Genomic DNA, 274,688 nt, shown 5'->3' with positions numbered 1-274,688 from the left:
TCAAAACGGTATTCTTCTAGAAATTTTATGTGCAATTCCTTCTAGAATTCATCCACAAATTTCTTCAAATTCCTGCTGATTGTTTCAAATTATCCACTATTTCTTCCTCGATAACTCCTTCAATAAGAATTTTTGGAATGGTTAAAAAAAAAAATCTAAATAATTTCATGACTAATTTTAAAAAGGAGTTCTTGGAGGAATTTTCGAAGTAATTGGTGGATGAATACTTGATTGGGTTATTTTTTATTGAATTCATGAAATACCGATAGAATTATAGTAGGAAATCCCGGCGGCGCGTTCAAATATGTTTTTGTGATTCAACATCTAATTCGCAACTAAAACAAATTTACATTTTTCTCATGTTCTACAAAAAAATACTAATGTAATTTATTTAGCACACGTTTCCCATATTGTTTACCTTTTTCCATAAAACTTCAATTTTACTTAACAATATTGTCATAGACAATAAATGACTGCATAAGCTTGTAATTTGAAAAGTACAGTCATATATTTATGTATGGTCTGCATTTCTGTTCTTTTTCTTTTCCTCTAGTGTTTTTTCATATACTATCCGTTTGACACGCACTTGAGCGAAGTACACGACATAAATTTGAATTGGTCTTTGGAGAATATTATAAAATGAAAAGGGTTATTTTTCGATACAGTTTGAATGAGAAGATACTGAAGTACGGGAGAGTAATTTTTGATTTTCTTGGCAGAAATTTGATTTCTAAGTGTGGCATCAATTTAGAGGCAGATTCTTTCGGGAAGTGTCGCGAAAAGTGAAAGAGTTATTAATGTTTTGTTTAGATGTTGTTTTGCTGAATCAGTGTGAATTCGCATATTTCATCGTTTGAAGAAGTATGATAAACGAAGCAGATCGATAATCAAAAATGTGTTGGTGGTTGGCATATAAGTTTCGAATAATGCCGAAGAGTAATTTCTGATGTGTTTAACAAAATCGTGCTATCGATGTGTGTAAGGCACGTCAATTCGATAAAGAAGATCACGAAGAGCTAAAAAATGATCAGAAATTCTGTAGTCATGTATGTTATCGATTGGCACGGCGATTTAGAAGATTCTCGAAGAGCGAAGAAGTCATATCTGCTTTATTTAGCAGGAATTATTTTGACGCTTACGAGTTTGCGACGTTAGGCATAATTCTGCCATAAGTTGATCTTTGGGCCATTTTATGTCTATCGTCCGTTATGCCTAACGTCGTAATACGTAACGTACATGTGCGTAACAAGGTATACCCGACGCTTGCTACAAAACTGCAAAGCGCATAAGCGTTATTTCTGATGTGCTCACCAGAAACGTGCTATCGCTTAGCACCCCAGTTCAATGAAGAAGATCAGAAAGTGCATAAGAGTGATTTATTCAGTGATTTGTTTAGCAGACAATATGTGCAAGAAAATATGGAAAAAATAAGAAAAGAAAAATGTTTGCCTTTTAGTGTGTTGGAACGTGCAGCGTGAAAATTAGTCTTTCGGAATACATACACTATCGCTTGACCCGTCAACTTGTCTGAGACGTGTTGTCAGCGGCAGCGATGTGGCAGCATGACGGCACCGTTGGAATTCTGGAACTGCAGTGGCACGGTACCGTTAATCGGCGTAAAGTTGGCGTGAGTTATTTTTATTATAATAATGTCTTAATATATTCAATATAATTTTTCTGATCCTTGTTTTTATTTTTGGGTGATTCTACACTATATAATAGGTACCACACGAGCATGAAATTGCATTCTCACCAAGGTGTTTATATAGCGGATAAATTCCTTCTTATGAAGAAAAAAAAACAGAATAATGCACTTAGCGTTGATGGTGCCTCCCTCGCATGTTATTAAAAATAATAAAAAAAAGCCTCAGAAAGGCCAAAATATCACTGTAGAAAGATAGATTCCACTACTTTCATCAATTCACATATATTTGCGTTCGTTTTTATGCATTGCATCAATTTATAAAATTAAAATGATACATTTAGAATTTTTCCCTGACAAAAAAATGGCTTTTGAATATATCCGGGCCTTCTATAAAAATTTTGTTTTTGGAGTGATCATATATCCTTTACGTATACTTGTGCTCTTGAAAACGCATTTAGTTTTGGATTCCTAGAGGATAGTCATTAAACTTAAGTATTTGACGAACGGAAAAATTAGTAGCCTGCAAAGAAAATCACATCGCGATCTACCAAAACACCTCTTATTGTTTACCTTAGGCAACAAAAACATCGAAAATCGTTCTTTAAGCTCGAAAAGGGCTAAATAAACGCTAGGTGAATCAATCTGTTTTTTTTCTACATTACCATGTCATGAGAACCTTACAAAAATTGTTTGGAAGCGTGAAATCTTAGACCTAAACTTCTAAAACAAAATCTGTGAAAACATAATCTTATTCAATTCAAAGTAGCGAGTTTATTAACACAATTACTGTTTTTAACTTTCGTCCCCATGCCTCCCTAAATTTTTCAAACGAATTTCTGGATGTTCGAAGAGAAACAGGGAAAACTGGGGATTGTTCGTAGTTTTTTCTTTCCCTTTCTTGTTAAATTTTTAAACAATCTTTCAAATTCTTCGTCAATCAAACATAGACTATGACTCTGTTATACCATTTTCCATGAGTGATGTTACTCCATGTAAAGAACCATGCCTGTGACGTTCGTCACTTTGATTCATTTCTATTTCAACGATGCTTTTTTCGTTTTTCAATTATAACTTTTTGGAATAAATTCGTGTTTATATGTTTAAAGCCCTTGGAAAAAATCCTTCAAAAAATGTCTGAAATGGCTGCAATGCATCAAAATGAATTCAAATAAATGCGAGACGATGAAAATAATGGAATCTATTTTTCTACAGTCTATTTTGATAGCTCTATGGTGTTCTTTTATTACATTTTATAATGTGCCAGAAAGGGTAGGTAATCTGTTTTTTAATCATTTACGATCAAACTAGGTCCAAAGAATTGTATATCAATAATTGTTTTGGCCGAACCGAAAAAAAAAAACGAATTTCAAAATGAACATAAAAAAATTCTGACAAACTAATTTTCAGAGGATAAGAGAATTTCATAACGTAACGAAACAATTTATAAACACAAGCGGAATATTACTACTTGTATCAAACTCGACTCTCATTTGGGGCTGTTCACACATTACGTGATTCAAAAAAGGCAGTATCCCTCCCTCTCGTATTGTTTTAGGTATGCATAATTTAATTAAACAAACCCTTCTCTTACCCTACAGTAGTACGTGATGATGATAATTTTTGTTTAACGTTTGTAAGAAATATTATTTATTCACTTCTGATTCTTAAAAAAATAACCGGATTAATCCACCTAGCGTTGGTGGTGCCTTTCTCGCATTTAGTTAAGACACCTCCTTATATGGTACTTATATGGTTCGAAGTACCATTTTCTTCATAACTTTTAAACGCAATGACCGATCGTTATCAAATTCAACAGTAATCAACAAGGCTTTGTCCTCTGTCGAATAAAACTTGTTGCGAGAAAATCGGTTAAGGATTGCGAAAAGTTGTTCAATGTTCGTCGAGCTGAGTCGATAGGTATATACCACTATAGGTCTCAGAGGCTTCTATAAAAAGTTCTTTTTCGGAGTGTAATGATAGCCTTTCGGTACAACTTCGTTGTACGGGAAAGGCGAAAAAACGGAGGATATTGTTACAGACAACGAACAATATCGTAATGCCAGTAATCACGATTCGACTCCATTCTCTCGTAACTTGTACATGAATCGACTTACTGGATGTATTTACATATACATATTAAGCTTGTGACGAGCTTCTACTATCATTTGCATCGTGTGAGTGATGAGCTGTTGTTACACCGATTTTGCACACATCTCGCTTTTTAATCAGTGGTGGCTATGCGCACCTCGACACGAAACGAGCAAACCATGCAACAAGTCATACGAAAGAGCTGTCGAAAGGAGATGCGCAATGATGCCCCAGGGTAGCTCACTATCCGAAACGTTTCACACGAATGAGGGTGGAGAGCGCAAAAAGCATAGCTCACCGACATCCTGACTTTTCAGACAAGAGAGACTTCAATTGATAATAGAAACTATTTACACAGTAACCGTGGAAGAGTGCATAGCGTGAGCGCATCATTCTGTCGGTTTTGTCGATGCTCTAGGTTCGAATCCAAGAGGCAGCCATGGGAGGGGGAAGGGGGGTGGGCCATTTTAAGAGACTGTAAAGGTGATCGGCCGTACGGCACACTATTTTTTGTACACACATACACGCTCACATCCACACATATAGCCTAGACAGACAAATATAAATTTTTGGATTTGTGCAAAGCTTCTTAGTTGTCGACCAAGTGTGACTAAGTAGGACGGGAGGGCTGATGCTGACAAAATTAGGAATGACTTCACCAAATCGTTTAATGCACGTTGCATTTAATCAAGAAGTGCAAAGAGAGCTTAATTATAATCGTGATGAATTAAAAGAAACTGTGCGATCGAACATTCCCAAGATGAATCACAACCAGAAAAGTGCGTATGACACCATTATAAAAGCTGTCAACGATGAAAGTGGCGGAATATACTTTTTGGACGCGCCTGGAGGCACTGGAAAAACATTTTTGATTTCGCTGCTATTAGCAACAGTTCGATCGCAAAATAAAATCGCATTGGCGCTTGCATCATCGGGTATTGCTGCCACCTTATTAGATGGTGGCCGAACAGCACACTCAGCACTTAAACTGCCGCTGAACATGCAAATCAACGAAAACCCCACATGCAACATTTCCAAAACATGCCCAATGGCCAAAGTATTGCAGCAGTGTAAAATAATCGTTTGGGACGAATGCACCATGGCTCACAAGAAATCATTGGAAGCGTTGGAACGGACATTACAGGATCTTCGGGACACGCGAATTCTGTTCGGCGGTGTCTTGATACTGTTGGCTGGTGATTTTCGCCAAACTCTACCAGTAATTCCACGATCCACGGCTGCTGATGAGATCAATGCATGTTTGAAATCATCGAATTTATGGCGGCATGTTAAAACGCTAAAATTATCTATAAACATGCGTGTGCAATTGCAAAACGATGGAACTGGCGATGTATTTTCAAAGCAACTGTTAGACATCGGGAATGGCAGACTTCCAGTAGACATTTTGACTAGATTGGTAACCCTGCCCACCGATTTTTGTAATTTGACGCAATCAAAAAATGAACTCATAGAATGCGTATTCCCAAACATTGCTCAACATTATACGAATCACGTTTGGTTGAGTGAGCGTGCAATATTGGCAGCCAAGAACAACGACGTCGACGAACTAAATTTCACAATTCAAAACGCCATACCCGGCGAATTAGTTTCGTATAAATCTGTGGACACTGTTGTGAATCAGGACGATGTAGTTAACTATCCTACAGAATTTTTAAATTCATTAGAATTGCCCGGATTGCCACCACACAATCTTCAGTTGAAAGTCGGATCGGTGATTATTATGCTGAGAAATATCAATCAACCACTTCTTTGCAATGGTACTAGATTAGCTGTAAAGAAGTTAATGAACAACGTCATCGAAGCTACGATTATCAAAGGGAAATACAAAGGTGAAGATGTTTTAATTCCCCGTATTCCGATGGTGCCAAACGATTTGCCATTTGATTTCAAGCGCCTCCAATTTCCTATTCGGCTTGCATTTGCAATGACGATTAACAAAGCGCAAGGTCAGTCATTGGAAATTTGTGGGATTAATTTAGAGTTCCCATGTTTTTCGCATGGACAACTTTATGTTGCGTGTTCAAGAGTTGGTAGACCATCAGCGCTGTTCATATATGCATCGGAAGGCAAGACCAAAAACGTTGTTCATCAAAAAGCATTAAAATAATTGTGTTATTATATTGAAATCTAAATCAGTTATCCTAAAAAAATAAAATAAATAAATTGAATTGTTCCATATTGAATTTTTAGACAAATATTATTTTTATGCAGGACAACGTCTGCCGGGTCAGCTAGTAATAGATAATTAGCAAATAAAATTAGTTTAAAAAAAATGAAGAAATTAAAAAAAAACGTGGTCATTTAATAGCTATCGTCAAAGAAGGTTTTGAACACACCGGACACACACCGGACTTGCTGAATCAGATTTGGGGCAGCACATCATAATGTCTGTCAATAAGTTTCCACAAGATCATCGATCCTCGAGTTATTGAATGGCTGAACAAATATCCAGGAACAAATGCAACTGTAGCTCTCATTACTGTAATGAAAATGACATACGACTCGTATGAGAAGTCTTCTCTTCTTCCGTTGGAGAGAATTGAAAAGATATTGTGTGCTATACCTTTTTCATGCGAGTATGGCATCGTTGGATACAACAAATTGAAGGTTTGAAGCACGATGAGAATTTTATAACGAATAACGTGGAACTTGGTATAGAATTGAACGCACAATCTATGATTAATTATTTTTTGTTCTGCCGCAAAATAAACCGAACGGAAATGCTTCTTTCGACGGTTCGAAATTCGCAGCATAATGAACAATCTTTTGCTAATGCGCCATCGCTGGAATTCATGAACAAAGCTTCACGATTTGAGTATTTAGACGAACTCCGAAGCAAGCTAGACGGAAAAATTGCCTTTGCTAGAGATAGCTTCAAGGCTACTGAATTCGTATCATCAATTTCCAACAAACGATGTCATCAATGAAGCAGTATCTGCTGGTAAATCAATTGCAAAACATTTACTAAATACAGTTGGATTAGAATGGAAGGATTCGGATTTTGAATGCGTTCTAAGTACATCGAATAAGAATCCCATTTTACCTCTAGTTGAAGTAGATATGTTGGACATCGTCGACGAAGGTTTTTTTGTCTTTATTTGAGAAGCTTTCAGCCCTAGGATGACGAACGTGGACGAACCATTGCTAGATGTCACTGGAGCGCAGAGTACTAACGATGACATAGGGGAATTGTTCCATTTTCCATCTCACTGAACATATAACAACGAAACAAAGAAATACGGCACCAATTTCGTCGCTTCTTTTTGCTAACATACGTGCTCACCGATGAAAAAAAATCACAAAAATAATAAACAAACCAAATACCTCGTGCGCTTCTCAGTAGCATTGATGAAGATATTTGCAAGATAATAAAACAAATGGCTCAGTAAATAATCCATTTTAAAATCCATAATTGTTCTAAATCATATCAACATGACTTTTCTTACTGGTTTTAGATGGCAATTGTTTTAGATGGCAAACTAAAAGCTCCAAAGGGATTTTTCAAGATCGTCACTGCAATTGGCCGTAATCTGAACAACGTCATTTTCATTTTGTTTCATTTTCCAAAAATGGTCGGGGTTCAACAAAATCACACCAAGCGCCAATGAAAAATAACCCATTATTCTGCTCAAACTTTCGTTTGGCAGATTTAGTTAGTCGCAAATCGCACCGGATATCCCTCAATCCAATAACTGAGGATATCCTACTGCAAATGTACGTTTAAATTGATGTGGAACTATTTCCATTGTCCTTGTGCGAACAAAATATCACAAGTCAGTCAAAAAGCCGCTTGGTCCGGTTTGGCTGAATCCTGACCAAATAATATCCGTAGAACGTTAGGGGAAGTGGGGGTAGCACGCCCATAGGGGTTAAAACGCGCCACCCCTGAATAAGGTTAAATATCCCCATTTTGATTATTTTCAATAGTCTATACGATAAAGCAATGAAAAATATTGCCATTGGATACATATATTTCATGATTTTTCTCTAGTTATACATGAAAAACTCGAAAAAACGATTTTTGCGTGTTTTGATGCAATTCTAGCTCGGTGGAATTTAGTCTTTCTGTCGCTGTTATACATTGATAAATTAATAATTGAGCCATGAGCCATGCTGCTTACTCGTGTTCTTTATGTTCCACACGAAATCGTCGTCAAAAATGGTTTTAAAACGATTTTATGGGCCTTCAAACTTCTGAGGTCGGTGTATTTCGTATGACCGAAACAGCTGAAACATTCGGTTAATTGCCTTAATGTAGGCAATTAAAATGAAAATCAGTACGATAAGCACATGCGCGTTTTAACCCATCCACTGGCGCATCTCACCCCGCATGGTTTCAAAATCATTTTTTTCGGGTGCTTTTTAAAAATCAAATTTCTGTGCAATAAAATGGACAATTAGATATCTGTTATCGGTAGTCAGTCGCAGATATGCTGTTCTTCAGTATGCGCTGATGAAAACTGGCTGAAATGGTGGTTTTCATTGATAAAAATGGCATTTTCCTTAACGTGGGCGTCCTACCCCCAGTTCCCCTATATCAGTCATGTCGAAAGACCCTCGTTGAGTGATTTCCTACTATCACCTAGTTGTAGGGTAAGGGAGGTATTTTGGACCACCAGTTCGACGGCTCATATTTTTGACCACTGAGTGCAAATTCCTCTTGGTGGTCCAAAATAAGAGCCCCCGTAAGGGTGGTCCAAAATACATCCTTTAACCTATGTCTTCCGTGAAGTTATTATGAAAATAAGAACTCAGATTATTTAATCCACCTAGCGGTGACGATGCCTTTCTCGTTTCAATCGTTTGGTTTCATCATAGTGTGATACACATCATAAATAATTGCCTACATTATGGCTCTCGCAAACGCTGTATAGTGAATCAACCAACCAAGCCTTTATTGTTCAACACACCATTTTCTTCATAGCATTTGAACGATCTTGGTTATATTCAACAGTGATCAACTAGGGTTTGTCCCCGTCGAATGCAACTTGTTGCAAGAAAATCGGTAAAGAATTACTAGGGTAAAATGCCCAATAGTGGACCCCCTAGTAGCGAAATTTTGCCCTTTTGGTCATAAGGAGTAGAAATTTTCAACATATCAATTGTGCTTGACATCTAATACCAAGTTCTGCATCTCCTCTTCACGATACATACATAAAACACTCAAATACACGACGTTATTCGTTGAAATTAACATTTTAAAGTCTGACTAAATTCGCCCTATAGTAGACCCCCTGGGGGTCCATAATAGGAATTTGCTTCTTCTTTCCTTTTATGGACCCCCCAAAATATTCCTATAGTGGACACTCTCATGTTTATTTTTTATAGAATTGTAAAAAATCATTTAATTTTACTTTCCATAGCATTTCCAATGCATGTAATCAAATCATAGGACTGTAAGGTAGGTTCTCACGATGGAATTTCATAGCAAAATGTTTACATTGTGCTGTAATAATGCAAAAATGGCTAGAGGGTCCACTATTGGTTGGGGGTCCACTATAGGACACTTTACCCTATATGGAAAAGTGGCTAATGTTTTTGGGTTTTCGTGTGCACACACACCCATACACACGGACTGACAGACTTTTGTTTAGTTTGACGAGTTGACTCGATTGGTATATAACAGCATGGGTCTACCGAATATTAGTGAAATTCGTTTCACAGTGCAAATCGCGGGGATCGAAGAACAAACAAAGGCGCACGAGTGCTTTAGAAGATCGAATTCAACTGAATGTATTTATTGTTATTAATGTATAGTTCATAATTGTGATGGTGTGTTAGTAATGAATACAATGATATTTTATATAAGTGTTGCCATGTACATAGTTATGATTTCGCTGGGGGTGTGGGTTCAGACCGCTGCATCAAAGGGTACTGATCATCGTTTACGTTCCAACAGTTTATTAAACGATTATTATTGTTCACTTTTGAACTTACTCAACACTTTTTTCTGTCTCAACGGGATCAAAAACTGCACTTTCTTGCAAATCCATCTCAGAATCTAGTGTTTGCTCTAGAAATTCCTCTTCGTATTCACTTGACTGATGTGGTACGCGATGGAAAACCATGTCCTCATTCACCTTGGGATTTATTATGATCCTAATCATCAAAGTCATCATGTTCCGGTCCTGAGCTACGACCGGGATTGAATTTGAAGTATGATGTGATGGAAACGCTTGAAGGCAATTGGGCATGGTTCAAAATATGCTGAGTGAAATTAGAAATGATCCAATACCATGAACCAATCTTGTTGGTGCGGCTGCTTAACGCAATTGATTTCGAGCAGTGCCAGCACTTCACATATGCTCGACGATACCCACTAACATTAACAGCCGAACAAGGGCTTTGGATTTTATTGGTAGTTATCCAACGCTGAATTTTACCTTCTATGATTGTTACGTGAGCTGTGGCTTTTCCCTGTTTGCCAATGGGATTCTCATCTCGAAGGGTACCGAATGTGACCTCGTTATAGTCATTGGTGATTGAAGATGCCTCCGAAGTTTGATTCTGGCGTGAAATGGCCTCGCTGTGCTTTCGATGAATCTGAAAAATCGTCCATGAAGAAAGAAAATTAATGAATTATTATTGAAATTAGTATTTTCAACACAACTCGAAATACAGTCGACTCTCTACATTCTGTATTCGATTGATATTCTGTATCTCGATATCTCTCTCTATGTCGATGGTTTCTTCGGTCCTATGCTGCTAGGTCTGGATGTAGAAGACACCATTTTGATTGTGCTTGTTTACATACGCGCCCGTTAGCTGTTTGATGAAGAAGGAGGTTGAGGCATGGCCTACTGTTGGTTGATCTGATGACCATGAAATCTCGCTTAACTTTTCAAAAGGTCCTAAGTAACATTTTTTCATGAATTAATTTGAATAGCGCAATCAACAGAACAACATGAAAGCTATTGATTGCAGTATTCAAATTAATTCATGAAAAAAATGTTACTTAGGACCTTTTGAAAAGTTAAGCGAGAAATCATTCGTTATTCAGGAGATTATTCAAATAAAAACACACTAATGGTAAACTACTCATTTCGCAAATTATATCTTACCCTCACAGGTCCCTTAAATCTCGATAACCTCTCTATCTCGATGTCATCTGATCATGTTTTGTTCTGGATTCACTCTCCTTATGTCGATATGTTCAAATTTTAGGCCACTAGACCATCTTTGGACAATAACAAACATATCAACATAACCAAATGACTTGTTTTGTTCTCGTTTTTCATAGCAACGAGTTTTTTTTGAACCGAGTACCCATTTTAATTTTCCTTCCATTCGTCGATCTCTCTCTGTCTCGATGCTTCCTTCAATATCGAAATGTGGAGAAACGACTGTGTCAGATTTGTTAAATGAATAGGTAACTCACTTTCTCAAATTGTTTTGGATTGTCAGGCACCAGTTGAAACTTTTCTGGATTGCGTAGGTATAAACAGTTTTTGATTGTATGTTATGTAAATAAACATTGTATGTTTTTTTTCTGGCGATGCGCTTGAGCTCTAGCTGCATTTCCTCCGTGAATAATTTTAGGGAAGGGTTGTTTGGCCGAAACCCATACGGCCGAATGCCACTAGGCCGAAAGTGGTTTTGCCGAACAGACCGTTAGGCCGAAAGTCATTTAGCCGAATGGGTCATTTGGCCGAAAGGGTCGTTTGGCCGGAAGGGTAATTTGGCCGAAAGGGTCGTTTGGCCGATAGGGTCATTCGGCCGAAAGGGTCATTTGACCGAAAGGGTTTTTTGGCCGAAAGGGTTGTTTGCCCGAAAGGGTCATTTGGCCGAATGGGTCGTTTGGCCGAAAGGGTCGGCCAAATGACCTTTGGCCAAAATGACCTTTTCGACCTAATGGCCCTATCGGCCAAATCACCCTTTCGGCCAAATTACCCTTTTGGTCAAATGATCCTTTCGGTCAAATGACCCTTTCGGCCGAATGACACTTTCGGCCAAACGACCCTTTTAGCCAAATGACCCATTCGGCCAAACGATTTTATCGGCCAAACGACCTTTTCGGCCATACGACCCTTTCAGCCAAACGATCCATTCGGTCAAACGACCTTTTCGGCCAAATGACCCTTTCGGCCAAATGACCCTTACGGCCAAATGCAAGATTTTCTCACTGATAGATTCGTCTACAGGGCAGCAGGGACTATGTCCAAGGGCTTGACGATCCCTCCCCAGGCCATCTGCGAGTTGTGGCGCCTGCCTAGGATGTGGTGGGGTTTGACAGTGGGCCCTGTTAAACCTCTATAAAAAGCTGCATGTATCCGCAAGTAGGCTCCGCCAAAGCGACCGTGTGCCGCTCAAAGCGCACAAGCCCAAGTCGTGGTGTTAGGTGGGACGCTAAACAGCCCTGACACGACGGCCCTCCGACGAGACAGGAGGTTTGCGCAGGCCCAATAAGCCGCCTTTAAAAACAACTATTACGAACGACATAGAAGATAATACGACTCGATACAATCGGCAACGACCTAGGCGACGAATAAAGGATCACGATTGGAAGCTTGGAACATGGAACTGCAAGTCGCTAGGCTTCGCAGGTTGCGATAGGATAATCTACGATGAATTACATCCCCGCAACTTCGATGTCGTAGCGCTGCAGGAAATCTGCTGGACAGGACAGAAAGTGTGGAAAAGCGGGCATCGAGCGGCTACCTTCTACCAAAGCTGTGGCTCCACCAACGAGCTGGGAACCGGCTTCATAGTGCTGGGAAAGATGCGCCAACGCGTGATTGAGTGGCAGCCAATCAACGCAAGGATGTGCAAGCTGAGGATAAAAGGCCGTTTCTTCAACTATAGCATCATCAACGTGCACTGCCCACACGAAGGGAGATCCGACGACGAGAAAGAAGCGTTCTATGCGCAGCTGGAGCAGACATACGATGGATGCCCACTGCGGGACGTCAAAATCGTCATCGGTGACATGAACGCTCAGGTAGGAAGGAAGGAAATGTATAGACCGGTCATCTGACCAGATAGTCTGCATACCGTATCGAACGACAACTGCCAACGATGCATAAACGGAATGGTAGTCCGAAGCACTTTCTTCTCCCACAATGGAATTCTCCTAATCAAGTAACGGAAAACCAAATCGACCACGTTCTAATTGACGGCAAATTCTTCTCCGACATCACGAACGTCCGCACTTACCGCAATGCGGATATTGAATCCGACCACTACCTCGTCGCAGTATGTCTGCGCTCAAAACTCTCGACGGTGATCAACACGCGTCGGAGTCGTCCGCCGCGGCTTAACATTGGGCGGCTACAAGACGGTAGACTAGCCCAAGACTACGCGCAGCAGCTGGAAGTGGCACTCCCAACGGAAGAGCAGCTAGGCGCAGCATCTCTTGAAGATGGCTGGAGAGATATTCGATCCGCCATTGGAAGCACCGCAACCGCTGCACTAGGCACGGTGGCTCCGGATCAGAGAAACGACCGGTATGATGGCGAATGTGAGCAGTTAGTTGAGGAGAAGAATGCAGCATGGGCGAGATTGCTGCAACACCGCACGAGGGCGAACGAGGCACGATACAAACGGGCGCGGAACAGACAAAACTCGATTTTCCGGAGGAAAAAGCGCCAGCAGGAAGATCGAGACCGTGAAGAGACGGAGGAACTGTACCGCGCTAATAACGCACGAAAGTTCTATGAGAAGTTGAACCGTTCACGTAAGGGCCACGTGCCACAGCCCGATATGTGTAAGGACATAAACGGGAACCTTCTTACGAACGAGCGTGAGGTGATCCAAAGGTGGCGGCAGCACTACGAAGAGCACCTGAATGGCAGACAACGGTGGCGGTATGGTAATGAACCTAGGAGCACGCGCGCAGGACATGCGACTTCCGGCTCCAAATCTCCAGGAAATCCAGGAGGAGATCGGCCGGCTGAAAAACAACAAAGCCCCTGGAGTTGACCAACTACCAGGAGAGCTGTTTAAACACGGTGGTGAAGCACTGGCTAGAGCGCTGCATTGGGTGATTACCAAGGTTAGGGAGGCTGAGGTTCTGCCGCAGGAGTGGATGGAAGGTGTCGTGTGTCCCATCTACAAAAAGGGCGATAAGCTGGATTGTAGCAACTACCGCGCAATCACATTGCTGAACGCCGCCTACAAGGTACTCTCTCAAATTTTATGCCGTCGACTAACACCAATTGCAAGAGAGTTCGTGGGGCAGTACCAGGCGGGATTTATGGGTGAACGCTCTACCACAGACCAGGTGTTCGCCATACGTCAGGTATTGCAGAAATGCCGCGAATACAACGTGCCCACACATCATCTATTTATCGACTTCAAAGCCGCATATGATACAATCGATCGGGACCAGCTATGGCAGCTAATGCACGAAAACGGATTTCCGGATAAACTGATACGGTTGATCAAGGCGACGATGGATCGGGTGATGTGCGTAGTTCGAGTTTCAGGGGCATTCTCGAGTCCCTTCGAAACCCGTAGAGGGTTACGGCAAGGTGATGGTCTTTCGTGTCTGCTATTCAACATCGCTTTGGAGGGAGTAGTACGAAGGGCAGGGATTGACACGAGTGGTACGATTTTCATGAAGTCCGTCCAGTTATTTGGTTTCGCCGACGACATTGATATCATGGCACGTAACTTTGAGAGGATGGAGGAAGCCTACATCATTATTTATTTATTTGATCTCAATCAACAGGCAAAGGTTGCCCCAATGATTGTTTACCTAATCTAATACAAATAATTCACATTCACTTAGAATAACGAGCATGTAACAATTTAACGATAAAGAACAAATTACAAGAACAGTCAATCAAAACTAACAAAAATATTAAAGCATTCATTTTTTTACGGCTCCCAATAACTAAATTCACGGTTCACAAATTCCCTGAACATTAATCCCGTTGGCCACGTTGATTTTGCTAGCGCCTTTTCCTTGTCTTTCCAGTTTATACCAACTTTGAACGATACATATCGCAGATTCTCCAAATTACTCCAGCGCGGGACTAGCTTCACAACTTCTAGTTGCTCCGTTGATTGCAAAGCATTGGATACCATTTCGCGCATCGTATCGGTTGAAACATGTGTAGCCACTTTGGTAAAGAATATCCAGAACTTACGAATGCCGACGGAGATATTTCCTACATTTGATCCTCTCAACAGCTGACCCGAATCATTTGAATTCGATGACCAGTCTAAGCGATTTGAATTTCTTTGAGGCGTAGAAGTGGACGGTTTTGCTATCCTGCTATGAATCGGTTGACAACCACTGCTCATCGATTGCTGTAGTTCTGCAATACTTTGTTTTAATATTGTCATTTCTGATTGAAGTTCACTAACAATATGCTCGATTTTGCCCTCCTCTTTTTGCTTATCTTGTACTAGCACATTGGGATCATCTTTTGCTGACGGCGAATGGTTCTTGCGGAATGACGATAGACAGTCATCACACAACCAAAGTACGTTTTCAAAATCGACGCATACACGCCACTGATACTGGTTCATATTCATACAGTGTAAATGGTATCTTACACTGCATCCACTACAATCGATACTCTCATCTAGTCCACCGATGGGTAGGGAGCATTTACCGCAACCAAAGCGCATCGTTAAGCGGGATGCTATGTCGTAGACGGTAATGACACTTTGACGGTAGATTCAACTAGCACGATGATGTATTCGATGGCGTTGTCGAGAATTGTTTTCTATTTTATAGCTTTATTAACAGTGCAAAGCGATCGAAAACTATATCACTGGAATCAGCTTCGAATGCACTTTTGATTACACGGATTAAACGAAATTACGAGAATAAAAATGACAAATAATCAAGCCAGAAACGATAGACGGATAAAAGCTTCACGCACGCAGTCCAACGTTACAACACTTGACAACCGTACAACAGTGCAATTTGACAGCCTGTTGATAATGATTGTTATTCTTTTACGTGAGTCGCGTCGCGTCGCATCGCACGTCGCGTTTACTCTGGCTTGCCCCTTATGCTCGCTGTTCAGTAAAGCTTGACTTCCACCACTAGGTTCGCTAGCGTTTCAAAATCATAGAAGAACCACATTCCACGGTAAAGATTCCTATATGGAATGTGTTTCTAGTCTTCTTCTTCATTGGCATTACATCCCCCACTGGGACATTGCCGCCTCTGTTCATTAAGCACTTCCACAGTTATTAACTGCGAGGTTTCTAAGGCAAGGTACCATTTTTGCATTCGTATGTCATGGGGCTAACACGATGATATTTTTAAGCCCAGGGAAGTCGAGACAATTTTTAAACTGAAAATTACCTAGACCTGCACCGGGAATCGTACCCAGCCACCCTCAGCATGGCCTTGCTTCGTAGCCGCGCATCTTACCGCATGGCTAAGGAGGGCCCATGATTCTAGTCTAGTCTTCTTCTCTATAGAGTGCGACCACAAAGTGCGACGCTGCAATCAAACAAACGTCAATCGTTATCGTCAACGATTGCAGAAAACACGAGCGAGATCGGGCAGGTTCGTCTAGTTCAAGGCTCTTAAATCAGGGTTCAAACACTTCGACAGTAGATGGGAGAGACTAGCGTGGGGGTGAAAAAAATAATTTTCAGTACGAAACATAAACAAACTCGGTGGCTGTTCCATATAGTATCCCCCCGCTTATTCGGACCTCGCTAATCCGACGACTGACTCGTTAGTCCGGATCTCGATAGGTCGGAATTTTCCGGATTGAAAAGTATCAACACTCATTTAAACACATTATGCTGTCAGTTTTCAAATGTGTGCTGTGATTTTGTGTTCGTTCATTTGTATGGATTTGACAGTCGGATCAACAAGAGAAATCTCGATAGTCCGGCCATACATTTTTCGGATCAGCGGGGGTATACTGTATAAAAATTCAAGATGGCAGAATCATGAAATTGACATACTAGGGTTGTCCAATGAGCAGCTCAAAGTCACGGGACTGACACTTGTATACCTCCACCACAGTTCATTTCATAGCCAACATAGAAAATTCCGCACTGACAGCCATAAGAAGAATCATGGGAAAGAAAGAGATAGGTGCGTTCCACACTGACAGTTCCATAAACGACAAGCAGAAGAAACGAGACTGCATCTACACTACGAAAACACAACCAAAACATCAGACCCCCGCTCAAAGTAACTTGAAGTTATTCCCGTTTTGCTCGTTCTTTTTTGTCATTAAATGGGCATAAGAGGGATGGGAATTACTTGGAACTACTTCGAGCTACTCATTGGACAGCATTACTGCAACACCTGTTTGTATTAATCTTGGATCAGGATTCTTAAATATGGGTTCACTCACTTCGACAGTAGATGGGAGAGATTCGCGGGGGTGAAAAATTCATTTTCAGTGCAAAACTGCGGCAGTTCAACTGCCCCATACGAAAATCCAAGATGGCTGATTCATGTAAATTGACATACTACAATACCTGTATGTATTCATCTTGGTCTTTTCTACAATAAAAATGGGATGGCGGTCTCTTGGTGCGTTTTTCCTTTCGAGATTACATTTGTCTTTATGTGTCACAATTATCATGCCACAATTTTAGCTAATACATATGTTGTGCAGCTGATCTGGATCCGTTTTGAATTGATTTAAATACTAAACATAGCAAATATCATTATTTCTATGCAATGAGTGGAGTTTTAGAAAAATTTCACTCGTCTTCTCAAAAAAATTGACTACTAAAGCTCCTCTAACTCATTTAACCGTATCGTTGATGTAAATAAATTTAATCATTTGCAGGTACTCTACCTACCATCACCGACCAACGTGCCTCCTATACGGTGGAAGTAAACAGCTACCGAAACCCAGGCTTTCCTCGACCTGTTTCGACCCGGCTATGAGCTACGAACTAATTTGTGAAGCGAACGCAAAATGTAAATGTTAGGATCAGCACCCCAATGAACGTCAGTCAACCAGTCAGTTTGTACCCGCCCGGATCTGCCACGTGCTCCCAGTCCCTTGGTATGCGGAGAAATCTGTTCCAGTGTTACAATGTTGGATTCGCTTCTTGCTGCTCGGGTGGCAAGTTTCTGTTAGGCACCGAAGTGGATTATTTTTTCCTCTTATTTTCTGGAGGCACCGGCAACGTATAATATTACAATTTATATTCACTTTTCAGCATAATAATAATGTAAATGTTACTCAAGCTACGGAGAATAAATATTTCATCTGAAAGGAAAAGTCAATATGACACGGTCGAAATCTTTCTGATCGGACTGTGAGTGGGGTGGTTCATTAAAAATTAAGTGGGGAATCGCACATGGATTGTAAATACCTCACAATCTGTTCAGTTGCCAATGATTAGCAGTCTTTTTACGGTTTCATGTTTATATTTGTTTTCTTTTTTGGTCGGGCAATTTTCTATTAAAGTGAATCTTGAAACTTGTAACTTCAAACTTTTACTAGACTTCCACAGTTCCTAAAGCAAATAACCAGTATATCTCGTTTCTTCACTCTCACTCACTTATTCCAGCCGAGGATGTTTCACATAGTAATTAACTATTTTCAAAATACTTGGCTACAAATATACAAAGTTACCGTTTGAAATAAACAATGTAGAATACGTTAAATAAAGTTTAAAGTGAGAAACGTGTATTATCAGAACCCTTATGAACAGAGTTTGAAAACTTTAAATGTGATTTTCAATGGAAATATCCCCGAATGATCACAGATTATCCTTAACACCCTTGAAAATCGTTGTATGAAGGGTTCCTTATTTACCTATTAGTGGTATTTTGGACTTTTCTCATCCCTTTTCTCAAAAAAAAAAACAAAAATAACAAGCTTTTCTCCATAACCACTAGGTTAATTAATTAGGGTTTATTACTCTCCGTTAATTTGGAATTTTTTTATTTCCAGTTTTTCACTTATCTGTGGTAGTGGTACAATGGTTGAGCTTTCCATGCTCATGGGAAGAAGAATACAAATATCCCAGGCATTTCAAGACCTGAAAGAAACATTTCACAATTCTGTCCACCCTGAGCACCGAGCGCAAAGACAGGCTATTAGCAATTTCCCAACTGTTTGCTCTGGAACAATTTTACGGCTGCTGGCCCTGGTCAAATATTCCTCCCTGAGTTATATGAATTTTACCCCATTTAGCCACTGTTGTACATCCTGACAGTTGTAACGCCAGCAACCGATTATCGTGAGCCTTTCTCATTAGACTCGTTCCAACACGGTGAGAATCCGGCTTTCGTTTTGGGATGAACCTGCTATCGTCGCCCTGGTCGGTACCGTTTGTGTAGCGAATGAAGACTGATGGCACCCCAAGGGATTTGGAATATTGGATCGTCTGGTCTCCGTTTGGTTTTCTTCTCGGTTCGGTTTGTGTCTGCGCGTCTATGTTGGGAGGAGGCGGCTACTGGAAGTCAGGTCAGGTGAGCTGTTCCAGCAGCTCCACGTCTGTTTGGGCAGTGTAAAACAACCGGACCGACACGTCAAAACAAAAGCAAGTTGAGAATTGGATTTCTGTCAGACATTTTTAGAGGCAATAATCAAACAACATCTGTTGAATACGAAAATTGGAAAATCCCAACATGCATCGGTTCATCCGGTGAGTCGCCTTCCTCGCCAACCGCGGAGTGTGGTTGAACATCACCTTTGAGAATAGTTCGTAGATGGGAGTGTTCCCTTTATCTATTGTCTTTTTATTTCGTAGTGAGTAGTGGCTTTATCAGCAATGGCTTTAGCAGGAGAGAAAAGTGGATGAATTCGCACGTTTCTATCCACCATGTGCACATTTATTTATACGTGCTGGAGCTTATTCCTTCGGCGAAAATTTATCGTGACTAGACTCAAAGTCGTTCATTGGCATATTCTATGGATCTTTCTTGCGATTCTGTCGTGCCGTGCCAGAAGTAGTGTGAGCAAAAATGTCATGGAAGAAAGCCATATTAATAAATGAGAGAGCCGTTTTGTGTTTTATATCATGTTAGTCCTGGAAATGCAATAGATGGAAAAGCGAAAAGATAGTTAATTAATGGAAGTCTCTTAGCGTAACATTCGATTATTGGCCATCCTGTATTCAATTTACATACCATTTAGGGTATATGTTCCTATTTCCATCTTAATAAGCGAACAAATATACTATAGACGGCAATAACTAAACATCTATACTGCCCATTATTTCATAGTTGACGTAACAACCATTGCACTTGCGCGTGTATTTCGAATGATTTTAGGACAAACATCTCAAATTTAAAACATTTCAACCCATGAGGACCTAAATGAGGTTTGGTACATGCAACGTATCGATGTTACAGAGGTAGAACTTACCTAGTAAAGACGTAATAAGCTGAATTCGCTGATATTTTGAATGGTTGAAACGTCAACTATGAAATCATGTGCAACATAGATTAAATACCTAAATAATTACTAAAATCGTGCTTGCTCCTGATCGATTATTTTGCTACGTGGAGTTGTTTTCCTTGATAGTTCTCACAAAATTTAAATTTAAAGTCTATGATGTTATTTATACATCTATTATATAGCAAGATATCCACCGATAACAACGGTTAATGTTGAAAAATCTTTTAATAAAACTTGTGAACTTTCCCAGTCGACTGGAAGCAATGGTATTTTAACGAAGGTGCTCAAAAAAGGTAACAGGTCAACGAATTCCAAGAGTCCCTTTATTTGTGTTTTATTAGCTACGAAAAAACTTTGGAGCGTTTTAATCACCGGAATATGTGAGCATCCTAACACGCAATGCGGTTCCTGAGAAAATTATCGGCCTCATTCTCGTGTAGAGTGTTGCATAACGGGGCCTTGTACCATTGCCAAATAATTAACAACAAATATGACTATGATGTGAATATGTACAATATGTGGATGGTTTTGATTTGAAAGTTGTATTGGAAGTAACCAATTTTTTCCGATGAGACTCGAACCCACGACCCTCAGTACGCTAGACTGGTGCTTTTAACCAACTAAGATACGAAGGATCTCCGTCAGCCTTCGCAACTTAGCGGCTACTGAATGAGCCCGAGCCCAAAGTTAATTGCCTATCTATTTCCGGGTATTGGATCACCCGACTTGGACATTTATTATTTTTTGAAAAGTCGAATGTGAATATGTCTAAGGTGGCTCAAAAAACACTATTTCAAATTTTTTGATGGGCCGCCCTCTTATTCGGTTCTATTTGATGCCCTGATGCTCTGGACAAAATTTCAGCCAAATCGGTCAACGTTTGGGCGGTGCTAAACTCGTTGGAAGTTTATATGAAAAAATGTATGCAGAAATATCCAAAAACAGTGATTTGCAGTTGGACGGTACAATTTACGATCAAGAACCATGATACTCATTCAGTTCTTGTAGAATTAAATACACAATGTTATGCTGAAAACCGCGAGAAGATTATAGTTTTTTAGGCAAAGATATTAGCATTTTACTGGAGTGTTGTAGGGGTGAATTTATTTCTTTTCAAAGGTAAAAGAAACGAAATTTGGTCAAACCCCACTTCAGAGAAATGCTAATAACTTAGCCGGGTAAACTCTAATCTTCTCGCGGTTTTCTGCATAGCATTCTGTATTAAATTCTTCAAGATCTGAGTGAGTATCATAGTTCTTCATCGTAAGTTGTGCCGTCCAACTGTAATTCACTGTTTTGGGATGTTTCTGCATACATTTTTGCATATAAACTTCCAACGAGTTTAGCACTGCCCAAACGTTGACCGATTTGGCTGAAATTTTGTCCAGAGCATCAGGGCATCAAATAGAACCGAATAAGAGGGCGGCCCATCAAAAAAATTGAAAAAAGTTTTTCCCATACTAATTTGAGCCACCCTAATATGTACGTTATGTAAGCTTGACGACCGATACTTGACGATACTATACACATGTGGAAGTGTTGGCTTGACAAATGGATTGTGAGTGCTTCGACTATGCGTTCGATTTGGGAATCTCGGGCTCATTCAGTAGCCGCTAGGTTGTGAAGTCCGACGGTGGTCTTTCGTTGCTTAGTGGGTTGAAAGCACCAATCTAGCGTACTGAGAGTCGTGGGTTCGAGTAAAATGGCAATTCGAAAACTTCATCGTAAAGCGGCGGGATTTTCCTAGAATTATTCATTTTCGAACCTTTAGTACTGAAATGATAATTGTTATGTTCCGAATATTTCCAGCACCAAATACTGTTTGTTTGTCACGGCATCAATTCCATGTCAGGGTACGACAAAAAATGGATTTAAGGATTGAACATTTTTACGGATGTTCCGGACCACAGATTATCAATCGATCGAAATTTCTCAATTTTAAGTTTGAAACACTATCTGGTAAAAGGATGCAAGAAGCAAGGACGGAAAGAACAGACTATAGGGCCTGCAAATTGTCGAACAAACTGGATAACAGGGGTTCTGTCCACAATGTGAAGGATGGTCTCATTACCATTACGCAGCTCATATAGGAGCAAAGCGGTATGCAGAAGTTGCTCGATTCTACCACGTATGAGCAACCACTAGTCATAGAGATTGCATTGTCTATGAACGGCCCATCTATCGCGAACAGTGCATCACCGGATGTGCCGCCAATCGTGGTTTCCCATGGAGACTTAATTGCTATTATGACTGAGCGGGAAAAAGCAAATAAAAAACGAGAAATCTTGAACCGCGAAATAAAGATATTAGATGAAAATAAGAATAGATGGAAATAGCTAACGAAGATAAGATGAGCCTAATTGTCAGCACAAAGGACTGGATAACAGATAATTGAAATTAGCGGACTGGTGTACTGCCGTGAATCGCATATTTGTCCCATATGAATATGAAACCCAGCAAAGATGGGACAGATATGCGATTCACGGCAGTGTAGTAGGCGTCAATAAGGGGAGAACTTGATGCAATAAAAGGTCTGAGAGATGAAGAATCTCTTTTCAAGAGGACAGAATTTCTAGGAACCAGCGTACTGTACGCCATCATTTCTATTGCGGCGAATTCCGCGTGCGAACTTTGACGCATTTGTTACGAATTTATCGAACCAAAATCAGGCTATTAGCCTTTATTAAAACACTGGGAGTTGACGACTGAAGTTTTGCTATCAAAATTGATTTTTTTCGGCGATAAGTTGCAAATACTTTGTTGCTCCTTCATCATACATCGAATTCTGTTCATCGATCTGGCGAATTGGGTCAAACATCGTATTCTAATCATCGATCTCGATTGATAGACACCCATATTGCATGGTTTCGTTGTTTAGATCAGCGGTTCTCAACCTTTTTCTAGAGAGGTACCCCATCGTGTTTTTGGATTAATTGAGGTACCCCCTATTTCAATGAGCGTAATTCAGAAGATTATCTTGAAAGAGTGCTTTCGAACCTATTGAGAAGAGACTTTTGAGCATCTTGAAATGCCGTTTCTGAACCTTTTAAAAGTAGGCTTCCAAGCTTCTTGAAAGAAGAATTCCGAGCCATTCGAAAAAAAAAATCCGAGCGTCTTGAAAGTGGGTTTCCGAGACTCTCGCAAGGAGACTTTTAACCCTCTTGAAAAGGGGGCTTCCGAGCCTCCTGAAGCTGAGCTTCCGAGCTCAGTTGGTTGGCTGACAGAATTCTGAGTCCCTCAAACGGAGGTTTTGGAGCCTCTTGAAAGGGGGCTCCCAAGCCTCATGAAAGGGTTTTTTCGAGTCTCCTGAAATGAAGCTTTGAGCATCTTGAAATGACGTTTCTGAGCCTTTTGGAAGTAGGCTTCAAAGTTCCTCGAAGGAAGGATTACGAGCCCCTCCAAAGGAAGTCTCCGAGCCTCTTGAAAGTGAGCTATTGAGCCTCTTGAAAGAGGGTTTCCAACCCTTTTGAAAAGAGGCTTCCGGACCACTTGAAAGGGAGTCGGCTGAAAAAAGAATTCCGGGCCCCTTGAAAGGAGTTTTCTGAGTCGAATGAAAGGGGGCTTTCGAGTCTCTTGAAAGGAGGCTTTGAATATCATAGAATGACGTTGCAGAGCCTTTTGAAAGTAGGCTTCCAAACAGAATAAAGAATTCCGAGCCCCGATAGGGTTTCCGAACCACTTGAAAGTGAGCCTCCGAGCCTCTTGAAAGGGGACTTTCGGGTCTTTTAAAGAGAACTTCCAATCCTCTTGAAAAGGGGGCTTGTGACCCTCTTAAAAACGGGACATCTGACCATCTTGAATAAGAGCTTCCTATCCTATTCCTACATAGATTTATTGAAAGGGGGCTTCAAACCCTCTTGGAAAGAGAGCCTCCAGCTCTTTTGAAAAGAGGCTTCCGAACCACTTCAAAGGGGGCTGGCTGAAATGACGTTTCTGAATCTTTTGAAAGTAGGCTTCAAAGCTTCTCGAAGGAAGAATTCCGACCCCTCGAAAGAAGGTTTCCAAAGGAGGCTCTAAAACTGTTTTGGGGTCATTTGGCCGAATGCCGTTTGGCCGAATAGTTGAAATACGTTTCCTTATTAAGTGCGTGAAGTGAGAAGTGAGTAGTGAGAAGCAAGAAGTGTTTGCAGTAAGAAGTAAGAAGGGAGAAGTGACAAATGAGAAATGAGTAGTGTGAAGTTATTGGTAAGAGGTGAGATGTGATAATAAGAAATGATAAGTGAGATAGCAAGTAGCAAGCAATACGAAGCAAGATCATCTTGGAATGAAGAATAAACAAAAAAAGAAGGAGGACAAATAATGAATCATGAAAGAAGAAGGAAATGGAAGAACAAGGAAAAAGGAAGAAGAAGAAGGAAAAGAAAGAAGAAGGAAGAAGGAAGAAGGAAGAATAAAGAAGGAATAAAGGAGGAATAAGATGAATGATGATGATGCATGAAGATGAAAGAAGAAGGAAGGAAGAAGGAAGAAGGGAGAAAGGATAAGGGAAAAAGGATAAGGGAGAAGGGATAAGGAAGAAGAAAGAAGGGAGAAGGAAGAAGAAAGAAGGGAGAAGGACGAAAGAAGAAAGAAGAAGGAAGAAGGAAGAATAAAAACCCAATTTAATTCACCAAGTAGTGATACTGCCTTTCTCGCATTTAGCCAAGACACCAACCTTATATAGTATCTAGTTCGATATACCATTTTCTTTATAACTTTTAAATGCAACGGTCCATCGTTTAAAAATTCAATAGTGATCAACTAGCCTTTGCCCCCTGTCGAATGCAACTTGTTGCGAGGAAATCGGTTAAGGATTACTATATGAAAAGTTGTCTAATGTTTTTCTTAGCTTTTATGCACACACATACACACACATACACACACATACACACATACATACACACGGACAGACAGACATTTGTTCAGCTCGCCGAGCTGAGTCGAATGGTATATAACACTCTGGATCTCCGAAGCTTCTATAAAAAGTTTGTTTTCGGAGTGAAATGATAGCCTTTCGGTACAACTTTGTTGTACGAGAAAGGCAAAAAGGAATAAAGAAAGAATAAGGAAGAAGGAAGAAGGAAGAAGGAAGAAGGAAGAGGGAAGAGGGAAAAGGGAAGAGGGAAAAAGGAAGAGGGTAGAAGGAAGAAGGAAGACGGATGAAGGAAGATGGAAAATGAAAGTAAGAAGAAGGAAGAAGGAAGAATGAAGATGAAAGAAGAAGGAAGGAAGAAGGCAGAAAGGATAAGGGAGAAGGGATAAGGAAAAAGAAAGAAGGAAGATTGAAGATGGAAGAAGGAAGAAGAAAGAAGGGAGAAGGAAAAAGGAAGAAAGAAGAAGGAAGAATAAAGGAGGAATAAAGAAGCTACTAGCTACCCATTCTCAATGTACACGTTTCGGGAGCTCAAATATCTAAAGTCAATAACGGCGCTGGCCACATCCTTACGGTCATATAGGAAGGGAACGATTGTTAGTCCGACTCTCGTTGCTACTAGAGACCGAGTATACCTCCGCATCTCCACGATTGTCTTGGGATAGGATATCGTTTTAGTTACAAAGGATAATTTATCTGGATTCACTTCGGTGTGGTGAGTGATGGCCATGGTAAGTGATGCGATATATGGGATGAGAAAAAACACTCTCGCTGTCTGAAACTTTCACTTTCTGATTTATTCATTCAACCGCGCAAAGCAGAAAAAAATTGCGACGACCAGCTGATCGTTTTGCCTTCCACACAAAGCAAAACTAAACTTCGACGACCGGCCGATCCGCTTAATGGAGAAACACGAAAAAAGCAGAAGGAAGAATGTAGATGGAGTAAGGAAGAAGTAGTAAGAAAGAAGGACCACTCGTAAATTAAGGTATTTTTTTTAACTATTCGGTTAAACGGCATTCGGTCAAACGACCCGTTCGGCCAAACGGCATTCGGCCAAATGGCGTTCGGCCAAACGGCATTTAGCCAAATGGCCTGACACCAAGGTTTCTGAACCTTCAAATTCAATATTCTTTTTAACTAAAAACTAACTTCTTAACTAAAAGAAGTATATTCTTCACATATTTCATAATTTTGTTTCGATAAAGTAGAGATTTTTTCGATCTTTTGTCCCACATCCCTCCATACACTGTGTTGGCTGTGGTGGAGATTCGATATGTTTTGATTTACTAATTGCTGATTGCCCATTTAATTCCACCACTTAATTGTATATTGACAGATACGTATTTCGACCTCAACAGTAAGGACGTCTTCAGTTTCTCGTACTTGACTCGAGTCAAGTACGAGACACTGAAGACGACCTTACAGTTGAGGTCAAAATACGTATTTGTCAAGGTACAATTAATCTGATCTACAATACTAAATCCGGGGATGGTTCCTTTGACAATGCCGACCGAAATGCCATCCCCGCTGGAGCTTCCGTGTTTGACGAAGAAAGCCGCATATAGGAATTTGAATCCATTCGATCATGATTAAAGTTCTACAATTGGGATGCTGCAGTTGAGGAAGTGTGCTTTTCATTTATTCTCGCCTGGCAATTTTTCGTGCCATGCCAATTATCTGCTAATTGTTAGAAAAAATAAACATTTATTGATCAAATTTGGCCTTATTCCTCATTAATTTAAAAAAAATTCAAAATGCTGGTCCAAATTGGTTAAACTCACAACAGATTAATTTTTATCTTGAATGCGACGCATAGTTAAATTTTACACGAGATTGTAGTTAAAATAATTACATGCATGGTAATTTTGACTGCTGTGTTTTGTTTTGAGGCCATGGTAAAAACATAAGCTCAATAAAGTTGATACAAACGGGGCATGTAGTCTGTAGTAATTTTAACTGTAAAGCTGCTCTCAGTGTAGCTTTCATTAGGGTTAGTTCAAAAATGATGTCACAGGTTTTGGGTAGGAGGGGGTCTCAGATTCTGTGACAGTACATATACTAGGCAATAAGATGCACTTGATAGAGTGACAAATTTGTAACGATTTAGCGTAGAAGAGATCTCTGTCCGTTTTATCCCCACCTTCTCTATGAGATTAGATTAGATTATATGGAAATGCTTATGAAAAAAATTCAGGCAAATAAAAAATCCGAAAATAAATTGTCCTTCGAATTGACAAAAAATTGCTCAGCACTTAAAAGTAAATCAATCAGTGGCCTATTTTGCTCTGTTACAAAAAAACTCTCTTCTCACAGCCGTGGTAAGCAAAAAAAATTTAAGGGTTGGGCTCCTAATTCAATTTACATCCGCAATGGCATTACGTCATCCAACCTTACGTTTGTATTGTCCTTGAAAGGTACGAATATCACATTGAAACAACCACAATATGTTTCGCTTCCAGGGATTGATTTCAAAGAGAAATATGCAAATAATTTAACTTGTGAAACAACAATTTCTCGATATATTAAAAAAATTGTCAAGCTTGTCTTAGCTTGAGTCAAAACTATTTTCTTAAATGAATCGTGATGTACTTATCACATAGAAAGTACTAATTCAACACCCACAGTTAACTATAACCCTACCACACTCCACCTCGAATTAAAAATCGCCTCCGGCTCGAATTATGACTTCCAAATCAGGTGAATCAATCCACCGCAGCTCAATGGACCCATTATTCTAGAGGGGTTGGTCAGTTACCATCATGCGAAGCGAATTAAAAATCGTTTCAAGCCTTCCCTAACCCACTCCTCGTCCAGTGAACTGAATGCACGGAGGAAGCACGGACGAGAGAGCCGCCTGGCGGAACATAAGAGGCTATGAAGTGGTTCAACCGGCTGTTTATGGGGCTCCTCCAAATCAGTGTCAATGTTTTGAACTGCGGAATCGCCTTTGAGCAGAAAAAAAATGTTGCACATCAATTTGCATGGTGATAAACGTGTATGGGCAGTGGTGGCAGTGTATTTAATTTTGGAAAGACCATATGTAAATTTTAATTGAAATAAACATAAGGATATTCATTGGTTTGCACATGAAAATAAAGTTGAAGGCGAAACGAAGACTATCTTTGAGAACCGCTCTGCCCGGATTATTGAAAAATTGTGCACACTTGTTTGGTCAACTAATTCAGTTTATTGAGATTAATGTTCAAAGATCTCATGCTGGCAATTCTTCCATTAAAATATGTCTCATAATGTGAAGTGCCCATATTGAACCACTTCCAGTTGAACATGTTAAGAACTTCCTATTTTTGCATCTTCTGCTAGCGACTATTATTGACTTAATGTAAACGTCTGCACCTGTGTAAATCACAAACTCATAAGCCCATAAGCCACGCCATTCAGAAGTTGGAGGCGCTAGCTCCGCGGTGGCGGCTTAGAACAACAACACAAACCGTTGCTGATTCGCCGCTTCGGTACGTCTGGTTGGGTTTTATCGGGAGGTCTCGCTCGATCTTTTCAAGATCAACAATTATCCAGTGCAGCACTATTCAGCACCGTTGCTCGTAGTTCGTCATTATCATCATTGCTCAATCATTGCGTCTGACCGACCAGTCATCACCGTGGTACACTGTCTGGTTCGCTGCTAGTTTGATACGTAATCGTCATAATGCGATCATTAGGAAGGAAGGAATCTTAGCTTCTTGGCCACGTACGGAACGGATTACCATTAGTTGAAGCTGGTCCTTCGATAGCGGTGGACGCGATTCGGTGATTTTGGAACCATTTTATTATCTAAGAAGAGTTTGGGAGTCGACACGGTCGGTTGGTGGAAAGTGAGAGTGCGCGACATAGCATTGGGCGGGCGCACTGCAAGTTTTCTCCAAATCGTCGGATAGAGCACCCCAAACGTGAATAGTGCCAGACATAGAAAAGGCTTTTTTCGCGCTTCTTTCACGAATTGGTAACAGAAGATCGAACAAGATGAAGCAAATCAAGTTCGCTGCCGTGTTAGTGATTGGTGAGTAGCGTCGCGGAACTTGACGAATGTCTACATCTTTAGTGAAGGGTGGGCGGTCAAACCGTAATGGTATCAGACCAAAAGTGGTTATGTGGGGGCGTACTCGTTGAAAATTTAGATACCTGTGTATTATGTTTTATCATATATGATGCCTGAACCCACAAGAAATTGCAATACTATTATTCGAAATTATTCGAATAATCAATTACAGGATTCAATTTTGTAATTCCTCATTTACTGGAAAGCCTGTTTCCGGTGAAATTTTCTTTTCATGCCAATGTTAAATGTAGAGTGCATTCACCGGCTTTTCGGATCATTATATTGTGCTCTTTTTTTGTTGTTTGATACAACTTATTTATCTTTTTATTTTCTTTCTGTTTTCGGAATACTACGCCTCGATCTTTGCATTGTGGAACCACAATCATGGTGGTGCTTGTTCGGGAAATAATCAGGCACGGGTGCTCTACTACTGTCCACAGTGCTTTAGCAACCCCCAACAGATCGTAGACATCATTATCACTCCTGGCCCTACAAAGTTCTATTGCGGTTTCGTAGTATTGGAATGATACCTCGATGATCCTGTTCTGTTTTCTACCGAAGGGTAGTTTTCTTGTCATGATGATCAACAGTGAAAGACTACAGGACTACAGAACATGACGGCAATTATTGACTACACTCCGTTGTTTTTGAAGGTCTTCCACCAACATTGATTAGTATTACGTCAAGTTAAACTGTAGTCTCCAGCCATTCAGATGTGCCCATTGCTCGCTAAAAGCCTGTTTGATGTCCTGAAAGCATGGTTTGGCTCAAGGCGAAGATCATTGACTTTTGAGCTATAGTTTCACCTGCTTTGGTTGGAATTGGGTTGAGTCAGATCTGTACCAAACTCTTGGGTGGAGACCGCATCAGCACTCTTCGTAGAAGATAACGCACTCAAGATTGCTGGATAAATCTCCGGCAGGATTCCTGGAGAAAAATTTCGCAGGATTAATTGAGAAAGTTTCAGCGGAATTACTGAAGAAAGCTGCATCAGGATTCCTGAAAGAATCTCCCAGCGAGATTCTTGGAAGAATCTCTAGAAAGAATCTCCGGTGAGGTTTCTGGAGAAATCTCCGGCGAGATACCTGAATGAATATCTAACGAGATTCCTGGACGGGATTTATGAAGGAATCTCTGGCAGTATTCATGAATGAATCACCAGCAGGATTCCTGAATAATAAGCAAGATTCTTAGCATAATTCTCTGGCGATATAGCAGGAGGAACATTCGGCACGATGTTTGGAGAAATCTCTGACGAAATTCCTTAAAGAATCTTCAGCAGGATTCCTAACAGAATCTCCAGCAGGATTCTATGGAAATCTTTAGCGGAATTTTCGGAGAAATCTCCGTTGGCACTCCTGGAAAAATCTTAGACGGGGTTCCTAGAAAAATCTCCGGAGGGATTCTTGAAGAAATCTTCAACGAAGATACTGGAAAAAAATTCTGGTGGGATTTCTGGTGACTTAGACCGAAGTAGCACGCGCATTTTGTTTCATTAAAGGCAAGCACAAAAAAGTTTCATGAAGATGTCAAAAATGTTCAAATTGTGATGAATGTTGCATCAGCATTGCAATAATGTCATACATGTTTGACATTCGGAAACAAACAGCCAAAGTGTGCTGCATTGCATGTTGAATATATGGAACAAGAACGTTCAGTTGCAAACTATTTACTACGTAACATCAATGGGTCTTTCAGAATTAAGTTTTTTATATAAGCAGAAGTTAAAGAAAAGTTGGGGAAACATCGCTCAACGTTTTGACAACTAAAAATTCATTCCAGTGATGGTGCAATCAAGTAACAGGAAATTTGAGTACGAAACTTCAGAATTGCATAGTTTTCATAGAGAGCTAACATGCAGTCCCTGCGAAGTAGCTAATTGTGCTGTAGTAGAATCCAGTTTTATATTTTTGTTTTATTTTTTTCCGCTGAAGAATTATAGGGTATAAGGCTCAAACCAGAGGCGCGGTCACGTTCCGAGACGTGGGTAGGACAAAAACTGAATTTCAGGGACTTTCCAGAGTTCCTCTCGGTTTTAAAGATATTTTTTCGGACATACTCGGATAAGTTATAAAACTCGCTATGACTATTAAGATAATCATTAATACAATGATCTATACTTCAGTTGCAGAAGTATTCTCGGTCTCTAGTAGCATAAAAAACTATCCAGCTTTTTACGCAGCTAATGCCATAAATTCTAAATCACCCCCTTTGACGTTTGCGTCGTCTACCATAATTTTCATAATTGGGTCAAAATGTGCTCTGCTATTTTGATAAAAAAAAAAGTTTAAAAAAAAGTTATTCTAAATGAACTTCGGCACCGCTCAAAAGTCTATTTGACTTTATTTGAACTGATTTGAACCTATGCACTGCCCCATAGCTAACATTAATTTATCAACATATTAATCTCTATTCAGATACATTATTACTAATTTCTTATTAATGTCAGTTCTCAATAGAGGTCGACCGGCTATGGCATAGTTAATTCTGCTCGGAGGATCAATTAAATTCTCAGGTGTTTTGATACAAAAAAAATTAACACTGCAGTATATGGAAATCTAATTCGTATGAGAAAGTAGAGGATTTGCAATTCTATGGAAAATTAAATGAAGATGTCCTTTTCATCGATATTTTTCCAGAGCTAGGATTGACCGGATGTCTCGGCCAAATTTCCATCAGATTCCATCAGGTTGTCATTGCTGACGTGTCGTGTTGATAGTGATAAGTGAAAGCATTGTAATAATAAGTAAAGGCTCGAACTATTTTGTTCGATTATTTAAAGTAAGAATGGATTCATGTTCTAAACAAAAAACGATGGTAATTTCGCTTTATTCTAGAACCAGTTCGAGATAATATTTCCAAAATATCAATTTCAAATTATTCAGTTTACTCTACTTTTAAAGAAATAAACATAGTTATGCACATTTTATTCACCATCGCGGAGTGCTTACCCTTCGAACCAAATTTAAAACCTAAGAGGTAAAACATATTGCACATGTTAGTTAATGGATGATCATTTGGTTGAGAAATGTGGGATAAAGCAAAGAGTTATGGAAAATTTTGAAATCACTTTTGAAACCTAGTACAAGTAAACCGCGGTCCATAAGTTTTGATGGCACATTAGAACAATCAGAACAAATAGTTGCAGATAAGTTTAATGAATATTTTGTTAACAGCGTTTTATCAATTAATCAATCAATTGAATTGGTTGATGAACCTGACGAAATAAAACAGCCGATTAATGTTAATTGCTTTTTTGATGGCTTTCGCCCTACAACGTTGGAAGAACTTAGAATTATTTGCTTTTCTATGGGAAAAACGGCTGGCGTAGATAACGTAAATGCAAAAGTGATACAAGATTGCTTCGATGTCATCGGAAACAACCTGCTGGACCTGATTAATGAATCATTGCAAACGGGGCAAGTGCCATGCGTTTGGAAGGAATCATTAGTGATTCCTATTCAAAAAGTTGCCGGGACGATTAAAGCCGAAGAGTTTCGTCCCATCAATATGTTGCACACATTAGAGAAAATTTTAGAACTTGTTGTTAAAGGCCAGCTGATAACTTACTTGAATAATAACAGCTTGCTGATACCAGAACAATCAGGATATCGAGAAGACCATTCTTGTGAAACTGCATTGAATTTGGTATTGGCGAAGTGGAAAGAAAGCATGGAGCGTAAAGATACGATTGTTGCTGTGTTTTTGGATCTGAAACGCGCTTTCGAAACAATTTCTAGGCCCTTGTTGTTGAGAACAATCAAGCGCTTTGGAATCTCGGGTTCTGCATATAAATGGTTTGAAAGCTATTTGTCTGATAGAACTCAAAGGACTGCTTTTAATAATTTTGTGTCGAGCCCCGTGGAGAACACACTCGGAGTTGCACAGGGGAGTGTATTAGGGCCCATTCTGTTTATTATGTACATAAATGATATGCGACGAGTTTAACGATTTTGTGATGTTAACCTTGTTGCTGATGATACCGTAATATTCATTGCAGCTAAGAACCTAGATGAAGCCGTTTCGCGCTTAAATGAAGATTTGCGTTCTTTAAGTAGATGGTTGAAGTACAAACAATTAAAATTGAATATAAGTAAAACTAAATTTATGTTGATTTAGCGAAACCGTATAGATGTAGATGTCTCTGTAAAAATCAATGATGAGACAATTGATCGCGTACGCGAGATTAAATATCTTGGCGTGATTATTGATGACAAGCTCAAATTTGACACACATATTGACAATGTTATCAAGAAAATTGCCAAGAAGTATGGAATTCTCTGCCGATTGAAAAACGACTTAACTATTGCTCGCAAAATACAATTGTATAAATCGATCATCTCTCCTCATTTGGACTTTTGCTCTTCTATCCTGTTCCTAGCTCATGAAACGCAAATATCGAGATTACAGCGTTTATAAAATAAAGTAATGCGTTTGATTTTGAGATGTAATAGATTCACTTCTTCTACTTTTTTATTAAGTGCCCTGCAGTGGCTGTCCGTGAAGCAGAGAATAGTATATTTGACAATGGTGTTCATTTTTAAAGTAGGCTAGGTGTACCAGTTGTGGCTATAGCACCAATTGTCGCACTAGTGCTTTATATGCCAAATGACCAATCAAATCACCGCAAACCAAGTTCATATCGATAATGCATATTCATATGGCACGAATACACCTTTGATTTTCTCCACAACAAGCAAAGCATAATTGTAAAAATTGATTTTGCTTAATTTTTAACGTCCTTTGCACCAGTTGTGGCACTAGTGGTCCCTATTTGGCCAGTCCCATAAGAAAACAATGGGATTTGCCAAATAAGGAACCAAAATTAAGAATAGTGCCACAACTGGTGCATGCGTTCCTATTATGGATTAATCAATTTTGAGGATTATAACATATTTTATTGTGGTTTTCACAGCTGTTCTAAGGAGCAGGAAGTTAAACCTTCCGCTTGATATATAAAGTCCACCCACATGCCATTTACTTATTTTTTTAAAAACAGTTGTTCTTATGTATGGCGACAACTGGTTCACCGACCCTAGTTAACGGTTTGCTGCCTCGATATTTGTGTGATCGAATTGAAAGAGGAAGTGATATTCATAACTATAACACTAGAAACGCGGAAGAATTAAGAACACCCTATTTTTTGAACGGAGCTTCACAAAACTCTTTGTTTTTCAAAGGAATAAATGTTTTCCATTCGATGCCTATACATATAAAACGTGCAACAACACTTACGCAATTTAAGAGACAATGTATTTCACACGTCAAAGCTGCTTTTTGAACAGCTACCTGATCATTTTTTTTTTAGTTTATAGACACGTATATTTTGACGAAGTTTTGACGACGGATGATTTAGTATGACCAAATGTTTATTTTCTATTTTATTGGGGCACATATAAACTATAACTTTCGCCTCGATGATGATGATGGATTTTATTTTTTGACGTAATGTTAGTTTGAACCTTTTTTTTGTGTAGTCTACAAAAGTTTGAGTCTCGCGCGCGGAATACAGGTATAAATGAATTCAAATTTATAATCAATATTGCTTGTTTCGAGCCGATTGAATGATTACTTGGATAAGTAGTAAGCATTCTGGTAGATTGTTTTGTATTCGCGTCTATTGCCGAAACTTCTGATATCGACGGAGCGGTAACACAAGATTTGGCTTCTGTGTTGTCGTACATAAAAATTTAACTCTGAAAGATACTTATGAGTTATTATCTGCGGCTTGTGTTATGACTTTATGAAGCGCGTGTCATGGTGAAACTTTTGAAATCTGTGCGAGAGGTATCACAAGTTTTACATTCTTGTTAAACTGTAAGTATCTCTACTGATGTTTACGAAAATTCGAAGTTGAAATCAACGGCTCATTTTTTCAATTATGTTTTTGCTGTATAGTAATGGGCATTTTTTAGGAATGTATATCTGTAAAATAATCGGATTCTTTTTTTTTGTAAATCTGATTAAATTGATCTTAATTAAATATCTTAACGATAACTCGTCTAGCTCAAACCTTTGTAGGGGAATGTGGCGGGACCATCATCATCATCATCATAAATGCTTGGCATTTGAAGCAATTAAATGTTGGCGGCAACTTCTTTTTGTGGCAAGGGCTGAGAATTTTTTGGCTATGTTTATTACGCTACATAAAACGTTCTGTACTCAATTCCAAATTAATTAACTTCTTGGAAACTAAGGCTAAGTTACTCTTCCTTTCATTCTGAAAATAAATCATACTATAGATGTCTTTTTACATTAAAAACTAAACTAAAATCCTGGAAAACTTGCACTTGTGATTTCAAACCCTTTCCAAGCGAAAAAATATGACAACCAAGTATGTCAATAGACTGTTGATTCATGGCTCCTGAGATAAAATTAAAGTATTCTGTCCACAGCAAGTGTCAAAATCGATTCACCCCTTGCAAATTTACAGCTAGCGTAAAAAGCTGGATACACACTAACATTTCTCTCCTTTCCCAACTGACTGGCACCGTTATTGATCTATAGTTGAGCGTTCAAAAACGGTTATATCCAGATTAGATGGTAAAACCCGTTCTGATAAGTCACGGAGAAGCAACCATTGACAAGTATAGTCAGTCTAAGCTAAGCTAAGCCTCGTTCGGATATTCAACTTTTGTTCAATTCACCTGTCGGTCTTTCAACTATTATAAAATTCAGAAATTCTCTGAGCCTCCCTGAACTAGCAGAAATAATTACGTACTTCAAGAAAATGTTCATTCATGGAAGAGTATTAGACATGGAAGACTATTAGAAACTTCAAGAGTTCTTGGAAAATCTCAACACATAATTGAAACTTTTTTGAATAGAAAGAATTCCTCACAGACTCTGAGGTGCTTTTTAGAATAGAGTTCTCCTTTACAATCCCCGAAACCTCCACGATTGTCAGTTTAACCTCTGATAAACCTTCTGATTAGATATCTGATTAGATTTGAAACGTGTAAATGATACTATTAGATCTTTTAGTTATCCATAATGCTATTTTCTTATCATAGAGCCATAATCATGGGTAGGACAATGCTTTGACTGTCCTACTCAGGTATTTCCATGCGTGGGACATGTCCTACTTGTCCCACCCACTCCCGGCGCCACTAGCTCAAACCTTAGCCTATTATGCTGTGGTTGAGCACATTTATCAATTTAAATATTCATGTATTGAAGATCTTACCGAAATTATGTCACCAAACGGCTTTCTTACTTTTGGTTAATACGCTAAGTATTCAAAAACAACAATAATGGTTCCAAATCTATTATTTAATACATCAAAAGTTTTATGGGAAATGGACTTTAAGTTCGTCCAATTTTCCTAATCTCGGCTCTGGTGTTGGATGCTTTTTCGGCCCATGAAATGTTGGTGCATTATTCACTGTAAATCGTTTGTATAAGCCGTAAGGTAGGCAATTATAATGTGCTGCTTCAAGTGAAAATCGTCAGCCGAATTTTGGCAACGAGTGTTCTAATATTGTTCAAAAAAGTTTTGGTTAATTGTGTCACTATACTAATGAAAATAGTGAATTTAACATGAATGCTAAAATAGTGTGATTGTTATCCGTTCATCTAATGTGCGAAAATAGGTAAGTCCATTCCAAAAACTACTTTATTGGGCAAAAGAAAAATCTCTTGCACTGCCTGCCTACTTAAGTGGTTGCTAACTAACCGAGTCAAAGCAATTTTTCACGCATATGAATTGCGTTTATCGAATGAAGAAGTGCATGAATCTTGCGTATTATAAATAAAGTCGGCTTGATATACTTTTTCAAAAAAGCATTGATAAATATCTCTCTACAAAACGATGTATTATTGCTGAATTATTGATTAATTTGCATGATGAGCAAACGTTGCATCCAGGCCTAACATTACATCCCGTTACCCTACAACATTAGTACAATTTTATTGCAATCGAAAGATGTTTCCGAAGGCTACATCCCTTGTATTTCTGGATAGTTGTAGGACAGTTAAACGTCCAGTATTGTCTATGCGGGTCATCGCTAGAACGTCGCTCAATCAGCGAGCGCTTTCCAGTTTGATGCTGTAGCGACGCATTTAATTTGCCTGCGTCGCTGGAGCACTTACTGGAACGCGACCAGCGACGTTTCAGTCGAGCGACGTAGTTGAGACAAGGTCATACATGTTCTTGATTTTATCTGCATCGACAATAGTGAAACAAGTTGTGCTGCTTTGGGTATGGCTCTGCTGCAAAGATGTCTAGGGAAACCCCTTCGGAGATTCCTCCAGGAGCCTCTTTGGAGGTTTCTGTAAGAACCCCTTCGAAAATTCTTTCAAAAAACGCCTTCGGAGATTGCTCCAAGAAACCCTTTGGAGATTCCTCCAGGAACTCCTTTGGAGATTATTCCAGGAACTCCTTTGCAGATTCCTCCAGGAACTCCTTTGGAGATTCCTCCAGGAACTCCTTTGGAGATTCCTCCAGGAACTCCTTTGGAGATTCCTCCAGGAACTCCTTTGGGGAATCCTCCAGGAACTCCTTTGGAGATTCCTCCAGGAACTCCTTTGGAGATTCCTCCAGGAACTCCTTTGGAGATTCCTCCAGGAACTCCTTCGGAGATTCCTCCAGGAACTCCTTCGGAGATTCCTCCAGGAACTCCTTCGGAGATTCCTCCAGGAACTCCTTTGGAGATTCCTCCAGGAACTCCTTTGGAGATTCCTCCAGGAACTCCTTTGGAGATTCCTCCAGGAACTCCTTTGGAGATTCCTCCAGGAACTACTTTGGAGATTCCTCCAGGAACTCCTTTGGAGATTCCTCCAGGAACTCCTTTGGAGATTCCTCCAGGAACTCCTTTGGAGATTCCTCCAGGAACTCCTTTGGAGATTCCTCCAGGAACTCCTTTGGAGATTCCTCCAGGAACTCCTTTGGAGATTCCTCCAGGAACTCCTTTGGAGATTCCTCCAGGAACTCCTTTGGAGATTCCTCCAGGAACTCCTTTGGAGATTCCTCCAGGAACTCCTTTGGAGATTCCTCCAGGAACTCCTTTGGAGATTGTGTATCTCTGACGGGAATCTCCGAAGAGGTTTCTTGAGGAATCACCGCAACCTAACTAAGCCGATTCGATGCACAGGGAATGTCGAAATTTTGTTTTCTTATCATCTGCATATTCTGTTATCTTGAAGTGCTGTGATATTATCATATTTTCTGCATAAACCTTGTTGCTGTTATTTTGAGCATTTTCATGATGATAGACAGTTTCAACGCTTGGGTCTGCATTTTGATTAAGGGATCTTTTGTTATTCTAATTATTCGCCACTGAACTGCAAACCCTTGAAGCATGTGCAACGTTTTGAGAAAATTATAAAGCTCTAAACAGGTGAAGTGCAACGTATTTCTTTGCATAAGTAAGCTCCAATTTTCAATTCCACGATAATTAAAACGTGAATGTGATTCGAACCGGGCACTGCCTGTTGTTTCTGCAGCCTGCATCTGGTTATCGGTAGAGATGTGGTAATCAATCAATTAAGCATTAACAAATAAGGTGTATTGATCTGTGAAAATGATGATGAGGAAATATGGGTAGATCCGTTGAACGGAGCACCATGAATCAATTATGAATTAATTTGATCAAACAATTTGTTAATTGCTGATGGATGCCATAAACAATATCGTTCTTCGAACGTAGAAAATAATCTGGCTCAACCAGTCAGTGTAACGTGCGCGTATGAATGTTACGGTACAGTGATTTCGTGACCGCCGTAGTTCAATCACGGTGGACGACGATTATGCAGCGGTTTAGTATTGAGTGTTTCCTTAGTCCCAATGCTGCCATATAAAAGTGAACTGCACTAACGGTACGAAGCCGGCTTTATCAATGACGAAACCATAACATTTTTATACCGTCGAGTAATCTCAGCCAGCAGTGGTGAAATAGCAAAATATTTGAAATTATCATAAGGTCAACCGTCATTCAATTTACATCCCTATACGATAAAATACCTAAGCGAGGATCACTTATAGCTTTACAAATGAAACTTTTTTTTTTGTTCGTGATGTGCTGTTAGGGAACGCAGACTTGACTTTTCTCCTTTCACATACAACATATTTGTACCGATGTTCTGTAAGGCTTGCCTTGGATGTGATAGATGCGTGAAGTTGGATTCAATACATCTGCCAACGCAATATTATTCCACTCTACTTTAAACAGACTTGGCACGATGATGGTCCACCGAAGAGACAGGGCACAGCATGACACACTTTATTGCGAACAATGTTGAAAATTAGCTATTTGATTAATTATTTTCTAAACATATAAAATGGGTTTTGATTGAAAAGCTTGTTTGTTTGAAGGCTATTCTGAAAGACTCATTAGCAAAATTATGCATCGTAAAACGATAACAACAAAATGAACAAAAGAAGAGAATAGTTCAATGAAATCGTTCAAAGGTTTTCGATCACCACAAAATATCGTGGCATTGTGACAAATTTAGCACAGCATATAAATGGAAAAACCCACCCCCTACAATCATTGAACAGATAAATCGATGCTGTTACTGTAATAGGGAAAAATACCAATTGTTAGCAACCTAAGCTTTTCGCTCTAAAATATTGACATAGATTAACTGATATACATGTCAATCGACGAAGAGTCGAGTAAAGTACGAGACACTGAATACGACCACACAGTTGTGGTCGAAATACGTATCTGCAAAGATATCGAAAATAATTGGTGGAATTAAATGGGGAGTACTTAACTCGTCTCGACGATGATCATTTTTGTGTTAAATATCTTGACTGCGCATATGCACAGTGCATGTTTCGAAATGGACAAATTGATATGAAATTTGCGAAAAATAATCCACGTGCCTTGGAGGGAGGCCCAATCGGACAAATCAAGCATCCGAAAGATATTCAATTTGCAAAAAAAAGAGCTAACCGTGGTGGAGGTTGGTACTAGGATCCTGATGGCTTTTCCGCAAACGTGACCTTTAAGTGGTCTTGTTTAGTAGGGATTTTCACGCCTATCTAGAAAGTAGGAGGTTGAGGGTTCGAGTCTCTCCATGACATGGGGATTCTTTTTCGCAAATTTCATATCGATTTGCCCATTTCGAAACATGTGCTGTGCATATGTGCAGTCAAGATCTTGAACAAAAAAGGAAAACATGTGTTTGTTCCTTCTTGATGATTGGTGTTCACTGAATATAACAGCTATTACCACAAGCTCAGTAATTTTGATATTCAAATAACACCATAGATATAAGTTGGTAACACCTCCACCTTTCTTTTTTAGCAAAGCCATTTTTGTTATTATCAATTGATTTGTTCCATTTGCCAACCAGGCATGGAAGTATAAAACTGTTAATTTATTGGTGCAAAAATTCTGTTTGTTCATATCTTTCAATAGGCAGAGACGAGCATGAGCAGATGACCGTAAAATTCGTAGTTGCTACTCCGTGATTGACTAAAACTTGACTCGAGCTTGGGATTTAGCTATCTCGCTCGGGTTGGTTTTTTTTTATCTCAGTTAAACTGTCAATCATTTTTTGATTGCAGCACCACATACCGTTTTGACTCGAAGTCCGGACACCTAAGCAAGCTGAATTTTCAGCTCAATATTTCAAACGGAATTAAGTATTTGACACTGACACACTGACATTTGACACACATTCTGTCAAGATTAACTTATCAAATTTTCTGTAGTGTACTGAGAATTACATTTTGTATTCACAAAATAGCTAATATTATCGAAAACATTGAACATCGCTTGCTTCAAAATCCGGACACAGTATGAGTATGTGGTATGAGGGATGCTTCAAATACCGGACAATTTTGCTTCGAATTTCCGGACACTTCGAGTTTGGCCTATATTGATTCTCAAATAGCCAATTTAATCCGTTCAAAGACAACTAGAACATAGCATTCATATTTCTCGATTAATATAAATCCGTTTCCGGTTTCTATACACATTTGTATGGAATCTGGCATCCCCTCGTTGTGTGTACCATCCGCAGTTTCTGCTCCGAGATTGACCAGGACTACCAAAAAACAGTATTTGAAACCAAGCAGGAGCATTTAACTGCAATATACAACATTGTGAATCTAATAATTTCATACAATCTCCCCCTCTCCCCTTTTCAAGGTAGAGCGCTTTTTAGAAATTTGCCGTGTCTGTGGGTAATGCAAATTTTTCTTCAAAACTACCTCTCAAATTCAACGTGGATAAGTTGCAATGGACATGAGAATCATTAGATGACCCAAATTCTATTCGCATCAATAATACCATAAATAAATATGATAGGAGGAATATAAATGAATGAGAAATAAATATGATAGGAGGAAATGTGCCGATCTCCATCTCACTGAATATATATTCATCGCATCGCGAAACAAAGAAATACGGTTCCAAATTCGTCGATTTATTTTATCAACCTGCGTGCTGACTGCGGAAAAAATCACAAAAGAAAGAAATAAATCAAACTTTTTTTTTGTTTTTAATGGGATGAACATCGGAGAATTAAAATTATGCATTATCTTATCATTGTTAAGATATACTTCGAAATATAGACATTAGTGGTATTTATGTGTCTTTTGAAATCCGTTTCAGTTTGCTATTAGAAATCAAGAATTGAAAGGAGCGATTGAAATAATGAATTTACACAGAATAAAAATGTTACAGCATATATGATGTAACAAAAAGGCTCCGTTCAATTCGACTCATTTTTCCATCACTGTTTAAAATGACAGGTCGTCGTTACTATGGAACTTGTATTCAATATTGCGTACAAGTATAAGTTGGATGTAAAATTAGAGGCTATTGAACACAAAAATATGCTTTTGGATTTTTCCATGGCGCGTGATTTTCAGAATTTTTAACTGTGCATGCGGATTGAAAAATCCAGGCTTGTCCGAGAAATGTTGAGTTTTTTTATTTGACGGGTGTCGTTCACAACGTGTCTTTTTGTACAATTCTGTTAAAAAAGCTATTTTTACAAACTTGTTCATTTTTTTTCTACAAAATGTGAATGGCTAAAAAATACTTTTGAAGACAACCTTTCACTAGAAACTGAAGGCAAGTTTTGCTACTTGTGTGCAAGTGATACCATTTACAATATGTGTATGAGTATATATCGATAAGCTGAGAGCAATCAATGTTCCTTTTGGGGTGCAACAACTCAAATCTAACGAGATTGTAACTATGCTTGCTCATTACGAATCATTTGATTTCCTTTAACTTAACTGATAAACAGTTATTTAACATCATTTCAGCATGTCCGGCAATCGAAGCAATTGCAAGAACTTGCCTCGAAGTCCGGACATACAGAAAATGTAATACAAATTACAAATCCATGAATTCCCAAGCAATTTCTCTAATTCATGACAAAGAGTGCTATCATACTATGTTATTAAAATACTAATGATGCAAATGATAGAATACAGAAAATATGAGCTTAGTTTTTCTAATGTTGAGTCTAAAGCTGCATGCTAAGAATAACGAAATTCACCGTTGATTATGACATGCCTTCCTTTTTTACCTCTAATTTTCAAGTTTTTACCACAGATCACGGATTACTTACATTTGTTAAAATGGTTTCAAGTCTAAGAATCGTTCCCTGCATTGATAACCCAAGAAATACTTGTTGAAATGGTAAATAAAGTCAAATAACAATTGTAGTGTCCGGCTTTCCAAGCGTCCGGCAATTCGAAGCAAAACGGTACTAGATCGATTACAGTTCGAGCTTAATGCTTTTTTTCAGAACTCATGGAAAAGTTGCATTTCGACCATTTTCCAACTTTTCCTGTCAACTCTTAACATATATAAACACAAAGAATCCCAAGATGAACCGATCAGTGTCATTCATATTAAAGGATCGTACGCTCGTTTGGATTCACACAGTTTTGGGTCAGTTTTCCAATAATGAAAACTGGCCTAACACAAAACTTAGTTTTGTATCCGTACCATCAACAATCATTCGGCAAATAGGCAAAAATATTTTAACAAATTGCAAAACAAATTTAAAACATGTTTGGCTATAACATTCGATAAAATAAAAAATCAAAGACTATAGGGTGTAACAAATTTTTGGAAATTTTTGAGATGAATGCCAACGCCGAATACCTTAGTTCCTAGATTCGTTAAATCAAATCACAAATAATTTAACTTGGTAAAGTCATTTGGCCGAATAAGTCATTTGGCCGAATGGGTCATTTGGCTGAACAGTTCATTTGAATAGCTCTTTTGGTTGAATAGATCATTTGGTCGAATAGTTCATTTAGCCGAATAGGTCTTTTGGCCGAAAAGGGTATTTTTGCCTAGAAGGGTCATTTGGCCGAATATGTTTTTTAGTCTAATAGATCATTCGGCCGAAAATGTTTTTTGGCCAAATAGGTCATTTGACGTCTCACTTCTCACCTCTCCTTGCAGAAGTATGAAATGAGAAGTAAGAAATGATGAGTGAGAAGAGAGGCAACTCCCCGAGTAACACACTTATCATAGACGAGTTTCTGTGGCTTATGTATGATTAAACCAAGTCATATAGGAGTCACTGCAACCAAATCGGTCGCAATTCTGTTACTAGGGTCCCTTCTTACTTTGCCCATCCCTCTTTTCACAGTGATGAGTGAGAAGTGAGAAATGAGTAGTTAAAAGTGAGACATCTCACTACTCATTTCTATCTTTTCGTTGTGAAAAGTGAGAAGACGTCTTACTTCTCACTTCGGACTACTCACTTTTCACAAAGTAAGAAATGAACAGTGAGAAGTGAGACGTTCCACTTTTCAATTCACACTACTCATTTCTCACTTCACTTGTAGCATGCGTATCAACATGTCATCGACCTAAGTTCAATTCCATCAAATCCCATTCCTTGCGTCATTCCGAATATAATTCTAGACGAATATAATTTTGCTCCTAAGCTACCCGTCGCACGTTAGCGCTGATGGTATGGTTTCTATTTTGCTATCTCTCTCACGATCAGTGCATCGATCACTGATCTGCCGTAATCCGAAAAGGTCACGTATGCGCCATTTTGCAACATACATGTTTTCCAATTTTCTGTTAAAGAGTACGATGAGTACTACTCGTTAACACCATTTTTTGGAAAATGGCATATACGTCACTTTGTCAGATTACGGCAGTGATTGGCTAGTTTATACACAATGACTTCAGGTACCTCCAAATGTGAGCTCAGGTTAAGTTAAGAACTTTTGATTAATACAACATTCGCCTTGACAAAGCCGTGCTGCTGCCGTCTTGCGGAGACGGACGGGTGTAGTAGTAGAGCTTTTGATCAGAAAATGATTGAATGCAGTTTAGGAACTACTGTTCTGTTAGGAAAATTTTAAGTGACGATCTTAATGTAGAGAAGAAAGTTTTGATGTTTATTAAAGAAACCGACCTTATCAAGATGATTTAATACTATGTCAAAAGGCAAATTTGTTAACAACTATATTATTGTAGTTGTCGTAATTTTGAGTAAATATGTCTAAATAAAATGCACTGAAGGGGTCATTCGCCCTTAATATAAAGAATAACACCCAGAACGAAAAACAAAGGGAGCACTTACTGTATTGTACCACAATTAAAGTGTTTGAGTGAACGTACGGCGTCAATATACCCAATAGGGTGGTTCAAAAAATTGATTTTGCTCCACAGCACTCATCTGATTCTTTAGCATGTTCTGAGTGTCCTCTGAAAATTTGAGCTCATTTGGATTAAAACTGATTTGGCACAAGCCATTTCAAGTTTGCATGCAAATTAGTATGGGGAAATTTATTTTTTCATTATACTGTTAATGACGCTTCCCCATCAAGGGCATTTACAAAGAAAACCTACATAGCTAAAAGGAATACTCAACAGCTTTCACTCAGTGAAAACCGCATCTCAATTAATCGTTCCAATAATTAGTAATCGAATTTAATCTATACCGTGGTTTTCTGGAGCTAATTGCATAACTCATCAACAGGCAACATTGCTGCTCGTGGCGCGAAAGATAGCACCCACAAATTCAGGCTACTATGTTGCACTGCACATTTCAGTGATGCCCTCAAAGAAGTTTAACGATCATGACTAAAGATTCGCAACCTGTCTTAAAATCTATTACTAATCATTGGGGAAGATAATCAACATGCGGTTTTCATTGGGTGAAAGCTGTTAAGTATTCCTTTTAGCTATGTAGGTTTTCTTTTAACCTGCGCATAATGCGGAAGCGTCATTAACAGTATAATGAAAAAATAAATTTCCCCATACTAATTTGCATGCAACTTGAAACGGCTTGTGCTAAATCAGTTTTAATCCAAATGAGCTCAAGTTTTCAGAGGACAATCAGAATATGGTGAAGCATCAGATGAGCACTGTGGAGCAGTCTTCAAAGAGCGTCCTCTTTTCAGAATGATTCGCAAAAGCAAGCTTTGAAAAAATGATTTAAATTGGAATAAATTTACATCCTCGCTTTCAATTGCTCCTTTGCACACTTGATTTGAAATATCGCATCATTGATTCAAATCATTTCAGGCGATGACCTACCGAATCGTAAATCGAAGCATCAAATTGCCCTTTGAAAGCATGGAACCTAAAGGTGGCTATGTGGTTATATGGCTAGTGGTGTCATATTCAATTGTGTCAATCTCTTAATTGAAAGTTTGATTCTCCCGTCGAACTTTTTCGTTTTTTATACTTTATTATATGGATATGATTCAAGTGTTAGGACACACGTCGTGGTAATGCTGTGTCGTACTAACTGGTACTAACTGTTTATTTTGACGAAAAAAAAAAACTTCAAACTGACAGCAGCAGCGAAAAATGTAGACAACAACCTTCCGAGCACCGAATCTATAGAGCTCATCGTAATGAAATTTCGATTTCGGCGATTCTATCTGTTGGATGAAACCTAATGCTATTGTCATATAATATAATATGCTAAGAGTCATATAATGTAAACAAGTAGGGTAATTAATTTCTCAACCCAATTCATTGAAGTTTTGGTTCTCGGACCTCTCATTTTGTTTCAAATGTAATTTCCTATTACAGAAGCAAAATATGACAAAATATCCAGTTGCTAACAACAATCGTCTTCGCGACGTAACAACGAAGTGGAAAGCAAACCGGTTACTAATAATACGCACCACGTGTTTGCCTTTGCCTAGAATCCAATGAAAGGATTCAAATCAATGATGCAGTATTTTACAAAATGATGCAAGTGCATCAAAGCAATGATCACTTGACACATAGGGAGCATTCATTCTCCTGCTCCTTGGATTTTGCATCAATGCAACGAATTGCAAAGGAACTTTTGAAGACTGCTGTGGAGCAAAATCGATTTTTTGAACCACCCTAACCCAAACATTCGCGGGCGCAGTCGTATTGGCCAAGTGCCTAAAGCATCTTGAGTCTTTTCACTCGGTAATGCATACTGAGAGTAGATTTTGCCAATTGCCAACAGTGACTTGGACTCGCCCTAGGACTTAAAACGTATGATTTAGCGACTCCGACGCTTTGGGTTCATTTCTTTTTTTTTTAATTCGTTTGATTCAGAAGTTTTGTGGATCAAAATGTGAGATTCTTTGGAACAACATTTCCTTCTCATCCAAACTAGTAGCAGCGTGAAGTTTGGCTTGGGCTTCTGCATCAGGTATGACATCTGTAATTACACCCGATTCTGTTTTTACACGGATTTTTTTTACACGGCCGTGTAAAAAAAAATCCTATACAAAATTTTTGCAAAGTTGCTCCATTTGCTATGATTTGTCGAGAAATCATAAAACTTTTTTTACACGGATTTTCAAATTTCGAGCTGAAAACTTTTTTTACACGGAACGCATCCCCCGTGTAAAAAAAGAATCGGGTGTATTTGATTATGCTAAATTAGCTTTTGCCACCCTAATTCCTAGAACTAGGCAAATCACTCAAATAATTAATAATAAGGCCGTTACAAATATTTAATTAACTTTTTGTCCTACTGGTCTCCGAAAGGTCAAGGGGGCTAATAAAAAATAAATATCAAAATGAAAAAAATAAAAAAACTCCTCGGATTTTTTAAAGAATATTTTGAAAATCCTCCAAATTATCCGAATTTTATTTAAATAATAATAATAATAATTTAAATAGGGTAAAACGACCTATTATGGAGGGGTTAAGCACCGTGTCAACATAAAATTGATTTCAAAAATGCTTTAAAAATTACATGTTGGTCTTTTTCTACATTGCTGTAGTCGAATAGGTTGCTCGTTAACTATAGATTCGTAAATATTACGTCAATTGTGTTAAACTTATGCTGTTTTGTTTTTATCACACTAAAAACAAACTACCGCAATAATAGGACGCAGGTGCCTATCCTTGCGACATTTTCTCAAGGTCAGTCCTATTGTTGCGGTATTGCATGCAATTCTTATGGAAATCGATACCACAACAATAGGACCTTAACACTACCGCAATGATAGGCTCAAAGGATTCCAATTTTTAATGAAAAATGTTGATTTTTAATAATTTTTAACGGAATTTCGTCAAATAAAAGGTGTTCTAGTCGTTAATTCGATGAGTTTTAGCGTATCCACAATTGTTTTTAATGCTATTATATCCAGAATGAACTATTTTAACACTACCGCAACATTAGGACATACCACAACGATAGGACGTTTTACCCTAATATATAAATAAATTTGTTGCCCCCTCAAAATATTATTTTTTAGCAAAAATAAAACCCGAGGGGGGGGGGAGACAAAATAGATTTTAAATATTTGTATCGGCCTGATCAACTTTGATAAATCACATTCACATTAAATCTATTGTTAATCATTAATCATCACATAATAGTCCGATATTCAATTATGACCGTTTATCGTTAGTACTAAAAAAATATTCAAAAATCATAATCGTTAATTATTGTTAAAAATTGTCTCAATTGTTAATCAAAGTCAGTTAATCATTAATCATAATCATTATTTATAAAGTATAAACATCGAAGTGTACCATGCATTGGAAGCTTTAATCTCTAATGCTCTGATTATCTGAAATCATTGGTGGGCCACAAAAAAAGGCTTTGAGGTCTGCTTACGGCCTGCGGGTCGCACTTTTGGAATCACTGTTTTAAAGAAACGAGGCGGGGGCTGGCTACGCCCTTGGAATCGATCATAATCTGTAAGGCAGTCCAGTTGCAATACATCTGTGAGAAAGGAAGAGAAATATATCATTTATATAACTTGATCAAAGATATTGTAGGTACTAAGCACAACTTCATCTTATGAAAGGCGTCAATAACATTAAAACCGTATAATCATCGCGTACACCAACAACATATCGTATCAAACACCCCACGCATCAATTAACATTATGCGCCATAAATCATTCGGATTATACCGGACCGAACACACCTCTCTCGGCAATGCAATGGACATACCTGCTCAACTGAAAGAGAGATTTCATTTTCATCGGCGAATCACCAATTTCACCTTCATTGGAGCAAATTAGCCACCAAACAAGCAGAGTGACCGATAGTCCCCCGACTACAAGTACAGCAACATACATTAGGGTGATAATGAAAACCAGTTTTTTAAGATTGAAATATTTAATTCAAAGTTTTTCGGAAATGGTTTGAAAGAACGTTTTCCTTACATTTATACAACCATCGACATGAAATTGTCAAAATTTTATTTTGATTTTATTCAAACTTTTCGATATTGTAAATATTTTTAAGAATATTTGTTTCTCACTCTTATGACCACTATTCCCGGATTCCCGGCCGTCGCCACCCTAGTGTATACGATGATCTTCTCTACGAACATCTTGGTTCACGTTTTCCTCCCGACTTGACTTTGGCCATGCTTTCTAGTGGCGATGATGGTGGTGCTTTCAATTCACACGATGGTAAATTTTCAACCGTCGATGAAAAGATAGTGCGCGATCTGCTTTTTCTTTTGATTTTTAATTCAACAAATGCAAATAGCCGAAAATAAAGCCATCGGCTGTTGGTCTGCACAGATTAATTGTGCTTGCACCACCGGCTGTGTTGTGTGGGGAGGTACTTGTGATAAGGTGAAACCTCAAATCTCATTTCACGCTTCCGGTGGCTCGCTGCGGTTTGGACGTTTTCATAAGGATGAGCCTAAAATAAGAGAGAGTGTTTTTTGTGTGTTACACCGGTAATGTTTGTTGGGAACTGTTGCTAAATTTTGTAATCGGGTGAAAATCTAATTGGACGGCTGTATAAACTCAATGGGGTCTCCAGTAGCCTTGCGAGCAAAGGCGTAGGATTGCCAGTCCGGAGATGGCGAATTCGATTCTTGGTACGGCTAGTATATTTTCGGGTGGGAAACATTTTCGATACCCTGGGCATTGTGTATCCATTGTACTTGCCACACAAGATTCATACTCATGCAATGGCGGGAATAGAAAGCTTTCAATTAAAGCCTTTCCACGATAAATTTCGGACACACATCGTCCGGCGCGATTTTTAAACATTTTTACCAACCACTGAGACGATATATTAACATAACAGCTCAATCTCTTCATGCTGCTTTCAGCATGTCTTAGCTCTCGTTCAAATTAATTAAATGACGACAAATCAATTGTACAATATCTAATTGTCCGAAATTTAACGTGGACAGGCTCTAATCACTTAGGACATGATAATGGAATACTAAGTTTAAGAGCCGGTCAAGTTCCAGTTGGAATGTAGAGCCATAGAAGAAGAAGAAAATAAGCCAATACTGCATAAATCGACTGGTGAATTATAACATGGAACGTTTTTATCCCAGCCCAGCAGGAAAAATCATAGATACCGCCATCGGGGATGACAATGAGTCTGGGGGTGAGAATGGGTCATCGCTCTCACCGGCAGCCTGGAGGTCGGATAGCAAAATCCTTCAAAAAGGCCTTTTATATTTTAGTATTCTTGCCCTCAGATACATTCAATCTATTCTACAAGCATTCTATGTACTTGAAACAGTGACCCATTCTCGCCCCCATTTGACCCATTGTCACCCCGACGACGGTAGCTTAAGATTGTAGAGCAAAATGAAATCCGTTGGACAAACTTTTAAAAGCACAGAATTCTATCGGGACAAATTCTGATATTCTCTGGCCTGTTAGACGATCACGCTATCCGGCATCGTGGAATTGGTATCCCCAGATACACTCTGTTGTGGAGTGAGAGTCATTAGAGGCAAGAATGACCATTGTTAGATTCAAAACACATGTTCGAAACCTTTCTTTAAAAATTTCAACATTACACGCTAACCAATGCTACCAATCTGCAAAACAAAGAGCTACAGAACCAACACAATGCCGTCGTATATAGAATTTTGAATGATGATATCAAGTTCATAATTGGCGACTTCAATGCGAATATCGGATCTGACGACTCGAATTATCAGTAATCTATTTTTTATTTTTCCACCCCTTAGCTTCTCCGAAACCACTTGGTTGATTTTATGAATAGGTATTTGTGATGGCCATTAATTTATTGCAAATTTTGCGCCGTATTCGATTCCATAAATTGTTGTCCCACAAAAATATGCTCCCACCAGTTTTTCCATATATGGATGACGTCTCAACAACAAGAAGCGCTTTTTAAGGTGTGAAAAAAGATGCAAGAATGTGCTTTTGTTAATTTCTATACAATTGAACGTGTTAGCATTTGTTTTGGTATTTCAACAAATTTGCACGTACGTATGTGACGGTAGACTATTCTTCGGTAAGAAAAGCAATATTGCCGTTTAGAATGTTTGTTATATACATTTCCTGTACTAACGGCTTTTGTGAATGTTTAATATGGATATTAAATCATGTGGAATATCACATCAAGTGTCTGACATCAATATTTTACCTTATAGTCATCCTAACAATTTATTAAGAAGATAAAATCTATAGGAAATCAAAACTTCAAAGGAAAAAAAGATGCTCATTAGCAGCTTTGCCTGCGCCTTGTATTAATTTCCAATTAAATTATGACCTTCTTCCTTTCATTTCTTTTCAAACCTTTCTCGTAGCTCTCATCCTATCAGCCAGCATGGCTGAAGCCCGACGTGTGAGACGCCAGCAACCGATACGAAGTCCCTTCACAACCTATTTCCCATCGAGTCAAAAATTCGGTAAGAAACCACATCGAGGCATTTTTTTATCGATTTACAATCTCTCCAATCCCATTCCGTCCGCTTTGCATCCCAACCTTAACTGCAGTCCGAAATCAAGCATCGCTTAGCGGTGGCGGCACGTTCCAATCCGCTCGGCCCACCTTTCTCACATCGGAAGCTTTCAACGATCTGGTGACGACGGTGCAGGCCACTCGTTCACCGAACCTGCTGCAACCGTCCCTGGAACCCCAGCAGCCAAATAGGTCACGCGAATTTTACATCTGCATGACAAACTGCCTGACGCTGAGCCACTACAATCCGGTCTGCGGAACGGACCACACCACCTACCACAACGTGTACAAGCTGGAATGCTCGAACCGGTGCGGAGCACGGCCCAGTAAGTGCGGAATGCGACTTTGTCGGTTGCTGATTCTGATGTTGTGTTTTCCTTTTTTTTTTTCATTTCAGGAGTTCAGGTCCGAAAGCCCGGTATTTGTTGATACGGCATTTATGTTTCATTTGTAGAGCATCTGTTTCGGTTAAATAGCTCACTCATAGATCATTCTTTAATAAAGTGTTCATACATCATAAAAGTACATGTTGTTTGTTTTGAATCTGTGTGGTATGCACGAGACGACGAAGTTGTTTTTGCACCATCGAAGATATTATGCTTTTCGATTTAAATAAAAACACCTCATGGAAGACTAGAGTTTTCCGTTTCCCATAAAAAGTTTGAAAATTTCCACCGAAGAAATCATGGAAAAGGCGAATAATTATCCGAAAATTAAATACATTAGTATCATGCTTGTGTTACAGAAAAACCACATGGGTTTCAGAATAGCAAGTTAGAGCCTTTTTTTAGCTTTTTGCCTTTCTCGTACAACTAAGTTGTACCGAAAGGCTATCATTTCACTCCGTAAACGAACTTTTTATAGAAGCCTCTGAGACCCATAGTATTATATACCAATCGACTCAGATCGACGAGCTGAGCACATGTCTGTCTGTCCGTGTGTATGTATGTGTGTATGTGTGTGTGTGTATGTGTGTGCACAAAGGCTATAAAAACATTAGACAACTTTTCGTATAGTAATCCTTAACCGATTTTCTCGCAACAAGTTTTATTCGACAGGGGACAGAGCCTTGTTGATCACTATTGAATTTTATAACGATCGGTCATTGCGTTATGAAGTTATGAAGAAAATGGTCCATCGGACCACATAAACCCCATATAAGGTTGGTGTCTTAGCTAAATGCGTGAAAGGCACCAGCAACGCTAGGTGGATTAATCTGGTTTTTCATATTCAGAAGTTATTTTTAAGATAGATATGCACATTGAACATGTCCATGGTCCAACTTCTGTAAAGTTCAGGATGGTCCTGATAATCCTATGGGTTCAAATGGTCCAATATGCAATAAGTTATTATCTTCATTATAACGCATTATTAGTTTATTATCAAGATGTGACGCTTAGATTGAAACAAAAAATCCCAGGACCATCTCTAAAATTCAACATTTTATTTTTTTTACTCAACAATATTTTCCCTACATTTGCTGTGATTGCGTGCACTGTTTATTTCCCATGCAAGTCTGCCATTTTGCGCCTCCTCCTGCGCGTTTTGCTGCAGCTCTATCTTTCGAATAGAGGTTAAATTCTTTGGAAAGTCAAATAAACTAATTAGAGGAGAACAGTGCAGAACGCACCCATGGAGCAAAATGTTCCAACTCAAAAAATCACTTAGTCGTTTGTAGTACATTTCTTAGCAGTGGCGCCGGGAATGGGTGGGACAATTATGACATGTCCTACGGATGCATTTACTGGGTGGGACAGTCAAAGCATTGTCCTATCCACATTTGCGTAACTAAGGAGGGGCCAGGGGGTGGGGGCCTGCCTGTCTGTTAAAAAAAACATAGTTTGAAAAATATATATGTATTTCTGTTCTACTACGGTTAAATTTAAACGAAGCTAGTACACTTTTTGATCAGAATTAAAGAAACCCAGATTAATCCACCTAGCGTTGGTGGTGCCTTTCTCGCATTTAGTTAAGACACCAACCTTATATGGGGTTTATATGGTCCGATGTACCATTTTCTTCATAACTTTTAAACGCAATGACCGACTTATTGCGAGAAAATCGGTTAAGGATTACTGTATGAAAAGTTGTCTAATGTTTTTTATAGCTTTTGTGCACACACATACACACACATACACACATACATACACACGGACAGACAGACATGTGCTCAGCTCGTCGAGCTGAGTCGATTGGTATATAATACTATGGGTCTTAGAAGCTTCTATAAAAAGTTCGTTTTCGGAGTGAAATGATAGCCTTTCGGTACAACTTAGTTGTACGAGAAAGGCAAAAAAACAATGATATTGACTGTCTACATCCAACCAGCGAATGGCAGATTTGAATACAGTTCTGCATAAGAATTTTACAGAAGCTGTCTAAAATTTCGGCATAAAAACTTTCGGATGATTATATTACAACCATTGTATTGAAATCTTTTAAATTTGTATTACTTCAATACAGTGCCTCTTTAAAAAACTTAGCTTCAAAGCAGAAATGTATATGCCATGATGTTTTTTAAGTTGCTGTAACTTCTACTAAATGAAAACAAGATTACAATCATTTAGCCTAGGTTACTGCAACTAGCGCTATAACTCCGTCATAAATAGCATTCAAACAACGAAGTGTATAGGAAGAATTGTAGCTGTCCATTCTTTCCTCTAAAACATTCGCAAGCACGTGACCAGGACAGATCTCTACTGTTGGAGAGTGCCTCTGTGGTGAAGGATTACAGTGCAGATGCTACTCGCATACAACAGTCTAGGCCAGAGGTTCCCAAACTTTTCGAATAATGGGCCTACCAAAATTCCATATTGCTTGCGACCCACCAGGCACCAATTGCAATTATTTTAAGAAAGTGGATAAAAGTGAGTTCGCGTTGGATTGATAAAATCAAAATACTGTTTCATACCCCTTCATTATATTTGCAAAAATCTAAGCAAATTTTTATTTTTATTTTAAGCTGAATTAAATTTTATTTGAGTTGTATTTTTTAATCGGATTTAAATTAGATATGGAATGGATTTGGATACCCAAGCCACATCGGCCATATAGTGCTATTTCAATCCTTACAAATTTTTAAATAGCGGTACACGTATATAGCGTTAATGGTTACTTGGGTAGAATTTGGATCAGGATTGGATTTGGATTGGATTTTGATTTGGTTTGGATTCGGATTTGGATTGGATTCGGATTTGGATTCGGATTTGGATTGGATTTGGATTAGATTTGGATTGGATTTGGATTGGATTTGGATTGGATTTGGATTGGATTTGGATTGGATTTGGATTGGATTTGAATTGGATTTGAATTGGATTAGATTTGGATTGGAATCTTTTTCTACTTGCTGGAATAGATTCGTGGGACAAAATAGACTTAAAACTCTGAATCAAAATTACTTGTTCGCGACCATCTATTGATAAGCCCCCCGGGGGACGCGACCCACAGTTTGGGAACCTAAAGACACTATAAACAAAGACGGGAAATGTTCCAATTGGAATTCCAAATTTGGTAAGGGCTAATTTAACTTCCGCAAATAAACATGTTTAAATTATTGTTGTAATATTTTTGGATCAATGTAGCCTAATAAACCCCTACAAATGGTAGAAAATGACTCTCAACTTGTTTATATTGTATTTGCTATCTGATTTGCGTGGGTATAAGCGTTACTAATATTTTTTTTTAAATTAGGAAAATCACTTACACCAATTTGAAAACTTTATGCAATATGAGCAGTGTTGCGCATTCAGGGTTGCCTCTCGAATTATTTGCTCAGGGATCAGATTTCGCGTCTTTGTATATAGTGTCTTTATGGGAACCCATATTCAAGACTTGTGAGACCTACCTGTATGCGAATCACTTAATGCTGATGTTGATACCAGAACTGTTGTCCAAACTGGCATTTCCTGTTTGTCCTACTCACGATTCAGAAAGTGGTTGTGCCACTGTTTCTGATTGAGTATAATAATTGCAGTGCAGTTATAAATATTCATGTAAAAAATATCCATCGAGATTAAGTGCAAAGATTGAGAAAAATCTTTTGATTTTCATCGAAAAACAACAATGTGTTGCTCTTCAAACTTACCCCTATGTAGGGATTGAATCTGAAAGAGAATGATAAAATCTCTCTATTATCATCTCTTTTTACATTTTTACGATATGTAGCATACCGTGCCGTGAGAGACTTTTTTCGCAAGCTGTCCGTCATGATGAAGAACTGATTCGGGAGGCTATTCCCCATAATGATTTTTTTAAAAGCTCCAAACGCGAGGCACCGCTTTTGATTATGAATTTCTATTTGTTTTACACATCGCTCGAGAGCAGATCTAATTCGAATAAAAAAATGATAATTTATTTTAGAATGTTGTTGAAAGAAAAAGTGCACCATCTAAAATATGTTTCAAAACTTTATTGCAATTATCTCTAGAACTGATTCGTTTATTTCAGATACACCTAACCCAACCCGAGTAGACGAAAATAGCTCAACAATATCAAATGTTGATAAGATAGCAAAATGAGATATGGACATGATTGATATAAGAGATAACATTGATTTTGATTAATTTTTTATTATTAAATTAAATTAAATTTTTATTATTAAATTTAATTAGATTTTGCATTAAAATATCATGAGGAGGTCAAGTTATGCTTTTTGTAAGAAGTTATCAATATAATGTCCCATTAGTTTGTTCTTATCCATAACATATCTTGATTTTTAAATAATATTTCGGTGCAAATTTTTGATATTGTTGCCTGTTGTTTTATCTCTTCCCGGGCAGAAGCTATGAACAGAATAACAAAACATGATATGGACTTGATTGATATAAGAGATAAAAGAACAGGCCACAATATCAAAAATTTGCACCGAAATATCATTTAAATATCAAGATATGCTATGGATAAGAACAAACTAATGGCACTTGATATCGATCACTTATTGCAAATAACATATCTTGATATCCTCATGATATTTTAGTGCAAAATATTGATATTGTCGCCTGATCTTTTATCTCTTATATCAATCATGTCCATATCTCATTTTGCTATCTTATCAACATTTGATATTATTGAGCTATTTTCGTCTACTCGGGTTATATCAATGAAGTCCATATCATGTTTTGTTATTCTGTTCATGACTTCTGCCCGGGAAAAGTTATTCGCACAGTTTTTGTCACTATAACAAATATTTGTTAAGATTTGTCGATAGGGGGGTCCCGTAGCGTAGTTGGCTACACGTTCGCCTTACAAGCGAATGGTCATGGGATCGATTCCCAGCCGCTCCACCAAACCCTCGTCAGTCGCCGGATCCGCAGCTCATACGGTGGCGTTCTGGGGTACGCGCCTTACCGTCACAGCTGCCTGATGACGACTGACAACTTGTTCTTCTTGGAGGCATTCCTCCAACGTTACCCGGATAAATGGCAACCGAACAATGCAACGATCATTAGATAGACGACATGGACAAACGGACACAATGGACTCACGATGAGATGGACAAGCAACGAGAACAATAATGATAATGGAAAATCTAAAAATAGATTCTGTGTGGATTCTGGTCGCAGAATGCCACAGTAGATCTCGGCACAGTAGCGGTTAAGTAACACAGAGTGCCTACCAAATAAAAAGAAAAGAATAAAAAAAAAAGATTTGTCGATAGGGGTAGTACACTAATTACATAAGCACTTATGCCCCTCCATAAGTCTGCCATTTTCTTACACTCCTTATAAATAAAAAAATATTTTGTGCAGGAAAAATCATACATGGGGGGAGGGGAGGTTGAAAAACCTCGAAAAAATGCTTGCTTGTAATTAGTGTACGGCCCCATATCTAAACAGTTTGATGGATGTCTGAAAGAACTTGAGAATATTTGTCATTGTGACAATTAGTGGGCTATACGGGCTTATTAACATTAGAGAGCCTTTTATTCCTACTGCATCTCCCTGTTTGAAAACCAATTTTCGAAAATGGAAAAAAATAAAGCAGGTAAACTAATTGACCTTTCTCGTTAGTTTTTTTGTTGGCATGTAAAAAATGGGACGTTTAAGTTTATAATATGTATTAGTATGGAAATCTAATTAACTGTCTAAAAATCGCCAAAAATTGCAAACAAAAATTGTATTTTGAGATCTTTAGTAGCGACATGCTTTATTTGAGTGCAAAATAATTACGAAACTGCCTGTTCACGGCATTGTGGCGCCAGGATTTTCCTGTGTTTTTGTTATTCGGCCATTTCACTCAATGTTACAAAACACCTTAGCAGTTTTTCGGGATTTCTAGAACAAACTTTCTGATTTCATTAAGTCAGCACAAAGAACTAAAAGAACTTAATTTATTGCTCAAAACTACATTATTTCGCTGGCGCGTGGTGTTTAGGCATACATATTTATTCATTAGCTTTCACCATGAAATCAAACGCGCACTTCATTTCGATTAAATTTAGGCTTCAAGAACTAGTGCTTGTTTCACGGGGTTGGGATCATGCATGTAATGATTTCAAACAGTTTTTGCCTCTCTTTGATTGTTGTTCCACAGAGAAGTTGTTCGTTATCTATTGAGGGTGGAATTTGAGTTTTATTGAGAATGATTTCTGCAAACCCGGCCCCTAAGATAGTTTAATAAAAATTCAGAAGGGATGTATAAAAGACATGACCGCAAAGTTGGACAACGTAAGGCCATTGTTTGCGATTGACTTTTCTGCCGTTGCCGAGCGATTGTGTTTTACACTTTCTTCTCGGATTAGAATTATTTTGTATAGAATGATGATATTTGGAAGAACCGTTTCATTTTTCAATAATGCGCATTCCAAATCACTTAAGCCCCCTACGCAACACATAGGAATGGCGACGGAAACCGCAGGATTTGGCAGATAGCCCATATATTTTCTATCAAATCTTGCCATTCTGTTGAGTTGTATTTGGGGTTCAATAGTGACAAGACCAAAATTAGAATCATTATAGACTGACGCCACCCTTGCAAATAAAGTTCCGCAGGGTCTCCCTCCGACGCGCGCTCGTGCTACCGACAGCAACATTTTGCCGACGCCAAGCAATTATATTTTGCTCCTTGAGGAAAATTCATCTCGGCTTAAATTTCTCTTGTAAAAAAAATGTCCTGAAAAAAACCGATTTGTTTCCTATGATACTATGATTTCTTTAAAATTGTGGTTCTGAAAAGATCCAAATTATTTCTAATATTGCGCCTTTAATATCATTAACAGCTTAATGGTTCAGAAGTGTACTCCCCCAATATGGCTAAGAGTGCCATAGACGTCATAGTAGCGAAACAGCCTACCAAATAGTCCGAATATTGCGAGAACAATTCACTTGAATGCTGCGCACCACGACATTTCGAACAAAAGGTTTCGTGCGCGGGCTCGCGTGCTTGTATGAAATTGTAGTTCTGAAAAGAATCGATTTATTTTCAAAAAATGCGCCTTTTCAATCGCTGCAGAAACAAAACCAAAATCAGAATCTTGAGAGAAAATTTCATTTGGCTGCTACTCAGTAGACCTCTTCATGTTTTCAAAAAGTATCATAAATTCAACCGGTCAGCCCAGAATCACAATTCTTGTACTAAAATAAGCCTCCTGACGAATTTTCAGGTAATTCGGATAAAATTTCGAGGTGGCTCAAGTCAATTTAGTGTTTTATGCTATTTACAATTTTGAAAAAAATTCTAACATGAGATATAGATGCCGAAAACTATCGCAACAACCTCTATATGGAAGCTTTTGGTATGCTCTACAAGTCTTGCGAACATTGCGATTCGTTCCGTTCACGTTTTGACCACGTTAAAGTGATTTTCGAGCTTTTAAGTGCATACAAACACTGTTTCCCATAGAAGTCCCGGAGTAGACGAAAATAGCTCAATAATATCAAATGTTGATAAGATAGCAAAATGAAATATGGATATGATTGATATAAGAGATAAAAGATCAGACGACAATATCAATATTTTGCACTAAAATATCATGAGAATATCAAGATATTTTTTTTCCAATTTCGTTTATTTGGTAGGCTCAGGCGTGTATAACACTTTACGGAGCCATTGTTCTTTGTGATATATACAATCAATATCATTTTATTATACGGTTAGTAAGAGGGGGGTAGAAGCTCGTGGTGACTCGAGGTTAGTTTACAATGTTTAAAGATGGACGGGGCTTAGGATTTGGGATCAGGAAATTTCAGCTTCTCATCCGGGTATTTGGCGTCAGTGACGATGTGGCGTGTCGTCGTGCTCGAGGAATGGTTCGACTGGGAGCATCTTCCGGATGGCAAGAGCTATGGAGCTCTACGGAACAAAAAGGCAGAAACAGAACAAAATAAAACTTTAAAGAGAGAAAAAAAAACAAAATGTTAGATTGTTAGATGTTAGCACAAAGAAAACTATAAATGGCCTGCATATAGACAACATCACGATCTCCCAAAACACCGCGAACTTCCCTGAAGGGTTGTTTACCTCGGGCCACAAGGGTATCCAATAATTGCTCTCTGGAGGCGTCATTTTCCGAGCAGGACCAAACTACGTGATCGATGTCATCATAACCGGCTCCGCACCTACATAAGTTGCTATCGACAAGGTTTATTCTGTACAGATGTGCGTTTAGTGAATAGTGATTAGACATAAGTCTCGACATCACGCGAATGAAGCCTCGACTTAAGTCCTCCCTCTGAACAACGCTCGCCCAGAAACTTTTGGAACTATGGAAAATAGCCACCGTCCAAGTTCGTTGTGTGTCCAATTTATTGGCCAACTTTGAAGAGTACTCTGACGGACTAATGGGAAAAACTCGTTGCTTGAGTATTGTCTATCATAAACTTCACCTTCCTGTGCGCCCACCTTTGCCAGCGAGTCTGCCTTCTTATTGCCGTAGATTGAGCAGTGAGATGGGACCCAAACAAAGGTAATCTTGAATGATCTTTCGACCAAAACACGCATCTGCTCTCTTATGTTTGTAAGAAAGTAAGATGCGTGCTTAACAGGTTTCATCGACCGGAGTGCCTCGATTGAACTAAGTCTATCCGAGAAGATGAAATAATGGTCTACGGGCTGATTTGAAATTGTCCCCAAAGCGAAGTTAATTGCTGCCAGCTCAGCAACATAAACCGAACACGGTTCCGGAAGTTTTCGGAAGGTGGTTGAAGTTACATTGAAAACATCGAAGCCAGTGGATCCGTTAATGCGAGAACCATCAGTGAAATATCTGTTGTTGCAATTGACATGTCCATATTTTTCTGAAAAATGGGAGGGAATAGATATTTGTCGAAGATGATCTGGTATTCCTTGAATAGCGTATTTCATGGACAGATCGTATTCAATTGAGGAACTGTCGTTGGTGAAGTGAACTCGAGGTGGATTATAACACGGAAGACAAAGATCTGAAGAAATGTAGTTGAGATAGACTCTAAGGAATCTTGAACGACAAGTCAGTTCAAGCATTTTATCGAAGTTATCTAAGACAAGTGTGTTACTTGTTCCACATTTGACGAGTATTCTAAGTGAGAGCTCCCAGTAACGGTGCTTTAAAGGAGTGACTACAGCAAGCACCTCCAGGCTCATGTTATGCGTTGAATGCATGCAGTCAAGGGCAATACGCAAACAACGATACTGAATTCGTTCCAATTTGATCAGGTGGCAATCAGCTGCTGAGAGGAAGCAGAAGGAGCCATACTCTAAAACAAAGAGAATAGTCGTTATATAGAGTTTGATGAGGTCTTCCGGTGAGCACCCTACCAGGTTCCGGAGATAGAACGTAGAAAATGGATCCTTTTCCGGCATTTTTGTATCAAATACTCAAAATGGAGTTTCCAAGTACATTTAGAATCAAACACGACCCCAAGGTATTTAGAAGATAAAGATTGGTTGATGTCATCATTCAACAGTTTTAGTTTCAGTTGAGCTGGGTACCGCTTCCTAGTAAACACAACCAACTGAGTTTTTTGCGGTGAAAACTCGATCCTCAAATGTCTGGCCCAAACAGTCAGATTATCTAGGGTACTTTGCAATGGTCCTTGCAAGACAGCTGCACTTGGACCTCTTAGAGAGACCACGGCATCATCTGCAAGTTGTCTGAGCGTGCATTATCCTTCCAAACAATTGTCAATATCTTTAACATAGAAATTTTAAAGCAAGGGACTTAAACATGATCCTTGGGGAAGGCCCATGTAGCTATTTCTGGAAGTTGTCAGAGTGCCGAGTGTGAAGTTCATTTGTTTTTCTTACAACAAATTGTACAAGAAATTGTTCAAAATAACGGGTAATCCACTACTGTGCAGATTGTCTGACAGTACTTCTATGGAAACTGAATCAAAAGCGCCCTTAATATCCAAAAATACTGAAGCCAATTGCTCCTTGTGCGCAAAGGCCAGCTGAATATCTGAAGAGAGCAACGCTAGACAATCGTTTGTTCCTTTACCTTTTCGAAAACCAAACTGAGTATTTGAGAGTAATGCATTTTGTTCGACCCAATGGTCGACTCTTGAAAGGATCATTTTTTCCAATAACTTTCTCATGCATGATAGCATGGCGATCGGTCGGTATGAATTGTGATTAGACGCTGGTTTCCCAGGCTTTTGAATAGCTATTACTTTGACCTGTCGCCATTCAGGTGGCACAATGTTGTACTCCATGAAACAGTTGTACAGGTCAAGTAATCGTCTTTTTGCGATATCTGGGAGGTTTTTAAGAAGATTGAATTTGATGTTATCGCATCCCGGAGCAGAGTTATCCGATGAAAGAAGAGACATATGTCGAATTCGTTTTTAAACCTGGGTCAGTGCCAACCCGAACCCTGAATAAAAGAACATTTTCAGTTCCATCTGTCATTGAATATGTTGGTGTGCGTAGCATCGTGTTTGTTTTGAATCGAAACATATGATCCAGGACATCCAGTGCACTAGCAGTGCGTTGGCGTTGACTAATCAGATCATGATAAATAAATCTCGGGTACTTATTCAAAAGGACGTATGTGATTTTGTAAACAAAGATTCAAACGTCGATTTGTCCGATCTGATTGCACTCCCACGCAAACCAACACCATTAGCAGGTAGCCGAAGCCTCCCCCTATCTGTCTATGGTGATGGTTTGCGTGGGAGGGTAATCAGATCGGACAAATCGTCGTCTGAATCTTTGTTTACAAAATCACATACGTCCTTTTGAATAAGTACCCGAGAAATATGTTTAAGTGTGTGAACTGATTTTTGCGGATAGTGGAATTTACTTTTGGATGGATATAAACAGGGAAACTGCTCTTGGAATTCATCTCATGGCTCCGATATTCATATCATCGAAAAACAAAGCAATGGAAAGGAATTTGGATTGTTTATTATTTTTGTGATTTTTCTCAGCAGTGAGCACGCATGTTGACAAAAAGAGGCAACGAAATTGGTGCTGCATTTCTTTGTTTCCCGTGAGATGAATATATGTTCAGTGAGATGGAGATCGGAACAGTTCCCCTATTTAATTATATTCAATAATCCCGTGCACAAGAATTCCGTATTTCCGTAAATTCATCGATTGCCGCAAAAGTTTTTTTTTGGAGAACACTCAGAAGCATGTAATAAAAATTCTCCAGGATTCGCTATTTTTTTTCCTCGCTACCTCTCCTGATAAAGGTAGCCGCACACCTCGGGAAAATTTTCCGCTGGATTTTGGACCCCGTGCATTTTCAATTTTCAAGAATCTCCCGGAGGAATCGCTCAAGGTACTTCCGGGGGAATTTATGTACGAAACTTGCGGAGCAATTCCTGAAGGTTACTTCGAGTAAGTTCCTGTATTCTAGAAGGATTTTCTGAAGGAATTATATTGTAGGAATTTCCAAATTAATTCCTAGAGCAACTTCCTGAGAAAATCCTGGAACAGTATTCAAAGATATTCCTAGAAGAATTTTCAAAGGAATTCTTCTCGAAAAGATCGCTTGGAAAAAATATGGAGGAATGCCTAAAAGATATCGCCAAAAATTCAAGAAAGAATTACTGAAAGAAACTCTCAAGTATTATCTGGCAGAATTCCCGAAGGAAACTCTGAAACGCACGAAAAAGTTTTTGGAAGAATTTCAAAAGAAATTCTGCATAAGAAATAATTCTATTCGGTATTCCTCAAATATATTTTTCTGACAATTCTTAGCGGATTTTGTGAACGGGTTTCAAGGGGAATTCCCAAACTACATAATTCCATCCACCGACCTAATTTAGGACACCATCTGTGAGAAAAACCTGAATGAACTTATGAATACATAACTTCCCTAACAATTATTTTTAAAACAGAATCTAGACAACAGTACCGGATTAATTTCATTTTAAACTACAATAACAAATATCACAAAATTCCCGGAAAAAAGATTTTCAACGCGCATTTTATTTTAATAAACAGAAACAGATCGTTTCTCCCTTCTGCTTGTTTATTCCGCCCAGTCCCACCCACCCACGTGGTTTTGACAGTTGTAGTACAGTTGTATTGGTGAACCCGGTGCGAAACCGTGAAACAACACAGTGCGAACCCGACAGCTTTGGGGTTGGAACTAGTGCGAACCTAATTCCAACCTGAGCGAATAAAAAAACACTTTGACAGCACTTAGGTTGGAACTTTTTAAAAACGAATTCGACAATAGAATGTTCCAGCATTGTGAATGGTCCACCCAAAGAACCGGGATCATTGACTGATTCTCAAAATAGCGGTTCTGCTGGTACGGAATCTGGGCAGACCTTTTTTGCGAAGTTGAATATCTATCGATTGGAGTATTCTTCACCCTCATTGGTGGAAATGCGGTTCCGCATGTTGCGAGCCGTTTTCCAAAGTGTTGTCATTGAGGTTTCTCGTGATAGTCCCTCGACAAAACGTCGCCAGTAGCTACGTTTTTTTGCCTTGAGAAGATTTTTGAGTTTTCTTTCGAGCCTCAAATACTCTTCGAAAAGCTCTGACCTTCCGTGTTTACGGAAGGCCTTGAAGGCATCAGATTTCTCAGAATACAACTTAGTACATTCATCATCCCATCCAGGAGTGGCTGGTCTTCTGATGACAGATGTACTTGGAACGCGTCGTTTCTGAGCTTCTAGTGCGCTTTTTTGAATCAACTCAATAAGGAATCGATATTCATCCAAAGGTGGAAGAGTATCAGTTGAGTCAATACCAATTTTTACCGCCGATGCAAATTTTTGCCAGTCAATGTTCTTCGTAAGATTGTAAGGAACATTCACTGGCTCAGATTGTTGATAGCCACTCTTAATTGTGGTGACTATCGGCATAGTGACCATTACCATGGGGATCTTGAATTACCTTCCACGTGCAATCTAATGATAGTGAATTTGAACATAAAGACAGATCAATACGGCTTTGTTGACCATTTGGTCCTATTCGAGTTACTTTACCAGTGTTCAAAATATTCAAATTGGAATCGTCACACAAATCATAGAAAATAGGCGCTCTATAATCGTCATACGTTTCGCCCCATCCAATACCATGTGCGTTCATATCACCCAATATCAATACTGGAGATGATAGGAGGAAGACTGCGCTCCAAAAATGTCGACGATTAATAGAGGCATTTGGAGGAATGTACACTGAAGCTATGCAAAAATCTTTATTCTTCACATTTACTTGGCATGCGACGATTTCTAAGCCGGGAACAGTCGGAATGGGAATTCTGTAGAAGGAGTAGCATTTTTTGATCCCCAAAAGAACGCCACCATAATGATCATCCCGATCTTGGCGAATAATATTAAAATCGTGGAAGTTGATTTCATCTTCAGAAGAAAGCCATGTTTCACAGAGTGCAAATACATCGCAATCGGAATTGCGAATCAAAAACTTGAACACGTCTAATTTATTTTTCAGACTATGACAGTTCCACTGCAGCACAGTGATTGTATCTTGGGTATTGGCCGTATTATCCATCGAAAGATACAATTCCTGCAAGAAGGGGCCATGAAACAGTCAATTGCTTCAGATAACTTTCCACTGTTGGTATAAAAAGGTCAATGTTAGGCCTCAATGAATTCGGAAAATTGAATAAATTCAAAAAAACGGTCCGAAAGGTCCTTAAAGGAGATCAATCCTCGCTTGGACGGAATACTTTTACTAGAAGTGCGAATTACTTTTTTTCTTTCGTCGGAACATCGGATTTTGGCAATGGCGGGAATGTCTTACTGTAACTATGATCGAAAGAAGCAGTAGGAACAGGTTGCTTCGGGATCTTAAATAAACCCCCATTACCTTCAGATTTTGCCAAGCTTTTATGGATGATTTTTGTTCTCTTGCGGCGCGATCCCGGGGAAGACGGTTGCTTCCTCTTTTCGGGCACGTGTACCTCCGCAGGATCATCCATATCCACTATGGGGGATCCCCATACAAGCGAGCGGTCAAAAATAAAATTGGACTTTTAAAGTGATTTTCCACTTAGTTTTAGCTGTGTATGGTCGAAATAGCATGAATATACAATTTCCAACCCCCCCCCCTTTGGGGATCGTCTATGAATTACGTAATTATTTTTTTCATAGGTTCGATTAACGTGACAAAGCAAACCTATTTGGGAAGTTGAAATTTCGTGCGTTTTCTTAAGGAGAAGGAAGGGGCTGTACAAAACTAAGTTCAGCAATTTATGGACATTATGGCGGCGATCATGTTAAATGACATTAATTTCATGACATTCCGTGATATTTTTGTTCTCACTCTCATGCCTCACAATTTGTATTTAGAACAATTTGTTTGACAAAGTACTAGGATCTGAAGGATCATAAAGCATTAAATGTTAATCAAATAATCAGAATTGAAAATAACTTTTGAAAAAGGGTATTAGCAAATTAGAAATCGCAATCCCATGACATTTTTACGTGTACAAGTTATTCAAAAATGAGATTAATATATTCTCAAAAATGTGGACATTCATTGTGGAATGTAAGAATGCTCCATTCTTCCGAAAAGCAAAATTCTTTTAATTTAAATAACAACACTATTTGAATTACTTTTGATTTGTTTTCATGATTTCTACAAGTTATATACAGCATCATTCTTTTCTGTGTCAAGGTTTAAGTCTTCAATGATATTTTCTTCAATTCCATCAACGATGGAAGATGAGATAAATTCATCTAAAGTATTAGAAGATAAAGAACTTTTGAAAATCTTCAAATATTACAAAATTACGCATGGCATAAGAATAACTAAGTGAAAAATTTTTTCCAACGTCTCCTCGTTATCCAAATCGAGCTTAAAATGGATCTGATTCATGTAAGGCACGAAGGAAAATGTCAACATTTGCCTCTCTTGATCATTTTCTTGCATTATGAGTTCTAAATTTCTTCAACTGTTTATATTGACTTTCCGCTGGTTGTTCAGCCAGTGAACCTCAAAGTGTAGATGAGTGAATAAATATTTCCTACCATTAGCCAGACATTCATGAACACTAGCAGGAATTTCATACGCTCCGTTCTAACTAAGATATTGTTCGTCTTTACTTTTGCAATAAACATGTCGGGAATTATTGATTCCAGGAGATTTATAAATATTTACATATTATGAAATCTCATATTTAGTTCTCCATCAGTAGCTAATGAATAGCTCAGAAAATTAGGTTTAGAGAATGACTCAAACCACTCAAGCCCCAAACGCATTTCAGCGGAATGGCGACGGAAACGGTAAAATTTGACAGGAAATATATGAGCGAACTGTTAAATCCTTCCGTTACCGTTGTGCTGCATTGCATTGGGGGTTTTATTCATTTACTCCTTTGAAAAGTTAATTAAATGAGCTCAAATGGTTATAAATAAAGTCGAAGTTATTACCAATAAATGTATTTTGACCATACCCTTTGAGCGCATAGTTCAGTCTGACCCATTTTCAATAGGAAACGATGGGACTAGATTTCCCGTCGAATGAAACTTGTTGCGAGAAAATCGGACACAAATAAGTGTCTAAATGGCGATTGCGTTCTTTTGCGCACATACATACAGACGCGCATGCACACACATACAGACATCACCTCAATTCTTCGCGCTGAGTTAGTTGATATATACCACTAGGGGTCTCCGGGCCTTCTATCAAACATTCGTTTTGGAATGAGCATTAACCTTGGAGTACGAGAGAGGCAAAACACGGTAAAAAACAAATGAAAAAAAATCAGAGTGACTTAACTCTGTTAATTGCAAATACTGGCAAGAAATTCTTTCAGGGACATTTTAGTCGAAGCTTTGTCCTTGATGTGTATCATAAAAGAACCCGGGGATTCCTGAGGAAAAAAGTTCTTCACTATCAAAGTTGAAAATAGCGTCGTTTTTGGAAAAAAATATTGCTTCCGCATTTTTTTCAATTTTTTTCACAGTGTAACCATTAGTTTTTGCACACCATTTAAAAGCTTATACAATAACCTTTGTAATGATGTATTAACATTGAAGAAAAAACATTTAAAAATATTTCAATAAATAGTTGAAAATAAAATATTTTTTCAGAAAATTTGCTAACTTTTTTACCCATTTCTGACTTTGCCACCTTATATCTTTGGAACTAGTGCACCTAGAGACTTCAAATTCAGAATTTCTCTTAATTAGAGTATTGACAATGGAGAGAAAATATTTTAAAATAATTCGGAAGACATGACATTTTCGATTAATGACCGCCCGAAATCCTATAGTGATATCGGCTGCGTCAGAGTCCAATTCATCAATGGATATGGAATCATAATAATCACTTACACGAACGGTGGCTGAAATAGCAGTTGATGCAGTGGCTGTTGCGGATGTGTCTTGCGACTTAACCATTTCCGCATACGACTGCTTGGAGCGCTGTACCATATCAAGATATGTTATTTGTAATAAGTGATCGATTTCAAGTGCCATTAGTTTGTTCTTATCCATAGCATATCTTGATATTTAAATGATATTTCGGTGCAAATTTTTGATATTGTTGCCTGTTCTTTTATCTCTTATATCAATCAAGTCCATATCATGTTTTGTTATTCTGTTCATGGCTTCTGCCTGGGTCGTTGTTCTACAAAATTATTGAATGTCATACAAATCATTACTATTTTATTATATTATTTTTCCTCTTTTTTCCCTGGATATTTGAGTAATATAATTGCCAATGTGCAATTTACGGTTAAATTCTTAAAAATCAGAAGCTGAACATTTGTCATAAATTTGCACGTTAGGATTTTTTCAAACAAGTTGTTCGAACAAAGAAGCTTTGATTTAACTTGTTACTACGATGCACTCAATGGTAAAAGCATACAAACATATGGTGAAATGAACCAAATTTGGAAGTCGCTTGTTGTAAGCATCAAATATCATATGAATTGATATATGTTTTGTTCGAATAACTTGTTTGAAGAAATCCTATTGTGCAAATTTTTGACAAATGTTCAGCTTCTGATTTTTAAGAATTTAACCGTATATCGCACATTTGCAATTATGTTACTCGAATATCCAGGGAAAACAGAGAAATAATAATATAATAAAATAGTCGTGATTTGTTAGAAATTCAAGAATTTTGTAGAACAACGACTTCAATGGGAAATAGTGTTTGTATGTACTTAAAAGCTCGAAAATCACTTTAACATTGATATTTTTTTTTTTTTTTTCAGACTAAGGCCGAAGTGGCCTGTGCGGTATATAAGAGTCTCCTCCATTCGGCTCGGTCCATGGCTACACGTCGCCAACCACGCAGTCTACGGAGGGTCCGCAAGTCATCTTCCACCTGATCGATCCACCTTGCCCGCTGCGCACCTCGCCTTCTTGTGCCCGTCGGATCGTTGTCGAGAACCATTTTCACCGGGTTACTATCCGACATTCTGGCTACGTGCCCGGCCCATCGCAGTCGTCCGATTTTCGCGGTGTGAACGATGGATGGTTCTCCCAACAGCTGATGCAATTCGTGGTTCATTCGCCTCCTCCACGTACCGTCCGCCATCTGCACCCCACCATAGATGGTACGCAGCACTTTCCTTTCGAAAACTCCAAGTGCGCGTTGGTCCTCCACGAGCATCGTCCAGGTCTCGTGTCCGTAGAGGACTACCGGTCTAATGAGCGTTTTGTAGATTGTCAGTTTGGTACGGCGGCGAACTCTATTCGATCGGAGCGTCTTGCGGAGTCCAAAGTACGTACGATTTCCAGCCACTATGCGTCTCCGAATTTCTCTGCTGGTGTCATTTTCGGCAGTCACCAGTGAGCCCAAGTACACAAATTCTTCTACCACCTCGATTTCGTCACCACCGATGCAAACTCGCGGTGGGTGGCTCACATTGTCTTCTCTTGAACCTCTTCCTATCATGTACTTCGTCTTCGACGTGTTGATGACTAGTCCGATCCGCTTAGCTTCCCTCTTCAGTCTGATGTAGGCTTCCTCCATCTTCTCAAAGTTACGTGCCATAATATCTATGTCGTCGGCGAAACCAAATAGCTGGACGGACTTATTGAAAATTGTACCACTCGTGTTAATCCCTGCTCTTCGTATTACCCTTCCAAAGCGATGTTGAATAGCAAACACGAAAGACCATCACCTTGCCGTAACCCTCTGCGGGTTTCGAAGGGACTCGAGAATGCCCCTGAAACTCGAACTACGCACATCACCCGATCCATCGTCGCCTTGATCAACCGTATCAGTTTATCCGGAAAACCGTGTTCGTGCATTAGCTGCCATAGCTGGTCCCGATCGATTGTATCATATGCGGCTTTGAAGTCGATGAATAGATGATGTGTGGGCACGTTGTATTCGCGGCATTTCTGCAGTACTTGGCGAATGGCGAACACCTGGTCCGTGGTGGAGCGTTCGCCCATAAAACCCGCCTGGTACTGCCCCACGAACTCCCTTGCAGTTGGTGCTAGTCGACGGCATAAAATTTGGGAGAGTACCTTGTAGGCGGCGTTCAGCAATGTGATTGCGCGGTAGTTGCTACAATCCAGCTTATCGCCCTTTTGTAGATGGGACACACGACACCTTCCATCCACTCCTGCGGCAAAACTTCCTCCTCCCAAATCTTGGTAATGACCCAGTGCAGCGCTCTAGCCAGTGCCTCACCACCGTGTTTAAATAGCTCTCCTGGTAGTTGTTTAACCCCAGGGGCTTTGTTGTTCTTCAACCGGCCAATCTCCTCCTGGATTTCCTGGAGATCCGGAGCCAGTAAAATTATGTCCTGCGCGCGTTCTCCCAGGTCCATCACCATACCGCCATCTTCGTCTGCCACATCGCCATTCAGGTGTTCTTCGTAGTGCTGCCGCCACCTTTGGATCACCTCACGCTCGTTCGTAAGAAGGTTCCCGTTTATGTCCTTACACATATCAGGCTGTGGCACGTGGCCCTTACGTGAACGGTTTAACTTCTCATAGAACTTTCGTGTGTTATTAGCGCGGTACAGTTGCTCCGTTTCTTCACGGTCTCGATCTTCCTGCTGGCGCTTTTTCCTCCGGAAAATCGAGTTTTGTCTGTTCCGCGCCTGTTTATATCGTGCCTCGTTCGCCCTCGTGCGGTGTTGCAGCAATCTCGCCCATGCTGCATTCTTCTCTTCCACTAACTGCTCACATTCGCCGTCATACCAGTCGTTTCTCTGATCCGGGGGCACCGTGACGTCCCGCAGTGGGCATCCATCGTATGTCTGCTCCAGCTGTGCGTAGAACGCTTCTTTCTCGTCATCGGGTCTCCCTTCGTGTGGGCAGTGCACGTTGATGATGCTATAGTTGAAGAAACGGCCTTTAATCCTCAGCTTGCACATCCTTGCGTTGATTGGCTGCCACCCAATCACGCGTTGGCGCATCTTTCCCAGCACTATGAAGCCGGTTCCCAGCTCGTTGGTGGTGCCACAGCTTTGGTAGAAGGTAGCCGCTCGATGCCCGCTTTTCCACACTTTCTGTCCTGTCCAGCAAATCTCCTGCAGCGCCACGACGTCGAAGTTGCGGGGATGTAATTCATCGTAGATCATCCTGTCGCAACCTGCGAAACCTAGCGACTTGCAATTCCATGTTCCAAGCTTCCAATCGTGATCCTGTATTCGTCGCCTAGGTCTTTGCCGATTATATCGAGTCGCATTATCTCTTATATTGTTCGTAATGATTGGTTTTCTAGGCGGCTTATTGGGCCTGCGCAAACCTCCTGTCTCGTCGGAGGGCCGTCGTGTCAGGGCTGTTTAGCGTCCCACCTAACACCAGGACTTGGGCTTGTGCGCTTTGAGCGGCACACGGTCGCTTTGGTGGGGCCTACTTGCGGATACATGCAGCTTTTTATAGAGGTTTAACAGGGCCCACTGTCAAACCCCACCATATCCTAGGCAAGCCCCACAACTCGCAGATGGCCTGGGGAGGGATCGTCAAGCCCTTGGACATAGTCCCTGCTGCCCGTTTGATATGGAATTGCTGTCCCCATTGATATGGAAATGCTAATACCATCTTCCAAACTTAGACGTACATGTTCATGATAGAATTAGAGGCGAAAGTATATAATTAATAGTTCCGTTAGGATACGGTAGACATGAAGAATGTTTTTATAGAAGTCGATTTGAAAGCGAGCGGAGAGCAATATTTGTGATGGCCCTTATCGTACGACCTTCCTTCTGCACTTTAACATGGTCAAAACGTGAACAAAATAAATCGCAATTTTCACAAGACTTATAGAGCACACTAAAAGCACCCGTATAGAGGTTGTTGCGATAGTTTTCGGCGTTTATATCTCTTGTTGATTTTTTTTTTTCAAAATTGAAAATACATAGCCTAAAAACACTAAATCGACTTGAGCCACCTCGAAATTTAATCCAAATTAGCTGAAAATTTGACAGAAGGCTTATCTTAGCATAAGAATTGTGATTCCGCGCTGACCGGTTGAATTTGTGATACTTTTTGAAAACATGAAGAGGTCTACTACTCAGTACTGCAAAAAGATGTGATCGTCATAAGACAGAGAGCAAAGTGCCCTTTTTCTATCTCAAGCAACCAAATAATATCATGGGTTTTCTGATCTCGCATAAAGAGCAGTCTTGAAAGGATGTTGTGCTTTGTTTTAGAATTAAAATGTCTAAATTATTTGAATAGATGTATGCAAAGAACGATGACTAGTAGATAAATTAATTATATTCCTTCAAACAACTGAGTTGAAAGCGGTAATAAACACAACAATAAAGCAGATATTGCACACTCTCGTGCCCTGTCACAAAATTAAAATTAGGAAGAACGTCAAAAACACCCTTGAAAGAATCCCTATACTTTCCCACCACAAGTTTATATTTTTCCACAGCTTGAATTGATTTGATTAATGGTGTTTTGTAAGGCTTGAAGCCCTACACACCCTACTAAAAATTAGCATGCATGAACTATCAATTAATAATCAATTAATAATAGCGATCGAATGATCTCTAGAGGTCTGACTGGAGGCAGGGTCAAACACCCATAAATATTTCCCAACTCGCACTCATTAAAGTAAAAGTTCACTTCCCTTCCGCGGACACCATCGCTGTTCAAGCATCATTTATACTTTCTCATCCTACCTATAGACCCATAACATCTCATCGCACAAAAATTAGGTTATCCCACTGATGATGATACTCGAGTTGTCGGTTGTTTTATTATAGCGTCGATGTTTTGTTTTCACTTTCGTTGCGATTGCCTTAGTTCGATTGGCATCATTGGGTACGCTAATTTTCTCATCTCTTATTTTCGGATGCCAATCAAAGCTCCAAAGGTACTAATTGGTTTTGCTCTCCACCCTCGACTATTTCCACCAGCAGTTCACAGACGCAGCAAGATTCACGAATGAAAAAAAAAACACAGTGGGCTAATCGTTCTTCCGGTGTAGTGCTTTCCCAGATTCGAAGTTCGACAATGCGGGTGCCGGGCCCCCTGTCATTAGCGGCACTGATTTGCGCGGGCAAATTGTGTCAACGAATTGAGGACTGAGTAATATACACCTAATGTATAATTTCTCAGTTTTGTAGACTATGGAAGGTATCAATCGCTACCAAATTAATGATCTGCCTGAAAATCTGGTACAACAGTTAACAAACAGCACAATTAGATAACAACGGAACAATTATTTTTTATAAACCGCCGATTACGCGAGCAGCAAATGCTTCCAACTAGTGCATGTTGACTGCATGCGCTGAAGCTTGGATTAAATTAACGGGCAATTCACACTACAATAAGATACAGATCGTAAACTGGACAGTAGGGCATTTATGAGCCATGCTATAGTTGGATCTGTGCAACTGAAATCTTTATTGAGTTTCGAAGCGTTGTTAGTTTCGGACAAACGAAAGAAAAAAACGTTGAGTCAATGGTTTAATGGGGATAGACGTGCAACACAAAAACGTGGATTACTTAATGACCTTATTAAATTTCGTAACTTTAACACCGGACCGGACTTATCGCGAGTATATCAATATCAAAGGCGCGTTGATGATCATAAACGTTGGTAGGATTTGTTCATGTGCGTGATAGCATTTTTTAAGAGATCTTATTTTTTTCAGGCAGCCGTGTTGTTTTCCAACTGAATTCCAATTGTTTCAAAAGCCACTTCAAAACACTGTATACTGAAAATAATACCACTACAGTCCCATCCCGATTTTGGCAACACCCGTTTTTGTCTACCCCCGATTTTGGCAACACCCGTTTTTGGCAACATTTTCTTCCCGATTTTGGCAACAACCCCGAAAATATTGTTTTTATTACTTTTTAAAGCTAAAACCTTTTTATTAATATGTAATAGGATAAACAAAACCAAAAGTGAATGTCATTAAGGTTTATATGCGTATTATGGGCTCTGTACGTGTAGTGGGCACTTTCACTGAAATAATGAACCACCACTCGTATCACCGCTCATTGCAAACAATTTCTATTGAAACTTTTCTGCTCTCTTTATTCACGTTTTCCATGCCCCTATTCTCACTACCTAAATCTAACCAGCCCACCGTGGAATGTCGTATTTTTTGGCATCCTCACTTATTTTGTCGTTGATAAGCTGACTCACACCGTTGTACATAGCACAGCACCTATTAAGCGAAGCTCGATGTTTACATTACAATGCAACCAATACTGCATGAATGATCCAGGAGCAAGCAAGCCCCAGTAGTAATTGCTAGTGATTAGCACATTCGATTTTCTAATAGTATATAGCTTCAAGTCATTTTGCTCATTATACGCCTCTTTTCTGGTATCAGATAACTGTCATGTTATCATTTTATTCGTCTTTCTGCTACATTCCCGTATAGATAATGAGCAACAATTTTATTTCAAAGAGTCGTATTGTTTAAAATTGACGCAAATTTGTCTAGCGGTTAATATCAGAACACTGTTGGCTATTCAGTTTCCTGATGTGTCAATTGCATACCGAGACTTTTGATTCCAGCATGTTTGCCAACAGTTCAACAGTAATGGTAAGAGTTTGGTAACATGTAACCGTAAGGTTCTTGAGCAGGCATTGAAACAAATCAGATCATGAGAAAAAATCTAAGCCAACTTGATGCTCTGTCGCGGGGCAAGTTATGAGCTTCATAAGATCTTTGAAATTGGACGTTCGATGATTCACCGTTTAATGATCTTCAACGATCACCAATGGAAGTCTATTGAGTGAAGCGAATCACTTGGTAACACAACAATGAACGTCGTTACGGTGCGCTGATAGAAGAAGCAATTCAAGCTTTCTAAAATGGGAAACGATCACAGCAACGATCGCTTCTAGGTACTCCATATGAGTAAGGCAGTTCACCCGCTGGCTGTGGATACTACGATTGCAATAGATCAATGCTCACAATGCTCACTCACACTTCCATGCCTGCTCTCGAATGTTCTGTTTGTGATGGCGAAGTATCAGAACTGGAGTACCTCCTGTGAAGTTCCCATGAGATCGCTGGTGTAATTCTAGCTGCTTCGATAGGAGAGTTATGCATCACATGTAGTTTTATTATTATTTATTCAGCATAAGGCCGGAGTGGCCTCTACGGTACATAACAGTCGTCTTCGTCACTGCTGTACGTCATCAGTCACGCAGTCTACGGAGGGTCCGTAAATCGTCTTCCATCTGATCGATCCACCTTGATCGCTGCACATCTCGCCTTCTTGTGCCTGTCGAATCGTTATGAAGTCCAAAGTACGTACGCTTTCCTGCCACGTTGCGTCTCCGAATTTGTCTGGTGGTATCTTTATCGAAGGTCAAGTGACCCCAAGTAGACGAATTCTTAAACCACCTTGATTTTGTCGCCATGATGGCCGTTGTCTTCTCTTGAGCCTACTTCATCTTCAACGTGTTAATGACTAGTGCTTCCCTCTCCAGTCTAATGTAGGAATCTTCCATCTTTTCAAAGTTATAATAATGAAAGTAGTGCATGGAGAACTAAAGTGCGATGACCTGCAACGAGCACCAGTTTGTCCGTAGGTTGACTGCGGTCGAGTGTCAGAGGTGGCATGTCGCAAATGGTCTTCCAGCTTCCACTTGGCCACATTGTCACTCGTTGTGCGAGGTGCCCATTGTGCTCATGGATGAACCATTACCACCTTAAACATTCCATTAGCCAGAAGACTGACTAATGCAAAGGGATTTGGTTTTAGTGAGTCGAGTGTAGTTAACCCATACTCACACTACATTGGATACGCTTGACCAATGTGCATAACGCAGATTTCCGTTACCATTTTCTAAACCAATAATGGAACGTCTTATGCCTGGCGTTCATTTTTTCCATACTGTCAGCGAAAATTGTGCACAGAACTTTAGTCTTAATCTCACCGACCACAAGAAAGTTTGCCTCCATCAAAATCCATTACATAAGAATTCGAAATTTGTAGCACATTTAGTCATCTTGTATCCGCCGGATTGCTATTTGATTTATTTAATGAATTATGATAAAAACAAGCATTATTGGTGGATCAAAATTTATGAGATGTCAGATTAAAGTCAGCACTTCAATGGACTAAAACGTTTTTTATCACCACAAAGTTTTGTAAGGACGTGGCCGACGCTATTGTTAATTTCAAATATTATTTATTAATAAATTTGAATTTTGAAATTGGCTAATTAGTTACATTATCGTTTGATCACCATTCTTGAGTTTGTTTCAATTTTGATTAAACTACAATCTCCGAGTTATGAATAATATCGCAAAAATGTCAATTATGATGGACGTGCATCATTAAAACACACTCCACATACTTTGTAGTACATATTCTAAGTATTTAGCTTCAATCATGCAAATAAAAAAAAATTGAAATTTTGTATGAAATTTTTTTTCCGTTTTTGGCAACATCCCCATTTTGGCAACATTAAAATCCGGTCGTGTTGCCAAAATCGGGAAGGGACTGTACCTCATGAGATATTATTCAATTGAAAGGGGTTGAAGGTAACTAATTTATAAATTATTTATCTTATCCTGTTCATATACTTGACAATAGGGATCCTATAATGAGAGATATGCAAATACTTTTCCAGACGATTTAGCAACGCTGTTACTTTCGTTAGCAAATGCTTCCAGCACTTGCCGCAGCGAAAAATGTTGAAGCTTGTATATGACCTTGCATTTGACAACTATTTGGAATATGTTTGTCAGGCCACTAACAGTGTTTAAATAAGCATTGTCACTAAAATAAAAATAAAATGAACGTAACACGATGCATAAACTAGATTACTGCTACTTGCGAAAGTAAAACAAATTGTTTATTTGATGAAACTTTTCCTAAAATCTATTTCATAATAATCTGATCTCAATACCTTTCAATCTGCAACAATAACAACGTTCATTTGGCTCACGTTTTGACAGTTCTCAATGCACGATTGGCTTACCATGGCTGCTTTCGCATATCTCTCATTATAGGATCCCTACTTGACAATAAGCTTTCAAGCCAATTACTTAGATGCAAAGTAGGCTTTGAAATAAAAAAAAACATTAATCAAAAACAAATCGTCTCCCACCAAATTTGGAGCGCCTTTTGTTTTCGTATAGAACATAATTGCACCAAAAGTAACAGTTTTGCAATTAAAAGCAACTTGCGTATCATAAAGTAAGATAAGTGAAATATAAATAGAATAGATCTCTTTTCATGGTGCGTATTGTACTATTTACAGTGGCAGTATAGTCAATCAGACTGTTTTAATTGATCCTTTGATTTGAATTTCGTCCACGGTTGACAGATTTCGATTCAGGAGGTGTCGCTTTAGATTATTATTCTATCAGGTTTTTCGGGGGTCATTTTCTATACATTTTTGGGGGAAACAAAATGGGTATTATTTAAAATTTGTACGGAATTTGCTCTGAAAATAAGGGGAAAACATGAAAATTGTTCTAGGTTCCCCCATAGAACATTTTAATTTACCCATGACAAAAAAAGAGGAGCGTTCATACTTCCGGAAAGAAGTGGATATGAATTTGGTGGATTTGCTGAACCCTTTGACCGATTAGAGCTCTGTGTAAAGGTGAGATTCTCAAATGACAAACGCAATGAAATCAGATCTCTGTACAAAATCGAATTCAGAACTCACATGTGATGTTTTCAACATGTTTTAATTCAGTTCAATCAAACTTACTTACTTACTTATGGATCCTGTACACCTCCGGTGGTGCAAAGGGCCGACTTGAAAGATCTCCATCCTGAGCGATGCCCGGCTATCGCTTTAACCTGTTGCCAGGTTAGATTTCGGTCGACTTCTTTTATTTCTTTATTGAGGCTTCGCCGCCATGAGCCTCTGGGTCTGCCTCTGCTGCGATGTCCCGCTGGGTTCCAGTCTAATGCTTGCTTACAGATTTCGTTTCCGCCCCTACGTAGAGTGTGGCCGACCCAGCCCCACTTCCGATCCCGAATTTCTGTTGCTATCGGCCTCTGGTGACAACGACGATGGAGCTCGTTGTTTGAGATCCAGTTGTGAGACCACCAGGCCCGAATTATATACCACAGGCATCTGTTAATGAACACCTGCAGCCGTTGAGTGTTCTCCACTGATACACACCATGTTTCGCTAGCGTATAACAGCACAGATTTCACGTTAGAGTTGAAAATTCGTATTTTGGTGCGTTCACTTATCTGCCTGTTTTTCCAGATATTTCTTAAACTCGCAAAGGCAGCCCTTGCTTTCTTGATCCGTGCGCCTATGTCGATCTTGGTACCGCCGTCTGACGCCATTTGGCTACCAAGATATTGGAAGCTTTCAACATTCTCCACTGGTTGCCCGGCTACTGTGAAACTGGAAGGAGTCACCGTGTTTACATCCAACGTTTTGGTTTTGTTGACGTTGATGACTAAGCCTGCCGAGGAGGAGCGATCGGCAAGGTCGTTGAGCTTACTCTGCATATCAGAGCGCCGTTGCGCGAGTAGTGCAACGTCATCCGCCAATTCGAAGTCGTTTAGGTGCTCCATGGTTATAGGCTGCCATAACAGCCCGCGGTTTGGTTCACGGTCAATCGCATCTACCAGAATCTCATCGATTACGATGAGGAACAGTAACGGTGATAGAATACATCCTTGCCTCACACCAGCTACGACCCGGATAGGGTCGGACAGGACCCCATTGTGCAGCACTCTACACGAAAAGGCCTCGTACTGTGCTTCGATGAGGCCGATGATTTTCTCAGGAACCCACTTGCGTCTCAGGGCGCCCCACATATTCTCGTGATTGAGACGGTCGAAAGCTTTTTCGTAGTCAATGAATACCAAGTAAAGGGACTCTTGGAATTCGTTGACCTGCTCCAAAATGATGCGGAGCGTGACAATATGGTCCACACAGGATCTTCCGGCACGGAATCCGGCTTGCTGCCGCCGGAGAGTCGCATCGATCTTCTCCTGAATCCGGGCTAGGATAATTTTGCATAGAACTTTGAGAACGGTACATAGCAACATAATGCCTCGCCAGTTATCGCATACAGTCAGGTCACCCTTTTTGGGCACCTTCACTAAGATACCTTGCATCCAGTCGACCGGGAAAGTTGCGGTGTCCCAGATATTACGAAATAAACGATGCAGTAGTTGAGCGGATGTCATGGGGTCAGCTTTGAACATCTCGGCTGATATGCGGTCGACCCCTGGGGCTTTATTCGATTTCATGCTTTGGATGGCTGTTTGAATCTCTAGCAGTGATGGAGCTTCGGTATTGACACGTGTTATACGTCGGATCCTAGGCAGATCATGCCGAGGTGGTGATGGCCTGGTTGGCACTTGAAAAAGTTGTTCGAAGTGCTCGAACCAGCGTTTCAGCTGGTCAGTTGGGTCGGTCAATAACTGATCATTCGCGTCTTTCACAGGCATCGTTGCATTCATCTTCGCCCCGCTTAAGCGTCGTGAGATATCGTAGAGGAGGCGAATGTCCCCGGTTGCGGCGGCTCTCTCTCCTTCGTCGGCCAGAGAGTCTGCCCACGCTCGCTTGTCCCGTCGACATGAGCGTTTTACTTCCTTCTCAAGAGCCGTGTATTGTTGACGGGCTAAGACTTTGGCTCCTCTGGTTTTCGATCGCTCTATCGCGGCTTTGGCTTCTCTTCGCTCCTCTATCTTCCTCCAGGTCTCATCGGTGATCCATTGTTTTCTCTGGGTGCGTAGTTCACCCAGATTGTTCTCGCTGGTGGCGATGAAGGCATTCTTGATGGCGGTCCATTGGTCTTCCACGCTGCCACCTTCCGGAATATCTGCAGCACGCGTCTCCAGTTCTTCAACGAAGGACCGTTTCACCGTGGCATCTTCCAGTCGGCGTGTGTTGAATCGTCGTCGAACTCTTTCCTCCTGCCGACGAATCCGCGCAATGCGCAGGCGTATTTCGCCGATGAGGAGGTGATGATCAGACGCGATATCGGCACCACGTTTATTCCGTACATCAAGAAGGCTCCGTTTCCATTTTCGGCTGATGCAGATGTGGTCGATTTGATTTTCTGTAAAGCCGTCACGGGAGACCCACGTGACCTTGTGAACCGGTCGATGAGGGAAGAGCGATCCCCCGATCACCATGTCGTTATTACCACAAAATTCTGCGAACAGCTCTCCGTTTTCGCTCATTTCTCCGAGACCATGGCGTCCCATAATGCGCTCATGGTTCGAGTTGTCGGATCCGATCTTCGCATTGAAGTCGCCCAAACAGATCTTGATATCACCCTTCGGAATTCTATCTACGACGGCATTGAGTTGACTGTAGAAGTTCTCTTTGTCTTGCAGATCGGCAGCATCGGTTGGCGCATAACATTGGATTATAGTAAGGTTTCGGACCCGTGTTCTAAATCTGGCAACGATTATCCTTTCACTTATAGGTTCCCACTTCATAAGCGCAGAGTGTGCCTGAGCGCTTAGTAGGAAGCCAACTCCGCGATGCCGGGGAGCGTGTTCACCTCGTAAACCAGAGTATAGCAGAACTTGTCCCGACGGCGTTCTGTGTTCTCCAAAGTTTGGCCAACGGACTTCACTCAGTCCCAGGATCTCAAGCTTCATGCGGCGTGCCTCATTGGCAAGTTGTGCCAATTTACCCTGCTGGGCTAGGGTTAAAACGTTCCATGTTCCTATTCGTGTCCGTTGTTTCGCGCTAAGAGTCGTCGCCGTAAAATCAGTCCGTATTCTTTCATTATCGGATTCTCGAACAAATTGATGTTTCGGGAACAGTAGGTTGTTGGCCCAAGGTTCCCTATCCACCGGGATGGGGCTGCCATCTTAGGTTTAGCTTCCGGGGAATAGCATTTCATACTCAGCCGCTGGATGCCAGAACAGACGCTGTTGGAGCCGCACCTCCTTGGTGGACAGACGCTCGATCAGTCGGGTCAAATTTGTTTAAAGTCCCACCCAACACCAGGACTAGGCTAGTGCGCTTTGAGCGGCACACGGTCGCTTTGATAGGGCCTGCTTGGGGACACATGCAGCCTTTTATAGAAGTTCAACAGAGCCCACTGTCGAACCCCACCACATCCTAGGCAGACCCCACAGTACGCACCCTCTCACTCTAGCTGATGTCAGAAGGACAACAGTGCCCAGGCTGCACTACCAGCTAAGTACGCAACCCTTAGCTGGCGGTCAATTGTCATCGGAAGACCCGTGGAAGCGTGAGTATTGGAACTTGTGAGGACCAGAGCTATGTTAGGCGCCCCTTCCCGGATGTCAACTCACCATTTCGCAGCCCAGTTCAATCAAAGATAATTGCCTATTTCCGGGGATTAAACCACCCGAATTTGACGTTAATTTACAATGTTTGTTCCTTATTTGGATACGGGTCCAGTTATGTATCATTTTGATATTTTTCTGTATTTTCTTAATTATTCTTGAACACCTGCCTTTTGACGAGAGTTGAAATGTTAGTTCGGCAATCGAAATGCATTATATTCCAATACGCTTCAAATCATCTGTTCGTTGTATCTTAGAAAATGTTTTCAAATGTTAGGCATGTTTCCTGTGTAAAAAGTTCAACACCTTATAAAGCAATGCCTTTTTTGTCGTTTTGGACGTTGACCTTTATATTGATCATTCGTCCTTTTTGAAAAAATATCGTTGAATCTCTAAAATGATTCTGGTGTAGTTACCATTGCATTAGGAGCATAGATAAAAATATGTTGTGATTTTAAATGTATTTTCATGCACATATTTGGAGCATGCATATAAACGTAATATTCAATCGATCTTGCTGTTCCTTCAAATTGAAATAAATTTAAACTGTGCTTGCTTGTAAAATTCAGTCAAATTTAATTGAATATCGAATGTTAATTCGTTCGATGTGATGAGCTGCAATTTTACATGTCATTGAATTTTCAAAACTATTTGCTGTGACGGATCAGTATTTGGCTTTTGTCGTTATTGATTGTCAGCCCCACATCACTCAAGTATTTTCTTCAGTTCACCACGATTTTTATTTATAATTAATATATCATCCGCGAAGACCAATATCAAGGGGGTTGAATTTAGACCTGTGCGCCGCCGCCGCCGATACTTATTAACGTACGCCGACGCCGGTGAAGGTGTCGGCGGCGCGCCATACGCCGGTTGGCTCCACGCCGCCGAATTTCGTATTTCACGCCGATGATTAGCCAACACACAAATCACAGTTTGCAGTGTGTTTGCATTTGCCGAACCAAGGAAACCTATCAGGCAATTACTTAGCTATTATATATTTAGCAGATTTGTTATCTCTATCACACTTACCCGCATTGGCGTGTTAAATGCTAAATCATCCATGAACTTTTTGACTTTAAGAGGTGAGCCAGCCTAGGACTGGAAACCTTAATAATAAAGACGAAAAAAACTTTTTGGCTACAGACCTACAAATCAACGAGCAAAGCGATGAACTTCTAATCTTATATATAACTTCATGTGAAATAACCGCACGATGGTCACATTGGGTGGTTGGATGTTGGATTTGGATTCCCAATCTGGTTGGATTTTTTTTAAACTTCCCTGGGCATGGATAATCATTGTGATAGCCTAGTGTATGTGAATGCAAAAATGGAAACTTGGCTTCTTGAGGACACATGACCCATCAAATTGAACATTTCCTTCATTCCTTCTTGAACTTAAATTACCAGAATTAGTTCGATTTTTGTTTGATTTTCCTTAATGAATGTCCGAAGGAAGTCCTGTAGGAAGTTTTGAAGGCATACCTGAAGAAAATTCTTAGAGTCTTTAACAATTTCTGGTTTTATCTCCATAGTGATTTTCTGGATAATATTCGGAAGGGAGAAAATTCCGAAGGAGTTCTTGGAGGAATATCCATAGAAATTCTTTGAGAAATTTTAGAATGCCAGCAATTCCTTTAGGAGTTCCATTGGAAATTGCTCTAGGAATTCGTACGGAAATATTAGAAAATTCATCCTAGAATTTTGGAAGGAAATGGCGGAAAAAAAATCGAAGGAATTACTAGATGAATTTCCGTGGCAGAGCAGAGACACTTACGCGAAGCCGGCGGGAAAGAGAAAATCTTCTTTCTACAGTGTAATCCAAGAGACTAATAAATAGATCGCAATCCTTTTTGAACTTTCCGAGGGGTGACTTCTTTGACGTTTGAATGTTACATATCTTAATTGTCAAATCTATTACAGCTGAGGGAAATTTTTTAAAGTATTCCAAAAAGTATTTCTGATGGAGTTGTCAAAATTAACTTTAGAAGCATTTTTGAAGGAGTTTCCTGAAGAAATTTAATAAGGTCCTAAGAAGTTTCGAAGCAGTTCCTGAGGGAAATTTCGAAGAAAAATCTGATTTCATTTGTGGAGGTTTTTTGATGGATTTCCTGGAGAAATTTCCGATCGAATACCTGACGGAAATTTTGAAGGTATATTAGAATGAGTTTCTTGATGACCTACCGACTTAATTCCTGAATATATCTTCTAGGGAATTATTTAAGGTATTTACGAAAAAAAATCTTTAGAAATTTTCGAAGGAACTCCTGTAGTAAGTTCCCAAGGAGTTCTTGGGAATATCCAAATATTCGCAATCTCGATATTTTGTGAGTTTTTCTTGGCATGTAGTCTTGATTCTAGAGTCAAAGCTGAGTTTGTTACGCTTACGATTTTCGAAGAGAGTACGTACTTGGTAGTCATATGGCAACTGCTTCTGCCTCATACGCTCAACCCCGGTCCATTCCATTCTCCTACTTTGTATCTTTCTTTACATTTATCATGTTCTAGCAATTGCTAGAACTAGAAATGGACTTCCATACCGTTTCCATGTCTGTCCTATACCTTCAACTATTCTAGCAGTAGCTGCTAGAATTAGAAATAAACTAAAAAGCTCTTTTCTTACATCCAATTAGAAATTCTATCAGTTACTGTCTCCTATCTATTACATTGGCAGCTCGTTAACCAAGACGAATCTCTGCTTCTCAAACCTAACCCGAAAATTCCAATAAACTCCGAAAGAACTCGCGGCAAGTGCAGAGGTATATTCGGCTTGCAGTGGGCGAGTGATCGCATCTTCATTTCCTCCCCCTTCGCTACATTGACTTGCACTCTGACGTGGCAGGCACAAGTGTGACCTAACAAATGAGATCACTAGTACTTGTACATTGAAGATGAGTGCTAAATAGCCCCAAGTAAATATCTGTTTGTTCTCTGTGCAAGAACAGCTGATCTGGTCAAAATAGAGTAGCAACTACGGGCAGTCAAACAAGCTCAAGCTCAAGCTTGAGAAAAATATAGGAATTTCTATTTAAATTCCAATAACTATTTGTTTGGAAAATCAACTATAAATTTCTTCGTAAATTCCTTTCTGAATTGACCTATCCCGTCAAAAATTTTCATTCGCGCAATTGATTCTTTGGCTTATTTAAGGCCAACTTTCCCAAATTTAAAACAAAAATCGAAAAAGTGCTGTTATTTTAAGATTGGCACGATTTTGAACGAACATCGGGTGAATTTTTCAGGCCGATTCACACGTGCAGCACTTTTTTGGTTTTTGTTTTCGATTTTAAAAATAGTTAGAGGCCTAAAAAATAATGAGTTCTTTGAGAAAGTTGACCTTAAATAAGCCAAAGAATCGATTGAGCGAATAAAACGAGATACATTTTTTACGGTAAAGATCAATTCCTTCAGAAATTCATTTGAAAATTCTGTTCAAGAATATTTTCAGGTTCTCTTTCGGCTATTCCTTCAAGAATTGAGTCGAAAGTTCCTCCAGGAATTTCTTCGAAAACCTCTTTAGAAAAGCCACCAGGAATTGAATTGGACAAAGGTATTTCTTCAGAAAACACTCGGGAAAGGCCTTTTATTTTTTCAGAAATTACCTTGGAACTTCCTCCAGGAAATCCTTAGGAAATTCCTTCAGTACACCATACAATATTCCTGCAGGACAAATTCCGAAACGAATTATTTGGAGGAGTTTTTAAAGGAATTTTCGAAAGAAATTGAGTGTTAAACTTATTTTCAATTAAAAAAACTTAAACAACGATTTTTAAAAATGACAGATTTTACAAAAAAATCAGAAGGGTTGTGTACAAGACACGACAGCAAGGTAGACGTTGGACAACGTAAGGATATTATTGTAAAACATGGACATGATTATGGTTCTGATATTAGTGTTATTTGTATTCATTGTTCGAATTTATTGCACCATTTCGTTCGCAGCATTCGGACAATCTGTTGCTTATTCCGCTGGCGTTTGTGGCAGCAGCGCGATGAAGTACATTTCTGCATATGAATACTTTTTTGCAGTCTCTCCCTCTGACGCAGGCTTGTGATTCTGCAAAGACGGAAATTTTCATGTCATCAAATCGATCATGATCTGCACTTTGAAGACAAATTTCCTCGGCTCAACCTTCTCTTTTGCAAAATTGTAGTTCTGAAAAGGACCGAATTATTATCCATAAAGCGCCTTTCCGAACACTAATAGCAACAAAACCAAATCAGTATCTTGAAATAAAATTTCACATTACTGATACTGATGTCATCCATGCGGCAACATCTCCCTCTGACGCTTGCCACGGACGGAATCGATTGATTTACAATTATGCGCCTTCCCAATAAACTGCAACAAATTCAGATCCCGAACCATGCGAGAAATTTTCACTGGAGTGCCGATGACGCCGACACGGCTACAGATGCAGCAAACACCGCCTCCAATGCCAGCGTTCTGTCCGCTCTCCGTGGATCCTCGAACCAAAATGACGCACGGGTGCGTAACACAGGTCTATTTATATCCAGAGAAAATTAAACGGTGGATCAAATGGCCCGTTAATTATATCATTCTGATGTCCGTGTTGGGAATGCATGAACGGGATTGGTTTATTCTAATATTTTTACTGGGTAGGACAAAAATTGAAATTTCTAATAGCTTATCGTGAATGATCAAAAGATTCAATGAAATTGACAAATTGCTGGAGAGTTTCCGAGTCGATTGATATATAAATCTCAAAAATCCATCGAAAGATAAAGGCTGTATTATAGTTCAAAATCTTATATGATTTCGTGACGGTGTCCAATTTTAGATTCTGATTTGACACCCAGTACCTTCGGGTAAGACGTTGTCCAACGTCAAAAAATCCGAACCTTTCCCTAAAGAACTACAGAAGGGAAATAATTCTAAGAGAAATTTAAAAAAAATGAAGGTCTATAGGACTTTCTGGAAAAGTTGCTAAAGGAATTCCCGGAGTAATGTTCGAAAGAATTCCTATAGAAAATTTGAAAAAAAAAATCCTGGAGAAGGTTCTAAATAAATTCCAGAGGGAAATTTCAAAAGAATGCCAAAAATATCTTCCTAGAGTTTCAGAAGAAATTTTTTGAGAAATGACTGGAAGATTTTTTATTAGAAATTCCTTGAAGAAATTCCAGGAGGAATTTCTAAGGAAAATCTTTAATCAAATTTTGAAGAATTTCTCCGAAAGGGATTTCCGAATGTATTCCTAAAACAGTATCCATAGGTATTCCTATAGAAATTCTATTTTAGGAAAGCTTTGATCACCGCGTGACTTTATCGAAATTAATTTATTGGCTTTTTTCGGTGATAATTATACTACTCAAAGCGAAAGGGAGTAGATGAAAGTAATGAAGATACAGATTCGATTGACACCGCAAGCGAGCGGCAAGTGTGAAATGAATAGAAACTGAAGATTAGCAGAGGGCCATATGAGAGAACAAGCATTGTTGAAATCGCTGTTATTCTGCCTAACGTCCACCCAGGAACGGCTTGGATAGTGACGTGGTGATCACTGTACCAAGACAGGCAAAATAACAGCGATTTCAACCTGCTAAAGTGCTGTTCGGCTAGCGTAAACAGTTCTATTGATTCGTGGCATATTTTCAGAGATTCAAAAAGTGCGAAATCAGGCAAAAAAATAATTATCACCGAAAAAAGCCAATAAATTAATTTCGATAAAGTCACGCGGTGATCAAAGCTTTCCTAATTATAGAATCCAATTGGCAAAAAATTGATGAAATACAGTTCGAATAAGATTCAATTTGGGCGAAGTATGAGCTTGCGAGAGTTATGCGTGAAGAGATTTAGCGCGCTCTTGTATGAATCTCTGAAAATATGCCACGAATCAATAGAACTGTTTACGCTAGCCGAACAGCACTTTAGCAGGTTGAAATCGCTGTTATTTTGCCTGTCTTGGTACAGTGATCACCACGTCACTATCCAAGCCGTTCCTGGGTGGACGTTAGGCAGAATAACAGCGATTTCAACAATGCTTGTTCTCTCATATGGCCCTCTGCTAATCTTCAGTTTCTATTCATTTCACACTTGCCGCTCGCTTGCGGTGTCAATCGAATCTGTATCTTCATTACTTTCATCTACTCCCTTTCGCTTTGAGTAGTATAATTATCACCGAAAAAAGCCAATAAATTAATTTCGAGAAATTCTATTTTGTCTATGTTCATGTCTATTTTCTAAGGAATTCTTAACGGAATTTCAAAGGAATTCCTGAAAAGTTTTCGAATGAGTTTCTGAAGAAATTCCCAAAAGACTCCGGAAAAGAATTTCCGAAGCAATCCATAAAGTAATTTCTAAGGAATTTTCTGAAGGAACTTTTAGAGAAATTTCGGAATAAATTTCCGAAGAATTACCCGAACAAATTTTCAAAGGAATTCTTGGAGGAAGTTCTGAAGGAATTCATAGAGAAATTCTAAATTAATTCATGGAATTCCTTTTTCGAATTTTCTTAGCAATATCTGGAAAAATTTCCAAACGAATTTCTGGATTTATATCCGGATTACTTTCCAATGAACTTATGTGCAGTGATGCGGCAATGTCCTAGTGGAGGATGCAATGTAAACTTTTGCTGTTGAGACACAAGCTAGAGCTATTAGGATCTTCGCCTCATCGGTCTGACTGTAGCTAACAATTGTACAAAAAAATCTTAAAATCACACAAGCATCATATGTCTTGCTACGTGATTTTTTTTTCTCAGCTCAAATGTCTTCACGCCGATTCACGCCGCCGCCGCCGCCGCCGAACATTGCTTACGGCGTGACGCCGCCGACGCCGCCGCCGGTGTAAAAATGGCCTTACGCCGCCGCCGTTCACAAATACTTCGGCGCACAGGTCTAGTTGAATTAAATATTATAACGATCATGAAAGGGCATACATAATATCAACTGATTGCAGCATGGCTATATTATGGAGATATGTGAAAAAACATGCATAGATTCTTTGTAAGGTTGTTTACACAAATTCGTCTCATTGAACAAAGCAATTCGCCATGTTGTAAGCATTTGCGCAGATAATGTCATATCGTCCTATGGTTCGATATGAAATAACGTGGGTCATTAGTGACTAGTCTTTTATTCCAAAATTACTCGTAACCGAGCACTTGAACACTTAAATACATACCTAAGTTGTTTTTATCATGAGTATGAGTGTATTATTATTTACCAATAAATTGCAATTAAAAGTGACATGATATATGTATTATCGTAATAAATATCCAAGGTCTATCCGCTTCTCATTAGTGATTTTCCCCCATCGTCCACATTACACGTATCACCCGTTGTGTCGCCGATCGCGCTCTTTCCAATTTTCCTCTCGCCTTTATCGTCTCGCTCTATTGCATATCATCGACCCCACACTTGAACTGGCTGCCACCGCGCGCTGTGCCGGCCGAATTGCACTCTGCCACCCATAGATCCCCATTTCAAGCAGCAGTGCCACAGCACCCTATCAAATGAGGAAGGAAAAGGCGGGTAAATGGAAGCGTCGAAAAAAGAAATGAAAAGAGCAAATCAAATTGCACCCATCCGCAGTTTGTGGTCTGAACCAGCGCTGCAAGTCGTCGAAGACATACGAGCCTCGAAATTTAAAGTTTAAACTTTCCAGCCGCTGCTCAGTTGGTTATTCGGTTGGCAGACCGCCGAAAGTGTGCATCGCATTCAGCTAGCCCTGTCTGGCCATCAAAGGCTTGTTTTACTAGCGGGGAGGAAAAACTTCAAGGACTAAATAGTGCCAACAGTAAACGTTTAACTTTTTTCTTTAAAAAAAAGAAACCAAGACTAGTTGAGAGTAAAACTCACTTTGAGAAACCGTTCGTGAGATCCTAGGATATCAAGTGAACTAGCGGCATAAAAAGTGCAGAACGAATTAACAGGTTGTGAATTGGTTTTTCAAACGGAAAAGTCGTTTGTGCAAAGAAATGTAGTGCAAATCAAAGAAAAACTAAGAAGAGACCATCCGGCGTAACAAGCAACGGAGCGGTGAAAAGGAAGTGATTTTCGACAGAAAACTTGAACAGCCCGGCTCGCAAAACACAAGTGGGTGAGAGCCAAACTCTTAATCAGAAAGTAATTTCCACCATCCCCGTTTTTAATCCTGTGGCAGCCTCTCGGAAGCCTTTATCCTTTTGTGGAGCAGAATAAGCGAGAAGTGAAAATTAAATTTCCGAAGAAAAGTGCGAAATCAGGCAAAAAAAATAAATACATAAAATACTTAAACAGTGAAAGCGATCCCCGGTCGGGTGGTGTGCTTTGGATAAGTTCAGGAAGCAGGAGGAAATTCGGCAAAAACACTCAAAGTTAAAAGTTTTGCTCGACTTGCCGGGTGGAATCGCAAGCAGCAGCAGCAGACAGACCGGGAACAGAGCGGGAAAACACTGCAGAGAACAACATCAACACACGATTCTGTGAAAGATGCTGCCGCTTGTGTTCTTCGTTTTGCTGGCAGGTATGTTTTGAAAGGTTTCATTGACTTCTGGGAAAGCTGGGTTTGTTCTGTAAGATGCCGTGGGTTGGGGAAAAACTGAACAAAAACATTTTGATTTCCGATACAACCGTCGTGTTTGAGTCTCTCCAGCAAAGAATAGAACAGTAACAAATGAATTCGATGATATGCTGTCGATTGAATTGAATTTTCATTAAGTGTGTTGTTTCATTAATGTGTTCAAATCAAGATTAAATTTAAGGGTCTTCAGAAATGCCTTTATGAAGTAGAATTTATTTTAGGATTTAGAAAACCTCTCGTTGCGCTTATCAGGGGTCGCAGATTTATTTTTAACATTCTAAAGTAAATGATAGAAAGGGGATGTAAGGGTAAAATTGGTGGGTAAAACGGACTGGGGTCCCGTTTGACCTAATCGTTATAATTTTGATACTTCAGCAACTGGATCTTATTCCTTGTTTAAAACTATGAGTACATACGACATGTTTTACCACATTCCAGTAATGAAAACTAATCTATTTATTTATGATTTAATACAAACTACGGCTAAAATATCATGGTCATCTAATTTTTGATGTACAGTATTTAAGCTTTTAGAACAAATCGTCAAAATTAGCCTCAGTGATCGTTAGTCTATTCAAAGAATGGGTACGAGCCGAATAGGTAATTTATCTCACAATTTAATCTTTTGTGAATTTTCTAAGAAATGAAATCATGGTGGGCAGTCCTGTAGTAATGGGGGTCGCGGTAAATCGACGACTTACACACTTTATCCAGGATGATTTTCTTGTTCAAAACACTATATTTTTATAAAAAATGTTTTTCTAGTTATTTCCTTTGAAGAGAAGAAAAGAAAAGAAACCCAAAATATGCTAAGTCCACCCTCTTGCCCTCAGACGAGTGCTTAATCTACTATGAACGCCTCAGATTAGCCATATTGTATTTAATTTGCTACTGTGTCCGCCCTCATAGACGCAGGCGAGCGTTCAACCCACTTCTCACACCTCTGATCAACATAGAGACTGTGAAGGTAGTATCGAATATACCTAACTTCACAAAAACCCTTCACAACTTCGCCCGGCTAAGTTATTAGCATTTCTTTGAAGCAGGGTTTGAGCAAATTTCGTTTCTTTTACCTTTGAAAAGAAATAAATTCACCCCTACAATGCTCCAGTAAAATGCTAATATCTTTGCCTTATAAACTCTAGTCTTCTCGCGTTTTCAGCATAACATTCTGTATTTAATTCTACAAGAACTGAATGAGTGTCATAGTTCTTCATCGTAAACTGTACCATCGAACTGCAAATCACTGTTTTCGATGTTTCTGCTTACATTTTTCCATATAAACTTCCAACAAGTTTAGCACCGCCCAAACGTTGACCGATTTGGCTGAAATTTTGTCCAGAGCATTAGGGCATTAAATAGAAGAGAATAAGAGGGCGACCCATCGAAAAAACTGAAAAAGTGTTTTTTGAGCCACCCTAGTGTCCATATTACACCCAGCCCCCCTACTCGATACTTCCATAACTTAAATGAGAAAAAAGTGAGTAGAAACAACTCACATGTATGAATTGATGCAATCTATTTTCTTTTGAACTATTGAACTCTCTAATGTGTTTCTTCAATAATGTACGAGTAATATATCTCCTAGATGGAACAATATGTTTTTGCCTTCCTCGTATACTAAGTCTACGTAAAGACTTGAAAACCAAACTTTTGAAAGAAGGTGCGAAGACCCAAAGTGTTATACCAATCGATTCAGCTTTTTATTGGGGAACTGAGGTGATGTCTATATGTGTGTTAGGGTGGCACCCCTCCGTGTTTTCTAGAAGTACACAGCACGATCGCGCGATCATCCGTAATAATTTATTCTGCTTTGTGCGACCGGTGAATAAAATAAGTTTTGCGATAAAAAGTAAAGTGAGAAGAAAATTTTCAATACGCCCCATTATATCCCATCCCTTGGATTGCATCGCTTACCGAAGTGAATCCAGATAAATTATCCTTTGTCCAACACAATGTCCTATCCCAAGACAATCGTGGAGGTGCAGAGGTATACTCGGTCTCTAGTAGCAACGAGAGTCGGACTAACAATCCTTCCCTTCCTTCCCGGCGCCGTTATTGACTGGACAGATTTGAGCTTCCGAAACGTGTACATTGAGAATGGGTAGCTAATCCCGGGGAAGGGTCGTTTGGCCGAAACCCATTCGACTGAATGCCACTGGGCCGAACAACCCATTAGGCCGAAAACCATCATCTGGGCGAAAGTCATTTGGCCGAACAGGTCATCCGCGCGAATAGGTCATTTGGCCGAACAGGACATTTGGCCGAATAGGACATTTGGCTGAATAGGACATTTGGCTACTAGCATTTTTCAATAAACATCAATGACTCCGTAAAAATAGATTCTAGGTTTAATAAAAGGCAGCCCTTACTTTGCACCGTTCAATGTGCAAAAACGATCCATAAAAGAATGAAAAACGATCCGTAACTAACATCTGAATGTTCCATAAAACGATACCATAAATCCATAAAATAGTTCGGAAGATTCCATAAAAAATAATTTTATGATCCATAAATCTTTGAAAAATGATCCATAAAAACTATATTTTGATCCATAAAATTTCAAACTTACGCAATTTTTATCCTGATGATGATCCATAATTTCAGTAATATGATCCATAATTTTGGTCATATGATCCATAATTTTGTTTATATGATCCATAATGCTTGGAAAGAAGGCCAATGAAACTATATTAATTGATCCACAAATTTTATAGAATCTATGGACCATTTGCCATTTATGGATCATATCACCAAAACTATGGATCATTTGAACAAAGCCATGGATCAAATGGCCAGAGTTATGGATCATATTACTAAAATCATGGATAATATTACTGAAATTATGGATCATCATTACGATAAAAAAAATGCGCAAATTTGAAGTTTTATGGATCAAAATATAGTTTTTTATTGATCATTTTCCAAAGATTCATGGATCATTTGTCATACGTTCATGGTAAAATAGCAGGAATTGTATTGTTTTTCTTGACTATGTTAATGGAACATATTTTCCCATTAATTGCTAAATTTTAGTTTAGTTATGGATCGAAAAAATATTCTTTACGGGATCTCCTGAACTATTTCATGGATTTATGGTAGCGTTTTATGGAACATTCAGAAGTTATTTATGGATCGATTTTCGTTTTTTTAAGGATCCGTCTTTATTGTTTATATGCAAAAGTATGTTTTGCCTTAATAAAATCGAAATACATTCAAGAACGTCTGAGGTCTGAAAATTAAAAATATTGTTTTTTTGCCTTTCTCGTACAACTAAGTTGTACCGAAAGGCTATCATTTCACTCCAAATTCTAACTTTTGATAGAAGTCCCGGAGACACATAGTGTTATATACCATTCGACTCAGCTCGATGAGCTGAACAAATGTCTGTCTGTCCGTGTGTGCGTGTGTGTGTGTATGTGTGTGCGTGTGTGTGTGCACAAAATGCCATAAAAAACATTAGCCAAATTTTCACATAGAAACTCTTAACCGATTTTCTTGCAACAAGTTGCATCCGACAGAAACTAAAACGCTGTTGATCACTATTGAATTTCATAATAATTGCAAATTGCAAAAAATAGATAATATTAAAATAGTGATGAGACATAGTCACATTGAACAATAATGTGTTATGAAAAATGCCTTGCATCTATGAATATTTTTAAAGTTTTTCCGTGGCTTGCTGCCATTAAGAGTTTCATCGTACTATAAAGATGCTCGTGTTGCACGCATTTAGGCGTAAGTATGCTCTTCGTACAGTTTCATAGTACTATGAAATTGTCCGAAAGTCAAAATTCGAACATAGGAAATTCGAGAAACTTTTGGCAGCGCCATCTGTCGTCTACTAGTGTAAATTTTCTATCATAACATTAGACGGTGTAACTATTTTGCCTTTCTTGTACACCATCGAGATGTAAGCGTAAAGGCTACATTTATTACCTTTTTGCGCGAGAAAGGCGCCATCACCGCTAGGTGGATTATTCTGGGTTTTTTTATTTTATATTATAATCGCTGTATCTCAGAAACAAGCCTGCCAGCCAGAAGGAAGCCCCAAAACCACCCATCACAGTCGTGCACTCCCAGCCAGCGATCGACAATTTTTTTTGACTCAATTTGACTGGAATGCTTTGAATGACTTGGACATTGACACAGCGGTTAGCCGTTATAACTGCCGTTTTAACTGCGTTTTACTGCGTATTTGCCTCCGTACCAAAGCGCCAACCTCTACGAAAACCACCATGGGCTAACGCTACGCAACCTCAAACGGGATCGTGCTAGGACTCTTCGTGCCCTGACTAACCGACGTTGTGCTATCATCACTAAACGAAATTTCTCAATTGCCAGTAATTGTTATCGCCGCTATAACACGCATCTTTACAAGCAGTATATGTGTCGCATGCAGCATAATCTTCGCCGTCATCCCAAGGGATTCTAGTCGTTCGTCAATAAAAAGAGGAAAAAAATCGGACTACCATCAAGAGTGTTTCTTAACAATGATGTTGCCTTGAATGCCGAAGACAAATGCAATCTCTTCGCCGAACACTTTTCGACCGTCTTTTCCAATGCTTTGCCATCTCAAGCTGACATCGCAAGAGTAGCGAGTTATGTACCTAACAATGTCATTAGCATGGATGTTTTACCGTTGAAACTGATATGGCTGTCTCGGCGATAAATAGGATAAAATCGTCCTTTTCAGCAAGCCCTAGTGTTATACCATGAGCCAGCGGTTCTGAAAAAGTGTGCATACTTTTCAACTTATCACTCCTTCAGCAAAAGTTTCCTACTCAATGGAAGTGCTCTGCCATGTTTCCGGTGTACAGAAAAGGAGACAAATGTGACGTGAGAAACTACCGAGGCATTACTTCTCTTGGCATGGAATAAAAAGTGTTCGAGTGACTGATCTACGAGAAACTGTTTGTCTCATGCAAAAACTACATCAGTTCGTATCAACATGGCTCCTATCCGGTTCGATCCGTAGAAACGAATCTAGTCAGCTTTAAATCATATTGCATGGACAATATGCGCAAAAAGCTCCAAGTCGATGCCGTGTATACTGATCTACAAGCAGCATTTGATAAAGTGAATCACGACATACTGCTTGCAAAACTTGAAAAAATGGGATACACTGCAACATTCTGCAACTGGCTTCGATCATATCTAGTGCAACGTCAGGTGACCGTCATCATTGGAGATCACTCATCCCACTGTTTTTTGAACGGCTCCGGAGTCCCCCCGGAAGCACACTGGGTCCATTGTTGTTTCCGCTCTTCGTGAATGACGTAACTTTTATCCGGCAGCGTGGATGCCTGCTGTTGATGTTTGCAGACGATCTCAAATTATACCTCGTTATTCGAAATCTGGCGGACTGCCAAGAATAGCAGAAGCTCTTGGATTTATTCAAATGTTGTTGTGAGCGTCCATCATATTGGTCCTGGCTGTGCTACGTAATAAGCTTTCATCGCACTGCCGAAACCGTGGTTTTCGATAGTATCGCTGGTACAACTTTACAACGTGTGGATCATGTTAAAGATCTAGGCGTCGTGTTGGATGACAGGCACACTTTCAGACGACATTTTTCAACTACGATCGACAAAGCGAATCGCCAGCTTGGTTTTATTTTTAAAATCCCAAATGAATTCCGCGATCCTTTATGCTACAAAGCCTTATACTGCTCATTGGAACGCTCTCAACTCGAATTTGCTTCTGCTGTCTGGAATCCTTATCAAGCTGTTTGGACTGCTCGGTTCGAAGCTGTGCAACGCAAGTTCGTACGATATGCCCTGCGCCATCTCCCATGGACGGACCCGCTAAATTTACCACCGTATGCTGATCGCTGTAGTCTGCTGGGGCTAGATACTCTTGAAAAGCGGAGTAACGTGGCGCAAGCCGTTTTCATCGCCAAACTTTTGTTATCCGAGTACGACGTGCCAGATTTGTTGACAAAAATTCCATTTTATGCACCCTCACGATCCCTTCGACCTCGAGATTTGCTCTTCGAAGAAAGGCATAACATAAATTATGCTGCCAATAGCTTTGTCGCCATGATCCGCCATTTCAACGAGGTGTCGGATCAATTCGACTTCAACATCAGTTCATCTGATGAAGTATTGTGAAGATATTTTCAATATAAATATTGAAACTCTTCTGCCCTTCTACATTGATTTTTTACGAAGCGACGTTCTTACCTTTCACTTGTTTGCAATTGTGATCAAAACTCGAGCAGCTCTTGCTCTAATTTCAAAGCAATGAATGTCAAAGTAAAGGATATTTATAATTTCAAGCCTTGTCATGATAAAAGAATTAAAAATTACATTGATAATCTTCATAGGAAGAGATTTCATACAAAAACACTCGGTGTATGCTCAATTTTGTGGCATCTCAAAGGCCTTTTTTCGCGATAATTTATAAATAACTACACATCGGAACAACATATCACCCTTTTTTATACCCTTATTGATAACAAAATGAAAAACACTATTCAATTTTTTTTTATCTTTCGTTTATTTGGAAGGCTCATTTGCCGTGAAGCGTTACGGAGCCGAAATCAAGTTTAACAATACATTTCTTGATTCTTATACATAGTGTTAGTTTTGGGGAACCGAAAGACTCGCGATTTAGTCGAGGTTAGGGAATACAATAGTACAGTAGGAAAGGAAAGGATTTTAGGGTGCTTAAGTAATTACGATGCTGATGTTCACAAAGTTGACATTCCTCGCATTTTTACATCTGTAACGGGACAAACAAACTTTTTTTGGGAGACAACGACGAGAGGAAGACATACGGAAGGGATTAACAACAGACATGGAAATGTACAACAAGAGGAAGACATTCGATATGGGGTACGACAGACAAGGGAATGGGCAGGCAATGATTACAGTTTTATATCAGCAACTTTTAAAAATTGGTGGACCAGGAACATGTACTCGAGATCAAGGCCCGACAACACTTCCCTAATAGGCTTTGGTTGTTTTCCTCGGACCCGGAGATGTTCAGTTAGCGCAGATCTGGGGCCACGATGCTCCTCGCACGCCCACACGACATGATCGATGTCCTGATAATCCTCGCCGCAAACACAGAGATTTCCTTCCGAGAGCCCCACTCTGAAAAGATGTGCATTTAGAGTGTAGTGATTGGACATTAGACGACACATGGTTCGAATGAAGTCTCGTCCCATTTTCAATGTTTTGAACCATGGACGCTTCGACACCTGCGGGTGAATTGAATACAGCCATCTACCGAACTCCCCATTTGTCCATTTCTGTTGCCAGCTGTTCAAGGTTTCCTGACGAACTAATGTGAAAAATTCATCGAAGGTGATTTTCCGATCGTAAATATCACCTTCCATAGCGCCCACCTTAGCCAAAGAGTCCGCTTTCGTATTTCCCGGGATCGAGCAATGAGAAGGGACCCAAGCCATGGTGATTGTGTAAGACCGTTGTGATAAGGCACTCAAAGCTTTCCGAATCCCATTTAGAAGATACGCTGAGTGCTTAACCGGTTTCATTGACCGAACAGCCTCCAAGGAACTTAGACTGTCGGTGAAGATGAAAAAGTGGTCAGGAGGTAGGGATGCGATTTGCTCGAGTGAATAGTGTATAGCTGCTAGCTCAGCAGTATACACGGAACAAGGCTCTTTGAGCTTAAAGTAGGCGCTATGAAAACGTTGAAAACACCGAAACCAGTGGAGTCATCAATTTTGACCCGTCTGTAAAAAGCTTCTCTCCTCACTGGCGTGCCCGTATTTGCTTGCAAATAATGGAGGTATGACCTCCGCACACAGAAAGTCTGGTATTCCATGAACCTCCTGCTTCATGGACAGATCAAAAGTAACAGAGGAACTGTAAGAGTCTAAGAAGTTAGCACGATTGGTATCTACCGAAGAAGGGCTTACCTCCAGCGTTATGTACCAGTGGTAAATACTCATGAATCGAGATTGAGGGTTTTGTTCGAGCAGCTTCTCGAAGTTATCAATGACCAATGGATTGAGAACCTCACAGCGAGTGAGGAACCGGAGCGATAATTCCGCGAAACGATCTGTTAGTGGCAGTACTCCCGCAAGTAAGGGTATGTGATAAGACACTTTTTCCTAACGAAACGAAACGAAACGAAATTTAAAATGTGTATGTTGATTCGAAACGAAACGAAACGAAATATAAATTATTTCCGCAACTTCGAAACGATACGAAATCAAGGTCCATTCAATTCGAAATTTTACGAAACGAAACGAAATTTTAATTTTTTTCCGCGGATTTTTTATTGAATTGATTTTAAAGTTTACAAAATTGGTTCACACGCAATCGAGATGTATATCTCCAAAATTGAAAATTTTGTATCAAAAACTGCAAGTGGGTTTTCTATTATCCTGGTCATTGTAGTAACAAAATAAGCAGTCTGAGATAAATCGCCGCTTCTCCGTTTACAATTGGCGAAAAGGCAATACCCCAGCATTAGTGCAGTTCCTAATTTCATTTTATTATCATACTTAGGATGTGATTCCTTCTTTAGAAGTAGACATTTTACCTAGACTTGTAGATATAATGTCTTCAATGAAAGTAAAAACCTGTCTAGGATCACTTAAAGTGATATTATCCAATTGTAGATATGATTCAATTTTTGAAATGAAGTCTGCGTCTGGAATGGGACAAAGAAATAAGGTATCCATTCGTAAACAGTTTGTTTGGTATTAGACAAATATAAATGTAATTTTTTTGATAAATAGTATCCATCTTTCTGAAAATTGTCTAATATGTTAAATAGTCCATTTTATGAACACAGCAAGAAATTTTGAAACTTTAACGACGTGTAAATTTGCAGGTTACCGCATCAAACGAATTAACATTCGATATTCAATTAAATTTGACTGAATTTTACAAGCAAGCACAATTTAAATTTATTTCGATTTAAAAAAATAGTGAGATCGATTGAATGTTACGTTTATTTGCATGCTCCAAATATGTGCATGAAAATACATTTAAAATAACAAAATATTTTTATCTGTAAAAATTAATTACAGTATACCCCCGCATTACAGTATACAAAATTACCTTCTTTATGTAATACTTTTTCTATTCTTTAGCCACCAACAATAATCGGTATTCAGAGTTTTACTATTTCTGGGAAACTGTACATTCTGGCAATTGGCCAATTATGGCATATGGTCCATTCTGGGGAATGGGTTTCTGGTAAAAATCATTGTGGAAAATGCCATACAATCATTGAGCTAACTCAAAACCAGAAAATGATAGATAGTAGATAGAGAATTGTTAATAGCATACATTTGCTTGCTAGACGAATCCTCTACACCTTTCTAAAATCCACAAAATCGCAAAGTTTTTACGGCAGCAGTTTGCCAGGTATGAAGAAATAATGTTTCCTTTCTCATACAAAAACTTGTTACAAAAGGATATCACTTACTTCTAAATTCAACCTTTTTATATGAAGATCGGAGAGTCTTATATACAATCAACTCGACGAACCAAGTAAAAGTCTGTTTGTCCTTGTATATGTGTTTGTGCATATGAGGCATGTAAAAATCGTTGTCAAATTCATGAGTAATGGTATGAGCCGTTCACGCCCTTACAGTCAATTTGGGATTAGGAGAGGAAAATTAGTTTGACAATTATAATAGACCGAGGAATGCTCTGCATCTCAGTGAGTGGCACGGGAAAGGAATCTTTGGTTTGTTGAAAAAGTAATTCATGTGAAGCCTTGGTAAGCGACTAAATATTTATAGTAAACAAAGTTATTATGGAAACTCGAAGACGAAAACCGTGTTTCAAATCAATCTAACTTCGTTTAATCAATGTGCTTCCTTTAAAAATAATGTTTTTATTGGGGCCTACTTAACTGTTAAGTGGTGCTTAGTGAACCGCCTAAAGCTGGTTTAGACATAAGAGGTGAAGAAGTCGGCCGTTAATAAGAAAGAGGCGCTTTAAAAATAATTCACAAATTCTATAAGAATTCACGCCATGGCTTTGCCTCTTTGACGAAGTTGTACTGATCAGATTCGTATCTGATTACATTTATACTCTGAGCCTGACGTCTTAAATATTGAGGTAAAATAGTTAAAGGTATTTTTCGTTTTCTGTGTGACATTTCTAACAAAACACTGAAGACGTTTTATAGATAAAAACTAAATTCGTATTTTTCGACTCAGAAAGGGATTATGCAGTAACCGTTAATATGAAAATTTGTATAACATAAAGTTTTGAAAACAGCTTTATGATTTTGTTCAGCGGCGCAGCCAAAATTTTTGATAATACACTATCGTACGAGACAGTATTGTTTAAGTCTAAATTTGTTTCGAAATTCCTCGGAATTCCGTTAAGTATCGTTAAAAACTAATTTTTTCTAGCGAAATTTTTGTGATTTTACGAAACGAAACGAAATCAAGAAATCAGATTTCGCCACGCTCAAATTCCGCGAAATTCCGCGGTATTTCGTTTCGAACCACCTGAAACGAAATTTTTCGAAATACCGCATATGCTTACCCGCAAGTACTTCCAAGCTCATTGTATGTGTCGAATTCATACATCCTAACGCGATACGGAGACAGCGGTACTGAATCCTTTGAAGCTTCAGCATGTGTGTTTTAGCCGCGGACTGGAAGCAGAAACTACCGTATTCGAGGACCGACAAAATGGTTGTTCTATACAACGTCATAAGATCTTCGGGATGCGCTCCCCACCATGTTCCGGTTATTGATCGCATGAAGTTGATCCGTTTCTGGCATTTTGTGTCAGATACACAATGTGCTTCCCGAAGGTACATTTCGAGTCGAACCAGACCCCGAGGTATTTAGAAGATATGCTATGAGTGATTGTCTTACCCATCAGTTGGAGCGGGAACTTTGCCGGCTTATGTTTTTTTGAAAAGACAACCATCTCAGTTTTCTCCGGAGAGAATTCGATACCCAGCTTCGTAGCCCAAGTGGACAAATTGTCCAGAGTATCTTGCAACGGTCCTTGCAGATCAATCGCTGTTGGCCCCGAAACGGATACAACACAATCATCTGCAAGCTGTCTCAACGAGCAATTTGGCATGAGACATTCATCAATGTCTCTGACGTAAAAATTGTAAAGAAGGGGGCTCAAACATGAGCCCTGGGGGAGACCCATGTAGCTAATTCGTGAAGTTGCCGAGTCACCATGAGAAAAACTCATACGCTTCTCTGACAACAAATTGTACAAATAGTTGTTCAAAATTGGTGAAAGTCCACACTCGTGGAGTTTGTCAGATAAGACATCGACGCAAACTGAATCAAAAGCCCCCTTAATGTCCAAAAACACTGAGCCCATTTGCTCTTTTTAGCGAAAGTAAGCTGAATTTCTGAAGAAAGCAACGCAAGACAGTCGTTCGTTCCCTTGCCCGGAAACCAAATTGTGTATCTGACAACAAACTATTCGATTCAACCCATTTGTCTAGCCGGAAGAGAATCATCTTCTCCAACAGCTTCCGAAGACATGACAGCATCGCGATGGGGCGATACGAGTTACAATCCGACGCGGGTTTTCCGGGCTTCTGGATGGCTATCACCCTCACTTCCCTCCAATCATCCGGAACAATGTTGCACTCCAGTAACTGATTGAACAAGTTCAATAAGCGCCTCTTCGCGATGTCTGGGAGGTTTTTGAGCAAATTGAACCTGATTCTATCCATCCCTGGAGCGGAATTGTTACATGAAAGGAGAGCAAGTGAGAATTCAATCATCGAAAAGGGACGATCCATATCATCCCTGTCTGCAAAAGCATCACGTAGCTCTTGCCTCACCGGTACCGAATCCGGACAAACTTTCTTTGCGAAGTCAAGTATCCACCGCGACGAGCTTTCACGATCTTCGTTTACGGACGACGCGTTGCGCATTCTTCTCCCGACGGTCCACAGAGTTTTCATTGAAGTCTCGCGCGATAAACCTTCAACAAAAGTGCGCCAATATCCGCGCTTCTTCACTTTGACCAGTTTCTTGAACTGGATTTCGAGCGCGGTGTATCGTTTGTGAAGAACGATCGCCCCGTGTTTCCGAAATTCTTTGAACGCGGCGGATTTCTCGCGATAAAGTTGCGTACACTCGATTACCCACCACGGACTGTAGGGTTTCCTACGAACCGAAGCTCCTGGCACCGGCCGAAGTTGTGCCTGAAGAGCGCTTTCAAGAATCAACTGCGATAGAAACTTGTACTTTTCCCGCGGGGGAAGTGCTTCTATCGACTGTATGCCATCGCTGATGGCGTCCGCATATTTGCCCCAATCGATGTGCTTCGTGAGGTCATATGAAAGATCGATGGAAGCAGATTGCTTATGTCCATTGGAAATCGAAACTTCGATTGGCAAATGATCACTACCATGGGGATCTTGGACCACCTTCCAAGTACAGTCCAACGATAATGAGCTCGAACAAATGGAATGATCTAGACGGCTATCTCTCGCTGAAGGAGCCACTCGTGTAACTTCTCCTGTATTCAAAATTGACATATTGAAGTCGTCGCAGAGGTCGTATATCATTGATGAACGGTTGTCGTCGTACAGTTCCCCCCAGCCTGTTCCGTGGGAGTTAAAATCTCCCAGCAGCAACCGTGGCTCGGGCATAACCGAGCAGATGTGCGAGAGATCTCTTCGAGGTATCGCGGTGTTTGGAGGAAGATATATCGAGGCGATACTGAGGTCTTTTCCTCGAATAGTCACCTGACATGCGACAGCTTCGGTGCCAGACATCGGCGCAAGATCGACTCTATAGAAGGAGTGCTGTTTTTTGATCCCTAAAAGCACCCCTCCATATCGATTTGCCCGATCGCGGCGGATTATGTTGAAATCAGGAAAATTAAGGTTCACATCTGGTGTTAGCCATGTTTCACATAAAGCAAAAGCATCGCATTGTAATTTGTTAACTAAAAATTTAAAAATATCTAATTTTGGAAGAATACTTCGACAGTTCCACTGTAGAATCGAAATCATGTTACCCTTATTGACTAAGTTAGCCATCGAAGGATACAAATGACTCGAGGAGGGGCATTTTCGAAGCCAGCTGCTTCAGGAGAGGAGTCAGAATAGGAAGAACAGTTTTGACCATGTTCTTCACGGGGTCGGAAGCATCAAAGAAGTTGAGGATGAGCCCCACGATGCCAGAAAGTGTGAACATTGGAGCGCTCGGGAGTTCTTCTGCTCGCTCTGTATGCTCTCTTTCTGGCTGAGAAATCGCAAAAAATGGGGCATCTGGGATTTTAGATGTTCCCGGAAGCGGTGGAAACTCTCGATCATCCCGATGTGAAACCACAAAGGTTGAACGTTTTTGAGTATTTCCACCCGCTTTGAATTTGACCATGTTGGATTGGGGCTCACTTTGAGGCTGTTTTCTAGGCTTTTTCGAGGGTCGCTGGCTCTGTTTTATTCTCTTCCTCGTTGAGCCATTGAAAACAAAGGGAACCCCATTTCCAACCTCGGAGTCAGAGCTACCTTGATCGTCCAAAGGAAGAGACGAGTAGATGGTGTCAGAAACGAGTGGAGGAGCGGCCTTCCTCAACATTTCGGCGTAACTTCGCCGAGAACGTTGCTGAAGAGACCGCTTCTGGTGGATTCGCTGCTGTATGTACGTTGGGCAAGCTTCAAGAGCATGTGGAGGGCTTTCGTTACAATAGACACATTTCGGTGCCGTCTTGCACGCGCCCTCCACATGCTTCTCTCCGCATGATGCACAGCGAGGTTTATTGCAACAGTACTGAGCGGTGTGGCCCAGCTGCTTGCAATTAACACAATTCATCACCTTCGGTACATACAGCCGAACAGGTAGACGAAGTTTGCCAAACACTACGTAGTCAGGCAGTGCGGACCCGGAAAAAGTGACGCAGAAAGAGTCAGACGGGGAATAACTCCGCTTCTCTCTCTCCTGCGACACCGAATACATTTGTTTGCAATCCAGTATCGCAACAGGAGGCAGAGAAACGTTCTTGAAACGACCGAAACCTTGTTTCAAATCGTCGCATGTCATACTTCCCTCCGTCACCACCCCCGCGATCTCACACACTGCTGACGGTAAATACACCCTATATTCGAGAGTGAAAAGCTCACAGGTGACAATCTCGTTGGCCTGTTTGCGATCACTGACCGTGACACGGAGTTTACTGGACCCAACCATGTCAATGGTCGTGACAGACGAAAATCGCTTTTCCAGATCTTTGCTAATCTGGCTGATATTCAAATGTTTGCCTTTGGGTCGAAAGAAAACAACATACGGCCCACTAGAGTCGTGAGGGTAGACCTTGGTACGGGGGCTCGTAGAGGAAATTTTAGCGTTGCTGGTGTCCATTTCGTTTTGGTTTGGAACACCTGAATGCAACGAAACATCTGACATGGAATACGAAGTACCCCGCCAACTTCTCCTTCGCGCATTGCGGACACGAAATGCGCCGCTGCAGCGAGGCACAATCTCTTTTAAAACTAAACAATTATCACAAGGGCAGAAAAAAAACACACACAAACAAAATAATGATTTGGGACAGAGGGAAGACGAGTAAAAAGAAAGAAAAAACTATTCCAATAAGATGGAGAAGAGAGGGAACAATGAGAGGGAGCTCAATTAAATACTTGCGTTCACACTGCTGTGTTGCCGGCTAACAGTTCTGGCAGCACACTAGCTCGATGGACACTCGCCGGTGGTGCGGTCGAAGCGAACCACGCTATTGTTGGTGTTCTCGCCGCACCCAACACTGTAACTGGGTGGATGGATCGGATGGTGGCAGGACGGCAGCGTCTGTGTTGGTCGAGACGCACGATGGATGATGACTGTCGGCGTGGGACGATGATGCCTGCGCCTGCGATGGACGCCGAAACTGCAAAGTTTTGCGTAGTTGCAAAACCAACGAAATGGCTACTTAACTGCTACAGCTAAGCACCACTTCCACTCAAGCACTATGCTTCAAAACACTTTTGAAAAAAAAAACACTACCTGTACTTCAGGAAAAAAAAACGAATGAGAAGCAGACCGTACGCGGACTTACAACCGTCTCGCACGGATGCTCGACGTGGAATGACTATTCAATTATATTGAAAGAAAATTTGAAAAATATTTGATTGCCTTTGAAATTGTTAATCCAAGGTGTATGCTCAATTTTGCGGATGATGTGGGAACCAGCGAGTTTATTCTATTTTGCTCCAGATTTAATGTAGAAAGAAAATTTTAAATGAAACTGAATCGCTACTGATTTCAAGCATAGTGTAAACAACTAAAATAGATGTTAAGAACTACCCAGTCAACACAAAATCGTACATGATGCAACATAAGACGCTAAACTGGAGGCGATATACATACATATTGTATAGAAAAGTACCTATATGGCCTTCACTTTGGCGTCCTATGTGACATCATATACGATCTTGTGTTGACTATGTCCGTATTATACGACAATAAGTAAACGTTTTTCCAAAGTTACTAAAATGTAGATAATAAAATAATGATGAGTAATAATCTATAATTATGACCGTAAAAAAGATTATTGAAAGGACACCGCGCATAAAGATTTTTATATTTGCTAACGGAATTTAGTTTAAATTTAATTATTGAATTCGATTATGGATTCTGAAAATATAACGTCATGTGATATTAATTAACAGTATCAATTTATGTCAGAGTATAATTCTCAAAGAGTTTGCGTTTGTGATAAAAAATCGTAACCGGAGACATAAGAACCCAAAACACATACCGTTGCAAGTTTCTGATTGGCTGAACGGAGAGAAAAACTGAGCGAGAGAGCAGTGATGGCAGAATCATGCTCAAATCCCGATCATCGAAGACTCATGCGCGAGCTTGAGTTTTTCATGCAAAATCGCATCACTTCGCTCATTCGCCGAAAAATGATTTCGCTCCAAAAACCCAAACGACGCGTATTTCATGTTTACGATTGGATTTATTATCCATTATTTCAAGCAAAGAACGTAAATTCGATTAAGTCAACGGAGAAGAACACGTAGAAATCATATAATGATGCAAACCGCGAGTCGAATCATGAACGATTTTCTGGGCTATGAGTCGGGTAGGGTTTGACTCGCGCTTAATTTGAAACGTGGATGGGATTTGAGAATTTGAGTTTTTCCCAACACTGCGAGAGAGCTTTTTTTACTAATTTTATGTGCTAATTATTTATTACATGCATTCATCATGTCTGACTAGATGTTCCGTGTTTGATTGTTTGGTTATCAATAATATATTTCAATTACCTTCGGCAGTTTCAATTTTTCTTCTGGTTGAATTGAACCATGTAGGAATTATAATACCTACAACTTGAACTAAACTTATGATATAAGGAACAATCTCCTATTGCAACGATTCATGTCTAACATTGTAAATATTTTATTAGACATTTGTTGCAGTGTCTCTATATTAGAAATTCTATGAAGTTCATTGGTAGGGAAAAAAGTTCGGTTGTGGGCACTGTTCGGTTATGGACACCCCTACGTATCTTTTGACAGATAACAGATGCTGTCATTCTGACAACCGTCATTTGATTGGGTAGGTAATCTAGGAGCAAATTTAAAATTCTGATAGTATACCTGCAGGGAGCGATCTGATAAGCAATGTTGGATCAGTTTAATAATGTACAGACGAAAATTAAAATTAATCAATTTTACAATCAAACCTTCATGCCAAACACTGTCAAATGCTTTCTCTATATCAAGAAGAGCAACTCCAATCTAATATTCTTCAGATTTGTTGAGTTGAATTAAATTCGTAACTCTTTATAACTGATGAGTGGACGAATGCAAAAACCATGGCGAAAACCAAATTGCTCATCAACAAGAACAGAATTGTCATTAATATGAACCATCATTCTGTTCAAAATAATCTTTTCAAACAGTTTTCCTATTGAAGAAAGCAAACTGATTGGGCGATAACTAGAAGCCTCAGTTGATATTTTACGGCTTCAAAATTGGAACAACTTTCCCATTTTTCCATTTATCTGAGAAGTATGCCAATGGAAAACATTTGTTTGATAAATTAAAGAGCTCTCAGGAAGTTTTATGATTAGTATGTAGAACATATCATCATCACCCGGGACTTTCATATTTTTAAATTTTGTTATATCTTCACCCAAACTAGTTCCAAACGAAGGGTCAAAAACATTGTCTTGATTGAGATTGTCTTCGAACCGCGTGACCTGATCCTCAATAGGACTAGTGAGACCTATACTAAAATTATGGGCACTATCAAACTGCTGAGCAAGTTTTTGAGCCTTTTCACCATTTGTTAATAAAAATTTAATTCCCTTTTTAAGCGCTGGAATTGTATTTTGAGTTTTTTTTTAATTTTCGTTGATTTCCAAAAAGGTTTCAGTAGCATGACCACAGGAATATGTCGCTGGAACGATATGAATGATCAAAAATATTCTATTGTTGTCAAGGTCGTCTGTTTCTTTAATGCTTCACTTGAAACGGTTTCGTTTTCTATTTTTTTCCCACACTGTATGTTGATATTTTTTCTCTGTGCGCTCAAAAGTGTTCTCTGCACATTAACACAAATAAGAACGGAAATGGTCTCATGTTTCACAAATAGCAGTCCTTAGTAAACCTTTGTGCATCCTTTCTGAGATTGATATCTCTTCACACCTTCCAAATTTTCCTGTCTGCTACACTTGGTAACTATTATGGAGTATATTTCCGGTACGACTCATTTTCTCATGGTTTAAGTCTAAAGTAAACAAAATAAGTTTTTTTTGTAAGCCGGAAGAAAGCTCAAGTTGAATTTTGAAAAATGCTTTGAATGTACTGTACTTTTAATAGAAGATCTCGCACTTCATCGCTTCATATTTTATCATTAGATGGCTCACATAAAAGTAAACACCAGTCGTACCATAATTGGATCCATAATTCCTTATTTCTTATACAACTTCAACTCAAAGAACTAAGCACCTTCATCCCTTTCCGTGCGACGGCATAGTCAATTTACACCTGGCAAGTTGCTCTTCATCGCGCAGACAGACTAATGCAGTCCCCAAACCCACCGGAGCATACGACCTGGGTCTTTGGACGCGAGCATGACGAGCGTCCACTTTTGAACACGGGTTGCTTCTCCGGGAGGGGGGCAGGCGGGATAAACCGACAATGAATGGGCAAGCAACATCGCCGACACCATTCAAAAGGTGCTTAGAAAAGAAAAAATCTTTCCACCTATCAAGTAGGTAGCTTTTCTGAGCGGAGTACATGGGAAAGTCTGCTTGAGACGACGACGACGTCGACGAGACACTTCAATCTAGCCCAGACAAATAAATTTTCATAAAAGCATCTCGCTCCCTTTTTAGTCATGCTAGTTGAGCGAACAGCAATGGACGTTATCGGGATGGGGATGGGATTCCATCAATCGTGCACATGGAATAATTGGGGATAAATAGCTGATTGGATTACCGTGCTTCGACAATAGCAGAGAATGACCAAATAGAAGAAAAGGAACAAGCTATTTGAGTGGGATCAGAAAGTCACAGAATACTATATGGAAGTTTGTGAACGGTGATAAATTTCTTGAAATTTTTGAGCAATGTGTTTCTTTCTTGCAACAATAATAATTTGTGCGATAGGCTCCGATGGTGTGCACGGTTCCACGATTGGGTTGGCAAAAAGGGCTGCCTTAATTCAACAAAATTTCTGGAAATCAGGAAACTGAGTTCCAATGATCAGCATGGTACACTTTCTTGATTTTCTGCTCCATCAGGTTCAGGGATCCCAGTCTCTATACACCACTGCAACCGCATAAACGATTGGCAGCGGCAGCTCCGATATCACCTGCTTACTTTATTATGCCCTCACTTCCTTTCCCAGGATTTCGATAAATAAACCTCGTTATCGGAAGAATTGGCTCCGCTCTACAACCCGGAGCGACTGGCTTTGATCTTCACGCATATTATATGGACAGTCCCTGATGAAATTCCAGCAGAATTTCATCGAGGCAATTATGGTCTACTGTCAACTCGAACCAACATTAACACTTGATCATCGGCCACCTTTCGGAGAGACATTGAGCCCGTATTCTTCCACTAAGATTCGGAATCCATGCTCCAATCAACATGAGCTTCACAAACATGAACATCACATCTCGCAGGCTCAGCAGGAAGTCAGCTCGGATGCCTATCCGGTGGTGGCTGAAACGGTCTGCTTGTTAATTCGGCATTAGCAGTCCCGAAGATGTTATCACATAGGGGAACAGACGGCTTTGGCAGGTTTTGTTCTATTATTGGCAGGGGGTTTTTTGTCGACCGAATTTTATGAAATTTGGCCACAATATTCTTTGATATGCAAAGAATGTTTAGGCCAAATTTGAGCAAAATCAGTCATCAAAAACCCCCCTGACAATAATAGAACAAAACCTGCCAAAGCCGTCATTCCCCCTATATATCTTTTCTCATTGCACACGCAGCCCGCAGTGACAGTCCATTCAGTTCACTCGCTTGTGCGTGAGTATTACGACCCTATTTAGAGGTCGTACACTATTTAGGTAAGCACTTATGGGGAAGGGGGGTCTGCCATTTTCTTACGCTCCATATAAATAAAAAAATGATTTGTATGGGAAAAATCTTACATGGTGGGAGGGGGGGTTGAAAACCCCAGAAAATTGCTTAAAAAATGTTTTGGAGAAAATCGATTTTTTCTCTTAGAACATTTTTGGGACTTTTTTCAGATGATACAAATTTTTTTCATCGAATTTTAACTCCGGACGATACGCAAACGGTTTCGTATCCAAAAATTTCCCCCTATGCAAAATTTGAGCTAAATCAAGTTCGACGCTCAAAATTAATCTAAACTTAATTTTTTGTTTACAAGTGGGAAAATTTTTTTTTGTTTCTTGATGCCAAAGGACTCAAAATGAATGAAACTTTGAGATTATTTTTTTTGAAAAAATCGACTGTTTTGAGACTTCGGAAAAAAATCTTATGGCGGAAACAATTTTTCATCGAATTTAAAAAACCGGACGTTGCGCAAACATTTCCTAAGCCCTAAACGGGCTAAACCCTAAACAGGATGAGAGAAATGAACCAGATTTCAAGCTATTAGATGTTTGACGATATCTGCTAGAAAAGCCAATTAGTCACTTACCTATTCAGGATCATTTAGCTCGGGCAGTGGTTTTCCTTTATTTTGTAGAAATAGTGCTATTAGAATAAAATCTCTCAAGGACGGTACCAAAGCTTAGTCAATGAAATTTGCAAAAATACAGCAAGTCTCCTTATTCGGCTTTCATTTCGTCAACATTATTTATAATTGGTGGGGGATGAGTTCTCCAACGTTGATAAAGTTGATTGTCTTATACTTGAGGAATATTGAATATTGAATATGGAATGGCAGGGAAATATCGCCATAGCTATGTGATTGCGTTTTTCTTGCTCAGAATTGTCACAACGCCATTGTTCTTTCCTATGATTGCTGGTGCTGTGTCAATCTTAAGGTCACGTTTTCGAAGAAGAAAAAAGTTCCTTTACACATGTCTTAACAGCACTTAGGTGTTCCTCGTTAGTTGTTCCCTGCATTGGGAATAAAGCTAAAGAATAAAGCTGACCTTTGCCACGATTTTACGACGGAATTTTCATCGCTTGAGAGAGAGTAGAATATGAAGCGAAGGGTTTTTTTTTACGTTAGGGGCGATTCAAATATGACGTCCACTACTATTTGAGATTTCCAGACCCACCATCCCGCCTCTGTCACGCTTTTTTGTATACCTAATATATGCAGTGTCACATAATCTAAAACCTTTCACATCATTGTTGAATGACCCCTTATGTAGCTTTCAAATCTTCTGCGAGAACTTTTACTCTTCACCGTGTTCCGCGCAAAATGATGCTACAGGAAGGAAGCTTGTCGATGTCAACAACAATCGAAATGCATTCCTTAACAAGTTCTTCGTCCTGGAAAAAAATCATCCATTTTTCCAAAATCTTACTAACAGTAAAACTAGAGCGTACTGCAATTTTTGACTTCATATTTGCTCGAGTTTAAAGAGTTTGTTGCTTCTATAATCCATTGTACAATTAATTTGGATCAAAAAATATAAGATTGAATTGAAACCTTTGAAATTCTATAAACTTTTGGTTCCTACCTGGGCCTTTTCAAATATTATATTTCAAAGAATACTAGGATTTAGATTTTATTCCTTCAATATAGCAAAACGTTACGGACAAATTAAGCAAACCGGTTTTCCATTTTTCAACGTGAATATAAACTACTTTGACCAATCTTTCTTGAAATCGCGATGTTCCACATCAAACTTTTGTGTCTTGGGATCACTTATGCAATCATTTATAATTATGTAAAATATTATTTTTCGTTTCAAATTCAAATGAATAGTTTTGCAGCACGAGCTTCGATTTAAAACTTACATATTGAATAATGAATAAAAAAACTTCTGGAGTCAGGTGGAAAAGCTGGCGGGCCGATCATGAGGTTATTTTTTCTGCATGCCGCGGGCCACAAAAAATTGAGCCGAGGGCCGCATCCGGCCCGCGGGCCATACGTTGGGCAGCCCTGGTGCATAACGTACGAGAAAGGCACAAACACCGCTAGGTGGATCAATCAAGGTTTATAATTGGATTTTTGAAATAACACGATTTTTCACGTCGGTTATTTTACGCGGTTTTAATTTACATTGAAAAAGATCGACGTAAAAAAACCTTTGTGTATTGATCTTAAGTGAAATAGATAATCCTAATTTGTAAAATAAATGAGTAAAGGAGTTTGAAAAGTAATTCAAGAAATTACGTGAGTAATGTAAAAACAGGAGTTATTATATTGACATACTGTTTTATTGTCCATTTTTCGATGTTCCTCAACTAACTGTAGAATACACTGTTTTTGATTCTCATCTACTGAGAGTTTGAAATTATAATCTTTTATCAATGCTATACCACGTTCTGCACTGTCATTCACTACTTACAGGCTTCGAACTCGTTTTTTGGCAATTTGATACTCCTCTGAAATATTCCAATGCGTAACATCGATGTCAAGTATAGACTGAACAATTTTTTAATACGGTTACTACCTTTTACGAAATAGTGCAACTCGATCATTAATATTTCATGCGCCTCAACTACAGATTTTGCAGAATTAATTTCCTGTGCCTTTGTAGATGATAAGATAATTAGAAACTCATAGTCTGAATATATTTAAGTTGAAAATATTTACCTGGTGAACGAATGGCTTGGATTACTGTTTGTTTGTCCGCTGGATCTAAGCTCTCATCAAAAAAGGGTGAGGGTGTTATCCAAATACTGTAAATGGATTAAAAAGCCTTTGTGCACTGATTTTGCAACTTCCTCATCGTAAGCCTCATATTTTTTCAATAATTTTAATAAACTGAGGTTAATATTTGCCGACATTGCAGCACATGAGCAAAGAAACCAGTTTTTCAAATAAATTTTCACAATGAAGACATTGAATCGTGCTAATCGATCTCTAGTGTTGTTAGGCATATTATACGTGTGCCTATAAATGAACATTTTTAAGGAGTAAATAATTTTTGCCATCCACCTTGCATTATGGACAGCACCAGGAGCGCTAATTTGCAATTTTCCATCAAGTTTTTTTTTCCCAAAAATATAATGCCAAGTTGGATAACTTCCCGATAATCTTCGCGGTGATATTACTCTTTAAGTTGTCTTTCAAAAAACTCTAATAAGGAACTTCTCTCGTTTTCTGTTTTTGATGATTTAACGAATGTATCGTTCATACCTGAGTGATACGAACTCTTTTCTAGGCGGTGCCATTCCGTCTGAAATCGCTTGAAAATTTCGACATTCGGAGATTGTGAATTTTCGAATTGTAGGACTTTGAATGCCTTGCCTACCAAAAGTTCATGAATGTGATGCCTACAGGGAAGCCCAATTAGCTGTCTCCTGAACATTTTGTCTAAATGTTTACACGCTCCTCTTTTTCGTCCGGTGTTTGATGCAGTTGTGTCGAATGATGTGAACATAATCCTTAAAGAGAAAAATATATGAATTATTATTACAGTTTTAAATAATGAAATTAACACAAAACATAGGTACTTGTCTTCAAGATCCCAATCGACAATCGCGTTATATACCGCTGTGGCTTGTTCTATCCCTGTTGAATTTTGGATTGACGGAACAGCTAATATTTTTTTTAATAAAAAAAATATTTTTTTTTAAAGAATCGATTTTTTCCTTTAAAATATTTTTGGAACTTTTGGTTTTCGTAGCCAAAAATATCCCCTTATGCATAATTCAATCGAAGGGTGCTGCGACACGAATAGGACGTCAAATTTTTTTCTCTCGTGTGCTCCGTCGTCAAAAATTTGAAATTTAAAATTTCTTCAAAATATCAATGTCAAGTGTATCTTGAGTGTTAACTGTCAGTGGAAAGTGAGCGTAATAGCAGTCAAAATATGTACACCGGTAGTGTTCAAAGGTCCAAGAATTTAAAACAAAGTTTTGCCGAAGCGAAAGCTGACATTGAGTGGCTGATCATGAAGAAATACCCAGAGCTGGTGCTGATTGGTTGAAGGCTGGAGAGTGATCTTTACACTGAGAAACCAGTGATATTTACCCCGTCTGGATACATCCGGTGAGCCGTTTCCAATTATATCGCATACCCTATTCCTTCATATATTTATGTAATCCAACCTTTAATACCGTATTATGGATATTTGTCTTAATATAACTTCAACGCATAGTAAACTGCAGTTTACGAACTAGAAGAAAATCTAAAAAGGTTTTTATTAAAATATGTAACATTTTTCTGGCTTAAAAGTGGAGACACTTGATCTTTAAGGAGACAATGATGTATTATGTTCTTATTATATCACTCACTACTAAATTATATATAATATATAATATTCAATATATCTATAGTTTTCTATCCTTTCCATCCTTTTGACTGCGGTAAGACTGGTGAATTACTGTGCGTCAAAGTTTTCTACAAAAAATCAATATGAATTGATTTTTTCGGTTTGATCAAGTATTGATGATAAAGTTGGTTCCATATCGAGGAAATGTATTGACTTTAAATGTAGCACATACTTGTTTCAGATACCCTTGTCAAACATATTGGACTTTCATTATATTTAATTCAATCACTATATGGTATTTCTCAATATTTTCATATATTTTCGAACATTTTCTAGTAAAGTGAACTTACCTAATCGCATAAGAGAAGTAAAAAGAGGATTAGAGGAGTTAAATAACACAACGAGTAACGTAAATGTACTGTACTCTAGGAAGATTACTGTATTTCAAAATCAGGGAATCGTTTCCCATTGTTTCCTATTGAAAATTAGCTAGATCAGACTATGGGATCATAAATTATTACAAAAAACGGCCTTTATACAAGAACACGAATTATTTTTTATATATTTATTATGTAGTTGCTATCATTTTCATAATATTCGTAATGGACATAATATTCGTCTATTAAGTTGTGCTTCAACACAAACTGTCGGTGCACGATATAAATAATTGTATTGGAGCAGTAGCAGCAACATCAAAACACAAAATACTCGATAGTCTTTCTTACTAAATTATATCTCCTGCAACAACCCTCTACGTTCTCACGCAATGTAAAATAACGTTAGTTTTTTGTCCCAATTATTTGTTTATGATATTTTATAATAATAAGAATAACATATCCATTTGCTTTTAGGAATATTATTATACTTATGAGGAAATTCAATACTAATAAAAAATTTAGTTTCCAGCCTTTGAATTCATTCCGAAAAAGGAGAATACAGAGCAATGTAGGATAATCGATTATTGTATATATTGCATTAATCATAAAAATGGTTTGTTTTCATTGCAATTAAATTATATTTTTTATTATCCCATATTTTACACTTTATTATTGTACATACATAAAAATTATATAATACATAAAAATATAAACAGGTTGGGAGGGAGCTACAGGGCATCATTGTAGTTCAAACAGGAAGTAAATGGAATTGGAGTGTCTATCGGAGTCGAAGCGAAACTTGTAATAAAACATCCATCTATACTTTTCCCCATAGTTGTAATAGATTTGACACGCCCTTTAAGTATCTTAAGCCTAATTGTTAGTCTGTTGGTTTACACTGTTGGAAGGAGATTCCTTCTATCCCGCGGGCTTCACTAAGTGTCTCTGCTTACTGGTCCTCCACACTATTTGCCCTTCATTCAGATATGCAAAAAACTGTTAGATATATCTAGAATTCAATCTCCAAAATATTTGTTCCGCCTAATCTCCTAGGTATTCGCCCACATGGAAATAGGAATATTTCATTTTATTAACTGTATACATTGTATTAATCACGCGTTATTTAATCCGGGTCGCAAAGCTATTGATTTCATTGTATTCTCAATATTTATAACTATTATTTTATAGGGGAAACTGGACACACATGATCCCCACTTTTTATTTCGGATGTTTCTCGATGTAAAATGCTTATATTTATACGATTTAAGATGGACTTGATGAACAATTTAATTAGTTATTCAAAAACATCATCGGAAGAAATTTTTTTTTCAAGAAAGTTATCAAAAAATCGATTTTTCTAAAAGATAGAAAATTGGACATTTTCAAAACTTGCGGGAGACTTGATCCCCATATCGGGGGGAAATGATCCCTTTATGAGCTGAACATATTTAGGTTCTTTCAAGTCTGATAAAAGACCAAATTGGTTTGTTTTCAAATCCTAACAACTATTTATAGTTTAACGTAAAAACAGTATGGCAATACTCAAAACTCAAAATTGCTTCTTATCATGAATATATTTCATTTTATTTTTCATTACATTATATATATATTATATATTGTATATATCGATAATATTTTTTTTCAATGACTGCTCTGTCGTCAGGGTTACTTTTCCCAGATATACGCCCGAGGTCCAGTGATTATTTAACAGAAACACCATTGCATTATGTTGTGCTGTGCTCACAGGAAGTAGTTATTTATAGCCTTATTAACAATTAAATCGATGTTTCAGAGCAAGGTATTGGAGCAACGTAGCTTATAGGATTCTCTACCAGATCACTAATTCATATATTCTCTGCATATGCCTAAATTTCCCTTACAATATCACTGATTTGACTGTAAATATATGAAATGGGGTTGGGAGGGAGCATCAGGGCATCAATTAAGTTACAACTGGACAATGAAGTGGTAGCCAATCGGAGTCAAGGAAAGAAAATATTAGTCGTTCGCGTCTATTACTTTTATCTCCAACAGTTGTTAACCAGTTGTCGCGCCCTTCTTCAAACAAACCATCCCGTGGAAAGCTTGACAAGTATTGCAAATTTCATTATTTGTTTTGTTGGATCATTCTGCTGGAAGGAGATTCTCATTTTCCCGTGGGTTTCGTGTAAGTGTCTCTGCTTACAGGTTCACCACCCCCATTTTTGGCCCTTCACACAGCAATATGTTGAATTCAAAATCATTTTGAAATTTGACCTTACTGTCAAGTGGAACCGCATGCAGAGCAAGACTCTAGCCAGGATGGTGGCTAACTACATACATACATACATACAAAAATATCCCCTTATGCATAATTTGAGCTAAATTGGACATGATTTAGGGGTGCTCAAAATCAATCAAAACTTTTTTTTCTCACAAGGGGGAAAAAATTGTTTTGTTTTTTGATGCCAAAGGACTCAAAATGCATGAAATTTTGAGATTTTTTTTTTAAATCGACTGTTTTGGGATCACGGAACAAAATATTATGGTGAAAACAATTTTTCATCGAATTTGAAAATCTGACGTTACGCAAACATTTCATAAGCCCTAAAATATGCCTCTATGCAAAATTTGAGTTCCATCGAACATGTTTTAGGGGTGCTCAAAATCTTGCTATCAAAATTTTGAATTTTTTGTAACTTTGAAAACTTTTGAGATCAGATTTACGTAGAAAATTATCAGATTGCTAGGGAATGTTTATTACATTGAGGTTTATTTTTACGCGGTACCGCATGGATTCAAAACACAACGTGTTAAGATCAAGAAAACTGGAACACGTAGAAACACGATTCATGTCATTGCGGAAATTTTTTATCGTTTTTTTAAACATCGCGGTTTATTTTTACGCGGTTTTGATTTTCATAGAATAAGATCGACGTAAAAAAACCTTTGTTTATTGAAATTAAGGCCTCTTACGGTGTCATTCAGAATGGCTACCTTGCAGCTCACCAACACAATCTTACAATTACCCACCTTCTCACTCCGATTAGCACTACGCAGCTTATTTCCGTTGAACCTGATCATCCTTTCACTAGAAAAAGTATCAGAACTAAGTTTGAATCTCAATCTACATGTTGGTAAATTATCAAATCATTCAGCGCTTATTTAGCGTTGATTCAATAAAAACCTAAAACTAAGTGAAAAAAAAAATCCTCCTCCCACCGCGCATGCGTTGTTGTCGTCGGTTGCATATCGCCGGCAGCGTCGTATGCAAGCAATCATTGATCATTCCCTATCGCAGCAGACAGTGCTGTCAACATAAAATACTATGAAATCATAGTGAAAATATGTAAAATATTGAAAAAATAATAAATCTCCTCCCAACCTGTTATCTACTAATGTCATAATTATATCATTATTATTCTACTTTGGTACGTTTTGAAAAATGAAAGAGAAAACGCAGTAAATATCAATTATGATATTTGTGTGTTTGAAGAGCTGGCAACAATGTCGCAAGATGTGAACATAAACAGCTAGCATAATGAAAACATAACACATAAATATCAAAGCAAATCTGTTGATTTTCGGACACATTTCGATAGTTTATGACATAGTTAAACCGTATTGCGTAATTCTGAGTGCAACTCAGACTGAAATCGATCACATTAATGCAATGTTTACGGTGATCGGATGTTAACAAAAAAAGGTTTATTTTTGTCTGCCTCAAGTTTGTCTGTGTCAAGTTTCTCACGACTACTAATATTGAGTTGATGATTTTTATGGTACAACTACTAAGAGATTGAAGTGCCACCGCAAGTCACCTTAAGTGAAATAGATAATCCTGATTTCTAAAATAAATAAGTCAAGGAGTTTTAAATTACGTAGGTAATGTAAAAAAAGGAGTTGTTATATTGACATACTGTTTTATTTAATAAATTACATGGTTCTTCTAAATGAGCTCAGATTTTTTCTTCTCAAGTTCAGTCGTCGACATTAGCAGCCTATTTTTCTGTAGATCTCTCCAATTTTTATGGTAACGCAAAATTTTAAATTCAATTGCCTTATTACCAATCACTTGATTAATTTGCTTACCTTTCCATACAGCCATCAACGCTTCTATTGTTATTTGCGCACTTTGCTTAGCAGTTTGTTTCTCAGCTCGCAAATGAAACATGAACTTACGAAGAATTTCACCATACGACGGCAAATTAGATGACTTGGGAAACAATGGCAAATATTTCCCAACAAACAGAATATCCTCTATTTTATGATAAATAATAATAATAAACAGTGTGACTGCCTTCACTTCTAAAGTTAGTTAAAAAATTAAGTTTTGATAAATTTTGAGCAACCCTAAATCATGTCCAATTTAGCTCAAATTTCGCATAGGGGGATATTTTTGGTTACGAAAACGTTTGCGATTTGTCCGGTGTTAAAATTCGATGAAAAAATTTTTCATCATCTGAAAAAAAGTCCCAAAAATGATCTAAGAGTAAAAATCGATGTTTTTAATTTTTTTTAATAACATCAAATCTCGACGTTTCGTGCATTTTTCAGTCATTTGGCATCAAAAACGAAAATTCTATTTTCGACTTTTCCTTTGGTCCCCCCTTGGAAAAATTTTCATGGGTAAAAATTTCAAAACTTTGATGAATTTTAGGCACCCCTAAATCATGTCCGATTGAGCTCAAATTTTGCATGAAGTCATATTTTGGGGTGATGAAACTTGTGAGTAATGCCGTAAAAGTCCCATACGCCAAATTGGACAAACATCGTTTTTAAAGTGTGATTTCTTCAGAATTTAAACATTCCATAGCCTACTGTGATGCTAAATTAATGATTTCGTGTTTGTTACTTCTACGTGAAGTTAAACGATTTACAATGATATGGAAATGCTAATATCATCTTTCAAACTTGGACGTACATGTTCATGATAGCATTAGAGGCGAAAGTATAGAATTGATAGTTCCGTTAGGATACGGCAGGCATGAAGAATGTTTTTATAGAAGTCGATTTGAAAGCGAGCGGAGGGCAATATTTGTGATGGCACATATCACACGACCTTCCTTCTGCCAAGCTCCCGTATGAAGGGGGAGGGACCACTGGCAAAAGGAAGGTGGTTTGACTTGCTCATATGCCATCGCGTGCGGAAGGATTTGCTATCGACGAGTACTGTCTCCAAATTTCTAATATGACATCAGCATTTAGTCGAATAGGATTTTTATTGCACACCCCCTTCATACGGGAGCTTGGCAGAAGGAAGGTCGTGTGATATGTGCCATCACAAATATTGCCCTCCGCTCGCTTTCAAATCGACTTCTATAAAAACATTCTTCATGCCTGCCGTATCCTAACGGAACTATCAATTCTATACTTTCGCCTCTAATGCTATCATGAACATGTACGTCCAAGTTTGAAAGATGATATTAGCATTTCCATATCATTGCTACTGTGATGATTTATTTGCTTATTTTGAAAAGAACGCCCAAACAATAGATTTTAATCAGTAATTGTTCTTTTTCAACACTTTTAATATTTGAAGGGATCATCGAGTTAGGAAGGTATCGAGATAGGGAACACATTTATATTTGGCCGAATGTCGCTTAGCCGAACAGTTCAAATTTGTTTCCTTATTAAGTGAAGTGAGATGAGAGATGTTCAAAGATGTTCACTTCTCACTTCTTATTACTCCCTTCTCACAACTTACTTTTCACTTCTCACTACTTACTTTTTACTTCTCTCTTCGCACTTCGCTCTTCTCATCTCTCTTTTCCCACTACTTACTTCTCACTTTGCCCTTCTCACTACCAATTTCTCACCTCTCACTTCTTACGTCTCATTTCTCACATCTCATTTTACACTTCTTACATTTCACTTATAAATATACATCTCTCACTTTTAATTTCTCACTTCTAACTTTTACTCTCTCACTTCTCATATCTCACGTCTCATATCTTACGTCTCATATCTCAATTCTCATTCTAGACTTCTATCTTCTTATTTCTCATATCCCATTTCTCACTTTTCGCTTAACACTTTTCACTTCTAACTTTGTCGTGCATGTACTGTTTCTGACAACATCGAGTTAGCGAGGTGAAAATGCTTTGGAAATTTACTTCGACTTAGAGAATATTGCAATATGCTAGATTTAAGGGACTTTGCATTTCATCGAGTTAGAGAAAATATCGAGTTACAGAATATCGAGTTAGAGAGAGTTCACTGTATTCAAAATCACGGATAATAGTACACGATTTGTGGCGGTGATCCAGTTAAAAAAAAGTTTTCTGAAGTTTATTCGTGGAAAAAAGGCAAATTTATAGTATTTTTCACATATGTCGTTTATGCGAAGGAGCAGAGTCGGTGTTTTAGGTGTTTTAATCGGCAATGGACAGAAAAATTCATGCCCTTTCATACAAACACTTTTCCAAAGACTTACCTTTCGATATTTAAAAAAAAAAAGGAATTTTCTGAATACCAGTATTGATGCTAATAAAAAATACCTCCTAATGCTTTTTTACTGGGGTAAATAATCAAACAACATGGTACTATGCATAAAATTAAAATTCGCATCGCATTTGTTAAGAAAACATTTAAGAACTAATGAAATTTTGTAAAATTGCCCCTATTAGAAGATATTATCTTTTAACAAAAGGAAAACATGAAAAATATGTTTATAAGATTCCAACAGTGTCCATATTTGAATGCTTGAATTGCTCGGAGGTAACGCGTGGCTATGTTGTTTCATAATTCAGCTCAACAACATTCCACAAGCTTATTTTAAGAATCAAATGATACCATCGTGATTATTCAGCGTTTTTTACATATCCACTGGTTTCAGATGCACTGGTTATTGTTGAAGGAATGTTGATTAAAAATCATGAGAATAGAAATACGCATACCTTATGTTTTTAGTAACTTAAATAGCTAGAGAACTCATTTGATCAAAACTATTAGGAAGCTCTACGAGATTATAATGGACAATCATCGATACCATGGTGATTAATGATTTTTTTTCGCACATTCCACATTATCATGAATTTTGTGTTTGAGCGTGAATCGTTTCCATGACTTTTATCTATTTTAAAAGCTCCTATACCTGTTTTACATCTAATCAGAAATCACAACTAATAAGTATCTCTTTCCAATCTATCTGTTTCGCTTTCAGCTCCCGTGGTGCTCAGTGCCGAGGAAAACATGGCCGGCCACTTGGTACCATCCGCCACAGCCAGCGCCAAGGCCGGGCTAGCAGAGACGAGCCGAGTGGGCAAGGCCATTGCCTATAACATGACGATAGCTGCGCGAAAACCGAAACGTTCAAATGTGGAAATCCCGTTGCTGATTATTAGACCGATCGACAAAAAGAAAAAGATATCTTATAAGGATCACATGGTCAAACTTATGACCGGTGGCGTGGCATCGTATGGGTCTTATCCGGGTAAGTTATTCGTTCCAGTATTAATCGAAGATTTACATAATTAGACAGTAAAAGAATACAGTGAATTCTACCTTACACTCAGTATCGAGCAGAAGACCGTCGAATAAAGCAAGATGTCAAGGAGGAAATTTATTTCAATATTGTACAACCAAAATGAAAAATTCTATCAAAATCTATCAAATGTAGGACATTTTTCAATTATTCTCAGCACAAAGCATATAGAAAACGGTTGGAACATGAGATACCATATATTGTATAAAATTTCGTATAAGGATTATTCGCATTACATTCAAACTGCTTCACTTTTTTATGCGCTACATCATCGTACTTCAAATGTTGGAAATCAATGATAAATAGACTTCACTGTGGAAATTGTTAACTTGGTTTTAATTACAATAGTCAGTAACTTATTTCAACTTATTGAATGTATTTGCAGAATGCTTCATGGCGAGGTTTAATCCGTGAAGTCATATTGCTTGAACATATTTTATCAGCGTATATATTATATAAGCAGATTTATACCGGCTCTTTTTTGTTAATCTTTTATTTTGCCTTTTTATACTTCCAGATATGCATTCCAGTGATCATGAAGTATTTTCCTTTGAGCATATGTTGCCGATCCTAGGACTGGAGGGAATGGTGTTCAACAATGCTCCCAAAACACCACACTTCATTCCTTCTCCACATTATAAGCCATCTGAATACCATTTTTCGCCCCCAAAATTTAGAGAAACTAGTATCGTTTCATCCAGCTTTGATCATACCGAAGCCGAACCAGTTCAGACTCATCCATCATCAGCCCCACCGAACTTTGTACCTGCCATCAACACGGAAGAACAGTTACTAAAATTGGGCCATCAAGCGCTAAGCAAACTTGAAACACCCAGGGCACCCTCTCACTTTTCGCCAGTAATTCAAGATAAACCCGTTTTTATCAAGACTGAACATTTGCCAAGTAAATTCAATTCCCAACATGTACATTCGTACAAATCAGTTCCAACCAGTGATTTTCATCCAGCTTACGGCCCGGGAATGCACAACGAGATTATCATGTACCATAAGCCACAATACTATCCATCGAAATCACCACCCTCATACAAATGGCACGAGCAAACGAAGAAACCACACATGAGCAGTCCTCTATCCATCTCCACTAACTTCTACTATCCCAAGCACATACCTGAAGAAAACTATCAGCATCCACAGCAACAATATCAAGCTTTGCCTTATTACCAGCCTCAACTAGAAACAACTCCAGCCCCGGTTCAAACGCACGTCAGTTACTTCATCCCGAAAGAAATTGAGCCATTGCCTGTTCCTCAAACAGTTGTCCATGAGCACGCAGAGCCTCAACAAATACACCAGCCATCCCTACCCGTCAACACGGTCCAAAACGGAGAGCAGGTTGATTTCGTTGTGGTCAAACAACCATCCGTAGAGGAACCACCAAAGGCATACTACAAGTCGAAATACCACAAGCAACCACACAGTGCACCCCACGCCACCTACTATATCCACAAACAGTTCGAATATCCCGGAAAAGGAAATAGCAATGAGAATAAAGTGGTTTCCGAATACCACGGAACTCACAATCGAACCAAAGTGGAACTGATTCAACATCATTCGGAAAATCTTCCGTATTCAGCCCCTCAATATCTCCCTCTCCAACCACCTCAACAAGAATCCAGACAGCAGCCCTCAGCAGCTTACACGCTACATCAAACTCAACCTCAGCCTCAATCGTTCCATCAACCAAGCCCGCAAACTTCGGCCCATCAGAACCACTGGAAGCTGGGTCGAAGAAACCAGCACGAACAAATCAAACCCGTCGTGGAGCAAACCAGCGAGCCGGAACCGGACAACCAATACGCGTCGTCCCTGCAAACATTCAGGACGGCGAAGCCAGCCGAGAAGTCCACAACGGAAGTTAAGGTTGAGATCGAGCACGTGCCACAGACTCGGTCGAAAGAGAAGACACAAACGATAGTTCAACCGAAGCTGCAGCAACAACAACAACAACAGCAGCAGCAGCCGAAAAATGAAAGTACGAGCATCAGGCCGACAACGACACGGGCCGGTAGGCAGGGTTGGTGAGTATCCATATTTGGCGGCCACTATGGTTGATGATCCTCCGGAAAAATAGTAGTTCTAGAAATACGTGCTGGAGAGCAGATATTTCATAACCACCTAGTTGTAACGGCAAAATAAAATTTTCATAAAGAATCAAAAATTATACGTGACAAATCAGGGGCTACTTTGGACATTTTGAAACGATAATTATAACGAAATTTACTATCAAAACTCTATTATCATCATTCGGGTGTCTTGTTGATAGTTGGATCGCAACTTTTTATTTCAAATTTAGTATTTTCTACGTTAAGATTTTTTGGATTTTTCAGAAAAATAAAAATCCAAAGTAGCCCCCGCAGTCAAAAGAAGGCGCCCAATAAGGGAATCAGAAACAATTAGTAAATATAAAATCTCTGTAAATAATGCCAAATTTCTATGAACCTCAAACAGTTTTCTAAAAACTAAAAAGATGTTAGCAATTTCAAACGTAAGAATTGCAATTTAAAAAAATAGTCGTTGTAAAATCCACACAAAAAAATCAATGAAGAGCAATTAATAATGGTGAATTTCTTTTAAAAACAATTAAAAGTTAAAAGCGTCGCAATACGAATAAGTACTATGCATTCCATTGAATTCCAGCGCTTGATGGTCAAGTGTCAAGTGTTGTACCCCACTGCTCTCTAGATGCGCGACTTCCGCTTTGAGCAACTGAACAGCTGCCAGGGATTTTCGGTCCTTTTGCCGATGACACCGGCAGGCTGGTGCCCTTTTGTGGCCCGGTGACTTGCGTCTGGTTGGTGGCTTTCGCTTTTTTGGGCCGAGAAATTGCCTTCTCGGGTCAACGCCCTTCGGGCTTCTCTGCGCCTCGATCTGCTCCGTCCAGACGACGATGGTCGCCTACTGTTTGGCTTTGCTGTGAGCACCTTCGCCGGTTTGCTGCCTGAGCCGTTTTTTGGTTAGGAGCAGTCTTTTCCTCGTTGGCCGTCAGGGCGAAATCAATCGCCTCTTCGGCCATAGTCTCTCTTTCACGGAAGGAGAAGGCCTCGGTTGTGGAACCTTTGTCAACCTTTGGAACCTTCTCGCTTCCCCCGGTTGGCGTCCGTAAAAACGTCCTGTTCTTGTCTTACGTCTGGAACAGCATGGCGGTGCACCAGCAGATTCTGTTTCAGTTCCTTACTGTTGTTTTGCCTTCCGCTTGCGACCTCGATAATGTTATCGAGTTACTCAACGACCACCCGCATCCCGGGTAGTGGTCTAAACATTGTACCCAAATCACAAAGTCTAGATTATAGACACTGTAGGTCCTATAGACAAGCTGAGACAAAGACGAGTGCAGCCAAATGAACTCTTAATTAGTGCAGCCAAACGAGCATGACTTACGATTGCAATCCAAGCAATGGAACGTGTGACGTCATATTCGCGTGGAACAATTCTTCCTTCTCCCTTCTAAAATATCCCATCTTCATCTCATTTTTTACTTTTTACATCACACTTCTCACTATTCATTTCTCGCCTCTCACTTCTCACTTCTCAACTCTTTGCCTCTCACTTCTCACATCACACACTCCACTTCTCCCTTCTAACTTCTATATTTTTGCTTCTCACTCCTCACTTCTGATATCTCATATCTCACTTCTCACAACTCACTTCTCGGCTCTCTCTTATGACTTCTGGAAGTGAGCTGACAAGTGAAGAAAGGTGGACTTCACCAAAAAATTTCGATTATTTTACACTCTGCTCGCTACCGCTTTCTTATTTCCCATTTTTCCTTTCCTATTTCTCACTTTTTACTTCTCACTTCGCACATCTTACTTCTCATATACTTTTACTTCCCCCTTCTCGCTTTTCGTTTCACATCACTCGTTTCTCGCTTCCCAGTACTTACTTCTCACTATTCACTTCTTACTCCTCACTTCTCGCTTTACTCTACTCACTTCACACTTCTCATTTTTCACTTTGTACTTCCTACTTCTCTCTTCTCAGTTCTCACTACTCACTTAATCTCTCTCACTACTCTTAAATCTCACTTATCGTATCTTATTTCTCATTTGCTACTTCTCACTTATCGCTTCTCAGTTTTCGCTTCTCACTTTGCACTTATCATTTCTCCTTTTTCATTTCTCACTTCTCGCCTCTCACTTGTCACTTCTCATTTCTCCTTTTTCATTTCTCACTTCACAGTCCTCACTTCTCCCTTCTTGCTTCTCACATCTCACATATTACTTTTCATTTCTCACATATCACTTCTCACATCCCACATATAATTTCTAACTTCTCACATATCACTTCTCAATTCTCACATGTCACGTCCCACATCTCACTTTTCACTATTCACTTCTCGCTTCTCACTTCTCACTTCTAACCTCTAATTTCCTCACTTCTCACTTCACACTTCTCACTTCTTTTCACTTACTTCACTTCACTTACTTCTCCTTTCTCACTTCTCACATATTACTCCTCATTTCTCACTTCTCATTCGGCCTAACGGCTGTGACCAAATGACCTTCGGGACTGACGGCCTTCGCTCTAATGACCAAGCATCATACCTCCATAAAATACTTTCCACTTGAAAAAGACTTGAAATATTTTTTGAAAATCGCGTAAAATCCGAAATCCGCGTAAAAATGACTTCAATCAACTTCAAAAATCAGCTTTTTACAATTTTCACGTGATTTCAAGACTTTCTTGAAAAATTGCGTAAAAAATAAAATCCGCGTAGATCCCAAAAACCGCGTAAAAAACTCGCGTAAAAAAACGCTGAAAACCAACCCCAGTGCACTAACATTCCACCTGAAAGCTTTGAAAAATAAAATTCATGGTTAAAAGCAGATAAATTGAGTAAATTTTGCATGAACAATAGATAAGAGGTCATCTATGGTAAAAATAATTAGATTTGTTGCTTATTAAAATCTTATTCTGGAATTTTTTGTAGTTTTATTAGGGGAACGGTTCGGCACTTCATCCAATAGCTCCTATTTGTCAATCATTTTTCAGGTACTTATCTTTAACCGATTTACTCGCAGCATTGTTTCCTATTGAAAATTGGTCTGATCGGACTATGGGCTCGGAAGTTATGGCCAAAGTACTATTTTTATAATGCACGAGAAAGGCACCATCACCGCTAGGTGGATTAATCAGGGTATTTTAATAAATACTAGATGGATTATGTCATAAAAACCGTAAAATGGTCCTGGAAAAGTTTTTACTTCAGAGTTTCTAATCAGTACTTTTACAAGAATTTCCAGTTATCCATAACTAGCATAAATTAGGTTTCTCTGCAGGAACGTATTGAGATTATTGAACGACTTTAATCAATTTCAAACACTTAGGCTAAATTCAAAATATCATTATGTCGCTTATTTATTTATTTCTCAGGCTAAGGCCGGACTGCCCTGTGCAGTAAATTCAAGTCTTCTCCATTTATCTCGGCCCATGGCTGCCCGTCGCCAGCCACGCCTATCTGCAGATGGTACAAAAATCGTCTTCTACCTAATCGATCCACCTTGCCAGTTGTACACCTCGCCTTCTTGTGCCCGTCAGATCGTTGACGAGAATCATTTTCACCGGGTTATTGTCAGACATTCTGGCTACGCGCCCGGCCCATCACAGCCTTTCGATTTTTGCGGTGTTTGAACGATGGATTGTTCTTCCAACAGCTGCTGCAACTCGTGGATCATTCGACTCCTCCGTGTACCGTATTACATCTGCAGCCGGTCATAGACGGTACGCAACACTTTCCTTTCGAAAACTCCAAGTGCGCGTTGAACCTCCACGATAATTGTCCCGTAAAGAAAAATAAATACCGTGATGCGGCACTCTAATAGTTATAGTTATAGTCCTCCAGAAATCACACAGGGCCGTTTCGCCCAGAGGGGCGACACAGCTGTCAAAATCCATAGATAACCCATCTACCTCACATGCGTTTTGGTACTTCGCATTTTTGTACCCACCTTTTGTTGAGTTTACCCCAAGAAAAGGCTCATTAGGGTAGGCGGATCATAGTACAATTTTACGTATTTTGGGTAATTAATTATTTCTCGATGAAAACATGTAGTATTTTTTCAATTTCCAAATTATTTTTCAAATTGCGTTTCATTGTAATAAATCATCGAGCTTTATTATTAAATATATCTAGCATTATCTCAACCAAGTGATAAATCAATCAGTCATCGGGTGTCTATACTTTTGAAATCGAGTTACAAACTGTTATGAAATTGCATACATCATCAGGCTATCGAGAAATATGACTATCTGCTATCTGTTAATGTTGATTTATATGAAATTGAATCTTGCTTATCTTGTCGTAATTCTTGGTCGACTGACTTTGCAATAAATCGTGATGATTTTTCGACAATGCAGATTATAGATAACTACCTACTTGAGATGAGATTTCCAAGGTTCGATTTTTTACCTTCGTTTAGTCCTTAAACCAGGTTTATCGTATGGATAAGCACCGCATAATACTTTATCGATGGTTAAATTGACCCTATGTGGGGCAAGCGGAGGATTGAAAAAAAAACAGGAAAATTTCTGTTGTGATTAGCCACCGTACGTAGGGGTAATGCAGGAAGGAAAGGGTCTTTTCTTTTCGTTTTTTTCGTAATTTGTATGACAAAGCGGAGGAAGAAAGTTTGAGGAACCCATAAAAATCCTTTACGTGGTTAGTTAACTTTCCCGTACTATGCCATCTTAATTACAGTTTATTTGAGCAGGGTAAAATTAGGAGCTGAAATGTTAAGAAAAAAGCTTAATTTTAAATGTTTGAAATTGAGTTTTATTGTTCCCAAATAAGTTCAATGGTTTACATACTGTATATTCTTCAATTCGGTTTTTTTAGAACAAATGATTAATGAACCTCAAACAAGATAAGTTTAGTGAACTTGTTTCTGGTAGATTGCTTGAATGGAATGACTGTCTTGGCGTAGCATGCCAATTTGAGGTCCAAATAAAAATCAATTATTATCATCATCAAATAAATTCTATGGTTGTCACTAGGCTCATTATCTTCAAGAATATGCCGAGTCAAGTTACTGAACACATCCTCAAACTGACATTGAAGTCTCTGCATTGTACAAGCAAACAGCACCTCGTAATACTTAGCCACATTGAAATTTTTCTTATCTGAAACCAGGATCGTAAATTCAAGCTCAGTCACTTTACATATGAGATAGATGCTTTTGCTCACAAGCCCAACTGTTTGATCACCTAATATACCGTCCACACATTTTTTGCACCGAACTGCTTGGAGAAGTTTCTTTTGTACAGAATGTGAGTTCCGTTGCAAAGCTGTGCCTATGAAAGAATCGTCCGTGAACGTATCTACACAAGGAATTTCATTCAACAGCCTAGCCTTCACAGTTTCAAAACCCTCAACGTCTTCTGAATTTTCAAAGCGGCGGTCATTCATTCTGCTCAAACATTGCTTCGTTTTCTCTTCAGCTACCAACATCACCGATTCATTAAAATCCACGCAATTAGCTTTCGACGTACTCTTAATACTATTGTGCGTAATCAATCTTTTATACGCAGCCTTAAATTGAGACACGGTCGGATTATTATTACATCCCCCTTAGCACGAATTACAGCAAAAAACGTTTCAATGTGGTCTTGACTAAAGCGGTAGATGGCAATATGAGACAACAGTTTTTTCTCCCGTACATACTCAATGTACATATCCCGAAAACTTTGGATATTCACTAAAAATCCTAGAAACCCAGTTTTACAGGGACTATTGAGGATACTTTCATGGGACGGTAACATAATACCCCGGATGAAGAGCTCGGCGGATGTCATAACTGCATTCAAGTTGTCAAAATTTACCTCACACATTGGTTTTTTGAAGCCATTCGCAGCGAAATTTTTCGAGTTCATGATATCAAAAACATCGTTGAACTCAATCGTTGCATCCACGTTGGCAAACTCAGGATCGATGAATTTCAAAGATTCGAGTGCATTTGCAACACTTTCACTCAGCGTTTGGGCAGCTAATAGAACTTTCATTTTCTGATTCTAAAAATGCACATGACGATCCGACAAGTTCTGAGCTATCTTCGTGCCTAAAATAATTCATATTTAAAAGTTAATTTGTATATTAGTTATATTATAGTATTTATACCTGATAGATTTTGCTTCTCATTAAGTTTCTGCACATAGTTCCAATCACCTATTCCACTTGCTAATAGAAGGCATCTGTTGGAAGCAAACATGTTTCTCACGAGCTTCAGCATGTGACAAGCATCGAGAATAACAAAGACATTTTCGTTGGTAGATGGATGCTTGAAGTTTGTTTTTAACGGTTTATTGTTTACACGAAGGTTGCAACCCAAAGCATTGGCCATTGCAATATTAGTGGCCGTTCCGTCGAAAGTAAGCCCGATCACCGTTGCTCCTACGTCGTGAAGTGCAGTCAGTATGGTCTCAGTTAACGATTTCTTGTCCGATGCTCCAATGCCGTTAATGAAAAAGAAAGCCACAGGAATTTTCCAGTTTTCCTCCACATATGAGATCATGTAAACTAATGCTTCTTTAGCTACATGTAAGCCGTCTTCAGTGGTAGCAGCGAGAAAACTAAAAGAGTCTCCAAAGTCAACAGTACCTTCAAATTTCTTCCTATACGGATTCCATTCCGTATGCTGTCTGATTGCGACCTCATCCATACAGAGGCTAACGAGAAGTGGACGCCCATTAAGGGCCTTCGCTTTTGCTTCAATCGCAGCTAGTGATTCAAAGGTCAATCCAGGTTCACCATTGATAGAACGTTACTATCTTACGATGGAGCGTTGGTGGGGAAGCGTATTCTGGAATGATTCTCGGACGAACTGATAAGATTTTGCAGATCAAAAAAGATTTTGCAGATCAAATAATCTTTTATTGGATTGGACTGGATTCCGGTAGGACATCGTAGTAGAGGCAGACCCAGGGGCTCGTGGCCACGGAGCCTCAACAAAGATATAAAGGAAGTCAACAGGAATCTGATCGGTGCCCAAGTTAAGGCTAAAGCGAGCAGCCGCCCAGGATGGAGATCTTTAACGTTGGCCTAGCATTACCCCTCAGGGTGCTCAGGATACATTAGTGACAGGTCAACTACGCCTGGTATCCAATCGAAATCAACTCAGCATGTCCACGCAAGTTCCAAGTCCCGTCATATATGCAGTTAAAAATAGTTTGATGCAGATGTTCTAGGTTCTCCAAATTGTTTTACAAAAGATTCAAAATTTGAGGTTTTTCGGAACCCTGACTATATTAGGCTCGTTTTATTATTGTACTGTTTTTTCTTCTGTATGTTTTCCATGCTATTGGAACTAGAATTGAACAGTATGATTTTTTGTAGCTCTTATTATCTTATAGTTGAGATTATTTTTTTCTAGGGCATTACTCACTTTTCGAGTTCCCTATTTAAAACCTTTCTAGGTAGTTGAGTTATACGACGAACCTAGACCAGTCCGCCGATCGAACTTTCCGTCTGTCTGCGGATTGGCAATCTTACTCCAATGGGTAATGTGTGAAGACACACATCTCACATGGTTAATTGAAGACCCACCAACAAGTTTGAATAAAAATATCTCACCTTACTCCTGCTATGCACATCTCCCTAGAGATGAGACGACCGAACAAATTTTCATACCAAGAATTAGCAACATGCTGATTATCTCACTTATTGATGTTGCATGAACAGTAAATTTCACTTTCAGCGGAAAGCGAAAATCAATTTCACTTTCGATTCGACATATTTCAGCTACCAGGTTGTGCTTTCCGGTTTTTGATTTATTATTATTCTTCTACTTTTCTTCTACTCCGGATACAGATTCGTGCAACTCCTCGAAGCGTGCGAGATGCGATGCGACACGAAGCAAGAGTACATGCACTCGAAAATGACTCCACTTATGACGCCGCCGAGCCAGACGAATGGGCAGATGAACATGGTTTAGGAACTGGAAATCGTGAACTTTAGATGGTGGAGAAGGGACCCAAAACATAACTACTGCGTAACGGCGAACCCCTTGTGGATGAGGCGGTGTGAAGAGCGGACGTCGTCATCGTCGGCAGCGGAACATCCAAAACATAGCAACTAACTTACGCCGATTACGGCGAAAATGACAACATCCATTAGACCATAAACGATCCGGAAATCTTCGGAGTCTCTTAATTGACGCATTTTTATTCATATGTTACCTACCGTGTTTCGGTGGTTAGTCTCGTTCAGTTTCGTTTGAATTGTATTAGGTGCAGTAGTCCATATGATTTTTGGTAACTGCTGTTTTCTCTGTTACGCGCAGCCAAGGTGTATTTATTTATCGAAATTAAGTTACAGAAGGATGACGAATGTGCGAGTATGAAAGCTGTGAGTGATTGTATCGAAAGCATATTGTTAGAAAGATTACATCAAGTGAAAGATTTTGAATAACAATTAATGAGATCGTATTTTTTTTTTCAAATCATCCTATAACTAAGATCTTTTTTCATAGATTTCTTCCATATTGAAGGAAATAGTAGTTAATTTACTATTTATTGCTTATGATCGTTTGGTACAATCGATCAAAATAGCTGCATTACACTATAGACCGTAAGAAACTTCGATAATAAAATAACAACCTGAATAAAAACGCTTAAATTTCATAGTTTCATTTGATTTAACAGACAGTATGCGAGGGAAAGAAAAAAATAAACATTACAAAAAAGAACGAACATCACAGTGCAATAAAATATCTGCTTATTTCCTCATTTTACACGCCAAGCTGGCTGCAATTAGGATGCTCAACCATTATTCCCCGTTCAGATGAATTAGCCAAGGGTTTGGTTGAGAATCTAAGAGTTTTTGACCTTCACGCGGTGGACCGGTGGAACTTGCATCATTCTGCCTCTCGACGATATCCGCTTCTAATTCTTATACCTAGATAAACGCAAACTCACTACCGGGCGATCTAAAAGCGTTTGCCATTGATTTTGCTTTCAGAAGCAGCCAGCCGGTTCCAGATGAGTGGCACGACGTACAGTAAACATTCAGCACGTATCAATTTTAGAAATGGAGGCGTAAACTTGCAAATGTAGCATGACGTAGAAACTTATGCTTTTTTGGGTTTCCATAGATAAGTTGCATTCGACGGGGAACGGAACCTAGTTGGTTACTTTTCAATATGATTTCGTTCGTTCGCAAGTTACTCTGAGAATAATGAATCAAACTAAAAACTAAGACGATAATTCTCGCTTAACTTTTCAAAAGGACCCGAGCAACATTTTTTTTCATGAATTAATTTGAGTACTGCAATCAAAAGCTTTTTTTATACTAACTTTTTTGCTAATTATCGAACACATGAATTCATCTCTTAGACTAGGTGTTCCGTGTTTTCTTAACACTATCATCCTTATTTGCTAAATTACATTTTTAGTTATTATTAATACATTTAAATTGCCTCTGGCAGTTAGGATTTTTACTCTGGTTGAATTGAACCATGTAGGAATTACAATGTTTTAAACTAAAACTAAACTTAACCTAACTTATATTAAGGGTAAAGGAGAAAATCGTTGCTATAGAAGATTACAACGATGTTTGTCTAAAATTGGAGATTATTTTATTGGACATTTATTACAATGTCTCAATATTAAAAATTCTATGAAGTTCATTGGTACTATACCACGGAGGCAACTTCAGAACCATTTTCAAAATTTTATTTTGAATCCTCTGAAGTGCCTTCTTTCTGGTATTGCCGCAGCATACAACATGGCTGGTCTAAAAAAATGTTTGTAAATCAAAAGTTTGTTCTTAAGACAAAGTGGATACAGACACTTAAGGTCACTCCTGACGGAATCCAAGATTCAAAGTGCTCGCGTTTTCGGGGGCACACCACTTGATACGGAAGCAACGCACAACTGTCATTTTTGTTGATTTAGTTTTGCTCCCTCGCAGCATGCGTGAAAAAATAAAAATGACAGTTATGCGTTGCTTCCGTATCGAGTGGTGTGCCCCCGAAAACGCGAGCACTTTGAAACTTGGATTCCGTCAGGAGTGACCTTAAGTGTCTACACTTAGGCTGTGAACCATTCCAGCGATTCGTTTAACTTTTAGTTAAAATTTGACAGTTCGATGGTTTATTTCTCTGTGGTTAAAAATAACCCTGCTCCGGAGCATGCTTAGATTTGACAGTTCGATAGTTAAACTTTGTTCGCTAGAAAATTGGCGCCAAATCTATTTTGTTCCAAATAACTATCAATCTGTCAAAACTCAAATAGGTCGGCCTCGGGGTAAAAAATTAACCACGAAAGCATAGCATGGAACCCTTGCACAAATCGTAGATGGAGTTGCAGAGATAAGCATATGCACGGTCATTGTGAATCTGCCACAATCTACAATTAAGCGGACCCGATTTTCTCCACACACCTGGCCACGTCCTTACAAGTGTTTTTTTTTAATAGTCCTATCATCTGCTTAAGAAAGCGCTCGGAACCGAAACAGCTTTCACAGATGAAGGAGAGAAAAAAGAATGGCAAACATATATTTAAATGTTTGAGTTATTTTGAATTATATGATGGATAATAGTATAATAGTAATGGATAATAGTATAATAGTGAATGTACGATTAAATATATGGATGAGTGCTATCCACCGATACAATTTCAATAGAGAACAAAAAATAATATACAACAACATTGGTTTGATCTCACCAAATTCCGTCTGAGACCCGATGAAAACTTTTGATTTGCATCCTTCATAAACGATTTATCCTATAGATATTTTCTGGATGGCAAGGAAGTGCGTAAAAGTGGACATCAAAATTTCAATACTGAAACTTGATAAATCATCCAAACCCGGTGCACGGTAACATCATCGCGTCTAGAAAGTTACTAAAGCATTCGTCCCATTTTGACGTCGATAAATTAAAGCAATCGTTGATATAGATTTTCGAGCAGCGGTTCAAATTTCTTCACGATGGCCTTGGAAAATAATTTTCTGTATTTGACAACTGTCTTTCTGCCCTAACTGTTTAACTAAAAGTTTAACGAATCGCTGGAATGATTCACAGCCTTAATATATTTGTTACATTTGGCTTGAAGGCCTTCAATGTGATTTTTAAAAGTTAATTTTTGATCTAGTAGAAGTCCTAAACATTGAGCTTTGCTAGACCAATTAATTGGAACCCCATTCAAAGTGACAATATGTCTGCTAGAAGGTTTCAAATAAGAAGCCCTCGGCTTATGTGGGAAAATTATAAGCTGAGTTTTGGAAGCATTCGGGAAAATTCTCCATTTTTGCAAGTAAGTGGAGAAAATATCCAAACTTTTTTGCAATCTACTACAAATGACACGAAGGCTTTGCCCTTTGGCGGAAAGGTCAGTGTTATCTGCAAACAAAGATTTTTACACCCTGGTGGTAAATCAGATGAGTCAGAAGTAGATATGTTATAAAATGTGGACCCCAGTATGCTGTCTTGGCGAACCCCATTTCTTACAGGTAATCTATCAGATCTGAAATTCTAATAGTTTACCTACAGTAAGCGATCTGATAAATAATTTTGGATCAGTTTAATAATGTACAGAGGAAAATTAAAATTCATCAATTTTATAATCAATTCTTCATTCTAAACACTGTCAAATGCTTTCTCAATATCAAGAAGAGCAACTCCGTTCGAATATCCTTAAGATTTGATGAAATTGCTCATGTATGTATGCATGTATGTATGTAGTTAGCCACCATCCTGGCTTCAGTCTTGCTCTGCATGCGGTTCCACCGGTTCAGCTTAACAGTAAGGTTAAAGTTCAATATCATTCTGGATTCAACAGACTGTATGAAGGGTCAAAAAGGGGGGTTGTGGATCTGTAAGCAGAGACACTTACACGAAACCGATGGGAAAATGAGAATCTCCTTCAAGCAGAATGATCAAACAAAAAGAATAATGAAATTTGCGATACTTGTCAAGCTTTCCACGGGATGGTTTGATTGAAGAAGGGCGCGTCAACTGGTTAATAACTGTTGGAGATATAAGTAATAGACGCGAACGACTACTACTTTCCTTCCTTGACGATTGGCTACCACTTCATTGTTCAGTTGTAACTTCATTGATGCCCTGATGCACCCTCCCAATCCCATCTCATATATTTACAGTAAAATCAGTTATATTGTCAGGGATATTAACTGCCTATGATCGCATATTTGTAACAATCGACAAAAGTAGGCATGGGAGAAATAGAACAATGAAGTTTGTGATATGCAAAAGTATGGAAATCTCAATGATTTTCTAAAAATTCCCTTAAAGCATAGCATAGCATAGCATATGTGATTGTACAAATCGTGGGTGGCTATACAATGCTCAATTGAGCAATCTACTGTATATTGTCGCAAATTGGTACTTGGGATTAGTACCTTTCCTATACAGTAGCAGTTGTATACCTGGCCACGTCCTTACAATCACGGAAGGAAGGGAAGGAATGTTAGTTCAACATCTACTAGTGAAGATGCAGGGAACCCATACTACCTTCATAGATGTCTCGGGAAGGAAAATTTGTGTTAGTGGGAAAGGTGAATAATAGGGAGCTCTATTCGACAATATAGAGCGTTTGTCAATAACAGTATATGCTGTAAAAATAATAAAATATATTCATCAATTTACTTACGAACCGTCCTAAGGAAAAACAAAACAAAACACAAAATTTCGGCAAATCGCGCGATCGTTCCGCCGTCCGAAACAAGAGCCAACTCGCACTGCACTAATTAACTTTATTACCGACCGCGCAATGCAAAACACAAAATTTCGGCAAATCGCGTGATCGTTCTGCCGTCCGAAACAAGAGCCAACTCGCACTGAACTAATTAACTTTATTACCGGTCGCGCAATGCAAAACACAAAATTTCGGCAAACCGCGCGATCGTTCCGCCGTCCGAAACAAGAGCCAACTCGCACTGCACTAATTAACTTTATTACCGGCCGCGCAATGCAAAACTCAAAATTTCGGCAAATCGCGCGATCGTTCCGCCGTCCGAAACAAGAGCCAACTCGCACTGCACTAATTAACTTTATTACCGGCCGCGCAATGCAAAACACAAAATTTCGGCAAACCGCGCGATCGTTCCGCCGTCCGAAACAAGAGCCAACACGCACTGCACTAATTAACTTTATTACCGGCCGCGCAATGCAAAACACAAAATTTCGGCAAATCGCGCGATCGTCCCGCCGTCCGAAACAAGAGCCAACTCGCACTGATTTTCTAAAAATTCCCTTAAATTGCACAAACACTTTATCCAGTTGGAATCTTCAGTAGAAACATTTTCATTACTTGGTTTTTGAATGCAGACAAATGTCGAAATTTTTTGCACACAGCGAATGGCGTACTGGCAATAAAGTTTTCTGGTGTTATGGTTATGCGATCACTTTGTTTAATGTTACAAAACAACTTGGTAGTTTTTTCAAGTTTTTTGGAACAAACTTTCTTATTTCGCCTGGTCAGCTGGAAGAACTAGCAATATGGAGATGATTCATGAGCTTACCTCAAAATCGACAAAAATGCAAATGTTACAAATATGCGATCATGGGCAGTTAAGGGAATAGGTAATGTTATAAGGAAAATTAAACGAAATTTAGGCAATGTTTGTGGAAATGTTTTCACTGCAATAATTTAATCTGAAACATCAATTTCATCGTTATTTTGGTTATTAATAACTCCTTCTTGTAAGCATAATACGTTGTTTTTTTGGCTGAAGAGCACCGGTATAACTGGACTTTAGGTCTGAATTGGAAAAAATATCCCGTTAATCATTTGAAAAAATAATTATACATATGTTTACAGGATATAATATAGCATATGTTTTATAACTAAAATTAAATAAATACATGAAAAGAAGCATTATGTATATAATATATGTATGAAGTTATCCACCATCATGGCTTGAGTCATGCTTGCTGCTATAGGACTTCTCATGAGTGTATTGCTATATTTGGTTCGCGAGTTAAATCGTCAGAAAGGAAATCTTAGCTCATTTTTATTATATAGATAACGATGAATTCCTCATACATCGTAATATTGCTGAAAATATAATAATTTTGTTAAAAGGAAAATAATCTGAAAACTTGATGATTCTATAGGAATGAAGTAAATTTAATTTTAGTAAATGTTCAATTCTGAAGCTTAATACAGATCTACATTCACATAAATGGATAGATAGATACATTTTATATACAAATTGTTCACTGAAATAATATCATGCTGGGTATCGCTAGTTTGTAACCAATCCGGCCTTAATCTGAGAAAATAATAATAATGTTCTGTAAACATGTTAGTAGGAAAATAATAAGCATATTTTGAATTATTACTTTTTGAAAATTATAATTTTTAATCACCGGTGGAAAAATATTGGCGTGCTTTTTACTAGATATTTGGAATATATGTTCTTTTGGTAGGAAATTTTTGGTTTAAGATAAAATATCACTTGACATTACAGAGTACAATGGATCAGGATATGGAAAATCTTCAGAAAAAAATTAAATTAACTAAATAAATTTGCCAATTTTGTCCTATCGGAAAATGTATAGTCTAACAGGCTCGACAGATTTTTTTGTTGGCAATACTAGATACAGTTTCGAGCTAACGCACATTCTATTACAGTTCTTATCCAAGGAAACGGTCAACTTTTTATTTAGAGGAAGGTGAAGGTGATAAGATTTTTTTGATGATCAAATAAAAAAAACATAGATTCTTCTGAAGCACTGGTGTGTGCAAATATATTTTTGTGAATTTGTTAAGAAATATACTATAACTCTTTTCCGCCGCTACACTCTAAGTAATTAGTTTTGCCTCCTTACATTGTTTTGTAGTTCAAGTAAGATGGCAAATTTAAATCTTAAAAAAGCTTCAATTTGTGATATTAAAATAAAACGAAGTAAAATTGTACTCACCTGTCCTCAATCCATGAAGGTACTTACTTCTCACTAAGATTGACTTACCATTCAGGTCAAAACAATCAAAACTCTCGGCAATTTCTTGAAAGATGCGCGATGTGAAAACCCAAGTTACAACCGGACGTCGGATTGCTGAGTGACAAATGGCATCAACGAAGGGATGGTACTTCTGCGAGGGGTCTGGTTCATTTGGCATAAAGTCATTTGGCATAACGCCATTTGGCATAAGGTCATTTGGCATAAAGGCCATTTGGCATAATGGTCATTTGGCATAAAGGACATTTGGCATAATTTAGAACTGCAAGAAAAGAGTGGGTCATTTGGCATAATTTTGAACTGTGAAAGCGAAAGGGATATTTCATGTAATGTTTATCGTAGATAAAGTAGGTCGAGGCTGTTTTCTGATAAATTTAGACTGATGGTAGACATTTTCCGGAAGAATGAAATAACAAAACGACAGAATTGCTTCCAAGGGAGGGTTCACATCCATCATTGACTTATTCCGGCCACATGCCTACTTTTAAAGTAGGGATTATATCCACCATTGCTTCAATCCGGGCATGCGCCGTAAGACCGAATCAAATCCACCATTGCCTTAATCCGGGCATTCTTCTTCTTCTTCTTCTTGGCATTACATCCCCACACTGGGACAGAGCCGCCTCGCAGCTTAATGTTCATTAAGCACTTCCACAGTTTTTAACTGCGAGGTTTCTTAGCCAGGTTACCATTTTTGCATTCGTATATCATGAGGCTAGCACGATGATACTTTTATGCCCAGGGAAGTCGAGACAATTTCCAATCCGAAAATTGCCTAGACCGGCACCGGGAATCGAACCCAGCCACCCTCAGCATGGTCTTGCTTTGTAGCTGCGCGTCTTACCGCACGGCTAAGGAGGGCCCTTAATCCGGGCATGCGTCTACTTTTACATTGCATTGCAAATGCATTCTTTCCACGAGGGGATAATGTCTTTTTAATATTGTTATCGACGGGTGTTATATTTACTATTCCGGGGTATTTCCTAACTATAAAAACTCAAGCAATACACTTGTCGTTGACGAGTTACTAAAACCAATCATGTCACATATGAGTTACTGCAACCAAATCAATCTGAATTGTGCTACTCGGGTAAGAGATCACATCTACCATTGATTTATTCCCGGCAAGCGCCTACTTATAAAGAAGGAGTCACATTCACCATTTGTCATAATCCAGACAGGGCCTACTTTTAAAGAAGGGATCACATTTAACATTGCCACAATTCAGGCCACACACCAACTTTTAAAGAAGGGCCATTGCTTCAATCCGGGCAAGCGCCTACTTTTAAAGAACGAATCAAACCATTGCCATAATCCGTGCAAGCGCCTATTTTCAAAGAAGGGATCACATCCACCATTGTCATAATGCAGCCAGGCAAGCGCCTACTTTTAAAGAAGGGATCACATCCTCCATTGCCATAATCCATGCTAGCGTTTACTTTTAAAGAAGAGATCGCATCTACCATGGCCTTAATCCGAGCATGTGCCTTCTTTTAAAGAAGTTATCACATCCACCATTGTCTCAATCTGGGCATGCGCCTTCTTTTATAGAAGGAATCACATCCACCATTGTCATAATCCAGCCAGGCAAGCGCCTACCTTGAAAAAAGGGATCACATCCTCAATTGACACAATCCATGCAAGCGCTTTCTTTTAAAGAAAGGATCGCATCGACCATGACCTTAATCCGGGCAAGCGCCTACTTTTAAAGAAGGGATCACATCCTTCATTGCCATAATACGGCCAAACGCCTACTTTCAAAGAAGGTATCATATCCACCATTGCTCTAATCCGGGCATGCGTCTACTTTTACATTGCATTGCAAATGCATTCTTTCCACGAGGGGATAATGTCTTTTTAATATTGTTATCGACGGGTGTTATATTTACTATTCCGGGGTATTTCCCGCACCACTTAGTCACCATTCAGCGAACGCAAAGAAAAGTTATGCCAAATGTCCGTTATGCCAAAAGACCCTTACTTTTGACGCTGGTAACAATTATGCCAAATGACCGTTATGCCAAATGACCTTATGCCAAATGGCGTTATGCCAAATGACTTTATGCCAAATGGCCCGCTCCCTTCTGCGAGACAGCATTCTATACGGAGGTAAGGCAGCCGCGTTTATTATCGCCGTCGTCATGTTGACACCAGTATTCTGCCCATGATCGCATATTTGTAACATTTGCATTTTGGTTGATTTTATAAATCATTTGTCAATCCTCCTCACAAACTCAATCACGCCCAGCTTACCACAGATAAGCAAGATAGTAAAGCCTATTTTACTGTTGTGTGATTGGATGCAGTAAATTGAGCTTTATTAATGATTCACAGGCTTTCTACAAAATGAACAAAAATGTGAGTGTTACAAATATGCGATCATGGGCAGTATTGGTTCTGCTCTGGGAGGGAGATTCAGATTAAAAAAATATGAATGTCAGTGCAGACCTAACTTTAGTTGTCATGAAACGTCACCGCAGACCTAGCTGAAAATGTTCAATAAATGGGGAGTATCGATACTGATCATTTGCTTGAAAACTACAAAAAGCAGAAAATTATATTGAACATTATCAATCTATATTTAAAACGACAGTTGTTGAACAAAAAAAATGATACCGTTAAAACGGTTAAAGCAATATGATTTTTCACCGTTATACTTTATCGATATGTCAGAATTTTTGATATGAACTTTAATTTTAGGTTCTTCAGAGGAACATCGATATGCAGATTTTTATTTATTTATTTATTTGCTGAATCGTTTATTGAACCTGGAAAAAAGAATACTGTAGAACCTTTGCTCAGAGATCTTAATCATTAGACCACAATGCAGTTTTGGTTGGTAATAGCTAAATTGCATTAACATTCTATCCCATATAATTTTCATTCAAATATAATCAATATGTAGAAGAATTATTTTCCTTACCCCAAAAAATCAATTACCGGCAATGTCCTTGTGAAATGGTTCTTCATGACGACAAGGCTATCCCTTCATAATCAAAAAGTTAATGTCGTTTCATTCAATACATTTTTATCTCAAAAATATAAACAAGATAACGGAGATAAACAAACGCCAAAATACCGATGATTCGATGAACAAAAAGGGATAAAGGTGTAGTCACAGACAAACAGACATAACACTTTGTACATTTGCTCATTAAATCCATCGTCGTACAAATACTAACGACATCTGTTGTTTTCACTAAGTTGGGCAAATCACGAACCAGATGGCGATAGTGAGCAAACGTAAAACTCGAGCAAATCCGAATGCCACGAATGATAAATTGGCCAACTACTGATTATTTGAATTGGCCAGTAAATCAGTATACGATGAAAATTTTATGAGTGTTATGTCTGTTTGTCTGTGGTGTAGTGGTAATAATTTATGAAATTATTTGCCAAAATATATCATTGCATTGATATCATACTTTACGAGAATTTAGATAACGATTCATAGAAATTTATATCATTATTAAGAAGAAATTAGTGTGAAAAAATATCGACAAAATTATGAAATTTTATATAAATGACTTGAATGAGTCGAGATAGATGCTGACAAAAGACTCGTATTTTATTTATACTGAATTTAATCCGCCGCATTTTGTGATTCCCTCCATAGGGAAGCGAAAAACGACTATGTTCCGAACACTTCTTAATTCAATACTCCGGGAGAGAGAGTTTCACGAGACGCTTCATATTTCAAATTCCCGCACTCGGAACGATATATGAAACTTAAGAAAGTCACGCACCGGCTTCAATGAAATCAACGAAAACATCGATGACACGCAAAACAAAAATTGGTCAGTCCGTGTGACGCTTGCTTTGATATATTTTGCTCATCGATAATTTTCTTGCGTCATGACGTTTAATTTTATTGTTATTTCGTGTGTAGTATCTGGATCTCCCTCCCAGGTTCTGCTGATTGGTCAGTAGGAAAACTGCATCCATCAAAATTCCACCATTTCGTCACCGAAACCGTTTGTATCATCTTGCAGCACGTACTTGAAGTTGAATTCCGATATTTTTTGAAACGGAATTTGAATTCTCTTGAATTTTCTTCAAAAAACCCAACTTAATTCACCGAGTGGGGATACTGCCTTTCTCGCATTTAGCCAAGACACCAACCTTATATGGCGCTTGTGTAGTTCGATTTCATTTTCTTAATCACTTTTAAACGCAATGGTCGATCTTTATCAAATTCAATAGTGATCAACAAGGCTTTGTCCCCTGTCGAATGCAACTTGTCTAATCTAATCTAATCTCATACTTGCGTAGCCAATGCTTGAAAGAATCCAGGAAAATGACGAATTCTGAATTCTGTAATTTTTCTTTTCATACGGCCAGGCCAACTACGCAGTTTGTACCGCAGAGAAGACTCCTAGATATTGAGCGACCTCAGGAATACCTAAAGCCACTCAATAGCTTGGAAGCGAAGGGAAAGGAAGAAAGCGTGGACCTCCCGTACCAAACGCTTCCAAATACCTAATATAAATATAATACAAATTGTGTGCGTGTTTATGTATATGAGTATGTGTGTATGTGTGTTGCACACCGATAGACAAGAACATTCGTTATGTTTTCATATAGATAACTATGAAAACATGACGAATACTATGTCCATCAGTATATGTTTGTATGTGCGTATTTGTGTATATGTATATGTGGATATATGTGAATGTGTGTGGGTGCGTGTTTGAATATTTTTACAGATTATTAAAGCCTTACCTCTTTTCTAGTTATTCTGCCGCTGAACATGTTTGAGCATTCAAATTGGCTTGATCCCAGTATTAGCAAGGGCATTGCCCTTGATATTAACCGATCAGCCTTTGCATGTACGAACATGCCCACGTCATCAGCATTTGTAACACTTTTATATGGTCGGGGTTCAGCCAAACCGCACCAAGCGGCTTTTCGACTGACTTGTGATATTTTGTTAGTACAACGACAACGAAAACAGTTTCATATCAATTTAGGCGTACGTTTGCAGTAGGATATCCTCAGTTATGTGGTTGAGGGATATCCGATACGATTTGCGACCAATTAAATCTGCTATACGAAAATTTGAACAGAAAAATGGGTAATTTTTCGTTGGCGCTTGGTGTGATTTGGCTGAACCTCGACCATATATAGTTTTATTACACTGCACATTTGTTTCGACCACGGTCACTGCACTGGTTCTATTCCCTCCTGTCGAATGCAACTTGTTGCGAGAAAATCAATTAAGAATTACTATATGAAAAAGTGGCTAATGTTTTTTCCGTTTTCGTGTGCACACACACACACACATACACACGGACAGACAGACATTTGTTCAGTTCGACGAGCTGAGTCAATTGGTAAATAACATCATGGGTGGGTTCGATTTTAGAGTGAAATGATAGCCTTTCGGTACAACTTTGTTGTACGCAAGCTTCGGAATTCTCACTCATATGAATAAAAACCTGCGATTAATCCATTTAGCGGAGTGTGATTCCCCCTGTGATGAAGTATTCTCACACAACATTTTTATCCGGATAGAATGGCGGGTGATAAATTCGTGAGCGCCGGATCGCCGGATAATTTAATTTTAATCCACAAATTTTCCTTCTCGTCGCCTCATCAGCTAAATTTGACAAGCATATTTACAAAAAATTAGGACCGCAACGGGATTCGAACCCAAAACAATTTTAAAATGTTCAGAGCGCCCACTAAGGGGCCGTCCAGAAACCACGTGGTCATATATGGGGGGAGGGGGGGTTTGGAAAATGACCACGATAAGCCACATGGGGGGAGGGGGGTGTTGCTCTCGAACCACGTGGTTTTATTACACGAAAAACTTTTGGTGAATGTTAATAGCGGTGTAAAAAATACAAATCATTAAAATTTAATGATTTAATCAATAAACGCAAAGCGCATCTTAGGGCCGATGCCCACGTAGAGTCTTTTCAACTCAGCGTTGAAAAGACGCAGGTGTACATCGAGAAAACCGGTAACGCAGCGTCAGTCGTAACGCCGATGCATATCTGCGTTATTTTACCATCTTAGCTTTAGATCCTATTTACATAAAAAAAATAAACAAAAAGCCAGGTTGTGTGTTGCGAAAAACCAGGTCTAAGAATTTCTTTTGAAAAACGAAAAAAAAATCCTTTGTTAATTTAGAAGAATTTCCTTTGAAGATTCATTAAAGGTGCCCAGGATTTTGAAGAAATGCTTTAAAGATTCTGTAAAAAAAAGTGAGCTGGATTTTTATTCTAATTTATATTGGAAATTCTTCGGAATTTGATGTTTATTGGAATTTTCATCGCAAATATGCATTTCGAATCCTTCTACGGATTCTTATACTGCCGTGAATCGCTTATTTGTCCCATATGAATAGGAAGCCTAGCAAAGATGGGACAAATATGCGATTCACGGCCGTATAGTTCTTCAAAATTTCTACCGAACGTTTTCGGAACTCTTCCACAGAATTTCGGAAAAGAATGTCGTTGAAATTCTTAAGATTTTTCCGTGGAGACTTCGAAGAATTTCTTGTCAATATTCCGAAGGGTTTCCCTTGCAACTCCAGAATAATTATTCTTGAAAATATGATATTGAATAATTAGGATAATTGATCGAAAAATTCAATAATGCACCTAAATGTTCTAAATGCACAAAATTCTAGTAGTGCGTATGAAAAAGGTTATGACATAGAGAAGCTTGCATTTAAAAAATCAACATGAAATTCTAAATAAAATGCTTTTTAAATTCATAAAAGGGTCTTAGAACTAAGGAGATTCCTGCGATATGAAAAAAAGCGGCAGTGTTCCAGAAAAAACACTCCAACTCCTAAAACAATCTAGGTTAAAACAATTGAAATTGAACTTCAAAACAAATCTCAACCCTTTCATGACGGATGGGTCATATATGCCCAGCGTTTTAGATTGTCTATAAAATCACAAAAGAGAGCTAGGCCACCATTTTCTTCAGTTAAATTGTTCATCTAGATATTGGCTTTACAGAAAAAATATGGGAGCTAAAATTTGACTGACCCTGAAAATTCAGATATTCCGATTTCGATTCTAAGAGCATACAAATGAAGTTGAAATGTTTGAATCATTCTGAACACTCAGATAAGATGGGTCATCCTGAACGTCAAGCCAGTGATTAATATTCAGGAATACGAGATGCTCAAGGTACTCCAAAATGCTCTCAAGTTCAGCCCACGATACTGGTAGATATTTTGCAATGCCCTCATCATCGGTATATACCCAATCCGATGAAATAATCATATGATCCTAATTTCCATTAACATGAGATCCAAGAGACAAGGTACCCAAAATTATCATATCAACCCAATGGACCTACTGGGATATTATATCATACATCATTCATAAGTTAATTCATTGGATAAATCAAATGATCCAAACTCCAAAATAATAATTGGTCTATAATACATTCATTCCTCTATGACTCGCTTATAAAAGGACCATTGACTAAAGCATATTCGAGATGTGGAATAGAAGTTCCTTGGAAAATTATTCGTAAGAACCATCTGAGTGACCGAGAAAATATTTTTAGTATGGCATCATTGGCTTCCACGAGTCGATATCAAAACAAAATTTCAATGAAGAATTAGAAATTTTGAGAGATGAATCAGCTCTGGATTGAAAATCTCTTTAATAGAGAAAAATAGAGATTTTTCATAATAAAACAGGAAATTGCCAATAAAGAAATCAGGATAAGATTATTAAATAAATATGGAATTACTACAAATAATGCAAAATTTCTATAAACAGTTGGAAATTTTCCACAAAACAATAATAAATTAGCACTTGCAATTATGAAATAAGAATTTTCCATGAAGAAATCAAAATATTCCACGAAAAAAATACAAAATTTTCATGAATAAATCAATATTAGCAATAAACAATTAAAAAAAAATTATTTTGGGGAAAATTTTGTAATTATTTATTTTTAATATTGATTTATTTATGGAATGTTTGTATTTTTTCCGTGGAAAATTTTGATTTCTTTATGAAAAATTCTTTTTTCATATTTGCAATTTTTGGTTTTAAAAGTGTTAATTTATTTTTCTTTTGTGGAAAATTCCTAATTGTTTATGGAAATTATGCATTATTTGTAAAAAATTTAATATTTTTTTAATGCCCATACCATAATTTCTTTATTGGAAATTTCCTGATTGTTATGGAAATTTTTTAATTTTTTTAGGCTAATTTTTTACTTCAGTCGATATCGTATCTTAGAACATCGACTCATGGAAGGTCTGTTGTAGCTTGTGAAAGTAATAAATGAAATCGCATCGGCTCAATGAACCTGCTTGGATGCTTAGCGATACACGGGTACATCAAAATTTTCGAATTCATGAAAATTTATAATTTCCATGCTGGGTTTAGCTTAATTTTGAATCAGTTGAAATTGTCCATCTTCAAAATTGATCGGATTAACCATATGTTTTAGTTACATAAGGTTTTTTTTAAATTTTTGTACTTGAAAAAAACCACGTGGTCATAGGGGGGGGGAGGGGGTGTCTGCCAAATGACCACGATAAGCCACAGGGGGGGAGGGGGGGTGAAAATCTTCAAAAATATGACCACGTGGTTTCTGGATTGCCCCTAAACCACGTCACCACATGAATTGATTGAAAGCAAAGTGAAAATCTGCTGTATTGAACCTTTTGCTTATCGTGATTCGTGGCGCATCGTCAGATTCAATCTGCTTGGAGAGGCAAAGTAAGCAGCATTAGATTTTCGCGAAACATGGGAAGAAGGATAACAATTTTTCGCACCATCGCTTGTGCCGGAGTTTATTGCACTGTAATTTATCCGGATAAAATGCATGGTGGAGTCATCAGTTGTCGCGTGAGTGAGTGAGAAATCCGAACCCTGGTTGTACGAGAATGGCAAAAAACAGTAAAAACTGACGCATGATGAAATTTCGCTTCCGATTCCTTTCGCGTCCTATTTCGATTTGTGAAAAAAAAAAAACAAATTGCTCATCAGCAAAAATAGAATTGTCATTAATATCAACCATCATTCTATTTAAAATAATCTTTTCAGACCGTTTGCTCATTGAAGAAAACAAACTGATTGGGCTAGAAGCCTTAGTTGGATTTTTGTCCGGCTTCATAATTGCAACAACTATGGCGTTTTTCCATTTATCTGGGATGTATGCCAATTGAAAACATTTGTTAAATAAATTAACCAAAAAGAATAAAGAGCTCTCAGGAAGTTTTTTGATTAGTATGTAGAAAATATCATCATCACCCGGGGCTTTCATATTTCTTAATTTTCTAGTAAAAGATCTCACTTCATCCAAATTAGTTCCCAACGAAGGGTCAAGAACATTATCTTGATTGAGGATGTCTTCGAAGCTCCGTGTAACCTGATCCCTTAATTGGACTAGTGAGACTTTTGTTAAAGTGAACTAAATAAAATTCTTGAAAAATACTCCTCTGGGAAATTTCAATTTTAATCTCATCCAGTGATTTATCGTCACTGGGGAGACCTTTCAAGACGACTTTGAACAATCGCTCAGTTTTGTCGTAGTACGTGAAGAATTTATGCCGCTTCTCATTTGAATACTGAAGAAGAGGTTTGCGATCGTCAAAGGATCCCGGCAAAACGCGGCAGTCACCCTTCCTGGAAATCTGAAATGAAACCTTGATCCCCTGAGGGTTACTTAAAATCTCATTCCTAAAGCCAGAAAACTCCGCAACAGATACCACAATTGGCGGAATCCTTTCCTTTTTCGCATGGATCAAATCACCTGGACTAAAGGTAGATTCAGTTTGCTCAATTTTGTCATTAATCAAATCGGGGTCCGCGACGTTAGGCATAAGTACGTTAGGCATAATGGACGTTAGGCATAACGGACGTTAGGCATAATGTACGTTAGGCATAATGGACGTTTGGCATAATTCTGCCTTCTTTATGTAATAGGCTGTTCTTTGGGTCATTTTATTGCTTTATTGGTTATTTTATTTCTCAGTTTGATAGGAGAAGAATTATTTTGAATGTGAGAGTCAGAAGGAATATCTCGAGTCTCCAGCTTCCTTCTATTTTTTTCCGCGCTCTGGCAGGACGGTCTTGAAACCTAGTTTCTTAGAAGGAAGTGGAGAATTCAAAGATTCACCCTTCCTCTTGTTTTTATTAATGCTCATTGCTGAGCGAGAAGACGTGAGCTTCTAAGTTTTTTTTTTCAGAACGGTGTCCCTGCTGGATTACCACCGCTTGTCGGAATCTTACTTCCGCAAATGGGTCCAACGTAAAACGAAGACACGAGTCCAAGCAAAAATCGTACCGGGATCAGAGAAGCACGGTTGAAATTAAAATATCTTCAGGTAGTATTAAGAGCTTCCTTCATCAAAGAGAGAAACAGACCGCACAGCACGAAAGCTTGGACTTGTTTTGCAAAAACATGAAGTTAGATAAGTCGCAAGCCAGGTTTCAGCATTGATAACAAAAAGTGGCCAATTCCCCCAGGCAACTTCCAGGATGTTCCGGAATGTGACCAGATGGACCAAATACCCTCAGAACACATTCCGCCGAGCATGTTCTACAAAATCATGAAGTTTGACACGTTGATAGACGTGTTAACGGTTTGATCAGGCAGTGGCCTTTTTTCGGTCCGGGAGGTTAGCCCAGTACTCTAATCAATATCTCCGGAACCATGTTCCCTAGCGTTCCAGTGAAAGATGCTCTGAATCTTCTAGAGGATTGGCTGCTAACACAAAGGACGGAAACAACATGGCGAGGAAAGGTGAATATGTACCTAAATCTGGCAAGGCTATGCATGACGGAGAACTACTTCACATTTCGTGGAAACCACTGCAAACAGACGAAAGGAGCACCGATGGGAAATCCGCTATCACCGTTTTTGTGCGAACTGTTCATGGCGAATCTGGAGAACAACCTACAAGAGCAAGGAATACTACCCGAGAAGTGGTGGAGATACGTTGACGACATTTTCAGCATCATCAATTGAAAGGATCTATCCAGGATTTTCGAAGCGATAAACAACGTGCATAAGGATAACAAATTTACTTTCGAGGAGGAAAAATAAGGTAAACTAGCTTTCTTGGATCTACTGGTCATCAGGGAAGCTAATACAACATTGAGCCTCGAAATCTACAGGAAGCCCACGAACACCATGAGAGTCATCCCATGTACATCGAACCATTCGTACCAACATAAAATGGCAGCATTTCATCACATGATCCACAGGATTCAGACGATACCCCTGAGCGAAGAAAGAAAAATAAAGGAACTACAACACATCTTGGAAACAGCGAAGATCAACGGATACCAGGAGAGAACTATACGAGCGATCATCAACAAGAAGGAAAGGACCCTACGACGAAATGGATTTACAACGCTGATACCGATCGATGAGCCGCTAAAAAGAGTTTCGGTCCCATACGATAACCACATCACCAACCAGCTACGCCCTTGACTAAGTAAATCCGGCATCGATCTAGTATTCTCCAGTAGAAGCAACCAACTCAAGTCTCTATTGGGTTCAACGAAGGATAAAGTAGAAATGTTAATTAAGGCAGGCGTTCATAAAATAAGTTGTTCCCAATGTGAAAAAATCTATGTAGGCCAAACGAAGAGATCATTAGATATAAGGTTCAACGTTTTGGAAGGGAAGTTATGTTTCTGCCTTAGTTTGAAACCTCTCTCCTTTCTGGAAAAGAGAGCTCTGGAGAGAGAGAGAAATTTCAGCAAAACTTTAGAACTAACCAGAGAATAAATAAATTTTTGACGAAACGAAGTTCGTCAGGTCTGCTAGTGAGAAACAAAGCAACTGTTCAGTTCAGATCTTTCTTAAATCAGTTGTGAAGCCTTTGGATTTAAGTACCATTAATCAAACCCATTGGGAAATGACTTACATTGGCTCTTAAATGTGCGCATTTTATTCATTTGTGTCTTTTCCAATAGCAAGGTGAGATGGTACTGATTCAGATCATGAACCGGTACTAAAGTTTGAGATCATATTTCCTAGAAGATCTGTTTAATACGTTTGGCATATCAAAAACGAACGTTCACACAGAGCTCAGATAAGTCAAACAGAAAAGACTTGTCATAAGACGAGTTTGTACAATTCCACTTAATTCCACTACTTGATTGCACCTTTGACAGATACGTATTTCGACCTCAACAGTTAGGACGTCTTCAGTGTCGAGAAAGTTAGGCAAGGTCACTATAAATGAGGTACGGGGTGTTTAAAAATATTTCATCGGCGATTAAAAAAAAAGTTTTTTTTATCGTTTTCTTCCTTAATATACCTTCTATAAAGTCGATTGATAACTAAATCTAAATGGATCTAAAGTTTTGTATTTTTTTTCTGTGAATTGAGCGTTTTTAAAGTATGTTTTCGAATATTTGTTTTATTTTGCTTTATTCACAATCTCATTTAACTTTTTTTCAGTAAGTATCATCTATTTCCAGCCTCGGTTATCTGTTGTATTCACAATTTTTTCTTCCGACATTCGAACTAGATGGCCAACCCTTTATCAGTTTGCCATATTTTATAGAATTCATAATATTTTCCTCTAGATACAGTGTCTCATCATTACTGTGGCACACGCCATGTACAAGAACCTCACTGAATATTGTTCGCGGCACATTTAACTTGAAACCCCTAAATCTTACTGGCCTGCTTCTTACAGTGTTCACGCTACATGTCCGAAATAGGCTATCGCATGAACTAGGGCGAATTTCGTTTCCGACTGCATGTTACTGACGCTAAGTTGTTGCTTCAAGAACAACTGTCCCATATTTGAGAGATTTCATTTCTGTGTAAGCCATTCATACTTTTATGAGCAGTAAGTTGGTTACGTAAGTCGTATAAGACCGTATTCGCACCAGCAATCAACAAGCAGTCTAAGGAAATAATTTCTCCAACACTCCAACCACATTTATATTTCTATCTTCAACAATTTGAAGAGTTAATTACAATCTCAATCTTCAGTGAGACAAAAGTTTCTACCATTTCGTCTGCAAAACCCAAGAGCATATGCGTAAGAACTGCTGAGATGAAGTCATTAAGTACATGGTTGCGTGTAGAAACAGAGATAAGCTGAGTGTTGCTTGTGCTGATATAGTGCTTCAAAGAAGTGTGTAGAAAAAAATACCTTTGAAATGTTTGTAAATACTAACAAAGACGTTTACTGTAAAGTATCTCTGTTACAAATAGAAATACCTCCGGCGTACATAACAAGTTTGGGCCTAAGTTAGGTCTTGTATAATGCAGACGGAAAATAAATTCATTTTTTTATAATACCTTAATTCTACCGGTGGGCAATTACGGACATGAAATGTAAAGAGGCAGACTAGTGTGCGATACTGAAAGTGTCCCTGACGTTTAATACGAACTTGTGGTAAATGTTGTGATTTTGACGCTAAGTGAGCACTGCAAGTAACACTCAATCCGTTACATGCACACAGAGTTTGACATCTCTTGTCCTTTCACTTTGGGGTATTTGCGTAGCAAGGTTGTATGACAGTGGAGCGGTTCTTCCCGACAATAAAACAGTTTCGCATGACTAGGAAGCTTTCGAATTTTCCGAGCGGAAGGTGCTGCGTATAATACATAGTGAGGGCCAGTAAATGACGAGTGGTGCTAACGCACAAATTACAAGGAATATCATATGTTTAAAAGAGAAAATATTATGAATCTTTTAAAATACGGCGCACTTCAGTGGGCAGGTCATATATTGCAAATGTCAAAAGATAAAATTGCTAAAATAATATTCAAGTTAATATTCATCAGACAACAGTTATAGATGCTGGAGATAGAAAATGATTAGAATCGCAAAAATTAAAAACAAAAGAAATACTTGAAGAAGAAAAAACGCGTTAACCACAGAAAAACAATATTCTTACAAATTTTAGACCCGTTTTAAGATAGGTTTTCTATACAAAAAAGGCTAGAAATATGTTTATTTTTCATTCTGCGGGCTAATTACAATAATTTATCCATTACTGAGTTATCAATCGACTTTTTAGACGGTATATTAAGGAAGAAAACAATAAAAATCACTTTTTTCAAAAAATCGCCGATGAAATATTTTTAAACATCCCATACTTCATTTCTAGTGGCTTTGCCTAACTTTCTGTGAAAAAAAATCAGAGGTGCATGAAACTTCGATAATAATCCATTTTTTTACACCGTGTGACAAGTAAAGACATTCCACTTAAAACTCAAAATAATTTTCCTAACAGAAACGAGCTAGTCTCGCGCTTAAAGTCTCAATAATAATGATGATTATTCAACATAGACATCGGTAATATTGAAAAGCATGAAAATTTTGAAGAGCACGTAACACGCATCAGGAAGAAACAATTTGTAAATCATTTGCTTACTAATGTTGAATAATTGACTTAAATCTCAACACTGTGCGAAAATTATTAAGTCTGACTTGGGTTTTTGAAATGGGAGTAGAAAAACATATGATGAATATGAAATTTACAGGGATTAAAAATGTTTTGGGCAGATCCACCAAATTCTCGTTCACTTTATTTTTGATTGATAAGCGCTCCGTTGCTTAGATAATCATGTTGTCGGCTTCGTAACCTATTCAGATTACGCCATTTATGATAATAAATATAATGATAAAGAATAACTTGATACCAATCTCCATACATTCAAGTTTCTATCTCCACTTCAACACGATATTATCGTTATTAATAAATGGCGTAATCTGAATAGGTTATAAGGCTTGATTGAACTGAAATTTACTCTATTGGCCTTCTCACAAATAAGACTATCTGGAAAGCGAGTTATCTTAACGCATAGTAAAGTCGTTCCATACTCTTCCGACCATCACTCATAGTATTAACACTACTATTACTAGTAGGAAGTAAAATACCACGCAAAGGTTTGATTGAGCGAAAATAGATTTTTTTAATCTGTTAAAAAATGCACATTCATCCAATTCCAATTGCTTTTTTTGTAGCGCCTATTTTTGTTACATTGTACATAGTAATAGTCCCAATGTACTTTGTTGCTTTCAAATAAAGGTAATACGATCTCGAAGTAACGAATTATTTTATGCAGATCGGTCTTACTGCTAGAGTTTTGAACACATTGCCTAACGAAAATGCATAGCTTGATCAACGTAAACCTATGCAGAAACTATTAACGCTTCAGAAATGTGATATGGATTACAAAAACGAAATCATACAAACCCTTTAGCTAACGATGACTTGCAGCAAATTTAAATTCATATAATCTGGCTGATAATGCTGCAATCGTTGACTGCCGTCTGCAATGTTTGGTTGTTGTTTTCCCCAGTAGCGGCCCTAAGTGCGATAAGATAAAGTCCATATTTGTGTCTACCAAATTCCTCTAGCAACCAGCTCAGCATCGCTCGTCATCTTTCGAAGTCATTGCCGTCCCTGACCTCTTCTATGTAGGTTCTTTGTTATCAGCGTGTATGACAGTTAAAATAAGCGCTAAAAGTAGAGGATTTCTTTTATTTTGCACAAAAACATAAACGTACCTTTTTCCTAGACGTCCGAGTTCAACGATCCACTCCATACACAAGCGGGTTTCAATGTTTGTTTCCAGTTTGATCTCAGCTGACTGTCAGTGAAATATTTCAACAAAACAAATGTTGTTGACAATTTCGAGCAGTTTTATTTATCCACGCTGGTAAGGGTCAACTGTGACACAGAGAGCTTCGCTTTGAAACGTTTCTACGCTGCCGAAACTGATAATATGGTTGGCATGATGATGATTGAAAATTTGTTTCCAAACATATCCAGGTACTTATTAACAATGAACTTATAAAAATAAAAATTGTAATTGAAGAATTTGTGTACCTTCAGTTTGTTTGACATAGTTTACTCTCTTTCTCCAATCCCGTTCTCTCATTTTCTGTTGAGCTACACAAACACCTTAGTCGCGTCAGTCATAATGTATACGTCAACGGGCGATGACCATTCCACTATCAGCGAAATAACGCAAACCACCAAATAAATACGGTTCTGACAGAAAGTAAATTGCTCGTCCTGTTTTACTGTTTACGCTTAGATCAACTGTGTGCTGAACAAACAGAGGAGTCCTTTTGTACACAGAGAATCCGACTGTCGGCTCTCACCAGATACACGGCGCGGCATTGACCACCGCTGAGAGAGAGAGAGCGCCAAAGTGCTGGAAAATTCGCAAAACATTATCCTTTGAGGCGAGTTCGCTGCTTGCACTGATGTTTGTAGCAAGTTGCAGTCAGAAAGGCTCGGATGGCTGTTCGCTGTGTTTTCTCGGTGCGCGACTGAAAAAGGAAGTGAGACTATTTTTTTCTTTCTGGTGCCGAAACGGGCGGCGGATTATCGGGTGTTCACAATTTGGCAAATTAAAAGTGCGAGTTGAAAATTGAGGTTCCGCCCGGACGGCTCAGCTCCGCGAAGTTCTGGTGTTTTTGAGGGTGGGAGCTCGCTGGGGAAAATTCGGAAAAGTGCAAAGTGTCCACCAGGAAAATGTCTACTACTAGTGAGCAGGTAACGCAAAAAGGCACGGTGCAGTGATAGAGAAAAAACAGTTTAAGGATCGTTTCGGTGAAGTGCGGTGAAAACTGAAAATGGATAAGCTCTCTGAATGCAAGGATACTTGGTGCGTTCTATGCTTTGGGTGATCTGTGCAGCAATGCCTAGCTAGTGAAAATCGATTGCAAACCCTAGAATGTTGTGCGGCAATAAAAGCAATTATCCTTGAGAAAGAGATCTAATCGGTGACGAAATTTGTTAGACGGAAGGCTGTTGGCTTGGGGGGCGGTTGCGCTGCTTGGTGGAGTGAGTGAGAGGTTGGGGTGGTTATCCACCCACTGAGAAGTTTATTCGTTCTGCGCCGTTTCCGAGATGGTTGGAATATTTATCCTGTCAGTGTTTTCCCAGCAGTAAGATAACTCAAAAATGTTGTGCTTTTCTTGGGAAATGTTCTACTCCTTGCGGAGTCGTTTCACAAATGTATCGGAACACCTCAATACTGGTACGCATAGACACAGCGAACTTTGAGTACTGGTCATCGTTCTAAGAGAAGATAAGTTTGTATTTCCGCCCTTCTCATGTCCTTTCCATGTAGGTTGTGCTTTTTTTTACTACAATGCTCTTACACAACCTCTGAATAAGAGAAAAAAATCAGTTGAAATCGTGAAAAAAATGCTTAGCTCTGTGACGAAAATGTGCTGCTACAATAATATTGAAGGTGGCTGGGTTTGAATCCCGGTCCGGTGTTCAAATAAAAAAATATATGCCTAGAGGATATCAAGGCTTAGGAACCAGGCAGGTAATAACTGTGGAAATGCTTAATGAATACTCAACTACGAGGCAGCAGTTGTGGAATACGATGCCACCGAAACAAAACAAAAATTTCGCTACGCTTACATATTCTTCTTCATTGGCATTACATTCCCCACTGGGACATCGCCGCCTCGCAGCTTAGTGTTCATTATGCACTTCCACAGTTATTAACTGCGAGGCTTCTAAGCCAAGTTATCATTTTTGCATTCGTATATCATGAGGCTAACACGATGATACTTTTATGCCCAGGGAAGTCGAGACAATTTCCAATCCGAAAATTGTCTGGACCGGCACCGGAAGTCGAACCCAGCCACCCTTAGCATGGTCTTGCTTTGTTGCCGCGCATCTCTCCGCACGGCTAAGCATCGCCCCACGCTTACATATAATTACGAATTTAATTTAACAAGATTAATGGATTGGGCAAATTTATCAATGCATTATATTAAACTCTACTTCCTATTTATTTTTTGGCATTACATTCCCCACTAGAACATTGGTGCTTCATAGTTTACTGTTCAGTTTACCAGTCCTGGAATTAAACTCAACACAATACCGCTAGGCTTATTCCACATTTGATATGAAGCCGTTTGACAAAATGGTCGATTGGCATTATGGTTATTACAGCTTTGTGGTCAATGAATAAGATTTTTCGAGCCATTTGTTTCTAGCGTATGAACAATACGTAATAAATTAAAAATTGATTTACGTGGTTAGTGAAGAATAAAGAAAGTTAAAAAGAGACAATTGTTTAAGTAAAAACAGCGGTTCTCAATCTTTTTCTTGACAGGCATCCCTTCGATCTTTTGCATTTATTGCAGTACCCCCTATTTTTTGCTGTTAATGAAAATAAGCGTAAGATATATGATTGGAATTCGGTCAAATGGCACCAAGCGCCTTAATAAATACCAATTTTTAAGCCCAGGTTTTCGTTTCGCAAATTTAATTGATAACAAATTCAATCGGATATTCCTCACCCTAATAGCTCCTACTTCTCTTAACAGGAGGCTTCCGAGCCTCTTGAAAGGAGATTTCCGAGCCTCTTGAAGGAGACTTCCGAGCCTCTTGGCAGGAGACTTCCGAGCCTCTTGGCAGGAGACTTCCGAGCCTCTTGAAAGGAGGCTTCCGAGCCTCTTGGAAGGAGGCTTCCGAGCCTCTTGAAAGGAGGCTTCCGAGCCTCTTGAAAGGAGGCTTCCGAGCCTCTTGAAAGGAGGCTTCCGAGCCTCTTGAAAGGAGGCTTCCGAACCTCTTGAAAGGAGGCTTCCGTCCCTCTTGAAAGGAGGCTTCCGAGCCTCTTGAAAGGAGGCTTCCGAGCCTCTTGAAAGGAGGCTTCCGAGCCTCTTGAAAGGAGGCCTGAGGCCTCTTGAAAGGAGGCTTCCAGGCCTCTTGAAAGGAGGCTGAGCCTCTTGAAAGGAGGCTTCTGAGCCTCTTGAAAGGAGGCTTCTGAGCCTCTTGAAAGGAGGCTTCTGAGCCTCTTGAAAGGAGGCTTCTGAGCCTCTTGAAAGGAGGCTTGAGGCCTCTTGAAAGGAGGCTTCCAGGCCTCTTGAAAGGAGGCTTCCGGGCCTCTTGAAAGGAGGCTTCTGAGCCTCTTGAAAGGAGGCTTCCAGGCCTCTTGAAAGGAGGCTTCTGAGCCTCTTGAAAGGAGGCCTGAGCCTCTTGAAAGGAGGCCTGAGCCTCTTGAAAGGAGGCTTCTGAGCCTCTTGAAAGGAGGCTGAGGCCTCTTGAAAGGAGGCTTCCGGGCCTCTTGAAGGAGGCTTCCGAGCCTCTTGAAAGGAGGTTTCTGAGCCTCTTGAAAGGAGGCTTCTGAGCCTCTTGAAAGGAGGCTTCCGGGCCTCCTGAAAGGAGGCTTCCGAGGAGCCTCTTGAAAGGAGGCTTCCGAGCCTCTTGAAAGGAGGCCTCCGAGCCTCTTGAAAGAAGGCTTCCGAGCCTCTTGAAAGGAGGCTTCCGAGCCTCTTGAAAGGAGGCTTCCGAGCCTCTTGAAAGGAGGCTTCCGAGCCTCTTGAAAGGAGGCTTCCGAACCTCTTAAAGGACGAAATCTAAATAAATACTCACTGTCTGATATTTGATCTTAAATTGTCGATGTTCAGCCAAATATGAAAATGTTATGAAGTGAGAGTGACAAAGAAGGTCGATGGGCTTCACCAAAAACATTCGGTTATTTAAAGCTCTGCTGTAGAGTGCGAGGTTTTGTATTAGTATGTTAAGCATAATGACGTTATTTGGTTAAAATCTTGGCTGTGCATGTGCACAGCATATGTTTCGAAATGGACAAATTGATATGAAATTTGCGAAAAAGAATCCACGTGTCTTGGAGGGACTCGAACCCTCAACCTCCTACTCTCTAGATAGGCGTGATAACCCCTACACAACAAGACCACTTAAAGGTCACGTTTGCGGAAAAGCCATCAGAATCCGAGTACCAACCACGACCGCGGTTAGCTCTCTTTTTTGCAAATTGAATATCTTTCTGATGCTTGATTTGTCCAATCTCCACATGTGCTTTACTGTTGTCAAGCTTTACCACAGTCAAGCGAGTGCACATTGTTTATTAAACGAGAGGATCGCACTCCATACCCCCCAGCAACGGGCTGGGCGGGCTGGTATAGAATGCGAATCAATCGCACTCTGCTGTGCCATAGGCTTGCTAGGAGGTTGAGGGTTCGAGTCCCTCCAAGACACGTGGGTTCTTTTTCGCAAATTTCATATCAATTTGTCCATTTCGAAACATATTCTGTGCATATGCACAGCCAAGATATTCAACAAAAAAATGGTTTTCGTACGGCCGAGTTGCCGAATAATATGCAATTAATTATCATGACGTTAGACACAATTCATATTAGGCATAATGGACGCTAGGCATAATTTAAATACTAAAGAATGGAGAACTAAAGTTCATTCAAGGTTTTTCGAGATTGTAAAATTCCAAGAAAAAATAGCAAATTCTCGACTATACCATTTTTTGGAAATAATATTTTCCCAATAATGACTTTTCAACGAAAAAGATATTTGCATGATATAAGACTTTCCCGTGAATGACATTTTACCGAAAATGACGTTTCCCGAATGTTTTTCCGGAAAATGACATGTCAATGAAGGAAGCAGGCGATTTGACGTAAAGCCATTTGGCATAACAGTCATTTAGCTTAAGTGTGAATAGCTTTTGTGGTGCTTCAAAAAAGAAAATATCTTCGGTCGATAATGATATATATCTTGATATCTATGTCCATTCTTTAACTTATGTGGGGTTCTTAAACCGTTTTGTGACCGGCAAAAAAAAACACCCTTAACAGGCCGGCAGGGTACCCTGGGCTGGAAATTTACAACCGATTTCAACTATTTTGGGCATATTCGATTAAGAATTTTCTCTTCTATAAAGATGTTACAAGGATGGACCGATCCGGTCAATTAAATTTCTGTAAAATCCGGATTTCCAGAAACATGTCCTGCATAAATGATACTGATCGTGGATTTCGATAGCTAATCAGCTATACGGGTATCAAACTTCTAGAAATTTCATCAGTAGATTGATTCTTATCAATTTGGGTCCATCAGAAGTGCAGATTTTTGATTGCCCATTCCAGAACAGGTTCAATTATTGCAGTTCGTTCTAGAAACTTTCGAAAATCGTTTATAATAGCAGTATAGAAGCAGAGTCTTTGCTCGCGCTTAGAATCATAGGGGCGTAACTGTATTGATCAATTTCTCTTCATCGATTTTATATTTGCTACAGGTAGAAGATGCAATCATCCTTCATTACAACCATGAACCTTCGGCAATCCATCAATACAGTTACGCCCTTATGATTCTAAGCGCGAGATTGCGAATATCATTCATTGATCCCGAGTGGCCACCAAGAAGTCCTCCTGAAAAACCGGAATTCCCGAAGCAGTCGTCATTTCTTACATTTTGTTTTCAACAGTTGCTTAATCGTGAACATTTTTTTTGTAACAAAGTAAAAAAAGAAGGAGAAGAGAACGGGCTTGGTAGTCATAAGGCTACTGCTTCTGCCTCATACGCAGGAGGTCGTGGGTTCAATCCAAAGTCCGTTCCATTCTCCTACTTTGTATTTTTCTTTATATTTATCTCTAGCAATCGCTAGAACTGGAAATGGACTTCCATACATTCCATTTCTTTTCCTATACCTTCAACTTGACTATTCTAGCCATTTCTGCTAGAATTGGAAATGAACTAAAGAGCTCGTTTCCTACATCCAATTAGAAATTCCATCGATTGCTTTCTATCTATAACATTGACAGTTCGTTAACCAAGACGGACCTCTGCCTTTCGAACCTTAACCCAACAATTCCAATAAATTCCGTACGAACAGAGGTATATTCGGCTTGCAGTAGGCGAGTGATTGCATCATCATGTCCACCCCTTCCCTACATTGGCTTGCATTCTGAGTCCGCTGATAATCTGTGTGAAACAAAAATCTGTAACTAGATGCGCTCCCTCAGTATATGAAGAAACTGGCTATAGTCTAATCAGTTTCGTCGTTCCAGTTTCAAAATCTACCTGTCTGGCCGTGAAAGCCAATGAGATGTCGACGGATGAGATGTTTAGCCTGAAGATGATCCCTTATGAATTTCGGGAGTACAACTTGCAGACTCACCATCTGTCTATTGATTTCAAAGCAGCGTACGATTCAGTGAGAAGAAATTAGCTGTGGCAGATAATGTCTGAACACGGTTCTCCGGCAAAGCTGATTACGATGATACGTGCAACGCTTGATGGCTCAAAATAAAGTATTCGGGTTGCAGACGACGTATCAACCGCGTTTGTGACCGTGGAGAGATTGAAGCAGAGTGATGCGCTTTCAAATTGATTGTAAATATTGCACTCGAGGGGGTGATTAGGAGATCTGGTGTGCAGAAGAAGGGCACTATCATCACATGGTCGCATATGCTCCTGATCTTTGCGGATGACATTGACTACATTGGTAACGATCAGAGGGCAGTAGTGGAGGTTTTTGCCCTAATGAAGAGGGAGCAGGCGAAGATAGGCTAAATCATCGACTCTACCAAGACGGAGTACATGGTTGCGGGTAAAGATAAAGGTAGGCCTATTGGTGTTAATGCTGAGGTAGTACTTGATGGGGAAGTTGTTGAAGAATTTGTTTATCTTTGAACACATGACATGTGACATGTGTCAATGACGTTTACTGTGAAGTGAAAAGACGTATTGCTGCTGCGAATAGGGGCTTCCTCGAATATTCGAAACGAAATTTTCTCTGATTCGTTAGGATGTAAAAAGAGGTGGACCGGAAAGCTTTTGGAGTTTTCGAGCGAAAAGTGCTACGTACAATTCTCGATGTGAAATTAGAAAAAAATGTGTGGCGCAGACGCATAAATCACGAGCTGTATCAAGTGTATAAAGAAGGAAATATTGCGAATCGTATAAAGTACGGCAAACTCCAGAGGGCCGGTCACTTAGTGCGAATGTCGGAAGAAAGAATAACAAAAACAATATTCACCAGAGATCCGGATAGAGGCCAGCGACTTCGTGGTTTCTGCATGCGGTGGAAACTGGAGGAACATCATACAAGATTGACAATTATGGAGCTCTACAATACGTCAGTCAAAGGTTGCTTAGAGCTTCTAGTGGAGTGTCTTCACTTGTCATAAGACGATTTCGAACTATCCCATTTTATTCTACCACTTGAAGTGAACGAACGATTTATTGAAAGTCGCAGCATTATTGGATGTATTGTGGCTATCCGTTTGGATTGCATCAATTATGCTCTCACATTTCTCAACAAGCGATTTCTAAAATCTCACAACTTTCTTGGACAACTTAAATATTGACACATCTTCGAAAGTTCCGGAGCTTCCAGATGCTCACCTAACGGTCACACGGTGTCAATGAATGATCCTCGAATTGATTTTGATCGCACACAACTACAAAAAAAGTCGCAGCTTTCTAGGGCGAGTTTCTAGAATTGATTACCTTTTCGGCTATTCCGGAGCTTCTGGAGCACTACTTAGTGGCTTCCCGGGGTCAACGTTTGGTTCTTGAAATAATATTGCTCTCATTTTGATGCATAAATGTTTATGACCATGTCTGGACCCACTGGGAGCCTGTTCCGAAATAGCCACTCAAATTTTCACACATCTGTTGGAACCAAGATAATAAACAACAGCCTGCTGTGGAAGCTTCAAGAATTTTGACATCCATATTGTTGGGGATCCAATGAGAAATGTTTTTGGCCAACCTTGACCAAACACCCCCCTCCCGTCCCCTCCCCCCTGGAAACTTGCTCCAAAATGGCCACTCCGGGCTCAACTTGTCAAGAACACACGTTAGAAATAATTTCAAGAAGTTTGATACCCATATTGTTGATGTTCCCTTGAAAAGTGTCAATAGCCACCTATGACCCCTAGAGGAACCTGTTCTGGAATGGCCTATTGAAGATCTGCAGGTCTGATGGACCCATATAAATAAAAATCAACCTGCTGATGAAATATCAAGAAGTTTGATACCCATATTGCTATTTACCTATCGAAATTCACGATCAGTATAATCTATGGAGGACACGTCCCTAGGAATCCGGATTTCCCGGTGACCCGAAGGTCCGGACCGGTCAAATCCTAAGGACAAAATTCTGAATCGAATGAGCCTAAAATGGTTGAAAACGGTTAAAATTTGCCTAAGACATACATTTTAGTTTCGTGGGTACCCGGGTACCCTGCCGGCCATTTAAAGGGTAAAAAAATGTCGGAACCCCTCCCTCCACCCCTCCTCAATCAAAATTTCAGTTAACCCGTACAATCGATTTTGGCCGTCATTATTGTGGATATGACAGAGTTTCAATCTCCTACTATGAAAATTCATTTAGATATCGCGAATTGAATTCCAAAAAGGTACCCGGGTACCCAGCCGGCCACACAAGGGTTAAGATTTTACCATTCCTTGAAATTGCCAAAATTTCCTAAAAAAAATATTAAATTTTTTCCGAAAATGTCGGAAACAACATTTTTTCACTCCAATAAAAATTTGTTGGAATTAGTGGAATATAAACGATTTCTCATAATACGGGACCATTCACATGGATAATTACGGGTTCAATTTACTGCAACAGATATAAGAAAAGATGCGAACATAAATTGCCAAATAGATAATTTGACAGACAATGTTTTCAAAAGCGAAGTCTGCCGTCTATTATTCAAACGATGAAGTATTATTGACAAACCACAATTACCCTGTTGACCAACTGGTTTTCTAATTTTTCCGATTATAACACACACTGGGAATCAAACTGACAATTCCGGAGTTGAATAGAATCTGAGAGATGGCCTTCAACGACAAGCTATGAAAAACGCTTCGTTCTCACTAGGTTGCCATTGGGAACCAAGATTTTTTGTACAGCTGTTTGTTTAATTGAAGCATTTTTCAAAGGAATATATCATGACCTTCCCGAATCTTTTCATTATCGTCATCGGGAAAAAAAGTTTCCCATGGTATGCGATAAGATAAGTTTGAGATTATTGCAAATAACTCTAGATTCGATCCCTGACTGAAACTATTGTCCATGCTTCGCCCTATATAAAACAAAAAAGGATATAAATCCTTATTTCAAAGCACGCTTCAAGCAAGCGGAATAAGTCCACAGAGTAGAAGACTTCTTCCAAAGCACGCGTTTTTTGGAATCGAGGAGATTTTATTTTTTTTAAAAGGGAAACTAAACAGATGGCTCCTTTCAAAACAATGAAAACATGCCTTCAGATATTAAAACTGATTGACCATCCTATTAGTGACATTCCTCGTCCTGAACCAAATAGAGTTTTAAAAATGGGCAGTAGATATTTGGTGTTCAAGATTCCCCATTCAACTCGAAATAACTGCTATGGTTTTTAGTAAACTAATTGTTCCATTCTGAATCGCTTTTACTAATTACATTACTTGGATTTTGATTGGATTATCTGACGACTCATTAGGAGCTGGCGCGAAATTGAATGAAGGCAGCATTTTCCAAGTAGCTGCCTACGTCGAACAACTAAATTAGCGCCAGAAGAGTTCTTTCCGAGAGGAGTTAATCATAGTTTAAACTAATTTCACGACCCAACAGGCTCCGGTAATCATTCAACACGCTCCACTGCACATCCTCTGCCGTTCGTCGGAGAACAGTACACAACTGCGCCACTTATGTACATTTCGAGCCTTAACCCATCTCGGTTTCGCACCACACAGCGTGACTGTAACAGCTGATAAAATACACATCGCCGAGGCTACGTTGCTGCTCCATATACAGCTGTAATCATGTCAACGTCTTTTAAACGTTATTTATTATAGTTTAATCTTTCGTTGCCCGTGTTCCACCGCACCGGGTTGATGCAGCAGGTCGGGTTGTTCGCGCTCGCCGGATGCTCGCTCGTAAGCAATCGTTCAAATGCGAAACGTTTTACTGCCATGCCATAGAGCAGCCTGACGAGTAATGGCCTTTCTCCATCCGGGTTGCCGCCGTTGCTGTTATTGTTGAGAAGGTACCCGAACCGGATTGACAATAAATGGTATCGCGTGCCGGGTGGAAAAGGATGATATAAAATATCTTACATCAAATGTTATTTCCATACGCCGAATTATTCAACCTGTTATCTGTAAGGGGGAGAAGGACACATATGATTCCCTGAATTTTGAATATTTTTCGAGGTAAAATACTGCATGTAAAATACTATGGACGTCTTCTGAAAATTGATCATGTTTCTAAAAAAATATGGAAAAAGTCGGTTTTCTGGGTGTTCTAGGAATAAAATTATAGCCGGGAATACCTTTGTTAACCTATTGAAACAGACATCCAAAACGAAACATAATATTATACTACAAAACCTCTTTTTGTTCCCAAAACGAGGGTGCGTAAATTGAATCAGAGCGTAAAAAAGGGAGCACTATTTCAAATGTTGACCTTAAAAAAAGACTGTGATCTTTTAGGTAAGCAAATTTTGATATTTAACTTACTTTTAAAGTCAAACCCCCGTGAGTCGATGTTTTATGACTCAATATCGACTCATGGAAGCAAATTATGCTATATTAAACATATTTTCTGGGCTACTGTGATGGTCCTTTCAAACAACTTATCAAGGATTTACTATTTCACATCTTGATGTTTCCATGTGTCGATGGTTTCTTCAATATCGACTTATGGAGGCTTGACTGTATTATCAAAATGTTTCATTTGCCAATTTTGGTATATTTTCTTTTCGGTATCATGATCGTCCAATTGTTTGAGTGCTTAGGCCTTAAGTTGTTATTGGTGCGCCAAGAAGTTTTGAATTATTAAAGGTCCAGCAACTAAGCATCAGGTGTTTTAACACGTATTTCGAGTTTCGGGCATATTCAAACGTGAAAATGGTTCTCGAAAACGATCCGACGGGCGCAAGAAGGCGAGGTGCGAGGATCGATCAGGTGGAAGATGACTTGCGGACCCTCCGTAGACTGCGTGGTTGGCGACGTGTAGTCATGGATCGAGCCGAATGAAGAAGACTCTTATATACCGTTACTTCGGCCTTAGTCTGAATAAATAAATAAATAAGATATAAAATGCTACCACGATAATTTGTTTATCAGAAAGTGCTTAAGCGTCCGAAGTTTGATTTTGAACGGTAGATAAGAAAAATACGGTATCGATTTTTGTAATATTCTACAAAACTAGCGGAATTTGGTCACCTTTTGGCTTGCAATAAGCCTGTTTGATGGTGGATAAAATCCTACTGGTCATATGATGGTTTCAAAAGTATATTCCAGACACAGACAAATGGATGCAAAACAGATTTGTTTAAGGACACTCCTTACGGAATCCAAGTTTCAAAGTGCTCGCGTTTTCGGGGGCACACCACTCGATACGGAGGCGGCGCCCAACTGTCATTTTTATTGATTTAGCTTTGCTGCGTCTCAGCATGCGTGAAAGAATAAAAATGACAGTTGTGCGTTGCTTGACCTTAAATGATCATAAAACCACTATTAGCTTCTGTTGTTAAAAAACAGTGAGTAGAACTCCCTAAACTGGTGAAGTAAGGTAGATCGGATTCAATAAACGTAATATTGTAACATCAACGAAATCTAATTACATTTTTTTTTCAAATTTCATAAAGTTTGCTTTTATAATAATAATAGGTGTTGTAGCAAGAAGTTTTTTTTGTATCTTTATTAAGGAGACTTTCAGCCCTAGGCTGGCTCGTCTCCGGAATGAGCAGGAAGTTGTTCAACACACTATTCAACCAATACGTTATGGTTCAATTAGTGATGTCAATTTTGTAAATTATAAATCGTCTCGCGATCACACTTTTTTCTCAAGCATGTGCTTCTGGTGTAGCCAATAGTATCGAAGTATGTTTGTTTTTACAGCCGATAATTGCTACAACGACTCAAATTGATAGCGTATGGATTTGCGTCTAAGTGTAGTAGCGTTCGGCTTTGTCCCGCACACTAAAAGGACAATATGTAACGGGTCGCCGTCAGGTTCCTACCGGTAGGCAGTGGAAATTTTTGCATATTTAAAAATATTCTATCTATCTCAAATGAAAAAGAAAAATGCAACATTCTTCCAGAGATTTTGACGAGAATCTTCTTAGCATATCGAAGGGAGACTTCAGGGATTTTGAAGGCAATCCACCAGGGATTCCGACAGGAATATTCTAGGGATTCCAATGAGAACCTTATGAATATACTGCATCCTTGTAGGAATTTCGACTTCAAGGAATATTCCAGAAATTTGAACGAGAATGTTCCAGTGAATCCGACGAAAATGTTTCAGAGATTCCAATGAGAATCTTCTAGATATTCCGAATGGAATCCTCCAGAAATTCCGACGAGAATATTCCAGGAATTCCGACAGGAATGTTCCAGGAGTTCCAACTGGAATGTTACAGAGATTTCGTCAGAATTCCAACTTGGATGTTCACGGATTTCGTAGGCAATGTTCCAGGGATGCATAAGCAAACCGTCGAAGGATTCCGGAGCAAATCGTTGAGGGACTCCGAATCAATCATCCAGAGATTCCGTAAAGAATTCTCCAGCGATTCCGAAGGGAACCCTCCAGGTATGTTTAAGCAAATCGTTGAAGGATTCCGAGACAAAACATCGAGAGACTCCGAAAAAATATTCCAGACCCAGGAATTCCAAAGCAATTCTCCGAACGATCTGTCACTCCAGTCTGTGATGGTTGACCACATTTATTTGACTGCTGGCAAAGTATCACATTTGCTTTGATTGATATTTTGGTGGCTCTCCGTTGTTGTTCATATCATGTCGCTTTTTATGCTTTCAAATCATTTAGATATTGCCTATTGATAATTAACAACAAGTGCAATTTCACTGCCATACAGGTATCTTTCTCAGAAATGAAAAAGAATCTCATTTGTCTTCCACACATTTCATTATGATAGGCTGAATATGGGAGATAACCCTTTTCTCTTCAAAATTTTTCAGTTGTTGACTTCGACTGTAGTGTTAATTTTTGAGATTTTTCGGCTATGCAGTCTGGTTTATTAGAACAAATTTTCAAATTTTGTCCAACGTTTCGACATCGGGTTCGATGTCTTCTTCAGGGAAAACAACGTTGATTGCTCTTTGTTAAGTGTGATGGGTGTTCTGTAACGGTCAATTTGATTTTTAGTCGGTATGCATCTTATAGGTTTGATTATTATCACAATAGTTTTGTCACGTATAAAAAACATTAATTATAACTATTACGGTTTCTCCAGACGAGCCAGCCTTGGGCTGAAAGCCTCGATAATAAAGACAAAAAAAACTATTACGGTTATGGGCACTGTAGTATGTTTTTCAGTTATTCATTATGCTATATGTTGAAAATTTATATCACTGCTAACTAACTTTTCAAATCCTAGGAGGGATATGCCCCCCATTTGTCTTTTTGGTTATTTGGCAAGTGTCGTTATTTGGCAAGTGTCGTTCGGGTTAATTGATCATTTTGCCAAAAAAAACGTTGAGCTGAATAGGTTATTTGGCATAAAATGCCGTTTGGCTGAAATATTTGTTTTTCAGAAAGGGCATTTTCGAGCCAAATGACTCTTTCTGCCAAATAAACTGTTAGGGCAAACAACTGTTTCGGTCAAATTACCTATTTGACCAAATGAGCCTTTCGGCTGTTTGTCGCTTTTCGCCAAATGCTATTTTCAGTCAAACAATTTTCGACCTAATACAGTTTCGGACAAACCTTTATTTAGCCGCAAATGTCGGTTTGTCAAAAAGTTGTTTGGCCCAAATGGTCGTTTGTCAGAAAGACCATTTGGCCGAGAATGTTATTTGGCCTAACGAGTGGATATTTTTGACCATACTACCCGTTCAGTAATCATCATTTGATCGTTGGACCAAATGACATTTTCGATCAAATGGCCCTTTCTGTCAAGCAACCATTTTTGACCTTACAACTTATTCGGCCAAAAGACCATTTCAGCTAAACGACGTGTTAGAGAAAATGTCCAAATCTTCATTTACTTACTTACTTACTTATGGATCCTGTACACCTCCGGTGGTGGAAAGGGCCGACTTGAAAGATCTCCATCCTGAGCGTTGCCCGGCTATCGCTTTAACCTGTTGCCAGGTAAGATTTCGGTCGACTTCTTTTATTTCTTTATTGAGCCTTCGCCGCCATGAGCCTCTGGGTCTGCCTCTGCTGCGATGTCCCGCTGGGTTCCAGTCTAATGCTTGTTTACAGATTTCGTTTCCGCACCTACGTAGAGTGTGGCCGATCCAGCCCCAGTTCCGATCCCGAATTTCTGTTGCTATTGGCCTCTGGTGACAACGACGATGGGGCTCGTTGTTTGAGATCCATTTGTGAGGCCACCAGGCCCGAATTATATACCGCAGGCATCTGTTAATGAACACCTGCAGCTATTGAGTGTTCTCCACTGATAGACACCATGTTCGCTAGCGTATAACATCACAGATTTCACGTTAGAGTTGAAAATTCGTATTTTGGGGCGTTCACTTATCTGCCTGTTTTTCCAGATATTTCTTAAATTCGCAAAGGCAGCACTTGCTTTCTTAATCCGTGCGCCTATGTCGATCTTGGTACCTTCGTCTGACGCCATTTGGCTAGCAAGATATTGGAAGCTTTCAACATTTTTCACTGGTTGCCCAGCTACTGTGAAACTGGAAGGAGTCACCGTGTTTACATCCAACGATTTGGTTTTGTTGACGTTGGACTAAACCTGCCGAAGGAAAGCGCTCAGCAAGGTCGTTGAGCTTACTCTGCAAATCAGAGCGCCGTTGCGCGAGGAGTGCAACGTCATCAGCCAATTCGAAGTCGTTTAGGTGCACCATGGTTTTAGTGGATTTAGTTTTAGGTGAAAATTGACCAAATAAAATGCTGAATCTAGGAACGTTTCTTTTGAAAATTAGTTTCATGTACATCTGGATGGGCTTTTTTCGTTAGCAAATGTTCTTGAAAACAATATTAATGTGTGAAGTTAACTACACCCGATTCTTTTTTTACACGGGGGATGCGTTCCGTGTAAAAAAAGTTTTCAGTTCAAAATTTGAAAATCCGTGTAAAAAAAGTTTTATGATTTCTCGACGAATCGTGCAAAATGGAGCAACTTTGCAAAAATTTTGTATGGGATTTTTTTACACGGCCGTGTAAAAAAAAATCCGTGTAAAAACAGAATCGGGTGTACTCACATTATTTTTTGGATATTAACAAACCCTGTTTGAACTCTTGAGCATTAATAAAACAAATATTATGAGAAGAGGGGCGTCACTTGTTGTCATTTTTAAACCATTCTGAAACATGACGCATACAAAACATGTCTGTTTAAGGACATGAACACCCTTTTTTTATTCCCTCAACTTCGTTGTAATTCCTAAATATTTGTCAGTTCTGATTGATTATTGATAAACCACATAGCATGATATATCATATCATTTTCCGAAAGTTTTTTCGTCAGAAATTCTCATATGTGTAGTGTTGAACATTTTATATTGCTTTCATAGCATTCATCTAGAACGAATAAGGGTTTTACAACAATAGAAAACACAAAAATTAATTCTCGATTTTATGCAGATGCCTCATTTTAATAAGTGCTTCCGTAGTAATTTGTTCAAACATTAAAATGTGATTTTTAAAAGGTATTTCTGAAAAAAATCGCAATTATTTCTGTAGCATTATTTGCGAAACTTTTTAGAAATATTTTAGAGGAATTTCCACGAAAATTCTTGGAGCACTGTCCAAAGGAATTTCTGTAAAAAAAATCGCAGGAATGCCGCCTTGAATTTACAAAAAAAAATTGGAATGTTATTCACAAGAACGCACCACAGAATGTCTGCATATAGGGGAACTGTTCCGATCTCCATCTCACTGTACATATATCCATCGCATCGCTGAACAAAGAAATACGGGACCAAATTTGTCGCTTCTTTTTGCCAACATGCGTGCTCACTGCTGAAAAAAATCACAAAAATAATAAACAAAATAAATTCCTTTCCATTGCTTTGTTTTTTATGGGATGGAAATAGGAACTATGAGATTAAGTGGCAAACCGTTCCCCTATTTCCAAAACGATTTCCACAGGAATTCAAGGAGGAAATTTCTAATGTGTTTCCGGAAGAGTTTTTGCAGTGATTCCCAGAGAAATTTCCGCAAGAATTCACGTTGCGATTTCCTTCGAATTTCCTGTAGCGATGGTCCCAAGAATTGCTGTAAAAATCCTCAAAAACTGCACAAGAAGTCATTAATCAATTTCTGCAACAATTGCCAAAGCGATTTCCGCAGGAACTAATGAGGGGTTGTAGTCTCTGGAAATTTCCCGCAGGTGGTGATGAATTTACTTGAATTTATGGAATAATGACTTTCCGTATAAATTTCCGGGGGACTTTTGCAAGAATACCCGGAGAAATTTTCACAGATGTTCCCGGAAAAAAATCCACAGACAATTTTGGAGCGACTTCTGCAGAAATTCCAAGAGCAGTTTGATTTCCGCAAACACATCCAGGATAATTTCCCCGAAAATTCCTGGAGGATTCACTGCAGGAATTTCTGGGATGAATCTGCCCATGAATATTGAAATTCTGCAGGATTTTTCGCAAATATTCTTCGCAGATTTAAGCTGAAGCTCTAGTAATAAACGACACAGGAATTCCTGCCAAACAATTGCGAATAAATTGGCGCTAAAAATGCCAATTGTCGAAATTTACTGCATGAGCTCCTAAAGAAACTTGTCACATGAATTAAAGGAGTACTTTCCGCATAAATTACGAACCAATGTTCGCTGGAGTTCTGCTGAAAGTTCCGAAAATTATCCTCTGAAATTTTTGAATGAACTTACGCTTCATACTCAGGATACTGAGTTGCAAATCAACGGAGCTTGAGCAACTATGTTAAATTTTGTATTATTTGTTCCTTTATACGAATTAAAATAATTGTTATACAAAAATTTTGTTGATTAAACGAAGTTGTATGGTCTAATTCCTTAAAAACGCAAGTTTGCCTTATGAGCAAAAATTATAAATAATATTCAGAAGAAATTGCGGTTTCGGCAGATTTTTTATTATTCGCCAAGTTTATGTGTAATCAATTATGTTCAAATCTGGCAATCCTGACTGATAATAACGAAACAAAACATGCCAAAATCGTCATATCATCTAAAAAGCGGTGTTTATTGAAATAGTTTAGTTCTTGTTCACATAGCCTCAGTATTCTAGTGGTAAAAAGGGCCATCTAGAAGGGTTGTTATATTAACTTCGATTTCCTTAATCCTATTTTCAATTTGGTACGAATATGTGTAAAGTTGAAGTTAAAAACATAATTAAAATCAGTAATATTATAAAAACCAATCTAAAAGAAGACTTTCAGTAAATTGTGGTATCCAAAATTGATATTCAACGTGTATTTGCTTAGAATTAAGTTTTGGATGGCGCGGAATGGATGGAATGGCACGGATTTGATTTTAGTCGGCGCGGATTTGGCGCGTAAAATATTTCAGGATCTCCGTAACAACCCTGTGGTTGCGATACGGTTACGAATGTAACCTTGCTTTGCTTTAAGTAGTCGTCGATTTTTTGCTGCATTACAACCGCAATTGGAGGATTTCTCATAAATCTTCTCATAAAGCTTCTAGACATCGTAGACGCTGAAGTGCTACTGGCTTACTATTAGGAAGGAAATATACATCAAAATTGGTCCTCCGTAGTCAAGATAAGACGATTGGTTTTGAAATTCACAAACTTTCTAAAGAGATATACGCTTGTATCGCTCGATGCAGATTTTGCATATATTTGTTATTGTTTTCACTGCAAGCCTTGACACTTAAACCGTGATACCTGGAGAATTCACCATTGTCTGATTCTCCGTGAATGATCCACCCAAGATGCGTTTTCATGGCTAGTGGTTCATACAAGCCACCTTCTCTTCCCTTTTGTGGATGACTCAAATTTGCGTTGTTAACCCCGATAAGGAGCCGCGGTTGAATGTTTTTTTATATGATTCGACATATATTCCTAGAGGTGACGATATTGGCGGGATAGATCGTCTATACAAAGCGATTGGCCGAAAAGGCTCAGATTCGGAATTGTATGGACTTCTCGTAGAGGGTACAGCTTGCACTTATTTCCGGTCCCAGATATCTTCACATCTACTATTTTTTTAGTTTTCCTCATATCGGTGTTTGCATATTGTTGACGACTTGGCCTTGAGATTAAGCTCATCGAAGACCTATCGTCCAGAAAGGCGTAGGTCTTAACGATTTTATCGCACCTATATAATGAGACTGAGACAACGTGGAAAAGTGTCTTCCCGATAGAACTATGATAAGCATTGCAATCACGTTAGCTTGACGATACTGGGTTTAGAACTTTACTGTTTTCTTTGGGTACATGATTTCCGGATGATGCTACAGCGTCGCGTTGATTGTTGTGAAGCAGTGGGTGATGTTAGAAAGGACATCATTTTTTCCACATGTCTGCTTAACTTTGCAGAGTCCGTTGTGTTTTCTCAGACACTTTCTACATATTCCAGCTTCCTTTATAATCGACCACCTAGACTTCTACCCGATCTCTTGGAATCGTTGGCGCTTTTCGAGGCTGCCACACCCAAGTAACATTTTAAGTTTTATAACGCTCTGGAAGACCATAATTTACTCTACAAGAGTGTTTTAAAACCAGCATATCAATAACACTATGGGCTTTCGGGTCTTCTAGTATTTTTTTTGGCCACGTGGCGCTGGCCACGTCCTCACGGTCATCGGGGATGGGAAGGAATTGATGATGCAGTCACTCGCCCACTGCAAGCCGAGAACACCTCTGCACTCGCCACGAGTTCCTGCGGAATTTTATTGGAATCTGTGGGTTAGAAGAGGTTTTATGGCAGAGGTTCGTCTTGGTTAACGGGTTGCCAATGTGAAAGGGTGGTGTAGTATTCTAATTCGATGCCGAAACGAACTGCTAGAACTGATCAAGTTGTAGTTATAGGGGGGGTAATGGTATGAAAGCCCATTTCCAGCTCTAGCGATTGCTAGAACATGAGAAATATATGAAAAGATACAAAGTAGGAGAATGGAACGGGCCTGGGATTGAACCCACGACCTATACACAAAAAGGACATGCGCCTCAAAATCAAAATTTGCGACATTATAACTGACCACACATAAAAAGGTGCTTCGAGAATCTATCATACAGTTAATAATAGTCACAACTTAATGAGTATAATATGTTTTTTTTACACACAACATTAAGTCACTGCTTTGCCTAAAACATATTAGAAATCTTAAGAATAAGCAATATAATAATTGTTTTCATATGTGGATAAAAACATGTTCTCTCATCTTCAAAAGAAGGCATGAAATATATTTTGCAAACGAAATTTCTTAGAACCAATTTGCTACGCTTTTCTCAAGCTACAGTATTGGAATCTGTTGCTCTCCCTGGAAGTCAATGTTTTGTTCGTCATATTATCGAATGTTTATTCGTGTTGCTATCGAAAAGCAAACTTCTCAGATGTGGAGATATATCATTAGGAAATATTTAATTGGCACATAATTATCTGAACATCAAATTCGCTTCATAGTCCTGGTTGGCGTTTGAAGATCCATGCTTAGAATTTATGAGTTTTTCCACAATGACAACAGTCAGCTGGGAGCTGGTTTGGCCAATTACACGAGGTGGAAATATGGAAAAGTTGTTGGGAAAAAACTGGCTAACAGTTTGCTCCGAATAATTTTTCGATCTCATTATACAGAGCTTTTAGAATCAAACCAAATATTTCCCGTCAAGAGATTGTAATGCAAACTTAGGGGTTGTATACTTATTACGTAAGCACTTATGGGGGGAGGGGGGTCTGCCATTTTCTTACGCTCCATATAAACAAAAAATATTTGTATGGGAAAAATCTTACATGGGGGGATGGGGGGAAGGGGGGTAAAAACCCAGAAAAATTGCTTACGTAATTAGTGTACGGCCCCTTAGAAGAAAAAGAAGAATGTACCTTATTTGTAACCAATCGCAAATTTCAGTGCATAATTTTTTTCCCTCTAAGAATCGAAACCCAAGTTTCGCCAGTTTCAATGTTTCAATCCATTGCTCACACACATTACACAACTTACTAGCTGGAGGCCCCGAAAGCTGTTGGATTCGCTCTCTTTGAAATCTGTGATTATTTTCCCCTGTGCGTTTGTACCTTTCTTTTACAAAAAAAAAATACCGAAAGGCTATCATTTTACTTCAAAAACGAACTTTTTGTAGAATGCTCAGAGACTCACAGTGATCTATAACAATGGAATGTGAGTGTATGTGTTCATTTTATCTGTGTATCCAACCCAAAATTATTCACAAAGTCTGGATAAGTACGCTCTTGGTTGTATAATAAAATATGCTCGGTTGTTTGTATGAATGCTTTTTATTTCGAAAGATTTTGAAAAAAAAGCGAACTTTCACATCATCCCCACATGTGCCCAGCGCACAACTGCCAAATAACAGCCAATTTTCCGGCCGCCCGTGGAGCAATATTTTTCCACCTACCCGGCAGGCGACCAATTATCCTCTCCAAGTGGGTGGAAATAATTAAAAAAGATTAACATGATATTCTCATTTGGCTGCGCTCACTCGGTTCGTTGACGATTCGTCAAAGGATGTATGGGGACGGCATGATACGTCCATCAGGGTGACGCAGAAAATGCCAATCAGATTCGATTGGTAAGGCAATCGATACGGTTATTGTATCATTGTATTCGTGCATACATGAGGCTGGTACGTTGATACATTCATGCTTTCTAATATATTCTTCTTCTTCTTCTTATTGGCATAACATCCCCACACTGGGGCAGAGCCGCCTCGCAGCTAAGTGTTCATTAAGCACTTCCACAGTTATTAACTTCGAGGTTTCTAAGCCAGGTTACCATTTTTGCATTCGTATATCATGAGGCTAACACGAAGTGCCCAAAGAAGTCGAGACAATTTCCAATCCGAAAATTGCCTAGACCGGCACCGGGAATCGAACCCAGCCACCATCAGCATGGTCTTGCTTTGTAGCCGCGTGTCTTACCGCCCCATAATATATTATATAGGGGAACAGACGGCTTTGGCAGGTTTTGTTCTATTATTGGCAGGGAGGTTTTTGTCGACCGAATTTTATGAAATTTGGCCACAATATTCTTTGATATACCAAGAATGTTTAGGCCAAATTTGTGCAAATTCAGTCATAAAAGCCCCCCTGACAATAATAGAACAAAACCTGACAAAGCCGTCATTCCCCCTATAATAAATATAATTGACTGAAGTTTTTAAAACACAAACGTAAAGAATGTCTTTCTTTCTATTTTAATCATTTTTTTATGTTGCCTCTCACAACCATGAAATGAAAACGGGTCTCAACATAAATTTCATCATGTACTGATCGGGACACATACGCACAGATCGAGTGAGATTCAAGCAACAATTTAATTGATTCAGATTAACGAAGGAAAAAATCTGAAGTTGAGCATCAAGCACTCACAAATCAAATTAATTATATATACCGTGTGCTACATTCCAACCCCGAACATCGTGAACAGATTTTCCGTATCCGTCGTTATCCTTTGGTGGGCACGAGTGGACAAGCTTCATATTAGCAGCACTTTTTGGCATGCTACCAGCCATCCCACTGATGCCTTTTGTGAGTTTTCATCGACCTTTCCCTTGAGCAGCACTCACTCATGTCCATGCAGCGGTTCGTTTCTATTTCGTTACGCTCATTTAATCTCGAGTCCCTGACCACAAAGTTCGTACCGCCCCATTTTGGGATTTGTAATCTATTCTTGGCGGTGTGGGATTGCACTTACCAAGCCCTTTCATGCTATGTTTGGCAACGTTAAGTGAGGCTACAGTATGTAGAATGATTTATCTCCATTGAGCAAACAAATTTCACGTAAAAAACCTCATTGAAGAAGTTAAAAATTGGAAAACAACAATGACATTATTATTATAAATTTTATGTTATCAATTTTAACAAATGAATTAAATGGGCATACCGTTTCTGGCACAATCAGCATAACTAAACCAAAACGTCATGTATCAGAGTAATTCGCCAATTTTTCGCCTATTGTTTAACGCACGTGCATTTCTTATGGGTGTTCAACAATGGACAAGAATTTTAGCCGTTCAACATTTGGCGATTGCCGCTTTTAATTAGTAACAAAACACTTAAGTTCACGCGTTACGCTCGTAGAAGTATAAGTGGCACCTAACAGAAATGTTCAACAATAAATCAACGATAGCTGAAAAAACTCTAAACCATAAAAACAACTTTAAATCGGAAAGCCTGACAAGCATTGAACTATCGAATTTTACTCGTGTTTAAAAAAAAAAAACTTCGTATGTCGAGATATTTTTGGTACTAATGAAAATTCCTAAAAGTATCGACAATCTAAAAGCTTATCGAGGCCAAAAGGACAAGGTCTTTCGCGAGCTAAATTTTGAAAATGAAAAAAATCAGCAATCTGTTCGCTTCCCGATCAATTTGTCAATTTCAATGTGGCCAAATTGAGAAAAGGAAAAACAAGTGATATGTTTTTCTGTTGCCAATGTTATTCTCGAGTAAATGATATTTTTGAGGAAATGTTGTTTTTGAAAATATGTCATTTTTGGAGGAACGTTATTTCAGGAAAATGTTGTTTTCGAAGATTTTCAAGAAAATGTTATTTTTAAGCAAGTATTATTTTCGGGGGAGGAAGGGTCGTTTGGCCGAAACTCGTTTGGCCGTAGACCATTTCAACAAGGGCCACAGAGCAGCATGTTTTTTGGCCAAACAAATCATTATGCCGGAACCCATTTGGCTGAAGTGGACATACTGCCGAAAATGACGGTCGGCCGAACAGATCATTTGGCTAAGTATGTCATTTGGTAGAAAGGGCCATTTGGCCAAAATGCCATTTTCCTGATAACCTAACGCAAATGTAGTTTGGCCGGGCAAGTCATATTGCTGAAAATGTCGTTTGGTCGAACAGGTCATATGGCCGAAAATATCCTCTGGTCGAACGCTTCTTACGACCGTAAATGTCAATTGCTGAACCGCCAAAAGTGTTGTTTGGCAGTACGATGAAAACTTGCTAAGTATTCGTATTATAATTTTTGCCTTTCTCGTACAACAAAGTTGTACCGAAAGGCTATCATTTCACTCCAAAATTGAACTTTTTATAGAAGTCTCGGAGACCCATGATGTTAAATACCAATCGACTCAGCTCGTCGTGCTGAACAAATGTCTGTCTGTCCGTGTGTATGTGTGTGTGTGGATGTGTGTGTGCACACGAAAACCGAAAAACATTAGCCACTTTTTCATATAGTAATTCTTAACCGATTTTCTCGCAACAAGTTGCATTCTACGGGGGACAAACCCTAGACAAACTATTGAATTTGATAACGATCAACCATTGCGTTTAAAAGTTATTAGGAAAATGGAATCGCACTATGTAAGCGCCATATAAGGTTGGTGTCTTAGCTAAATGCGAGAAACGCAGTGTCACCACTCGGTTAATAAAGTTGGGTTTTTTTTAACCATTTCATTTATGTGGTAGGCTCAATCGCATGTGACACTTTGCGGAGCCGCAATTCTTAAGTATGATATCAATACAATATACATATCTTATCATTAACATTTAGTTGGGTCAATGGCCAAAATACTGGTGGTAATTCAAGGTTAAAAATTACTTTAATCAGGACGGACGGGGTAGGGATTTAGGTTTAGTTTATTTCAGTTGCACATCCGAGTATTTGACGTCGTGACTGGTGTGGCGTACCATCGTGCTCGAATTATGGTTCGTATGATTCAGTTCATAGGGAGCATCTTCTGAATGGCCATAGTTTCGTGATACACGGAACAATAAGACAAAGAAAAAAACTGAGCGTATTATAATTATTTGCATACCTTATACACAAAATATGACAATTCATACAAACTATATTTGATCATTTGAACACGTTTTTCGATGATGTATTTTGCTGATGATTTTTTGGTGAAAATTTTCACCATTCAGAAAAGTGGCCCCAAAGTACCGGACACTATTGCATAATGTTCAAATATGACCTGGTACATGAGTAAAGACATCATTCAGAACAACTTGCTTTTAAATAGCTGTGGATATTAAAATGTGTTAGAAGAGTGAAGAAGAGTTTTCACACAGTCCGGATCCGGACGACAGCTGCCGGACAAGACATTGATTAAGCACCAAAGTTACAATTGTGTATCCATCAAATCATGATCGTTGTTTAAAATATGGCCAATATTGACCATTTCTACATAATCATTTGGCCGAAGGGTCATTTGGCCGAAAGTATCGTTTGACTGAAATGGTCGTTTGGCCGAAAATGTCATTTGGCTGAAAGGGTCATTTGGTCGAAAGGTTTCTTTGGCCGAAAGGGTCATTTGATTTAAAGGGTCGTTTGGCCGAAAAGGGTCATTTGGTCGAAAGGGCCATTTGGCCGAAAGAGTCGTTTGACTGAAATGGTCATTTGGCCGAAAGGGTAATTAGGCCGAAAGGGTCATTTGGCCGAATAAGACATTTGGCCGAATAGGTCATTTGAAAAGTAAGAAATTTGAAGTAAGAAGAGTGACGTCTCAATCCTTCACTTCTCACTGTAAAAAATAAGGAATGCGAAGTGAGTAGTGAAGCGTCACACTTCTCACTTCGTGCTTCACACTTTTTACAGCGAGAAGTGATAAATGAGGAGTGAGAAGTGAGACGTCTCACTTCTCACTCCTCATGTCTCACTTCTCACTGTCGAAAGTGAGTAGTGAGACGTCTTACTACTCATTTTGCGCATTTCACTTTTCACAGTGAGAAGAGATAAATGAAGAGCGAGACTTCTCTATTCTCATTCCTAATGAACTATTCGACCTTTTCGGCCAAACGACTCTTTCGGCCAGACGACCCTTTCGGCCAAATGACCCTTTCGGCCGAATCTATGACAAAAGGTCGAAAGACAAAACGTCGAAAGGGACATAAGGTCGAAAGAACAAAAGGTCGAAAGGTACAGAAGGTCGAAAGAGACAAAATGTCGAAAAGCATAAAATGTCAAAAGAGACAAAAGGTCGATAAATGACAAGTTGGGATTTTAACCACTGCGACCATTAAGTTGATCTATTGTGGTATACCCCTTGTTTGTATTGCATCTACTCAGATCAGCGAGTTACCATATGGGGTTACCGCTATTGTCTCCTGATGCGAAGTACCCCAATCTGGTATTACCGTTTCAATAAACTTTACTACCATATTGGGGTTTGCTGTCCAGATATCGGTAGGATTTAATATGCCCTCCTTAAAGTACTTATTTCTTCGCAAGAATAGTGCTGAACAATCGCACAGCAGATGTTGAGAGGTCTCAATTTCAATGATATCTGGCCGAATAATGATCTGTGAGCGGACCAATAATTATTTCCAAAGAACTTTTTTTAGCAATTTATTTGAAATTTTCTTGTTTGGAGTGATGAACTGTTTAGATTGTCTTAAGGCCTTTGTAGCGATCCAACTCGACCTTTTGTCTCGTTCGACATTTTGTCCTTTCGACATTTTGTCCCGTTCGACGTTTTGTCATTTCGACCTTTTGTCCCTTTCGATCATTTGTCCCTTCGACCTTTTGTCCTTTCAACCTTTTGACTTTCGACCTTTTGTCCCTAACCCCTTCGGCCAAATGACTCATTCGGCCAAATGACTCTTTCGGCCAAATTACCCTTTCGGCTGAATGACCCTTTCGGCTAAATGACCCTTTCAGCCAAACAACCCTTCCCCCTTTCTGACAACCGAACAATTCGGCCAAACAGAATTTCTCAAAATTGACGTTTTCGGCCGAACGTCTTTTTCGGCCAAATGATCTGTTCGGGTAGTCAACATTTTCGTCTTTATGACCTTCTTCTTCTTCTTATTTGCATTACATCCCCACACTGGGACAGTGCCGCCTCGCAGCTTAGTGTTCATTAAGCACTTCCACAGTTATTAACTTCGAGGTTTCTAAGACAAGTTACCATTTTTGCATTTGTATATCATGAGGCTAACACGAAGTGCCCAGGGAAGTCAAGATAATTTCCAATCCGAAAATTGCCTAGACCGGCACACCGGAAATCGAACCCAGCCACCCTCAGCATAGTCTTGCTTTGTAGCCAAGCATCTTACCGCACGGCTAAGGAGGGCCCTTTATGACCCGTTCGGTCAAATGGCCCTTTCTTCCAAACGACCATTTCGACCAAACGACCATCTCAGCCAAACGGTATTTTTAGTTAAATGAACTATTCGGCCCAGTGACTAGTTCAGCCATGTGTGTTCCACTCGGCCGAAAGTTGCTCTCGGCCAAATGACACTTTCTGCCAAACCGTTTTTGGTCTAATGACCGTTTTTGCCAAACCTCCAATTCGGCTAAATGAGTCTCGGCCACACATTAAGGTACGTCCAAGTGGTATTCAGCTTATTGGTTTTCGTCCGAACGACTCTTCCTCATTATCGGAAAAATGTGATGATGTCCTTTGTTCATAGTTTCACAATTTCTTTCACTTCAAAACATGTCGAGTTTCGCTTCATTTGTTAATTTACTGAACTCGATTAAGCATGAAGCTGTCACGAGATATGTTTAAGACTAAAATGTCAACCACATCCATGGAAATGTGCTCACCCAGAGCTTCCCCAAAAGCACCCCATGAGGTTTCGAAAGTACCCAATAGGGTCAAACAACTTTTAGAAACTCGCAGAAGATTATTCGTGGAAAATTACGAGGAAAGTTCTCGACCAATATCTCGCGCTTCGACCATATGATTCAAGCAATGATCGATTTATCTTTATCGATTTTATGTTTCGGTAATAACTCAATTGCTTACAATCGTTACAAAAGTTATTGGTGCTTCTGGTGACAGATGCAGTCATTCTTTATCATACGAAACCAAAGCTAGGCAAAAGACCGAGACGAGGAGGAAACGATTACATATTACAGTTGCCTCTATGATACTAAGTCATTGATTTTGATTTTGTATGAATTCTTTCACTATTTTCTGTTAGTTCTTGTTAGGACTTATAAACAATTGATGAATAATGTTGATTGCTACCGTTCTGATTCATATTCTGAACACTAATAGATTAATAGAAATAACTTTCATACAAGCGCTTGATAATCATATTGTATTGATAGTAACTATCAACACTGGCTGAATTTATTCAGCCAAACTTTGTCTCAAATGTTGTACACGCATAGTAAAAACTGTCTCAAATTCCGAACATTTCGATTCAAACTCCGAGCACCGCTTTAAATGCACTAAAATTCAAAATGTCGTTATCACAAACGTTATCTCATTGGTGGACAAGTAAAATGTCCTTGATCTGTATGCTTGCCGAGAAAATTTGTTTATTTGTTTTAATAATAACGAAATATGTCAGATAAATCTCCAGATGGCAAGTGTTCGGAATATGAGTCTGTTCGGGATTTGAGCCAAACGATATGTTGAATTCGTGGATTCTAGAAATTATGCACTAAAGCAACTAACACTCACAACCTACGGATCTCCACCCTGCCGGAAAACTCATTCACGAGTATGTTTGTGTCTTCTGAAAATGTGACAACGATCAAAGATTAGGTACATGTTGCTTTAACTCATTCGAATCATATGCAATCTATTGGAATTATTGTAACATTCGAGTACAACAAAACTACGTTTGTACGCAGCACGATCAAAATATCAAAAGGACTTTCAGTATTACTTTAGAACGTTAATTCCCATTAATGCTTGAAAAATGTATTAAAATTTTGGAACTTTTTTAAATTTATATTATATAATGCTTTCGATCTCTCTTGGGAACTCGAGAAACCCTTCAGGCTTAAATGAATCCGTAGGGGTTTAAAAAAACGAATCACAAACATATAAGAATTTCTACAGGCTCCTAGAACTCAACACAGATTTTAGTTTTCCTAATCCTACAAAAATGAACATTAGAAAATTCCACATGCCTAAAAGATCCTGGACGAAGTCATGATTTATTTTAGTTTTTATGACTCATTAGATTTCCATTAATTTTTATGACATCTGTGACTTCTTATACATTTTTCAATTGTTATGCCGTTTAAGTTGGCCAATGATCTTTTAAGCTTTTGAATTATTTCAGTTGGTCAAATGAATTTTCGGAAACCCTTCGGTCTGCGTATCGGAAACCCCAGCCTCTGCGTATTTCCAGGAATTTTTAATTCCCCGTACTTCAAACTTCCGATGATGTTTCTGGATAGATCACTTACAAATTTCGAAGACTTTTTACAGACTTTCAAATATACTCACGATTTTCAAGAAACACTTGTGCACGTTATAGACTTATAAAATATATTACGAATATATTGATAGACCAGAAAGGGTTCGTGGATATATGGTTCATATGGTTAACAATTTAATTAATTCCTGATAAATTAGATAGTTTCCAGCCGAAGAATTTTTAAGAGCATTATAGATACCGTTGAGAATTAAAACAAATCTTTTGTTTTTCACAGTACTTGGAATCATAGAAAATGCGATGATTCTTAAACAAACTCTGCTTTATAAAATTTGATATCTAAAATAACTATTTGTTTTACAGAGGTGAGCCAGCCTAGGGCTGAAAACCTCTCAAACAAAGACAAAAAAATAAAAAAAATGTTTTGTGTTTCGCAATGTGATGATTTACAAACAAACTCTGGCTTATATCATTTAACATATTTTCCTTTGTGTATCTTTTAAACCCAATAACTTCTTCTAGGGGGAAAGTGTACTGAGCAGTGACCATATACAATATTAGAACTTTAAATGAATGCTTTGCTGTGGCGGTTTTGATAAAATTCCATGAAACCAAGCAGCAGTGCAACCGCTGTACAAATCTAACCTTCTTCCGCGCGAATGCTTACAAATAGGATACACACGCTTTCCCATTAGCATCCGGGCCGACGATCAAAGATGGTAGCCATCCATTCGCACACCCACACACTTTCATCCGCATCAAATCGACACACGCGCTGCTGAGCTTCCAACCGCGGTTTGAACCACATTTAACCCTCGACCATCGGGGCAAAAAAATAAATGACACAACAACCCTCTCGAACTGAAGTACCCACCCAAGCCTTCAATACCCTCCTCTACAACACAAAATGTTTCATTTCGCAGAACTGTGATGTGCGTCTGCACACGGAGATCGAGGTGCTGAAGAACGCTCTCGCCGATAAGCACTCGCAACTGCTGGCCATGGAGAACGCCTGCCTGCAGGAAAGCGACCGACAGGTCGAACTGGAGGACAGTATCATCGCGTGGCAGGACAAGTACGAACGGCTGTACGAGTCGCACAAACGGGTCCAGAAGGTGAACCAAAATCTGGAGGATAAGCTGCTGAAGCTGGTCGACAGGAATTCCGGCGAACGGGCACAGCTGACGAGCGATGTGGCGACGCTTAGCGTACGGCTGGCCCAGGCCAACTACAACATCCAGAGCCTGAAGCGGGAAATCGTGAGTAGAATGTTTGCTTATTTCATTCATTTGCAATCCATAAATGGCAGGTATTTTGCAATCATTTTGATAGTTATTTCTAATATCGGAAGATAAAACAAATGAATTGTTCCAAAATTTATCTCTATTGCTTTGATCTAAATGACAACGTTTCATAAGACCCATTCGGGCTTACAAGTGCTGTGAATGTTATCACGCAAACTGCACTCTATTAAAGTTTTAATCGATTTTCCCATGCCCTATTTACATGTTATTATTAGGATATCGTGCTGCCAAACACATGAGCATGGGCCTCTTGCTAATGACTTCAAAAGAAAGCAACTGGGTTTCGTCGACAGAGTCAATGGCTTTGAAGCTGGGTAACCCAATTTACGGCGCAATCAGGGCGTTGTTGTTGTGGCGCAGATGGACTTTTAAATGGGATTCATTTGCACAACTATGAATCGATGTATGGGATGAGCTTCTATGGCTGAAATAGTGCAGACGATACACAGCGAGTGTTGCCGCAACAGGCGACATCATGACTCGAGCTGCCTACATTGTTTGCTCCGATGATTGAGTGGTGAGCTTGTCTGCCTCTCATCCTAATGGGACTGGGTCAAATGAACAGGATAAGGAATAGGATAACTAGTTGGAGTTAAAAGGCTGGATATGAAAGCACATTGAACTTGTGTTGCCAAAATCACGATTAAATTTGAAACTATGTAAATAATTGCTAAAAACTAGCTTCCAAACGTATTTTATTTACAGATTATAATGTTTGCTAAGCACACCGTTTTGCAGCGCCCAACCGGAAAGAATTTATGATGTGTGGGGTCTCAGATGTGTTAGACGCTTTCCGAAGTCAGAGTATGTCACTCGTAAGGAAATGGTTTGTTGCAAAATAGGGCTTAATGAAATACGAGTATCATGTGAACAAAGTGGGTTGATTTGTTTCTGGTGCCTGTAAAACTTATCTCGACTTTCTCAACTCGTGCATGTCTGTGCAAACTCGCAACAAGCGATTGACCCAGGATAATTATCATAGCGATATTACCATTTCTGATGATGATTTCAACATACTAACAGCTATCCTATCATATCATATTAGTTGCATATGGAAATTGATCCAATCTTCTTCATCTTCTTCAATGGCTCTACATTCTAACTGGAACTTGGCCTGTTTTTCAACTTTGTATTCCATTAGAATTTTCTCTGTTATAAATTGGAAGCTTTTCTATGCCCGTCCAGGATGTCGAGAAAATTTCCAACTCGAAAACAGACAGGGTCAGGGACAGAAAAAGTCACTTCATCTACGATCAAATAAGTAACATCCAGCACACAATCTAGTCGCCAATCCTTTACAAATTTGACTGTGCGATTGAATAGGACTGCATGCGTATGAGTAGCAGCAAACGTTGACGCTCGGTTTCAGCATTTTTGCGTACGGTGTTGAAATTGAAATTCACCTTGGCATATTGATACTCAATTTGAAATCTCAAAATATGAATATCATTTTGTAATGTAATGCATTGATTTATCATTTTGAAATCAGATTTCTAAGATATATGCATCAAATATCAATTGGCAATCAGGCGGCAGATTGAAAGTTTGACAGGTTGCTGCGTGATATTCGTGCTTGCATTGTCGAACGTCTGATCAAAAGAAACACGAACCGATGGTGTTTGGCCATTAGGCCAAATGAGATTTCTACCTTTTTCCCTCTACATTCCACTTTACGTTCTTTCTTTTTCTTTCTTCATTCTTCCATCTTCTCTATCCCTTCTTCCTTATGTCTTATTATTCCTGTTTCTCTCTTTCTTTTTCCTACTTCCTTCTTGCCTCTTCTTTCTTTCTTCTTCTTCATTGCTTCTTCCTTTATTCTTCTTTATTCCTTCATCTTTCTTTCCTTTTCCTTCTTAATTCTTCCTTCTACCGTGTTGCATCTTCCTTATTCATTCTTCTTTCTGCCTTCATCCTTCTTTCTTTTTTATTCGTCCTTCCTCCTCTCTTCTTCCTTCTGACTTCTTCCATCTTCCTTCTTCTGCTTCTTTCTTCCTTTTTGCCTTTCTCGAAAAACAAAGTTGTACCGAAAGGCTATAGGACTACTCCAAAAAAACAACTTTTGATAGAAGGCCTGGAGACCCACAGTGTTATATACCGATCGACTCAGTTCGACGAATCGAGGTGATGTCTGTATGTTTTTTTTTCTTCCTAAACAATGGAGGGGGAATCTGCTCAACAGACATCCTGGGTTGACCAGAAAGTGCTGGGTTAGGGGCCACCTCCAATGAGGGAGGCAGGGCTGCATCCCCGACCAGCTAAACATTTTCCATTGCCGCCAAGCCCATCGTCCCTTCGGTACAACCAGAAAGTAGTGCTTCAAAGGGGGGCCAGTGCATGACGCGCCCTCGAGGTTAGCTGCGTGTCCTTGCAGCATCGAACATCGTGACTCGCTTTTTTAGAAGAACACCATGGTATCGTGCCAGCGCATTGCCGGCTTTCCAGGTGGCCTTACCACGCCCTATGTCCTCGGAAGGTGGGCAGGGTCGACTTCGCGCCTGCTTCCCTCTGCACGACTGGTATCAAGAATGATGATGCCGCGTGCACCCCAAATTGACCTTTCTGCGATAGGGCCTATTCGCCAGCACACAGAGGGACTTGCCGACGCGGTGCCTACGCCTGCCCCAGCCTTGACGAGGACCCCTTTCCGTCCTCGGGCTCGGAACCCGCCCGGTTGACCGACGCCGCGAAAGCGACGATACCATGTTGTTCTTCGCGCGGTTACTTGTTCGATAAAAGGATCGAGTTCGACCACAGAGCATGACCACCGGTATGACCCGTGAAGCCGACTCCGACCCCTTGGACCACCTCTTATTTGCGCCTGAACTAGCCATCTTGAGTCCACGCGCCACCTTCTGTGTAGCTCCGAGACGATTTGGGCGATAGCCGATAAAACGGTGTTCCAGCCAACTTCGTCTTTACACATCCTCCGAACTAGGTTGTCCGGGGTAGTGTCCAGACCACATGTGGCAAGCATGTGGTCACGCATTGCGCGAAAACGTGAGCACACGAACAACACGTGTTCCGCCGTTTCCTCTAAACCTGCGCACACCAAACACTCGGGCGAAGCCGAGCAAGCCAGCTGCTTTACCTGCACTTTGATTTTGCAGCACGCTTAAACGCCGGGCACATCAGGCCCCCATGGGGTGCTTGCTGTTCACAGCTTTGCTGGAACAAATCAAACAATTGGGAGGGTTCGTGCAGCATTGTGCCTTATGTCCCTCCAATCCGCAGCGTCGGCAGAGATTGCTTCTGTCAGGGCCTTTGCAGTCCCATTGCTTGTGCCCCGGTTCCAGGCACTTGAAGCAAACTTCGGGTTGCTCGTATATGCGCACAGGGCATACCGACCATCTCACCTTGATGCTCCCTAACTTGACTACCTTGGAGGCGTCCGCTGCAGATAGCCGAACCAATGCTACCTGCGTCCCTGCCGGACCTTTCCGTAGCCGAACGGCTGCGGTGGGCGTCTCCACTTCACACTGTCGCCGCAGTGCCGTGACGAGCTCTTCGACTTCAGTGATCTCGTCCAGGTCTATAACCCTTAGATTCACCTCCGTCGTGAGTGCTCTCACCTTGACCGTCTCGCCTAGGACCTCCTCCGCCAACTTCTTGTAGGCGGCGCCCTTTTGCGAGACGCCCCGCTTCAGCTCGAGTATCATCTCGCCCATCCGGGTACGTCTTATTCGACGTACGTCGGCGCCGAGTTCACCGAGCTTGACGTCACTCCTCATCGCCTTCAAAACATCCGAGTACTTAGCCTCGTCCGCCGTGATGACTAGGGCATCGCCCCTGGAGCGATTGGCGCCTACCCTGGACTTCTTGCTACCCTCATTCGCCTGGGCCTTCTTTTCGGCCCTTGACGTCTTCGGTTTCCTCTTGTTCTTGACCAGGGTCCAGGAGGCGTCATTCCCTCTATTTCCCTGGTCTGGTGCGGCTGAGAACTTTCAGCCTGCCGTAACCGCTTACCACCGTCTTGCCTGAGTGGACGGACCTTTCCAGGTCCTTCCTCCCCGGTTTTGGAGGTACCTGACCGGGGTTCAGCTTCCCAGCCCCACTACCCTTGTTCGGGGTAGTAACCCTCCGCGTTTTGGAGCGGCCCCAGGGAGCTCATCCCTGGAGACTGTCTCCCTGTTTTTGTGTCTGCTCCGTTGGAGTAGTCACCCCCGACGTACCCGCAAATACTTGAGCCTCAGTCTGGGTAGACTTTGGCACCACCGTCTTAGCTGGCACGCCTTCGGTCGACTCGACCTTGCCCGAGTCCGCGAATCCTTGGGCCTCAGTCTGGGTAGACCTCGACTCCATGGATTTCACGGGTTTACACTTGGCCGTCCCGACCGCCCTCTCCAGCTTGGCGTCCAGCATCGACTTTCGAAGTTTCTGCAAGCTCCTCTTGAGGTCCTTGCTGATATTATGCTTCGATGACGCAAAGTCGATGATGGCGTCCAGCTGTTCCATCGCCACCTCGAAGACCGAAAGCCCATCGCGTTTGCGGTTCATCGCCTTCACAAGCCATGGGCCGTCAATAACCCCTTCCGGCGTTTTTATAGCCGAGAGGAAGGTTGAGTGACCCACGCTGGCGCTGCGCACTGAGCTGCCGACTATTGCCTCTGGCCTCCTAGGCGGAGACCTGAACAACCCACCTCTTGCGAAGGGGTTGTCGCCTACACTACTACCACTAATTGAAGAATTGACTTTGTTTTCCATTTTGGTCCCACGAGTTGCTCGGGAAAAGAGGTCCACCACGCCAGAGCCCAGCATAACGCGGTAAGGGACAATTACTGTGGAGGGTGCCCAGGTACCCCACAGGCTCCGTTAAAGGCCTAGCTTATTATTTCACCCCCCTGGCCATGCATCCCCTCGGCACGGGTCGCTTGACGCCTTGGGATTAGGGGTTAGGGACGATGGTCCCGGTCTAACTCGCAGTGGCCATGGGGAGGGGTCGTCAAGCCCTTGGACAAAGTCCCTGCTGCCCTGTCTGTATGTGCGTATGTATGTGTGTGTGTGTGAGTATGTGTGTGTGTACAAATTTTGTAGACACACTTTTTGGAACTTAGCATTTCCCGATTTACTCGCAACAAGTTGCATTCGACGGGGAATGCGGTCCCATTGTTTGCTATTGAAAATTGGCCCGATAGGACATTGCATTTCGGAATTATTGAAAAAATTGGAAAACAAATTTTAAAATCAAAAACAATTTTTTTTTCAAGAATGTATGGTAATTAATGCAAAAACATGCAAAATGATAGAAAACATGCAATCTATTCCCCTAAAGTGCTTTTTTGACCTTTCTTATGTGATGATATGGAAATGCTAATATCATCTTCCAAACTTGGACGTACATGTTCATGATAGCATTAGAGGCGAAAGTATAGAATTGATAGTTCCGTTAGGATACGGCAGGCATGAAGAATGTTTTTATAGAAGTCGATTTGAAAGCGAGCGGAGGGCAATATTTGTGATGGCACATATCGCATGACCTTCCTTCTGCCAAGCTCCCGTATGAAGGGGGAGGGAAGAATATCAGTGTGGAAGCTGATATATCTCCACTGGCAAAAGGAAGGTGGTTTGACTTGCTCATATGCCATCGCGTGCGGAAGGATTTGCTATCGACGAGTACTGTCTCCAAATTTCTAATATGACATCAGCATTTAGTCGAATAGGATTTTTATTGCACAGTTCTGTTTTCTCATTGCGTCGTCTCATTGCGACTTTCTTATGTGATTTTTTCAGTACATTTTACGATGCACGAGAAAGGCATCATCGCCGCTAGGTTGATTAATCTGGGTTTTTCTTCTTCCTTTCATTTTATATCTTCCTTATTTCTTCCCTCTTCATCTTCTTTCATTCTGTCTTATCTCTCCCTTCTTCTTCCTTATTACTCCTTATTTCTCCTATCTTCTTCCTTATTTTTTCCTTATTTCTCTCTAATTTCTTCCTTTTTTATTCCATTTGACGTAGGACTACGTCTGTCTTTTCTATATTGGGGTACACTTTACGATTGCGAAACTCAGGGACCGTCAGGAAAATATGATAGACTTTAAACTTTAATATGTCAGCTTTTTCTCGATGGATTTTCAATTTTTTTTTTACCATTGGATCAAGGATGAGTCAACGCTTCTTCTATTCATATGAAAACACTGTTTTTTAACTATTTATTATCGAAAATTGATAAAAAGTTTAGAAATAGGTAAACCAACCAATCACATACATGCATCACTAGCACAGACATCAAAAATCAATCACTTGCGGGTTTGGATCTAATGCTCAGTTTGAACAAGACGCAGAGCGGACGCATCAAAGCGATCGCAGCGGAGCGGACACAGCATCACGCAGGCGCTGGTAACATTTTCAACGGAAATCCATCGCATTGGTGGAGGTCCTCGGTGTGTTGGTGCAGATCATTCAACCTCAACGAACCAGCATTTTATATGAAGAAAGGGTTGACTATAAAAATAGTGCCGCCAGTGGCGATGCTTTTATTACATTATTGGGGAAAGAAAATTGGTTCTTCTAAGAAATAGCATTTTCTGTACAGAAAGGTTTAATTGCGAAAATGGACTGTTTCGGTGGCCTCGGCGTTTGGCGTGGAAGCTTGGTTTCTGTTAGTGATTGCATCCATTCAAATTTACGGGCTTAATTTATTGAATACAAGAAAGCTGCTTTCCGGCGCGCGACCCATTTTGATCGAGATTCCGCAAAGAGCGGTTTAACCATTTATAAGGCAGTGGCAACTATATTGCCACCAACAAATCATATGGTTTTCTATTTATTAACAATAATAAGTAGATTATTTTCTATGTAGTGACTATATTTACTACCTAGTAATCCCCCAGATGAGTTTGATCCATAAAAAATGAAATGTCAATTTGAGAACGGTTTTTTTACGAACAGATCGTAAGTTGCGAGTGGAAGACGGATTTTCAGTTATAGTTCTTTGAAAAATGACGACAAAGATATACTTTTTTCCTATTGGTAATAATTATTTTTAATCTCATGTGTTAGATTATGGCGTGATTAGCGTGAAAAATACTTTGCCTTTCTTGTATATTTGGTTTTTGGATTTTTGACAAAATTGCTTGGGAAAAAAAGTGCAAAACAAATTTTTTTTTTCACTTATGATGCGTTTTCCAACTAGGACTCTTTGCTAAAAAATGTAACGTGCCTTGTTTTAATTCGTTCTACGTAAAACCTTTTTTTTTTAAATCTCCTATTTATTTTTGTTGCATTTTTTTCCCGCTTGTAAGGCAGTATACATTCTCCGTGTAAGGCAAATAACATTCTCCGACATTGTCTGCGGAATCCCCATCAAAATGGCTCGCGAGCGCCGTAAACCAGCTTTCTTATATCTAATGAAGTAACTCCATTAGCCCCGCCCCTTCATTAATCGTTATGGGTGCACATTATATTTACACCCATATCAGATGAGCGGGGGCGGGGCTAACCATATCAGAAGGGGCGGGGCTAACGGGCTTAATTTATTACATACAAGAAAGCTGCTGCTCGGCAGGCGCGAGTCATTTTGATTCGAGATTCGACAGCGGAACGGACACAGCAGCAAGATGGCATGGGTGGCAGTGGCAATGCGAAAAGATTATTCCAAATTTTTGAGGCTTAGCAAAAAATCATCAAGTGGCGGTCGAACAGTTTCAACGCATAGTGCCGGCAAGCGTTTGGATGCAGTTAGTTATTGGTAAAGTCGCATTGGGAAATGAAAAATGGTTCTTCTCAGGACCAACATTTTATGGAAAGAAAGAGTTAATTGCGAAAATGGATTGTTTCGGTGACATCGGGTTTGGCGTTGTAGCTTAGTTGCTGTTAGTGATGCCATCCATTCAAATTTACTGCATCATCTCCCTAGAAGGGTTTATGGAGTTCGCTATTTACGATTGAGTTTTGTACTTTGAAGAAATATTATTTCGGATAGTCGGATCAACTTTCTTTTGTATAAAATGGTGGCTTTTGTTTAAAATCAATGAAGACGCCACCTCAGTTGTAACTGTCTACTAGATATCTTAGATAAACAACATCTCATACCCAATTCAGAATCTGGCGAGAAAATTTTATAGGATTCTTAGAACTTGTCATTCTTCAAACAGTCCGTTGTCTGCAGAATCCCGATCAAAATAGCTCGCGCGTGCCGGAATGCAACTTTCTTATATCTAATGTAGTAATTCCATTAGCCCCGCCCCTTCATTAATCGTTAGAGTGAACATTATATTCACACCCATACAGATCACAAAGGGGCGTGGCTAACGGGCTTAATTTATTGAATACAACAAAGCTGCATTCCGACGCGCGCGAGCCATTTTGATCGGGATTCCGCGGAAGGAGCTGTTCGACAAAATTTGATGCAGCGAAGTGGACACAGCAGCATGAAGGTGTGGGTAGCAGTGGCAATGCTGAGAATTTATTTCAAATTTTGGATGCACCTTTGAGTTTTTTCTTCCTTCTTTCTTAGTTCTATCTTCCTCCTATCTTCCTACCTTCCTTCCTTCATTTCACATTTCTTCTCATTTCTCCCTTCTCACTTCTAACTTGTCACACTTCTCACATCTTACATCTCACTTCTCTCTCTTTTAATTTCTTACTTCTCACTTCTCTTTTTTCACTTCTGTCTTATCTTACTTACTTACTTATGGATCCTGTACACCTCTGGTGGTGCAAAGGGCCGACTTGAAAGATCTCCATCCTGAGCGTTGCCCGGCTATCGCTTTAACCTGTTGCCAGGTTAGATTTCGGTCGACTTCTTTTATTTCTTTGTTTGCCTCTGCTGCGATGTCCCGCTGGGTTCCAGTCTAATGCTTGTTTACAGATTTCGTTTCCGCCCCTACGTAGAGTGTGGCCGACCCAGCCCCACTTCTGATCCCGAATTTCTGTTGCTATGGGCATCTGGTGACAACGACGATGGAGCTCGTTGTTTGAGATCCAGTTGTGAGGCCACCAGGCCCGAATTATATACCGCATGCATCTGTTAGTGAACAGCACCTGCAGCCGTTGAGTGTTCTCCACTGATACACACCATGTTTCGCTAGCGTATAACAGCACAGACTTCACGTTAGAGTTGAAAATTCGTATTTTGGTGCGTTCACTTATCTGCCTGTTTTTCCAGATATTTCTTAAACTCGCAAAGGCAGCCCTTGCTTTCTTGATCCGTGCGCCTATGTCGATCTTGGTACCCCCGTCTGACGCCATTTGGCTACCAAGATATTGGAAGCTTTCAACATTCTCCACTGGTTGCCCGGCTACTGTGAAACTGGAAGGAGTCACCGTGTTTACATCCAACGATTTGGTTTTGTTGACGTTGATGACTAAACCTGCCGAAGAGGAGCGCTCGGCAAGGTCGTTGAGCTTACTCTGCATATCAGAGCGCCGTTGCGCGAGGAGTGCAACGTCATCAGCCAATTCGAAGTCGTTTAGGTGCTCCATGGTTATAGGCTCCCATAACAGCCCGCGGTTTGGTTCACGGTCAATCGCATCTACCAGAATCTCATCGATTACGATGAGGAACAGTAACGGTGATAGATTACATCCTTGCCTCACACCAGCTACGACCCGGATAGTTTCAGACAGGACCCCATTGTGCAGCACTCTACACGAAAAGGCCTCGTGCTGTGCATCGATGAGGCCGATGATTTTCTCAGGAACCCCCTTGCGTCTCAGGGCGCCCCACATATTCTCGTGATTGAGACGGTCGAAAGCTTTTTCGTAGTCAATGAATACCAAGTAAAGGGACTCTTGGAACTCGTTGACCTGCTCTAGAATTATGCGGAGCGTGACAATATGGTCCACACAGGATCTTCCGGCACGGAATCCGGCTTGCTGCCGCCGGAGAGTCGCATCGATCTTCTCCTGAATCCGGGTTAGGATAATTTTGCACAGAACTTTGAGAACGGTACACAGCAACATAATGCCTCGCCAGTTATCGCATACAGTCAAGTCACCCTTTTTGGGCACCTTCACTAAGATACCTTGCATCCAGTCGACCGGGAAAGTTGCGGTGTCTCAGATATTACGAAATAAACGATGCAGTAGTTGAGCGGATGTCATGGGGTCAGCTTTGAGCATCTCAGCTGATATGCGGTCGACCCCTGGGGCTTTATTCGATTTCATGCTTTGGATGGCTGTTGTAATCTCTAGCAGTGATGGAGCTTCGGTATTGACGCGTGTTATACGTCGGATCCTAGGCAGATCATGCCGAGGTGGTGATGGCCTGGCTGACACTTGAAAAAGTTGTTCGAAGTGCTCAAACCAGCGTTTCAGCTGGTCAGTTGGGTCGGTCAATAACTGATCATTCGCGTCTTTCAAAGGCATCGTTGTATTCATCTTCGCCCCGCTTGAGCGTCGTGAGTTATCGTAGAGGAGGCGAATGTCCCCGGTTGCGGCGGCTCTCTCTCCTTCGTCGGCCAGAGAGTCTGCCCACGCTCGCTTGTCCCGTCGACATGAGCGTTTCACTTCTGTCTTATCACTTTTCACATATCACTTCTCCCTTCATACATCTCACGTCTTACGTCTCACTTTCTCTTTTCTCACTTCTCACTTATCACTTATTACACTTCTTACTTCTAATATGTCACACTTCCCACATCTCACATATCACTTCTCACTTGTAATTTCTCATTTCTTACTGCTTACTTCCTACTTCTCATTCAGCCTAATGTCCGTTCGGCTTAATGACCATTCTGCAGGGTTTGAATGCAAAAGAGAATTACAAAGTCTCTCACTTATCGCCTCTCGCATACCGCGAGAGACTTTTTTCGCAAGCTGCTATGATAAAGAACTGATTCGGGAGGCTATACTGCCGGTACTTTCATATCTGTCCCATATTGGTTTTTCGCATACTGAGATAATAGCCGATGAAGTCTCAAAACGCATTTTCCATGCAAAATTTTAAAAAAATCTAATAAATTCAAACATTTTGCGATCTGGATGAAATTTTGCAGAGTCATTCCTCATTCAATGAGTTAATGCAAAACGATTCAAATCAATAAAAAAATAATTGAATTTTGAGCAAACCACTTATGTAAATTCTTAAGGTCTGAGGGAAGCTCTCTCGCGGTAGAGCGCTATTTTCGTACTAAAATGTCTATAACTCGGAATTGGGAACGAATTTCTCTTATCCCAACTGACAATCTGTTTGAAATTTATCAAGGAATGTTCCTACAAAATTTCATGGACCTACTATTTCCCAAATTTGAATGAATGTCTCAATACTGAGCTATTGTACAACTGAAATTTTCGCTTCTCAGTACCTCTCTCCGATGATTTGAGGCACAAAGGAACCGAATTTCGCAAAACCCAACTGACAAAAGTTTTGAATTTTTCCAACGATCATTTTGATGTAATAAAAAGTATATGTCACCGCAATAAATTTTGCAGGAAGCTCTTTTTACTTCAACCAAGTTTTTAAATTCCATACAAAAGTTACCATTTCGGGAGAGCAGCCAACAGCACATTTTCTTGTGGCGCACGGCAGGAAAGGAGCGATGAGAGCGGTAGAAAGTCCGTCAACTTTGTATCTAGCGTGACACTAGAAAAAAGCGTATTCCTATTAGGGACCACGAGGATACCAAATATATAAATTGAAATCAAATATTGGAATTTGATGAGATAAATAATCGAAAATAAAAACACAAATAAGACAAATAGAACAAATAAGCAAAATAAAAGAGACAAATAAAGCAACTAAGACAAACAGTACAAATAAGATAATCAAGACAAATTCCTACGGAAGTCCCTCCAGGTATTCCTCCAGAAGTTCCTCCGGAAGTACCTCCGGAAGTACCTCCGGGAATTCCTCCGGAAGTTCCTCCGTAAATTCCTCCAGGAAATCCTCCAGAAGCTCCTCTAGGAAATCCTCCAGAAGTTCCTCCAGGAATTTCTTCTGAAGTTCCTTCAGGAATTACTCCGGAAGTTGCTCCAGTAATTCCTCCGAAAGTTCCTACAGTAAATCCTCCTGGAATTCCTCCGGAAGTTTCTACAAAAATTCCTCTGGAAGTTCCTCCAGGAGTTCCTTCGGAAGTTTCTCCAGGAATTACTCCAGAAGTTACTCCAGTAATTCCTCCGGAAGTTCCTCCTGGAATTCCTCCGGAAGTTCCTCTAGTAATTCCTCCGGAAGTTCCTCCAGTAATTCCTCCGGAAGTTCCTTCTGGAATTCCTTCGGAAGTTCCTCCAGAAATTCTTTCGGAAGTTTCTCCAGGAATTCCTTCAGAAGTTCTTCCAGGAATTTCTTCGGAAGTTTCTCCAGGAATTTCTCCCAAATTTATCCAGGAATTCTTTCGGAAGATCCTCCAGAAATTCTTTCGGAAGTTACTGCAGAAATTCCTTTGGAAGTTTATCCAGAAATTCCTTTGGAAGTTTCTCCAGGAATTCCTTCGGAAGTTTCTCCAGGAATTCCCTCGGAAGTTTCTCCAGGAATTCCTTCGGAAGTTTCTCCAGTAATTCCTTCGAAAGTTTCTCCAGGAATTCCTTCGGAAGTTTCTCCAGAAATTCCTTCGGAAGTTTCTCCAGGAATTCTTCCGGAAGTGCCGCTAGGAATTCCTCTAGAAATTTCCTCTAGAAATCCTCTCCAGAAATTCCTTCGGATGTTCCTCCAGGAATTCCTTCGGAAGATCCTTCAGGAATTCCTTCGGGAGTTCCTCCTGGAATTCCTTCGGAAGTTCCTCCAGGAATTTCTTCGGAAGTTCCGCCAGGAATTCCTTCGAAAAATCCGACAAGAGTTCCTTCGGAAGTTCCTCCAGGAATTTCTTCGGAAGTTGTTCCAGGATTTTTTTCGGAAGTTCCTCCAGAAATTCCTTCGGAAGTTCCTCCAGGAATTCCTTCGAAAGTTCCTCCAGGAATTCCTTCGGAAGTTCCTCAAGGAATTACCCGGAAGATTTTCCAGGACTTCATTCGGAAGTTCATCCAGGAATTTCTTCGGAAGTTCTTCCAGGAGTTACTTCGGTAGTTCCTTCAGGGGTTCCTAATGGAATTCCTCCGGAAGTGCCTTCGGGAGTTCCTCCGGAAGTTCATTCGGGAATTCTTCCGGAAGTTCCTTTGTGAATTCCTCCGGAAGTTCCTTCGGAAATTCTTCCGGAAGTTCCTTCGGAAATTCTTCCGGAAGTTCCTTCGGGAATTCCTCCGGAAGTTCCTTCGGGAATTCCTCCGGAAGTTCCTTCGGGGATTCCTCCGGAAGTTCCTTCGCGAATTCCTCCGGAAGTTCCTTCGGGAATTCCTCCGGAAGTTCCTTCGGGAATTCCTCCGGAAGTTCCTTCGGGAATTCCTCCGGAAGTTCCTTCGGGAATTCCTCCGGAAGTTCCTTCGGGAATTCCTCCGGAAGTTCCTTCAGGAAATTCCCCCGGAAGTTCCTTCAGAATTCCTCCGGAAGTTCCTTCGAATTCCTCCGGAAGTTCCTTCGGAATTCCTCCGGAAGTTACTTCGGAATTCCTCCGGAAGTTCCTATGAGAATTCCTCCGGAAGTTCCTTCGAATTCCTCCGGAAGTTCCTTCGGGTATTCCTCCGGAAGTTCCTTCAGGAATTCCTCCGGAAGTTCCTTCGGAAATCCTCCGGAAGCTCCTTCAGAATTCCTCCGGAAGTTCTTTCGAATTCCTCCGAAAGTTCCTTCGGGAGTTCCCCGAAAGTACCTTCGAATTCTTTCGGAAGATCCTTCAGGAATTCTTCCGGAAGTTCCTTCGAATTCCTCCGGAAGTTCTTTCAGGAATTCCTTCGGAAGTTCCTTCAGGAATTACTCCGGAAGTTTCTTCATGAATTCCTCCAGAAGTTCCTTCGAATTCCTCCGGAAGTTCCTTCGGAAGTTCCTCCGGAAGTTCTTTCAGGAATTCCTCCGGAAGTTCCTTCAGGAATTCCTCCGGAAGTTCCTTCGGGAATTCCAGCGGAAGTTCCCACGGGAATTCCCCCGGCAGGTGCTTCGTACAGTCGTCCGGACGTTCGTTCGGGAATTCCTCCGGAAGTTCCTTCGGGAATTCCTCCGGAAGTTCCTTCGGGAATTCCTCTGGAAGTTCCTTCGGGAATTCCTCTGGAAGTTCCTTCGGGAATTCCTCCGGAAGTTCCTTCGGGAATTCCTCCGGAAGTTCCTTCGGGAATTCCTCCGGAAGTTCCTTCGGGAATTCCTCCGGAAGCTCCTTCTTGAATTCCTCCGGAAGTTCCTTCGGGAATTCCTCCGGATGTTCCTTCGGGAATTCCTCCGGAAGTTCCTTCTGGAATTCCTCCGGAAGTTCCTTCGGGAATTCCTCCGGAAGTTCCTTCGGGAATTCCTCCGGAAGTTCCTTCGAGAATTCCTCCGGAAGTTCCTTCGGGAATTCCTCCGGAAGTTCCTTCGGGAATTCCTCCGGAAGTTCCTTCAGGAATTCCTCCGAAGTTCCTTCGAATTCCTCCGGAAGTTCCTTCGGGAATTCCTCCGGAAGTTCCTTCGAATTCCTCCGGAAGTTCCTTCGAATTCCTCCGGAAGTTCCTTCGGAATTCCTCCGGAAGTTCCTTCGAATTCCTCCGGAAGTTCCTTCGAATTCCTCCGAAGTTCCTTCAGGAATTCCTCCGAAGTTCCTTCAGGAATTCCTCCGGAAGTTCCTTCGAATTCCTCCGGAAGTTCCTTCGAATTCCTCCGGAAGTTCCTTCGGAATTCCTCCGGAAGTTCCTTCGGAATTCCTCCGAAGTTCCTTCGAATTCCTCCGGAAGTTCCTTCAGAATTCCTCCGGAAGTTCCTTCAGAATTCCTCCGGAAGTTCCTTCAGGAATTCCTCCGAAGTTCCTTCAGAATTCCTCCGGAAGTTCCTTCGGGAATTCCTCCGGAAGTTCCTTCGAATTCCTCCGGAAGTTCCTTCGAATTCCTCCGGAAGTTCCTTCGGGAATTCCTCCGGAAGTTCCTTCAGGAATTCCTCCGGAAGTTCCTTCGAATTCCTCCGGAAGTTCCTTCGGGAATTCCTCCGGAAGTTCCTTCGGAATTCCTCCGGAAGTTCCTTCGGGAATTCCTCCGAAGTTCCTTCGGGAATTCCTCCGGAAGTTCCTTCGAATTCCTCGGAAGTTCCTTCAGGAATTCCTCCGGAAGTTCCTTCGGAATTCCTCCGGAAGTTCCTTCGGGAATTCCTCCGGAAGTTCCTTCGAATTCCTCCGGAAGTTCCTTCGGGAATTCCTCCGGAAGTTCCTTCGAATTCCTCCGGAAGTTCCTTCGAATTCCTCCGGAAGTTCCTTCAGAATTCCTCCGGAAGTTCCTTCAGGAATTCCTCCGGAAGTTCCTTCAGGAATTCCTCCGGAAGTTCCTTCGAATTCCTCCGGAAGTTCCTTCGAATTCCTCCGGAAGTTCCTTCGGGAATTCCTCCGGAAGTTCCTTCAGGAATTCCTCCGGAAGTTCCTTCAGGAATTCCTCCGGAAGTTCCTTCGAATTCCTCCGGAAGTTCCTTCAGAATTCCTCGGAAGTTCCTTCGAATTCCTCCGGAAGTTCCTTCGAATTCCTCCGGAAGTTCCTTCGGGAATTCCTCGGAAGTTCCTTCGAATTCCTCCGGAAGTTCCTTCAGAATTCCTCCGGAAGTTCCTTCGGGAATTCCTCCGGAAGTTCCTTCGAATTCCTCCGGAAGTTCCTTCAGAATTCCTCCGGAAGTTCCTTCGAATTCCTCCGGAAGTTCCTTCAGGAATTCCTCGGAAGTTCCTTCGAATTCCTCCGGAAGTTCCTTCGAATTCCTCCGAAGTTCCTTCAGGAATTCCTCCGGAAGTTCCTTCGGAATTCCTCGGAAGTTCCTTCGGGAATTCCTCCGGAAGTTCCTTCGGGAATTCCTACGGAAGTTCCTTCGAATTCCTCCGGAAGTTCCTTCGAATTCCTCCGGAAGTTCCTTCGGAATTCCTCCGGAAGTTCCTTCAATTCCTCCGGAAGTTCCTTCGGGAATTCCTCCGGAAGTTCCTTCGAATTCCTCCGAAGTTCCTTCGGGAATTCCACTGGAAGTTCCTTTGGGAATTTCTTCGGAAGTTCCTTCGGGAATTACTCCGGAAGTTCCTTCGGGAATTCCTCCGGAAGTTCCTTCGGGAATTCCTCCGGAAGTTCCTTCGGGAATTCCTCCGGAAGTTCTTTCGGGAATTCCTCCGGAAGTTCCTTCGGGAATTACTCCGGAAGTTTCTTCGGGAATTCCTCCGGAAGTTTCTTCGGGAATTCCTCCGGAAGTTCTTTCGGGAATTCCTCCGGAAGTTCCTTCGGGAATTTTTCCGGAAGTTCCTTCGGAAATTCATCCGGAAGTTCCTTTGGGAATTCCTCCGGAAGTTCCTTTGGGAATTCCTCCGGAAGTTCCTTTGGGAATTCCTCCGGAAGTTCCTTTGGGAATTCCTCCGGAAGTTCCTTTGGGAATTCCTCCGGAAGTTCCTTCGGGAATTCCTCCGGAAGTTCCTTCGGGAATTCCTCCGGAAGTTCCTTTGGGAATTCCTCCGGAAGTTCCTTCGGGAATTCCTCCGGAAGTTCCTTCGGGAATTCCTCCGGAAGTTCCTTCGGGAATTCCTCCGGAAGTTCCTTCGGGAATTCCTCCGGAAGTTCCTTCGGGAATTCCTCCGGAAGTTCCTTCGTGTGACAATGTTCGGACTTCGGATAACATCTTATCTCTCTGAACTGTGATTTTAGAATGAATTTTATTATGCAGAATTCTTATGCGGTAACCTAACGATAGACCGAAATGTGTTGGCAAAACAGAATGTATGAAAAGGAAAATGAGCCGCTTACAATATTTTGGAAACATCTGGTTGTAGTTAAAACATAGAGACGGAAAAGGTTTTTGTTGCTGACCGTGTTATTTTGAGGGTCGTGTTTTGTTGGATTGGAATTTGGGTTACAGTGTCATGGAGTGTTTAATTTATGACTAACACTAAATTGTGATGAGTGAAGGACAATTTGGTACATGTTTCGTGTTGGGTGTTTTCATGCATTTAAGGATGAGATCATATTGCTACATTCAGGAATTCCTCCGGAAGTTCCTTCGGGAATTCCTCCGGAAGTTCCTTCAGAATTCCTCCGGAAGTTCCTTCAGGAATTCCTCCGGAAGTTCCTTCGGGAATTCCTCCGGAAGTTCCTTCAGGAATTCCTCGGAAGTTACTTCGAATTCCTCCGGAAGTTCCTTAGAATTCCTCCGGAAGTTCCTTAGGGAATTCCTCCGGAAGTTCCTTCGGGAATTCCTCCGGAAGTTCCTTCGAATTCCTCCGAAGTTCCTTCAGAATTCCTCCGGAAGTTCCTTCGGGAATTCCTCCGAAGTTCCTTCAAATTCCTGGAAGTTCGGAAGTTCTTTCGGAATTCCTCGGAAGTTCCTTCGAATTCCTCCGGAAGTTCCTTCGAATTCATCGGAAGTTCCTTCGAATTCCTCCGGAAGTTCCTTCGAATTCCTCCGGAAGTTCCTTCGGGAATTTTCCGGAAGTTCCTTCGAATTCCTCGGAAGTTCCTTCAGAATTCCTCGGAAGTTCCTTTGGGAATTCCTCCGGAAGTTCCTTCAGAATTCCTCCGGAAGTTCCTTTGGGAATTCCTCCGGAAGTTCCTGGGAATTCCTCCGGAAGTTCCTTCGAATTCCTCCGGAAGTTCCTTCGAGAATTCCTCCGGAAGTTCCTTCGGGAATTCCTCCGGAAGTTCCTTCGGGAATTCCTCCGGAAGTTCCTTCGGGAATTCCTCCGGAAGTTCCTTCGGGAATTCCTCCGGAAGTTCCTTCGGGAATTCCTCCGGAAGTTCCTTCGGGAATTCCTCCGGAAGTTCCTTCGTGTGACAATGTTCGGACTTCGGATAACAACTTATCTCTCTGAACTGTGATTTTAGAATGAATTTTATTATGCAGAATTCTTATGCGGTAACCTAACGATAGACCGGAAATGTGTTGGCAAAACAGAATGTATGAAAAGGAAAATGAGCCGCTTACAATATTTTGGAAACATCTGGTTGTAGTTAAAACATAGAGACGGAAAAGGTTTTTGTTGCTGACCGTGTTATTTTGAGGGTCGTGTTTTGTTGGATTGGAATTTGGGTTACAGTGTCATGGAGTGTTTAATTTATGACTAACAATAAATTGTAATGAGTGAAGGACAATTTGGTACATGTTTCGTGTTGGGTGGTTTCATGCATTTAAGGATGAGATCATATTGCTACATTCGGGAATTCCTCCGGAAGTTCCTTCGGGAATTCCTCCGGAAGTTCCTTCGGGAATTCCTCCGGAAGTTCCTTCGGGAATTCCTCCGGAAGTTCCTTCGGGAATTCCTCCGGAAGTTCCTTCGGGAATTCCTCCTTCAGGAATTCCTCCGGAAGTTCCTTCGAGAATTCCTCCGGAAGTTCCTTCGGGAATTCCTCCGGAAGTTCCTTCGGGAATTCCTCCGGAAGTTCCTTCGGGAATTCCTCCGGAAGTTCCTTCGGGAATTCCTCCGGAAGTTCCTTCGGGAATTCCTCGGGAAGTTCCTTCGGGAATTCCTCCGGAAGTTCCTTCGGGAATTCCTTCGGAAGTTCCTTCAGGAATTCTTCCGAAAGTTCCTTCAGGAATTCCTCTGGAAGTTCCTCCAGGAATTCCTCCGGAAGTTCCTCCAGGAATTCCTCCGGAAGTTCCTCCAGGAATTCCTCCGGAAGTTCCTCCAGGAATTCCTCCGGAAGTTCCTCCAGGAATTCCTCCGGGAGTTCCTTCGAGAATTCCTCCGGAAGTTCCTTCGGGAATTCCTCCGGAAGTTCCTTCGGGAATCCCTCCGGAAGTTCCTTCGGAAGTTCCTCCGGAAGTTCCTTCGGACTTCCTCCCGCAGTTCCTTCGAATTCCTCCGGAAGTTCCTTCGAATTCCTCCGGAATTTCGTTCGGGGATTCCTCCGGAAGCTCCTTCGGGAATTCCTCCGGAAGTTCCTTCTGGAATTCCTCCGGAAGTTCCTTCGGGAATTCCTCCGGAAGTTCCTTCAGAATTCCTCCGGAAGTTCCTTCGAATTCCTCCGGAAGTTCCTTCGAATTCCTCCGGAAGTTCCTTCAGAATTCCTCCGGAAGTTCCTTCAAATTCCTCCGGAAGTTCCTTCGGGAATTCCTCCGGAAGTTCCTTCAGAATTCCTCCGGAAGTTCCTTCGAATTCCTCCGGAAGTTCCTTCAGGAATTCCTCCGGAAGTTCCTTCGAATTCCTCCGGAAGTTCCTTCAGGAATTCCTCCGGAAGTTCCTTCAGGAATTCCTCCGGAAGTTCCTTCGAATTCCTCCGGAAGTTCCTTCAGGAATTCCTCCGGAAGTTCCTTCGGGAATTCCTCCGGAAGTTCCTTCAGAATTCCTCCGGAAGTTCCTTCAGAATTCCTCCGGAAGTTCCTTCGAATTCCTCCGGAAGTTCCTTCAGAATTCCTCCGGAAGTTCCTTCGGGAATTCCTCCGGAAGTTCCTTCAGGAATTCCTCCGGAAGTTCCTTCAGGAATTCCTCCGGAAGTTCCTTCGGGAATTCCTCCGGAAGTTCCTTCGAATTCCTCCGGAAGTTCCTTCGAATTCCTCCGGAAGTTCCTTCGGGAATTCCTCCGGAAGTTCCTTCGGGAATTCCTCCGGAAGTTCCTTCGAATTCCTCCGGAAGTTCCTTCGAATTCCTCCGGAAGTTCCTTCGAATTCCTCCGGAAGTTCCTTCAGGAATTCCTCGGAAGTTCCTTCGAATTCCTCCGGAAGTTCCTTCGAATTCCTCCGGAAGTTCCTTCGAATTCCTCCGGAAGTTCCTTCGAATTCCTCGGAAGTCCCTCCAGGAATTCCTTCGGAAGTTCCTTCGGGAATTCCTCCGGAAGTTCCTTCGGGAATTCCTCCGGGAGATCTTTCGGGAATTCCTCCGGAAGTTCCTTCGAATTCCTCCGAAGTTCCTTCGAATTCCTCCGGAAGTTCCTTCAGGAATTCCTCGGAAGTTCCTTCAGAATTCCTCGGAAGTTCCTTCGAATTCCTCCGGAAGTTCCTTCGAATTCCTCCGGAAGTTCCTTCAGGAATTCCTCCGGAAGTTCCTTCGAAATTCCTCCGGAAGTTCCTTCGGGAATTCCTCCGGAAGTTCCTTCAGAATTCCTCCGGAAGTTCCTTCAGAATTCCTCCGGAAGTTCCTTCAGAATTCCTCCGGAAGTTCCTTCGAATTCCTCCGGAAGTTCCTTCAGGAATTCCTCCGGAAGTTCCTTCGAATTCCTCGGAAGTTCCTTGAATTCCTCCGGAAGTTCCTTCGAATTCCTCCGGAAGTTCCTTCGAATTCCTCCGGAAGTTCCTTCAGAATTCCTCCGGAAGTTCCTTCAGGAATTCCTCCGGAAGTTCCTTCGAATTCCTCCGGAAGTTCCTTCGGGAATTCCTCCGGAAGTTCCTTCGAATTCCTCCGGAAGTTCCTTCAGGAATTCCTCGGAAGTTCCTTCGAATTCCTCCGGAAGTTCCTTCGAATTCCTCCGGAAGTTCCTTCAGGAATTCCTCCGGAAGTTCCTTCGGGAATTCCTCCGGAAGTTCCTTCGAATTCCTCCGGAAGTTCCTTCAGGAATTCCTCCGGAAGTTCCTTCAAATTCCTCCGGAAGTTCCTTCGAATTCCTCGGAAGTTCCTTCGAATTCCTCCGGAAGTTCCTTCAGGAATTCCTCCGGAAGTTCCTTCGAATTCCTCCGGAAGTTCCTTCGAATTCCTCCGGAAGTTCCTTCAGAATTCCTCCGGAAGTTCCTTCGAATTCCTCGGAAGTTCCTTCAGGAATTCCTCCGGAAGTTCCTTCGAATTTCTCCGGAAGTTCCTTCAGGAATTCCTCCGGAAGTTCCTTCGAATTCCTCGGAAGTTCCTTCGGGAATTCCTCCGGAAGTTCCTTCGAATTCCTCCGGAAGTTCCTTCAGGAATTCCTCCGGAAGTTCCTTCGAATTCCTCCGGAAGTTCCTTCGAATTCCTCCGGAAGTTCCTTCGAATTCCTCCGGAAGTTCCTTCAGGAATTCCTCCGGAAGTTCCTTCGAATTCCTCCGGAAGTTCCTTCAGGAATTCCTCCGGAAGTTCCTTCGAATTCCTCCGGAAGTTCCTTCGAATTCCTCTCCGGAAGTTCCTTCGGAATTCCTCCGGAGGTTCCTTCGGAAATTCATCCGGAAATTCCTCCGGAAGTTCCATCAGAAATTCCTCCGGAAGTTCCATCAGAAATTTCTCCGGAAGTTCCTTCGGAAATTCTACCGGAAGTTCCTTCGGGAATTCCTCCGGAAGCTCCTTCGGGAATTCCTCCGGAAGTTTCTCCAGGAATTCCTCCGGAAGTTCTTTTGGAAATCCCTCCGGAAGTTCCTTTGGGAATTCCTCCGGAAGTTCCTTTGGGAATTCCTCCGGAAATTCCCTTGGGAATTCATCCGGAAGTTCCTTTGGGAATTCCTCCGGAAGTTCCTTTTGGAATTCCTCCGGAAGTTCCTTTTAGAATTCCTCCGGAAGTTCCTTCGGGAATTCCTCCGGAAGTTCCTTTGGGAATTCCTCCGGAAGTTCCTTTGAGAATTCCTCCGGAAGTTCCTTTGAAAGGAAGTTCATTTGGGAATTTTCTTTGGGAAAGTTCCTTTGGGAATTCCTCCGGAAGTTCCTTTGGGAATTCCTCCGGAAGTTCCTTTGGGAATTCCTCCAGAAGTTCCTTTGAGAATTCCTCCGGAAGTTCCTTTGAGCATTCCTCCGGAAATTCCTTCGGGAATTCCTCTAGAAGTTCCTTCGGGAATTCCTCCGGAAGTTCCTTTGGGAATTCCTCCGGAAGTTCCTTTGGGAATTCCTCCAGAAATTCCTTCGGGAATTCCTCCGGAAGTTCCTTCGGGAATACTTCCGGAAGTTCCTTCGGGAATACTTCCGGAAGTTCCTTCGGAATTCCCGAAGGAACTTCCGAAGGAATTCCTGGAGGAACTTCCGGAGGAATTCCTGGAGGAACTTCCGGAGGAATTCCTGGAGGAACTTCCGGAGGAATTCCTGGAGGAACTTCCGGAGGAATTCCTGGAGGAACTTCCGGAGGAATTCCTGGAGGAACTTCCGGAGGAATTCCTGAGGAACTTCGGAGGAATTCCTGGAGGAACTCCGGAGGAATTCCTGGAGGAACTTCGGAGGAATTCCTGGAGGAACTTCCGGAGGAATTCCTGGAGGAGCTTCCGGAGGAATTCCTGGAGAAACTTCCGGATGAATTCCTGGAGGAACTTCCGGAGGAACTTCGGAGGAATTCCTGGAGGAACTTCCGGAGGAATTCCTAGAGGAACTTCTGGAGGAATTCCTGGAGGAATTTCCGGAGGAATTCCCGGAGGAACTTCCGAGGAATTCCTGGAGGAACTTCCGGAGGAATTCCTGGAGGAACTTCCGGAGGAATTCCTGGAGGAACTTCCGGAGGAATTCCTGGAGGAACTTCCGGAGGAATTCCTGGAGGAACTTCCGGAGGAATTCCTGGAGGAACTTCCGGAGGAATTCCTGGAGGAACTTCCGGAGGAATTCCTGGAGGAACTTCCGGAGGAATTCCTGGAGGAACTTTCGTAGACAATTCCTGGAAGAACTTCCGAAGGAATTGCTGGAGGAAATTCCGGAGGAACTTCCGGAGGAACTTTCGAAGACAATTCCTGGAGGAACTTCCGAAGGAATTGCTGGAGGAAATTCCGGAGGAACTTCCGGAGGAACTTCCGAAGGAACTCCTGGAGGAACTTACTTTATTTGTCTTATTTGTCTTATTTGTCTTATCTATCTTATTTGTCTTATTTGTTTAATTTGTTTTATTTGCCTTATTGGTCTTATTTGTCTTATTTGTCTTATTTGTCTTATTTGTCTTATTTGTCTTATTTGTCTTATTTATCTTATTTGTCTTATTTGTCTTATTTGTCTTATTTGTCTTATTTGTCTTATTTGTCTTATTTGTCTTATTTGTCTTATTTGTCTTATTTGTCTTATTTGTCTTATTTGTCTTATTTGTCTTATTTGTCTTATTTGTCTTATTTATCTTATTTGTCTTATTTGTCTTATTTGTCTTATTTGTCTTATTTGTCTTATTTGTCTTATTTGTCTTATTTGTCTTATTTGTCTTACTTACACCAGCACCACTGTTATCACCCAAATACTTTTCAAAGCTTGTGTGGAAACCTTGTTCAGAAATCCTCCTACGATATTTTCTAATGTTGTTCTAGAAACGACTCATGTTTTCATTTTCCAAAACCAGCTGGAGTTTGTTTATTTTGATTTCCTCTTTGCGTGATTGGTCGGCGCTGCTGCTGTTCTCTCGCCGAACCACTGCATGAGTGATAAATTTCTTCCCCATTGTTGCCAATTCCCTTTGTTCTCCGTTTACGGCAAATTCTCAAGCAATTGTAAACTGCATAATGATGAAATAATTTTGGCTACACTGACAGCATCATTCTGGCGGGCTGAATTGGGCAATTTTCTCTCTCAGAGAGTGCTACCACGTGCTTTTTTAACGGAAAACCCTTCCCTCAGACCTTAATGGGTCTGATATGCGGGTACATTTAATATGGGACAAGGTTGGTTTGGTATTTTTTCACATTTTTCCCGAACAAAGTCTCATTTTTTATCATGTTATGTGGAAGTATGATAAAATTAAATGCTTTTCACGGTGTTAACTCAAAAGTGACGAAAACCGAAATGGGACTGATATGCGAGTAGCGGCAGTATACCTCATGATAAATTTCTTTTAAAAAGCTCCAAGCGCGGGGAGCACTGGTTCGGATGCATTTCAACATGTTCTACACAGCTATGTGGTCTGCAACACAAAATGTGCGAAAACAAAGCGATAATCGTCACTTTTGTGTGGGGGCTGCCTGTCCGATTTTGTTTTCTCGCACTTGTATACAAGTTTGATAAATTTGTTATCATGGCTTGTTATGATTCGGAGCAGTTTTTGTCTTTCTTTTATCGTTGTTCTATTGAGATCGATTTCTGCAAACCCTGCCATTCGATCTACCGCATCAATGAAGAAGCGGTCTGCTACTGAGCACATAGTCGATGCAAGTGAGTAAAATGAAGATTACCATCCTTGGGCTCCACTCTCAATGCTGCCTTTTCTGTTCTGCCTTGGCGATACGGGCTAAACCCGATGACTAAAGGGTCGCTGGCGTACTATAAAAATAAAGCTAACTAAGGGTCAAAATCTGTTGGTACCCAAAAATATTTGTAAAACCATCATACTATGTGAATGTGGAAGTATTTCTGTATTACATAATAAAAATAATAACAAAATACAAGAAGTTTTATACAGAATACAGTTTTGATGTAGCTTCCAATGTTTTTTTGCTCAACATTCTGGGGCGACGCAGCATACTGTCCGCAAAACTTGTACTGGAACACTCAGTTAGGCAACAAAATAACTTTTCTCAGTGATTATGATTTAAAATTGCTTCCATCTTCAAAAATGTAACGTTTTTCGAAAATATGTTTCACTGGTCAAAACGCCCCAGTGTAGGCAGGACAATATGCCCTTACCAACTGGACACAATCGCGGCGAGCTTGCAGCAGTTGCTTCCAAATTATATGGAAACTATTGGAATGTAATTCTAACCTGCTTAAATGGACTTATGTTCGTTTTTTAATGTCAAGCACATAAGTACCTATTTGTAACCTTTTCATTATGGGATTGATAAAATACTAATGGAGGGCTATGAAACGTCTTTGGCTAAGGTGGGGCGTATTGCCTAGGCACTTTTTGAAATCCATTTTTTCACGGCTTTTCAAAAAAACTTTATTAGAGTAATCTGTAATATTTTCATATGACTACTCACAGGCAATGCATTTGTGGACTACCTTCCTGGACTACCAAATAACTCAAACTTTGCATAAGTTGCGTTGAAAAGTAAAAAAATATCAAGGTATTGCCTTAGGGGGGGGCATATTAAACCGTCTTACCCTAAACCAGTGATTCAAATTAAAAGACAAGAATATAAAAAGAAATTCACGTCTGCTATCACATCACAGCCGATTGTTTATTTTCATAATATAGACTTAATTATGTTTTGTAAAGCCTAAATAAGAATATCTTCCATTTTTCTAGAAAACCTTTATTATATACTCCACTAATTCATCAAGTATGGGTCTTTATTCAATTCATCACTCCCATTGCAACAACTCTATTAGTGGCCCATATTTCCTGTTATCGGATCCATTAGCGTCCTAGAAACAGTTTGCTTTTTTTTCCTCGTATTTTCTCCATTTCTATTCTCACGACCATCATCGATCCTCCGCCCCCATCCGGACCATGTCGATGGCAATGAATCAAAATAAGCGGATCTGCGGTTGTTCATAAATATGTACACATCAATCAACCTGTTGCGTCGTCGGCGACGTCCGACGACGACTACGGTGCGGTGACTCGATTTGGCTGCTGCCAACTGATGACGGTTGTTGTGGCAATGGATAGAACTTTCATCGTTGTCGTTCTGTCGTTGCGCACTGTGCACTACGATGGGATCAGGTGTGTCACAAAATCGAATGGAAATAAGTGTTTATCTTTTATTGAATTTAAACTATTTTCAATTTACAATGTTTGTATTTTTTTTCCAAATGCAAGTAATCAAAATCGTGATCATTTGAAAAATATCTATAATTTAGGATGTCGAGGGAACTCATCCTCAGTTACATTGCAAACATACGTTTTCTAAATCAATTTCTCCCACCAAGCGCACCCACCATTGATTTTATTGAAACGAATGTGAATTCAAATTATGTATGGCTTAGTTATGCTTGGAAATGATCATTTTTTTGCCGAACTTCCATCTGAAAGACACCACTGTGCAGTGGTTTGCTATGACGAACGATCCGGCATTTGTGATATGAACATTTTTATTTCCCAAAATATGTGTGGTTTAGCTCAGAATACATATGCACATATGCTGCTCATATGAATGGAAATGGTGAGTACAGTTTAATTTGAGCGAGCTATCGATATCAGAAGCTCAAAGGCTTCTCGTTAGTGATTTACCTCATATTGTATGACTGTTATGTATAGTGTCACCATTTTTAAACAAACATACTTTTCTGGTTTATTGTGCTTTGAAACTAGGTATTAAGATTAGTTTCCATGGTAGAATTTATTTGAAGTACAAAAATAGTACGTTTTATTAAAGTAGGTATTCATCGTCCCCAATGCGATGACAAAATGTTTTAAAGTTATTATTTACAGCCTTTTTATGGAAAGCTGTTTTTCTAAAGCATTTTTATCATGACGCTATTTCGAACGATCATTTCTTCATGTGTAGTACGATAAGTCAATGTGCTACACAAGCGTGGAAAATAAAATCTCTCAGGCTTTCAGGTTTATAACCTCAAGTCTTCTTAAATCTGTGAATTAACCCTGCCTTGTACGACATGAGCGATGATCAATGCTCTGGTGACGTCCTTTATAAGACTCCCAAAGTGTCAATATTGACCAGGTGACCAGGTACCCGGAAAGGGCCACTCCAGGGAAGCCTCCGGAGAGTGAATCGAAGAAAACGACCTTGAACGGATTCCAATCGTCCTATATCGTTTTTTGTAGTGTGGTCTCCAATCGGCTGAGCAGTACTCTAGAGTGGGACGCGCCCCGAGATACTTCACGTGATTCACTCGCTTGATTTTCGTTCTACGCAATTTATAATTGAACATAATCTGCTGTTTCTTTCGTGAAAAAGGAGAGTTGTATCAAAGATACGACCGCAAATTAGGTACAGCTTGACCGTCGTAGGCTACGTCCATCCTGCTTCTTAATTCACCTTCATTTTCACCGTTCAACGAATCCTCCAAGTGCTCCTCCCACCTGACTGCTACTACTGTCTTGTCTGTCAGCAAATTTGCCTCTCCGGCATTACACCTGGGGGTACCGGAATATTTTCAAAAAAAATACGAGATTACCTTCTGATTTTCGCCAAACAATTCTAATGATCTTCCTTTGGGAATTGTTTTGTCTGACATTACGACTGAGGCTCAACTAATTTAACAAACTTTTTGGGTCCCTTTTTCACAAGGAATTAAAGACGGCCACCGTAAAGCACAATTTTGTATTTATACGAATCGGAACGGGTAGGTAATACTGAAACGGAAATACAGATTCGAATTAGTTTTATCTGAACCATTCGGTATTTCCTGGAACACGATTGCTTATCCAAACACAGCCTGCGAAGAAAGCAGTTTACGTTTCCAATCCAATCTAGCACCGACTCCGCTGCTGGCTGGCCTTTTACTGAAACAAAGGTTAAGTGCCGGGTGAAGCAAAAAATAGACACGGCGATTGGCAGCAATAAATTTGCTTCATTGAGTTGGAAAATTGTATCGGAAGGTAACGTACACCGGACCAGAAGGTGATGGAGTTGGCGCTTGATGCTACTTAGAGAAGAACTCCCTGTTGCGAATAAGCGGGATGGATGGGTTATTTAAAATGAAGCTTTGCGACGTATAGAATTCTTGAATTAATTTTTAATTCAATTTTAAATACATTCACAGGTAACAATCTGGTTGATGTTCTGAATTTTAAACTAAACTCTGAATCAGTGACGGGAATTGTCATTTCGATGCAATGGGACAAATTTGTTATTAACAAGTTATTCCAAATTGTATTTTTTATATAAACATGTAGCCCTATAAAGACTCCTATTTCTAATAGTTCATTGTTCTAAATTTAAAAATGACATCTCGTTCTCTTGCCTGGTGATGATCTGTTTGACAAAGTTCTAGTTCCTTTAAGCATTACAGGTTAATTAAATAAATCCGAATTGTAAATTACCTTTGAGGAAATTTAACAGCAAATTAGTAAATAAAAGCAATTTTATGACATTTTTTGATATTTCCCATCACTGCTCTGAATAGCTATATGCCTGGTTTGCTTACACGTTTTTGATTAAGTATCACCCAAGCATAAGAATTGCCCCGTGGGTAGAAAAGGTATGCAAAAAACAAAGGACTCAGCTAGCTACTAAACAACACCGATTGTGGTTGGATAAAGAAGAAGCTCGGGAAAAAAGATATTAAAATTTTCCTAAACTTCACCGAACCTTTTAGTCTTTGGTCTAGAATGGCACGTGCCTGGTAGTGATGTTCTTGGTTTGGTGGAACATCGGTGCTCTTTTGATGAACGATGGAGTAACAATATCTAAAAATAGTCCGCAACACTCAAGCTATTTTATTATTTGCATCCGGGGCGTTTTTGGATTTTTGACGTAAACTACGTCTAAGGGGAAGACTCGGATACAGGGTGACAAATGAAAATTTCCAAATTCGAGACCGTCACGAAATCATGTAAGATTTTGAACTCTAATAGCGCCTTTATCTTCCGATAGATTGTTGAGATTTATATATCAATCGATTCGGAAATTCTCTACCAATTTGTCAATTATATTAAAACTTTGGGTTATGAATGTTAAAATAGGGTATCGGATCATTTTGGCAGCACCCTCTTTTCTTGTCCGCAAGAGTCTCGTTTCGGCCGTCGCCGTTCAGTGCGGTTGGCTTTTGGACTATCCTTTTTGTGCGGTGTTTCGCACAAAAAGTAGAACAATGGAGCCGGACCAGTGACCGCGGTCGAAACAAATGTAACAAAAATGCGTAATGTAGTGCATGGTGTAGAAAAAGTGATCCAGAAAGGGGCATGTTTGTGCAGACATGAGACGATCAATTGTTATCAATGCTAATGCCCTTGCTAGTAATGCAATCAATTTATATTAAAAAACGACTTTGGAAAATGCATTTTTTTGCAAACTGAAAACTAATAAGGCCGTTACACATATTTATTAAAAATTATGGTCTCCGCAAAATCAAGGGGGAGGAGGTAATCTTCTTCTTCTTCTACTGAATCGAGCGGCATGAAAATTTGAATGCAGAGGTTTTTGGGGCCGTGGAAAGTTCTTAAGATGGTTAGAGACCCCTCTCCTCTTTGAAACCTGGCTCCTATACAAATGGAACACCAATTTCATCGTAACTCGAGATCAAGCAAATGGAAACAAATCTGGCGTGTGGAGGTTTTGGAAGAGAAGATATGTTTCTGGGGTGGTTTGCAACGCCTCCCCCTTCTGGAAAGGTGGGCTCCCATACAAATGAACCAAAAATTTTTGCGTAACTCGAGAATTAATCAGAGAATAAATCAATTTTAGGCGAAGCAAAGTTCGACGGGTCTGCTAGTAAAAAATAAATATTAAAATGGAAATGGAAAAACCGGAATTTTTTTTTGTTGCCCCTCAAGTTGTTATTTTTGAGCAAATCAATTCGAGGTGGGGGGGGGGGGTGAGACATATTTTAAAAAAATATTTATATCGGCCTAATAATATTATGTCCAATTAAATGCGCGCCTGAATCAGAAGGATTTAACTTTGATTCAGGAAGTGTGAATGCACTTAAGATATTTTTATAATACGTGGGAGCAATAATGCGGTACTTATTGTACACGACAAAAGCTTCGGAACGCATACGTTCTTGAAACGGGCTATATGAGATACAATAGAGCCCCCACCTTCTTGCTCCCTGATTCAAAAGTCTTGCAATGATATTAGTAAAATGTTTGCACGAATATTTTATCCATAATGACACTCAGTGCTGGTAGAATCATACTCAAATCTGAATCATCGAGGTTTCATGCACGAGCTAACTCGCCTGCGGTTCTGTAGGGGAAGCATCGCGTTTGAGTTTCTCGGCCAGAATCGCATCGCTTCGCTCACTCACCGAAAAATGATTTCGTTCTCAAAAGCGTCAAAACGCAATCGAGACGTATGTTTTGTTTATATATAATTATTAGCCATTGTGTTAGACGAAAAATTATTAATTCAATGCATTCAACAATAAAGAACATGTAAATATCATGCAATGATGCAAATTGCGATTCAAATCATGAGCAAATCTCTCGGCCATAATTCTGATGGGATTTGACTCACGCATGGTTTGAATCGCCGATGAGATTTGAGATTTTGAGATTTTACCAACACTGGTGACACTGCCAGACAGTACTAGTTAGAATGTAATAACACACACACTATCTTTTCCCGTCCGCAACGTTTCCCGAGTAGACGAGAATAGCTCATTAATATCAAATGTTGATAAGATGATTGACATTTTATGATTTCTAGTGATGCACGAAAAACAAGATATGCCTATGATTGGAATGTTTCTGAATAATAAATGTTGCAAACGGAAAAGAGAATGCTTTCCTAGGGCTTCTTCTATTGAAATATTTCATCAAATGCTTCAAAACCCAAATGTGGGCAATTCGGATCCAAGAAAGGCATCATAACCACTGAGGACTAAATTTGGGTTTTCATAGTAAAATTTTTAAACAATTGTATCCAACAATTTTCATATCTTAAGATACGCTAGTTTTGTTCGAAACCAGTGACATAAGTAATCAAATGAATTTTCTAAAAATATTCATGCATGATGGCACTACAATCCTCAATGAACAAAACTGCCTTACGTAGTTTACGTTGGGCGGTTGTGTCTTGTACATAACCCTTCTGATTTTTTTTTCAATTCGCTTATAGACCTATCATGGAGAGGGTTATCATCGCGTCAAATCGAAATTGATTTCATAAATTCTTGAAATGTGAACTGTTTATCTTTATTCGCACTGCATTACCATTAAAATTGCTTTTTAACTCTATTTTAGTGAATATTACGTCAATTGTGCAAAACTTATGTTGTTTTGCGATACCAACTATCACAATAATAGAACGCAGTTGCCTATCGTTGCGATATTTTTTGAAAGCCGTCCTATTGTTGCGGTATTGTCTGAATTTCTTATGAAATGCGATACAACAATAGGACCTTGGTACTAAAGCAATAATAAGCTCAAACGACGCATTTTTTTCAAGTAAAATTTTTGAGTTTTCATGATTTGAATGGAATCTTGTCAAACAAAAGGGTTGTTCTAGTGCAGAGGTTCCCAAACTTTTTGGATATGCGACCCTAGCAAAATCTCATATTGCTTGCGACCCATCAGGTACCAAATGTATTGATTTTTAGAAATTGGACAAAAATGATTTCAGATTCCGCTAAACAGACTAAAATACGACCCACTTTTTTCAAATTTTAAGAACATAACTAATACAACTTTAGTATATAAATATTTTCTTCTAATAAGAGGATATCTAATTCATAAAAAAAAAGTTTATAGCTTAAATTATCATAACAAATTGTTTCATACCATACCATTGCTAATCATTTTTTATTTTACTTGGACAAAGATTGAATTTGGATCTGAATTGGATTTGGATTGGATTTGGATTGGATTTGGATTGGATTTGGATTGGATTTGGATTGGATTTGGATTGGATTTGGATTGGATTTGGATTGGATTTGGATTGGATTTGAATTGGGTTTGGATTGGATTTGGATTGGATTTGGATTGGATTTGGATTGGATTTGGATTGGATTTGGATTGGATTTGGATTGGATTGGATTTGGATTGGATTTGGATTGGATTGGATTTGGATTGGTTTGATTGGATTTGATTGGTTTGGATTGGTTTGGATTGGTTTGGATTGGTTTGATTGGTTTGGATTGGTTTGGATTGGTTTGGATTGGTTTGGATTGGTTTGATTGGTTTGGATTGGTTTGGATTGGTTTGGATTGGTTTGGATTGGTTTGGATTGGTTTGGACTGGTTTGGATTGGTTTGGATTGGTTTGGATTGGTTTGGATTGGTTTGGATTGGTTTGGATTGGTTTGGATTGGTTTGGATTGGTTTGGATTGGTTTGGATTGGTTTGATTGATTTGATTTGGATTTGATTTGGTTGGTTTGGATTGGTTTGGATTGGTTTGGATTGGTTTGGATTGGTTTGGATTGGTTTGGATTGGTTTGGATTGGTTTGGATTGGTTTGGATTGGTTTGGATTGGTTTGGATTGGTTTGGATTGGTTTGGATTGGTTTGGATTGGTTTGGATTGGTTTGGATTGGTTTGATTGGTTTGGATTGGATTTAGATTGGTTTGGATTGGTTTGGATTGGTTTGGATTGGTTTGGATTGGATTTGGATTTGGATTGATTTGGATTGGTTTGGATTTGATTTGGATTAGATATGGATTGGTTTGGATTGGTTTGGATTGGTTTGGATTTGATTGGTTTGGATTGGTTTGGTTTGGATTGGTTTGGATTGGATTTGGATTGGTTTGGATTGGTTTGGATTGGTTTGGATTGGTTTGGATTGGTTTGGATTGGTTTGATTGGTTTGGATTGGTTTGGATTGGTTTGGATTGGTTTGGATTGGTTTGGATTGGATTTGGATTGGTTTGGATTGGTTTGGATTGGTTTGGATTGGTTTGGATTGGTTTGGATTGGTTTGGATTGGTTTGGATTGGTTTGGATTGGTTTGGATTGGTTTGGATTGGTTTGGATTGGTTTGGATTGGTTTGGATTGGATTTGGATTGGTTTGGATTGGTTTGGATTGGTTTGGATTGGTTTGGATTGGTTTGGATTGGTTTGGATTGATTTGGATTGGATTTGATTGGTTTGGATTGGTTTGGATTGGTTTGGATTGGTTTGGATTGGTTTGATTGGTTTGGATTGGTTTGATTGGTTTGGATTGGTTTGGATTGGTTTGGATTGGTTTGGATTGGTTTGGATTGGTTTGGATTGGTTTGGATTGGTTTGGATTGGTTTGGATTGGATTTGATTGGTTTGGATTGGTTTGGATTGGTTTGGATTGATTTGGATTGGTTTGATTGGTTTGGATTGGATTTGATTGGTTTGGATTGGTTTGATTGGATTTGGATTGGTTTGGATTGGTTTGGATTGGTTTGGATTGGTTTGGATTGGTTTGGATTTGATTGGTTTGGATTGGTTTGGATTGGTTTGGATTGGTTTGGATTGGTTTGGATTGGTTTGGATTGGTTTGGATTGGTTTGATTGATTTGATTGATTTGAATTGGATTTGGATTGGATTTGAATTGGATTTGAAGTGGATTTGGATTTGGATTGGATTTGAATTGGATTTGGATTGGATTTGGATTGGATTTGGATTGGATTTGGATTGGATTTGGATTGGATTTGGATTGGATTTGGATTGGATTTGGATTTGGATTAGATTTGGATTGGATTTGGATTGGATTTGGATTGGGTTTGGATTAGGTTTGGGTTAGTTTTAGATTTTATCTCATAGGAAATAAGGCCGTTGATTTCGTAAAATTTGTTGTGCTCCAATAATCTATTAATTACATAGAATCAGATCCTGAAGGGGATGGAAGTCAGGCAAAGCGGTACGGACCATACAAAAAAATTAAAACCATACAAAAAGTGTGATGGGGGGGAGGAAGGGGGTCGTAAACTGGATACAAATTTGCGTTACGTAATTTGTGAACGGTTCCTTATAGAAAACGAATAAGAAATAGCAGTTGCATTGCTATTTTAATTAATGTGTTTTTCAATTCAACTTAATACACACAATAAGAAAATATACAATACATGAGAAAGGCAAAACCCCAAAGAGCCATTATCACTTTCAATTCATTACAAAATAACATTTTTGCATGTCGTGACGATACATGGCAATTATGCATTCGAGAGATCGCCCTTTGCCTTCCAAGCAAAGGCGTAGGATTATTATGTTCTAATGTGTAAAAATGTTTCGATTCCCAAGGTATACTGCATCATTGCTTTGTGGTTACCCTAAAAAAATTAAAACCATCAACCATGCATTGGCAGGGATAGAAAAGCTTCCTATTAAAAACTGTTGAAATCATAATGAAACCAAATTAAAAAACAGGTGAAGCTCCAATTTGACTGTAGAGCCAAAAGTATAATTCCATCTTTGAATCTAAAACTCATATCAGTCCGAACTGGCATAATCAAACATCGTCAATCAGCAAAATTACCACATTCAAAAACGTGTGCATAAATTAGTCACATTTAGTTCAAGCGCGTAATTCTGCGTTGCTTTCTCTAGATAAATTGCTTGGAGCGAACTAATTAGTCCATTGAGATGGAATATCAATTGTGTACGGGTCACCAAGGAGAGTCTCATACCACAATAGTGCCCATTGCAAAACATTTGGGTTGGTTCGTACTCCCGGAATGAACATGCCAAGCGTACGACAAATAGCACTTAGTAATAACAATAATAGTAAGTTTACATTGTGGTTGGTCACATATTTGCAGAAAAGCGAGCAGCTGTGACCGACGACGCTGTGAACTGTTTGAGACGAGGACTCTCGAGGGGGCTCGAGGAAAAGTTGCCAATCCAATAATCCTGCTCCATGGCTGATGGCTACCATTGTGATCGATTTTGGATTAAAATTCTCCCAGACTGCACTCAATCTTGCCATCCATCTGAAAGTTTATTTTTTCCTCGTTGTTGTGAGTCGGCACTTTCCGTATTTTCCCATACCAACTCTCAAGTGCACTCACCTACAAATACTATGAATGAGCAAGTTTTCGCCTTTTCATCACTCTCGAACGCTGCTGGTTGAACTGCATCATTTGCAATGGCACTCGGCTCCCGACCAAAAAGGACCTACCGTTCTTTTAATCTCCCCAGAAACACTAAAATCCACATCCATCGCTGGCACATAGGATATAGCATTCGAATAAGTAAAGCTATGCTTTAAATCCACCCACTTGATTCAAGAGTTTTGTGCTTTCCATTTCACCATTTCTCTGCACCTATAGCGCACCGTTCGGATTTTCTTCTGATTCCGGTAGCATTCCGTGAGTAGAAGAAATGGGGAAATAAATTAGATACTGCCAGTTCGTGGAAAAAATCAATCTCGAAGAAATTTCCGTTCTGATTCGTGATTTGTTTCTTTTGCTTTGGTATGTTTTGCCAAACTGTAAGATTTTCGGCGTGAGGGTATTGCACAGAGGTAAATTCGAGATACGTTTATGAAATAGTAAATTAAACGTTATTCCGTAGGTATTTTACATTACAAATACACGACATTCCTTGAATCAGGGTTAATGCTTTTATATTTCACTTAAGATGAATAAAAGTTGATGGAAATACAGAAAGGTTACACTGCATTGACAAATGTTTGTTAATCTCGTACACAAATTATACCAAAAGGTCAATTTCCCGCTAAAAGCACACATGTTGCACAAAAGTTTCTGTGACTGACATGTAACCGAAATTAGTCACATTTGAGTTGCTGCAAACAAGTCGGTTTGGGTTGTGCTGCTGGGGCTGTATCAACGATAAACGTTTCATTTGCATATGTTTTGAATTTTCTAAACCCTTTTTCACATACTGATTCACATACTTCACATTATATCACAAAATTCCGACTTTGGGTTTGTTGACGTTGGTGATTTAAAATTCACTGCACAGATGAGAAATGTCTTATCTTGCATGAAACCACTGAAAAAGAAAGTATTAAGAATAACAAAAGTGAGGAAATTAATCTATCTTAGCTTTAATTTTACTTTTTGCGCTTTCTCGAGCTCGAGCTCTTTTCGACCCAATAATAAATTGAATCCAATTTACTTTTAAAAAGGCGACTTTTCAAACATAAACCACAACCAAATGCCTGAATCCTGCAAAAGCATTTAAGTTCGCTGAATCGCTACAGACGCTATCGTGACGACCAAATTTTCTGACGTAACAATCGCCAACGGCCATCACCGTTGCCATTACGTCATCATTTCCATTACATTTTCTGTCACTTTGAAGAAAGTTCGTCTCAAATCAACTCTCTTCCGTTAACAATGATGGTTCTGAAATGAAGCTATTTACAGTTGATGTGCCTTCACAACCACGAACAGCAACCAAATGATTGTAAGAATCTTGCGAAAATATTTCTGATGATGAGTTTTTGCGCAGCTCTCCCAGGCCGGCATGCCGTATTCGATCACGGACGGGGAGGATGATTTGCTTGTAGATGGCAAGCTAATATTGCAGGGATAATGACGATCAACGGTTGATCAAAGGGTACAGTAGTTACAACAAAACATTACACTTTGTCACCGTCTTGTTAACCTGTTGACGGAAAGTAAGCTTGCTGTCGAGGGTCAAGCCAAGGTAGTCGGCCTCATTGGCTCATTCCATTGAGGGTGATTTTACAGACCCCAGGCGGAACATGTTTAGGGGATTTAGAGTGGGGGAAAATGAATGGGTCTTCGCCGCGTTGATACAGATCTTCCACCTGGTGAGGTATTCTGTAAGGGCATCCAGCCCTTGCCCAACGCTTTGATCACTCTACCGCTGTAGACGATGGAGACAGGAGAGGAGATGGAGAGGTTCTGGCATATCGGAGGTGAACAGATTGAAAAGCAGGGACCCGAGGATACTGTCCTGGGGGACATCTGCGACGATGTTGTGTGCATTGAAACTCGCTGCGATGATTGAGACCCGGAATGTCCTTGCCGACAGGTAACTGTTGATGAGGACGTTGGTAACTCGGGTCAGTTGATGTACAGTTGAACCGCGTCGGAGACCAAACTGTTCCTCGAGTAAGATGTTGTGGTGTTCGGCAGACTATGAATCTATTGGATAACCCTGAGAGAAGGCTGATGTGGCGATAGCTTTTCGGAGAGAAAGGATCCTTCCCAGGCTTCCGGATGGGGATGACTTTTGCTGACTTTCAGGGCGATGGGAAATTGCTGAGACGGAGACACTGATTAAAGATCAGCGAAAGGTGCTCAAAGAATGGAGCACTCATGTGTTTGAGTTCGAGATTTAGGATGCTGTCGAAGCCTGGGACATTCATGTTTTTCGATGATTTAATATAGGCCGTCAATTCCATATAGGCCAGCTGAGATTTCCAACTCCTCCGAGAAGTCGTTTGGAATAAGATGGACGTTGTTAGCATGCTCGTTAAAGGCTGCTTCGTATGGGATGATGATGTTCTGTCCAAGATTGTGATAAACGACTGGCTGCGATAAGTGGTTGGCCATGTTCGTGATGAACAGGTCGAGCGTCGAATGAACCCCGGTTCTGCTCAGGCGGGTTGGTGAATCCGGGCTCATGTAATGGCTTTCTTCCAGATCGCTACTCCGTAGTATGCCGATTCGATTGCTTTTTGAGTTTCCCCAGGCTTGATGTCTTGCTTTCAGATCGCCTTCAATGACGCATTGCCCTTGACGCCGTGTAAGCTTCACGATGTCTCTACGAAGGGCAGCCGAGTCCCATCGATCTCCTTCGCTTGCTTTGGGCGGTATGCGGCCACAATGAGGGTGATGAGACCGACAGAAGTAGTAACTTTTACCCCAACGGTCTCGATGAGCTTGAGTTGGAGACTTGGCAGATTTAATTGATCGTCAATCGTATCGGATATCCCTCAACCCCATAACTGAGGATATCCTACTGCAAATGTACGTTTAAATTGATATGAAACAATTTCCGTTGTCCTTTTACGAACAAAATATCACAAGTCAGTCGAAAAGCCGCTTGGTGCGGTTTGGCTGAACCCCGACCAATTGATATTACTCCTTAGTGCGATAGCCACACCTCCTCCCCTGGAGTTGGACCGATCGAGTCTCACCACACGGAATATGTACAGTGTACACTTACCTCGGGCTTTAGGTACGTTTCCGTGATGAAGGCCACGTCGATCTCTCTCTCTCCAGTAAACCAACCAGTTCAATGATTTTGTTCAATGATGAACATGCCCAGGGTGAAGATCTGGTCAAAGCGTGTTTTGCACCCGCGTAGTCGCGTCGCCAGTTGGGTGAAAATTGGAACTAGCTGCTCCGATGTGTAGAGCGAGGGGTCTCGGCCGAAAGGGGCTCATTGTCCTGACGACGGAACCCAGGGGGAGGAAGTGGGGGCCATTCGCTGGTGGATGGAGCGTGTGGTGTTTGAGCTTGAATCGATGCTGCAGCGACCGCCAGCCGTTTGTGAGGTTGCAAAGGTGGGAGGATTGGAATCGCACGACGGGGAGCCGATGGCTGGAAAGTTCACCTTCTGGCTGCAGCTCTTGAGTTCCGCAATTAGATCTTCTTCCTTCATGTCGTGGAGCCCTAGCAGCAAAGCCTCGAGAAACTCTACGACGGATGGTACCGAAAAGTACCTTTCAGGTCCTTAGCGATCATTTGGCGAATTTTTGGGAGCAAATTTGACGGATCGCCCTTCACACACACGGGCGGGCACTTCTCCTTCGCTTCGGTTGCACCTGCGGCAGCTGCGATTGCTGCTTCTTTCTCTTTTTCGGCGAATTGCCGGCATCATCAAGCGGCAACGGCGAGAACACGTTGCTCTGAAAAAGCTGCTTGGAGGGGTTACCCGCGCCTCCAAGAGCAGTGCGCTTAGGCACCTCTCCTGTGACCGAATCGGCAACCGAGTCTCCCTTAACGGAAAATAATGCCAACGCTACGAAGTGAAAACATAAACAGTGAACGAGCGAGAAAAAACACTTGAAAAAAATGCGCGAGCAAAAAAACACGTCCGTACGAGCTGCTGTCTCGAACTGGAATGGCCTGTGTGTCTGTCTATCCGACCCTTTAGACGGGGCGGGGCTAATGGGATTACATTATTGGGAAGAAGATCGAGATTATGAGTAGAAGAGATTTTTCATGAGAAAAGGAAAGAGTAGGAGTAAAATGGAGAGGAACCTTATTAAAAATAAAACGCTTCTTTTCAGGACCATCATTATTCTCGGAAGTTAGTTGAAAGGATTTTTCCAAAGAGCAACCACCAGGGTCTGTGGTGAATTCTAAGCGTCCAGTGTGATTTTCTTACATGTATCTGAGTTTGATTATGTGCTGTGAATGGTAAACAAATGAGTAATGTTGAGAAGAGTATCTTCTTCTTCAATGGCTCTACATTTCAACTAGAACTTGGCATGCTTCTCAACTTAGTTCAACTTCTATTAGCATTTTCTCATTTAGCAATTGAAAGCTTTTCTATGCCCGCCATTGCATGACTATGTATCTTGTGTGGTAAGTACGATTGATGCACTATGTCCAGAGACCGAGAATCGGACTCGTTATCTCCGAATTGGCCATCCTACGCCTCTGCTCGCAAGGGGTCTCCATCTAAGCGACGGTAGTCGACGGGTGCTTGCTGCAGAAACTTTTCACTACCGTGGCTTCATCGATTTGGCTGTCGTCCGTCGAAAGTGAAATTTTTTGGGAAGATTCTTACTTTGATTTTGTTTCTGTTAGTGATTAGAAATGAAATCGACTTTTCCGGGCCACCATCTTATACAAGAGAAGGTTGATTTGGAATAAATTTTCTTCAAAGTGCAAAACTTAATTGTTTGGCGACGACCGAAAGTGGATGGAGGAAGGCAATGCAATAAATTTGTTCGAATAGATGGCGTCAGTAGCAGCCAAGTTTAAATTTCTTCACGAGATTCTGGTTTTGGTTGATAGAGGAATCACAAGTGCGTTGAAGGGAGAAGCGGCATTTAATTTATTCGCATATTGACTGAAGAAAATTCGATGGCGGTCCGAGTAGCAGCCGTCATTAGGTGGATGCTGTAGAATATTTATTCACTTGGGTGGCGTCTTCAGCGATTCGACGGTAAATCATAGCGATGCTTTCGTCGACAAAAAGTGAAATTATCTCGCAAGATTCTTATTTTGATTAATTATTATGAGCGTCTTAGGGGAAATGTTACATAGTGAAAAGACTTCACTATTCCATTTACGTCCACTACAATTATAGTGGAAATAAATGGAATAGTAAAGTCTTTTAATTCCGAATTTGGTTTGTTGCTATTAGTGATTATTTTCAGCTCCATTGTTCGTACACAAGGAAGTTGACCCGAGATGAATTTACTTCAAACTAAAAAACAAAAACAAAATTGCTTCACAAACCACCGACAAAGACCACTGTCTCGTTATTTTGAGAAATTTCACATCTGTTCACCCTTTTTCTTTTCTTCAATGGTGGTTCTAAAAAAACGATTTTATTTCAACAAAGCGCTTATTCAATCACTAACAGCAATCAAGCTACCACGCCAAAAACCGATGCCACCGAAGCAATCCATCTTTGCAATCAACACCTTTTTTTCAAAAAATGCTGGTCCTGAAAAGAACCGATTTTCTTTCACCAAAAGCGCCTTTCAGAATACTGTCCCGAGCAACACATGTCAGGAAAAAATGGTTGCAGCAGCTTTCTAATGACCAAATCATGTGAGTTGTCGTAGCCCATGTGAAACACGCGTGTTACTAGGGGATATTGTCCGATGATCACCATTTAGAGTGAATTTTCAACATCACCACCATTTCTTCACATGCTGATCCTGAAAAGAACCGATTTTCTTTTAACATTGCGTCTTTCTAATCATTAATAGCAATCAAACGTTTGTTCAACCCCTGGCTTGAAATTTCACTTTTTGTTACTACTGTGGAAGACGACTTGATGATTTATTTTCTGCTGGGACCACTGCTACTGGCATCATCGTTGCGTCAGATGAGTGCTGCTGTCAGCGACGGCCACACTGCTGCTGGCCAAAGAGCTATCGCTGCAATCGTTGCGGTTTAGTGATCTGCAACATCCACCCCGACGGCCACCCCCGATGCGATGGTTTTTCGCCGGCTACTACCGTCGTAGTCCTTCTGTGTCCTCTAATCCCAAAAGTTTCTTGATTTTGATGTCTGTGCATGCACATACGGGATTGGTGGATTTACGTATTTACCTTTTTCTAAACTTTTTACCAATTATCAATAACTTATAGTTGACAATCAGCATTTCCAGGCAGGACAATACAAAGAAGCGTTGACTTTTCCGTGATCTAATGGTCTAAAAAATGGAAATTCATCAAAAAATGGCTGAGACATTAACGTGCAAAGTCCATTGTATATTCGTAACGGTCAACGATTTTTGCAAGCCTTTTCTCATAATGATTGTTTGTGTCTGATTAATGTACGCTACCGCTCATTCCTAATTATCCCAAGTGACATTTTAAGTTTTACAACGCTCTTGAAGACCACAATTTACTCTACAAGAGTGTTATAAAACCAGTATAAAACCAAAATATTACTAGGGATATGAATGTGGAATTTTTTACCAGATAAAATCAATAAACTCTCTACCGAGTATTTAAAAGTTGGCATTTCTGTTATTTTGTATACTTTACATGTTCAAAGGGTCTACTCTCTGGGCCGTTATCTCATCTCTAGAAATTTTTCAAAAAACTCAACACTTTGGAAATTCAAATAAATGTATGAACAATTTCAAAGGCAATCAAATAGTCATCAACACATCAGTTTCGATAGTGTTTTTCATTCTGTTATCAATAAGGGTATAAAAAGCTAAAAATTTTGTTCCGATGTATAGTTATTGGAAAATTATCACCAAAAAGGCCTATAAGATGCCGCAAAATTGAGCATAAACCGAGTGTTTTTGTATGAAATCTCTTCCTACAAAAATTATCAATGTAATTTAATGTTCTTTCTTCATGACAAGGCTTGAAATAATATATTATACTATTTCAAGCCTTGCCATAAAAAAAGAGCATTGAATTGCATTGATAATGTTCATAAGAAGAGATTTCAAACAAAAACATTTGGTGTATGCTCAAGTATGCTCAAGTTATGGCCAATATACTTTTTCTCAGAAAAAAGCGCGTAAAAAAATTTAGCTCCCTCTTAATGCACTTACCCTAAACTAGGGTGGTCTAACCGGTAATACCGATACCGGTAATACCGGTATTACCGGCCAATTTTGAGTTTCGAAAATACCGGTTTTAGAGACGGAAAATACCGGTATTTTCGGTATTTCAAATTTTGCTGTTGGTATAAAAAATCACGAATAGTTTTCAGTTAAACTAACGATTCACCGTGCCACAAACACTTACAACAATTGAATGCGCGTATGAATGAACATTTGCACAAGTAAGCATCATTGACGACGTTCACGTTCAAAGAGTTTTAGGGGGCCGTTCAAAAAACTTTGATCGATTTCAAACTGCGATCCAAACTTATCTTATGTGGTTATGATTTTTGTTTTCGGTAGGTGAAATAATTCAAGCCTTCGAACCTGTTCAAGCTGCTATGGAACTACTCTGCTGACGTGACAATTATCAAGTAAAGCCACAGAAATTGTCTCCATTGCGATCAGGGTTGTAAATATTCGGCAGCACTGGATGAAGGTGATGTTTTTTATATCATTTTTTATTTTCTTCCTGCTTTGAAATCAACCTCACATTCCCGGAGAGGCAGAAAAGTAAACAACAGAACTCCTATCACCCACTGCGCCGCGAAGATGAAATTTACCACAGCAAAATGTACACATTCACCCAGCAAATGGACCAATCAATAAGCAAAAACTGCCGCTATGAAATGAGCAGATCGCGCCACCGTAGACGTGTTCTGTCAAACACACATGAATAGTAATATGCATATACAGTGCCGCCGTTGTTTAGTTGCGGTGAGTGCAAAATGGGTTACCTTGATTGATCCATTGAAAAAATCACCACGCGTTTAAATGGGCCACTCACATTCATACGGTAAGGCGCGAACTGAGCAGCCTGTCAGAGCGACGAGTGGCTGAATGCGAAATTGAATGATCGGTGTTGGAAATGATTTTTCGGCTGCACCCAGTCGCACTCATCACGGCGGCGATGAAGGCGATTGCAGATTATACTGAGATCCATGTTTTTCACTGCATTGACTGTGAAATATTTCTACCCTGATTGCGATGCTCCCAAAGAATGAATCCAAGAGACGATCAGAATACGCTGATTTGTTTGCTTTTCTGAATTATCCTGCCGAAAAGCAATTGATCAGACATGTTTTTTGCATTTTCTTTAAGACATCCGTCTTTGATTAAGCAAGTGGGCGAGATCTTGAAGCGTCTAATCATTCATGCATCAGAGCAGTATGCATAGGTAACGACCACACCTGACGACCAGTGCATAGAAGATACCTCTATGGAGGATTTTTCTGGTTTATCGGTAAAAGAACAACTCGTAAAGATACTGCAGCAGAGCAAAACTATTCTCCTACTATGAATCTAAAGGGATTAAGGGCAAGTACTTGAGATTGATTTTCAACGCTCTTGAAACCATTCGTCCAACTTCTATTAAACCAGGGAGAGCATTTTTAGCAGCTGGCAATATTGTGAACAAAATCCTATGCGGATTGGGTGATGAATTGCTCAGTATGTTATGTCTACTTAAATTTCACTTTGTCCAGCTAAACAAGCAATGGTTTTTACACTTCAAGTATAAATAAATATTGTTTTTCGCCGAAAAGTTTAAATTCAAGTTTTACTTCTAAAATTTTCAAAAATACCGGTTTATACCGGTATTACCGGTATTGACTCCACCAAATACCGAATACCGGTATTTGTCAAAAATGGCCAATACCGACCACCCTACCCTAAACCGATTTCCTCGCAACAGGTTGCATTCATCGCAGAATCCTGTCTCATTATTTGCTATTGAAAATTCACCCGATCGTACGATGGGCTCAGAAGTAATGCCCAACATACTTTTTTTTTACCGCACGAGAAAGGCATCATCACCGCTAGGTGGATTAATCTGATTTTTTTTGTAATAATTTTCAAATAACTACAAACCGGAACAAAATTTTAAACTTTTTATACCCTTATTGATAACAGAATGAAAAACAGTATTGAAATGCATAAAAAGATAATTTGATTGATTATTACTTTTATCCAATCCAGGGTGTATGCTCCATTTTACGATTGACTGTATCTGAAAACTGTAGCTTATGGTCATTTACTACCAAAACGCTTCTGCCTGGGTTAATACCGTGTTTAATTTCCTTGATGAAGTTTCCTAGAAATAGTTCATCATCTGCTCCGGCTGTAAACTGGTTGTTTACGAGCAATTATAAGCAAATCTCCTACAGATTCCGAGCAATTTTCTTTCAACAACTCAATTATGTTAATTGCATACTGCTGGTCGACTTCTTATAGCATTGTTCTTTCTCTCTGTCTTTTTTCCCAACTTAATTTTCAGGAACGATACAAAACAGACATGAGCGTTGCCATCCAGCTGCTGCAGTGCAAACCGGACAGCTTCGTTTCGCCAAAGCTTTCTACGGTAAGTGCATTATTTGTCCATAGAACTACGACGAGGACAAACTCTTCAACCTTCTCGGGTCTCATCCTTAGCATTTGATTTCGCCCAACGAACAAAAAAAAACTATTTGAAAATTCCATTTTCTGTCCCGTCTTCTCGCCGGTAGCTTCCAATCGAGATCCAGTCCAAGGTGGCCACCTACATGCGTCTGGACACCAACTCCCACTCGGACTCGGAGGGCAGCACCAGCGGGGTCGGGGTGGCCACCGCCAGCTCCTACCACGTGCTTCCCGCCTCGGACAGTCCACCGCCAATGTGTCCCTTCCCGCCAACTGCCATGGTTTACTCGATGCGGGGAATCGGTAAGTGTTAGTGACCCGGAAAAGTGTAGCAGCTGCATAGTTTGGCTCCTTATGTGTTTCCTTCGGATAGACGTAGTTAGATTGGATTGGCTCCCTTGTTGGTTGCGGCTTTCTTCTAGGCACTTTATTCTGGATTGGCTATTGTCATGCACCTTTTATTTACATATGCAAAAAAATCATTATATAAATAGTGAATATTGGAACAAATGTATACTCGTACTAAAGATATTTATATTTGTCAAACTAATTGTTTTCAAAGTGTTCCAAAAAAATATTCACGAAATGCTATTTATTATTTTCAAATTTCACATATTTTAAATTTGTACGTTTATTGTGTGATAGTAAATTAAAATCTCTTTTGAATAAATTGAATTTTTATCAGTCTGCTTCTTTCTTTTTCAACTAACACTGCAACCAATTGAACTATTTTCCAACCTATGATGGTTCTCTCGCAACTGTATATAGCTTTGCATAGTTCTCCTATTATTATAATTTCCATTATTTTCCCCTCGAGCGATGAAGCTTCGCATATCCTTTCTCGGCTCGCTGTGTTCCTGTGCTACTCCACTCGTAGCTGTTTCCTTGCTAACATAATGCTGTAAATGCATGACGCTTCCATGCACGGTGCAAAATTAAAAGGAAAAATCATACCACAGACGATGTTCCGCCATTTATGTAGGAACGCTCCGAACGGCAAAAGCTACCGCCAGAATACCGGGTTGTGGGAGAGCGCCTTCAGGTGAATGGCAAATTGCAAAAGAACAGGATCACGGTAGCAGTATGCACAACGTACACTCTTTCCTCTATTTAGTATATGCTTTACACATGCTTGAGATGCTTTCTATTAATAAGGAAATCTAATTAAAGCTAATGGGTTGCACGGCGCTGATTTATGCACGAATTATTTTCCACACTCAAATTTCACGCTCGATCTAGCCAGGTGGATGCTATTTTAACCTAACCTAAATAACCAGTTCATAGTCAACTTCTGACACAGTAATGTTAGCAAAGAATCTAATCAAATAATTGGAGTATACTAAGAAAAACACTAACGACACTAACCCAAAAATCCTAATTGCTCATTCACAAACTTTATAACGCAAAAATAACAGATTTGAACCCCCACCCACCCCTCCGTGACCTGTTTGTAACATTTCCTTTATACCCACCCACCTCCATCTGTAACGCATAACGTCTTACTAACAATTCACAAAATTTCAATTTCAAATTAGTGTTTTTAGTGAACTCTACCTTAATTTCCTTCGTATTACATAATAATACTGTCAAATTTAATTTTTAGTAATATCGTTTTCTTATATTATTTTTTTATCATAAATGTTAACCGTAACAGAACTATAAACAAACCCACCCACTCCCTAGACAAACGGAACATTTTGTAACGCAATATTGTGTACCCACCCACCCCTTCATGCGTTATGTAATTTGTGAATGAGCCCTAATCTATTATCTAGAGCGTATCTCACCCTTTGGGAATATCCAATTTTTATGTTACTTCAAAATTGGCTATTTTCAACGCCCCCTGCCCCTGTGTATGAACGCAACACTTCACGCAACCTAAACGTTACGTTATTTAAGGATGTTCTTGTTTCAGCGATTTTGAGCTTCTTCATCCATTAAAAAAAGTCAAATATACATACATCGAAACGTTGTATGTCTATTATACCAGTTCAGTCGCTATTATTCTACTGAAAGAGGTATCAACCGTTCTATCCGTAAGTCACGACTCGAAACACACTTAATTCTGTTTGCCGGGCTCGGTAAACGAATTACTGATTTCTCAACAGCTGAGCTCTCGGTAGTCACCTCGGTAATCGAATTCAATTACCGAGCTCTCGAGCAAATTTTTATTAGCTACCGAGCAATCGGTAAAACAATACTGGGACATCTGTAAACATATTACAGCAACAGTTCGCCAACTGGGCGCTTTTTAACTGGACTGCTTTTTAACTGGGCGATCGCTAACTGGGCCAAAGCCCAGTTAAAACGCAGTTATCCGTCAGAAAACAAAAACAAACACTAGGCTGCGAGGGGAGTCTAAATGGTATATTGCTGTCGTTCCATGTAAAACATTGGACATAACAGTGCATCGTGAATCCCCTCGACAGCCCAGTTAAAAAGCTAAAAAAAAAGTACTTCATAGTGCCGAATGGAAATGTGATTAAATTTTCACTTTGTATATTGATATTAAAAAAACACATGCAATATTTAAATCAGAAAACATAATTAGTAAAAGTTTCTGCTGCTGTCTTCTTCCAATATTACAGGACTAGCGATATTGCTTGCACGCCAGGGAAGTCATCACAATGTTAACCTCAGGGAACCTCATTTCCGCTCAATTATATAAAAATGTGAAAAAAAAGTTGTAGAAAGTAGAAATACTAGAATAAGAGATCGGCGAAGACGCCATCTTGTTTCCCATCGAACCGTCAGAAGCGGTTCCAATTCGACTTGTTTACTTTTTGCCTCCATAAGAAGCAAGCAAAAAGTTCAAGTGCTGCCAGCATTATTTTTGCGATTTCATGCATTTTCATACGTTGCCAGTTCGACAGTTTTTCACTCCGCCGGTCTCTGGTTATAGGGTTGCTAGTAGAAAGTAATTCATTAGGACTAAACGTATAGGAAAACAGTATTTTTATAGTTCTGGATTCAGAACAAAGCATGTTGGTGATCCGGCAGAACTCTTGGCAGTACATCGTATGCTGATGACAGTTTCTATTCCATTTGCCTAGAAATGTTTAAATTAAAAAATAAACACACACAAATCAATCTTATGCAACGTACACACCAGTCAAGCAGTTTGACGAACATTGACTCCACCCCCAAGAAAACGCTTCGGTTGCTGCTTTGTTTGAACGTGTGTGAAGTTGTTCGAACAACCATTTGACAGTTGGCGGCTCGGTTGGAAAAAATTAAAACGGTTTGATTTTGGTTTGAGTTGTCGGGGGTGGAGTCAAGGCTCGCCGAACATGTTTGAGCATTTGTAGTGAAGTTGCACAAGCCCCCATATATTTTTTGATGGTTGGTGCTCAAGTTGGCGCTTCGTTCGTTCGTGTGTGACATTGTTGGTCGAATAAATTGATTGTTCGTGCCGCTGTTGGTAGAGCTTAATGGGTGTTTGAATAAACGAGAGGTGGAGTCAATGTTGGTCAAACTGCTTGACCGTGTGTACGTTACATTAGGGAAACTAGCACAAATATGCTGACACAAGATAGTAAAAATGTTTGCCCTTACCTGAATATTCAAGTAAACAAGAATTTCTACCGGCAGCATAAATCATTTGCCAAACAAGTTCTTGCACTGCAATCAGAATATCAAAAGTTCTGATTCGCAAATAAATATGACGTCAAACCATGCGGCACCTGGTCGAAAACCGAGAACATGGTACTATTTTTACCGGATACTCAGATAAGTGCCTTTATTTTACTGAGTGATCGGTTTATTTTTTGACATTTGCAGGATATTTTCCTAAAACAGGGGTGGCATTGCGCATCTCGATTCGAACGTAATTCTATCGAGTCGAACATGTTTGGCATTACGGCTTTCGATTCGATCTCGAAAACGACTAATCGTTCGAGTATGCTCGAGGAGGTACAAGAATAACAAGATGTTTTGGCATTATGGATACTCGATAGCTGAGACGAGACCTGCAAAGACGCTGCTTCTTTTCTCTTGTTTTGACACTTGTTCTTCTTTTCATCACAGTTGACCATCGAGTTTCAACTGTTTACTTGACTGTTTCACCTAAGCCCCAGGTGGACCCTTCTGAGCACAATAAAAGTGTATCCAATTCACGAAATATGTTAATTCATTTTCATAAGGATTTTTATACCGGGAACAAAACACAGGTTTATTACTGATTATTAACAAGCTAAACGGAAGGTTTGGAATACTCGTTAAAGTAAAAAAGTCATGGTAAAGCAAAAATGATGTGGAATATTTTATTTGGGATACCAATACTTTCACTCAAAAAGCTGCTGGTTGCACCTGACAGTTCGTGACAGCAGTTGACTGGCAGCAGCTGAAGTTACATTTTTTCCTCTTTGCAGGTCTCGTCTCAGCTCGATAGCACACTGGAAAACGACTCAAGTCGAATGAAAAACACTCGTCACCTTTATAGCTTTCGAATGTTGTTCGAGAGCGATTACTTGTTGAAAGTTTTTAAATATATTTGTTATTATTTCTCTACGGGAAGAGAATAAATGGTTCATTATTGTATCTTGAAGGAAAGAATGTGATAGTATACCTACTTTCATAGTTTCCAGACAATATGCAATCTCTAATTATCTCGAAATCCGCGTAAAAACGTATTCAACTAAAATCTTTTTTGTTTCTGCAGTTTTCACGTATTTCTTGACGATTTCGATAAACCGCGTGAAAAAGCTATGGGAAAAATCTGCGTAAAAACGTGTATTACGGAGAAAAAGAAAAATTTGGATAGCTCCGCGGAAATAACGCGCAGAGGGCAATCCCCGCATAGAACAAATCATACATTTGAATTGAGCTCAAATTCTTAAAACATATCAACTGTCATGCAATCCAATCATTTGAGTGGCGTGCCCATAAACATGGAAAGATCAATTCTTGCCTAGGTGTAAACTAATCCGAAATGCAAAGTATTGATCCCTTGAGGCACGTTCACATAAATATCAATTTTACCGCAGCTTAGTTCTTTATTAATGTTTTCTTCACAGAAATTTAATTTCTAGTGGTTCAGTTACTTATGGTTAGGGAAGCTAGGTAATTACACGCCCCAAAACGCTTAGTCTGTTCGTAATAATTGATTTAATCGGCGGTTTATTGAACCTGAGCTGACTTTCTATTTCGCCCAAAGGTCTTCCTGTCGGTTCTGTTAAGAGACCCACCAATACCATGATTTGAACTAGTGCGTTCTGAGCTTGGTTCTGAGCGAAACGCTATCGCTTTAGTTGAACCAAATTTTAGATACATACAGAAACACCTTGCAAGAGGTTTCCAGAGCCCGCAGCCTATGCCCACCACAAATCGCAGTGCTTCTGCTGACCCCTGAGTCACACAACATTTCAAAGCTTTTCAAAATTTTGTTAAATCATGTGTTTTCTGTTCAGTAAAGCATATTTCCTAGGAATGTCATAATTATAAATATAAACAAAACTTCGCAAATCTAGCATTAGCTGCTTTGATCATTAGCCTAGAAAATATTCATTGGAGGCGCTTTGGGTTTTCCAGGGTTCCAAATTTTTCTTGCAATGCGTAATATATTCCAAAATCTACGTAAAAATAGTTGAGTTAAATAAAAATAAGAAGGGTAAAACGCGCAAGAGATAAGTGCATTTAACATAAACACATGGATACATCAAAGTAATTTATTATCGAATCCTTCTTTAGCTTTAAATTATTTAGCTCAAAATTTAATCTGTGGCATACATTCGAATAAACATAAAACTTATAATTTGTGTCGTAACAATATCTCAATTTACAAAACATATCGTATCGGCATAATGTTCTAATCGGTTACAACTGCTCAATAATTGTTTATAAATTAACTGCCAATTCATGCCCTGAAGGATGCCTTTCCAACAGGCAACATGCTACCGGCAGATGAAATTACTCTTGTCCTCTCTGTTTACTCACATTCGCCATGCGCTGAAGGTTGTCTCTCCAGAGCGGGCGGCATACTAAACACGGAGACAGCTATCTCTTATTCTCTCTGTTTACATTTCGTTTGACAGAACATACTCGATTGAGCTAGTACCGCACCATTCGAAATCTTGTACTGCGACTGAATGAAGTCGAACGAAATACATAATGCCGCAATTTTTTCGAAACGAATGCAAAATCGTACGAATCGAGTGATTCGATTCGAGATGCACAATGACACCCCAGATTTCATCGGTAATACGTACTACCGAAACTCAGTATTATAATTTTCACAACTGAGATATCGGTAAAACTGATACACTAATTACGTAGGCACTTATGGAAGGAAGGGGGTCTGCTATTTTCTTACGCTCATATCAATAAAAAATGATTTGTATGGGAAAAATCTTACATGGGGGGAAAGGGGTTTGAAAAACCCAGAAAAATTGCTTACGTAATTAGTGTACGACCCCCTGCAGAAAACCGTTAATTCTTCCAGACTAACTGAGTTCCCGATTCAAATTGTCTTTTACCGTATAAGATCAGTAAAAAATATTACCGAACCGAAATTCTCGATTTAAGTTTGAATGTTATTTTTGATTAAAATAATGCTGACCAATCTTCAATCGCCCCGGAATTGAGAAAAAAAAATACCTAGAATTACCACTCATTCCGAAATAAACCAAAAAGTTCAGATTCCTCTTACTCTGAAATAAATAAAAAACGCTTCTGGAGTCCTTCTTGCTCCAGAATAATAGAAAAGTTCCTCGAAAATGAGGGCTCCATCGTAAGCATATGCGGTATTTCGAAAAATTTCGTTTCAGGTGGTTCGAAACGAAATTCCGCGGAATTTCGCGGAATTTGAGCATCGCGAAATCTGATTTCTTGATTTCGTTTCGTTTCGTAAAATACTCGACTTCAAGTCGAGTCAAGTACGAGACACTGAAGACGGCCTTACATTTGAGGTCGAAATACGTATCTGTCAAGATACAATTAAGTGGTGGAATTCAATGGGATTGTACTAACTCGTCTTATGACAAGTTCTAACGAAATTTAACGGAATTCCGCGGAATTTCGAAACAAATTTAAACTTAAACCATACTTAATATTATCAAAAATTTTGGCTGCGCCGCTGAACATAATCGTAAAGTTGATTTCAAAACTTTAGGTTATACAATATTCCTATTAACGCTTACTACATAACCTCATTCTTAGTCGACAAATTCGTATGTAGTTTTCTTATATATGAATGCGGAAACGATCATGTGGATGCTGGTCATGGGACGGCAGCTATTCCGGAAGAACGCGAAGTTAAAAAAATCTACCTCGCGTAGCAGAAATTTGTTGTGTGTGCAATCGATCGTGTTGATGCTGATCACGCCAACTAGTGTGGGAGAACGTAAAGTGATAAAACTAATGTCTGCATCGAAGAGCACAAAATTATTTAGTGCGGGATCGATCGTGTTGTAGAAGATTATTAAACGAAACACATTGATCTTGCGTTGGATTGATTTGAAACACAGTTTTCGTCTTCTTGTTTTCAAAACCAATTTTTCTCACCTAATCCTAAATTGACTATAAGCACGTGACCAGCATCATTATTGGTCATGAATTGGAAACACCGAAGCAAGTATACAATAAGAATAACTTTTTTGTATCCCAAGAATGTTATTTAATTGATGAGCTGTGCATATTTGCTGTTTCTCGGCCAATCATGATTAGCAACTACGATGTGTACCCGATGTACCCGAGCAAAGCTTGAGAGCAAAACGATAACTCGTTTTAATGTTGTGAAATCGCCGAATATGATTACTTAATTTGATATATTTTTGGTCGTTTTAACGGTTAAAATAACAAAATGTATAGCAGAAAAACCTTACTGTGACATCAAATCGAAAACTATTCCTGCTATGAGAGCAAAGGATCAAAATATGAAATCAATCATGATGAAAAAAAATATGATTTCAATTTGATGTCAAAATCAAAATGTGTTTTCTATATGCTCTCATCATGTTTTCAGACTTTGCTCGGGAAGCTCTTCTTTGACTATTTGCACAATATGTAAGCAGAGCCGTAGCGTGGACTGCTAGCGCCCTTGGCGAAACCATGATTTGGCGCCCCTCTTTTGATTATAATGGTTTTTTTTAATTAATGGTTTAAAGATGCTTTAAACATCATTCAATACTGTGAAGAGAACAAGAACTTTTGTTCCTGAAGTTCATTTGAATTGCAGAATGTCCATCTAAGATTTGTTTCCATTTGGTGATACTTTTTTTGATTATTTCACAAGTTATTTGAGCGACCTTCTAGAGCCGTGCTGGAAGTTCATTAATAATGTTAAGGATTTTTCAGAGCCTACGCACTGCTGGGTCTAGTTGGGTCAATAAAATCCAGCTCTGAAATGCGTCGGTCGATTATCGGAATCGTTATCGAATCTATTCGCGTCAAGGAAAATCCGATTCTGGAGTGGGTCTGACGGTGTTTTGAAACCACTTCTGGACCGAACAGAGCTAATAAAATTTCACTCTGGGGTGAGATGGTTGAAGGTCAGAGTTTCTACCGGATCTAGTCGAATCAGGGAAAACCATATTTTGGAGTTGGTTTGTTGGTGGCCGGGAGTTGCCATTGAACCTATTTGGATCAAGTAAAATGTAGCTTTGGACCACTGAACCCAGTTAGGACAAATTAAATCAAAAATAACTGTATGGTGTGTCGATTGGTTGGTGGTCGAATCCGCCAACGGATCTGTTTGGATCAAGGAAAATTTAACTCAGGACTGTGTCTGTCGATAGTTTGAAGTCACTTCCTGTACATATTTGTGTTGATAAAATTGAACTATGCAGTGGGTTGTTCAATGGTCGGAATTGCCGTCCACCTCAGGACCAATATACATTTGATTATAATAAGAAGAAATGAAAAAAAAAAACAAGAACCGGGAAATTTACCTGAACTATAAATTACACAAAAATCCATACCACTACTTCCGGATATAAGAACAAAAGGCACTTCTAAATTTTGTCAATCGGTTTATTATGAATGTAACCTTTTAAAGATGTCCACTTAAAAAAGCTGAATAAATTCAAACCAATGAATTTGAGTGTGAATTGTCCTTTTTTTAGTTAATTAAGTTATTTATTTATCTCATATATTGTATAGTGTCCTACAGGGTTACCCAAAAATCGGACCACAATACAATAAAGTTTTAAAGCTTAGCAAAGCTGCTAGTTTCAAGTAATCCTTTTAAATTGCGAAAGCTCCATAAAAATGTCCACTTCGTTGTAGCCCTAGTTGTAAGTCTGGCATAAACGAGAAAGAGGTGCAGCTTTTCCCAGGTTTGTCCTTGATCTAGGGGTGTAGAATAGATCCAACTGACGTAGACCATGCGTGGGAAACCAAAACTGGAGGTCACTAGTAATGCTGCAGTGAATAGATCCATGTACAAGTCGATGAAGCGTAGACACATCAAGGACGCGCCGAGTTAATGATGTGATCTGCATGCGACTTATTCTTCTCTGATATGGTTCATAAGGGTAATAGAATTTTCTATACAAAAACGCTTAAATGTATGCTGCACTGCTTCAATAAGTTCTACATTTCGCGAATAGTCACTGCTATCAAACATTATGGCTCCGGAAATCCCTCGGTGGCCCTAATATGTAATAGCTAAAATTTTAAATAATCCGATTCACACAATGTTGATAATCAAAATCCATGATTGTCAAATAACTTGTTAAATATTATATTTTTCGGAAAAATATATTAGGCTCTTTTAGTGGAATGTATTCAACCGTCTAAGAGGAATTAAGTACTCTCCATTCAATTCCACCAATTATTTTCGATATCTTTGCAGATACGTATTTCGACCACAACTGTGTGGTCGTCGAGTCGTAAAGTCGAGTCAAGTACGAGACACTGAAGACGACCACACAGTTGTGGTCGAAATACGTATTTGCAAAGATATCGAAAATAATTGGTGGAATTAAATGTAGAGTACTTTATTCGTCTTAGACGGTTGATTATATTTTTGTTTTTCTCTTTTTTCTACTGCCCTCTTGTAACCGGTTTCGAAAGTCCTTGAGAAATCGGATTAGCAGTCAAAACTAAAACAAATCCATATAACATGTTGATGTGGAAAAAAGGCAATATTTTTGGCTTGCTTTAGATTATTCCACATATCTCTTACTTGTCATAAGACATATCTTTACCATTAAACCAACCCTAAACTAAATAATTTGTCTTTTGCTTATAGCATAATCCTTTGCTTATAGCATAATCGGCGCCCCCTAAAGACTAGCGCCCTTGGCGGAGGCCAACCTGGCCAACCGCACGCTACGGCGCTGTATGTAAGGAACATTGCAGATGTGTGGGCATTTCTAGATCTTCGCATGGAATTTGCAAAAATAAAATTCAGAACGGGTTGAAAGATCATTAAAATTACTTAAGATTGCTTTCAGCTTATACTGACCATAACAGCTGTTCTCATATGTCAAGAACACACAGACAATAGCTAAGTTTGTCGAGCTAATTGTATATAAGACTATGGGTCTGTTAAATTCAATTGGAAATACATATCTTCGTACATTTTAGAAAGGTGCACAGGATTCTTCTAGTGAGCAAATGTATGCTAAATATGTAGACGAAGAATAAGAAGGAATACATTTTGGTTGATACGCTCTTTCAAATGTTGGTCTAGTATTATCAATTCTCTGCGTATACGCCTGGTAGATGTGGATACATAATTAAGTATCCCACTAAATAAAAAAATAAATCTAAGCATTCATTTTCTAATTTTGACTAAGCCAATACTTAGTCCACGCTGACAAGACAGTATGAAGTATGCTTTAGCATAATTACATAATTCTTAAATGAACTAAGGTTTTAAACTAAATTTGAATCCGTATATGAAAAATCCCACAATTTCTTTATTTTTATATACTTACTGATATAAAACTGATATAAAATTGATCAGATTCGGAAACACACGCTCCACGATGAATTTCTTTAAAAGCGGCACAAATGCTGGGGTATTGTCTTATCGCCAATGGTATATCGGGACTGATTTGCGATTTGGGCGTAACTTATTTTGTAAACAAACATTGGAAGACGAATTCCAGCTACAGCAAGCATTTCCTGAGAAAACCACGGTATGTATCCGATAGAATAGGGTTTCCTCTAGCAGGTAAGGGAATTAATTTTGGAGAAAAATGCTTGCATTCTACGGAATCCACAAAACAATGTTTGTTTACAAAATAAGTTACGCCCAAATCGCAAATTGATCCCGATATGCGGCGAGAATGTGGCGATTTATCACAGATTTCTTTTTCCGTTATTGTGACTCTTTTGGTCGCAAAACAGTTATTCGACTTCGAAAAAGTGAAATCAGAATTGCGTACATAATGTAAAAACAATTTAATAAAAATTCCGCGGAAAAAAATTAAAATTTCGTTTCGTTTCGAAAAATTTCGAATTAAATGAACCTTGATTTCGTATCGTTTCGAAATATCGAAAGAAATCTTTATTTCGTTTCGTTTCGATCCGAATCAACATAGACATTTTAAATTTCGTTTCGTTTCGTTTCGTTAGGAAAAAGTGTGTTATCGCATACCCTTACTCCATCGCGCTTCTAGGAATTTATCTAAAAAACTCCTACAAAAATTCATTTGAAAACTCCTTCAGAATGTTTTATCCTTAAATATTCTAAAAAATTTCGCCTGGCAGAGCCGTAGCGTGGACTCCCAGCGTATTTGGCGAAACTTTCATTGGGCAGCTCTTCCTTACTGAGGAAAATAGCCTAACAAATAAATTAATCGAACCGAACATTAACAAATCTAAAGGTGCTTCAAATGACATTTAATAGGTATTTGAACAAGCTTTCCTCACTGATCGATTCGTCTAGGGATCAGCTATGTTTATATGAATGAAAAGATAGAACATTTCACTGGGAAAGTTGAACAAATGTAAAAATACTACGTTTTCATTTTAAAAACCATCTATCTCGAACTTAAATCGATCTAGAGGACATTTAAGACGAAGAAAAATATCCCGAGCAAGATCGGCCAGGTTCGTCTAGTCTTTTCTATCTTCTTCTTTTATATATAAAAATGAGTTTGCATTTTCTTTGAGGCAATATAACTCACGAGCGGATGGTCGGTTTGCAAGATTTTCTCACTAATTGTTTCGTTTTGAGGTCAGCTGTGTTTACCAAAACATACAAAGAGTATACAAATTTTGGTAATTGGTAAAAAAATTACACAATAAAAGGACGAGATGAAAGCAATGTGGACGAAAATTGATCTAGAGGGCGGCTTCGCAAAACACTCATTGACATTTAGAATTCAACAATAGGCTGAGATGTCCTACACAGTTGGCAAAAATTCTGCTCTTTTATTTTTCACAATTTTTAACAATCAAATAAAATACATTTAATACGTTCTGCTAGTCTTTCAATAAATTTAATAAATTTCCTAATGTACTTATACCATATTACTTACTCATGGAAAAATATACTTCCAAATCAACAGCGTATCAGCGTTTAGGATTTTTAAGGAATACCATTTTTCTTTGATGATGAACAAAGTACAATAACATGTAAAACTCTGGGTAATTTACAAGAAGGATAGACAATACCGCTGTATGTGCTTACTTGAATCTCATATATACTGTTCGTATACTTGGGTAGATGTCAAAGAAATTATCCGCATAACGTCACCCCGCCAAATGCAAGTTGTAGCCAGTGGTGGAAATACTCGCTTCACGTGCAAGAAAAGAGTGTAATTGGACCTACCAAAATGCCACACTCGCTCGAACCTTCTGCCTGCATTTCTCTGGGGCTTGCTTTGTTCGCGAGTACGGGCAGAGCAAAACCAAAAAGCAGGGCAGTGTTTTGTTCGGGAGTCAAAATCACGGTCGCGAGTATTTGTGATTACTTCAAATACAATGGATAAATTTGACTTGACATAAACACAATAACAATAAACAGTTGTGTTCTTGCTCGAACATCAGTGAGAAACATGCTCCGATGTTGTTTTATGACTTAAATGGCAAATGGCAAATTAACCCGAATGACTCGCGAAGCTTCACGAACATTTTTCGGGGTTTGTTTTTTTTGTTTTCTCTGCGAGTAGTAGGTAGGCAAGAAAAAGGCAAAACAAATGTTCGTGAGTCTTTTGCAGTGCCTACTTCTCGTTTTGTGAGTAAGGTTCGTAGATTTCCACCACTGGTTGTAGCTCGCATGCTTTTTATGTTTATTTTAATGAGGGACATTTAATACTTCTGCGTAATGAATTACAGGCACAGTGTTAATGAGAACTGCTGCCTTACTGATGTTTCGACGTTTCATGTTTTTCGTTCGGCCCATAATTATACTGTTCTAAAAAAACGCATGGGACGATTCAAAATTTTAGCATTTAGAACTGTTAATTTACCGTAGTTTAATTATGAACGTTCCGCAGATGCATTAAACATATTAAGACTGCAAACTTAAAGCCATACATGCTCACCTGGGTCGAAAAGATTAAACCCAATGTTTGTCAGTTGGCGTTAGTCCCGAAGACGTTCATTCCCACGCAGCACCCTCCAAAAGCTGCCTCGTTAGCGAAAGAAATATTGCTCCGGTGAATCGTTTTTCCAAAGTGGCACCTTTCCATTCCAAAACGGCTGAATGCTTCTAGCTGACGTTCTTATAGGAACGAACGAACCAGCAAATCTTCTTTTTCACGGAAATGTGTACAAGCCGATGACACTGAGCAGAACACGATTTTTGCTCTGTAAAAGCTCTCTGTCGAAAGTTTTATAAAGTCAGTTTCTATTTAAATTTGAATGGAGGTTTTAATTAAAAATGATAATTATGGATTCTCGACCGAAAATGTCTGCTGCATGAATGGAACTTGTTTCCATCCTATACAGAGTGAGCCATGGAAGGCCCTACCTTTCATATCTATGCGTTTAGACCATGGACACCAATATCGCAATCCAAAGCTGCCACGGACAAGCGAAGATCCTGGACTTACGGTGAATGTGAAACAGAATGGCGAAAACGGTTCCACCAGCAACCGTCCCTACAAGACCAGGGTACAAAAATAAATAGACAACATAAAATTGATGGTGAGAAGTGGTTGCTTCAGCACGTAAACGATTCCACACAACTCATCGGCCAAAAGTCGTGTTACATAGGAGGAGAAAGCAGAAGTCTTCCGAGCCGGCATCGCATCGGTCGGTGCTGGTGGGTCATAAATTGGGGAACCTTGAGCAGTAGAAGTATACTGGCGCTGTTAATAGTTGGAACACTGCCAACGTTCTGCCAGGAAGTAGCAGCAAAATTCGTTGTGGCACGAAGTTTGGGACGATTGGAACTGGAAGTAGGAAAACGGAAAAAAAGAAATAGAGCCAAAATTGATGCCTCCTGCGAAGTTCATGAACGTGTAATCGAATAGAGCCGGGATTTGCTTTTGCTGCTGTAGATCTGACTTGAACTAAATCGATTCGACTCCCCCAATTTATATGGCAAGTTTCTATTTCGCGTTTTCTTGAGCTACACCGCATATTGGCATTGATGTTCGGTTTATGCAGCATGCTATATATGAAGCATCAAATTTATTATTCGTGAAGCTATCAAAAAACAATATTATAAGCACAAAACTATACCTTAAGGGAGCATTGCCGTTTAGCATTGGGCCGAGGATACCTCTGTGATAGCATTGTGCACATTTGTCAACAGGTAGTTGGTAATCCTAAAACAAGAGGATAAGGCCCAGTACAAGAAGCCTATCACGCCAGATGTTGTCAATTAGTTTTTCAACAGCATTCTAGTACAGTAATATTTTTTACCTCGGTATGAAGAAAACAACCATCTTTTTTTCTCAGAATTACTAAATCGCGCCACAAGAAAGCAAAGACAGATTGCATTAAAATTATGTCAATATTTGGCAAAAAGTTTGATGCTTGCAGCACGAACACATTCCACTGGTCCAATTTATTATCGGCAAAACATTGCGCGCCGTTACACCCATGTTATGAAAAGGAACGGAAAGAAAAATGGCTTTTCCGTGCCGTCTGTTTTGTTTTTTCTTTTTCGGTATAACGTTGGATCAACAGCGCTGAAAAGAACGCAGACGAGCTTTTGTTTGTCCGGAGAAAGCACCTACAGCGATTTGATTTTTCTCCACGGGGCGATGTATTCCTCCTTTCGACGCGGCTTGTGTTTTCTTTTCCCCGCGTATCATCGCTTCGTCGCAACTGGAAGTCAGGTTTACGGAGCGTATGCCTGAGTGGTGCGCCGGTTTCTATTCTGGTCTTGAATAAGTTTTGCGGTTTTCCGTGACGATAGGATGCTTTTGTTCAGGAAGCTGCAACTGCTGCTGATTGTAGAACTGTTCAGCACTCAGGTCCTAGGATCAAGGATACTAAAATTTCAAACAGGAAAATCATTTCTTGGCTCATTAGTTCGCCAAGTGAATGGAGCGTTGTTGTGTCATCCTTATCTATGTTTTTAACATTTTGTTCTAAGAAAAGTAATACAAGGTTATTGTTTTCACTGATATACATTTTTAAGACTATTTAAAGTGGTTTTGGAACTGAAATCATGTATTTTTCTCCATGCACTGCAGGCGATCATTGCTGAATTACAAGGCTGCTTACAAGACGTTTCTACCCTCCTGACATCACCAAGCGAGGATTTTCCTTCGCCCTATGTTTGTTGAATGCATAATTCCTATGTCTGCAGAAGCAGCAATCAAAACCGATTGGACTAAATTCTCGAAGCTCCACCCCACAGGTCAATGAATAAATTAATAAATCTTGTCAACGAAAAACGCAAACATAATCTTTGATTAAATTTGCATCATGACCATCCGCCAATTGCACGGTGATTGAATTTGTGAACGCAAAAAAAAATCCCCTGTTTGAGCAAATGATGAAAAGACAACAAAGCCTTGCCATCAACAGGATGGAACCATCACGTCGTTCGTGACCTCACTCTTCATTATGCAGCGGATGCATGCTTCGGGGTACATTTTCCGGCTTTCATCGGAATTGCATGACCGTTGATTTTCCAACATCCAAAATGCATAAGCGCACATTTCATCGATAAACCAAACGGTACGGGAGTTATCATTTGCCCGGAATACCCCATGTTGATGTTTCCGCAAATTGACTCGTCAACCGTCAGCATAACTATTAACAATACCCTTCTGAGTGACAAAAACTGTCTGCATTCCATCAAACGATAATTGAATCGCACTAATCGGATCTCCATTAGTTCTGTGTTGCATACGTACGTACGTACGTCATCGAAAATTTACAATTCATGACCACCGTGTCGACGGTCACTACTGCTGGTTCATTGAATTAGATAAATTTTTGCAAACGTTCAAACTGAATGCATTCGGATGTCGCTGTTGTACGATAACTAAGCATATGCGGTATTTCGAAAAATTTCGTTTCAGGTGGTTCGAAACGAAATTCCGCGGAATTTCGCGGAATTTGAGCATGGCGAAATCTGATTTCTTCATTTCGTTTCGTTTCGTAAAATTACAAAAATTTCGCTACAAAAAACCAGCTTCTCACGAAATTTAACGGAATTCCGCGGAATTTCGAAACAAATTCAAACTTAAACCATTCTTTATATTATCAAAAATTTTGGCTGCGCCGCTGAACTAAATCATAAAACTATCTTCGAAACTTTATGTTATACTTTTTGCCTTTCTCGTACAACAAAGTTGTACCGAAAGACTATATGATTGCTTCAAAACAGAACTTTTGATAGAAGGCCCGGAGACCCATAGTGTTATATACCGATCAACTCAGCTCGACGAACTGAGGTGATGTCTGTGTGTGTGTATGTATGTATGTGTGTATGTGTACAAGTTTTGTAGACACACTTTTTGGAACTTAGCATTATCCGATTTACTCGCAACAAGTTGCATTCGACGGGGAATGCGGTCCCATTGTTTGCTGAAAATTGGCTCGATCGGACATTTCGGCATTTCGGAATTATTGAAAAATCATTGTTTTTTTTCCCAAGGGTCCCCCCTTGGAAAAAAAATTCAAAGCAAAAAAAAAAATTTCCTGAAAATGGTGGCGATGCATTTTAACTAATGCAAAAACATGCAAAATGATCGAAAAAATGTGATCCATTCTCTTAAAAAGCTTTTTTGACCTTTCTAATGTTATTCTTTCAATATATTTTATAATGCACGAGAAAGGCATCATCACTGCTAGGTGGATTAATCTGTTTCTTTTTCTATTAAGGTCACTCCTGATAGAATCCAAGTTTCAAAGTGCTCGCGTTTTCGGGGGCACACCACTCGATACGGAGGCGGCGGACAACTGTCATTTTTGTTGATTCAGCTTTGCTGCGTCGCAGCATGCGTGAAAAAATAAAAATGACAGTTGTGCGTTGCTTCCGTATCGAGTGGTGTGCCCCCCAAAACGCGATCACTTTGAAACTTGGATTCTGTCAGGAGTGACCTTAACGCTTACTTTTTCTTCTTTAATGGTTCTACATTCCAACTGGAACTTGATCTGCTTTACAACTTCGTATTCTATAAGCACATCATCAGTCATTAGTATGTATCTTGTGTGGCAAGACAATGGATACATTATGTCCAGGGTGTCGAAAAAGTTTCCAACCCGAAAACATCTTTGACCAGACCGAGAATCAAGCTCGCCATCTCTGGATTGGTAATCCTACGCTTTTGCTCGCATAGCTATTTGAGATGCTTACTACATAACCCCGTTCTGAGTCGACAAATACGTATTTAGTTTTCTTCTATAAAACGTCTTCAGTATTTTGTTAGAAATATCTAACAGAAAACAAAAAGTATCTGTAACTATTCTATCCTATTTGTGTTAACGTAACCAGCTATGAATCAGATCAGTATAACTATGTCAAAGATGCAAAGTGTCGTGGATTCCAAGAGCCCTTTTGAAGTCATTTTTCAGCGCCTCTTATTAATAACCGATTTATTCATCTCCACTTCGGCCTCAAACCAGGTTTAAGAACATGGGTAAGCACCGCTTAAGAGTTGAGAAGGCTCTAAGGAATAAGTTGACTGTAAGCACATGTCATGAATTGGAAACTCCGAAGCAAGTGAATAACTTTTTTTACCCAGAGTAGATTACACCCAGTTCTTTTTTTACACTGTTGATTTTTACTCGATTACGACCTTCAGCGTCTATGAAAAAAATCACAAAAAATTCAGGTGAAATTAGGTTTTTAACGAAATTCCGTACATAATATAAAACCAATTCAATAAAAATTCCGCGGAAAAAAATTTAATTTCGTTTCGTTTCGAAAAATTTTGAATTAAATGGACCCTGATTTCGTATCGTTTCGAAGACTCGAAAGTAAATCTATATTTCGTTTCGTTTCGAATCAACATAGACATTTTAAATTTCGTTTCGTTTCGTTCCGTTAGGAAAAAGTTTGTTATCGCATACCCTTAACGATAACCAATGCAACTGAACAACATATAGTCACTGAGGGTGGATTCACTTATAGATTCCAGTTTTGCTCTAACAGGACGGAAGCTGTTGTGGTCCTTCTCATTTCAATCAATTGCATCAGAAGACTGATAAGTGGAAAACTGGACATTAGACTGGGCCGAAACGTGATTTATTTCTGCACAAAATATTTGTATGTCTTTATCTTTAACTTCACGTAGTTAAATTAATTAAGATGCTGTCCGTATGGCTCATTCATTTTTTAAACATTCATTTCTATCTGGAATACGGGGTATAATAAACCATTGTTTCCTAATAATGTTAGTTTGATCACTCGATCAGCCTTTTTAGCAGTATTTAGTTTCCTTTTAAGTTCTTAAAGCCAAATTAATTTGCACGATTCACTAATGCAGAACCGACGATTGTTCATTTTCCTATCAATTCTGTATAAGAACCTACCAAAACTAGATTCCGGAGACAAGCCAGCCTAGGGCTGAAAGTCTCCTTAATAAAGATACATAAAAAAATACCTTGGGTGTACTAAGGCATGCTTCAAAACCGGAAATAATAGTTATTTTTTCTGCCGATAGGTCTTATGTCTCATAGTTGCTCGCTTCCATTCATCCGGTGACTGTTTGGTTTTCAGATAATTGTTATTCAGTAGTTTTTCTAAGTGTCCCTCATGATCAACTTCGCTCGAGTGAACAACACACCTTTTGGCAACAACACGGGCCAGTCTGCTGGACACGCGTAGGTGGATATTTTTTCTCTGAACACTTTTCACCAACATTATCATTTTACCACAACTGATTGGCACGTTGCGGAAATAAGAATTTCGCTTATTCGATCGAAATAATATTATGATAATCGTTGCCGGATATACACTTGGCTGTCTGACGTATTGGATCAAGTTGTTTTCTGTTTTAATTTAAAATCAATACACTGATTGGCACTTTCTGAGTTTATTATTGTGTAAAAATCTGGTAAAATGTTTCCTTTGCATACACCACAGGTTATTATGAAGAATTCCGAATGAAGACCACCATGAAGAGATTTTGGTTTAGTCATTTTTGGATTCTTATCTATAAATTTCTTCCGGTATTTGGTGTTTTCATAATAATAATTGTGTACCGTCGTCAGGGGTGACAATGAGTCAAATAAGGGTGAGAATGGGTCACTGTTTCAACTACTTAGAATGCTTGTAGAATAGATTGAATGTATCTGAGGGCAAGAAGACTAAAATATAAGAGACCTTTTTGAACGATTTTGATGTACGACCTCCAGACTGCCGGTGAGAGCGATGACCCATTCTCACCCCCCAGACCCATTGACACCCCCGATGGCGGTAATGTAATAATTGCTGAATTTCCAGGGGAAGCTTTAAATTTTTGGAATAGGTCCAATTTTACTTCCAGTTCATGCCTCACTCGGAGTTTTCGAAACCCTGGCAAATTCTGCAAATTCAATCCAACATTCTTATTTCCATCCAATATTACTGGATGCTTCTGAATGTTCCACTACCGCCATCGGGGGTGACAATGAGTCTGAGGGGTAAGAATGGGTCATGGCTCTCACCGTCAATCTGGAGCCCACACCAAAGGAAGACTCGACGACGAGAAAGAAGCGTTCTATGCACAGCGCGAGCAGACATACGATGGATGCCCACTGCGGGATGTCAATATCGTCATCGGCGACATGAACGCTCAGGTAGGAAGGGAGGAAATGTATAGACTGGTCATCGGACCGGATAGTCTGCATACCGCATCGAACGACAACGGCCAATGATGCATAAACTTTGCATCCTCCGACGGAATGGTAGTCCGAAGCACTTTCTAGTACCGCAAGAATATCCACAATACCACATGGAAATCACCTAATCAAGAAACGGTAAATTTTTCTCCGACATCACGAACGTACACACTTAATACCGCAGTACGAATATTAAATCCGACCACTACCTCGTTGCAGTATGTCTGCGCTCAAAACTCTCGGCGGTGATCAACACGCGTCGGAGTCGTCCGCCGCGGCTAAACATTGGGCGGCTACATGACGGTAGATTAACCTAAGACTACGCGCAGCAGCTGGAAGTGGCAATCCCACAGAAGAAAAGCTAGGCGCAGCGTCTCTTGAAGATGGCTGGGGAGATATTCGATCTGTCATCAGAATGACGGCGAATGTGAGTAGTTAGTTGAGGAGAAGTATGGGCGAAGCAGCATGGGCGAGAATGCTGTAACACCGCACGAGGGCGAACGAGGCACGATACAAACGGGCGCGGAACAGACAGAATTCGATTTTTCGGAGGAAAAAGCGCCAGCAGGAAGATCGAGACCGTGAAGAGACGGTGCAACTGTACCGCGGTTGTAACGCACGAAAGTTCTGAGAAGCTGAACCGTTCACGTAAGGGCCACGAGGCACAGCCTGATATGTGTAAGGACATAAACGGGAACCTTCTTACGAACGAGCGTGAGGTGATCCAAAGGTGGCGGCAGCACTACGAAGAACACCTGAATGGCGATGTGGCAGACGAAGATGGTGGTATGGTAATAAAACTGGGAGAACGCGCGCAGGACATAATTTTACCGACTCCGAATCTCCAGGATTCAATAATAAACATTATAGGAAGTGGCTCAAGAGAAGACAACGTAAGCCACCCAACAAGAGTTTGTATTGGTGGTAACGAAATCGAGGTGGTTGAAGAATTCGTGTACTTTGGCTCACTGGTGACCTCCGATAACGATACCAGCAGATAAACTCGGAGACGCATCATGGCAGGAAATCGTACGTACTTTGAACCGCCGTTTATTAGACCGGTAGTTCTCTACAGACACAAGACCTGGACGATGCTCGTGGAAGACCAACGCGCACTGGGAGTTTTCGAAAGGAATGTGCTGCGTATCATCTATGGTGGGGTGCAGAGGGCAGACGGTACGTGGAGGTCACGGAATCAAGAAAACAAAAGAACCTACTACGTGAAGCAGTGAAACAACAACAAACAACCGCAGCTACGAACAGTCAACAGCCACCTCATCAACGAGCATGGCAGAGGAAACATTCCACGAAGAATTCTTAACTTTTGCGTCAAACATGATCGGAAAAGCTAACCCCCATAGTTTGGAACAAGCGTAGCAAATATAAAAATAATAAACTAAATACCATAATATGTAAACAGCCTAATAAAAATGCGTGTAGTACAAGAAAATGCTCAGAGTTTAAAACAGAACGAAAATCAATTCGAAAATGAATTGTTCTTGGAAACGTTGACATAACTAGGAGAGGAAAGCAGTCGGGTATACAGAATAAACGGCTACCATTAAATACTAGCAGCTAGATAAGACAACTATGGAGGAGTTGGAGTATATGTTCAGCACAAATACAACTCCCAACAGATGGACATCACGGTGCAGTCAGAGCAGGATACTAGTAGTCCCTAGTAACATTTTGGTTTTATGCTGGTTTTATTGCATTCTTGAAGAGTAAATTTTGGTCTTCGAGAGCGTTATAAAACTTAAAATGTTACTTGGGAGTCGCTGTAAAAAAATACATCTGGATATTGTAATCATCGGTATTTATGCTACACCATCGATTACGGATAACTCATTCGAAACGGAGATAAACTCTATACTGGTACAATTGGAGCGGTGCAATAGAGCGATCATTGCCGGCGACTTCAATTGTCACCACTCCCAGTGAGGTAACAGCTACATCCAAGATGAATACACTACTAGGTGTTCCAATCTGCCAAATTCACGATTCAGCCATTTTGGATTTTAGTATGGGAGAGCCAGCGAGTTTGTTTACGTTTTGCACTGGAAATACATTTTTCACCCCTGCCGTCGTCTCTGGAACACCTAGTAGTGTATTCATCTTGGCTACATCGATAGTAAAGAAGAAATTTTACTAGACGTCATTAGTGATTCAAATTTCATATTTTTGAAAGATGAATCAAGAACTTCTATTCCACTGGACACCGCAAAACAAGTAACAGCTATCGATTAAGGATTTTGCTCGGAAGAACTTTTTTCACGCCTGGAATGGAAAGTCCTTCATAACACATTGAAATAAGTGAACATGTGCTGATTGAAACGTATTTGTATGAGCCGGACAAAAATTCCAGGCCAACTTTTTAGAATTACAAATAAAAAGTATTCGAAGAGGTCTGAAGCTGGAACAAAGATGACAGTTTCGAGGAGCTCAGAGGAAAAATTAAGCAATGTGTCATGAAAAATAAAAAACCTGGCAGATACATACCTAAGCCTAGGTGGACTGACACAGTGACACGGTGAGAGGGCATGGAAGGATATGATGGAGGAGGCCAAGAGATTTCACGAACGGAGTACATTAGAAAATACCATAGAAATCAAAACTTTCACCAAATTAAGAAACGAAGGAATCAAACGGCAGATAGAAGAATTAGCGGAAACGATTGACGGACAAACAAGCTCAAAGTTTTTGTGGAACAAAATTTCTCAAATATCGGGAAAAAGAAATAAAAAGAAACTTTATGGTCCCCAATTCCCAAAAATAACGCAGCGTGTCAGGACCCCACCAAATATAGACCAATCTCCCTTACATCGTGTGCCTGTAAGACCATGGAGAGAATGGTTAACCGGCGTCTCCGTGAGAAGCTGGTAGGTTTAGTTTCCAACAGCACACTTTTTGCTCAGGGTATGACACCAGTACCTATTTTGCCAACCTGGGCAGCGTGCTACAAAAAGGGTACCACGAAGGCAAGCATGTTGACATGGTCTCTGGTTCTCAAAAAAACTGCAAGAATGGGGCATCACCGGCAACATGCTTGCCTTTATTAAAAAAATCTCACCGGACGAACCTTTACGGTTCTTATTGGCGGCACCTCTTCTGGAGAATTCGCCGAGGAAACTGGCGTCCCCCAAGGGTCGGTTCTTGCTGTCACCCTTTTCTTGATAGCAATGAACCGGCGAACATCCATCGCCGACGACATTCTCCTGGTCGTTGTGGGAGGTACTCCTGGTCGAACCCGAATAATGACGCAGGCGGCAGTTAGTGTCATCCACCGCTGGGCGGCCTCCATCGGTTTTATTATGAACGCTGGTAAGTGCGTCCGGGGCCACGTCTGCCGTGGCCGGCATCAACTAGGTGGTCCATCTATCAAACTCGGTAGCGACCCCATTCTGAACCGGAAAATCGTCCGTGTTCTCGGAGTGGATATTGATCGGCGGCTAACTTTTCTTCCTCATTTCCGGGCCGTTAAGATGGCCTGCAAGTCCCGGATAAGCCTAATGAAGACCTGGGCCAAACAGCACCGCACGAACAACAGGCCCACTACCCAGCCAACCTGAATGCATGCATAATAGAATTGTTTTTCTGTTATGCGATTCCCATGCACACAAATTTCATCGCTTACCAGTCGCGAGAACGCTTTTTGCGTACAAAAGTGGAGGCGATATATGTGTATTTCTTATCCGACGTTGAACGGCAGTGTATGCGATATGCACGATTTTTATGCAAGTTTGTTCGTTATACATTGCGATGTAGTTTGTGATAACAAACTCTGTTTGACAGATAATCCGATTTCGTTTGAGTTTGTTTGCAGGAATATGCGATGTCAACATATGAAGCTGGAATAAACTCGCAAAATAGCCTACTGTGCGGGAAAGTTTATAAATAAACTGATGAGCTTCGCACCACAATGCGATTTTGATGAAATTTGGATCGGTAAACGATTTTAATCGTACATTCTTATGCGATGTGTGGTTGTCTGGGTAGGCTAAGAGTGGGACAGGCGACAATAGACAGTCGCCTACTATATGCACTGGAGCTAACCTGCTCCGCTCGGAGTGACCTAATGACTGTCCTTTCCCCCGTTTTTAACAACTATGTCCGGCAGAAGCAACGTGCGTGCGTCGATGCCGGAATCACCCCATTTCGGCATAGAGTCATAACAGCCATATGCTCCAAAGCCGCTTCCTTCGCCGCGGTGACCTCAGGTGAGCACAGGATCCCTCTCCTCGACGACTCGGCTGACTGGATTCTAAGGATCTCGGCCGGCACCGGTCTCCCCCAGCGGCGCGGGTCCACTGGCACGGAGCAAGAAGCTGGCTGATGCATCCAGGTAAAGTAGAAAAATCCATCGCCACCCGCTTTCGAAGAGGCGATAATACAGAGGAGCTGAGAAGAGCGGTCCTCGAGCTCATCGCTACTCGCTTCCGGAACCATACCGTGAGGTACACAGATAGTTCTGTATCCAGCCGAGGGGTAGGCTTTGGAGTTTCCGATACCTACCTAGCTATGTCCGAGAGCTTACTTCCTCAGTGCAGCGTTTTTTCCGCCGAATCCGCAGCTATATTCGTCGCGATTACCCTCCCGGACAACAATCCGATAGCGAGCCTTACAGATACAGCCAGTGTTGTGGCCGCGCTTCAGAGCAACACGCCGAAACATCCGTGGATTCTAGGATGTCCAAAATACGACTTCCCAAGAACTCACTACGGTATCCCAGCAAGTATCCGTGATGCTCTCTCTGATGAAAAGGCAAACACTGCGGCTCTATTTTGCTTCCTGAAGGATGCAGGCCTCTACCATGAGATTTAGAGATCTTCGCCTAAGGTGAACGGGCATTCTTCGGATTTAAATCGGAATTGGCTTAAAACGTTGAAACGTGGAATCACAAGAGGCAACTAAACGGTTTTGTAGGAGATTCGCATCGTAGTAGAGCAGAGCAGGGACCCAGCCCTCGTAAGACAGTCCATAACGGAAGAAAAACACTTTCGCAACCATGCTCCCGTGCTCACTTTTATTAGTGTAGTTTGTCTCTTTTACCCCACTGTCCTTGATCGTATAGATCCGATAGTTCGTTTTCGGAGAGAAATTATAGCCTTTCGGTACAACTTGGTTGCACAAGAAAGGCAAAAAGTATTTTGGCCATAATTTCTAAGGTAATATTCCAATCTGGCCAATTTTCAATAGAAAATAATAGAACATGATTCCGCGTCCAATGCAATTTGATGTGAGTAAATCGATTGAGGATAAGCGCATTAAAAGTGGTCAGTGCGGGTTTTTTCTTGTTTCGGACAGCAGAACGATTGCGCGATCTGCCGAAATATTGTGTTCTGCATTGCGCGGTACAGAGTGCTGCGCTTCTGTGCGGTCGTCCAAAACGCGGTTCTCCTTAGTTTTCATATGCCACCGGGCGTGCATGTTTTAACTTTTAACTCGTATTAGTGTTATTTCTCATCCCATAGATCTCATCGCTTACCAAAGTGAATCCAGATAAATTATCCTTTATAACTAAAACGATATCCTATCCCAAGACAATCCTAGAGATGCAGAGGTATTCTCTGTCTATAGTAGCAACAAGAGTCGGACTAACAATCCTTCCATTCCTATATGACCGTAAGGACGTGGCCGGCGCCGTTATTGACTTTAAATATTTGAGCTCCCTAAACGTGTACATTGAGAATGGGTAGCTAATCCCAAGCCCCATTCATTGTGTTCTCTGTACAATTTCGCAAGTTCAGTCAATCACGGAGTAGCAACTACGAATTGTGCGGTCGTAATGCTCATGATCATGCTCATTTACCCCACTGTCCCCCTATATTTTTACTACATTCACCATTAAGTTACAATTTTAAATTGTTAAATTAACTTTGAGATAGATTACTAAAATAATTGGCGATTCCCTTGGTTGGCACGCAAGGGCGGCCCTTCCGGTCGAACCTTTATTTTATGCAACTTTGCCCATTCGCTATCGGTGGGACCCACGGTAGCCCCGCAAAGGGATCTCCTCCAGATACCCTTTCTTTCTGTGTTGAACTTAACCTAGAATTAAAAAGAAAACACATTAATAAAGTTAAAAAAAAGTAAAAGGAGAGTTAACAATCCGATCCAAGAAGACGGGCAAATGGATCTACACATCGCAGCAAACGATGTGGACATCGAGGTTCCAATATCGTTCCGAACGGTTTGTAGATACAACGTGATGGACACACATAAATGAAACAAAATATTAGCAACAAAAAACGCGAAATCAGAACCACCTGAGGACATGATCACTTATACTGTATCCATTCCGCTGCCACACAAGATATTGCCAGACATATCCATGTAATGGGAAGCATATAAAAGAATCATTCATTCAAGCCTGAAAGATGTTTATTTCATCAGTAATTCTGCTCCTTCCCTGGATTTCGTCCATAATCTCCTCGTGGACCGAACCGAAATTCATGGAATTTTACTAAAATCTATTAACTACTTCTAAAGCATATTTGTTTTTTTTTTCTTTTCAATTTATGGATTTATTAACACAATGAAGAGCCTTAAACATTTGAACATATGATTTAACAAAAAAAGGTGACATACCTTGAATTTTGCCGTTTACATCGTCATTCTGCTGCATTGACATCAGAGCTTAAGCATGGGAGACTCAAAATTTCACATCTTCCGGATCTTTTTAAAAATATTATTTAAATTCCTAATGCATTCCTATAGAAAAATCTAGCATGTCTTCTTAAATACCTTTTTTGATTTTTTATTGTATTTTTCTCAGTTACTATAATGCATTTGAGTGATATAAATTAGTACCACATAGAGTTGTAGCTAGTATTAACCCAAATGCCTAACAACCAAAAACCCTATAAATATCGCAAATAACAATGCATATACACACTTCAGCATGAGCACAAGTATACTAACCTGATGATAACAACTCATCATTCAAGTTAATAAAATAATCTACTACTAATGTTGCAAATCATCATTAACATCAACACCATCAAGTAGCAATGTTCATTAATCGATATTTTTTCTGCTCTTCCTTTTTCATCCCTACGCCACATTATCCTTTGCCCGATGGACACGATACGCCTTGCCAATTACGAACGGGACAACGAAAATACATAACCGCCCCAACTTTTCTCGCCACATGTGGTTGGACCGGTTCGGTTGTGCCACATTCGCCCTGGTCACCCAATAATCGCCTTCAGATGCGAGCCAATCCTCCTCTTCGCACGATGGTGGTGGGGGAGGTGGCGGTGGTGGTGCGGTCAGCAACGGTGGCGGAGGAACAGGAAAACTTCAATCGCACCAGGATGTGCTATCCTTGGGTCATATAAATAGCGGCGACAGTTTGCTCGGGAGCAGCAGAGGTAATCGCATTGACCGCAATGTCGTGTCACCGTCCGTGATGGCAAAGTTTCTGGAAGACGAATTAAAATCAAGTGAGGCTTTGCTTAACTCCCACGTTAAGCATTGCGAGACGTGCGTCTGCCCGAGGAACGGCAATCTCACAAGTGGGTCACTGATCCTGGCCGATTTGCTTGGCGATGGACAGAAGTACTTCAGTGTTGGAACGCAGACTATTATCAAGGGTGAAACCAATAACTCGCTGTGCTTAAGGTGTAACAATAATCTAAACTCGCCGTCCCACAACAATAGTCCTTATATCATGAAGCTGATCAAGTCCAGTGATAGTGTCATTTCGGAGACGAAGAGCAGCGTTTCGGACTTCCTGACGACACCGGACCAAACCTCGCCCAACAATGGAACGGATCAAGCAACGTTAGCTCCTTCGAAGAAGGACGACCTGATGGTGAACCCTATTCTGGGTCACCACCGAATAACGGAAAGGACTGGCAACTACAACAGCGCGTCACCCAATTCCGACCCACCGGTACAGTCAGGATTAGGATTAACTAAAAACAGCAGCTACTCAAGCGGAAATGGCACGAAGCTCCCGCCTGTCAGTCAAACCAAGAAAGCTCAAGACATACTGAAACCGAAAATCCAGGCAACGGTGTCCGCTGGAAGTAAGTACACTGGCGAATCTCCCTCTTACATAATCAAAGATACAGATCAGATGAGCGGCATCCATACGCTTCAAACTCCCAAGTCGGGTGTCGGAGGAACTTTCGGGAGTGTTACTAGTCAGCCAAATAAAGTGACGGGTAGCAGTGTTGGTAGCGGGCTGTACCATGCGGTAGGAAGTACCAACAGTCTGTGGAGTAGATCCAGCAGCCGGGACCCGGAACGGGATGGCGCAAAGATATTCGAGAGCTTTAATAGGAATCTCATTAAAACAATCAAGGTTAGTGGCAATTGGTATCAGGGGAAAACTATTTAATTTAAATTTATTAAGTTTAAGAAATGGACAATGGGCCACGTCGGGAAATTAACCTTACTTAACCTAGGTCCCGTCATTCTGGCAGGCTAAATCGTGCATTTTTTTCAAATAGTGCTCATTCATTCATTTATTTAGTTTACATCTAAACAGATAACACTGAATCAACAATTTGACGCCACAATACACAGTTCGAGGTCCCATCTGTCCATCTTCGGATACGCCCCACGCTCGCCAAGTCGTTTTGCACCTGGTCTGCCCATCTCGCTCGCTGCGCTCCACGCCGTCTCGTACCTGCCGGATCGGAAGAGAACACCATCTTTGCAGGGTTGCTGTCCGGCATTCTTGCAACGTGTCCTGCCCATCGTACCCTTCCTGCTTTAGCTACCTTCTGGATACTGGGTTCGCCGGAGAGTTGGGCGAGCTCATGGTTCATTCTTCGCCGCCACACACCTTCTTCTTGCACACCGCCAAAGAGTGTCTCTCAAATACTCCGAGTGCTTGCAAGTCCTCCTCGAGCATTGTCCATGTTTCATGTCCGTAGAGGACAGCCGGTCTTATTAACGTCTTGTACATGACACATTTGGTGCGGTGGCAAATCTTTTTCGACCGCAGTTTCTTCTGGAGCCCGTAGTAGGCCCGACTTCCACAGATGATGCGCCTTCGTATTTCACGACTAACGAGGTAGGATCCGAGGTAGACGAATTCCTCGACCACCTCAAAGGTATCCCCGTCTATCGTAACATTGCTTCCCAGGCGGGCCCTGTCGTGCTCGGTTCCGCCCACAAGCATGTACTTTGTCTTTGACGCATTCACCACCAGTCCAACTTTTGTTGCTTCACGTTTCAGGCGGGTGTACAGTTCTGCCACCTTTGCAAATGTTCGGCCGACAATGTCCATGTCATCCGCGAAGCAAATAAATTAACTGGATCTGTTGAAAATCGTACCCCGGCTGTTACACCCGGCTCTCCGCATGACACCTTCTAGCGCAATGTTGAACAACAGGCACGAAAGTCCATCACCTTGTCTTAGTCCCCGGCGCGATTCGAACGAACTGGAGTGTTCGCCCGAAATCTTCACACAGTTTTGCACACCATCCACCGTTGCTTTGATCAGTCTGGTAAGCTTCCCAGGGAAGCTGTTCTCGTCCATAATTTTCCATAGCTCTACGCGGTCTATACTGTCGTATGCCGCCTTGAAATAAACGAACAGATGATGCGTTGGGACCTGATATTCACAGCATTTTTGAAGGGTTTGCCGTACAGTAAAAATCTGGTCCGTTGTCGAGCGGCCGTCAACGAAGCCGGCTTGATAACTTCCCACGAACTCGTTCACTAATGGTGACAGACGACGGAAGATGATTTGGGATATCACTTTGTAGGCGGCATTAAGGATGGTCATCGCTCGAAAGTTCTCACACTCCAGTTTGTCGCCTTTCTTGTAGATGGGGAATATAACCCCTTCCTTCCACTCCTCCGGTAGCTGTTCGGTTTCCCAGATTCTGACTATCAGTTTGTGCAGGCAAGTGGCCAGCTTTTCCGGGGCCATCTTGATGAGCTCAGCTCCGATACCAAGGTGGGGGCTGGTTGGCTTCCATCGTCCGCTGAACTGACGTAGTCATCTCCTCCGCTGCCTTGACTTTTACTGTACTCTCAGCGCCATTCAGATGTTCCTCGTAGTGCTGCTTCCACCTTTCGATCACCACACGTTCGTCCGTCAAGATGCTCCCATCCTTATCCCGGTACATTTCGGCTCGCGGCACGAAGCCTTTGTGGGATGCGTTGAGCTTCTGATAGAACTTGCGTGTATCTTGAGAACGGCACAGCTGTTCCATCTCCTCGCACTCCGCTTCTTCCAGGCGGAGTTTCTTCTCCTGAAAAAGGCGGGTCTGCTGTCTCCGCTTCCGTCTATAACGTTCGGCGTTCTGCCGGGTACCTTGCTGCAGCGCGACCGCCCGTGCTGCGTCGTGCTCCTCCAGAATCTGTCCGCACTCTTCGTCGAACCAATCGTTGCGTCGACTTCGACCCATATACCCGACGTTGTTCTCCGCTGCGTCGTTTATGGCTGCTTTGACTGTATTCCAGCTCTTCCGGCAACGCTGCCTCGAGATGCTGCGCGTATGCAGTAGCGACATCAGGTTGCTTCAGTCGCTCCAGGTCGTACCGCGGCGGTCGTCGGTACCGAACATTGTTGATGACGGATAGTTTTGGGCGCAGTTTAACCATCACCAGATAGTGGTCAGAGTCGATGTTAGCGCCACGATATGTCCTGACGTCGATAATGTCGGAGAAGTGCCGTCCATCAATCAGATCGTGGTCGATTTGTGATTCTGTCTGCAGTGGTGATCTCCAGGTGTACCGGTACGGAAGGCTGTGTTGGAAGTAGGTGCTGCGAATGGCCATATTCTTGGAGGCGGCGAAATCAATCAGTCGTAGGCCGTTTTCGTTCGTCAGACGGTGAGCGCTGAACTTTCCAATAGTCGGTCTAAACTCCTCCTCTTGGCCAACCTGAGCGTTCAAATCTCCTATGATGATTTTGACGTCGTGGCTTGGGCAGCTGTCGTACTCACGTTCCAGCTGCGCGTAGAATGCGTCCTTATCATCATCAGTGCTTCCGGAGTGTGGGCTATGGACGTTGATTATGCTGAGGTTGAAGAACCGGCCTTTGATCCTCAACCTGCACATTCTTTCATTGATCGGCCACCACCCGATCACGCGCCTTTGCATATCGCCCATCACTATGAAAGCTGTTCCCAGCTCGTGTGTGTTGCCGCAGCTCTGGTAGATGGTATGATTACCTCTAAACGTTCGCACCATTGATCCCTTCCAACAAACCTCCTGCAGCGCTACGATGCCGAATCCACGGTCCTTGAGCACATCGGCGAGTATGCGTGTGCTCCCGATGAAGTTGAGAGATTTGCAGTTCCACGAACCGAGTTTCCAATAGCTAGTCCCTTTTCGTCGCAGTGGTCTTCGCCGATGGTTCCGGTCCATACTCTCTTGTTGATTGTTCGTTGCTTATGGTTTTTCAAAGGCTGGCTTGCAGGGCCTGACACCAAACCCTCTAAATTTCCGGAGGACCATTCCTCCTTATTTCCGGTGGACCATGGTGCACAGTTTCACTTAGAGTCCCTCGCTGGCACTCGGACGATGATCAGCCGCCCCTAACATGGAGAACAGACGCTGTTGTGAGCCGATCCTGACATGGAGAACAGACGCTCAATAAGATTTGCACCTCCGGAGAGGAGCAATCCCCCCCTTCCCTGTCAGCATACGACCATAGTTCCCACCGGGGTTGGTTACCCGATCTTCCCTAAGGTTGCTCGTATCCCGGCCAGCACCGCGGGGAGGTAGGGATAGGAGTTGCTGGGTAAGAGGCTAAAGACCGCGAAATGGGGTTTATTTTATTCCTTCAGGTACGCGAAGTGCCAATGGTACGCTTTACCCAGCATTTGCCGTGCCAAATAGAGCTCAAATAGAGCTACTACGTGCTTTTTTAACGGAAAACTCTTTCCTCAGATCTTAATGTCGAACATGGGTTTAAATAATACTGAAGGTGATTACCTCCTATTTGTTTCCTATATCTACAAAAAATGTAAGCAATTATCTTGTGAATATATACATAACTAATGTTGCGTAAATTTTTATATGAAATAAAACTGGCCGAAGACACATTTTTATCGTATTATCTAATTACACTCAACCCTCTTTTTACGGCAGTTTTTTATACGTCACTTCGTTTCACGGCCTCCTTTTTACGGCACGTGACGTAAAAAGAATTTGAAACATTATTGACGTCCAAAAGCAAGACTATAAAAAGGCACTCTTAGAAGCCCAAAGAATGAAGTAGATGCTTTGTATATTCATCATTTGCCTTCAACGACTGTTCCATTGCAGGTCATCCAGGAATTTCCTAGAGTCTACACGCGTAAACCTAAGGTCTACAAGCATAACGAAAGAGCTGTTATCTCTCATCATGCCCTATTTGATATACTAAGCCAACTTCCGTTCCAGGTCATCCAAGAATTCCCTGGAGTATAGGTCTGGAGGTCTACCCGCGTAACCGAAGGGCTGTTATCTCTTTCTAAAAATGGTTCATGACCTATATGATCTATTAAACCAAATGCCTTAATATACCTTAAGCAGCCGTTCCGTTCCAGGTCATCAAAGAATCCCCTAAACTCCTCAGCCGCTGTTTCATCCCAAGAATGTCCTCCGAGTTTTTTTTTCACTTGCGTCTCAAATGTAGGCATATGAGATGTTTTAAGAACTCCACATTGTCCTGGAGTTTAAATCAAATGTTCTACCGAATCAACCATGTCTTCCATGATGTCCCCACGGCAGGGATTGAATCCTAAAGAGAATGAACAAGTATCTCACTTATCATCGCTGTATACATATACGATATGTAGCATACCGCGAGAGACTTTTTCCGCAAGCTGCCATGATAGAGAACTGATTCGGGAGGCTATACACCATGATAAATTTCTTTTAAAAAGCTCCAAATGCGGGGAGCACTGGCTCTGATGATGCATTTCTACTTGTTCTACCCAGCTGTGCAGTAACCAACACGAAATGAGCGAAAACAAAGCTAAAATCACCATTTTTCTGTGGGGGCTGCATATCCGAATATGTTTTTTCGTACTTGTATACAAGTTTGATAAATTTTTTATCATGGCTTATGATTCGGAACAGTTTTTGCCTCTCTTTTATCGTTGTTCGTTATCTATTAAGAGCGATTTCTGCAAACCCTACCCCACGGTAACCACCCAATTATGTCATCCAAGTATTTGTCTTTCACTCGCGTCTCAAATCCAGGAATATTAGTTGTTCTAAGATCTCTAAATTGTCCTGGAGTTTGAATCAAATGGTCTACCGAATCAACCACGATGTCCCCAGCTGCGGTATAAATCCAATTATGTCCTCCAAGTATTGTTTTTACTTGCGTCTCAAATCCACACATATGAGATGTTTGAAGATCTCCAAATTGTCCTGGAATTTGAATCAGATGGTCTACCGAATTGTTCCATTCCAGGTAATTTAAGAAAGTTATGGAGTACAGGTCTTCAGGTCTACAGGATTATTATTTTTAAATGGTTCATCCCTTTATTGGTCCATAGATCCATATTTGATACGCATTCAACAATTATTCAATTACAGGTCATCGAAGAGTTCTCTGGAGTATAGGCATCAATATCTACACACATGAACAAAGGGTTGCAATCTTTTTTCAAAAATGGGTCATGCTTTTTTTGATCCATAGAACCAAAAATCCTAGATCCATAGAACCAAAAGCGACTACAAAGCAAGACCATGCTGAGGGTGGCTGGGTTCGATTCCCGGTGCCGATCTAGACAATGTTCGGATTGGAAATTGTCTCGGCATAAAAGCATCATCGTGCTAGCCTCATGATATATGAATGCAGAAATGGTAACGTGGCTAAGAAACCTCGCAGTTAATAACTGTGGATGTGCCTAATGAACACTAAGCTGCGAGGCGGCTCTGTCCCAGTGTGGGGATGTAATGCCAATGAGAAGAAGAAGAAGAACCAAATTGGATACATTCCTAAAAATAGCAGCATTCCATGTGATCCAAGAATTCAGTGGATCATATATGTAGCTTAAAGTTTACACGTGTAGCCAAAGATCTGTTATAACATTTTTAAAATGGTTCATTCCCTTTTTATCCTTAGAAAAACATGGATATACCTTCAAAACTTCTTCCATTTGATTCACACTGCAGGACAATTTGGAGGACTTAAAACATCGCATCTTCATATGCAAAACATGTGCATGGGCTCTGATGACACAGATTAGAGGACTGAGGACTATTTGTCTCCACTCTAGATCAATTTGAAGGGCCTAGAATATTGTATCTCATGAACAAAAATTGTGCTTGGAGGACGCGATAGGGTGCATACCTGTGCTGGGACGTAGGGCAGTTTGGAGAACCTGGATCATGTCATCTTCATGAACAATAAAATGAATAATAAAACAAGTCACAAACAAGGACAAGTCTGGAATTGAACCCACGACCTCCTGCTTATAAGGCAGAAGCGGTAACCACTAGACCACCGAGCTCGTCTAATTTTTATAAGAAGTAAATTATATACGAAAATTATACAGAAAATTTCGATCAGGAATGCATAACAAAATTATAATTCAATTCTATCAATGGTTGTTATTTAAAACAACGTTTGTTATTCAGTCAACCCTCCTGGAGCTTTTATCAAATAGTCTACCGAATCAACCAAGGCTTCCATGATGTCCTCAGCCACGGTGTCAACCCAATTTTGTCTTCTGAGTATTAGTATTTCATTTACGTCTCAAATACAGGCATGTAATATGTTGAAAGATCTCCAAATTGTCCTGGTGTTTGCATCAAATGGTCTATTGAATCAACCAAAGCCTACATGATGTCTCAAGCCGTGGTATCAACTCAATTATGTCCTCCGAGGGTTTGTTTTTCCCTTTCGTCTCAAAACAAGACATATGAGGTGTTGTAAGATTTCCAAATTGTCCTGGAGTTTGAATCAAATGGTCTACCGAATCAACCAAGGCTTCCATCATGTCTTCAGTTGCGGTATCAACTCAATTTTATTCCCCGAGTACTTGTTTTTCACTTGTCTCAAATCAAGGTATATGAGGTGTTTTTAGATCTCAAAGTTGTCCTGGAGTTTGGATAGATTCTGACATGTAAGATGTTGTAAGATCTCCCAATTGTTCTAGAGATTGAATCAAATGGTCTACCGAATCAACCAAGGCTTCCATTATGTCTCCAGCCACGATATCAACGCCATTATGTCCACTAAGTGTATTTAGATTACTTACCAAATGAACAACGACTTCCATGATGTCCTTAGCAACGGTTTCACCCCAATTGTGTTCTCCTAGTATTTATAGTCTACTTGCGATCCTACGAATTGCCCTAGAGTAGGAACCAAATAGTCTGCCAAATCGACCTCGCCTGGACTGGAACTATGTCCTCAATGAAGGTGTGTTCCCTTTTTTTAAATTTGTTAGCAAGGCTTCCTTAGCCGTGCGGTAAGACACGCGGCTACAAAGCAAGACCATGCTGAGGGTGGCTGGGTTCGATTCCCGGTGCCGGTCTAGAGAATTTTCGGATTGGAAATTCTTTCGACTTCCCTGGGCATAAAAGTATCATCGTGTTAGCCTCATGATATACGAATGCAAAAATGGTAATTTGGCTTAGAAACCTCGCAGTTAATAACTGTGGAAGTGCTTAATGAACACTAAGCTGCGAGGCGGCTCTGTCTCAGTGTGGGATGCAATGCCAATAAGAAGAAGAAGAAGAAGCAAGGCTTCCAGCCCTAGGCTGGCTCACCTCGGTTCCCAATTATGTTATCCGAGCACATGCTCATATTTCATTCATGAAGATGACATGATCCAAGTTCTCCAAACTACCCTATGTCCCCAGCTCAAATATGCACCCAAACGCGTCCTCCAAGCAAATTTTTTGTACATGAGATACAATATTCAAGGCCCTCCAAATTGACCTGGAGTGGGGACAAATAGTCCTCAGTCCTCTAGTCTGCGTCCTCATAGTCCATGCACATGTTTTGTATATGAAGATGCGATGTTTTAAGTCCTCCAAATTGTTCTGCAATTGTGCTGTGTGAATCAAATGGAAGAATTTTTGTAAGTATATCCAGGTTTAGCATGCAGCACATCCGAAGCTCTCACTCGCTCCGACACAGTCGAGCCGTTTAACTCCACACTACACGCCTGTTTGCTCCTGCCATTAAAGCCGCCCAGGTCGGAGATAAAGTGAGAGTCTTCCAAGCCGTACTCTGTAACTCTCTCCTGTGACGTCCCTACGTCTATGAAGCGGACGTCCTTACGCCCTTAACCAGCTCACTTCAGATTTTATTTCAGGGTCGGTCTTCGACCTGTTCAGAGGGCACACATCATGAAGCGGGCATAAAACAGACAAAATTAAAAAATGAGAACTCACATACTAAGTCCTTGTTATTGTGTTTTGTTTGAGTGATTTTTAACATTTTTTTTTTCATTTTTCTAAGTTAGGGTTAGTGTTTTAGAGTGTGTAAGTTAGTCGAATGTTGCGGCCGATCGGTTGGGGCCCATTGATGACATGAGGACATGTGACGAGGTTGCATCAGCTTTCATGAATGACTCACGTGCGTTGACATCTGGGGGGGCTTGCATTCGCTTGTATCCTACGTAGGTGGTTCCCCTCCCGGGGGGGGGGGGGATTTGGTGCATCTCGAAAAATAATGGGCACCACGTTGGTACGATCCTCGGGCGACTTGACGGAATGATCATAGGTCTTTTGGACAGTGATTTCAAGCCCAGCCACAGTGATGACACTGGCTTTGGTGGCAGTAAATAGTCGTCGGAGCACCATGCCATTAAACAATTCCAGTGTACATGTCCAGGAACATATCTCCGAGCTTTCTACCAAATGCACCTGTGAAAACCGGTCACTTCCAAACAGCACCTTCACGTTGGATATGTGGTTGGTGTTTACCCGGCAGCTTTAGAAGGCTCCCAAAGAATTCTGCCAACGAGCCATACGAATTCACGATTAACTAGTAGACGACTTTTTCAACTTTTCCCCGGCACATTAAACTATGGCCCGATTATGATTGCCCGCTTGAAATTCTTGCAATTTGATTTTTCTTCCGAAACCGTATTCGGTCTTCTCTATTCCAGAGCTCCTTCATTACTCATTACTCCTCCGTTGATCGTTTTTTTTTTCATCTCCAATCCTCCCCATACCCCATCTCCTCGTCCACTCAACTCGTTTTTTCCCCTTCTCCTCATTTGTGCTTCGGTAATCATGTACCACCGGCTCCCGACATGGTGGTGCCTCCGTCGAATTTTCCAATTAGAGAGATGTTAGCCGATCAGGATTTACACGATTAATTAAATAATTTAAAATCTAATCAAACTACGTGCAATGTCTCACAATATTCTTTCTAGAGTTTTAAGTAGATAGTTAGTGAATAAGTAGTAGTTAAGTGATAGTAGTATAGTATCTGTGTGTCAAATTCGTTTTGTCAGATTGTTAACGTGAACGGTAACAACTCTCAGGCAAGTACTCGACGGTGGCTCACAATTCTTCTCCTGATCGTCCTTCGCTTTACAGCACGTTCGTCGCCAGTGAAAGGATAACTAACATGGATACCTTACCTTCAACCAGGGCTGGCATACTCCTCAGAGTAGTCGAAATGTGCGTGTCTTTTGCACTCCTCAAAAAGACCGGAGAGAGTGTGTTTCGATTATCGCTCATTTTTTCTCTTCCTCAACGCAGTGAGGCCTCTTTGTGTTTTTACTCTGCAGCGAATGCATTTGTCAGACACGAAGAGTTGAAGATAAATGATGAAATAAACACACCGTGTTCCTCAATGAGTTTTGATATAACGGTGAATCGAACAGAATGAAAGTAAGCATTGCTAAAGTTTAACGAAGCAGTTACTTTTCATGCGTAATAAGATGTTTTTGTTTTTGCTTGCTTTTGTGATGTCTGTAGGCAAAACTATTCAGAAGCCTTTTTGTTTTGCCAACATTATTACGCCACTTTACGTCGCATTAAAATGTGTTACTGACAATTTCTAAATACAATTTCCGTCAGGTAATCTCAGGTAATGAAATCGAAACAAAAACAGAAAACATGGAACTTATATAAAGTCCCATTATTTTATTTCAGTTCTATATTTTTTCTTGATGCATTATGCCCAAAATACTACTGCTCTGATAACGGGTTTTTGTGTGTTTGCCGTCGAAATATTGATTCACCCTTATTATTTGAACGTCACCTTAGGTGAACGACCCCTAAACGCTTTTATCTAAATTGCTTCTTCAATTATTGAGAAGCGTTTTCAAAATTTCACCGTTTGCTTTCCCGTGCCATCCCTTTCGAATGTCATATTTTGGCTTCTTCTTCTTTGTGCAACCCTTATTTGCCAATGTTATACTTTTTAGCATGGAGCGCCAATCTTCATTGAAACCCCGCCGAAATATGTTTGTGTTCCAAAGTATTTCTGCGAGCATTATGGAAAACAATATCATTTTGAAGAATATTGCACCAAGTGGCACAACTTTGTGTTGGCCCAACTCTCACCAGAATAATTCTCTCACTCTTCGTCTTCGTCCTCACTCATCGTGTTGGCTTTTTTACACGATGAGGATGAGCGTCACTCTCTGTGGTGTGTATTAAAATCTCCTCATTGTGCACAGTGTGTGAGGAAATGCCAGCTCTGCCTTCAACATATGAAACGGTTCAACATGCTCAACAAGTTTCATCTGTATGTGTTGGATTTGCTAATACCTCTCCTTTTCCGAATGTAAGACCTCCGGTGCGTTCCAATTCGTCATCAGCAACTAATTCTGAATTGCACATTATCAGAATCTAAGAGGGCTCCTTACGAAATTGATACATTTTTCCCAGCCGCAGCTGATTCAAAATACGATGTAATCGTGCTTACTGAAACTTGGCTCGATGATAGTATCCTCTCAACTCAATTATTCGACAATTCATACGCCGTTTTTAGAACAGACCGTGATGTAAGAAATAGTCGAAAGATGCGTGGCGAAGGAGTATTGATTGCGGTTTCCTCAAGATTTTGCCCTTTTGTTGATCCGACTACCGTGAGCGATTTACTGGGACAGTTGTGGGTGAGACTGACAATCAGCAATCGTTTGGTCAGCATTGGTGTTCTTTATCTACAGCCTGATCGTAGGAGTGATGTGATGCTTATCGAGGAACATGTTGAATCTGTGGATTCCATCATGTCTAGCTTAAACCAACACGATTTAGTCCTTCATTTGGCGATTACAATCAACCAGAATTGCAATGGGTTCCTGCTGAGGATGACGGACTTAAAATTTACCCTAGCAATTCTCGCTTAACTCCAGCAGGTTGTGCATTGCAAGATGCATTCAGTTTTTATGGGCTCACCCAAATTAACTCAATCAAGAACTCCAAGTCCCGTATTCTTGTTCTAATTCTAGCAAATGATGCTACATTATCGGTATGCAATGTGCATTTGCATCAGCTGAGTCACTCGTCCATGCTGACACTGTTGACACTGACGAAGGATCTGCGCTTCGTCTGTACAGACGTAGTTTCGAGTTCAACATATTTGACATTACCGACGATCATATGGAAAATGCGCTGCGCAAACTCAAATATTCGGTATCGCCTGGCCCGGATGGGACTCCGTCGACTCTGCTGAAGGAATGCACTACTTCTTTACTGAAACCATTGAAGAAACTGTTCAATTTGTCGTTGCAACAGTGAACCTTTCCTGCCGCTTGGAAATCATCTCTCTTTTTTCTAGTGCACAAGAAAGAAGACAAATGCAACATCTCCAAATACCGGGGTATTACTTCGTTGAGTGCATGCTCAAAACTTCTCGAAATCATCATAAACACCGCACTCTTTGAAAAATACAAAAATTATATCTTAACGGCGCAACACGGATTCTTTCCAAAACGTTCCGTAAACACAAATCTAGTCGAATTCACGTCGATGGATGCTGGATTTCAAGTGGATGCTGTATAGGGCATTGCACGGAAACATCTCTTTCTCTTTCGTTCCTCATAAATTTTGACGTTTACTGGCCTTGTTGTTTTCAAATTTCTTTGCAGCGAGAAAGAGACAAAGCAGTCCGTGCAGTGCCCTATATACGGATTTCAAGGCCGCCTTCGATCGCGTTGATCATAGGATTCTTCTGCGTAAACTACAGAAGCTCTTTGTATCTATTGGACTCATCAACTGGTTTGAATCGTACTTGACGGGAAGATCAATGAAAGTAAGGCTAGGTGCAGCGCATTCCAAGACTATCGCAACCACGTCAGGTGTTCCACAATGGAGTAATTTGGATCCTCTCTTGTTTTCCCTGTTCATCAACGATGCTGCTCTTGTAGTGCCTAAAGGAAATCGCATCTTCTACGGTGATGATATGAAAATTTATTCCGTCATCAAAAACATTAGAAATTGTCTGGAGCTACAGAATCTGTTGACCTTATTTTGAAGAATGGAGCAAGCGTAACCTTCTCAAGCTTTGTGTGGCCAAATGTAGTACAATAACGTATACCAGGAAAAGATAGCCGTTTCTATTCAATTATTCTTTGGCCGGACATACTTTGGAACTCCTCAACATAGTTAAAGATCTCGGAGTTTTGTTGGATTCTGAACTATCATTCCGCCCTCATTACGAAGATCTGTGATAGCTCGCGCAAATAGACAGCTTGGTTTTATCCTGTGTTTGAAATCCCTCTATTGTGCTCTTGTACGCTCTATACTGGAGTCAGCAATGCTTGTCTGGTGTCCTCACAGCAGAATTTGGATTGACCGTTTTGAAGCAACTCAAATTTGTCCGCAATGCTCTTCGAGGCCTTCTCTGGAGAGACTCCACGAACCTCCCACCGTACGAACACCGATGCACTATCGAAACACTAGAGAAGAGAAGGTCAAATATGCAAGCTGTTTTCATCGTAAAGATCCTTACGAATGAGATTGATGCCTCTGCTTTGCTCAACGAATTTAATGTATATGTGCCAAAGCGATCACTCAAACGTCGTCAGTTCTTTCAGTTGAGTGCAAGGAACAGCCGCTATGGACATTTTGAGCCGATAGGATTCATGATGTCGACTTTTAATCTATTCTTCGACCGCTACGACTTCGATGTCATTGCAGCTGATTTCGGACGCCGATTAAGCAACTAAATCCGTGAATAATATTTGTAAATAATGTGTTAGTTTCAAGCGATTGGAGTACCTTGAATGTGTTTTATTTATTAACTAGACTAATTTTTGCTATTTTAATGTGTTCTAATTGTAATACTGTATGTTAAAAAAAAGATGCAGGGTTTTTATGCCAATTTATGGCTTTTCCCTACCAGAGTACTTCATAGAGACAGATATAGTCAAATGAAGATATACAAGAAAAATAAATAAATAAAATAAAAAATAAGCCTCCCCTAGCACATATGAAGGGTCGAGAGGTGAAGAGTTCTCTACATCTGTCTTAAGTAGGTGTCCAACTAACCATCCTTCCTTTTCTCAGCATTCACAAGGACGTGGCCAGGACAGATCTCGACTAATTGGAGAGTGCATTACTTCGATCTAATAGATAGTGATTAGTCCCAAATCAATATCTGCGATAACGGATGAAAGTGATGCTACTCTCATACAATAGTCTACGCTTGTACCACCTACGAATTTGTGCGAATTGCTCAATGCTAATGCTAATAGTTTACTTCTTATGAAAATTCCTTTTGGAATTCCTTCGGGAAAAATCCAGAATTCTACGGCCAACGGTTTTATAAATTATTTATGCTCAACTTTTTAAAATAACGAAAAAATCGTATTTTAAAGAAAGTTTGCTTGTCAATATAACCTTTATGCTGCAATAAGGAAAAAGCGTCACTTCCGAAAGGGAAAACGGAACTAATGGAGTCTCTGGAGTCTGAATATTGCTCTTTCTCCTATATTTTTAACGTTTGATATTTGTAGTAAAAGGCTATAAGATAGAAAATAAACTCTGCATACTGCTGTACATCTATTTTATCAATTATTTTCTTATTTTAGGCTGAAAATCCCAAGATGTCTGGCCCACGGATCTGCTCTCTTCGAATTCAAAATGGTTCGAGCAACATACTGCTGGACAGTCTCCAGGATGACATCGTCGACGATCTACTGGAGAGCAAATCATCGGTAGGACCGGTGATCTACACTAGGCGAGCCAAATTCCTGGACGAGGAACTGTTACTAGACGATGATCCATCGATTGGACTGAATGGTGCCATAAAAACGACAAGCCTTCCAACTGCAAGCACAAGTGTAAATAATAGTAGCAACAGTAGCAAGCAGACATCAATGGTAGTCAACGGTTCGGGTAGTGGCGTTCTAAGTAGTGGCCACGGTTCTGGTGGTAACCAAGGAACGGACCAATCCCGCCAGGACAGCTCACCGAAAGACGTTTGCAACATGAGCACAACTACGTCGCCCAATTCGTCCGACCGACTTTGTACAATCGGAGAAGAGGTCAACAATTTGCTGTTGAACACGAAGATAACGTCCAATCTTGCTCCCAGTAAACCGAGACTCGACATCAACGTGAACAAACTAGAAGGTCTCGATCTGAACTCGAAGAAGTCCTGCACACAGTCAAGTTCCATATCTAGCGAGATCGACATTCAAGAAAGTGTGATGCTTAGGAGACAGCAATTGTCTCGCGTTGCGGAATGGGTGCAGAACAACTCGAAGATTGGCAACACTGAGAACATGAGCAATACCGAGTCAGATAGTGAAAACCTAGCACTTGCTTCCGCTGCTTCGCTCACTTTAGTCGATAGCATCAATAATAATAATGCACCCTGTAATGGTATATCAACGCTTGAATCCAAAGGAAATTGTATTGAAACAAAACCGGTAGCTAGTGATATGAAAATTAGTCGTAGCAGCAGTAACAGTGCCATGGCGCAGCACATACTTAGCGATAACGTTCTTAGCAATAGTAATGCATTCAACAACAACCACATAATCAACAGCAACAATAATAAGAATACCAATTCGTTTGCTCAAGCCAATAGCACCAACGCATCTACCGTGCGAGGATACAGCCATTCTAGTCTTAAGGCAGTCATCGCGTCCAACGCAACTCAGCTGAATTTTACCAATAATAATCACGGCACGTATCACGGAAACCTGAGCAATATACCCACGTTCAGCAGCGGAGCACTAACCAGGCCACGACAGCCGGACGACATCAAAGCACTGCTCGAGCAACCGCTGCGTCATAATTTGGAGTGCGATCTGGACGACGGCAACAGTGTGGACATCGCTCAGATGGAGTACAACGTGAAGCAGTTCCTGTTGAAGCAAAACGAGTGGTCGTCGATGTCGCGCCGAATGTCGTCCTCAACCACGTCCGGAACGGTTGACTCTACGGCACATCGGCAGCAGAATCCGCCGCAACAGCAACCGGTGGTTGAAGAGCCTTTGCAGCGGATCTTATCCGTAAATTCGAGAAGTAACGACGGGGGACTTAAGGGCAGCTTTCCAGGGACCGCGGTTCAGCAAACGACACAATTCCACATGAATAAATATCCGATTAACCCTCATAGGACGGAGACTAACCTGTAAGAAGGTTCAACAAGCTAAAGTGATTTTAGAGAAGTGCTGAAATGAGTCGCTGGAAAATAGTTGTTCATTGCATAACTGTTTATGCAGTCTTAATCTGAATTTGAGTAACAATCATTCAAATAGCTTTCAAAAATTTAAAACAAGTTTATGTAAAACATGAACACTGGCTTCATATTTTTGATTTCCTAAGACCAAATTTCAATAATTCATTTAGTTTTTATTTGCCCACAATTCCCCAAAACAAGAATAAAACCGTGTAATGCTCAACAGCACATGTTTAAATTGTCTCAACAAGGAAGAAGCTCAAAGGAAATCAATTTCACGATGTTTTCGAACTTTAAATCCAATGCCCCGAAATTTGAACCAGCAACCCATAGCTAGTCAACTGAATGTGATCAATCATAAATGAACCCTGATGTACACTCCAAATGCATGGTAAGAAATAAAATACCTTGGATAGAAAAATAAGGATCGAAACATAAATTGTGCTTGAATGGGCAAAACAGAAGCAAGCTCTCCAGACATTCGTGTTCAGTTCCAAAATATGTCATTTAAGTATATGGATTGATGCAGTCCGCTGGTTGGTTTGTGTCATCTGAATGTCATAGCATAACGAGATTACGGAGCTCTTTGCTAAAGTAAAGTAAATAAATTGTAAGATGGAAAATTGACAGTTTTCATGTTCTGCTAAAATCCGTAGCTGTTAAGAACTAAGAATAAGATGTCCTGAAAAATATCAACCTGATTCAAAAACTAATATGTAATCAAACCAAAGCATCCGAAGCAGCTGCTGACTCTAGATACGTCGAGAAGCATGTGGTAGTGAAAATGAAGAGACGTTCGCATAAAATGCCTTTCTTTTAGTAGATTACCAAATCGTAGTATGTAAAACACTAAATAAATAAGAATGGAAATAAAATGTTAATATTGCTGAAATAATTGGTGAATGAAAGAAGAAAAACCGGAAGTAGAGCATCCAATATATAAGGATCTATCTATCCAAAAAAATAAGTAAGAATAGTCATACCCAGAACGCTTTGCTGAGTGCATAAAAACCAAAAAGAGCGCCAAGACTAAACTAAGACATAAGGGGCTTCGCTGGTTACCACTAAACGCCTGCAGCGCTTGTCATCTCCCTTCAATCCTATCAATCTTAGAGTATGCTATCATCGTAACTTACCTACCTTTTGGTCGTCATCATTCAAAAATTCTGCACGAAATGTTTTATTGCCAAAAACTGGTGTGGTGATTCATTGATCGAAACTAATAGGAATATAGTGACAATTTTCTTGCAGAATGACAAAGCTCTTTATTCTTGTTTTGAACGGTTCGCCACTTCATCCCACAGCTCCTATTTCTATCCCATCAGAAACTAAGCAATGGAAAGGAATTTGGTTTGTTTCTTATTTTTTAATTTTTCTATCAGCAGTGAGCACGCGTGTGCTATATTATTTTGTTTTGAAATGAGATGAAGATATGTTCAGTGAGATGGAAAACGGAACAGTTCCCCTACAATATATCCAGTCGTTGAATAATCTATTATCGATTCCTAAAATAATTCATTCATCATCGATATATTTTTTTAATTTATGTATCAATAGTTGCGAATCCTTTTGTTTACCCTCGGTAATTGCAACTTTTTGCCTTTCTCGTATACTAAGTATACGGTAAAGGCTATATGATCGCTCCAAAAACAAACTTTTTATAGAAGGCCCGGAGACCCATAGTGTTATATACCGATCGACTCAGCTAGACGAATTGAGATGATGCCTGTGTGTGTATGTGTGTGTGTGTGTGTGTGTATGTGTGTTCGTCTGTGCGCACCCACCCAAAAAAAAATGTCACTCATTTTTTAGGTACTTATACTTAACCGATTTACTCGCAACAAGTTGCATTCGACGCAGGACACTCTGCCATTGTTTCCTATTGAAAATTGGTCAGATCGGACTATGGGCTCGGAAGCTATGGCCAAAATATCACTTTTATTACAGAAAAAAATGTCACTCATTTTTCATGCACTTATCCTTAACCGATTTACTCGCAACAAGTTGCATTCGACGCAGGGTACTCTGCCATTGTTTTCTATTGAAAATTGGTCAGATCGGACTATAGGCTCGGAAGTTATGGCCAAAATACCACTTTTATAGAAAAATTGAGTAAAAAATGTCACTCATTTTTCAGGCACATATCCTTAGTCGATTTACTCGCAACAAATTGCATTCGACGCAAGATACTCTACCATTGCTTCCTATTGAAAATTGGGCAGATCGGACTATGGGCTCAAGAGTAATGGCCAAAATACTATTTTTATAATGCACGAGAAAGGCACCATTACCGCTAGGTGGATTAATCAGGGTTTTTCTTGTAATTGTTTGTGCTAATCACCGCGCGTTTATTAATTAATTAATCCGCTAGATTGGCTTTTCTCGGTGATATTTTAAACTTCACAGCATTATTTTTCGTGACGCGTTTCGGCTTACTGACCTTCAGCCATCATCAGACGTCTATAATAGACATTTATTTAAACGATTAACAATTTTCATTACTATACATTTTTCAAACAAACTTACAACGTGCTGGATGTAACCTTTCAGCTTGGTCAGTCAAATTACACTAATCCGAATTTCCCTCCCAAGTTTAGTCTTCCCGTCAGTCAACACCCCATTTCGTTTATTGCGTCGTCGTTGTTCGTGTTTACACTCGTCGTATGCAGTTCGCCACCCAGTCGATACAACAGTCCGTTGAATATGGAGTTGAAATTCCCACATTCTCGCTGAAGGTTTATTGCTTTGCTTTTCCCTTATTTTTTTGATGTGGAATACCTCCGCTATTGTCCTGACCTCCTGGTTTGCAATACGTTCGAGCACTTTAGTTTTGTCAAAATTGAAACGGTGTCCTTCATTCATCATATGAACTGCTAAGCCAGATTTCGGATTCATCTTTTTACAGTCATTCTTATGTTTTTCAATCCGTACCTCTAGCATTCGTTTCGTTTGGCCGATGTAGATTTTCCCATCGTCTGTGCCACAAGATATAGGGTACACTACATTTTTCTGTTTGCCTGGTGGTATTACATCCTTCAGCTTACTGAAAATCGTGTGTTTGATTTTATTTTGTGGTCTGGAGGCTAGTACCACATTATTGCGTCGAAGAATTTTCTTCAATTTTTCGCTCAGGCTTGGTACATATGGAGCCGACACATATTTTTGTAGTTGTTCGGGAGCCTTGGATTTTTCTAGGGAGTTGTAATGCTTATGGACACGCTGTTCTTTTAACCTGTTCACAAACCACATCGGATAATTATTTTTCATAAGAATCTGAGTGGCTTGTTTTAAGGTTTGTACCCGTTTTCTCCGTGGGTCAATTTTATCGCGCGATCGATTAGCGCGATCGCCGTATTGCTTGTGTTGGAATGGGCTTTTAGAATTGAAATCTAAATACCTTCCATTTGGACTTTTCGGCAGCCATGAAGTTGTTATTTCATTGGTTTGCCGTTCCAACATCATGTCCAAAAACTTAATTTTACCTCCCACCTCCTCCTCTACCGTAAACTGCAACCGATCATGGAAACTGTTGAATGTTTCCACGATCATTTGTATATTTTCCCTTTTGGCTATGCATATGCAATCGTCCACATACCTCTTGTATACTCTAACCTGTATTTGTTTCTCCTCCAGTTGTTTCATACACTCCTGTTCCAGCTTCTCCATTACTATATTGGCGATGACTGGTGATAATGGAGACCCCATTGGAACTCCGAAGGTCTGTCCGTATATCGTTCCTTGAAACATGAAGAATGTTGATTCGAGTACTAACCTCACTGCCTTGATGAAACTAACATAAGCAAAGAAAGTTTCATCAAGGCAGTGAGTGAAACAACAGCAAAAGATGGAAACATAAATATAATGTTGAGACAAAT

General features: G+C 40.0%; 3 protein-coding genes and 1 long non-coding RNA gene across 7 annotated transcripts; 3 read left to right on the top strand and 1 right to left on the bottom strand.

The window, feature by feature from the left end:
- Window positions 1-28,556: 28,556 nt before the first annotated feature.
- LOC134215499 (uncharacterized) lies at window positions 28,557-51,598 on the top strand. The gene is made up of 4 exons (XM_062694682.1): window positions 28,557-28,919; window positions 50,902-51,003; window positions 51,092-51,382; window positions 51,454-51,598. The coding sequence occupies exons 1-4, from the start codon at window positions 28,883-28,885 to the stop codon at window positions 51,483-51,485; spliced, it is 462 nt and encodes a 153-aa protein (XP_062550666.1). The 5' UTR covers window positions 28,557-28,882; the 3' UTR covers window positions 51,486-51,598.
- Window positions 51,599-88,696: 37,098 nt separating this feature from the next.
- Window positions 88,697-131,835, top strand: LOC134215498 (uncharacterized). The gene is made up of 4 exons (XM_062694681.1): window positions 88,697-89,533; window positions 120,885-121,154; window positions 121,723-123,244; window positions 131,029-131,835. Coding segments are annotated over exons 1-4 (1,827 nt in total). The 5' UTR covers window positions 88,697-89,499; the 3' UTR covers window positions 131,030-131,835.
- Window positions 131,836-152,123: 20,288 nt separating this feature from the next.
- On the bottom strand, window positions 152,124-154,061 carry LOC134211211 (uncharacterized). The gene is made up of 3 exons (XR_009978983.1): window positions 153,949-154,061; window positions 153,313-153,836; window positions 152,124-153,248 (listed from the first exon to the last, which is right to left on the bottom strand). It is a non-coding gene; the product is annotated as an uncharacterized LOC134211211 (long non-coding RNA).
- Window positions 154,062-154,138: 77 nt separating this feature from the next.
- LOC134211210 (tight junction-associated protein 1) lies at window positions 154,139-272,432 on the top strand. Of its 4 annotated transcripts, none has more exons than XM_062687896.1 (6): window positions 154,228-154,623; window positions 182,993-183,328; window positions 227,041-227,124; window positions 227,270-227,465; window positions 254,504-255,603; window positions 269,213-272,431. In XM_062687896.1, exons 1-6 carry the CDS (start codon window positions 154,603-154,605, stop codon window positions 270,767-270,769), a joined length of 3,294 nt encoding a protein of 1,097 aa, XP_062543880.1. In that variant the 5' UTR covers window positions 154,228-154,602; the 3' UTR covers window positions 270,770-272,431. The 4 variants fall into 4 exon arrangements, with proteins under 4 accessions (XP_062543882.1, XP_062543880.1, XP_062543879.1 ...); XM_062687895.1 differs by having other exon boundaries at window positions 227,270-227,471; XM_062687897.1 differs by lacking the exon at window positions 154,228-154,623 and adding an exon at window positions 154,678-154,735 and having other exon boundaries at window positions 227,270-227,471; window positions 269,213-272,432.
- The last annotated feature ends 2,256 nt before the right edge of the window (window positions 272,433-274,688 follow it).

Source organism: Armigeres subalbatus, chromosome 2 (assembly GCF_024139115.2).
Source record: "Armigeres subalbatus isolate Guangzhou_Male chromosome 2, GZ_Asu_2, whole genome shotgun sequence".
NCBI classification, from domain to species: Eukaryota; Metazoa; Arthropoda; class Insecta; order Diptera; family Culicidae; genus Armigeres; species Armigeres subalbatus.
This window is presented reverse-complemented; position numbering and strand designations above follow the sequence as displayed.

Bases quoted from the DNA above. Each gene is read 5' to 3' on its own strand.
- LOC134215498 (XM_062694681.1), top strand. From the start codon at position 89,500: ATGCTGCCGCTTGTGTTCTTCGTTTTGCTGGCAG. The intron at 89,534-120,884 runs GTATGTTTTGAA...TTTCGCTTTCAG, and splicing joins GTTCTTCGTTTTGCTGGCAG to CTCCCGTGGTGCTCAGTGCC. The intron at 121,155-121,722 runs GTAAGTTATTCG...TTATACTTCCAG, and splicing joins ATCGTATGGGTCTTATCCGG to ATATGCATTCCAGTGATCAT.
- LOC134211210 (XM_062687895.1), top strand. From the start codon at position 154,603: ATGTCTACTACTAGTGAGCAG. The intron at 227,125-227,269 runs GTAAGTGCATTA...TCTCGCCGGTAG, and splicing joins TTTCGCCAAAGCTTTCTACG to CTTCCAATCGAGATCCAGTC. The intron at 255,604-269,212 runs GTTAGTGGCAAT...TTCTTATTTTAG, and splicing joins ATCTCATTAAAACAATCAAG to GCTGAAAATCCCAAGATGTC.
- LOC134215499 (XM_062694682.1), top strand. From the start codon at position 28,883: ATGAAGCAAATCAAGTTCGCTGCCGTGTTAGTGATTG. The intron at 28,920-50,901 runs GTGAGTAGCGTC...CCTTTCTCGTAG, and splicing joins CGCTGCCGTGTTAGTGATTG to CTCTCATCCTATCAGCCAGC. The intron at 51,383-51,453 runs GTAAGTGCGGAA...TTTTCATTTCAG, and splicing joins CCGGTGCGGAGCACGGCCCA to GAGTTCAGGTCCGAAAGCCC.